This window comes from Manis pentadactyla, chromosome X (genome assembly GCF_030020395.1).
Source record: "Manis pentadactyla isolate mManPen7 chromosome X, mManPen7.hap1, whole genome shotgun sequence".
In the NCBI taxonomy this organism is placed as follows: Eukaryota; Metazoa; Chordata; class Mammalia; order Pholidota; family Manidae; genus Manis; species Manis pentadactyla.
In genome coordinates, this window is record NC_080038.1 from 110,235,762 (window position 1) to 110,524,119 (window position 288,358).

The following is a 288,358-nucleotide window of genomic DNA, read 5'->3' on the forward strand; positions in this document are numbered from 1 at the left end:
TGGAAATACCATTTGACCCAGGAATTCCACTCCTAGGAGTTCACCCAAAGAAAACAAGTTCTCAGATTCAAAAAGACACATACACCCCTATGTTTATTGCAGTACTATTTACAATAGTCAAGATATGGAAGCAACCTAAGCGTCCATCAGTAGGTGAATGGGTAAAGAAGTGGTACATATACACAATGGAATACTATTCAGCCATAAGAAAGAAACAAATTCAACCATTTGCAACAACTTGGATGGAGCCAGAGCGCATTATGCTCAGTGAAATAAGTCAGGCAGAGAAAGACAAGTATCAAATGATTTCCCTCATTTGCAGAGTATAACAACAAAGATAAACTGAAGGAACAAAACAGCAGCAGACTGACAGACTCTGAGAAAGCACTAGCAGTAACCAAAGGGGAGGGTTGGAATGGGTGGGTGGGGAAGGAAGTAGAAGAGGATTGAGAGGTTTTGTGATTAGTACACATGGTGTGGCGGGGTCAAGGGGAAGACAGTGTAGCATAGAGAAGACAAGCAGTGACTCTGTGGCATCTTACTACACTGATGGACAGTGACTTCAATGGGGTATAGGGGGAACTTGATAATATGGGTGAATGTAGTATGCACATTGTTTTTAATGTGAAACATTCATAAGAGTGTATATCAATGATACCTTAATAAAAAAAAAGAAGTGAAGGAGAGAGAGTTGTCTCAACAGGTACTTTGGGTAACACACTGGGATTCTGAATGTATGGGGAGTAAGGGCCAGACAACCCCTACAAGAAAAGAAGAAAAGAAAAGAATGGACAAACTTATTCTAAAAGTCATATGGAAATGCAAGGGGCACAGATAGCCAAAAGAATCTTGAAAAAGAAGAACAAAGTTGGAGGAACCATACCTCCCAATTTCAAAACTTACTGTAAAGCTACAGCAATCCTGAAAAGCGTGGTACTGGCATAATTATAGACACATAGGTCAATGCTTTAGAATTAGGACCAGAAATAAGCTCATATATCTATCAGCAGTTGATTTTCAATAAGGGTTCCAAGGCCATTCAATGGAGGAGCAAACAACCTCTTCAACAGATGGTGCTGGGACAACTGGATATCCATACAAAATAACAAATTTGGTTCCCAATCTCACACCACGTACAAAAATCAACTCTAAAATGGATCACAGACCTAAATGTAAGGGCTGAAAGTATAAAACTTTTGGAATAAAACATAAGTGTAACTCCCCATGACCTCAGATTACAGCAAGGTTACTTGACTATGACAGCAAAAGCACAGCCACCAAAGGCAAACAAACAAAAAAGATGAATTGTACACCTTCCAAATCAAAAACTTTTGTGCAACAAAGGACTCTACCTACAAAATGAAAGGACAGCCCACAGGATGGGAGAACATTTACAAATCATGTATCTGATAAGGGTCTATGTACCAGAATGCATAAAGAACTCTTACAACAGCAAATAAATAAATAAATAAAAGACCAGCAACCCAGTGAAACAATGGGCAAAGGCCTTGCATAGGTGTTCCTGGAAAGCAGTTATAAGTGGCCAAAAGGCACATGAAGATGCTCAGTATCATTAACGGATAGGCCAATGCAAACCAAAACCACCATGAGATAGCGCTTCACACCCCATGGGAGGGCTATTATCCACAAGGCAAGGCAAGTGGAAATTAACAAGTTTGGCTGAGGATGTGGAGAAACCAGGACCCACATCACTGCTGCTTGGAATGCAAAATGGTACTGGCGCTGTGGGAAATCAGTTGGGCGGCTCCTCAGTAAGGTAAACATGGAATTACCATATGATCCCACAATGCCAGCCCTGGCTATATACCCACAAGAATTGAAAACACGTGCTGGAACAGAACCTTGTACAGGAATCATCACTGTGGTGCTATTCATGATGTCTACAAGGTGGAAATCATCCAAACGTCACCAGGCGATGAACGGATACACAACACAAGGTCAACCTTTGGTGCAGAGAATATTATTCAGCCATGAAAAGGAACAGAAAGCAGATTCATGGTACAGCATGCACGAGCCACAAGGCAAACATTATGCTGAGTGAAAGTGGCCAGAGACAGAAGACCACCTATTTACCGGTGTGAGGCCATTTGTAGGAAGTCTCCAGAATAGGCAAACCTCCACAGACAGGGAGCAGGTTCGGGGCTGCCTTGGGGAAGAGACGGCAGGAGGCAGAGTGCCTGAGGAGTACAAGGGTTTCTTTTTGGGGTGTTGCCGATGTCTCGGGACTAGATAGCTATGATGGATGCCCAACACTGCAGGTGGATACTTGGTGCCACTGGACCATACCTGTTTGAGTTTCTCCTGTCCAGCGGGAAGTGAGAGTTCCTTCAGAGAGAGGTGCCAGGGAGCAGGATGCACAGGTTCACGTCTGCACCTTAATCTTGCAGGCCCAGGCCCACCAGGGGCCAATGAGAGAACAGTGACCTCAAGGGATGTACGTCAGAAAGCATGTTCCTCGACCAATGAGGGAATGAGGGGCCAGTCTGTGGCTACTAGGATACAGAGTCGCCTCCTGAGTACCTCCTGTCTTGAGAGGTTTGGGCCAACTGGTGCACTGTACTGCATTGCACCTCATCGCAGTGCATCACACCACACCAGACTGCACCTTATTGTACCACACTGCAGAGCTAGGCTGGTTGGAGAAAGCACACCCAATGCCCAACATGCCACGGCATAGGCATAGGAGATGTCGAGCATCGTCTGGTGGCCAGAGGATGACCCGCTCTCACACCAACCAAGCAGAGCTGCTGTTCTCCGTGAGCCATGTGGAATGCATCCTGCGGGAGGGCCACTATGTCCAGCACGTGAGCCCTTCCACGCCAGTCTTCCTAGCAGCTGTCATCCAGTACCTGATGGCCAAGGTCTTGGAGCTGGTGGGCAAAAAGGCCCAGACAGAGGGCAGTAGGTGCATCACACCAGAGATCATGGACATGGTGCTCCACAGCAACCGGCTACTCAGCAGCCTGTTCAGAGAGACTACCTTCTCACATGTGGCCCCAGCTGGGCAGTAGCTTGCCAAACACGACCTGGGTCCCTGGGCCTGGGCCGACAGGCACCAGGTCCACTCACAGCCAGCACAGTCTCAGACTGGCTGGTGCCTTGAGCAAAGTTGTTGACATTCAATAAAGTGTTTTAAGAAAAATAAAAAATAAATTTAAAAATGTAATATATGTTCCATATTCATTTTGATGTTGTTAAGTTGCATGCTATTTAGTATTGTTAAGATGGCAATATTTTCCAAATTGATCTACAAATTCAATGCAATCACTACCAAACTTCTAGCTGGCTTCTTTGCAGAAATTGCTAGCTTATCCTAAAATTTATACAGAAGCACAAGAGACCCAGAATAGCTAAAATGATGCTGAAAGAGAATAACAAAAGTTGAAGTCTCACACATCCTGATTTCAAAACTCATTACAAAGCTACAGTAGTTCAGGCAGTGTGATATTGGCATAAGGATGGACTTATATAGATCAATGGAATAGAATTGAGAGCCTGGAAATAAACCCACACATTTGCAGTCCATTGGTTTTCAAAAAGAGTGTCAAGACCATATAGTGGGGAGAAGATAGTCTTTCCAACAAAGAATGCTCGGATAACTGGATATCTACATGCAAACAAAAGAATCTGGACCCTTGCCTTATGCACATAATAATAATAACATATTGACATAGTTAATGAAAAATTAACTCAAAATGGATCAAAGATCTACACATAAGAGCTAAAACTACAAAAATCTTAGGAGAACACATAGGTATAAATTTTGTGACTTTGGACTAGGCAATGGTTTCTTATCTATCACACCAAAACCATAAAAAAACAAACACAAAGATAAATTGGAGATCATCAAAATGAAAAACTTCTGTGTTCAGAGGACACCATCAGGAAATAGAAAAGACACCCCACAGATTGGGAGAAATTATTTCAAAATCACTTATTTGTTAAATGACTTAGATACAGAGTATATAAAGAACACCTACAACTCAATAATAAAATGACAAATAGCCCAATTAAAAATGGCAAAGTATCTGAATAGACATTTTTCCAAATAATGTATACAAATAGCCAATAAGCACATAGAGAGATGTTCAACATAATTATCCACCAAAGAAAAGCAAATCAAAACCAAAACGAGGTATCACTTCACACCCAACAGGATGGAAGTCATCAAGAAAGCAGATCTCATGGACAAAGAAATCAGAATTGTGGTTACCAGAGACCAGGGGTGGGGTGGGGCTGAGGTTAGGAAAAATTGGGAGGCAGGACAAAAGATACACACTTCCAGTTTGTTAAATCAGTACTAGCGATGAAATGTACAACATGATGACTATAGTTAACACTGCTGTATGATACATACAAAAGTTGTTAAAAGTACATCCTGAGAGTTCTCATCACAGGGAAAAACGTTTTTTTATTTTTACCATGCCTATATGAGATGATTGATGTTAACTACATCTAATGTTGTAATCATTTCCACAATATGTGTAAATCAAACCATCATGTTGAATATAGTAAACTTATACAGTAATGTATGTCAGTTATTTCTCAATAAAATTGGTAATCAAAGAAGAGAGATAATAAGAAATATTGGCAGGGCAGAGCCAAGATGGCAGCATGAGTAGGACAGTGGGAATCTCCTCCCAAATACATACATATTTTTGAAAATACAACAAATACAACTATCCCTAAAAGAGAGACCAGAAGATACAGGACAACAGCCAGACTACATCCACACCTGCGAGAACTCAGCGCCTGGCGAAGGGGGTCAGATACAAGCCGCAGCCTGGCGGGACTTGAGCACCCCTCACCCCAGCTCCTGGTGGGAGGAGAGGAGTCAGAGGTGGGAGGGAGAGGGAGCCCAGGACTGCTAAATAGGCAGCCCTACCCATCTGCACCAGAGGACAGACACAGTGCATGCGTGGGGTGCTGGAAACTAGGGAAACAGGACAGTAAGACCTGTGAGCAGGACTCCGCAGCCGGTGCCACTGGGACAAAGAAAAACGAGTACTTTTTGAAAGTCTTAAAGGGACAGGGAGTCCTGGACGGAAGCGTCCCAGGACACTTAGCCCAGCAGCTGGGAATTCTGGGGAACTCTGGGCACCCTAACCCCCTGGGCAGCAGCTCTGAGACACCTCACAGCAAAAAAGAGTCCCCCTCTCCGTTCCCCCTCTGGTGCCCCACCATAGCAGCGCGACAGCCCGAGGCTGGCCAAGCCAACAGCAAGGGGGCTTCCTCCAAAGCAGCTGGGCAAGAAACAGAGACCCAGTCTACGCACAACTACCCAAAACAAGCCACTAGGGGTCACCGTTGTCCCAGTAAAGAAAGACCAGGAGCAAGTGGAAAGGGCTTTGGCTCTCCCAGCTGACAGACGTGTCAATAGCATAGCACTGCATCTATCAACATGAAAAGAGAAACAAATTTGATCCAGACCAGACTAACTCAGACATCTTCCACATCTTCCATTGAGAAGGAATCTGGGGAGATAGATTTAACCAATCTTCCTGAAAAAGAATTCAAAACAAAAGCCATAACCATGCTGATGGACTTGCAGAGAAATATGCAAGAAGTAAGGAGGGAGAATACAGACATAAAACAATCTCTGGAAGGACTTCAAAGCAGAATGGACGAGATGCAAGAGACCATTAATGGACTAGAAATCAGAGAACAGGAATGCAGAGAAGCTGATGCAGAGAGAGATAAAAGGATCTCCAGGAATGAAAGAATATTAAGAGAACTGTGTGACCAATAGAAATGGAACAATATTCGCATCATAGGAGTACCAGAAGAAGAAGAGAGAGAAAAAGGGATAGAAAGTGTCTTTGAAGAAATAATTGCTGAAAACTTCTCCAAACTAGGAGAGGAAATGGCCTCTCAGACCACAAAGGCACACAGAACTTCCATGATCAGGGACCCAAGGAGGGCAATACCAAGACACATAATAATTAAAATGGCAAAGATCAAAGAGAAGGACAGAGTATTAAAGGCAGCCAGAGAGACAAAAAAGGTCACCTACAAAGGAAAACCCATCAGGCTATCATCAGACTTCTCAACAGGAACCTTACAGGCCAGAAGAGAATGGCATTATATATTTAATGCAATGAAACAGAAGGGCCTTGAACCAAGAATACTGTATCCAGCATGATTATCATTTAAATATGAAGGAGGGATTAAACAATTCCCAGACAAGCAAAAGTTGAGGGAATTTGCCTCCCACAAACCAAGTCTACAGGGTATTTTAGAGGGACTGCTCTAGATGGGACCACACCTAAGACTAAAAAGATGTCACCAGAGAAAATAAAATCACAGCAAAGAAAGCAGACCAACCAAATACTAACTAAAGTCAAAAAATAAAATCAACTATCCACAAAAAGCAGTTAAAGGAAACATGAAACATCACAGAATAAAACACCCAACATATAAAGAATGGAAGAGGAGGAATAAGAAGGGAGAGAAGAAAAGAATCTCCAGACAGTGTATATAACAGCTCAATAAGCGAGCTAAGTTAGGCAGTAAGATACCAAAGAAGAAAACCTTGAACCTTTGGTAACCACGAATCTAAAGCCTGCAATGGCAGTAAGTACATATCTTTCAATAGTCACCCTAAATGTAAATGGACTGAATGCACCAATCAAAAGACACAGAGTAATAGAATGGATAAAAAAGCAAGACCCATCTATATGCTGTTTACAAGAAACTCACCTCAAACCCAAAGACATGCACAGACTAAAAGTCAAGGGATGGAAAAAGATATTTCATGCAAACAACAGAGAGAAGAAAGCAGGTGTTGCAGTACTAGTATCAGACAAAATAGACTTCAAAACAAAGAAAGTAACAAGAGATAAAGAAGGACATTACATAATGATAAAGGGCTCAGGCCAACAAGAGGATATAACCATTATAAATATATATGCACCCAATACAGGAGTACCAACATATGTGAAACAAATACTAACAGAATTAAAGGAGGAAATCGAATGCAATGCATTCATTTTGAGAGACTTCAACATGCCATTCACTCCAAAGGACAGATCCACCGGACAGAAAATAAGTAAGGACACAGAGGCACTGAACAACACACTTGAAAAGTTGGACCTAATAGACATCTATAGAACTCTACATCCAAAAGCAACAGGATACACATTCTTCTCAAGTGCACATGGAACATTCTCCAGAATAGACCACATACAAGACCACAAAAAGAGCCTCAGTAAATACAGAAAGACTGAAATACTACCAACCAACTTTTCAGACCACAAAAGTTTAAAACTTGAAACAAATTGTACAAAGAAAGCAAAAAGGCTCACAAACACATGGACGCTTAACAACATGCTCCTAAATAATCAATGGATCAACGACTAGATTAAAATGGAGATCCAGTAAAATATGGAAACAAATGACAACAACAACACAAAGCCCCAACTTCTGTGGGATGCAGCAAAAGCAGTCTTAAGAGGAAAGTATATAGCAATACAGGCATATTTATAGAAAAAGAACAATTCCAAATGAATAGTCTAACATCACAATTATCGAAACTGGAAAAAGAAGAACAAATGAGGCCTAAAGTCAGCAGAAGGAGGGACATAATAAAGATAAGAGAAGAAATAAACAAAATTGAGAAGAATAAAACAATAACAAAAATCAATGAAACCAAGAGCTGGTTCTTCAAGAAAATAAACAAAATAGATAAACCTAGCCAGACTTATTAAGAGAAAAAGAGAATCAACACACATCAACAGAATCAGAAACGAGAAAGGAAAAATCATGATAGACCCCACAGAAATACAAAGAATTATTAGAGAATACTATGAAAACCTGTATGCTAACAAGCTGGAAAACGTAGGAGAAATGGACAACTTCCTAGAAAAATACAATCTTCCAAGACTGAAAAAGGAAGAAACACAAAAGTTAAACCAATTACGAGGAAAGAAATTGAAGCGGTAATCAAAAAACTAGTCAAGAAAAAACCCCCGGGCCAGAAGGAATTACCTCAGAATTTTATCAGACATATAGAGAAGACATAATACCCATTCTCCTTAAAGTTTTCCAAAAAATAGAAGAGGAGCGAATACTCCCAAACTCATTCTATGAAGGCAATATCACCCTAATACCAAAACCACGCAAAGACCCCACCAAAAAAGAAAACTACAGACCAATATCCCTGATGAACGTAGATGCAAAAATACTCAACAAAATATTAGCAAACCGAATTCAAAAATACATCAAAAGAATCATACACCATGACCAGGTAGGATTCATCCCAGGGATGCAGGGATAGTACAACACTCGAAAATCCATCAACATCATCCACCACATCAACAAAAAGAAAGACAAAAACTGCATGATCATCTCCATACATGCTGAAAAAGCATTCGACAAAATTCAACATCCATTCATGATAAAAACTCTCAAAAAATGGGTATAGAGGGCAAGTACCTCAACATAATAACGGCCATATATGATAAACCCACAGCCAACATCATACTGAACAGCGAAAAGCTGAAAGCTTTTCCTCTGAGATCGGGAACAAGACAGGGATGCCCACTCTCCCCACTGTTATTCAACATAGTACTGGAGGTCCTAGCCATGGCAATTAGACAAAACAAAAAAATACAAGGAATCCAGATTGGTAAAGAAGAAGTCAAACTGTCACTATTTGTAGATGACAATATATTGTACATAAAAAACTCTAAAGAATCCACTCCAAAACTACTAGAACTAATATCGGAATTCAGCAAAGTTGCAGGATACAAAATTAACACACAGAAATCTGTTTTCCTATACACTAACGATGAACTAGCAGAAAGAGATATCAGGAAAACAGTTCTATTCACAATAGCATCAAAAAGAATAAAATACCTAGGAATAAACCTAACCAAGGAAGTGAAAGACCTATACCCTGAAAACTACAAGATACTCTTAAGAGAAATTAAAGAGGACACTAACAAATGGAAACTCATCCCATGCTCCTGGCTAGGAGGAATTAATATCGTCAAAATGGCCATCCTGTCCAAAACAATATACAGATTCGATGCAATCCCTATAAAATTACCGACAGCATTCTTCAATGAACTGGAAGAAATAGTTCAAAAATTCATATGGAAACACCAAAGACCCCGAATAGCTAAAGCAATCCTGAGTAGGAAGAATAAAGTGGGGGGGATCTCACTCCCCAACTTCAAGCTCTACTACAAAGCCACAGTAATCAAGACAATTTGGTACTGGCACAAGAACAGAGCCACAGACCAATGGAACAGAATAGAGAGACTCCAAACATTAACCCAAACATATATGGTCAACTAATATTCGATAAAGGAGCCATGGACATACAATGGGGAAATGACAGTCTCTTCAACAGATGGTGCTGGCAAAACTGGACAGCTACATGTAAGAGAATGAAACTGGATCACTGTCTAACCCCATACACAAAAGTAAATTCGAAATGGATCAAAGACCTGAATGTAAATCATGAAACCATAAAACTCTTGGAAAAAAACATTGGCAAAAATCTCTAGACATAAACGTGAGTGACCTCTTCTTGATCATATCTCCCTGGGCAAGGGCAACAAAAGCAAAAATGAACAAGTGGGACTATATCAAGCTAAAAAGCTTCTGTATAGCAAAGGACACCATCAAAGAACAAAAAGGTATCCTACAGTATGGGAGAATATATTCATAAATGACAGATCCGATAGAGGGTTGACATCCAAAATATATAAAGATCTCACACAGCTCAACAAACAAAAAGCAAATAATCCAATTAAAAAATGGGCAGAGGACATGAACAGACAGTTCTCCAAAGAAGAAATTCAGATGGCCAACAGACACATGAAAAGATGCTCCACATCGCTTGTCATCAGAAAAATGCAAATTAAAACCACAATGAGATACACCTCACACCAGTAAGGATGGCTAGCATCCAAAAGACAAACAACAACAAATGTTGGCGAGGTTGTGGAGAAAGGGGAACCCTCCTACACTGCTGGTGGGAGTGTAAATTAGTTCAACTATTGTGGAAAGCAGTATGGAGGTTCCTCAAAATGCTCGAAATATAAATACCATTTGACCCAGGAATTCCACTCCTAGGAATTTACCCTAAGAATGCAGCACTTCAGTTTGAAAAAGACAGATGCACCCCTATGTTTATCGCAGCACTATTTACAATAGCCAAGATATGGAGGCATCCTAAATGTCCATCAGTAGATGAATGTATAAAGCAGATGTGGTACATATACACAATGGAATATTATTCAGCTACAAGAAAAAAACAGATTCTACCATTAGCAACAACATGGATGGAGCTAGATGGTATTATGCTCACTGAAATAAGCCAGGCAGAGAAACACAAGTACCAAATGATTTCACTCATCTGTGGAGTATAAGAACAAAGAGAAACTGAAGGAACAAAACAGCAGCAGAATCACAAAACCCAAGAATGGACTAACAGTTACCAAAGGGAAAGGGACTGGGGAGGATGGGTGGGAAGGGAGGGATAAGGGCAGGAAAAAGAAAGGGGGCATTACGATTAGCATGTATAGTGTTGCGGGGGGCCTGAGGAGGTCTGTGCAACACAGAGAAGACAAGTAGTGATTTTACAGCATCTTACTACGCAGATGGACAGTGACTGTGAAAGGGTATGTGGGGGGTACTTGGTGAAGGGGAGAGCCTAGTAAACATAATGTCCTTCATGTAATTGTAGATTAATGATACAAAATGAAAAAAAAAATATTGGCAAGGATGTGGAGAATTCAGAACCCTATACATTGCTGGTAAGAATGCAAGTGGGGCAACTGCTTTGGAAAATAATCTGTCAGTTACTCAGTTAAGCATAGAGTTACCATGTGATCCCACAATTCCACTCATAGGTATACACCCAAGAAAACTGAAAATTATGTTCACACAGAAGATTGTACACACATGTTCACAGCAGCATTATTCATAACAGCCAAAATGCCGAAACAACACAAGATTGCATCAACTGGAGAGTGAATAAATAAAATGTAGTATAGTTACACAATGCAGTATCATCTGGCAATAAACAGGAATGAAGTACTGATTCATGCTACAATATGAATGAATCTTGGAAATGTTTTGCTAAATGAAAGAAGCCAGACACAAAAGGCCATGTATTTTATAATTTCATTCATATGAAATGTACAGAATAGGCAAATCCATACAGACAGAAAGCAGATTAGTGGTTTCCTAGGGTGAAAGGGAAGAGGGCTGGGAGGAAGTGGGGAGTAATTGCTAAAGGGCACAGGGTTTTTTTTGTATTTTGTTTGGAAGTGATGAAACTGTTGTAAAATAGATTGTGGTGATAGTTGTTCAACTCTGTAAATACACTAGAAAACCACTGGATTGAACACTTGAAAATGATGAACTGTATGGCATGTGAATCATATTTCGCTAAAGCTTTTCTGAGAAAAAAGTGATATGTGTCCATTATAAAAACATGAGAAAACTTAGAAGAGTCAAAACGACAAAAAGCTCACATTTTCAAAAAACGTTGCTTCCCAATCCTCCTCAGGATTAAGTCAAAAATCTTCATTGTGACATGTAAAATCTCATGGTTTGTTCCATTTACTTAACCATCTCTCATCATTCTCCCATTGGCACCACATGTCTCAGCTGTAACAAACCAGTGATTTTCCTCCAAACATTCCCTGCTCTCTTACAAGTCTGTGCACTTGCCCTCATCATTCTCAGGTCTGCAGTTGTTGGTCCCTCCATTCTTGCTTAATTGTATTCATCCATCACAATTCTCTTAGATATCACCTCCACCACTTTCCCTGACCCCTGGGGTTTGGTGTTTATCCTTCGTGTCTAATAGCTCTGTGCGTTTATTTCTATCAGATCATTCACTGCATGTAAATTTTTTAAATTAAAAATTTAAAAAGTGAGTGCCAACTATAAAATGAAAAAAGGAATTGAGCAGAGCCTCTAAGATCTCTGGAACAATATCAAAAGGTGGAAAATTCATGTCATTTTTAAAGGCCCAAAGGGGGTAGAAAAATGGATTGCTGAAGAAAGCCATTTAGGAATAAATAATTGTTGAAAACTTTCCAAAATTTTACCAAAAATGTCAATTCACAGATTCAAGTACTCTGAACCCCAAAAACTTAAAGACAATTACTCCTAGACAGAGAATAAAACCGCTTAACACCAAAGATAAAGACAAATGTTGAAAGAAGCTAGAGGAAAATGAAACAGCATACATGATAAAAAAATGAAATACTGTGGATTTCTCATCAGAAACCATGGAGGGCAGAAGACAGAGAACAATGTCTTTAAATTGCTGTCAGGAGAGAACTGCCAGACCAGAATTCTATATCCAGTAAAAAATGTACTTCAGGAAAGAAGGCAAAATAAAGACATTCTTAAATAAAGAAAAACTTAAGAGAATTCATTGACATCTCTCCAAGCAATACTACAGAAAATTCATGTTGAACATGAATGATACCAGAGAATCTTGGAACTTGAGGAATAAAGAAAAACAGAAATAGTAAATATAAAAGACTATTTACTTTCTCTTAAGTTCTTTAAAATATGTATGACTGCTAACAGCAAAAAGTATAACATGGTCTTGAGGCAGTTTTAATGTATTCAGATATGATACCTATGAAAATTTTAGAAGATTAGAGGAGGAGGGTGAAGGGGTTATAAGGCCTCAGTCTTTAAAAACTTATTTACAGGAAACTAGACTGAGTTTGGAAAAATGCACACAGTTGTGTAACCAAGTTGACAATCAAGATACGAGAGAGATTCCAAAATAATGAATATAATCATTCCTCCCAAGAGTTTCTTTGTATTCCTTTCTTCTCTCCCCTCCCCCACCATGGTTAATAGTTTATTCCCTTTCCCTGAATTTTTTTTTAAGCTCATCTTGACACAGGTGAGTCTACCCAGATCTTTAAAGTTGTTGTGCCCTGAGATAATGGGAGCACATCATCGAATGTTAAATCTAAAACGTCCTGAGATAGGGAGAGGCCCATGGGAAAGGCAGGGAAGGGTGGGAAGCACAGTAGAGATTATTTATTTAAGAAAGAAAAGAACATTAATGTTGTAGTAAGGATCCGGTGCGTTGTCATAATCCCATGAGGATTTTTGGGTGACATAATCCCCTCAAATCAGTCACCATGATGGGTAATGACTTTGTTCTTGCTGATCTTGTCTATGTGTCATTGTAAATATTTGTGTGTCCATGTTCCATTTTGGCTACTGGATGGCCAAGTCATGTAAGAATACTTAACTCAAGTATTTATTTTTTAATTGTGTTATTCAGATTCCTTTCAGGCTTGTGAATTGCACCCCAGTGTTTGAGTTTAACTACTTGATCCCCACATCTATCCCTCCCCTGTAAAGCATATTCCATTGCTAAGGGAAAAAGAAATATGAAATTGCTTCCTGTCATCTGTATAGCTGTTTTGATAGTTTTGAGATGTTTGTCTATAAAGGATATTTCTCAGCTCAAAAATCATGTAAATAATTATATTCCTTTGCTGAATGGGTTGTTCATTTCTAATGAGGCTGACAATTCTGAGAGCACCTATAAAATCACTTTTAAATAACATAAACAGGGATTACAACCATGTAAAATAAGTTTGCATATGGACAAAGACTGGGAACACAGATAACTGAAATCAGTTGTGTTAGGGTGGTGGGATTATTGTGAAATTTTTTTTTGCTTTCAAAATGTTCTTTGATATCGTTACAATATTGCATTGTAATGAATAAACATCAGAAAGGGGACTACAGGAACCTAGAAAAGATGCCAGAAGCAGACACCCTCTGGCCAGAGCCCAGAGCATGCAGGGCACAGATACTTGCTAGTTACAGTTATTCCATAGGCTCTATATTTGCCTGGGTGATGAGGTTGGCACAGGCTTGGGTACAGCACATGCTTTCTTAGGGGACTATTATCTATAAGTTAAAGCTAGGGAGACGTCACTATTACAATCCAAACACATCCTTCTGCTTTAAAACTGGCTGCCCTCCACTTGGCTTTGGCATCAAGGTTTCTTCTTGGGTTAATCTAGATTGGACGGGTGACATTTGATTAGCCTCTTTGATAACATCTGTTTCAGGTATCACTTTTCTGGGGCATTTTAGCAGATTTTCAAGTTGAATTTTGGAAGAATACACGGATAAAATTCCCAATTCCCACCATTTCCTTGTCCAACAGGATATGATATTCAGGTAGGATTCTTCTTTCAGTGACTGGTAAGGCAAGTCCCATCAATTTCAGTAGAAGTTATGCCCTGCAATTAGAAGCTCACTATGAAAATATTAAGACAAATATTGAGATTTGCTTTTGCCTGTTGGCATTTAGTCACAGTCCTGGTAGCTGTGGGTTGAGATGTCTTCCATATGCTTCCTATATTGCCTGATTATAGGTTGTATGCAGTAACTACTACTGTAATTTTTAAAGAGAACAAGAGAGACATATACCAAAAGACAGGCAGTTCCTTCTAACTCACAAAAGTAAACTCAAAATGGATTAAAGACCTGAATTAAGGCATGAAACCATGAAACTTGTAGAACAAAACATAGGCAAAAATCTCTTGAATATAAACATGAGCAATTTTTTCTGGAACACATCTCCTTAGGCAAGGGAAAAAAAGCAAAAGTGAATGAATGGGACTACATTAAACTAAAAGGCTTCTGTACAGCAAAGGATACCTTCAGCAAAACAAAAAGGCATCCTACAGTATGGGAGAATATATTCATAAAGGACAGATCTGATAAAGGGTTAACATCCAAAATGTATAAAGAGCTCACGTGCAAAACAAAAAGCAAATAATCCAATTAAAAAATGAGCAGAGGATCTGAACAGACACTTCTCCAAAGAAGAAACAGATGGCTAACAGGCACATGAAAAGATGCTCCACATCACTAATTCTCAGGCAAATGCAAATTAAAACCACAATGAGATATCATCTCACACCAGTTAGGATGGCCAACATCCAAAAGACAAACAATAACAAATGCTGGCGAGGATGTGGAGAAAGGGGAACCCACCTACACTGCTGGTGGGAATGTAAATTAGTTCAACCATTGTGGAAAGCAGTATGGAGGTTCCTCAAAAAGCTCAAAATAGAAATACCATTTGACCCAGGAATTCCACTTCTAGGAATTTACCCTAAGAATGCAGCACTCCAGTTTGAAAAAGACATATGCAACCCTATGTTTATTGCAGCACTATTTACCGTAGCCAAGATATAGAAGCAACCAAAGTGTCCATCCATAGATGAATGGATAAAGAAGATATGGTACACATACGCAACGGAATATTATTCAGCCATAAGAAGAAAACAAATCTTACTATTTGCAACAACGTGGATGGACCTAGAGGGTATTATGTTCAGTGAAATAAGCCAGGTAGAGAAAGACAAGTACCCAGTGATTTCACTCATTTGTGGAGTATAACAACAAAGCAAAACTGAAGGAAGAAAAACAGCAGCAGACTTACAGACTCCAAGAAGGGAATGACCCCAAAGGGAAGGCTGGGGATGGTGGGTGGAGAGGGAGGGAGAAGGATATTAAGGGGCATTATAATTAGCCTTCACATTACAGGTAGGTCATGGGGAAGGAAGTATAGCATGGAGAAGACAAGTAATGACTCAATAGCATTATTACTACATCGATGGACAGTAATTGCAATGGGGTGTGTGTGGGGGACTTGATAATATGGTGAATGTTGAAACCACAATGTTGCTCACATGAAACCTCCTTAAGAATGTATATCAATGATACCTTAATTATAGAGAAAGTGCATTTAATCAGGTATATTAATTGTGCTGTTAAAATCTTCTTCAACCTTACTCACTTTTGGGAGTCGTTCTTGATGAATCAAACACTGAGAAGGATATGTTAAAATATCTATGGTGGTAGATTTAACTTTTTATTTTCTATCTACAGATTTTGCTTTATGGATATTAAAGCTAAGATACTGGGTACACACGTTTGGATCTATTCTATCTTCATGATGAGTTGAAACTTTTATTATGTAACTTTCTAGAAATGTGTCATTGTCTATTTTGCTTCAGTATAATACGAAAACTCTTTTTTGTCAAAATTTGCCTAACTTTACCATGATTTACATTCAACCTTTTGGTGTATCTTATAAACATATACTTACGTATTTTTGCATTTTATATACTGATTTAGTCTGGCAATCTGAGTTTTTAACTAGAAATTTAGCCCTGCCTACATTTATTGTCTAAAATTATTTTATACCTTTTGTCTCACTTTTCTCTATATTTACGTTCTTAAATAAGCTATATTGAGATAATTCACGCATCATAAAATTCACTTTTGAAGTGTACAATAAGTTTGGATATAGAATTGTGCAAACATCAATACTATCTTACAACTTACACAACACAAACTTAAGATTTCACCACCACAAAATGAAACTCCATACACATTAGCATGTAAACATACACCTCTTTCCCCACCTTGTCAACCCTAGGAAACCACTAATCTAGGGGTCTATGTCTATAGATTTACCCATTCTAGATATTTCATATAATTGGATTCATGTAATATTTGGTCTTTTGTGACTGCCTTCTTGGCATGTTTTCAAGGTTTATCTGTATTACCATGTACCTGTTCATTCCCTTTCAGTGCCTAATAATATTCCATTGTATGGATTTACAACTTTTTGTTTATTCATTCATCATTTAATAGACCTCTGGGTTGTATCTTCTTTTTGGTTATTAAGTATAATACTGTTCTAAACAACCATGTACAATGTTTTGTAGAGACATGTTTTCATTTCTCTTGGGTATATACTTAGGAGTCAAATTGTTGGGTTATACAATAATTCTATGTTTAGCCACTTGAGGAACTGTCAGAATTAAAGTTTTCCAAGGCATCTGCACTATTTTATATTCCCACCTGCAGTATATGAAGGTTTCAGTTTCTCTATATCTGCACCAACACTTGTTATTGTCAATTATAGGCATCCTAGTGGGAGCAAAGTGTTACCTTACTGTCGTTTTGTATTTATTAATGTAAATATAATCTTTTTTATGTCTTATGTCTTTTTGGAATTATTGCCTTCTTTTAGATTTTTGTGTGTGTACCATTTTAATTCCCTTGTAGTTTTTAATCCATTTCTAAAAATTATTTTCTTACTGGCTATCATGGGAGTTAAAATTAACATCTAACCTTAAAGCAATCCAGTTCAGATTAATACCAACTTATTACTCAAATATTCAAATTGAATTACTATTCAAAAACTTTGCTCCAATATTACTTTCACCATCCTTTATTCTGTCATTGTTATTCAAATTATATATTATACCTTATAAGCCCATCAGTGTAGTTTTCTAATTATTGCTATGTGCAAGTCTTTAAAATCTAATAGAAGAAAAATTACAAACAAAATCGCATTTCCAAAGAGTTTTATACTTATCTATACAGTTACGTTTAAGGGTCTCTTTATTTCCTCATGTGAATTCAAGCTCCTGGCCAGTGCCCCCTTATTTCAGGCTTTAGTACAGCAGCTTAGCTAGTATTTCTGTTTTTCTCTCAGAATATCTTAATTTCTTCTTCTTTTTGGAAGAATAATTTTGCTATAGAATTTTTTATTGAATTTTTCTTTCAGCACTTTGTCATCCCTGCTTTCTGGCTTCCATTACTTTGATGAGAAATAAGCTACTAATCATATTAAGGACCTTTTACACATAATCATTTTCCTTTTGCTTCTTTCAGGTTTCTCTCATTGTCTTTTGACAGCCTGACTGATTTATCTTGGGGTAGATCTCTTTGAGTTTAATCCTTTTTGGAATTTGTTGAGCTTTCTGGACGTGTAGGTTGATGTTTTCATCTAATTTGGGACATTTTCAGTCACTATTTCTTCAAGATTATGTAATGACCTTTTTTCTCTTTCCTTTCCCTCTACTCTTCCATTACGTGTAAGTCAGTATGCTTAATGGTGTCCAACATGCTTTATTCATCTTTCATCTTTTTATTTTTGTTCCTCAGATTGGATCATCTCAATTGTCCTCCCTTCAACTTCCCTGGTTTTTTCCCTACCAGCTTAGATCTGCCTTTGAGCCTCCCCCTAATGAACTGTACTTTCCAACTGCAAACTTTCTATTTGGTTTTCTCTTATAAGTTCTCTTTATTGATATTATTTGATGAACACCATTCCCATACTTCTATTTCTGAGACATGGTTTCCTTTAGTTCTTTGAACATATAACTGCTTATTTATAGTCATTGTATAGTACATCAAACATCAGGAGTTCTTCAGGGATAGTTTCTATTGACTACATTTTTTCTTTTCTGTGTACGAACCAAACTTTCTTGTTTCTTTGTGTGTCTTACATTTTTTTTACTGTAGGAAACTGGACATTGTAAATAATATAATGGGACAACACTAGAAATCAGATCTCCCCTCCCCAGGGTTTGTTACTGTCACTGTTTATTGCTGCTGCTGTTTGTTTAGTGACTTCCCTGATCTAATTCTTTACAGCCTATATTCATTGGCCTTTGTAGCAACTAAAGTCTATCTCTGCTCAGATAGCTTAGTGGTCAGCTAATCATTGAACAGAGATTATCTCAAATGTCTCAAACTAGTCAGCCTCCTACTCTTTACTGAGGTGCTCTGTTTGGTGCCTTCAACGCTCTGGCAATTTGCAACTCTGCCTCAGCCTTCATTTCCTGCTTCTGCAGAGCTTCAAGGTCAGCCAAAGGAAGACATTAGGTTTTTTTCTCAAATCGTCCTTGGGTAGGTGTTCAGCTATGCACATGTTTGTGACCATCTAGATTCCCAGGAATATGTCAGAACTTCTCAAAGATCCCTATGGACATTTCATTCCCCAGATTTTTAAGTTTTTTGGCCTGCTGCTTGTTTTACCCAACTGTTACTGCCACTTCAATACAACACCTCAAAGAATTACAAATATTAAACAATTGGTTCTATTTTTTTTTTAATGAAAAATGTTCTGAGGAGAGGGTTTTCCTCATGGAGCAAACCATTAGTCAAGTCAAATAAAGACCAGTCTTCATAATGAGGATTTTCTAGGGAATGGGCACAGAGGTTAAACAGTGACGTATGTCTGGGGATGAGGCTCTTTTGGGAGCTCCAAACCCATTGCGTCCCCTTCTATGTCTGCTAGGCTGCAGTTATTCACAGGTACACATGACCTGGAAGCTGTTGGTTTTCAAGGCTGGCTACCAGAGCTGTCAGGAGAGGAGAGTGGGAAAAGGGCAAGTTAAAACTTCATAATGCTCTTTTACTGAGATTCAACAAATTTCCTTAAAGCTCCTCGGATTGTTGCAGGCCTTTAGTAAATTTTCAGAGTTGTGAAAAAGTTAATTTTGACAATTTTTGCTAGTATTCTCATTTTCTTTATAAAGGAATAGACTTCCAAAAAATTCTTACTCCACCAATGTGGGAGTGCTTCTCACATCATCCTTCCATTTTGACTAACTTTTTTCTCATGCCATATACCCCTCTAATTTTAGAATACTTTTTCGTTGATCTTTCAGTTGTTAGCCTAGGTATGTTCTCATGCATGCTTAAAGTCTAAAGTTAAACATCTTACCTCCTCCTGAAAGACAAAAACCATAGTACATTAAAACTAAGATCACACCTTCCTCATAAGGTATGTTAATATGGTCTGGCATTTTAGTACTACCCTGCATTTTATTAAATTAGCCATTGTTGTTATCACTTAATATAGTGAATGTTGTAATTTACCCATACATTTATCTCTACCCTTGTCATTTGTTTAAATGATCTCAGGTGATTTTTCTTCTGCCAAAAGTGCTTCCTTTACAATTTTCACTAATATGGACTCTATGGGTGGTAAACAATTTTAGTTGTTATGTGTCTACAAATGTTTTCTTCTAGGTCTTAACAAATGATCTCATTGGCTATGTAATTCTAAGGATATTATCCTACTATCTTCTAGCTTTCATTTGTTTTAGAGAAATAATCAGCCTAATCACTGATGCTTTGTAGCTCTCTTCACACTAGGTGTTTCGTCTTTTGCTTTTCCTCTCATGTTCTGTATTTTGCCACGAATTTAGATGTTGATTTCTTTGTATTTATTTTGCTGGAAATTTACTGGACTCATTTAATCTAGGAAATTGTACTCTTTCTTCCATTTTTTAAAATTCCAGGTTCCACCTATTCAATTCAAATGTTTCATGTCTCCTTTTGGAAATCGCATTATGTAAAGATTAGATCTTTGCCTTTTTATCTTCCATGTCTTAATTTATCTTTGTCTCACTATGATGAATTCCCAGGAATTTCTTCATTAACTCCTCTCCTCAGCTGCCTCCACTATGTTCCCAGGTCTGTTCAACTGAGTCTTAAATTTAGTGATTATAACTTTAATTTCTAGGTCATTTAAATGATTTTTAACAATCTGCTTTATCCTCTTTATAGTCACTTGTCCTTTATTCATAATGTCAATTTACATTTTTAATTTCTTTAAACATTTTTAAAAATCTTTTATTTTGTACCCAGTAAATCCAATATCTAAGTCTTCATGTCTTACAATGTTTCTGTATCTCCGATGAACTTTTGTTTTCTTGTGGCTTGTTCTGAAATTTGTGAGCTCATATTCTATAGAACCCCATCTGTGGGAATTTGAGGTTGAAGATGCTCTCCTCCAAAGGGCATATGCGTTTGTTCAATCACCTGGAAATACTAACAACCTAGGTATACCTACTATATTCTATCTTGAGATTTATAGAATAAACACAAAAAATGTGTAATAAGGCACTAACCCATGCTGAAAATGGTTAATTTAAGGTTATAAATACTTATGGGAGATATTTTTTCTTTCCATTCAATGTCAAAGTCAAGAAAGACAAGTTTCCTTATCTTCTTTTGTACATCACACAACCTTTGAAGTCCAAGCTTCATGCACATTCTCCCTTTAGAATGTCAATTCTGAAGAACTTCAGGTTTTATCTCCTATCCCCAAGTCCTATGAACTGGCCAATTTTGTCAGAAACCCTCAGGCTGGTTTGCACCTATGGGTTCCTTAGTATCAGCTCAGCAAGGTCTTCAGCAATATACAGATACATTATATTTTAATCCAGCACTCCTAATTACTTTCAGGAGGATGATGATTCTCATGTTATTCATTTATAACATAGGAAAAAGATATCTTATACTGTTCTTAATATTTAAATCTTATCAAGATATTTGGTTGTACTGATACCAATATTCCAGACAAAAGTTTGATTGTTCTGTCTTTGTTTAACAAATATTTTCTTATAAATAACTGAAATGAATTAGGCTAACTAAAAGTAGCCCTTCATGAAATGTTTAAAATATGTGGAAACTGTTTATAAGTACCCTAAAACACTTTAGAAGCACCTACTTACCATTATCTAGATGATTTTTAATCAATCTTATCTGAATATCATGCATTTCTCCACATTTCCATCACAACCAGGAGCCTAGAAACATGCAGGTAAATAGATGGAAAGAAGTGAATGAGAATTTTGAAGTATTTTGGTCTAATTTGTAGCTTGAGTTTATTGAAGACTTAGCAGAAACCTAACTGGTCCAAAATAGGACTCATTACTAATATCACTGTTACCAAAAATTGCATCTTCAAAGCAGTGTTTTCAGGAGCCTGGGCAACATACAAGCAGATCAGCAGGCAGCTTGCATGACAGTTTATAGAGAGAACTTATTTCTTTTTATTGGTCTTACCAGTAAGGCAAATAAGTGAAAAACTTTACTGTTAATGTATCTTATTTCTGAAAAACTTACTTATAAAGCTGTACATGATTACTTTAGTTGAGAATGAGAATATACCCAGGTCCTCATGACTGAAAGTGTATTCCAAGGACCATCAGCATCAATTACACATAAAAGTTTGTTAGTAATGCAAATTCTCAGCCACCTTCCCAGACCTACTGAATCAGAGCCTGCATTTTAACAAGATTCCCAGGTAATCTATATGCACATCAAAGTTTGAGAAGCACTGGACTAGATGATTTAAGTACATTCATAGCTGCTTGACAAACTACATTTGTAGTGTTGAGAACTATCAATAGCAAATTAGTTCTCAGCCAGAACACTACACTGACTAAATGATGAAAACCACAATGTATAAAGACTCAAACATTAGATGAAGATATGAACTATCCACTTATGAAATTTGGAAGTGACAATTGCTAATAAGCTAGGCTGTAGAGTCAAGACTCAAAAGTATTTTGGAAAGCTCTGACAAGATAAAATATATTGAGAAAAACTGTACAGGTTCAAAAACTAAATTATGCAAATACAGAAGAGGATAAATCTGGCTCAATAGCAGTTCATACGTAAAATACTTAATCAAGACTTCTGAAGATCCTGTCAATGATGGAAAACTAGCACAATAACTAGTTTCTTCCCTGAAATTAATTCTAGAGACACTATAGGAGGAAACATAGACCCCAAAAACTAATTTTGAAAATCCCTGAAAACCCCCTGTGAAGACACAAAATTATGTACATGGAATAGAACAGATACAAAAGTTAGCTGGAGGGAACACAGGAAGATGGCAGCATGAGTAGTTCAGAGGAAATCTCCTCCCCAAAACATATATATTTAGGAAAATACAATAAATACAACTATTCCTAAAAGAGACACCAGTGGATGCAGTACAACAGCAAGGATACATCTACATCTGTGAGAACTCAACATCACATGAAGTGGGTAAGATACAAGCCACAGCCAGGCGGGACTGGAACGCTCCCCCACCCCTGAACCCGGCAGGGAGAAAGGAGTCGGGAAGGGAGTGAAAGCCCAGGACTGCTAAACAACCAGCTCTAGAAATACGCACCCGGAGCACAGATACAAGGTGCATGGGGTGCTTGATATTAGAGAAATGAAAAAGCAAAACCTGTGGGCAGGTCTCTGCAACTGATGCCCCTGAGACAAAAGAAAAGTGAGTGCTTTCTGCAAGTCTTAATGACACAGGGACCTTTTAGCTGGACGAAGTCATCCCGGCACACTTAGCCAGCAGCTGGGAATCCCGGGGAACCTTAGGCGCCCTAAACCCCGGGGAGGCAGTGCAGCTCTGAAGCCCCTCATGGCACTAAGCAGCCTGCCAGTCATTCCTCCAACTGGTGCGGACCCTGACACACTGGCCCAGTAGCGGGAGAGTGGCAGTGGTTGCCGGGAGAGTGGCAGTGGTTGCCGGGGGTGGTGGCGCCGGAAGGGACTGGGAGCAGATCATGTGCGCCAATGGCAGCAGAGGGGACCACAACAGGCTTGTGCGAGCCCACAGCAGCGGCAACCGAACAGCCCGGGTGCGGCTCGCGTGCACCACCGGCAGCAGTGGAGCCAGAGGAGCCCGGTAGAGGCCTGCACGGGAGAGCCTCGCGCACACCTGAAGTAGAGCCAGAGGGAGCAGGTGTGCTCCCAGCAGCCAACCGGAATCCCAGCCCAACGCACAGCCACCCGGGCCAGACCCAAAGGCCGCTGCTGGCATACAGCTGCCCTGCAGGGGCGCTGCTATCACAGAGGAGCGCACCTGGCGTGCCTGCCACTCCCTGCAGGGCTCTGTGCTGCTCTGACGGAGACCCCGCCCACAACAGCTTAGGGGACTAACCCGGTGGCTGCTCCAGGAGTGCGGGTAACCAACACAGGCAGCGGAGAAGGGCAAGGCATCCAGCAAGTAGGAAAGGACTTTCTTCTCCCAGCTGACACACCCACAACCTGCCTACAGCCACCACTATCACCATGAAAAGGCAAAAAATTTAGTCCAGTCCAAGATAGTTCAGACAACACCTGAGACAGGATCTGCAGAGACAGACCTAACCACTCTCCCTGAAAAAGAATTCAAAATAAAAATCATAAACATGCTGACAGAGCTGCAGAGAAACATGCAAGAGCTAAGGGATGACGTCTGGAGGGAGATTACAGACGTCCGGAGGGAGATTACAGAAATGAAACAAACTCTGGAAGGATTTATAAGCAGAATGGATAAGATGCAAGAGGCCATTGATGGAATAGAAACCAGAGAACAGGAACGCATAGAAGCTGATGCAGAGAGAGAGAAAAGGATCTCCAGGAATGAAACAATATTAAGAGAACTGTGTGACCAATCCAAAAGGAACAATATCCGCATTATAGGGGTACCAGAGGAAGATGAGAGAGAAAAAGGGATAGAAAGTGTCTGAAGAAATAATTGCTGAAAACTTTCCCACACTGGGGGAGGAAATACTTGCTCAGACTACGGAGCCACACAGAACTCCCGAGAGACGGGACCCAAAGAGGACAACACCACGACACATAATAATTAAAATGGCAAAGATCAAGGACAAGGACAGAGTACTAAAGGCAGCTAGAGAGAGAAAAAAGGTCACCTACAAAGGAAAACCCATCAGGCTATCATCAGACTTCTCAACAGAAACCTTATAGGCCAGAAGAGAATGGCATTATATATTTAATGCAATGAAACAGAAGGGTCTTGAACCAAGGATACTGTATCCAGCAGGATCATCATTTAAATATGAAGGAGGGATTAAACAATTCCAAGAAAAGCAAAAGTTGAGGGAATTTGCCTCCCACAAACCACCTCTACAGGGTATCTTAGAGGGACTGCTCTAGATGGGAGCACTCCTAAAAAGAGCGCAGAACAAAACACCCCACATGTGAAGAATGGAGGAGGAGGAGGAATAAGAAGGGAGAGAAATAATCATAAGACTGTGATTATAATAGCTCAATAAGTGAGTTAAGTTAGACAGTAAGGTAGTAAACAAGCTAACCTTGAACCTTTGGTAACCATGAATCTAAAACCTGCAATGGCAATAAGTACATATTTTTCAATATTCACCGTAAATGTAAATGGACTGAATGCACAAAAGACACAGAGTAACAGAATGGATAAAAAAAGCAATACCCATCTATATGCTGCTTACAAGAGACTCACCTCAAACCCAAAGACATGCACAGATTAAAAGGGATGGATAAAGATATTTCATGCAAACAACAGAGAGAAAAAAGCAGGTGCTGCAATACTAGTATCAGACAAAATAGACTTCAAAATAAAGAAAGTAACAAGAGATAAAGAAGGACATTACATAATGATAAAGGGCTCAGTCCAACAAGAGGATATAACCATTATAAACATATATGCACCTAATACAGGAGCACCAATATAAGTGAAACAAATACTAACAGAATTAAAAGAGGAAATAGAATGCAATGCATTCATTTTGAGAGACTTTAACACACCACTCACTCCAAAGGACAGATCCACCAGACAGACAATAAGTAAGGACACAGAGGCACTGAACAACACACTAGAACAGATGGACTTAATAGACATCTATAGAACTCTACATCCAAAAGCAACAGGATACATATTCTTCTCAAGTACACATGGAACATTCTCCAGAATAGACCATATACTAGGCCACAAAATGAGCCTCAGTAAATTCCAAAAGATTGAAATCCTACCAACCAACTTTTCAGACCACAAAGGTATAAAACTAGAAATAAATTGTACAAAGAAAGCAAAAAGGCTCACAAACACATGGAGGCTTAACAACATGCTCCTAAATAATCAATGGATCAACGACCAAATTAAAATGGAGAGATCCAGCCATATATGGAAACAAATGAAAACAACACAAAGCCCCAACTTCTGTGGGACGCAGCAAAAGCAGTCTTAAGAGGAAAGTATATAGCAATCCAGGCATATTTAAAGAAGGAACAACAATCACATATGAATATACTAAAGTCACAATTATCGAAATTGGAAAAAGAAGAACAAATGAGGCCTAAGGTCTGCAGACGGAAGGACATAATAAAGATCAGAGAAGAAATAAAATTGAGAAGAATAAAACAATAGAAAAAATCAATGAAACCAAGAGCTGGTTCTTCGAAAAAGTAAACAAAATAGATAAGCCTCTAGCCAGACTTATTAAGAGAAAAAGAGAGTCAACACACATCAACAGAATCAGAAATGAGAAAGGAAAAATCACGACGGACCGCACAGAAATACAAAGAATTATTATAGAATACTATGAAAACCGATATGTTAACAAACTGGAAAACCTAGGGGAAATGGACAACTTCCTAGAAAAATACAACCTTCCAAGACTGACCCAGAAATAAACAGAAAATCTAAACAGACCAATTACCAGCAATGAAATTGAAGCGGTAATCAATAAACTACCCAAGAACAAAATCCCCAGGCCAGATGGATTTACCTCAGAATTTTATCAGACATACAGGGAAGACATAATACCCATTCTCCTTAAAGTTTTCCAAAAAATAGAAGAGGAGGGAATACTCCCAAACTCATTCTATGAAGCCAACATCACGCTAATACCAAAACCAGGCACAGACCCCACCAAAAAAGAAAACTACAGACCAATATCCCTGATGAACGTAGATGCAAAAATACTCAACAAAATACTAGCAAATCGAATTCAAAAATACATCAAAAGGATCATACACCATGACCAAGTGGGATTCATCCCAGGGATGCAAGGATGGTACAACATTCGAAAAATCCATCAACATCATCCACCACATCAACAAAAAGAAAGACAAAAACCACATGATCATTTCCATAGAAGCTGAAAAAGCATTCGACAAAATTCAACATCCATTCATCATAAAAACTCTCAACAAAATGGGCATAGAGGGCAAGTACCTCAACATAATAGAGGCCATATATGATAAACCCACAGCCAACATCATACTGAACAGCAAGAGGCTGAAAGCTTTTCCTCTGAGATCAGGAACAAGACAGGGATGCCCACTCTCCCCACTGTTATTCAACATAGTACTGGAGGTCCTAGCCACAGCAATCAGACAAAACAAAGAAATACAAGGAATCCAGATCGGTAAAGAAGAAATCAAACTGTCACTATTTGCAGATGTCATGATATTGTACATAGAAAGCCCTAAAGACACCACTGCAGAACTACTAGAACTAATATCTGAATTCAGCAAAGTTGCAGGATAGAAAATTAACACACAGAAATCTGTGGCTTTCCTATACACTAACAATGAACCAATAGAAAGAGAAACCAGGAAAACAATTCCATTCACAATAGCATCAAAAAGAATAAAATACCTAGGAATAAACCTAACCAAGGAACTGAAAGACCTATACCCTGAAAACTGTAAGACACTCTTAAGAGAAATTAAAGAGGACACTAACAAATGGAAACTCATCCCATGCTCCTGGCTATCTTGCCCAAAGCAATATACAGATTTGATGCAATCCTTATCAAATTACTAACAGCATTCTTCAATGAACTGGAAGAAATAGTTCAAAAATTCATATGGAACCGCCAAAGACCCCGAATAGCCAAAGCAATCCCTAGAAGGAAGAATAAAGTGGGGGGGGGGGATCTCGCTCCCCAACTTCAAGCTCTACTACAAAGCCACAGTAATCAAGACAATTTGGTACTGGCACAAGAACAGAGCCAAAGACCAGTGGAACAGAACAGAGACTCCAGACATTAACCCAAACATATATGGCCAATTAATATATGATAAAGGGGCCATGGACATACAATGGGGGAATGACAGTCTCTTCAACAGATGGTGCTGGCAAAACTGGACAGTGTAAGAGAATGAAACTGGTCACTGTCTAACCCCATACACAAAAGAAAATTCGAAATGGATCAAAGACCTGAATGTAAGTCATGAAACCATAAAACTCTTGGAAAAAAACATAGGCAAAAATCTCATGGACATAAACATGAGTGACTTCTTCATGAACATATCTCCCCTCGCAAGGGAAACAAAGGCAAAAATGAACAAGTGGGACTATATCAAGCTAAAAAGCTTCTGTACAGTAAAGGACACCATCAATAGAACAAAAAGGTATCCTACAGTATGGGAGAATATATTCATAAATGACAGATAAGGATTGACATCCAAAATATAAAAAGAGCTCACACAGCTCAACAAACAAAAAGCAAATAATCCAATTAAAAAATGGGCAGAGGAGCTGAATAGACAGTTGTCTAAAGAAGAAATCCAGATGGCCAACAGGCACATGAAAAGATGCTCCACATTGCTAATCAAGAAAGAAATGCAAATTAAAACCACAATGAGATATCACCTCACACCAGTAAGGATCGCCACCATCCAATAAACAAACAACAACAAATGTTGACGAGGTTGTGGAGAAAGGGGAACCCTCCTACACTGCTGGTGGGAATGTAAATTAGTTCAACCATTGTGGAAAGCAGTATGGAGGTTCCTCAGAATGCTCAAAATAGAAATACCATTTGACCCAGGAATTCCACTTCTAGGAATTTACCCTAAGAATGCAGCACTCCAGTTTGAAAAAGACAGATGCACCCCTATGTTTATCGCAGCACTATTTATAATAGACAAGATATGGAAGCAACCTAAATGTCCATCAGTAGAAGAATGGATAAAGAAGATGTGGTACATATACACAATGGAATATTACTCAGCCATAAGAAAAAAACAGATCCTACCATTTGCAACAACATGGATGGAGCTAGAGGGTATTATGCTCAGTGAAATAAGCCAGGCAGAGAAACACAAGTACCAAATGATTTCACTCATCTGTGGAGTATAAGAACAAAGGAAAACTGAAGCAGCAAAACAGTAGCAGAATCTCAGAACCCAAGAATGGACTAACAGTTACCAAAGGGAAAGGGACTGGGGAGGATGGGTGGGAAGGGAGGGATAAGGTGGGGGAAAAAGAAAGGGGGCATTATAATTAGCATGTAGAGTGGGGGGGCACGGGGAGGGCTTTGCAACACAGAGAAGACAAGTAGTGATTTTACAGCATCTTTCTACGCAGATGGACAGTGACTGTGAAGGGGTATGTGGGGGGAACTTGGTGAAGGGGGGAGCCTAGTAAACATAATGCTTTTCATGTAATTGTAGATTAATGATACCAAAATAAAAAAAATAAAAAAATTAAGAAAGTTAGCTGGAAAGAGCAGCAAAAGGAATCGTTAGGAAAAAAGAGGTTTATGTTTTGTTTTTTTCCCTCTGCTCTGCTTGTCTTTGAGTTAATCATTAAACTACAGTAATGAGAGCAGCTACATGACAATAGGGCTAATATCAGGGCAGCCAAATGAAGTATGAGCTATTGAAAAAGTCATTATCAAGTGGGATTTATCCCAGCAATATGAGGTTGAGTCAACATCAGAAGACCTATTAATACAAATCACCATATAATAGGCTACTGGATTAAATTACAATTGATGAAAATATTTGAAAAGGTTTAACATGTTTAATTATTTTAAAATTCTAGAAAACTAGGATACTTCATAAATGTTCAAAAACATTCAGAAAATATTATACTTAATGGAATATTAATTTTATTTTTGTTAAGACTGAAATGAGGACAAAGCAGTCAGCTATCACTGCAGTTTAACATGGTACTTCAGGTCCTGGTCAATGTTATAAAGAAATAAAAGGTTTAACAAATAGAAGGGAAATCTTAAAACCATCATTATTTGAAAATGATATGATCATTTATGTAAAACAATTAGCAAACAATTAAAGCTTAGAGGAGTTAATAAGATTTTCAGATACAAAATACCATTTTCCCATGTCAGCAGTAAACACAAATATAATTTAAAAATACAATTGCATTAAAATAATAAAATATCTAAGTATTAACTTAATCAAGAAAGCCCAAGACCTCTATGGAGAAAATGGTAAATTCTGATAGCTGACACAGATGAGCTAAAAAGAGACTGTCCATGTTCTTGAATGGGTTACTCATTACTGGCATACCTTGGAGATACTGTGAGTTTAGTTCCAGACTACCATAATACAGTAAATAGTGTGATAAAGTGAGTCCAATGAATTTTTTAGTTTTCTAGTACACAAAGAAAGTTATGTCTACACTATACTGTAGTTTATTAAATGTGCAATAGCAGTATGTCTTCTAAAAATATATATAATTTTAAAATACTTTTTTGCCAAAAAATGCTATCATCTGAGCTTTTATGAGGCAAAATTACTGATCACAGATCACCATAACAAATACAATGACCAAGTCTGAAATACTGTGAGAATAACCAAAATGTGACACAGACATAAACTGAGCAAATGTGGTTGGATAATATGGCGCTGATAGACTTGCTCAATGCAAGGTTACTACAAATTTTCAATTTGCAAAAAAAACACAGTATCTGTGAATAGTAGAAAGTACAAGGTGTACCTGTATAAATATATCAATTATCCCCAAATTAGTATTTAAATTCAACAAAAATTCCAGTAAATAAAAGTGCTAAAATTGGATACAGTAAAAGGTCCACAAATTGCTGTATCAACTGTAAGATGAAGAAAAGGACCATAATAATTTTACTTTTTAAAAAGCTGTGATATTTTTGCACAACTGTAGACCTATAGAACAAAAGAGAAAGCTCAGGGATACAAATATGTATAATGAGAATTTGAAATATAAGGAAGGTGGCACCACAAATCAAAGGAAAAATGGGTTATTTAGTAGTGGGTGTTGAGAAAACATGTTCTCTATATGAAGAAAAATAAATCATTGTCATTGTGTTGCAATGATAAAGTCTCTGCCTCCCAAGTTTGTCCCTGTAATCAAAAGCAGGTCTGAGAACTCCATTCTGACCAATCCTTTCCAATTTTAAAGAATTTGTCTTTATAAAAACACAATAGTATTTCCCTAATCACAACCCATTTAAAATGCATGTTAAACATAAAGCATTTTAAACTACAATATAACCATAAGCACAGTACAAGGTCTACTCTTGTACCACTGTTCTCCAACAAGCAAATAACCTTCTTTGCAATGTCACACCTTCTGTTACAGCATCTGCAAACTCTACCACCACTGGTTAATATTTTTAAACAGAGTAGTGTTAATTGCTTACAGAAAGTACTATTTTAATAAAGTGAATGTGAACAAAGCACAACTTCTTTGATGGCTCAGAGAGCATCCAAGTTAAAAAAAAAACAGATGTAGATGCTTGATACAGTATTTTAGCTAATCACAACTTAATCTTGTTAAGTGATAATTTGTGGACTAGGTTGAGAGCTCACTCACATTTTTAATCAAATGACAAAAATTATTAGTAATTAGTCTTCTACTGATCATTATTATAATTACATGTCCCTTGATCTGATTCAGTGACAGAATCCAGTGCCTGTTGGAGGCTGGAAGCTATTTCTTCTGGTTTTATAGCCCCATGTTTCACAAATTCCAGAATTCCCCCTGCCAGAAAATTAAATCAATACACCAATTACAGTTCACTTTAAGTCTAAAGTTGGAACTATTTTAAAAACTTTATGCTTAAGTTTAAAAACCGTGAAGAGGATCTGCTGTCATAGAATTATTTAAATCATTGAAAAGTCCAATTTTTGGAAAACATTTTACTCTAAATTGTCAGTAATAACTTAAGCAGGATGGAATCAAAGTACAGTTCAGGCCATTTCTTAATGCTGTCTCCAAAACTAAACTTCATAAATTTTTTATGTATCTACTCAGAAATGTCTTCTCCCTCCTCTTCCTCCCAACTTTGCTTCCCTCCCTCCTCTAAAATGCTTTTAAAAATACAAATTGTCTCCTATTATCTATTTTTGTACAACTGAGAAGTTAACAACTAAGAATTTTACAGAATTTAAGGAAAAACTTTTGACCTGTGAATATAGAATGGAGCCTTCTATGAACTATGCTAAATAATCTAGATACAGCTCCCAGAATTTAGTATTTCTTCAGTCTTTATTGTAATACTATCTATTGGAATAGGTAGGAATAATACCATCTCTAACATTTCTAAGTAACTTGGTATAGTATTAAGAGTATTTTAACATATCATTCCTTGATTGAAGAAATACTAAGGAAATAATTTTTTAAATACTGCAGAAGAATGTGTAAAAGGGAGCTTAATCTAATGGGGGGAAGGGCAGTTGGCAAAGGGAGCCTGAGAAATCCTGCACCTGAATGACGAATTGAGTAGGGAGACAAGGTTCAAGGACTCATTTCGTTTACTTAGCTGGGGATATCAAACTGATTTATTCATAGCTCAAAATTTATACTGAGCTCCTACTAGGTGCCAGGCATTGTTAACTGAATATACAATAATGAACAAGACATTTTAAGATCCCTGCCCTAATAATACAATCCAGTATGAAAATATTCTAAGCACAAACTGTCACATTAATAAGTATTATGAAAGAAATAAACAGCATGTTATGTCATAGAATAATAGAGAACTCTCTGAAGTGGCAGCTTCCAAGCTAAAAGATAAGCCAGCCAGCCATGCGGGAATTACATTTTAGGACGTATACAAAAGGTCCTGGTAAGTTGTGAGGATCAGCGAACAGAAAGGAGATTCATGTGGCTGGAGTACGGTGAACTGCATGAGGAGATCAGTAGAGTTGAAGTTGGAGAGTAAAAAGCCAGGGATTATTGAGAGATGTTAAGTAAGGAGATGACATGATAATTCATGTCTTTAATAGGTCACCTGAGTTTGCCACATAGAGTATGGACTGGAGAAGCAACGACGGAAGCAAAGCTAGCTAGGAATCTATTGCAGCAGTCCAAACAGATGGTGGTGACTTGGGCTAGTCCTCAGTGGAGAAGAAGAGAATGAGACAGAGTTCATATATATTCTAAAACTGACAAGTCTTACTAATGACTTGACTATGAAAAAAATCAAAGATGACTCCTGCTTCCAGTCATAAGAAACTGAATGAATAAGATTAACATTTACATCTTTGGGTTTGAGCATGTCTGAGGTCAGGGTACAGAATCAATATTTCTTTACTGGCCTATTCAGATTGAGATGTCCAAGAAACAGCAATGTGATGTTAAATTGGTAATTGGATATACACTTTTGAAACTGAGGAAAGAGTTGAAGATAAAAGTTGTTAAGTCTATAGAAGAGTGGTTCTCAACCTGACTGCCAATGTAAGAAACCCGGGAATCATTTAAAAATACTAAAGCCCAGGTTCCATTTCCAGAGTTTCTGATTTAATTGGTCTGGAATAGGCATTGACATTTTTCAAAAGCTCCCTAGATGATTCTATATGCAGCTAGGACTAAGAAGCATTGACATAGACAGAAATGGACAAGCTCTCCAAAGGAGAAAGGGTAGACGGAGGGGAGGTACAGAAATGAGACCTCAGAAGCAAAGGTTTTCAAACGAGACTCATGAGCCATCTACATCATGATCTTTTGGAATACTAGTCATAGGTACAGATTCTTAAACTTAATTCAGAGCTATTAAATCATAATTTGAGAACAAGGGCCATAAATTTATATTTTTAACAAGTTTTCAAGGTAATTTTAATGTAAAGTTTGACAACCACTCATTTAGTTGGCAAGGAGATAAGAAGGCAAACTGGGAAAATATAGTGCCATAAAAAGATGAGAAAGGACAGTATTTCAAGGAGGGAGGGGTCAACTATGATGAAAGCAGGTGAAAAGAGTTAACAAAGAACTGATTTCCACTGGCAATGTAGTCATTGTGATTTTGATAGGAGTAATAAATGTCAGTAGGTAGTCAATGAGGAAGGAAGCTAGAATAGGCTGGTTTGAGGATGACCAGGAGTTAAGGAAGCGAAGACAGAATAGAGTACTGTTCTTAAAGAGATATGGTTTGTAGGCAAGCAGTAAAACCGGTCAATTACTGAGGATTATGTGAGTTTTGTGGTTGTTCAAGTGGAAAACACTAGCGCGTGCTTTTATGTTGATGGTAACAATGGAGGTGGGAGGCAGAAATCAACAATACAAGAAGAAAAAACAACCAAAAACTGAAGTACACAGGAGGGTTTTTGTTTGTTTTTAAGAGAATATGTGGCCTTTGATAAGAGGAAAGACACATCTTCCATTTTAACTCAGTAATCCAACAGGTGTAGGATAATTAAGTTCACAAGTGGTAAGATTAGGGAGTTCCCAATTGATGGTTTTCATTTTCTCAATGTAGTATAAAGCAATTTTGTCAACCAAAGAGAATGTGGGGATGAATCTGAGAAAGGGTATAAATTCCTTCTAGTTGGCCCATTAAGATAGCATTCCAGCTCAAAAATTAAGTATGCTGTAGGAACCATATTAAAGTTATTTTGTTGCTAAGAAAGATAATATCTTCTGGCTTAAAGCCATCTCTTCTGCATTATGGGAGATATCTGGAATTTCAACTGAGCAACTGTTAGACTTTCAAATAGAAGATATTTATAAAGAAGTTTGGCTCCTACCTACATAATCCTGTGACCAACAAACATAAGGCTTCCATTTTCACAACAAAGTATCTCTGGCCCTATACATTTAATGTCCCAATAGAGGAGACCTACTTCATATGAGGTGCTAGGCAATCTACACAATTCCTATTTCATCTACTCAATGCTATGTAGTAGCCATACAGACAGGTAAAGTGAGCACATACAAAAAGTTCCACAGCTAGTAAAGGAAATGGGAATTAAAGGGTCTGTCCTACAAAGCCTATGATCTGTGAACAATACCTAACAGATTATTGTGAACTTCAGGCTCAGTGAATGTAGTATTAAATGATCTTCAAAACCTAGGGAAACAACTCTCTTGATGTTTAATATAATCCTTATCTGGCAGAAGGCTCACAGTAAAGTTTTGGACAAAACTGCAGTAACTGATTTGCATCTAGAATAAAACTGCAGTAACTGATTTGCATCTAGATTTTCTGCAATAATTGTTCCCCCAACCCATTCATTACTTGGCTCTTGTTCTTTACCAATTGGATGTATGACAGTTTTCACTATTTTCATTGCAAGCCAGTTTTAAGAGAAGGTGCAGTATAAATCAAATAGTAAGTGATTAATTCTGTGAAGTATATTTACATTTTTAATAGTCAAAGAAGGCTTAGAAAGCAGAATAATTTAAAAAGGCACTCTATATGGAATAGGGCAATGATTGTGAGCCTATTGAGGTCTTATTCACCAGTGCATATCCAGCACCCAGTACACAATGCTTGGCATATAATAGATACTCAGTATTTCCTGAATGATTTACAATTCAAGTGTTGAGATATTTGATGGTGTCTAATTTCTCAATACAAGAAAAATAATTAAAATACAAATATATACATGGGTTAGTATCCTGTGTAGTTATACACAGAAAATAGATATATACATATGCCACAGAGCAAATACAGTTTACAAAATAAACAAGTGAAGGATACAAAACAGTTCCTTAGGAAGAACACAGAACTTTATTTCCAACAGGTGATGTGGTAGAAAAAACCTTCTCTGATGTTGGAAAGACTTAAAGTCCTACATTTCTACCTACAGCATGGGTAAACTTGGGCAGATTACTTAATCTCCAGCCTAATTTTCCTCATCTGTAAAAGTAGGATAATTACAGGTCATTTCATAGGGTTATTCTGAGAATTACATTAGATAATGCTTGGAAAGACACAATACAATGTATGCACATAGTAAGAATTCAATAAATAATAGGTCTTATTATTTAGCAGCACCACTTCATACCTTTATCAACAAAATTTTATTTGATCAAGTCCAGCTAAAAATACTTGGGTCTAGGCCACAAGGCAAAACATCATCATCTGTGGTATTCCCTTCTTCATTCCTGTAAGATTAACTAGGCTGCAATTACAGAAGCGACTTTAAAGAGACACCTTTAATTATGAAAAGATGTAGGAGAAAGAAAATGAAAACAATTTGGAAATAACTGACAGGTCAAATGAATAACAAGTCAAAGAATCAGATCCCTACTGACATAATCTTCTCAATAAACTTTTCAAATAATATGAGAAGCACCTAGAAACAAGTACAGAAAGTGAAATTCTTCTGGTAGTTTAATTACAGCTATAATTTATTTTTTTTAATGACTTTTTAAAAAATTATTTTTGATTAACATTTCCAACGGCTAAAACTACCAGAGCTTCAGAGTTGTATTAATGTTATATCTACAATAGAACAAGACATGAACATAAAAGCATTTCATTTAAAATACCATGAAATATTCTAAAACTTCACACTGAGGAAGATTTCAAAAGTAATTGTTTTAGAAATAAGTTGTTTCAGGAAAATATAAAATTTTATGAAATACATTGTTTCATATAGAGGGATTATTTTATAAATCTGTGGAACAGATATACTCATTTTTTCCATGCAAATATAATATACAATCATTCAAAATAAATAAGATTATTTTTCAAAAATAAATATTTCTGGGACCAACCCATCAAATGAATACTCAATGACAAATATGGTACTGAGAGGTAAGTTAAAAATTACATACAAAATATGACTATGAAGAATGATAAATTTCAATAGCAAAATTTAATATAATAAATGTAGATTAAGTATCTATTTTAACGCAAAAGCCAGAAACCAGCAACAGATTTACTTTGCACAACTCTGAACAAAAATACCATGTCTTAATCATCCTTATGCCACTAACCGGCAAAACTAATCCCTGGTATATAGTAAGTGCTTAAACAAGTGTTTTAAATTAACCAATTTATAATGATTTTCCAAAGGACTTGGAATCAAACAAAAATCTTATATGCATAATAAGTCTTAGCACAGTAGGTCAATAATCCAGAGGTGGTTACAAAGAATTTCATTTTGTTCAAACTATAATTCTGGGCCTCAGCTTCCTAGTCTGAACAATGAGAGTGGCAATACGCAAATTTTAAATCCATAATATTTTTACAATTACCTAGGAGCATATTATGAACTCTTTCTTCCCTTATCTTACATATAGAAAAACTGAAAATATTGATGGTACAATGTAACAAATTATACCAATATTTTTAAATGTGTATTATATATATATATATTTTCATTAATAAGCACAATTACATACAATTAAATGCCATTTTAAAATCTGGGTTAAGCACAATAGTAATTTCTACTATTATCAAGTTAATCTCAGATTTTGAAGATTATGAATGAGAAACAAGGGAAAATATATAAATTTCATTGTTTATAATTCAATTATATAAAAGCAACTAGTTTCAATGTTTCACGTGATTCTGCCTTCCCTTTTATATACTTAATTATTCTTCCCATACTTTCACCAAGTAAATGAGTTATGTTGCCATGGAAGACATTTGGCTGACTCTCTAGTATTTCAGGCCAACCTGGATTTTAATTTGTTTTTTAACTAACAATTTAGCCACATGCTTAGGAAGGCATTAAAATAAGTAACATGATTCCAAATGTTTTAAATCTATACAATTAACTTTATAAATAGGAATGAAATAAAGAAATACTTTTATTCATTTATTGGGAGGTGAGATAAGCTCTAGTTGAAAGTTTGAGCTCTGATCAAAAATCATGAATACTTACAATTAAATATATATTTGTATATGGCCTCAATTTTACATTTATTGGGGTAGCCTGAAAGAATAAGTGTGCTCTGAACTGAAAACTAAGGAAAGAGTTGCTGCCTGGCAAGAAGAAAATAAACTGACATTGACACCATAAAAAATTAATGTAGTTTTCTAAGCACTACAAAAAAGGGAGGTGTTATGCATTAATATTTGCTACTTTAACATTATACTAACTTCTCTGGATATAAATGACCGTTTTATAATCACATATCTTATCCTTAAAATTATATGGCCATTTGAGTTTAAAATAATTTTTAAAAGAAAATAAAAATATTAAATATTAAATCAGAGCATAAAGAATCATTTCAAATCATAAAAGAAAATCCAAAAGTTCTTAATAACGTAGAACACAGTCCAGAATTAGAAACCTTTAAAAAATGTTAAGTAACTATTTTAAAGACCCAGAAGCATCACTTAACATATCAAACTATAGTACAGCAAACTGTTATTAATATGAAGCATGAACAACCGTAAAGCCTTATTACTAAGTTGGTCACTGGACAAGCAGGATCAGCATCACTTGGGAGCACAACCTCAAATTTCATCCCTGAATTACTGAACCAACTGGTATTTGGTAAGACCTTCAGGTGATCCACATGCACATCAAGTTTAAGAATCACTGCTCTAAGGTATAATTTTAATCACTACTTTATAAATTATAAAATAGTTTTGTATTTCTTTGCATTAGAAGTGGCTGAGATATCTGAACAAAGTTTCAGAAAATTTGATCTGATATCTGAAAAATCTATTTCAATTTATGTATTTACATATGTATAGGCCTAATAAATTTCTCACCTGTTCAGGTGGCTACTTGATGCACATCAATGGATTACAGTAAAAATAATTTTTAAAAAAATCTAAAATTGCTTAATCCTAAATCTTAAATCTTAAAGGGTAATAAAAATTAGGTATTTGAGGCCAAGAATATAGTATGCAATAATTCAAATTTTTTAAAAATCACATTTTAAAGAATCTTCTGTTTTTACAAATTTTGGTAACTCTCAAATGATTCAAATCATAAACTTCCCAACCTAAACTACTGATGTCAAAATTCTCAAACTTCTAAACTCTGGTTTGCCAATGCAGTAAGACTTCCTTTGCTAAAACTGCTGGAACCTTGCATTATGTACATACGTACATACGTACACGTACACACACACACACACACACACACCTCTGCAGAAAATGTAAGCTATTTAAACACCATAAGGATAGGTTGTTTTTTTTTTTCTTCATGTGTTAAAATACAGGAATAGAAAACATTAATATACCTTAAAGAACAAAAGTTATCTGGACATTTCCAAGTTAATCTAATATACAGTAATGTTATCAAAGGGAACCCAGTCATTGGAGCATTCTGGATGCTGGAATAGGTTCTTGAGAATCTTAGGACCATTGCATGTAGAATATCAAAATTTATTAAAACAAATAAGTTTAATACCATTATCTAAAGACAGTTCAAAATTCTGTGAAAAACACAGAATAGTTTTCAAACGACTTATGCCAAATATTTACTTAAGTACTTCTTTAAATCTGAGACTTAAAGGTGAGTAACTTAAAGGTGAGACTTAAAGGTGAGACTTAAAGGTAAGTAAAACAGGTACATTTTTAATAGCATTTACTGAACAACTTTCTACTTTTAGGATAAATAAGAATAACAAATAAATAACACCATTTTAATGTAATATGTAGACTTTTTAAAAAATTAGAATTACTTGAAAATGAAAGATTAAATTTTTAATCTAACAGTTTAAGGTAATTCAATCATATACTGCACACTAAAATCTACAATAATCACAATTTGACCTATCCTAAATGTTATTTTATGTAAAGGTTCACCTGACATTTATGTTATACAGAGTTTACCTTATGTGAAGGTGGCATTATTTTGTTAAGATATCCTAGGAAATTACTGTTTTTTAAAGAAAACATTACCTTTGAGTATCTTCTTGAAGTCTACTTTTCCACAGTAAAAAACATAAACACAAGCAATCAAAATACCTACAAAAAATGGATACTGGGATGTTGACAGAAGAGGTAGAGAGAGAGAAAATAAATCACACACTTTAATTTTTTCGTTCAACTTTATCCACAGTTTGCATCGGTAATATACATTTAGTGTTCCATTTATTTTTAAATGCATCAGAAAATCAATCATAATAGATCTGTGACCAATACAAAGATTTCTGAATTCAAAAAATTCAGTTAGAAAAGTCAACAAACTAGCATTCTGTAAAGATAATTATTAAACAAATGGTAATGCATTTTCACTTGTTTCAATTCTAACATATCCAACATCACTTCTCTCTTGTGCCATACAACAATAAAATTTAGCAGAAATAACTTCCTACTGCATTTTTAAGGGCCTAATGAAATGTTTTAGTTTAATTATTTAACCCTCTTCAAAGCACAAACCCAATTCAAGCAGCTGTAATCATTCCTAACTCAATAACTGATGAAGCAAATATATAAAAACCATTTAGAATCAAATTTACACTTTTAAAACTACTAAAAGAAATACATCAGACTCTCGATATAATGTGTCCTTGGGGACTATGCTATGAAACTGCCTTAGAAGTGGTACTGTCTTTTGGCACTATAGTAAACTGCTATTGTATGGACCTCAGATGGACCCAACTTAAATGGTTAATTTTGCTTTGCAGTAAACAATGTTAGAGTGAGATTCTGGTGTATGTTCTCTTCAAAGTAATAATTAAGTGTCAAGAAAGTGAAAAATGCAGTAAGTAAATGACCTATATTTTCACTAATATTTCAATGACATGAAACAGGAACATACTTGTAAAATAATTAACATCTAGATTCATTAATAAGAAGAATCCTATAGCATGATAACTATGAAAGCAGTATGAATGATGGCTTTAGTTTTTAATGGTCACTTATTTTTAACATTGTGAAACTTCTACATTAAAAACTAGTAACTTAAGATATTTATTTGCTATTCCTTACCTTTATTACCCAAGTTTTCACTAGAGAGATTATGTCAATGAGAGTTTTTTTAGATCCAACTGAAAAACAGTAACTAATTAGCTCAAATATTTAAAGTAATAAATTACTAATAATTTAATTTGTAAACCATGTAATCATAAGAGGCTTTAATTGTTTAAGCTCCAATTTGACCTTTGAGGACTATGAAGAACACATCTCTATTCTAAAGCCAAAATTTAATTATATGGCTTCATGCCAACTGATGAAAAAAAGTAGAGTTGTTACTAAACCAACCCTTATTATACCATTTGGCACACTAGTTTTTACCTTTTATATATACCCTTTGAAATACCCAGGCTAACATTTTTAATAAGTTGCATCCATATTAAGAGGTAACAAGTGCAAATAATCACATATTTAAGATATAACACTTGCTTAGCTACTACAAAAGTAATTATACTAAGATTCTTCAATAGGAAACAAAGTTATTCATTACAGTTATGTTTTTGAAAAAGTCCCACTACTACCAATGTAAATTTATTCATCTCTAAATTAAACAAGGACTTTATGTAACACAGTATACTTATGAAAATATTTATAGAATGGTCTGTGTTTGATTCAACATCATGTTAACTGAGGACCATAATCTTTACAGGATCCACAAACAGCCAGATTTCGAATAAAAATCTATTCCTCCATTGCTGCTCCCTGAATATGAATGCAACTGAAAGCAGCAACTCTAATGTAATGTCCTTGAAAGTCAAGAATGACATAAAGCCAAATTTACTAGTTCTCAAAAACCTTACTGCTTTGTGTATCATTTTTCAATACAGAAATAAAATACTCTTCAAATAATACACCTTAAAAGATGATTAAGTTTTGCAAAATTAAATAGCATAAGTTAAGCATATTAATTTCTTTTTGATAACATGAAATAACCAATTTAAGGAAAACTGCAATGGACTAAATAAAAAGCCACAAATGTCACAATGTGAGGCACATTTAAATCCTCACATATTACTGACCTTACAAAATCTACCAAAATATTTTAAAGTTCCATTTATTTCATTACTACATAAAAAGAAATTGCAAAAATGCTTAAGACTATAAAGAGTGATCAATTACACAGGCACTTCACATGTAAACAATCTACAGTACAACCGAAAATATTTTGGCACCAACCTATACTACTAAAGGAATTTAATATAAAGTCAGAGTTCTTTATTTTCTACTCATATTTTTCTAGAAAACTAAGACCAAAGATTGAAGAAGTTGTATATAAACTAGAATTAAAAGTGTATTAAATAACTCAAGCATAGAATTGTCTTAAACTGGTAAAAAATGATTACCTTATCCAGGTGTTTACTAGTATGCTACGATATAAAAAAAAATAAACCTAATGTGATTATTAAATTGAAACCCCACTTTAAATTTAGTATCAATCTGATTTCTGAAAAATAATCAAGGCTATCAACTGATTGGTAAAATAAGAATTTGAATTTATCAGAAACTCTTGTTAGGTTAATCGAGTTTTCCCCAAGAGAAGTTTGGGTAATTCAAAATTTAATTTTGATAGTTTAACCTAATTTTTTTTAAACTGAAGGCTTGAATTAATAAAAATATTTTTTGATTAGACATTCTTATTCATTAATTTGAGATATCTGAAATCACTTCAAATAAATGAAACTACACACTTAGGATTTTCATATGTTCTATCAAGCTGTGGAAAGCTGAGATGCCTTGGATGTAGGTAATTCAAGAAGAGCCTGAACTGTGACACCAACTTTCACAAGACCTCTCTCTTCCAAAATATGATGAGGCAAACAGAGCTTTTCCTGAAAAGCAAAATAAGTAACATCTGAATATGTTTTCTACTAGGTCAATAAAGCCTAAATAAGTCAGAATAAGATTTTTACAACATGTTTTCTGTAAAACTTCAAGTAAAAAGTATACAATTCTTATTAAATTAAATTCCATTTAAAAAAATACATTTTACTGAGGTGTAACTGACATATAACATTGGTTTCAGGTGCACAACATAATAATTTGACATTTGCATACATTGCAAAATTCTAGTTACCATCTGTCACCATACAAAGTTAACTTTTAAGGTTTATTCTTGACAACTTTCAAGTATGCTCTGCAGTATTAATGACTACAGTCACTATGCTGTACATTACATCTCCATGACTCATTTATAACTATAAGTCTGTACCTCTTAATCCTCCTTCACTCATCTTTACCCACTCCCCAACATCCCTGCCCTCTGGCATCCATCCCTGTGCTCCCTGTGTCTATAATTTTGGATTGGTTTCATTTTGTTCATTTCTTTTGTTTTTTAAATTCCACATGTAAAATCATACTGGATTTGTCTTTCTCCACCTGGCTTATTTCACTTAGCATAATAACCTCAAGGTCCATCCATGTTGTCACAAATGGCAAGATGAAACAGCTGAATAGTATTCCATTGTAATTTCACCATATCTTCTTTATCCATTCATCCATCAATGGACACATAGGTTGTTTCCATATCTAGGCTATTGTAAGTGATGTTGCAATGAACACAGGGGTGTATACATCCTTTCAAATTAGTGTTTTTGTTTTCTTTCATAAATATCCAGAAGTGGAATTGCTACATCATATGGTAAGTCTACTTTTAATTTTTTGAGGAACTCCCATACATTTTTCATAGTTGCTGCACCAATTTACATTCCGACCAGCAGTACATGAAGGTCCCCTTTTCTCCACATCCTCACCAACCCTTGTTATTTCTTGTCTTTTTGATTATAGCCATTCTAACAGGTGTGAGATGCTATTTTAGTGTGCAAATTCTAATTTTAAAATGAATGATTCAATAGACTTTTATGATGTGGTATTATATTTTGCAGGCTCTCTTTTGATCTGAGGATGGTAAGATCCAAATAATAAGCAAATATTTTAAAGTGAGACAGTTGTGTTGGATGTTCTCTAAACTCCTATGCTGGAGTAGAGACCACACTATTTTTCAAGCCAGATCTAAAGGCCATGGTACTTTTCTTGTCTTAAGGTGACTTCCATCCAGCTGCTAGTGGTGTTGTGTTGCTCCTTAGTTCCAATTAGTCTAAAATTCAATAAGTAACAACTACCTCCTCTTCTAAGCACATCACAAGTGTCATTTGATTTTCACAATTCTATGAGGAAGAGATTTAGAGACAACTTTGCATTAGGTTTCATTAGCCTTAGCAGATCCTCTTCTTACATCTTTAATGTTTCTAAGGATTTTGCCTTCACCTCCTTCTCTCTTATACACATCCTCCTCCTTGGTATTCTCAAAGCCTTATCAAAACTGCAAGAGTTAACTGAAGGTTTTCTTCCATGTACACAACATCAAATAAATTCAGCACATATTTTTGAATAAACATTGCAGTCCCTGCTTCAGCTGGGATGCCCATTCACCTCAGAAAAATAAGCTAGTAATGGATAGAGTCAGTGACAAACAGAACATCTATAGGCCCCATCTACTTCACAACTGTGTTTTAGCACAGTGGTTTACAAATCTAGGAACACTGCATTTTTTAAATCCAGTGTTTGAAGCCTTAGCAAGATTGAGCCCCTATTCCCAAATAGCAACAACTAATATTCCTCTATCTTGATGATGTTTAAATGCTTCCTTCTATCAAGATCTCTTTATTGAACTCCAGATGCAGCCAAATGGATGCAGCCAACAGACATATCAAAATCAGTATGTCCACAACATAATGACTTCCTCACTAAATAGACTTGTTCTTCCGTATTCTACACCTCAGTCAGTAATACAATAGTCAGTGTCTCTCAACATAAACCTGGGAATTACAATAGTCTTTCTTCCTTATTCCCATAACTCATTCACCAAATACTACTGATAATTTCCCATTTATCAAGAGTTCTCAGAATCTATCTCTTTATCTCCATTTTCACTGTTAAGACTTGTTGGCCTCCTAATATTTTAATTATGGAAATAACATCTGAAGTATATGTTAGAAAAGAATAAAAGGTTTCAAATAAATGACCATAGCACCTACTTTAGAAACTAGAAAAACAAGAGCAAATTAAACCAATAGCAAGTAGAAAGAAGAAAATAATAAAGATGAGAGGAAAACAATAAAGAATCAATGAAATCAAACTAGTGATAAGCACAATGAAATCAAACTTATGATAAGCAGAATTTAAGAATTTATAAACCTCTAGCTAGGATAATCAGGAAAAAGAGAAAATCACAAATTACCAATATCAAGAAGAAAAGTGACTTCACAAATTCTACAATTTGTGAAGAGATTCTACAAATACTAAAATGATAATAAGAGGACACAAACACAAATTTATAACAGTAAGTTTGAACAATTAGATGAAATGGAAAAATTTTGTGAAAGCTGTATTATACCAAAGCTCAAGCAAGAAATAAAAAAAACCAGAATAGTCCTATATAAAGAAACTGAAATTGCAGTTAAAAATCTTTCCACAGAGTAAACTACTGGCCCAGATGGGTTCACTAATGGATTTGACTAAATTTTATAAACTAAATATAAATTCAACACAAAATCGTCAATAAATAAAGAGCAGGGAATTCTTCCTAACATGTTCCATGAGGTCTTCATTAACTTGACACCAAAGCCAGGCAAAGATATTAAAAATGAAAAAAGCAAAAAATAAATAAAGACCAATATTCCCATGAACACAACTGCAAAAAGTCTGAACAAAATTTTAACAAATTGAATCCAACAACATAACAACAATAAAAACAAAATCTATCATGATCAAGTAGGATTTATACCAGGAATCCAGTTTTGAGTTAACATCTAAAAACCAACCAATGTAATTCAATACATGCAAAAAAAAATGCTATCATCACACTCGATGTAGAAAAAGCATTTGACAAGATTAAACATCCATTCCTGATAAGAGCTCTCAGCAAACTAGGAATAGAAAGGAATTTCAACAATCTGATACACATCATCTATGAAAAAACAACAGCAAACATTTGCAAATCATACTCAAAAGGGACTTGTATCTGGAATATATAAAGAACACATACAACTCAATAAAGGTGAATAATCCAATTAATGAATGGGCATAGGATTTGAAAAGACATTTATGAAACAATATATACTAATAGAGAAGAGGTACACAAAAAGATGCCCAACATCATCACCCATATGGGAAATGCTAATCAAAACAAAGAGTTACCACTTCACACTACAATGATGTGTAAAGGTACACAATAATCATTGTCGGTGAGGATGTGGAGAAAATAAAACCCTCATATATTGCTGGTAGCAACTTAAACTGGAAAATAATTTGGCAGTTTATCAAAAAGATAAGCAGAGTTATCATATACCCTAGCAACCGAACTCCTAAGAATTTAACCAAGAGAACTTAAACAAGCATTCCAACAAAAAGTTGTTCATGAATGTTCACAGCAGTGTAGTAAATAAAAATGAGGAAACAACCCAAATGTCTATCAAATGATGACTTATAAACAAATTATGGTATATACATACAACAGATTGTTATGATAAAAAGAAGTGTAGTAGGGGAGATTACAGATGGCAGCGTGAGAGGTGAGACAGAGGCCTCCTCCCAAAACCACATATACTACGAAAATATAATTAATACAACTAATCCTCGAAGTGGAACAGGAAAGAAGGCAGCACCAGACTGCATACACCTGGAGAAAAGAACAGACCTGATGGTACACGGTAACATACCAAAGCTGTGATCCGGCAGGACCCAAGCCCTTCCCCCACCCCAACTCATGGCAGAAGAGAAAATGAGTGGGAAGGGAGAAGAGGCCTGGGACTGCTGAACAACTAGCCCTAGAGATGTGCTCTGGGAGCACGAACCTACATTGCATGCTGCTCTGGAGATTAGTGGGGGTGGAAAGCTAAAATAGGTGGAATACCTGGAGAGACTGACATTCCAGGCGTTTGTGGAAAACAGGGATCCATATTCAGATGCTCTGGGACAAAAGAAAGGTAGGCAGTCTGAGAGACTTCCTAACAGTGAGAGGGCTGCTAAAGGGGCAAGGATTGCACAGAGCTCACAGCTCAGGAGAAAGGACAGGTAGGTCAAATTGTGCGGGTTCACTCTGCCCAGCAGGCTGGGAACTTTCAGGAGCTTCAGGCGTTCCATCCCACTGGCTGGCTATGCAGCACCAAGGCTTCCCACCAGGATATGCAGCCTGCAGCACATTCCTACTGGACATTCTGCACCTGGCTCCCAAACCTGCAGCCCCTGCCCTGGCATCAGGCCAGTCAGAGGGAAGCCCTGACTATGGCAACTACACATGCAAAGCATAGAGGTTTACACTTGTGTGGTCAGCCCACTGGCTCTTGCAGTGGAGACAGATTTAGCAGCTGAGCAGCATGAAACAGCTCTTTCCTCCCCCCAGGCAACAGTACTGCTCCCCTAAGACTCCCAATATCACTCCAGGGGCTAAGCAGCAATAGAGAGTAGAGCTTCTGGGCACTATAGGGCAAGATATAAAAATACGAAATGTCAAAAGGACCTGGTTCAAACCAAAATCCCACAAACAACAGAAAAGGGGCAAGTGACACTGAACACACCAATCTTCCCAAAAGAGATTTCAAAATAAAAATCATAAACATGCTCATGGAGGTATAAAAAAATATTCAAGAACTCAGGGATGAAATCAGGATACAGAGAGATCCAATCACTATGGAATATAATGGAGGGTTTTAAAAGCAGATTAGATATGGTGGAGGAGACGATAAATGGAACAAGAATACAAAGAAGCTTGAGGCACAAAGAGAAAAAAAGGATCTCTAGGAATGAAAGAATATTGAGAGAACTGTGTGACCAATCTAAATGAAACAATATTTGCATTATAGCAGTACCAGAAGAAGAAGAGAGAGACAAAGGGATAGAATGTGTCTTTGAGGAGGTAATTGCTGAAATAGTCCCCAATCTGGGGAAGGAGATAGTCTCTCAGACCATGCAAGCCCACACATCTCCCAACACAAGGGACCCAAAGAGGACAACATCAAGACATATAATAATTAAAATGGCAAAGATCAAGGATAAGGACAGACTATTAAGAGCAGCTAGAGGGTGAAAAAAGCTTACATACAAAAGAAAAGCCATTAGGCTATCATCAGACTTCTCAGCAGAAACCTTACAGACCAGAAGGGAGTGGCAGGATATATTTAATGCAATGAAGCAGAATGGCCTTGAACCAAGAATACTCTACTCAGTAAGGTTATCATATAAATTTGAAGGAGGGATTAAACAATTTCCAGATAAGCAAAATCTAAGAGAATTTACCTCCTACAAAGCATCTCTACAGTGTATTTTGAAGGGACTGCAATAGATGGAAGTGTTCTTAAGGCTACATAGCTGTCACCACAGGTAATAAAACCATAGTAAAGAAGGAAAACAATTAATTACTAAGCAAATGCAAAATTAAATCAACTCCCCCAAAGTCAGTCAAAGGATACACAAAGAGTACAGAATATGATACCTAATAAAGAATGGAGGAGGAAGAAAAAATAGGAGAAAAAAAGAACCTTTAGAATGTGTTTGTAATAGCATACTAAGTGAGTTAAATTAGACTCTTAGATAGTAAAGAAGTTAACCTTGAAGCTTCAGTAACTATGAATCTAAAGCCTGCAATGGCAGTAAGTACATACCTATCGATGATCACCCTAAATGTAAATGGTCTAAATGCACCAATCAAAAGACATAAATACAGTCACTGAATGGATAAAAAAACAAGACCCATCTATATGCTGCATACAAGAGACTTACTTTAAACCCAAAGACATACATGGACTAAAAGTGAAGGGATGGAAAAAGATATTTCATGTAAATAATAGGGAGAAAAAACCAGGAGTTGCAGTACTTGTATCAGACAAAATAGACCTTGAAACAAAGAAAGTCACAAGAGACAAAGAAGGATATTACATAATGACAAAGGGGTCAATCCAACAAGATATAACCATTATAAATATCTATGCGCCCAACACAGGAGCACCTACATATGTGAAACGAATTCTAACAGAATTAAAAGGGGAAATAGAATGCCATGCATTCATCCTAGGAGACATCAACACTCCACTCACTCCAAAGGACAGATCAAGCAGACAGAAAATAAGTAAGGAGACAGAGGCACTGAAAAACACTTCAGAACAGATGGACCTAACAGACATTTACAGAACTCTATACGCAAAAGCAGGAGAATACACATCCTTCTCAACTGCACATGGAATATTTTCAAGAATAGATCATATACTAGGCCACAAAAAGAGCCTCAGTAAATTCAAAAATATTGAAATTGTACCGACCAGTTTCTCAGACCACAAAGGTATGAAACTAGAAATAAATTATGCAAAGAAAATGAAAAGTCCCACAAACACATGGAGACTTCACAACATGCTCCTAAATAACCAATGGCTCAATGACCAAATAAAAACAAAGACCAAGCAATATATGGACATAAATGACAACAATAATTCAACACTGCAAAATCTGTGGGACACAGTAAAGGCCGTGCTAAGAGGAATGTATATTACAAAACATGCGTACCGGAAAGAATAACAATCCTATATGAACAGTCTAAACTCCCAATGAACAAAACTAGAAAAAGAAGAAATGGGGCCCAAAGTCAGTAGAAGGAGGGACATAATAAAGATAAGAGCAGAAATAAATAAAATCAAGAGGTATAAAACAATAGAAAGAATCAATGAAACCAGGAGCTGGTTCTTTGAGAAAATAAACAAAACAGATAAACCCATAGTCAGACTTACTAAGAAAACAAGAGAGTGTACACACATAAACAGAATCAGAAATGAGAAAAGAAAAATCACTACAGACACCATAGAAATACAAAAACTTATTAGAGAATACTATGAAAAATTATATGCTAACAAACTGGATAACCCAGAAGAAATGGACAACTTTTTAGAAAAATACAACCTTCCAACACTGACCCAGAAAGAAACAGAAAATCTGAATAGACCAGTTACCAACAATGAAATTGAATCAGTAATCAAAAAACTACCTAAGAACAAAACCCTTCGATCAGATGGCTTCATGGCTGAATTTTATCAAACATTTAGTGAAGACCTAATACCCATCCTCCTTAAAGTTTTCAAAAAAGTAGAAGAGGAGGGAATACTTCCAAATTCATTCTATGAAGCCAGCATCACTCTAATACCAAACCAAGCAAAGACACCACAAAAAAAGAAAATTACAGGTCAATATCCCTGATGAACACAGAAGCAAAAATACTCAATAAAATATTAGCAAACTAAGTTCAAAAATACATCAAAAAGATCATCCATCAGGATCAAGTAGGATTTATTCCAGGGATGCAAGGATATTACAATATTAGAAAAATCCATCAACATCATCCACCACTTCAACAAAAAGAGGTATGAAAACCACAAGAAGGATGAAGATGCCAAAAAGGCATTTGACAAAATTCAACATCCACTCGTGATAAAAACTCTCAACAAAATGGGTACAGAGGGCTAGTATCTCAACATAATAAAGTACATATATGACAAACCCCCAGCTGACAACATACTTAACAGTGAGAAGCTGAAAGCCTTTCCTTTAAGATTGGGAACAAATCAAGGATGCCCACTCTCTCCGCTTTTATTCAACATAGTACTGGTGGTCCTCGCCACAGCAATCAGACAACACAAAGAAATAAAAGGCATCCAGATTGGTAAAGAAGAAGTTAAACTGTAACTTGTTAAACTGTCTGCAGATGACATTATATTGTACATAAAAAACCCTAAAGAATCCACTCCAAAACTACTGCATCTAATACCTGAATTCAACAAAGTTGCAGGATACAAAATTAATACACAGAAATCTGTTGCATTCCTACATACTACCTATGAACTAGCAGAAAGTGAAATCAGGAAAACAATTCCATTCACAATTGCATTAAAAAGAATAAAATACCTAGGAATAAACCTAACCAAGGAAGTGAAAGACCTATACTCTGAAACTACAAGACACTCATGAGAGAATTTAAAGAAGATACAAATAAATGGAAATACATCCTATGCTCATGTATAGGAAGAATTAATATTGCCAAAATGGCCATCCTGCCTAAAGCAGTCTACAGATTCAATGCAAGCAATCCTAAGAATGAAGAATAAAGCTGGGGGGATTACGCTCCCCAACTTCAAGCTATCCTACAAAGCCACAGTAATCAAGACAATTTGGTAGTGGCCAAGAACAGAACTATAGACCAATGGAATAGACTAACTAGAAATCCCAGTTAGAAACCCAAGCATATACGGTCAGTTCATATATGATACAGGAGCCATGGACATACAGTGGGGAAATGACAGCCTCTTCAACAACCTCCTTAAAGGGAGGTATTGCCAAAACTGGACAGCTACATACAAGAGAATCAAACTGGATTACTGTCTAACCCCATAAACAAAAGTAAACTCTAAATGGATCAAAGACCTGACTGTAAGTCATGAAACCATAAAACTCTTAGAAGACAACATAGGCCAAAATCCCTTGCATATAAACATGTGCAACTTTTTCCTAAATGCATCTCCTTGGGGAAGGGAAACAAAAGCAAAAATGAACACATGGAGTATATCAAACTAAAAAGCTTCTATATAGCAAAGGATACCATCAACACAACAAAAAGACATCCTACAGTCTGGGAGAATATACTTGTAAATGACATATCTGACAAGGGGTTAACATCCAAAATAAATAAAAAACTCACACACCTCAACAACCAAAAAGCAAATAACCTGATTAAAAAATGGGTGGAGGATATGAACAGACAATTCTCCAAAGAAGAAATTTAGATGGCCAACAGGCACATGAAATGATGCTCGACATCACTAATTATCAGGGAAATGCAAATTAAAACCACAATGAGATGAGATATCACTTCACACCAGTTAGGATGGCCAGCATCAAAAAGACTAAGAATAAGAAATGGTGGCGAGGATGCAGAGAAAGGGGAACCATCCTAAACTGCTGGTCGGAATGTAAGCTACTTCAACCACTGTGGAAAACAATATGGAGGTTCCTCATAAAACTAAAAATGGAAATACCATTTGACCCAGTAATTCCACTCCTAGGAATTTACCCAAATAATGTAAGTTCTCATATTCAAAAAGACATATGAACCCCTCTGTTTATTGGAGCACTATTTACAATAGCCAAGATATGGAAGCAACCTAAGTGTCCATCAGTAGATGAATGGATAAAGAAAAAGTGGTACATATACACAATGGAATACTATTCAGCCATAAGAAAGAAACAAATCCTACCACTTGCAACAAATGGATGGAGCTGGAGGATATTATGCTCAGTGAAATAAGCCAGGCAGAGGACAAGTACCAAATGATTTCCCTCATTTGTGGAGTATAACAATGAAGCAAAACTGAAGGAACAAAACAGCAGCAGACTCACAGATTCCAAGAAGGGACTAGCAGTTACCAAAGTGTAGGGATAGGGGAGGGTAGGTGGGGAGGGAGGGAGAAGGGGACTGAGGGGTATTATGATTGGCACACATGGTGTGGGGGAGGATCATGGGGAAGACAGTGTAGCACAGAGAAGGCAAGTAGTGACTCTATGGCATCTTACTACACTGATGGACAGTGACTGCAATGGGGTATGGGGGTGGGACTGGATAATATAAGTGAATGTAGTAACCACATTGTTTTTCATGTGAAACCCTCATAAGAGTGTATATCAATAATACCTTAATAAAAAAAAAGAAATGTAGTAATGCTTTATGCTACAACATGGATAAACCGTGAATACATTATGTTAAATGAAAGAAGCCAGACACACAGGACCCATATATTACAGGATTTCATTTATATGTAATGTTCACAATAGGCAAATCCCTAGACACAGAACAAGGACTGCTATTGGGTAAGAGATTTCACCTAGGATGATAAAAATATTCCAGACTTAGATTTTTGTGATTATTGTTCAACTCTGTGAGTATACTAAAAACCACTTAGGTATGTATTTTATTTTTTTATTGAAGTATAGTTGATAGACAATTGTTATATTGGTTTTACATACACAACATAGTGATTCAAATATGTTATCTACATTATTAAATGCTCACCCAAACCAGTGTAGTTACTATCACTCAACATAGAAAAATGTTAAAGAACTATCAATTATATTCTCTATGGTGTACTTTCATACTATTGACTAATTTGTATTGTGGCTGAGATTTTGGGCCTCTTTACCTTCATCACCTATTTAACCAACCCATCCGAATCCCTGTCCTATGATAACCACCAGTCACTTCTCAGTGTCTATGAGAATCCACTGCTGTTTCATTCGTTTTTTGATTATACATGTAAGTGAAATAATGTGGTATGTGTCTTCCTCAACCTGGCTTATTTCACTTAGCATAATACCCTCTAGTTCCATCCATGTTGTCCCCAGCAACAAGATTTCTTTCATTTTTGTGGTTGAATAATATTCCATTGTATACATGTAACACTTCTTTATCCGTTCATGTGTTGATAGGTACTTTTGGTTGCTTCTGTATCTTCGTTGTTGTAAATAATGTGGCAGTCAATGTAGAAGGGCATATTTCTTTTCGAGTCAGAGATTTTGCTTTCTTTGTGTAATTCCCAGAAGTGCAATTACTGGGTCATATGGTGTTTCTATTTTTAGTTTTTTGAGGCACCTCCATACTTCTTTCCACAGTAGCTGCACCAATTTACACTATAGGAGGGGTTCCCTTTTCTCCACTTCCTCACCAACACTTGTTATATATCTTTCAGATTGTGGCCATTCTGACTGGTATGAGCTGGTATTTCATCGTGGTTTTGATTTTCATTCCCCTAATGATTAGCAATGTGGTACAGTTGGCCATCTGTAGTGTTTTTGAATTTTATGTTTTCATGTCTTATATTTAGGTCTTTATTCCATTTTGAGTTTTGTATATGGTGTTAGACAGTGATCAAGATTCTCTTGTGTATAGTTGTGCAGTTTTCCCAAGATCACCTTTTTAGTTTTGTCTTCTTCAGCTTCTTTCATCAGTTTCTTACAGTTTTTAGTGTACAGTTCTTTCACCTGCTTCTTTAGGCTTATTCCTAGGTATTTTATTCTTTGATGCAATTTTAAACGGAACTGTTTTCTTGGTTTCTCTTCTGATAGTTCACTGTTAGTATATAGGAATGTAAGAGATTTTAGGGATTGTTTTTTTATCTTGCAAATTTGCTGAATCCACTTGTTAGTTCTAGTAGTTTTTTGGTGGAGTCTTTAGGGTTTTCCATACATCGTATCAAATCATCTGAAAATAATGACAGTTTTACTTCTTCGTTACCAATTTGGATGCCTTTTATCTCTTTTCCTTGTGTTACTACCATGGCCAGGACCTCCAGGACTATGTTGAATAAAAGTGGTGAGACTGGTCATTCTTGTCCTCTTTCTGAGATTAGAAGAAAAGCATTCAGTTTTTCACCACTAAGTATCATGTTATCTGTGAGTTTGTTGTATATGGCCTTTATTATGTTGAGGTATGTTCCCTCTATACCCATTTTGTTGAGAGTTTAAGATGAATGGATGTTGAATTGTGTCGAATGCTTTTTCAAGAGCTGGTTCTTCTTGATCATATGGTTTTTATTCTTCCTTTTTTTAATGTAGTGTATCACATTGACTGATTTATAAATTATGTTTCATCCTTGCATCCCTGGAATAAATCCCACTTAGTCATGATGGATGATCCTTTTGATATGTTTTTGAATTTGGTCTGCTAATATTTTGTTGAGGATTTTTGCATCTATGTTCATCAGAGATACTGGTCTATAATTCTCCTTTTTGTAGTGTCTTTGTCTGGTTTTGGTATTAGAGTGATGCTGGCCTCATACAATGAGTTTGGACATATTCCTTTATCTTCTACATATTGTAATACTTTAAGAAGTATGGGAATTAGCTCTTTAAATCTGGTAGAAGTCAGCTGTGAAGTCATCTGGTCCTGGATTTTTGTTTGCTGAGAGTTTTTTGATTACCAGTTCAATTTTGTTACTGGTAATTCGTCTGTTCAGATTTTCTGTTTCTTCCTGGGTCTTGGAAGGTAGTACTTCTCTAGTAATTTGTCAATTTCTTCTAGGTTGTTCAATTTATTGTATATAATTTAATACAGAATTATCTAATAATTGTTTTTATTTCTGTAATGTAAGTTCTAACTTCTTTTCTGTTTCTGATTTTGTGTCCTCTTTTTTCTTGGTCAGGCTGGCTAGGGGTTTGTCTTTTATCAGTCTTCAAGAAGAACCAGCTCTTGGTTTCAATGATTTTTTTCTGTTGTTTTATTCTTCTTTTTATTTCTGCTCTGACCTTTTTTTATGTCCCTTCTACTAACTTTAGGCTTAGGCTTTGTTCTTTTTTTTTCTAGCTCCTTTAGTATGTGGTCAGATTATTTGGGATTGTTTTTGTTCTTTGAGGTAGGCCTGTATTGCAATGTACTTCCCTTTTAGAACCACGTTTGCTGCATCCCATGTATTTTGAACTATGTTTCTGTTTTCACGTGTCTCCATGTGTTGTATGATTTCCTATTTGATTTGGTCATTGACCGATTGATTATTTTTATGTGTTTAGCTTCCATGTGCTTGTGGGGGTTTTTTTTGTTTTCTTCTTGTAATTAATTTTCAGTTTCATACTATTGTGGTCTGAAATGATGCTTTGATACAATTTTCATCTTTTTTAATTGATGGGCTTTTTTTTGGTATCCTAATATGTGATCTATTCTGGAGAACATTCCATGTACACTTGAGAAAAATGTGTATTCTGCTGCTTTGAGGTGGAATGTTCTGTATATACCTGTAAAGTCCATATGGTCTAATATATCATTCAATGTCAGTGCTTCCTTATTTATTTTCTGTCTGTATGAGCTATCCTTTAATGTAAGTGGGGTGTTAAAATATCCTAATGTGATTGTGCTGCTATTTCCCCCTTTAGGTTTATTAGCATCTGCTTTATGCTTTAGGTGCTCTTATGTTGGGTGCATGGATATTTACAATTATGATATCCTGTTGCTGGACTGATCCCTTTATCATTATGTTTTGTCCCTCTTGGTCACTTATTACTTTGTTTTGAAATCTATTCTGTCGATTACTGCTACTCCAGCTTTTCTCTCCCTTTTATTTGCATGAAATATCTTTTTCCATCCCTTCACTTTCAGTCCATGTATGTCTTTAGGTTTCAAATGACTCTCTTGTAGGCAGCATGTAGATGGGTCTTGTTTATCCATTCTGCCATCCTATGTCCTTTGGTGCATGTAGTCCATTTGCATTTAAGGTAATTATTGATAGGTATGTACACATTTGTCTTTTTTTTTCTATTAAGGTATCATTGATAAACAATCTCATGACAGTTTTACCTGAGCAGCACTATGATTACAACATTCACCCACATTATCAAATTTTACTGCCTTTTTACTAATTTTTTTCTGGTTGTTTTTCTATTTCCTCTCTCTTCCTTTCTTCCTCTATCACACTCTTCCCTTGTTATGGTTTTCTTTAGTGTTATGCTTAGAGTCCTTGTGTGTGTGTGTGTTTATGTATTATAGGCTTTAGTTTTGGGATTACCATAACATTCATAGATCATTTCCTAGATATTTAACAGTCTACTATATTAAGTTGATTGTTGCTTGACTTTGAACACATTCTAAATGTGTTACACTTTTATTCTTCTTCCTCCTCCACACTTTGCATGTCATAATCTACATCTTTTGTCTATACCTTGACTAATTTTATGTATAGCTTTTACTACTTTTGTTTTTTGAACTTCATGCTTGATTTGTAAGTAATTGGTCCACTACCTTTGTCTTTATAAGGAATTGGTCTACTAAGTTTATAGTTTCTTAAATATATATCAGTCTATACGAAGTTGATGGTCACTCAATTTAAAGTTTATGCTGAGAAATCTGCTGATAGCCTTATGGAACCTGCCTCTCTTGCTGATTTTAAGATTCTATATCTTTAATCTTTGCAATTTTATTTACTATGTGTACCGGTGTTATCTTCCTGGGGTTCATTTTATTAGATGCTCTCTGGGCTTCCAGGACCTGGATGTCTATTACCTTCTCCAGACTGGGAAAGTTTTCAGCCATTATTTCTTCAAAGAGACTTGGTAACCCTTTATCTCTCTCTTCTTCTAGGACCCCTATTATGCAAATAGTGTTTTATTTGGGGCTGTCACACAGCTCTCTTAGGATCCTCTCATTTTAGAAATTCTTTTTCTCTCTGTTCCTCTGCTTGGTTACTCTGCTGTTCTCTATCTTCCATCACAGTGATTCTTTTCTCTACTTCCAGCAGCCTGCAATTCATTCCCTCTATTATATTTTTAATTTCAGTTACGTATTCTTCAGCTCTGAGTGGCTCTTTTTCATATTTTCTGTATGTTGAAGTTCTCGCTGAGATCATCAATTCTTTTCCCCAGTTCAGTGAGCATCTTTATGACTGTTACTTCGAATTCTTTATCACAAAAATTGCTAAACTCTATTTCATTTAGCCATCATTCTGGTGTTTTATCTTGTTCTATTTGGAACATATTCCTCTGTCTCATTATTTTATTGGGTTTTCTGTGTTTCTTTGTATCAGACAGATCAGCTATGCCTCCTGGTCTCTAAAGTAATGGCTTTATGAAGTGGGCGTCCTGTGGTGCCCAAAAGCTCAAGACACTCTGCTTTCCAAAGTCTGATTCTCTTTTGCAGCTAAGCCACAGTTGGAGTTGGTGGGCTGTGGGCAATGCCCACCTTTCTGGCTGGCTGCCAACAATGGCTGATCCCCACAGCTAGCCTCTGCATACCCTTTGTTTGACGTGAGGCACTTCTGCTGGGATTCACTGCATGTGGGGCCATCCTCTGCCTACTGGTCAGCAATGGTCAAGCATGCCAGCTTGAGTGGGTACAGAGTGGGGCAATGGAGTAGAGCCAGTGAGGTAGGTGGAAAGGTCGAGATTTAAGAGTTGTCTCCTGGAAGGTTTTGGCCAGTTAAGCTGTGGGAGTGCTGGGATAGCCAGGAAAGTATAGTCTGCCCTCAGCCTACACTCAGAAATATTGGACCACTGCCAGGCTGAGGGTGCTGGGAAGGGTGGGTACATGGGAATGCTGCTGCAGGGCTGACATGCCAGCAAGGGAGATGGAGTATTTTTGAGCTGGCTCCCACAGGTGCCCAAACAGTTGGGTTGAGGGTGGCTGGTAAAGTGCCATCTGTCTGCTCTTTCTCCTCCAGAGTTCCAACCCCAGCCCCTCTGGTACACTTTCTGATGCTGGTAAATCTTTCAAACTGCCACCTCTGTGTTGGGTCTCACTGGGACCAACAGAGTGTACTCCTCCTCCACAGCGCTCCAACTCTCCCTGGCATCCAGCCCCATTAATCACCAAAGCCCAAGACAATGTGGACTTGTATTCCTGGAGCACATCTCCAGGACCAGGTGTGCAAGATTCCGGAGCACTTATCCCCTCCCAACTTTGTTCCTCTCCCTCCCACTTGTGGGCTGGTGTAGGGGTAGGACCTGGGTCCTGATCAATCCAGCTCTTCCCCTTTACCCTTCTCAATGTGGTCTTCTCTTCTTCACCAGGTGTAGATGGTCTCTTCTGCAATCTTCAGGTCATTTTCAGGTTTAGTTGCAGTTGCTTCCCCAGTGCATACCTGCAAGGAGGTTTTCACCTTGCCATCCTACTCTGCCTCTTTTTACCACTCCTCTAGAACTCCTAAATTATATACTTTAAAAGCATTCCATGGCACATTAATTATATCTCAGTAATAGTTTTTTAAAGAAAATCAAAGTGTGCCCAATCCCAGGCCTAGAAAAAAGAACTTGAATCCATACCTTTCAACATATAAGAATTAACTAAAATTTGATCATAGACATAAATGTAAAATAAATTATAAAACTTCCAGAAATAAACAGAGAAAATCTTTGTGACCTTGAGTTATTCAATTCTCTTTGACACTAAAACCACAATTAATTTTAAAAAGTGATAAATTTTACTTCAAAATATTTAACTCTTCTGGCCTTTTAAAGATACCATAATGAGAATGAAAAGACAAGCTAAAGACTGGGATATAATATTTGTAAACCACACATATGATAAAGGAATTTATCCATAATTTATAAAGAAATTTCAAACTCAATGATAAGCAACTAAATTTTTAAAAAGACAAAAAATTAGAATAGATACTTCATAAACAAGTCATACAAATGGCAAATGAGACCATGAAAGCTGATCAAAATCATTAGTCTTCAGGGAAATGCAAATTAACACTAAAGTGGCAAACCAGTACATACCTACTAGAATGGCTAAAATTTTTTAAAATGCTGACCATATTAAATGTTGTTGAGGATATGGAAGAATTAGAACTTTCATACACTGCTAAGAATGTAAAATGGTACAACCAGTTTGGAAAATAATTTTGTACTTTCTTATAATGTTAAGCATATACCTACCATATGTTCCAGTCATCCCACTCCTAAGTATCTACCTAAACTTAAAGAATGTATATATCTAAAGATTTGTACATAAATGTTCACAGCAGCCTTATTTGTAGTAGTCCCTAAGATTAGAAACAATCCAAATTGTTATCAACAGGTCAGTGGACCAAAAAATTCTGGTATATTAATAATGAAATACTACTCAGCAATAAAAAGGAATGACCTATCTATTTACACAAAATTTATGTGTTAATTATATTGAGTGAAAGAAGCCAGAAACAATCATACACATTTTATCACTCCATGTACATACAACTTAGATAAAAGCAAACTAAACTATAACAGAAAATAAATTAGTGGTTGCCTAGGGAATGAAAAATTGCAAAGGGACATAAGGAAATTTTGGGAGTAATAGACATATTCATTCTCTTCACAATGGTGATGATTTCATGATGCATGAAACAGATCAAATTTTACACTTTACATGCACTTTACTGTATGTCAATTATACCTCAATAAAGCTATTAAAATATGAAAGTATCATAAAATGAAAAAAATTAAATAAAAAGTTGACTATATATTACCATTTACATTTCAGGGAAAACCAAATTGAAGCTAAAAATGAAGCTTCCCTTCCTTGCTATCAGTAGCAGAGAGTTTTGAAAATGGGAATTGATGATGGGTCCCTCCCTGCTATCCCTATGGTGAGCATGTGTGGGGCACTAACCCTGCCCTAGAACAAGCTGGAGAGAGAAGACTCTTAAGAGCATGTAAAGTAGAATAGCTTTCATAAGACCCTCCTAATTTTCCTCTTTCCCTACTGTATCAAGCAGATGCTTGATGTCTATTGGACTGTCTTTACTTCCATGTGAAAGAATAGAAATAGAGTATTCAAGTTAGAGGGTGGGTTCTAGAGTTAGAGCATGTGGGTTCATAGCTTGGCTCTACTGTTTACTAAAGGTGTGTCCTTGGCTGAGTCCATAACCTCTCTCTGCCTGACATCACATCTTGAAAACTTAATTCTTTAACATTTTTATGCTAGTTTTCTTTTTTGTACTCTTAATCACTTAGTGAAGAAACAGAAAACTTAGGAAGCTTTTCTCTAGTGATTATTACATTATATACATCTTTGTATGGTGACAAATGGTAACTCATTGTGGTGAGCATTTCATAATGTCCTAACTGTTAAATCACTATGTTGTACACCTGAAACCAACATAATACTGTATATCAACTATACTCCAATAAAATAAAGAAGAAATATACTGAAAGCCCCCCAAAGTTTTAAAACATCATGTCAAGCAAAGAGAACAGGTTATTAGAAGACAACACTTAGTTTCCAAATTCCAAATCAGTAATTCAATGATTCTCAATATATAAATTACATTTATTCACTTGAGGAAATAAGTTAAAGTGGAATCTGTAGATTATTATGACAATGTTGAAAAGAGAGTCTAACAAACACAATCCAATATATAAGTGTATCAAATCAAAACACTGCATACCTTAAACTTACACAAAATTATATGTCAGGTATATCTCAAAAATAGATTTTTAAAAATAAAAAGGAAAAGAAACACAACTAGATTGTAATTTAGCAATTACAATGTTATACACAATGTCCTCTCAAGTCAATCATGCTGATGTTAGGCTTATGTTTTCAAAAAAGGCAATACTGATTATTCATTTTCATTATACATTTACAATACTGCTTTGTTAATTTTATAGTATTGCAATTAATAAATGAAATATAGGCCAATTCCTAAACATATCAAAGTTCATCCAGTGAGATATTATTGTAATTTGTTATTAAGATTTCTAATTTGACATTTTAATAAAGTTTAAAATGCTATGCACAAGGAACACAAATCTTCCAATCAGAGTCTGTCCATGGATTTACAAAGGAGTCCAAGTGTCACCCAGCAGAAAAAATGAGAGTAGCAATGATATCACAACCAAGTTGTAATCCGGCCACTAAGTTATGTTTATTCAATGATGTGTATGATTAGCAAATTTTTCTGCATATGTAGTTGTTTTATAAATGATTTTGCAAGCAGCCTAAAAATATTCATTAGACAGTTGCTACAGCTAAAGCTGGAACTTGGTAGAAAGTACCAAGGGAAAGTATTAATTTTCATGGTCAGAAAGCATTATTCATTCTTATTGTGAAGAAATCCAGTAAGCATGTAATAAATTAATATTTAAGTGATCATTTTGTTAGAAAAATAACAATTACCTGTGAGACACCCAACTTTTTACAAGCATCAAGAAAATTTTCTACATTTCTTCGACATTTTGCCATGCTCAATTTAGGCTGTAAGTAAGGGGAAAAAAGGTATTATTTCCAGGCTCATTTATATAAAAATTAATCAAAACTGAAAACTGAATTCATTGAGGTATACTATTTTAAAGACAGTTTCAAGAAGTTCTATCTTCCTTTAGAGAACCAAAAAATTGTAGATATAACTTACCATTGCTGGTGATGGCACATGAATACTAGCTACAGAACGTGGCCTTATATGATTGGCTAAATGGCAAAGAACAACCCCATCCATCAGCGCAGCTCCAATGTCATCAGGCAAAATTACTTTCAACCTGGATTCGAGATTCTAGAAGGAAATGGGTATAAATCACAGATATTCTATCTAAATATACATGACACATATTTACACTGCTAATTATACAATCCAAAATTTTGAAGAGCACTGAAAATAAAATCCATATACTTTGTTGATTTTCCAAGTTAAACCCATTTCTACAAATCAGATCTGAAAGGTTAATCTCACTTACATTGCGCAGTTGCCGTATTTGCTCTCGTTCTTCCCGTAGATGTTCCATCTTTCTTCTCATTGTAAATCCTGGATCTGCTGCCCCATATTCCTGGCGAGACGAGCGGCTAAAAGCTATAAAAATAGAGATTTCCTAGCTTATTACAAAGCTAACAGGAAGGATCAACCATCAGAGGGGAAAGAGGCACAATGAAAAGAATCAGTACAAAACTACATAAAACATCATTATTAATTCATACATTCTAAATACTTTTTACAGAATATAATTGAAATCTACTTATCTGGATAAATGAAAGCAACAGGTAAGACAAGTCTAACTATTTCTACCACCTACACATGTTCTTATTTAAATATTTGTTATTAGAAACTTATGATCCAGGTTAAAAATTATTATTGAACATAAATCAGTCTATTATCTTTAAAGAAAAAGGAAATTATTCTTGAAGGTCAATATAGTTATTCAGGAATAAAAACTATAATTCAATACCTTGCCAAGTAACATGGATCCATTTTCTTTTGGGCTTGCCAAATGCGAAAAGATCCCTTTTTAAAACCACAATATAATGAAGTGCTATAATTTCAAACAGTGTTTGGTCTGCTGGCAGAGTGGTCATTCTAATAGCAGTCACAGTAGAGTAGAAATAAGACTGCAGTATATCTAAGGCAAAAAGCTGAGGTTTCAGGAGCTTGAAGGTAAAGAGGAAGAAAGAAATGGGGAGTGGGAATTGGAAAGACAAATAAGGTTAAGAGAAAATTGCTTTTAGGAGAGAGGAAAGAATGTATGGGTACTTAAAACTATGGAAATCAATCCCATTTAAGCTGGGAAACTTTAGTTTCATATGTAATCAATGTGTTATTAGCAAAATATATATTTACCTGATCTAGGTTTCAAGCCAAAGGGACCATGTGAAAAACCATCAGTTCTATCACATTCCTAAGAACAGAAAACAAACAAAATCTCTTTTCTTTCAAAATAGGTAGTTATTCATATATACGCCAATTTTAGAAGTATTTATTTTTTCCATGATTAGTGGAGTAGAGAAAGGTAAATTACATTTCAATTTAAATTAATGACATTTCACTTTTAAAAGGTTTATAAATATTTGCTAATTAACCTGTTACATAAGCCTTTAAATCCTTCTTTCATAGTATAAGGAAAATGAAAAAGAAAGTTAGTGACGTGTATAAAAGCATTTTTGAATAAAGAACCAGCTTATCTCCCTAAAAACAAAGTAAACATCAATGAAAAGATAAGTAAAATTGGCCATATTTACTCAGTATCTACTGTGGACTTGACACTAACTGGATAATCTGAGGCAAATCTACACATTCATAGTAATAGAGGCTGATATCTAATACTAACAGATGATAAATTATCATCTCTTCTATTCAAATTACATTGTTTCAAAGTGCTTTCACATAATGCTGTGATGTGGAAAGAATTATGGTATATTTTAAAAGACAAATTGGGGAGTCAGAAAATTTAGGCTTATTCTTGACCAAAACATTTCATTTCTCTGTGTTTCATCATTAAAATGGGGTACTGTCAAGAATAACTCGGATAACTAAAAGAAAGCACTTTGCAATCTGTAAAGTAAGGTAACACAATTTTAACAGTATCTTATTTAATCTCTGCAAGAATGTGAATGAAGTAGCTAGAGTCTGGGCTTCAGTCACTTCTCTACCATTTACTGACTAGAGTCTTTCGGAAAAGTTAGCAGTCCCTTCAGATGTAAAATGATGAGGATAATACCGAGCTCACAGGACTGCTCTTTGGTTTAAATGTACAGGCAAGCACTTTGTTAATGATATAATATTATACTGATTTTTTTTACCATTTTTCTTTCACAAATGGAATTAAAGCAATCAGACTTCTGTAGATTCTCAAAACCTTCTACTGATTAACATGTTAATGCAGCTGAAGTTGAATGTTAGTTGAGCTACCAAAACATATGCTCACCACCGTACCTGTCCACAAGTCTCAATTTATCATTATTTCAGTTAAAGTGTTATGAATTTCCAGACAAAACTTTCGCTAATTGAAATGCAAGCAAAAATGTATTATAAAAGCAATATAATTTATTTGAGAAGCTGGCACTAATACTCTCCCCATGAACATAGCTCATAAAATCATAAAGCAACTAGGCAGACAAGTAGTCACTTATATGCTTACATTTGTTATAACTGAAAGTAAAAGAAAGGATTTACAAAAGCATGTGACTAGACTAATTTTAGGATATCCTGACTTAAGTCAATTTGTAGAAGAACACAAACCATTTTATCATTAATTTAGAAGCATGTCACAAAACTACTGTCCAAGTCCACTTAAAAGGGTTATAATGCAACTCACCCAAAATAATAGACAAACCTGGCTTCTTTAATGAAATTAATGTCACTGATATAAAATGAAATATTACCTTATTAATCAAATTCATACAGTGAATTTGGATCATCCAAACATTCAAAGTCCTGAATTCACCAAATGAATGAATGATTCATTTACTAATGCAAATATGCTTTTACAATACTAAATAAGGTAATCTGCAGAAGAGATACTGTTTAGAATTTTTTTAATGTATTTCTTGTTGCAAAGTAATAGGTTTAAGTAAATTAGAAAAATCAGTCATTCAAACCACCACGGTATTTGGTTGAGATCTTAGAAACTTACTTTCATCTACTCCTTCTCCCTATGTTCTCTCCTCCCCCAACTCCAGGTCTAAGTTGCTGGGAAATCTGTACCCTCCTGTCGATAGGAACAACCCACTACAGGGATGTTTCTCGTGGAAAAAGGAACTTTCTCTTGCATTGCTTTAAGACCTAATTGGTTACAAGGAAAACCAAAGGTCACTGCACAATGCTGAAGTACTTTTTCCCAATTTAAAATTTAAATTTGCTAAAATTTAAAACTGCTCTTACCATTTATTTCTAAGTATGTATGAATTGCAAAATAAAAATTTCATAAAGTGAATTCTGTAATGTATAGGCATTTACCAATAAGTAATTTAAATAATATTTATTTACAAATATTTATATAAAAAGATGGTGTTCTTAGAATATTTTATAGGGTAGGTGTGTACAAATTATTCTACTGGGGATTTCAAAATATGGATGAATAAATTACATTGAGGAAAAAGATGAGGTTAGAGAGAAAAGACAAGGAAGAAACTTATGTAAACACATATAAAAACAGAACTTGTACCTCAGATGATACTGGAGATTGTGTTGACATATTAGCATTATCACTGTCTTGCTAAAATATAAAAATAACAAGATGAAAGATGAAATTAAAATACAAATGATGATTTAGACATATAAAAGGAAAACTGAAAATTGTTTTGCTCAACTGCTAAATGAAGAATCTGGAAAATACCACCTACCACCTTGCCATTCAAAGTGTGGTCTGTGAACCAGCAATATCAGCAACTTCTGGAAGCTTGTTAGAAATGCAGAATCTCAGGCCCCACCCAAGACCTACTGAATAAGAATCTGTATTTCAATAGGATCCCCAGATGATTCGTAAGCACTTTAAAGTTTTAGAAGTACTATATACTCATATCAAATATTCTCCTATAAGTTTATTTCCTTTAAATATCACAAATGAAAAAAACCTTTTCATGATCCATGTGTTAAGAATAATTCCTGATGGAAATTGGCAACAATATGTTACAATCTGAGACAAGTAAATGGAAGCATGAAAAAATTCCATCACCCCAAGTAAGAACTGTTACCTGGAAAATCATGTATATCTAATATAAGCTTAGAAATAATTACACAGAATTTATTTGCATAAAACAATAGTAAATGGCCCATGTCTTTGAATGACTACTACCAAGCAAATATGAAAATCTTAACATATAATCTTGAATATGCATACCACACAGGACATTTATTCATCACTCAACAAATGATTATTAATGACCTACTATATGCCAGACACTGTGCTAGACACTGGGTATATTGAAATTTAGTAAAATGTCCACTCAAGGATCTCTCAGTCTACGGCGAAAATAGACTCATTTATACAGGTGCTACAACCTTCTCAGTACAATACAGTAACAGAGCTATGCACAGCATATTATGAAGCATAGATAAGGGGCACTTGGGGAAAGGTGGGGGTGTGAAAAAGACAACTTCTCTAAGAAAGTAAAAACTGAGCAGGTGTTTACTAGAAAGAAAGGAAACAGCACTCCAAGATGAGAGGACAGCAAGGACAAACACAGAGAAGAAATAAATGAAAGGATGTGTGTAGAAAACCTATGAGCAGTTCAGTACTGCTGGATAGTATGGTCAAGCCATGGCAAACTGCTGAGTTGAGGCTAATGTGGTGAGCAGAGGCTTGATCAGGACCTAGAATTTACCTTCTAAGTGATGGGGAGACATTGAAGGTTTGTAAGCAAGGAAATGGCTTGATTATATCTATGTAGTTTCAAACAATCATTGTATCTGCAGGGAGGAGAATGGATGAGAAAGAGTTTAAAGAGCAAGGATGCTATTGTAACAGTACAAGCAAGAAATGGTAAGGGCCTCTACCAGGGCAGAAATAGCAGAAATGTAGGTGGGGAATGTATTACAAATATTTTAGTACCGTAAGAAAAAGTAGGTCTTAGTAACTGATTAGATATTGAGGCAAGTAGAGCCAAAGCAGGTACAGAACATAAAGGGACAGGGAGTGCAGCCAAGCTGAATCTATAGCTCAGAGTTCAGCAAACATTTCTTGTGTGATTCTATTTCGTATTATTAAAGGAGTTTTTAGAAGCCCTACCAAGTACCCAATCTCAAATTAACTCCCACTCTCTCCAAACAAAAATACACAAAGCTTAAGTATTTATGACGATGAGACTGTGTCATTTCAAAAATGGCAGGCTGCTGCACAGCTTATAACAGTGAGGTAGAAAACTTTATGGCAATGCACAAACTATAGAAACTTAATCTTAAATGTTGAAATAGAACACAGAATTTAGAAAGAGATTGTTTCCAAAAAAAAATCTCAACTGACTACCAGGTTGATTAGGAAGATAAAAGATGAGAAAATTTTAATTCATGAAGTATAGTTTCAAAATTAGTGCTGATAAAATTCTAAAACAAATTCTAAATAAAGGACATATGGAAATTACGTGATTAAATTAGTAACTGCAAGATGATACTCAGTTTTTATTACTGGAGAAAACTAATGCATTATATCAATAAAAAAGACACTAAAAGATTGCATTTTTCTGAGTCAACTACATATGAAATTTAAATATTTTAAATAATTGTTAATATTACTTTTGTCTCACCTCATCGTTTTCATTGCCACTTGAACTCTTCCTTGATGATTTATACTGAAAAATATTTAAAACACACTTAATTTTTTCTTGAACATATGAATTCTTTACTAGTAAATTATATGTGAAGTTCATTCATATTTTGGTATTTTTATTAAATTATCTAATACTAAGTTTAATCACATAACCAGTTTAAATAGTATACTACTTACTAATAGTTAACACATACAGTGCTTTCTACATGTAAGGTACTGTTCTACATACATATATCAACATTTCCTTCCCAAACCACTCTATTTCCATTTATTCAGGTTTGCTGAGAGTTAAGTCTCCTCTTTCTTAACTCACTACAGCCAAATCTCTCTCAGACTTACTTCTGAATTCTCACATTACCACCCTATCCTAGGCCCCCATTATTTCACAACTAATCTGCAATCTCAGCATTCGAGAATGCTGTTTATTGTCAGCAAACCTACCAATTTCAGGTAAAAAACAAAACAAAACAAAAACAAGACCACTATATTGAATGTACACACTGACTGTACAATAACAGCAATAGTGATAAAGAGCTAACACACTACTGCTTACTATATGCCAGGCACTGATTGAAGTGTTGCATGTATTAACTCATTTAATCTTTATTAACAACCCTGAAGTAAATACTATCATCTCCACTTTATACTGATGTACAGAGGAAATATGCTTAAAATAAAAAATGCTAGTATGTGAAAAAATGCTTGTTTTTAGAATCAAAAATCAAGGAAGAACAGTATGACAACCACTACAGTTCTTACTTCAGATTCCTCCTCACCATAAACAATCCTGCAATCACTGGCAGGTTAATCTTACAACACTACTTACAATTCATGACTCTCCTGTTGGAAAACCTACTTTCAGAATATGTCCAAATTTGTTTGCCTGGCATTCAAGGTTCTATTCAATGGTCCCCTTTATTTATGCCGCTTTATCTCCTATAACTCTTGGAAGAATAGATAACCAACCTGATAGCTCAACCACAATGGGGGATAAGCAGTATTAGTGAATACAAATAGAAGGATTAACTTCCTCTACTGTACCTCCTGTGACTTATGACAATTACCACTTACCTACCAAAGTGACCTTACCAAATGACCCTAAATACAGCCTCAGTATGCTTTCAACTCAATGTTCCAGATAGCCACTGAACAGAGTTGGCAATGTGTGAATAAACCTATTTGCCATCCAAAACCTGATGGTCGCTGAAAGCACTATTCTTGGTTTTATTCTACTTCAACAAAAGAATGACATTTGGACAGTGGACACCAGGAACCCAAGATGGTATCAGTCATACCAGGAGAGGAGAAGGAACTCATGGGCGTCAAAAACAGGAGAGCTGCCAAGTTGGAAACTGCTGTAAGATTTCACCCCTCAAGGCACTGTTGGAGTGATTCAAAGAGGATCCTACCAGTATTACAAGAATGTCAGTGTGAAGAAAGGGAGCACCACTGGTGTTTCTATGCTTCTGGCAGTTTAAATGCTTTTCAACTACTTCCTTTCTTACAAGGAATTCAAACATGAGCAGCTACACAAGTACTACTAAAGAGGGCTCAGTGTGGAGTGTGGAGGCCCAGCCTGCATTCCTGACCATGACCTTCTTTGCCAGGCACCCCTGATCTTTGATGAATCATTTTATATCTTAACTGAGAATTAACACCTGATAAAATACGACTGGTACAAAACAAAACAAAACAAAACAATGACATATGGATGAATAATAAACTGATATTTATTAAGTATATATTCTGTAGTAACTGCTGTTCTAAGCACTTTATGTTACTAAGTAACACAACAACAGTAATAACAACCCTGTGAAGGAAGATACTATTAGAGTCATTTGAAGATTAAAAACAAAAACTTAAAGCCCAGCAAGATTAGGTAATTTGCCAAAGTCACATAGATAGTAGATACCCAAACAAGGAACAAAAGTGGTTTAATTCTAGAAGCCAAGGCTCTTAACCACTATGCTATACCCCATCTCTACATCTTGAATGATTAGTGGAAATTTGCCAGGCATAAAAAGGACTAGTGGACATTTCTCAGAAGGAAAACATGAAGGAGAAAAAAAGTCAGTTTATGCATAAAATGAATGGTAGTAGTATGGCTAGTGAGGAGAGTGAATTGTAGCAGGTAATAAAATTTAGAGAAGTAGGTAAGAACGGCCCATGAACTTTTTTAAAAATCCAAACTTTATGTTACTGATAATGGGGAGACAATGAAAAAATTAAGCCAGGAATTTGTCTAAGCATTGTGAAACTAGAGAAAGGGGGAACATTAAAAGTAACTACCATTAGCCAAGACAATGAGGACTCTTTAACAAAAGCAAGGGCAGTAGAGATGAAGAAAGGGATCAACTGGAGAAAGGGTATATAATGGACATCCCGGTGACCAATTCGGTGAGAGGGAAAGATCAAACATTACTGAGTTACGGAGCTTAAATAACTGGGTAGATACTGGTACTGTTAACTAAAATAAAGAATGGAGAGAGGAACTTTCATGGGAGCCAGGAAGAGACATATGAATTTGAAATATGTAGGGCATCCAGACAACTAGAAACACAGGACTGCAGACCAGAAAAAAAGTTATGGGATGAACTTTAGATGCAGTCAAATATAAGAGACATCTGGAGTCATAAAAGCTTCAGAGAGAGTTTTTAGAGTAATAAAAAGGGTATGAGACCCTAAAAGCGAGCAGACAAGTCAGAAAAAAGTTAGACAAAAACATCAAAAAAAAAACAAACAGATGAATCAGGGAAGAAAAACTGAGGTAGAAGCCAAGAAAGCAGTTTCAAGAAGAGAGATGCAGTCATCACTGTGAAATACTACATGGGATTTTGCCATTAGCAGGTACAGTTTAAGATCTACTGAGGGGATATTTCAATGGAGAAATGAAGTGAAAGCCAGACTACAGTGGATTAAAGAGTGATCAAAAACTGCAGATCTCAAAACGGCTAGTTTCACCCTAAAAGAAAGCAAAGAGATAAGGCAAGAATTGAAAAAATAACCAGAGATAATGACTGAGTTGTGACATATTTATAAGACAGAAGTAAAGAGACAATAAATACATAGAAGAATGAGTGGATAATTGAAAAAGGAAACAAAAAGGATATGAAGTCAACAACAAAGATAATGACTTGTTTTAACTACAATACTTCCATATAAACAAGAATTGAAAATATTCATCCTACATGAAAATTAAGAAAGGTATTTAGTTTGCATTACTCACAAATTTATTTATTTGTTTATTTTGGTATCATTAATACACAGTTACATGAGCAACATTGTGGTTACTAGATATCCCCCACCATCAAGTCCCCACCACATATCCCATTATAGTCATAGTCCCTCAGAGTAGGAAGACACTATAGAGTCACTACTTGTTTTCTCTGTGCTATACTGCCTTCCCAGTGCCCCATCACTACATTATGTGTGCTACTGGTAATACCCCTTGTTCCCCTTGTCCCTCCCTTCCCATCCTTCCTCCCCAGTCACTTTCCCTTTCTTAACTGTTAGTCCATTCTTGGGTTCTGTGAGTCAGCTGCTGTTTGGTTTGTTCAGTTTTTGCTTTATTCTTCTGATGACAGATGAGTGAAATCATTTGGTACTTGTCTTTCTCTGCCTGGATTATTTCACTGAGCATAGTATAGTCTAGCTCCATCCATGTTGTTGCAAATGGTAGGATTTATTTTTTTCTTATGGCTGAATAACATTCCATTGTGTAGATGTACCACCTCTTCTTTCTCCGTTCATCTACTGATGGACACTTAGGTTGCTTCCATTTCTCGGCTATTGTAATTAGTGCTGCGATAAACATAAGGGTGTGTATGTCTTTTCAAAACGGAGCTCCTACATTCTTATGGTAAATTCTGAGGAGTGGAATTCCTGGGTCAAATGGTATTTCTATTTTGAGTTTTTTGAGGAACCTCCTTACTGCTTTCCTACTTGAAATAGTTTACATTCCCACCAGCACTGTAGGAGGGTTCCCCTTTCTGGCTATCCTAACTGGTGTGAGGTGAAATCTCATTGTGGTTTTAATTTGCATTTCTCTGATGATTAGCAAAGCGGGGCATCTTTTCATGTGCCTGTTGGCCATCTGAATTTCTTCTTTGGAGAAGTGTCTGTTCAGATCCTCTGCCCATTTTTTAATTGGATCATTGGCTTTGTATTTGTTGAGGTTCATGATCTCTTTGTATGTTTTGGATGTCAACCCCTTATCGGATCTGTCATTTATGAATATATTCTCCCATAGTGTAGGATGCCCTTTTGTTCTACTGATGGTGTCCTTTGCTGTACAGAAGTTTTTAGTTTCATATAGTCTCACTTTTTCATTTTTGCTTTTCTTTCCCATGCCCAGGGAGATATGATCATGAAGAAGTTGCTCATGTTTATATTCAAGAGAGTTTTGCCTATGTTTTCTTCTGAGAGTTTTATGGTTTCATGACTTACACTCAGGTCTTTGATCCATTTTGAGTTTACTTTTGTGTATGGGGTTAGACAGTGATCCAGTTTCATTCTCTTACATGTAGCCGTCCAGTTTTGCCAACACCAGCTGTTGAAGAGGCAGTGATTTCCCCATTGTACATCCATGGCTCCTTTATCTTATATTAATTGACCATATACTGTGGTTAATATCTGGACTCTCTATTGAATTCCACTGGTATATGGGTCTGTTCTTGTGCCAGTACCAAATTGTCTTGATTACTGTGGCTTTGTAGTAGAGCTTGAAGTTGGGGAGCGAGATCCCCCCTGCTTTATTCTTCCTTCTCAGGATTGCTTTGGCTATTCAGGGTCTTTTGTGGTTCCATATGAATTTTAGAACTATTTGTTCCAGTTCTTTGAAGAATGCTGTCAGTATTTTGATAGGGATTACATTGAAATTGTAGATTGCTTTAGGCAGGATGGCCATTTTGACAATATTAATTCTTCCTACCCAAGAGCATGGGATGAATTTCCATTTGTTAGTGTCCTCTTTAATTTCTCTTAAGAGTGTCTTGTAGTTTTCAGGGTATAGGTCTTTCACTTCCTTGGTTAGGTTTATTCCTAGGAATTTTACTTTTTTTGCTGCAATTGTGAATGTAATTGTTTTCCTGATTTCTCTTTCTGCTAGTTCATTGTTAGTGTATAGGAATGTAACAGATTTCTGTGTATTAATTTTGTATCCTGAAACTTTGCTGAATTCAGACATTAGTTCTAATAGTTTTAGAGTGGATTCTTTAGGGTTTCTTATGTACAATATCATGTCATTTGCAAACAGTGACAGTTTTACTTCTTCCTTACAAATCTGGATGCCTTTTATTTCTTTGTGTTGTCTGATTGCTGTGGCGAGGACCACCAGTACTCTGCTGAATAAAAGTGGGGAGTGCGGGTATCCTTGTCTTGTTCCTGATCTTAGAGTTAAAGCTTTCAGCTTCTCGCTGTTAAGTATAATGTTGGCTGTGGGTTTGTCATATATGGCCCTTATTACATTGAGGTAATTGGCCTCTATACCCATTTTGTTGAGAATTTTTATCATGAATGGATGTTGAATTTTTTTTAATGCTTTGCCAACTTCTATGGAGATGATCATGTGGTTTTTGTCCTTTTTGTTGATGTGGTGGATGATGCTGATGGATTTCCCAATGTTGTACCATTCCTGCATCCCTGGCATGAATCCCACATGATCATGTTGTATGATCCTCTTGATGCATTTTTGAATTCGGTTTGCTAATATTTTTTGAGTATTTTTGCATCTATGTTCATCAGAAATATTGGTCTGTAGTTTTCTTTTTTTGTGGTATCTTTGCCTGGTTTTGGTATTAGAGTGATCCTGGCTTCACAGAATGAGTGTGGGAGTATTCCCTCGTCTTCTATTTTTTGGAAAACATAGAGAATGGGTATTATGATTTCTTCAAATGTCTGATAACATTCAGCGTTGAATCCATCTGTTGTGGGGCTTTTGTTCTTGGGTACTTTTTCATTACCTATTCAATTTCAATGCTGGTAATTGGTCTGTTTAGATTTTCTGTTTTTTCCTTGGTCAGTCTTGGAAGGTTATATTTTTCTAGAAAGTTGTCCATTTCTTCTAGGTTATCCAGTTTGTTAGCATATAATTTTTCATAGTATTCTCTAATAATTTTTTGTATTTCTGTGGTGTGTCTGTCATGATTTTTCCTCTCTCATTTCTGATTCTTTTTGTGTAGATTCTCTTTTTTTCTTCATAAGTCTGGCTAGGGGTTTTATCTATTTTGTTTATTTTCTCAAAGAACCAGCTCTTGGTTTCATTAACTATTTTTATTTATTTCAATTTTATTTATTTCTTCTCTAAGCTTTGTTAAGCCTCACCTTCTACTGAGTTTGGGCCTCATTTGTTCTTCTTTTTCCAGTTTCAATAATTGTAAATGTAGACTATTCATTTGGGACTGTTTTTCCTTCTTTAATAGGCCTGGATTGCTGTATACTTTCCTCTTAGAACTGCCTTCATTGCGTCCCACAGAAGCTGGGGCGTTGTGCTGCTGTTTTCATTTGTCTCCATATATTGCTTGATCTCTGTTTTAATTTCGTCATTGACCCACTGGTTATTCAGGAGCATGTTGTTAAGCCTCCATGTGCTTGTGAGCCTTTTTGTTTTCTCTGTACAATTTATTTGTAGTTTTATACCTTTGTGATCTAAGAAGTTGGTTTATAGTATTTCAGTCTTTTTGAGTTTACTGAGACTCTTTTTGTGGCCTAGTATGTGGTCTATCCCAGAAAGTGTTCCATGTGTACTTGAGAATGTCTATCCTGATGCTTTTGGATGTAGAGTTCTATAGATGTCTTTTAGGTCCATCTGTTCTAGTGTGTTGTTCAGTGCCTCTGTGTCCTTACTTATTTTCTGTCTGGTTGATCTGCCCTTAGCTGTGACTGGTTTGTTGAATTCACATAGAATGAGTGCATTGCTTTCTATTTCCCTCTTTAATTCTGTTAGTATTTGTTTCACGTATGTACATGCTCCTGTGTTGGGTGCATAGACATTTATACTGGTTATATCCTCTTGTTGGACTGACCCCTTTATCATTATGTAATATCCTTCTTATCTCTTGTTACTTTCTTTGTTTTGAAGTCTACTTTGTCTGATACAAGTACTGCAACACCTGCTTTTTTCTCCATATTGTTTGCATGAAATATATTTTTCCATCCCTTCACTTTTAGTCTGTGTATGTCTGTAGGTTTGAAGTGAGTCTCTTGTAGGCAGCATATAGATGGGTCTTGCTTTTTTACCCATTCTGTAGCTCTGTGTCTTTTGATTGGTGCATTCAGTCCATTTACATTTAGGGTGATTATCAATAGATATGTACTTATTGCCGTTGCACGCTTTGGATTCATGGTTACCAAAGGTTCAAGGGCAGCTTCTTTACTATCTAACCATCTAACTTAACTCACTTTTTACGCTATTATAACAGTCTGATGATTCTTTATTTCTCCCCTTTCTTTTTCTTCCTCCCCCACTCTTTATATGTTAGGTGTTTTATTCTGTACTCTTTGTGTTTTCTTTGATTGACTGTAGATAGCAGATTTCACATTGCAATTAGTATTTAGTTGGTCTGCTTCCTTTGCTGTGGTTTTATTTTCTCTGGTGACAGCTATTTAGCCTTAGGCATACTTCCACCTGCAGGTGTCCCTTTAAAGTACGCTGCAAAGAAGGTTTGTGTAAGGTAAATTCCCTCAACTTTTGCTTATCTTGGAATTGTTTAATTCTTACTTCAAATTTACATAATAATCTTGCTGGACACAGTATTCTTGGTTTTCTTATGCCATTCCCTTCTGGCCTGTAACGTCTCTGCCGAGAAGTCTAATAGCTTGATAGGTTTTCTTTTGAAAGTGATCTTTTTCTCTCTGGCTGCTTGTAATACTCTGTCCTTGTCTTTGACCTTTACCATTTTAATTATTACATTTCTTTGTGTTGTCCTCCTTGGGTCCCTTGTGTTGAGACACCTGTGGACTTGCATGGCCTGAGAGACTTTCCTTCGCCAGACTGGGGAAGTTTTCAGCAATTATTTCTTCAAAGACACTTTCTATCCCTTTTTCTCTCTCTTCTTCTTCTGGTACCCCTATAATGTTAATATTGTTCCATTTGGATTTGTCACACAGTTCTCTTAATATTCTTTCATTTCTAGAGTAACTTTTTTCTCTCTCTGCCTCAGATTCTCTGTATTCCTGTTCTGATCTCTAGTCTATTAAGAGTCTCTTCCACCTCATTCAGTCTACTCTTAAATCCTTCCATTGTTTGTTTCATTTCTGTTATCTTCCTCCTGAATTCATCCCTTAGCTCTCGAGTATTTCTCTGTAGCTCCATCAATGTGCTTATGACTTTTATTTTGAATTCTTTTTCAGGAAGATTGGTGATTTCAGTCTCACCAAGCTCTCTTTCTGGTGTTTGAGGTATTTTGTATTGAAGAAGGTTCTTCAGCCTTTTCATGGTGATGGGAGTGGTTGCCAGCGAGTGGCACATGTGTCAGCTGGGATAACAAAGTTCCTTCCTGCTTGCCGGTCACCTTGCCTGTCTCCAATGTCTGTGCCAGTTAATCGCACACAGAGAGCAGCCTTTGGGTTAATACCCTAGGCAGCCATGGGCAGGGTCGCCTTCGGGATGGTGGAGGGCACTGGCAGGAGTCAAAGGCCAGCAGCAAGGACAAGGCACCTTCGTGCCTCCTGGTCTCTGCACCCGTCTCCTCTATCTGTGCCAGTCAACTGCATGCAGGGAACAGCCTCCGGGTTAATCTCCTAAGCTGCCATGAGTGAGGTGGCTCTCAGGATGGCCTAGGGCATGGGTGGGGATATCAGGCAACGGCGTATGTTCTGCCATAAGAACAAAGCCCTTTCGTGCCTCCCAGATTCTGTGCCCATCTCCTCTGTGCTGTACAAAGGTGCGCAGGGAGCAGCCTCTGGGTGAATCCCAAGCTCCCATAGGTGGGGCGGCCCTTGGGATGGCCTAGGGCACTGGCAGCGGTCACTGGTGAATGGTGTGTGTTCTGCTACGAGAAGACCCTTCGTGCCTCCCGCAGTCTGCACCCGTGTCCACCGTCTGTACCAGTCAACCATGCACAGGGATCATCCTCTGGGTCTGGGCCAGTTAGCCTCGTGCAGGGAGAAGCCTCTGTATTAATCTGTGTAGCTGCCGTAGGTGGGGCTGCTCTCTGGCTGGTCTGCACCAATGGCAGGGACAGCCGGTTTGCTCACAGGTGTTTAAGGGGAAGAAGGAACGGCAGGCTGCTTATCACCGTGAGGGCCCGCAGAGCTACACTGCCAACCAGGGGGATAGGGTACCTGAAGTTCCTTAAAGTTTCCAACCTGCTGGGCTGAATGTGCCAGGACGATTTTGTTCACCTGTTAAACCCTAGTCCCTTTAAGACTTTTAAAGTGCCTGCTTTTCTTTTGTCCCAGGGCAGCCAGCTGTGTGAACCTGTTCACAGTCTTAGTCTCAGATTTTACTTTTCTCCTCCTCTAATATCCAGAGCACCATGCAACGTGTGTCTGTGCTCCTGATGCAGATTACTAGGGCTGGTTATTCAGCAGTCCTGTGCTTTCACTGCCTCCCCACTTGGATTCTTTTCCTTCCACCAGTGGGGTGGGTGGAGTGCTTGGGTCCCACCGGTTCATGGCTTCGTATCTTACCCTTTTCTGTGAGATGTTGGGTTCATGCAGATGTAGCCTAGCCGGTGTACTGTATCTTGTGGTCCTTCTTTTAAGAATAGTTGTATTTGCTGTATTTTCAAAATATATATGGTTTTGGGAGATTTCCACCACCCTACTCACACTGCCATCCTTTCCTCTCTTCTACTGCACATATTTAAAGGTCCTAAAACCCAAAACCTAATACATACATAGATTTGAAAATATTCTGTGTAAGTCCAACTTTAACTAATTCAGCTTAGCTGTCCTCAATTATGAGCATCAGTCTGAATAACTGAAGTTTTATTATATCTAAATACATTAGTCTGAATAACTTTCATCATATCTAATACTGTATCTAATGTCAAATACTGTAATAAAGGCCTGTTTATAACCCAGGGATATAGAAAGTTCAGTTCATCTCCAAAGCTTAGATTAATCTCAGAGAAGAGATAGTAGCAACTTGTGCACAAACTCTAACTCAGAACAAATCAGGTTATTTCACAAGCCGCTGGCTTCCCTATTCCAGTATAAAATTAACCATTTATCATAGAAAATATATAGAAATGTTTTCCTTACAGTCAGCCTTTTAGTTAAAATACTGTAGTGTATATGTGAGATGAGATATGTATTTTAAGAGTCGTCATAATGTTTCATCACAATAGTAATGATTTATATTTGAGGACATGTATGGCATTTCAAAAACAAACAGCATAGTTACTCTAATGCTTTTTAATTTTATTTCTTTAGAAATCAGTCATCAAATTCATTTAGAAATTCATTTGTTATCATCTTGCAAGAAATTAAAGCTAATTTACGTTAAGTAAAATCAGCAAAAAGTATATTTTAATAGTTTATGTATCTTATTAAAGTAATATGAATACATTTTTATAAAAGATTTTTAATGAAGTTGTCTTTCCTAGAATGTCTTTACTTTGAGAAATACAGTAACTTTATTTTGGCAAAAAGGAGATTAAAGTTTACTTACTAGAATAGTAATCCACACAGTAGTGGCCTGGGATTCTAAAAGAGTTAGTGTAACTTCTCTACGGTCGTTTACTTACTTATATAATCTGACACAATTTATGTTCTTGCTCACATAATTTACCTAATATGTTGAAACTTTGTTTTTTTTTACTTAGTTTCAGGGACTTACCTGAAAAACAAACTACCCAAAATTAGTCTTGGTAACTAAAAAGCAACAATGGAGAGACATTCATATCCAAACACACACATAAACACTTTCAATAAATACACTGAATTACAGCATCATGAATAATGTACCATGAAATACAAAGAAATCATTTGGCTCACTCATTTATGTGTTATAAGTTACACAATAGCTGTGTATGTTTCTTAACACAGCAAAGCTAAAGGAACCATCACTGAGCAAACTGAGTGATAATTTAATATAAATCTCTAGAGTAGTATATTTTAATGTTTAACGAACTAAATCTAGAGTAGTATATTTTAATGTTTAATGAACTAAAAATCTAGATTAAGTTCAGCAATATATCATGAATAACCCTTTTGATTCTCTGGAGATAGGTGACTAAGTAAGATAAAATTTCCTTTTGAAAGAAAGACACTTTATAGAAATTGATGATGCCATAATCATAAAAATACTGGCAATTTTGAGTAATGGTTTTTATTAGAGACTAGTATCTCAATTTTACATTTTTACATCTTTGGAAAAATTGGTGTTCAACTTTTTTGCACTGTACTAACACTGCCATCTCCTGACTATTGAGGAGAACTACAGATCTCCTTAAAACATTCCCCAGTGACTAAAGCTTAGCATTGTAACTACTATAATAAGTATGGAAGAAATTAATATTTGTTGAATGATGATTATGTAAAGGACACTTCAAAAATCTCATTTTATCTCGTAGCAACTTATAAAATAGCAATATTACAGAAGGTATGTTTAAGCCATAAAAAATTAAATACTTGCCAACAAATGATGCTATTAAATCAAAGAGCTATTTTTAAAATACTCACTGAGGCCTCTATTAAGACTTTATTGAGTTCACCTGAGTTACTGCAAAATAGTTTCAAAAAACAATAAAACTGTATTAGCTTGAAAGTGTTTGTTTGATATTAGGCTATCCACAGTAAATAAACAGGCAGCATAGCACAGGTTCTGGGTTCAAATGTTGATTCGGTTGCTTATTCGCTAATTGACCTGACACATATTACTTAGCCTTTCTGTGCCTTAATTTCACCATCTGTAAAACAGGAATGATAATAATTATACTTACTTCTTAGGGCTGTTATGAAGATTAAATGAGTTGATATTTATGAAGTACTCAGAATAGTACCTGGCACTTAATAAGTGCCATGGAAGTGTTTTGATAGTCAGAATTTATATCCTTTTACTATACTAGTAGATCAAAAAAATATCAAAAACTCCTTTATTGATTAGAAAAACTAGTTTCCCCAACATCATCAGTAATTCCTCAAGTTTTATCTACTAACAATTTTAAAGAGTGCCTTTGTTCAAGGTCCAATGAGCTAAAAGAGGAGACTTTAGACTAAATGCCAGAATATACATAACTGCAGATATGTAAAGGGTTGGGGTAAACAGAATTCCACCATTACCAACCAGGGTTCTGCTTAGAATGCCCTTCCCTTTTTCCCTATGTCTTTTATTTCCTCATTACCCCTTTCATATTGACCAGTAACCTGAGGCTTATTAAATGGATTCAGTAATTATTTGTTGAAGGATTAAACTTAACACAGACTTGCTAAGACATGTAACGCTTTTGCTTTGGTCATATAGTATAACTTCCAAAGATATGTCACACTCCCATATAAGGAAACATACCAATGTGCATAGAGACCCACTCTTATCAAACAAAAAAAAATTTGAAATATAATTCTATTTACTATTGATATTACATATAACTTAGCTTAGAACTATGAATTTAGATAAAATTATTATTATTAGGTAAAAATTAGGCTTTGAGAAACAGAACAGGTGTACAAAGACAACAGAATTTGCTATTCAAGGAGCAGGAGCTTGTTTACATTGTTCATTTGAGTCAGAAAACCCAATAATGGATTCTGATTTGTACTGAAGACTATTCCAATGTTGATGACTGTTGTTTGCAAATACAGCAGATCTTAACCACAAAGAGAAACTATTACAATATTTACAAAGATACACATAGTAAAATTTTATTAAAACCCTGCTAACTAGAAATTTGGGGAATTTCCAATTTTTTTGAGCTTTTAGTTTAGCTAAGATGAAAGATCATCTTAAGAAATTTATTAAGATAACAAAGAGAAAAGAAAATGGAAGGAAAATGCATTCAAACATTTTTAGAACCGTGTAAACAGCATTTATTTACACAGAAACAGTTAAATGCTAATTGCAAATATGTATCAACTATTGAAAAATATCTAACAAGAGACCTTGTGTGGGCAATTCTTTTAAAGCACTACTACATATTGCTATGTCCAACAGTATAGCAAACATTCACCCTTCTGGTAAAACATTTGGTAAATCACTCAGATTGATCTACTGCTCATTCTTAATTATTCTGCATTTAATGGATATACCTGGATCATATTATCTGTACCACATGCATGTGGGAAATCAAGATAAAATCACACATTTACTATAATTAACTACAGAGTTATAGTCTACCTTATTAACACAAAACAAAAATGATAAAATCAAAATTAATAATTACAAAGTAAATTTTATAATTTAATAAAGTACCTTGAAATACTCTTTTCTAATCTGTTTGCTCCGCTTCCTTTCTTCACTCTGCCAGATTATAGGGTGAGATTCTGGCCAGTGTTGTTCACCTATTTGATCCTTTGGATTTTCTAAGGCCTGTAATGATAGAATTTCTTTTAGCTCAATAATTAACAGTATATTAGATATAACAGTAATTTAATTTCCTCTTACCTGCCATGTAAGGGGTGATAATGGTGAATTAGCTTCATCTGCTGAAACACTAAAAAATTAAACATACCTTAATATGTTAAGTACTTAGATTTACCTTAGGTATACATTATGAATATTATAAAACTGTATTTTTTAAATCAGAAATCTGAAGAATTTACCCATGCCCATGCTTTGAACTAGAAAAGTAAAACTTAAAGTTGACAGGAACATATTTAAATGCCTGATCACTTATATCCGTTAAAAAAAAAACACCAAAAAGGTTTATTTAATATCACTTTTTGCATAGGACTACTTTAAGAACTTTTTAGGGGCCAAAAGAAATATATGGAGACATATAATCAAAGAGCAGACAGGATATTTATTACATTAAAATCATTCCCAAAAACTTAAAAAAAAAAGGCAAACAGAATCTCTTTAGACAAATTTATTTTGCCTAAATGCCAAAGAGCTTAGGGGAGTAATTCTTTTTTGCCCATTGAATGACTGATTATAAGCCTCTAAACCTTTGTTGTGACACACAGGGACTATGGTAGAAATTCTTCGCATCTAGTTTTTTTTGCAGGGTAAAGTAGACCATGCATGCTGTTATTAGGTAGTAGATTTGAACAAGGAGTTCCTTTGGAATAAATAAACAAAATGCACACTTGAGCTGCTATTATTCAATACTGTTATAGAACTTCCCTGTAGTAGAGTAAGAAATTTCAAAATTTATACAAAACATGATTTACCCATGATAAAAAAAACACAAAAATCTATTACTACTAAGAAAAGGTTAGCAGTTATAGAACTATATACAAAGTGAATACCGTTCCTGTATATCCTTTATAACCAGTTATAAAATATATTAGGAAAAATCTCATTCATCAAAGAAAGGAAAATCGAAAAATGCCTAGGAAGAAACTTAACTAGACATGCACAAGACTTAAAGAATTACGTATTAGTCTAGTAAGAGACTGGAATAACTGTAATATTCTTGGACAGAGAGACTAAATATTATAGGTATGATTCAAATTAACTGACAGGTGAAATGAACTATAAAAAAAGGAAGCAGCATTCTTGGGCTTGTTTTAGAAATTTGTTAAAAGAATTTAAGTTAATTTGAAAGAATGGATGCTCAAGAAGAGATAAGTGACATAATAAAGGGGACTTCCCTACTAAGAAATTACATATATTCCATTAAATTAGAGTAATAAAAGAGTACTAGCTCCAGAATCTATATATTTCTCAGTAGAAGACGAGTATAGACCCACAAGTATAAAAACTTATGAAAGAAGTGGAATTTAAAATCATTGTGGAAATGGTAAATTATGCAACAAACAGTGTTGAAACAATGGTTAGTCAATTGGAAAACACACACAGAAAAAGGGAAGAAAAAGACGGAAGAGGAGAAGGAGAAAAAGAAGGGAGGGGAGGAAGGAAAAAAATAGATTCCTACCTCTTATCAAATAAAAAAATTAATGAACTGAAAGACTTAAATATAAAGATAAAATCACATAAGTATCTGAACTACATGGGCAGTAATTTTTTAAATGTTGATGCACAAAGAACACATGGAAGAACTAAATATTGATTAAGTATATAAAATGTAAAAATCAGACTTTGCATCTAGCCAAGAACAGTGACAAGATTTATAACCTGACTGAAAATACTAGAAGAACAGATAAAATACGTAAAATTATGCTTTCTGAGACACTATCACACCAAAACGAAAAAGCATTTATCCCTTAGAGAGGTAACAAACAAGACAAACTCCACAACTGAGTCAGGTTGCTGCAGGAAGAGTTTCCAGGTCGCAACCCAGAGAGAGGGAACTAAAGCGGGGCCTAGGGAGATGCCTGAACTGAAGAGACAGAGCTGGGAGCCAGGGAGAAAAAGGTGGATGGCATCAACAGGACAAAGTAACAAAGAGAAGAGCAATTCATAGAGAAAGAACTTAAGAACTCTAGAGAGACATCCTTCAAATTTTCAGCTGAGTAATTTTGATTTAATAATATTATAATATTGTTATAAGGTTCTTATGCAGTGTCTGAAATGGAGTATCACTTGAAAGTAGACTATGACAAGTATTATACTTTAAACCCTTAAACAATCACTAACATAATGTAACAAAAGTTTATAGCTAATAAGAACACAAAGAAGACAAACAGGAATTTAAAAATATAATTCAAAAGACAGCTTCAGAGAATAGATAAGACAAAAATTAAACATAACAAGATGGCAGATTTAAATCCATCAATAACAACAACTCCATTATATATAAATGATTTTAACACTGCAGTTAAGTGACATTGTCAGATTTGATTAAAAAAAGAAGACACTACCATATGCTAACTACAAGAAATCCACTTTCTCCATAGATACAAACAGGTTAAAAATAAAAGAATGGAGAAAGCTATATCATGCTACCACTAATCAAAGAAAGCTGAGGTAACTATATATCAGAAAAGTATATTTCAGAGAAAAGACTATAACCAAGAATATTAAAAAATTATTTCATAATGACAAAGGTATAAATTCACCAAAAGGACATTTATGTATCTAATAACAGCTTCAAAATATATGAAGGTAAAATTGTAGAACTGCAAGGAGAAAGACCAATCCATTAGTAGTGTTTAAGATTTCAACAGTCTCTTAATAACTGACACATTAATACTGTAGTGTACCCAGGGAGTGGTGGGATGGTGAAGACAAGCAACAAACAAAGAAGTATATACTCAAAATTCCAGATGGTAAAAAAAGTGTAATTTTAGAATGTCAGACAGTATTAAGTTCTATGGAGAAATATAAAACACTATTGGAAAAGGTACAAAAGAGTGAGGGAGGCATGCTCTTTTATACAAGCTGTTTAAGGAATCTGAAGGCAAAGAAATAAGCCATATGGTTATATGAGGGGAAAATCATGCCAAGCAGAGGCAAATGCCTTGAGAGGGTAGGAATGCCTCATGTACTGATATTCAACAAAGGGGCCAGTATAGCTAGAGAAGAACTAGCCAAGAAGAACAAGGCAAGAGAGGACAGTAGAGAGCCAAATAATACAGAGGTTTGCAAGTCCTTCAAAGACTCTACTTTTTATTCTCACTGAGATGGGAAATCAATAGGGAATTATGGAGAATGACATGATCTGACTGACATCTTAAAAAATACCAATCTGATGCTTTCTAGAAAACAGACAAAAAGATAGCAAGGGCATTTCAGGAGGCTGTTACAATAAGTAAGAGATGGCTAGGGATAGGATAGTAGGTGTGGAGGTGGTAAGATGTGATCATATTCTGGTTATATTTTGAAGGCAGAGTTAACAAGATTTGTTAATGCATTAGATATGGAGTATGAAAGAAAGTAAAAGGTTAAAGATAACAGGTTTTTGAGTTGAGCAACTAGAAGGATTGAGTTGACTTCTTTCTGAAATGGGGACAAATTCGGGAAGAACAACTTTAGAAATTCAAGGAGGGAGTGTGGTTAAGTGTGGTTTTGAAAAGCTTCATATGCCTATTATATGTCCAAGTGGAGGTGTTGAGTACAACAGGCTATATAATTCTGCAGTGTAATATGTACACACAAGCAAATATTCATGCACACATAGAAAAGGGTCCAAAGGGGAAAACAGCAAAATATTTTGACTTGGAATTACTGGGGAGTGGGATAATAGGTGATATTTACTTGTTTTTTCTTTGTGTTCGCTAAATTTTCCCATTTTTTAACAATAAACCTATATTAATCTCTTAATCAGTAAAAAATTAAATTATTTTTTGTTTTGTTTTTAAAGAAGGAATTGGGTGATTGTTTTGGAAGTGAGAAAAGTAGCAGTAATAATTCTGTGAAGGAAAGGCCAGAATTGGGTATAACAGTTTTGAGTTTTGGTGAGTTGGAACTTTCTCAAGAGAACGTTAGGAACCTGGGGAAGAAGCTTAAAAGGGAAATGAAAGGAAGCTAGGGGGAACGAAGTAATAGAAACTTCATAAGAGTGAATATGTAAGTTAACGGAATCAGTATTCAAAAAGGGAAAGAGTGGTTTAAATCCGATTAAGTGAAATTTGAAATAGATGAATATTTCTAGACTTAGGTATAAGAAGTCATCTTACACCTGAACTAAATTCTGAAAGCCTAAGTGAAAAAAGGAAGAAGAAAGGACAATCCCAGTAGAGAGACCAGGATATAAATCATGGACATGTGAAACCATGCTAGAATAAAGAAAAGAGGTCTGTTCCTAACAGAAAAAGGTGCCTCTGGAAGAGTGCATGAGATAAAGTTCTCAAGGTAGGCAGAAACTCATTCAACCTCATAAGTTAAGCCAAACTCTTAAGCTTTACCCTAAAAGTTATAAAAAAAAAACATAATATATATAATAAGATAATAAATGGGGGTCATACAGTCACATTTATGCTTTAGAACCATTGCTCCTATATCAGTAAAGAAGACAGATTTAAGATACACAAAATGTTACAAAGGAAGTCTGTATTAGGACTGCTACAGCAATCCAAGTTGAAAAAAATGAGGCCTGAACCAACACAGCTGCACAAAAATGGAGAAGCTAGGATAGAAGCAGGTACTGCTAAGAAGTCATAATTTTCTGCGACTCATTGGGTTGGGAGAAGTGCATATGAAAGAAGAGTATACAATAATTCCAAAGTTGCTGACTTGGGTAACTAAGCAGTGGCACATTCACTGAGGCAAACTAAATAGGAAAAGAAATTGAGGGGTAAAATAAATTCAAATTAGACTTTGAAGTACTTAGGAAAAGAAAAGACATCAGTCTTATGAGTGAATCTGGAGGAAGCAAAGTGCTCATTTTACTCTAAGTTAAGACTTGAGGTTCTAGAACCAGACAACCTGGGTTTGAACACTGACTGTACCAATAAATAGCTGTGTGACCTTGAGCAAGTTATGGTAATTTCTGAGCCTCAGTTTCCACCCCTATAAAATGGGGATAACAACAGTAACAACTACATAGAATTATTGTGGGGCTGAAGTGAGATAATACATTTAAAGCACACAGAACAGTATGCATACAACAAGCATTCTACAAATGTTAATTCTGTGTGTACTTCTGTACCTATCCCACAGCCTTGGACCTTTATACTCCCATAGGAATGACTCAGAAGTTGAGTCTCATGCAAATTTTCAAACCACCAAAGATAAATAGAAACTTTCAAGGTCTTCTAGTTCTTTGGAATTCATGTATGTACACTTAGACAATGGAATGATATAGAAGAATTTAGTAAAACTCGACTGAAATGAAATCAAAAGGTGAATAACAGAATAAATACAATGAATGATAAAGAAATACATTATTCTTAACAGTAATAGTAATAAAAAATGCTTCCAAAAGTGCTTAATTAATAAATGATTGAATAATTCTATCACCAAGATGAAATGAAATATCAGTAATGAAATATTGGTCTTAAATGACATTTAGATCAGAGGTACTTAAATAGATGTAAACCGAACACTTTACCCAAAACATACAAAATACACAAGCTATTCAAGCTCACAAATGAAACACTCTCCAGGATAGAGCAATGTTAGGTCACAAAACAAGTCTCACTAAATTCAAGAACACTGAAATCCTATCAAACCTCTTTTCCAACCACAACAATATGAAACCAGAAATCAACCAGAAAAAGAAAACTAGCAAAAACACAAATACATGGAAAGTAAACATGTTACTAAACCAAAAACAGTTCAATGAGGAAATCAAAACATACAAGGATAAATAAAACTGGAAACATGACTTTCCAAAATCTATGGCACACATCAAACACAGTTCTAAGAGGAAAGATCATAGCTATACAGGACTACCTCAAAAGAAAAATTCTCAAATAAACAATCTAATCGTACACTTAAAGGAACTAAGAGAGGAAGAAAAAACAAATACCAAACATAGTAGAAGGAACGATGGAATAAAGACCAGAATGGAAATAAATGACAGATTTAAAAACAATAGAAAAGATCAATGAAACAAAAGCTGGTTCTTGATTAATAAACCTCTAGCCAGACTCATCAAGAAATAAAGAGGACCAAATAAAATCAGAAGCAAAAGAGAAGATATAATTGACATCACAAAAATACAAAGGATCATAAGATATTATTATAAAAATTATAAACCAACAAACCAGAACCTAGAAGAAATAGATAAATTCCTAGAAACAAACTTCCCAAACAGAAAATCTGAATAGACCAACTACAAGTAACAAAATTGGAGGAGTAATTTAAAACTTCCAAAAAACAAAAGTCAAGGTCCAGGTGGCTTCTATCAAACATTTAAAGAAGAGTCAGGATCTACCTTTCTCAAATTATTCCAAAAAAACCAAAGAGGAAGCCTTCCAAACACATTTTATGAACCCAGCATTACTGTGATATCAAAACCAGGTAAAGACATAAAAAAAATAGTATTTCAGTCTAATATCCCTGATGAACACAGATGCAAAAGTCCTCAATAAAGTATTAGCAAACAAAATTCAACAAAGCAATAAAAAGGACCACACATGACAATCAAGTAGGATTTATTCCATGGATGCAAGGATAGTGCAGTATCAGCAAATCCATCAACAAGATACACCACATTAACAATATGAAGGATAAAAATCCTCTGATTATCTCAATAATATAGAAAAAGCATTTAACAAAATTTAACATCTATTTATAATAAATACTCTCAAAAAAGTGGGAAGTACCTCAATGTAATAAATGCCATATACATCCCCATAGCTAATATCATAGTCAATGGTGACTCACTGATGAAATGCTGAAAGCTTTTCCTTTAATATAATGAAGAAGACAAGGATGCCCACTCTCATCACTTCTATTCAACATAGTATCTGAAGTCTAAGCCACAGCAATTAGGCAATAAAAAGAAAGGCATCCAAATTGCAAAAAAGGAAGGAAAACAGTTACTATCTGCAGATGACATGACACAATATATAAAAATCCCAAAGACACCATCAAAAAACTATTAGAATAAATGAACTCAATAAAGTTGCAACAGATAAAATTAACATACAGAAATTGGTTTGATTTCTATACACTTGCTAACAAGCTATTAGACAGAAAACCTTTTTTTAAAAAATCCTATTTACAATTGCATTAGAAATAATAAAATACAGAAGAATAAACCAAGAAGGTCAAAGACCTGTAATCTGAAAACTGTATGACATTTATGAAAGAAATTGAAGACACAAATATTCTGTGCTCACAGATTGGAAGAATATTAAATATTAAAATTTATATTAAATATTAAAATGGCCATACTACCCAAAGCTACATATTCAACACAATCCCAATCAAAATACCAATGGCAATTTTTACAAAACTAGAACAAAGAACCCTAAAGTTTGTACAGAACCACTAAAGACCACAAATAGCTGAGGCAATCTTTAGAAAGAACAAAACTGGAAGTATCATGTTTACTGGTTTCAAGCCATATTACAAAGCTACAGTAATCAAAAAAGTATGGTACTAAACCCCCCACATACCCATACCACCAAAAAAAAACAACAAACCCAGAATGGTACTGGCAAGAAAACAGACACACAGAGCAGTAGAACAGAACAGAGAGCCCAGAAAAAAGGAATATGGATATATGGCCAATTAATCTATGGCAAAGTTGGCAAGAATATACACAGGGAAGAACAATCTCTTCAATAAATGGTGCTGGGAAAATTGAACAGCTACAGGTAGAAGAATCAAACTAGACTACTATATTACACCATATGAAAACAAATTCAAAATGGACTAAAGACTTGAATGTAACATCCAAAGCCATAAAACACCAAGAAGAAAACAGGCAGTAAGCTCTATGACATCACTCTTCACAGTATTTTTTTAGACCAGTCTCCTTGGGCAAGGGCAACAAAAGCTAAAATAAACAAATGGAATTAATTCAAACTAGAAAGCTTTTACACATCAAAGGAAATTGTCAACAAAATGAAAAGGCCACCTACTGAATGGGAGAATATATTTGCATATCATATTCAATAATGGGTTGTTGTTGAACATGTATAAAGAACTTATACAACTTAATATAAAAAAATCAACATGCCAATTAAAAAATGGGCAGAGGACTTGAATAGACATTTTTCCAAAAAAGACATACAGATGACCAACAGCCACATGAAGAGATGCTCCACATCACTAATCATCAGGCAAATACAAATCAAAACCACAATGAGATATCAACTCACAGCAGTCAGAATGGCCACTATGCGAAAGACAAGAAATAACAAGTGTTGCTGAAGATGTAGAGAAAAGAGAACTCTCCTACACTGTTGTTGGGAATGTAAATTTGTATAGCTCTGTGGAAAACAATAAGGAATTTCCTCAAAAAATGAAAATTAGAACTACCATATGATGTAGCAATTCCACTTCAGGTTATTTAACCAAAGAAACCAAAAACACCAATCTAAGGAGATATATGTTCCCCTCTATGTTCACTGCAGTTTTACTTACAATAGCCAGGATATGGAACAACCTAAGTGTCCATCAATAAATGAATGGATAAAGAAGATGTGGTTTATATTCACAGCAGAATTATTAGTCATAGAAAAAAAGAAGGAAATCTTACCATCTGCAACAACATGGATGGACCTAGAGAGTACTATGCTAAATGAAGTCAGACAGAGAAAGACAAATACCATGTGCTCTCAATTACATATGGGAATCTAAAAAACAGAAACATACTCAATAGATACAGGAAGCAAACTGGCAGTCACCAGAAAGGTGAGAGGTTGGAGGGCAGGGACAGTGTGGAACAGGTGAAAGGGATTAAAAGGTACAAACTTCCAGTTACAGAATAAGTAAGTCATGGAATATAATGTTCAGCATAAGGAATATAGTCAATATTATTTATAATAACTTAGCACAGTGACAGACAATAGCTAGACTTATAGGGATCATTTCATACTGTATAAAAATATTAAATCATTATGATGCGCAACAGAAAACAATAGGATATTGTAAATCGATTATACATCAATTTTTAAAAATGTTTAGTTTAAAATCTCATCATAAAATACTAAATACAGAGAGTCTGGAAAAAGATGGCAGAATGAAGGCAAGGCAGCAACTTCATCCCAAAAGCACATAAAAAAAGACAACACAGCAAATACAACTAAAACTGAGAATGACCTGAAGACTGGAGAACAGACCACCTACATCCGAGGAAAAGAGAAGACCACACAGAAAAGGGTAAAGTGGGAGAGCCAAGGTCAAGAGCTGGATCTATGCCCTCCCCCAACCCAAGTCTATAGGAGGGAGAAAGAGGAATGGAACAGGGAGGGAGTAGGAACCCAGGAGCGCTGCATACCAGGCCCTGGAGATATGTCCTGGGATAATGGGCCCACACTACACTGGGTCCTGGTGATTAATGGGACTAGACACCAGAGACTGGCGGAACACACTGGGAGGCTTGAACTCTGGCCATTCTGGAGGATGGGCCTGCTCCACCCATCCTAAGACCCAGAGAAGAGGCAGCAGTTTGAGTCACTTGCCAGCAGACAGAGGGGGAGCCAGAGGAGTAAAGGTAGAACAGAACTCTCTCCTCAGGAGAAAGGGTAAGTAGAGGATACCCCTCCAGAACCCTCCTCAGCCCAATAGATAAGGAACTCTCAGGGGCCGCAAATGTTCCATCATCCTTGCTAGCAGCATAGCCCCAAGGCTACTCCCTGCACAAGCTTCCAGGCCAACTGGCAGCCTTGGACTCAGCTGCCTAGCAGGCAGCAGGAGACTCTCCCGGCTTCCTTAGCTCCATTTCAGCCCAACCAGAGAAGTGCCTGCAGGAGCCAGCCCCAGGGGCTCCTTCTTCCCTGTGGCTGCCCAGGCACACTTCTGCAGTCTGGTCCAGGCAGACCCACACATTGGATTGCCCACCCCATTATCCCTGCAGCCCTGCCATTGCTGCAGGCCAGGCAGAAAGCATCCCCACCCACAACAAACACAACAAAGTTGCTAGAGCTGATCAAAAAGGTGACAGCTGAAGCAAATTGATAGCACACATGGGAAAACAACCCACCCATTGCACCTCAACAGCTGGGGCCCACAAAAATAGAACCAGGCACTAGAGAATAAAGAATCTTGAGCTTCTAGGCACCATAGGACATCTTGTTCATGAAGCTACTCCGTAGGACAGGAAGCATAGTAGAATTATCTAACACAAAAGAAGAAACACAGAAACTCTGAGAAAATGAGTAGGCATAGGAAAATGAACCAAACAAAACTACAAGACAGAATCCCAAAAGGAGGGCTAAATGAAAGGGAGATCACCAATCTTCTAAATAAACATTTCAAAATAAAAGTAATAAAAATGCTCATGGATTTATAGAAAAGTATTGAAGAGCTCAGGGAGGAGTTCAACAAAGAGAAATAAGACCTGAAAAAGAGCTACCAAGAGCTGAAGAATATAATATCTGAAATGAAAAATACAGTGATGAGATTTAACAGTAGATTAGAACATGTACAGGAAACGGTAAATGAAATGGAAATTACAGAACAGGAAAACAAAGAAGCTGAGAAACAGAGAGAAAAAAGGATCTCTAGGAATCAAAGAGAGCTATGGGACCAATCCATAAAAAACAGTATTTGCTTAATAGTGGTACAAGAAGGAGAACAAAAAGACAAAGAGACAGAAAGTCTCTTTTAGGAAATAATTGCTGAAAACTTCCCCAGTCTAGAGGAGAAAATAGACATTCAGGTCATAGAAGGTCAGAGATCCCCAAACAAAAGGAACCACAGGAAGACAAGACCAAGACACATAATAACTATGGAGAATGTACTGAAAGCACCCAGAGAGAGAAAAATGATTACTAATAAAGGAAATCCCATCAGGATATCAGTAGATTTATTAAGAGAAATTCTACAGGCCAGAAGGGAGAGACATCATTTTTTTAATTTACTGAAACAGAAGGATATCCAACCAAGAATCCTCTACACGAAAATATTATCATTGAAATTTGAAGCTGGGTTTAAACAACTTCCAGATAAACAAAAGTTGAAGGAATTCACTACCACTAAGCCAGCCTTATATGATACGTTAAAGGGACTGCTGTAGATGTAAATGACCCTAAGGCCAAATAGCTTTCACCAGTAAAAATAGACCCACTGTTAAGGTAGTAGACAAACTAATTGCCAAGCAAGTATAAAATTAAAACAAAAGAAGCAAAAAAAACTGTACACAAAATCAGTCAAAGGATACACAAAAAGTGCAGATTATGACATCTAATATGAAAAATGTGGAGGAGGAAGAAGAAAAAAGTACCATTAGTTTGTGTCTGAAATAGAGTAATCACCAATATAAGATAGACTTATATAGTAAGGAAGCTATCCTTGAACTTTTGGTAATCACAAAACTAAAGCCTACAATATATACACACACAAAAAAAATTAATTAAAGAAAAAGAGAAACCCAATTACAACACTAAAGAAAACTATCAATAACAAGAGAAGAGTATAAAAGAAGAAGAAAGGAACAGAGAGGAGCTATGAAAAAAACAGCCAGAAAACAATTAATAAAAATGCAGTAAGTACACATCTATCAATAATCACATTAAACATAAATGGACTAAATGCACCTATCAAAAGACATAGGATAGCAGAATGAATGAAAAAAGAAACAAGACCATCTCTGCTTACAAGAGACTCTTTTCAGACTCAAAGACAAACACAGACGAAAGTGAATGGATGGAAAAAAATATTACATGCAAATAATGGAGGAAAGAAAGGATTAGCAGTCAAAATGGATTTCAAAACAAATAAAGTAACAAGAGACAAAAAAAGACATTACATAATAAAAGGATCAGTCCAACACAAGGACATAATCATTATAAATTATCTATGCACCCAACAAAGGAGCATCTAAATAGGTAAAACAAATACTAACAGAATTAAAGGGGGAAATAGATTGCAACACATTCATTTTAGGGGACTTTAACACACACTCACATCAACACATCAAACAGGAAGAAAATAAAGAAAAAGAGGCACTAAACACATTAGAACAGATGGACTCAAGACATACACAAAACATTCCAGCCAAAAGCAGCAAGACATACGTTTTTCTCAAGTGTACATGGAATGTTTCCCAGAATAGATTACATACTAGGCCACAAAAAGAGCCTAAGTAAATTAAAAAACATGGAAATTGGTACAAAACTTAAAATACACTACAAAAGAAAATTAAAAAGCCAACGAACACATGGAGACTAAAAAATATGCTTCTAAATATCAACGGCTCAATGAACAACTTTTTTAAAACAAAAAAATCAAGAAATACATGAAGACAAACAAAAACAAAACCACAACAGCCCAAAATCTGTGGGAGGCAGCAAGGGCAGATCTAAGAGAAAAGTACACAGCAATACAGGCTTACCACAAGAAACAAGAACAACCCCAAATAAACTCTAAACGCACAATTTAAAAAACTATAAAAAAGAAGAACAAGTGAAGCTCAAAGATAGTAGAAGGAGGGACATAATAAAGATCAGAGAAGAAATAAATAAAAAAAATACAGAATAAAACAAGAGAAAAAAAATCAATGAAAACAGGAGCTGGTTCTTTGAGAAAATAGATAAATCCCTAGCCAGATGTATCAAGGAAAAAGAATGTACAAACATAAACAAAACCAGAAAAGAATGAATAATCACAATAGATACTACAGAAATACAAGGAATTATTAGAGAACACTATGAAAAACTCTATGCCAATAAAATGGACAATCTACAAGAAATGGACAACTTCCTAGAAAAATACAACCTTCCAAGATTGACCCAAGAGGAAACAAAATCTAACAGACTATTTACGGGCAATTAAATCAAACTGATAGTCAAAAAACTCCCAAAAAACAAAACTCCAAGTCCAGATGGCTTCACAGCTGAATTTTAACACTTAAGGAACACCTAATACCCATCCTTCCTAAAGTATTCCAAAAAGTAGAAGAGGAAATACTTTCAAACTCATTCTAAGAGGCCAGCATCACTCTAAAACCAAAACCAGACCAAGACACCACAAAAAAGAAAATTATAGACCAATATCCCTGATGAACATACATGCAAAAGTCCTCAACAAAATATTAGCAAACAGAATTCAAAAATACATCAAAAGATCATGCATCATGACCAAGCGGGATTTATTCCAGGGATGCAAGGATAGTATAATATTCATAAATCAACCAATATCATGCACCACATTAACAAAAAGGATAAAAACCACATGATCATCTTACCAAATACTGAAAAGGCATTTGACAAAATTCAACATCCATTCATGATAAAAACTCTTTAACAAAATGGATATACAGGGCATGTATCTCAACATAATAAATGCTATATACAACAAACCCATAGCCAACATAGAACTTAACAATGAAAAGCTATAAACTTTTCCTCTAAGATCGGGAAGAAGACAAGGGTGCCCACTCTCCCCACTTTTATTCAACATAGTACTGGAAGTCCTAGCCACACCAATCAGACAACACAAAGAAAGAAAAGGCATCCAAATTTGTAAAGAAAAGAAGTTAAATTGTCACTATTTGCAAATGACATATTATACATAAAAAACCCTAAAGAATATACAAGAAAACTACTAGGACTAATAACTGAATTAAGCAAAGTTACAGAATACAAAATTAATACACAGAAATCCATCACATTCCTGTATACTAAAAACAAACTAGCAGAAATAGAAATCAGGAAAACAACTCCATTTACAACTGCATCAAAAAAGAGTAAAATACTTAGGAATAAACGTAACCAAGGAGGTGAAAGAGCTACACTCTGAGAACTAAAAGACATTCAAGAGAGAAATAAAAGACACCAATAAATGGAAATCTATCCCATGTTCATGATAATAAGAGTTAATATTGTCAAAATGGCCATCCTGCCTAAAGCAATTTACTGATTCAATTCAGTCCCTATCAAATACCAACAGCATTTTTCAATGAACTAGAATAAATAGTTCTAAAATTTATATGGAACCACAAAAGACCCCAAAGAGCCAAAGCAATCCTAACAAGAACAAAGCTGAAGGACTTAGGCTCCCTGACATCATGCTTACTACAAAGCCACAGTAATCAAGACAATTTGGTACTCACACAAGAACAGACCCACAGATCAATGGAACAGAATAGAGAGCCCAGATATAAACCCACACATATATGGTCAATTAACATATGATAAATGAGCCATGAAAATACAGTGGGGAAATGGCAGCCTCTTTAACAACTGGTGTTGGCAAAACTGGACAGCTACAAGACAATGAAACTGGATTATTGTCTAACTCAATGCACAAAAGTCAACTCAAACTGGATCAAAGACCTGAATGTAAGTCATGAAACCATAAAACTCTTAGAAGAAAACATACAAAAATCTCTTGAATATAATCATGGGCAACTTTTTCCTGGATACATCTTCTTTGACAAGAGAAACAAAATAAAAAATGAAGAAGTGGGACTACATCAAACTAAAAAGCTTGTATACAGCAAAGGATACCACCAGCAGAAGAGAAAAAGCACCCTACAGTACTGGAGAATTTATTTGTAAATGTTAATCTGATAAGAGGTTAACATCCAAAATATATAAAGAGCTCATATGCCTCAACACCACAAAAAATAAATAACCCGATTAAGCAATGGGCAGGGGATCTGAACAGACACTTCTCCAAAGAAGAAATACAAATGGCCAACAGGCACATGAAAAGATGCTCCACATCACTAATCATCAGGGAAATGCAAATTAAAACCACAATGAGATATGCCAGTTAGAATGGCCACTATCCACAAGATAAGAAACAACAAATGCTGGCAAGGATGTAGAGAAATAGGAACCCTCCTACACTGCTGGTGGGAATGTAAATTGATGCAACCATTCTGTAAAGCAGTATAGAAGTTCCTCAAAAAGCTAAAAATAGAAATACCATTTGACCCAGTAATTCCACTCTTAGGAATTTACCCAAAGAAAACAAAATACCTCATTCAAAAAGATATATACACCCCTATGTTTATTGCTGTACTCTTTGCAGTAGCCAAGATATGCAAGCAACCTAAGTGTCCATCAACAGATGAATGGATAAAGATGCGGTACATATGCACAATGGAATATTATTCAGCCATAAAAAGAAAAGAAATCCTGTCATTTCCAACAAGATGAGTGGAGCTAGAGGGTATTATGCTCAGTGAAATAAGCCAGGCGCAGAGAGACAAATATGATTTCATTTAGTTGTGGAATATAAAAACAAAGCAAAACAGAAGGAACAAAACAGCAGCAGACTCACAGACACTAAGAAGTGACTGGTGGTTACCAAGGTGCGGGATTAGGACAGGCTTGGTGGGGTGGAAGTTGGAGAGGGATAAAGGGGCACAACACTTTGCAATTACAATGTAAGTTGATCACGGGGACTGATGAACCACTGTGATATACATTGAAGCCAAAATAAGATTGTACATTAACAATATTTTAATTAAAAAAAATACTAAATACAAGGACTAAGATATTTTTATACCTCTTTTCACATTCCACAGTTTGTTTTGGCTTGTTTCTTGGGACAGAAGTTGAATGATTAAGAATTCTAGGAGCAAATCAACATATTAAATTCAAAATTTATTAAAAAGTGTTATCCACATGATATAAAAGATCTCCATAGTATACTGCATGTGGTCCATGAAGATCTTTGCTAGAAAATAATATTTAAATATTATTTAGATCAAATGTCCATAATTGCACTGGCTATTATGAAGGAATGATGCTCTCCAACTCTTCCATGAATCTTCTTTAATAAACCCTTTCTCAAGGCTTGGAAATTTTCTAGCCAAGATATTGCCCTGTGCATACCTAACTTTTGGCTGAGACAGAAGATAAATACAGATTGTTTAGGTACCATGACTGACTTTGTTTTCCCAGTACAGCGATGATATGCATTATGTTGATGTAACAGGTATTATTTTGCAAAAAGCCAAACAATAAATTTTAATTCTAACTGAAAACCCAGTGCTAAAGTTCAACTCTTTAAAAAAAGCACACACATTTATCAAACTTTTAATAACTAAATGAAATGTTATTTGGAGAAGCAAAAGAAGTAAAACTAAGAACAATAAACCATCATATTGAAGAAGTATTTGTGTATGACTTCATATAATTCTAAGTATTCATCTCAAGGTCAAAAGTAATGAATTATTAACTCTTTAACCTTTGTAACTATCATATATGAGTTTTTAACATTTATTCACTAAAAATATAAATGTAACTTAGTTTTCAATTTTGAAGTTTACTTTTATAATGGAGTAAAATATCTGCCTTTTATTAAAAAAATATCCAGATAGCAACTATCAAAAGAATATAGAAAAGAATTTCAAATTAAAGCTACATATTAATAACTGGTATATAAAATGAACTACATATGTTGGTGATTACAGAAAGATGGTTAACATAAAGAAACCAATTCCATTACCCTGGTTTCCTAACTTTTATGTATTAGAGCCTCCTAGGAGGAAGTCACAGTGAGGAATAAAGAACAAGTATCACAGGCAAAGCAGAGTAACTTTGCACCCATCAATTTCAAGATTAACACCACCTTTATTCTTCTTTGTGTTGGGTGTACACTGAAGTGCACCGAATTCCCAAATGCAGAAGAATTAAGGTAATAAACTAAGATGATTAGGAAAAACAGTGTATCTTTAAAGAGTGATTTTGAAAAAAAAGACATAGTGGCAAAAACTATACCAGGGAGGAATGTCAAAATTATTGCAGGGGAGGCGGCAAGTCAAACTGAAAGCCCTGCACTAAAGTAAATTCTGAATTATCCCCACACCACACTCACTGGCATTGTGATTACTGATGTGTATAAGTCACACAGAGCAGAAATTAAAAAAAACTTGAAATTCACTTTCCTATTAGGTATTTTTATATACTCGAGAATTCTTTTTTTTTTTTTGCTGTGTACTTTGATATTTAATGTTTTAGTCTGTGATACTCAACATTAAAATAAATGTTTTATCTAAATATCCATCCTAGATTATTAACTTACTTTCCTAATCCAGTTACCAGTACAGTATTTTAAGTAAAAGACTCTAAATTTCAGCTGCGTCAACCTGGCCCCTTAATACTTAAGGCTTCCACAAACTCTAGATACCTTGATGCACGTCCTCCTGCTCTGGTCCTCTGGAAGAGTTTTTCACTGAATGATGCTCTATAACATAAAAGCTTCCATCTGTATTCACATTTCATGTACATCAACCAAACCAAAAGATGGGAGAAGAAAGATGTTTTGGGAGAGGACAGGGAAGTCATTAGTAAAGCAAGCAGAAAATAAAGAATGGATAGATTTGAAGGGTTCAGAGAACTACTTAATTAGTTATATAATGAGCTAGAGGTTAACATGATGCTCCTCAAATTTGAATGTTCATATGATCAGGAAAAAAAATCACGTGAAAACAATTAATGTACATAATATCTGTAATTCTAAACCAAAAATAAACTCAAAATCTGATTTCGCTTTCCATGATCCTTACTGTATTTCAATGTAACTTTTCATAATTATTTTTTTATTTATCCATATTACAAAGCTCTCACAAATACATCTTCCCACAATAAATACTCTTGGGACACACCTAAAAGTGAATAAAATAATTATTAAAAGGAAAGACATAATGGAAAATACTACAGAATAAGTTAGCTGGAATGAACATGAAATCAAAACCAATCAGCTGAAGCTATTCACTGCGAGGACCACATATATTATTATCCTTACTTTAGGATGACAACCTAACATATCTTAATAAGCTAGCTTAAAAATCAGTATAAGAAAAAGAGCAGTAATCACTTCTCTTAATACTAACATATGTAAGTAGGGTTGCTGGAAATTTTAAGAACTGGCTAAATAATTTACAAAGCGACTTTATTAATGATATTTAAAATGATATATTTTTAAAATTTCCCAAATAATAGTGATAAAATTATGACTTAAGGAATAACTATTTTAACACAGACAAGGTCACTGATTGAGGGAGACTTCAATGAACTCAAATCCAAGTAGAAACAACATGATATTTTGACAAGGGGATAATGATTACCTTTTAACATTTCAACAATAAAAAAAAACTGAATAATAAACTGCTAATGCAAACTAGTTTAATGTGTACATCTCACTTATGCAAAGAGGAGGCAGTGTTCTAAATAACTAGGCTTCAGACTTTCAACACTAAAGAGTTATCTACTTTATTTGTTGATCTCTTTTCCCACCTTTTTGATTATTAATTCTACACAATATTGTCTTATTACTTTTCTAAGATAGTTTCATCCACCAGGTGCTACTACCAATTTAATGATTATTTTTAGTAATATGACCTAAACAAGTGGCAAGCTATCTTCAAGAAAGTCAACACTAAGCTCAACATAAACAGTTTTTTAATTGCCTCTAATTTTAGAGTACATAGCAAGGCTACTTTTAGCTGAGAGCTAACTCTGCATTTACCTCAACTAATAGCTAGCTAAATAACAGTTAAGTAACATAAAGTCAAAGTAGGAGTCATAGGTGGTACTTTCTGATATGCAAGCATAATCTTACTCCAGGTAAATTATTTTAAATCAAGACTAATAACAACCAAACAAAAACATTACAATGACTGAAAAAACCTAAAAAGAAACGTTACAACTCCTCATTGAACTGCAATTTTAAATACCATTTCAGATATTTCATTAATAAAGTTGGAATCTAAAACGCAATACAATATGAAAGGGAAAATCTACAACCCAGAGAAAGTACAAATTACATCAATTCCTTTAAGGATATATCCATATACAAGATTATTTCTGATGTTTTTGGATCCACACAAATTCAAGTATTGTAACATTACACAAAAATTTTTAATTATCTCCTTCTAAGAGATGTGAACAACTGCAACATATTTTACAAGGGAAGAGATCATTTTAATGGATAAAATACTTAGGCTCAGGAAAATACAATTCTGAGACCAGTTTAAGTTCAGCCAATACCAGAACTGGCCAGGGATCTAATTTAAATTATCTTATATAGATTCTAAATTTTAAGGTAAAATGTACTCCTTACTTTATGATCAGACACCATAAATATTTTAATGCCTTAAAAAAGTAGGCATAATTATTACAGCATTAATGTCACTTCATATTAATATTTAACCCAAATAGAACTATTTTCATGTGTACTAACATCTGAAAAGACAAAGAGAAGCACCAGAGAAAAAACACTTACTTTTGCATAACTGTCAAAAAATAATAGAAGTTATTTTAAAGATGGCATACTAAGTTAATGGCTTCTATAAGCTTTCAATCTGCTCATCTCATTTTCAAGCAATCAATTAAACAATTTAACAGTATTACTGAGTAACACAAAGGGTTAAGGGCTGTTTTGTACTTATTACAAACTATCACAAAAACCAGACCTATGATATATTATTTGATGTTGTACCTAAGCTAGAAAGAATAACTCAACTCAGGGATAAATTTAAAATAATACAATAGTAGAAAATTGAAGATATAGAAACATTATCTATGGCAATGTTAAAATCTGAAATTAGGCACTCAAATGTTATTCTTAACACAATCAGAGAAAGGTATATTGTGGGTTTTACAAAATCAGTATTCTCTGCTCATAATGATAAATTCAATTCTTTCGCCTGCTAGGTAGAAGAGATAAAAACTCAACAATTTTTTTAAGCTACACAGGTGGTGGCTTACTTCATTAAATCTCTTAAATCGTAGATGTGGAGCAATGCTTTGATTATACCAGAGGGAAAAAAACACACACAAATAGACAATTTAAGAAAAGGTCAATAAGTAACCAATTAGAAAAAGGCCTATTAGAAATGAATCACAGGAAAAAATTAGAAGATAAATATTACAGAAAAAGGTGACAGAAAGTTATGGTAGAAGAAAAATGTGAACTGGGAATGAGGATACACTAAATACAGAAGGTATAAAAATGAGTGATTATTTCCTAGCATGTTTTTTAATTCTATAAATAGAGTGTCTATATAAAAGAAGATATTTAGTGACTATTTTTTTAAAGTACCCCTTAAAACCATACACTTGTCATTGAAAAGTTTTAATAGTAATTATTTTTCAAAGTATACTTAAGCAAATGTGAGTTAAACATCACAAAACATGGTCATGTGAGCCACAAACATTTATTGTTTTAAAAAGAGAAATAAAATACTTAATAGTTATCAATGTTGACTATACAAAAATTACTCTTTTAATTTTTTCAAAAACAAAAACTGTCTCAGATCTTAATTATTTCAAAGCTATAAATGCTGTACTCTCAGTACACGAAGATGGCAGTAATAGCAGACCTTCAGCAGCACACAGAACGTTTCCTGCATGAAAAATGGACTTACATTAATTGTTAACGCTCATTCACACAACATCCTCCTCATTGCCAATGACAATGTATTTGGAAAAAGCCTACTCAGAGGGAGCAATGCTCCTTGAACAGACAGACAAAAGTGAATCTGTGACCCTCAAATTATCACACTGATTTAATCAACCATCATATAACTCAATTTGATCCTAAGGAGTTTACACATAGCCCAAGTAATTCAGAACCTCATAAGAAAAAAAAAACAACACTATATACATGATATATATTTGGGGAAAAAATGCTTATAATGTTATCTAACACTACTGTGACCTAAAATGAATATCAACAAATAAATCAGTTATTTAGCACATATGAATAAGAAAGATACCTAAACAATAAGTAAATACAATGACTGTGAGTATAAAGTATCTGTCAATTGTATATTTAACTTTATATTTGTTTCTTAAGTATTGCCTATTGTGTTTTAAAACTTAGTCCCTTGAAAGAGATCTTAAGACGATCCTATTTACTGGAAATTTCATATACTTTATTTTTATATCTAAATAATCAGATTTAATGCTTATAAAATCTGCCTACTTAAATCTCATTACTAAAAAATATACCTGTTCTTCTGCTCTTGCTGCAATAGTTGAGCGGCAATTTTCCTCAAATCAGTTACTTCCTTCACATCATCATCCTCTTCCTCGGCAAGTAGCTGTTCTTCCACAAGTCTGAAAGGTAACATAAACATAGTCAAAAACTAAGACAGATTATATTTTATGCAAGTTTTCAAAAGTGGAAACAATTTTTTGTGAAAGCTAAAATCCTAATGTTCTTATATTTAAATGCTAAAATAACAAATAGGGAATAAAAAAACACATCTACCCTTTCTCCTCAATACAAAGTGTGGAACACTGGTTATATTAACAAAATTAATGGAAAACAAAGTAAACTGTACTATCATTTTGCAAGTGCTGAAATGTGTAATGGCCATAGTAATTTAATGATGTACACTTTCCAGTCAAAAGTGTAATAAGGACCACAGAGCTCTCTATAGCCTGAGTATAAAAGAAATGATAATTTCTCTTTTTATTCAACCATCCTGCTTTTATCACTTTATTCATTTTTATTTTAAAAACCCATGCAAAATGTTTGAGAAGAAATGCAAAATAGATTCAGATAAGACTGGCAAATTTACTGAATAATATCTACTAAATATAGAGTTGTTACCATTCAAAGACAACAAAGGAACATTAAAATAAATTGTTGTCCAAACTCTAGTAATTTTATCCCAAAGTATTTCATTTTAAAAAAAGAATCAAACCCTTATGCTTTCTATCTTTATCATTTCTTGCATGCCAATGGTGACTCTCAAGTTTAGGCAACTGTCCTCATGCGATAAGGTGATAAAGCAAGAGAAATTAAATCTAAAAAGTATAATACAAAGCAATGTAACTCCTTAAAATATCAGAAATGACTAACTAACAACTGCTGAAAAAGTTACCAATAAGAGATTTTCACATTTCCAAGGGGGAAAAAGATGGCGGCATGAGAATTGATGTAGAAACCTCCTACTGAAATCACATAAAACACAAATACACAGCAAATACAACAAATCCTGAAAGAATGACCTGAAGGCTGCAAAACAGACTACCTACATATGGGGAAGAGAAGACCTCACAGAAAAGGGTACAGTAGCATAGCCAACACCCTGCAGGAACCAAGCCCTCCCCTAACACCAGCTCAGCAGGAAAAAGAGAAGTGGAGTGGGGAGGAGGTAGAAGCCCAGGACTGCTAAACAACCAGCCCTGGTGATCTAATCCAAAAGCACAAACCCACATTACACGGTGCTCTGGAGATTAGTGGGGTTGGAAAGCAAAGATAGACACAATACTTAGAGAGACTGAGATTCCAGTTGCTTGAGGAGAACAGGTTCCCTCAACCAGCTGCTCTGGCACAAAAGAAAGGCAGTTACATTGAAAGACTTCCCAATAGCGAGAGGGGTGCCAAAGGGTCAGATTACACAGAGCTTGCTACTCATGAGAAAAGGGATGTGGACAAATTGGTATAGGCACACTAAGCCCAGCAGGTTGGGAAATTATAGGAGATTCAGATGCTCCATCCCACTGGCTAGCAACATAGCACCGAGGACCCCCACTGTGATAAGAAGCCTGCCACTCCTTCCTGCTGGCCAGCACTGATAAAGAAATCTGCCTCCCACATTGCAAATCATCAGGGAAATGCAAATCAAAACCACAATAAGGTATCACCTCAAATGTGTCAGAATTGCCACTATACAGAAGACAAGAAATAAGAAGTGTTGGCAAGGATGTGGAGAAAAGAGAACCCTCCTCCACTTTCGGTGGGAAAGTAAATTGGTACAGTCGCTATAGAAGGCAGTATCAAGATTCCTCAAAAAACTAAAAATGGAAACACCATATGACCCAGTAAACTCACTTCTAGGAACATACCTCCAAAAAACAAAATCTGATTTGAAAAGATGTATGTACGCCAAGAGGCATAAAGATGGCAGTGTGAAAACTGAGGTAGTAACATCCTCCCAAAACCACATATAATATGAAAATACAAGCAAACACAACTAATCTAAGAAAGGCAGGTACATTGAAAGACTTCCCAATGGCGAGAGGGGTGCCAAAAGGGCAAATATTACACAGAGGTTCCTGCTCAGTAGAAAGGGCAGGTGGACAAAATCATCCCAGCGCACACAGTCAAGCATACTGGGAACTTTCAGGAGCTTCAGGCACTGCAAACCCCTGGCTGGCAAAGGGCACCAAGGTCCCCCACTGTGATACACAGCCTGCTGCTTCTTCCTCCCAGCCAACACTGGTTCACAAACCTGCTAGTACCACTATGGCACCAGGCAGTCAGAGGGTGGCCCCCCTACAGCAGCTACAGGGAAGTAACGCAGAGGATACTCCCTGGATGCTCGGCCCACTGACCCTGGCAGTGGAGGCAGACACTATGGCCGGAAAGCACTCAAGAGCTATTTCATCCAGGCAGACACCAGCACTGCTCACCTTCAAACCCCACCATTACTACAGAATCTAGGCAGCTACAGAGAGTAGAGCTTCTGTTCACTAGAGGGTGCTGGCTACACAAAGTTATTATTCCATAGTAATCATTACAAACACGAAACAGCAAAAGAACCTGGTACAAACCAAAATCCCACAAACACCACAAAGACGGCACAGTGAAACGAAAATCACCAATCTTCTCGATAAGGATTTCAAAATAAAAATGATAAACATGCTCACGGAACTCCAGGAAAACATTCAAAACCTGATACACTTAATGTAATAAACACAGAAGGGCCTTGAACAAAGAATACTCTACCTAGAAACATGATGATTTAAATTTGAAGCAGGGACTAAACAAATGTTGAGGAAATATCCCTCCCACAAACCGTCTCTACAGTGTGTTTTGGAAGGACCGCTACAGATGAAAGTACTCCTAAGGCTAAATAGCTGTGACAAGAGAAAATAAAACCAAAGAAAGGAGACCAATTAATTACTAAGCAAATGCAAAATTAAATTGGCAGGGAGCCAAGATGGCGGAGTGAGTACAGCAGCAGAAATCTCCTCCCAAAACCACATATATCTATGAAAATATAACAAAGACAACTCTTCCTAGAATAAAGGCCAGAGGACCCAGGACAATATCCAGACCACATCCACACCTGCAAGAACCCAGCGCCTCGCAAAGGGGGTAAGATACAAACCTCGGCCCGGTGGGTCCCGAGTGACACTCCCCCCAGCTCCCCGCAGGAGGAGAGGAGGCAGAGCGGGAGGGAGAAGGAGTCCAGGACTGCTGAAGTCCCAGCCCCAGCCATCCGGACCACAGCGCAGACACAGTGCATGCGCAGGGCCCTGGTTACTAGGGAAACAGGGCAGCAAGAACGGTGAGCAGGTTCTGGAGGCCGGCGCAGGAGGAAAAAAGAAAAGTGAGCGGCCATCTTTTTTTGTTGTTGTTGTCATTGTTTTGTTTTGGTGAGTGCTTTTTTGAAGTCTTAAAAGGACAGGGACCCCAATACTAGGGAAACAAGGAGGCAAGACCGGCAAGCGGGTATCGGAGGCCGGCACCAGGGAACAAAAAGAAAGTGAGTGGCCATTTTTTTTTTTTGTTGTTGTTGTTGTTTTGCTTTGGCGAGCGCTTTTTGGAAGTCTTAAAGGGATAGGGACCCCAATACTAGGGAAACAGGGCAACAAGACCGGTGAGCGAGTGCCCGAGGCTGGCGCCGAAGAATAAAGAAAAACGAGCAGACTTTTTTTGTGTGTGTGGTCGTTTTGTTTTGGCGGGTAATTTTTTGGTAGTCTTAAAGGGGCAGGGCGGGACACTTAGTCCAGAGGTAGGGAATCCGGGGATCTCTGGGCACTCTAATCCCCTGGGCTACAGGGAGCACAGAGGCCCCTTACAGAGATAAATAGCCTCCTGGCCGCTCCCCCTCCAACACAACTTCACCACTTTGGAGCAGCAGCCCGAGCCAGGCCACGCCCACAGCAACAGCGGAGATAAACTCCATAGCAGCCGGGCAGGAAGCAGAAGCCCTGTCTGCGCACAGCTACCCAGCACAAGCTACTAGATGTCGCTATTCTCCCAGGAGAGGAAGGACACAAACCAACAAGAAGGGAAGTTCTTCCAGCCGTCACTAGTCCCAGCTCTGCAAACTATTCTTATCACAATGAAAAGACAAAATTATAGGCAAACCAAGATCACAGAGACACCAGAGGAGACAGACCTAACCAGTCTTCCTGACAAAGAATTCAAAATAAAAATCATAAACATGCTGACAGAGATGCAGAGAATATGCAAGAGAAATGGGATGAAGTCTGGAGGGAGATCACAGATGCCAGAAAGGAGATTACAGAAATGAAACAAACTCTGGAAGGATTTATAAGCAGAATAGATAAGATGCAAGAGGACATTGATGCAATTGAAACCAGAGAACAGGAATGCATAGAAGCTGACATAGAGAGAGATAAAAGGATCTCCAGGAATGAAACAATGTTAAGAGAACTGTGTGACCAATCCAAAAGGAACAATATCCGTATTATAGGGGTACCAGAAGAAGAAGAGAGAGGAAAAGGGATGGAAAGTATCTTGGAAGAAGTAATTGCTGAAAACTTCCTGAAACTGGGAGAGGAAATAATCAAACAGACCACGGAAATACACAGAACCCACAACAGAAAGGATCCAAGGAGGACAACACCAAGAAACATAATAATTAAAATGGCAAAGATCAAGGACAAGGAAAGAGTTTTAAAGGCAGCTAGAGAGAAAAAGGTCACCTATAAAGGAAAACCCATCAGGCTAACATCAGACTTCCCGACAGAAACCCTACAGGCCAGAAGAGAATGGCATGATATATTTAATGCAATGAAACAGAAGGGTGTTGAACCAAGGATACTGTACCCAGCACGACGATCATTTAAATATGATGGCGGGATTAAACAATTCCCAGACAAGCAAAAGCTGATGGAATTTGCATCCCACAAACCACCTATACAGGGCATCTTACAGGGACTGCTCTAGATGGGAGCTCTCCTAGAAAGAGCAAAGAACAAAACACCCAACATATGAAGAATCGAGGAGGAGGAATAAGAAGGGAGAGAAGAAAAGAATCTCCAGACAGTGTATATCACAGCCCAATAAACGAGCTAAGTTAGGCAGTAAGATACTAAAGAGGCTAACCTTGAAACTTTGGTAACCACGAATTTAAAGCCTGCAATGGCAATGAGTACATATCTTTCAATAGTCACCCTAAATGTAAATGGAATGAATGCACCAATCAAAAGACACAGAGTAATAGAATGGATAAAAAAGCAAGACCCATCTATATGCTGCTTATAAGAAAGGCTCCACAAACCCAAAGATATGTACTGACTAAAAGTCAAGGGATGGAAAAACATATTTCAGGCAAACAACAGCGAGAAGAAAGCAGGGGTTGCAGTACTAATATCAGACAAAATAGACTTCAAAACAAAGAAAGTAACAAGAGATAAAGAAGGACACTACATAATGATAAAGGGCTCAGTCCAACAAGAGGATATAACCATTCTAAATATATATGCACCCAACACAGGAGTACCAGCATATGTGAAACAAATACTAACAGAACTAAAGGGGGAAATAGACTGCAATGCATTCATTCTAGGACACTTCAACACACCACTCACCCCAAAGGATAGATCCACCGGGCAGAAAATAAGTAAGGACACGGAAGCACTGAACAACACAGTAGAGCAGATGGACCTAATAGACATCTATGGAACTCTACATCCAAAAGCAACAGGATATACATTCTTCTCAAGTGCACATGGAACATTCTCCAGAATAGACCACATACTAGCCCACAAAAAGAGCCTCAGCAAAATACAAAATATTGAAATTCTACCAACCAATTTTTCAGACCACAAAGGTACAAAACTAGAAATAAATTCTACAAAGAAAACAAAAAGGCTCACAAACATATGGAGGCTTAAAAACATGCTCCTAAATAATCAATGGATCAATGAATAAATTAAAATAGAGATCAAGGAATATATGGAAACAAATGACAACAACAACACAAAGCCCCAACTTCTGTGGGACGCAGCGAAAGCAGTCTTAAGAGGAAAGTATATAGCGATCCAGGCACACTTAAAGAAGGAAGAACAATCCCAAATGAATAGTCTAACATCACAATTATCGAAACTGGAAAAAGAAGAACAAATGAGGCCTAAAGTCAGCAGAAGGAGGGACATAATAAAGATAAGAGAAGAAATAAACAAAATTGAGAAGAATAAAACAATAACAAAAATCAATGAAACCAAGAGCTGGTTCTTTGAGAAAATAAACAAAATAGATAAGCCTCTAGCCAAACTTATTAAGAGAAAAAGAGAATCAACACAAATCAACAGAATTAGAAATGAGACCAGAAAAATCACGACAGACTCCACAGAAATACAAAGAATTAATAAAGACTACTATTAATACCTATACGCCAACAAGCTGGAAAACCTAGAAGAAATGGACAACTTCCTAGAAAAATACAACCATCCAAGACTGACCAAGGAAGAAACACAAAAGTTAAACAATCCAATTACGAGCAAAGAAATTGAAACGGTAATCAAAAAACTACCCAAGAACAAAGCACCAGGGCCGGACACATTTACTTCGGAATTTTATCAGACACACAGAGAAGACATAATACACATTCTCCTTAAAGTTTTCCAAAAAACAGAAGAGGAGGGAATACTCCCAAACTCATTCTATGAAGCCAACATCACCTTAATACCAAAACCAGGCAAAGACCCCACCGAAAAAGAAAATTACAGACCAATATCCCTGATGAATGTAGATGCAAAAATACTTAATAAAATATTAGCAAACTGAATTCAAAAGTATATCAAAAGGATCATACACCATGACCAAGTGGGATTCATCCCAGGGATGCAAGGATGGTACAACATTCGAAAATCCATCAACATCATCCACCACATCAACAAAAAGAAAGACAAAAACCACATGATCTTCTCCATAGATGCTGAAAAAGCATTTGACAAAATTCAACATCCATTCATGATAAAAACTTTCAGCAAAATGGGAATAGAGGGCAAGTACCTCGACATAATAAAGGCCATATATCATAAACCCACAGCCATCATTATAATGAACAGTGAGAAGCTGAAAGCTTTTCCTCTGAGATCAGGAACTAGACAGGGATGCCCACTCTCCCCACTGTTATTCAACATAGTACTGGAGGTCCTAGCCATGGCAATTAGACAAAACAAAGAAATACAAGGAATCCAGATTGGTAAAGAAGAAGTTAAACTGTAACTATTTGCAGATGACATGATATTGTACATAAAAAACCCTAAAGACTCCACCCCAAAACTACTAGAACTGATATCGAATACAGCAAAGTTACAGGATACAAAATTAACACACAGAAATCTGTAGCTTTCCTATACACTAACAAAGAACCAATAGAAAGAGAAATCAGGAAAACAATTCCATTCACAATTGCATCAAAAAGAATAAAATACCTAGGAATAAACCTAACCAAAGAAGTGAAAGACTTATACTCTGAAAACTACAAGTCACTCTTAAGAGAAATTAAAGGGGACACTAAAAAATGGAAACTCATCTCATACTCGTGGCTAGGAAGAATCAATATCGTCAAAATGGCCATCCTGCCCAAAGCAATATACAGATTTGATGCAATCCCTATGAAACTATACCAGCAACATTCTTCAATGAACTGGAACAAATAAATCAAAAATTCATATGGAAACTCCAAAGACCCCGAATAGCCAAAGCAATCCTGAGAAAGAAGAATAAAGTAGGGGGGATCTCACTCCCCAACTTCAAGCTCTACTATAAAGCCATAGTAATCAAGACAATTTGGTACTGGCACAAGAACAGAGCCACAGACCAGTGGAACAGACTAGAGACTCCAGACATTAACCCAAACATATATGGTCAATTAATATTTGATAAAGGAGCCATGGACATACAATGGTGAAATGACAGTCTCTTCAACAGATGGTGCTGGCAAAACTGGACAGCTACATGTAGAATGAAACTGGGTGATTGTCTAACCCCATATACAAAAGTAAATACAAAATGGATCAAAGATCTGAATGTAAGTCATGAAACCATTAAACTCGTGGAAAAAAACATAGGCAAAAACCTCTTAGACATAAACATGAGTGACCTCTTCTTGAACATATCTCCCCGGGCAAGGAAAACAACAGCAAAAATGAACAAGTGGGACTATATTAAGCTGAAAAGCTCCGTACAGCAAAAGACACCATCAATAGAACAAAAAGGAACCCTACAGTATGGGAGAATATATTTGTAAATGACAGATCTGACAAAGGCTTGACGTCCAAAATATATAAAGAGCTCACACGCCTCAACAAACAAAAAACAAATAATCCAATTAAAAAATGGGCAGAGGAACTGAACAGACAGTTCTCCAAAAAAGAAATACAGATGGCCAACAGACACATGAAAAGATGCTCCACATCACTAATCATCAGAGAAATGCAAATTAAAACTACAATGAGGTATCATCTCACACCAGTAAGGATGGCTGCCATTCAAAAGACAAACAACAACAAATGTTGGCGCGGCTGTAGAGAAAGGGGAACCCTCCTATACTGCTGGTGGGAATGTAAATTAGTTCAACCATTGTGGAAAGCAGTATGGAGGTTCATCAAAATGCTCAAAACAGACTTACCATTTGACCCAGGAATTCCACACCTAGGAATTCACCCTAAGAACGCAGCAATCAAGTTTGAGGAAGACAGATGCACCCCTATGTTTATCGCAGCACTATTTACAATAGCCAAGAATTGGAAGCAACCTAAATGTCCATCGGTAGATGAATGGATAAAGAAGAGGTGGTACATATACACAATGGAATACTACTCAGCCATAAGAAAAGGGCAAATCCTACCATTTGCAGCAACATGGATGGACCTGGAGGGTATTATGCTCAGTGAAATAAGCCAAGCGGAGAAAGAGAAATACCAAATGATTTCACTCATCTGTGGAGTATAAGAACAAAGGAAAAACTGAAGGAACAAAACAGCAGCGGAATCACAGAACTCAAGAATGGACTAACAGGTACCAAAGGGAAAGGGACTGGGGCGGATGGGTGGGTAGGGAGGGATAAGGGGGGGAAGAAGAAGAGGGGTATTAAGATTAGCATGCATGGGAGGTGGGAGAAAGGGGAGGGCTGTACAACACAGAGAAGACAAATAGTGATTCTACAACATTTTGCTATGCTGATGGACAGTGACTGTAAAGGGGTTTATAGGGGAGACCTGGTATAGGGGAGAGCCTAGTAAACATAATATTTTTCTTGTAAGTGTAGATTAAAGATAACAACAGCAAAAAAAAAAAGAAAGAAAGTGAAGGGGGATTACTCCCTGATAGGATAAAACTAACTGTAAATCAACGATTTATGCATGCTTTAAATATCCTTAATTTTGATCACTTAAAGGGTATCAGATGATCGGCTATGGAGGTACACTTTTCTGATAACATTCCTTTCTCTTAAAAAGAAAAAAAAAAAAGCAGTTCCTTGTGTGGTGACCTCCAATTAGATCTACACAATGGTATAAAGTGCATATCAAAGTGCGGGCAAAGGGTTTGCTTGTGTTTATACAGAGGATCAAAGCCTAATTTGGCTACCCAGAAAATGAACTAAGATACGATATGAAGAAGAACTTCCAACATCAGCACTCTCTGGAAGAGTCACACCAGAAGATGATCATCAAAAACCTCAACAAAGATCCAGGTGATGCTGCAGTTGTAGCTGCATTCATCCCACTGGTTCCTGGACTTGCCATTGGAATGAAGAAGGAGATATCTAAGCTGGCCTGTGCATACAGTAAAACAACAAATTTGACTGGATCTATACTGTTGGAACTCAACTAAGAATTAGGAGAAGTGCAAGTTGTAGCGCTCCAAAATCTTACAACTACAGACTATCTACTGTTAAAAGAACATATGGGATGTGAACAGTTCCCAGGAATGGGTTGTTTTAATTTGTCTGATTTCTCTCAGACTGTTCAAGTTCAGTTGGACAATATCCACCATATCATAGATAAGTTTTCACAAATGCCTAGGATGCCTAACTGGTTTTCTTGGTTTCACAGGAGATGGCTGGTAATTATAGGTCTGCTTTGGTTATGTAACTGTATTCCTATTACATTAATATGTGTACGCAATTTAATTAGTAGTTTAAAACCTATATATGCTTAAGTTACTCTACAAGAAGATATGTCAAAGAAATAATCAATCTTCCCATGTTTTCTTCCGTCTGCTACTCCTATAGCTTTTCTTCTTCCTTCCTAATTACAACCCTTAAATAGAATTCGTGCCTCAAATCGAGTTTACCAAGAATCATAATTCTTCCAAGTCGTAAAGATACCTCAAGACAAATACTGGGCATAAAAGCCACAGGGCATAAATCTGCAAAGAAGTAAAAAGCTAACCTTTTCAAACAATATTGCCTCTCTCTCACTTACCAACTTTACATTTCCCTGTATGGCCCCGGAAGATGACTGGTTAGCCAGAGACGGGTAAGATTCCTCAAGGGAGGAACAACCTAAGATAGGCACAGTCGCAGGGGGACCATCAGGTGAGAAATTGGGGATCAACAGAGGCGAGGCTTAGAACCTCACTCCCCCTGTTTTGAGAGAAATCTTCTGCATACGTGGATGTTTTATTGCCCTTGTCTAGCTTGGATTAACACTTAGTCTACAGGCACACACCTGATCATCTACATTTGCTCTCTTACAGCACTAAACTATGTTTTCTACCTTTATCTTGCATCTACCTACCACTTCAGCATTTTATTTAAAAAATAATAATAATAATAAAGGGAGAAATGTGGGATTCACATATAAATCAAGTACAAAAATCAAATGAATATTCATATTTGAACTGATTGTTTATAGTTAATGACTGATCAAAACCGAAAGTTTCTGTGATGACTGCCCTTGTACTGTTCACCATGTAAGAACTTATTCACTATGTAAGAATTTGTCCACCATGTAAGAACTTGTTCGTTATGCTTCAGAAGATGGGAGACTGATGAGAATTAGGCTGGGGGTGGATTAATGATTGTGCATTGAGCATTGACTCCCCTATACAGAATTTTATTGTTGTTAACAACCATTTGATCAATAAATATGAGAGATGCCCTCTCAAAAAAAAATTTAGCTTAAAGAAATAGAAAATAAATACTACATTTAGTAGCTGGTAAATTATAAGTATTAGATTATTTTTTAGCGCTTTGATGTAATTTAATAATGTTATATGTGGTTTAGAAAGCATAGTTAGGATTGGGGGTTTTTTTTGGCTATTGTTTTTGTTTTGTCTTCTAAATAAAATGGTATTAATAAGTCAAAATAAAAAAAAATTAAATTGGCTACCCACAATGTTAATCAAAGGACACACAAAGAGCACAGAATATGACACCTAATAAAGAGTGGAGGAGGAAGAAAAAGAAGAGAGAGGAAAAAAAGAACCTTTACATTGTGTTTGAAATAGCATACTGAGTTAAGTTAGACTGTTAGATAGTAAAGAAGCTATCCTTCAACCTTGGGTAACCATGTATCAAAAGGCTGCAATAGCAAAACATATAGATCTATCAGTAGTCACTCAAAATGTAAATGGACTGAATGCACCTATCAAAAGACATAGAGTTACTGAATGGATAAAAAAGCAAGACCCATCTATATGCGGCCTACGAAGACTCACTTCAAACCCAAAGACATACACAGACTGAAAGTGAAGGGATGTGAAAAGATACTTCAAGCAAATAAAAGGGAGAAAAAAAGCAGTAGTTACAGTACTTGTATCAGACAAAATAGACTTCAAAACAAAGAAAGTAACAAGAGACAAATAAGGACATTACACAATGATAAAGGGGTCAGTCCAAAAGGATATAACCATTACAAATATCTATGCACCTAACAGAGGAGCACCCAAATACATGTAACAGATACTAACAGAATTAAACTGGGAAGAAGAATGCAATGCATTCATTTTAGAAAACTTCAACATATGACTCACACCAAAGGACACATCAACCAGTCAGAAAATAAATAAGGAGACAGGGGCACTTAACAACACATTAGAACAGATGGACCTAACAGATACCCACAAAACACTCCACCCAAAAGCAGCAGGATACACATTCTTCTCAAGTGCACGTGGAATATTTTCAAGAATAGATCATATACTAGGCCAAAAAAAGAGCATCAGCAGATTCAGAAGGATTGAAATTATACCAACCAGCTTAAAAGACCAGAAAGGTATGAAACCAGAAATAAATTACACAAAGAAAACAAAAAAGCCAACAAACAAATGGAGGCTTAACAACATGCTCCTAAATACTTAATGGATCAATGACCAAATAAAAACAGACACCAAGCAACATATGGAGACAAATGAAAACAATAACAGCACCACAAAGTCTGTGGGATGCAGCAAAGAGCATGCTAAGAGGGAAGTATATTGCAATACAGGCCTACCTCAGGTGAGAAGAACAATCCCAAATGAACAGTCTAAACTGACAATTAATGAAACTAGGAAAAGAATAATAAAGGAAGCCTAAAGGTAACAGAAGGATGAACATAATAAAGATCACAGCAGAAATAATTAAAATTGAGAAGAATAAAGCAATAGAATCAATGAACCAAGGAGCTGGTTCTTTGAGAAAATAAACAAAATAGATAAAGCCCTAGCCAGACGTATCAAGAAAAAAAAAGAGTCTACACACATAAAGTGTCAGAAATGAGAATGGAAAAATCACTACAGACACCACAGAAATACAAAGAATTATCAGAGAATATATGAAAATTTATATGCTAACATAGTAGATAACCTAGAAGAAAAGGACAACTTTCTAGAAAAATACAGCCTTCCAAGACTGACCCAGGAAAACGGGAAATCTGAATAGACCAATTACCAGCAATGAAACTGAATTGGTAATCAAAAACTACCTAAGAACAAAACGCCTGGTCCAGATAGTTTCACTGCTGAATTTTTTCAAACATTTAGTGAAGACCTAATACCCATCCTCCTTAAAGTGTTCCAAAAAGTAGAAGAGGAGGGAATACTTCCAAACTCATTCTACAAGGCCAGCATCACTCTAATACCAAAACCAGGCAAAGACACCACAAAAAAAGGAAATTACAGACTAATATCCATGATGACCACAGACGCAAAAATATTCAACAAAATATTAGCAAACCAAATTCAAAAATACATCGAAAAGATCATCCATCCTGATCAAGTAGGTCCAGGGATGCAAGGACGGTACAACATTAGAAAATCCATCAACATCATCCACCACATGACCAAAAAGGACAAAAACCACATGATCATCTCCATAGATGCTGAAAAAGCATTTGACAAAATTCAACATCCATTTGTGATAAAAACTCTCAACAAAATGGTATAGAGGACAAGTACCTCAACATAATAAAGGCCACCTATGACAAACCCACAGCCAACATCATACTTAACAGGGAGAAGCTGAAAGCTTTTCCTTTAAGATTGGGAACAAGACAAGATGCCCACTCTCTCCACTTTTATTCAACATAGTACTGGAGGCAAGCAGACAACAAAAAGAAATACAAGGCATCCAGATTGCTAAGGAAGAAGTTAAACTGTCACTGTTTGCAGATGACATGACACTGTACATAGAAAACCCTAAAGAACCCACCAAAACACTACTAGAATAACTGAATTGAACAGTTTCAGGATACAAAATTAATGCACAGAAATGTGTGACATTCCTGTATACTAACAACAAACTAGCAGAAAGAGAAATCAGGAAAACAATTCTATTTAAAGCTGAATCAAAAGGAATAAAACACATAAGAATAAACCTAACCAAGGAGGTGGAAGACCTATGCTTCGAAAATTACAAGACACTCATGAAAGAAATTAAGGAAGACACCAATAAATGGAAATTATCCCATGTTCATGTATAGGTATAATTAATATTATCAAAATGGCCATCCGGCCAAAAGCAATTTACAAATTCAATGCAATCCCTATCAAAATACCAACAGCATTCTTCAATGAACTAGAACAAATAGTTCTAAAATTCCTATTGAACTGCAAAAGACCCCGAATAGCCAAAGCAATCCTGAGAAGGAAGAATAACACTGGGGAGATTACACTCCCCAACTTCAAGCTCTACTACAAAGCCACAGTAATCAAGACAATTTGGTACTGGCACAAGAACAGACCCAAAATCAATGAAATAGAATAGAGAGCCCAGATATAAATCCATACATACATGGCCAATTAATACATGATAAAGGAGCCATGGATATACAATGGGGAAACAACAGCCTCTTCAATAACTGGTGTTGGCAAAACCGGACAGCTACATGGAAGAGAATGAAATTGTTTTACTCTCTAACTCCATACACAAAAGTAAACTCGAAATGGATCAAAGACCTGAATGTAAGTCATGAAACCATAAAACTTAGAAGAAAATAGGCAAAAATCTCTTAAATAGAAACATTAGCAACTTTTTTCTGAACATATCTCCTCAGGCAAGGTAATCAAAAGCAAAAGTGAACAAATGGAACTACATTAAATTAAAAAGCTTCTGTACAGCAAAGGACACCTTCAGCAGAACAAAAAGGCACCCTACAGTATGGGAGAATATATTCATAAATGACATATCCAGCAATTGGTTAACATCCAAAATATATAAAGAACTCACAAGCCTTAACACCCAAAAAGCAAATAACCCAATTAAAATAATGGGTGACTCATCTGAACAGATACTTCTCCAGTGAAGAAATTCAGATAGCCAACAGGCACACAAAAAGATGCTCCACATTGCTAATTATGAGGAAAATGCAAATTAAAACCACAATGAGATATCACCTCACACCAGTTAGTATGGTCAACATCCAAAACACAAGGAACAACAAGTGCTGGCAAGAATGTGGACAAAGAGGAACCCTTCTACACTACTGGTGGGAATGTAAATTAGTTCAACCATTGTGGAAAGCCATATGCAGGTTCCTCAAAAAATTTAAAATACTATTACCATTTGACCCAGGAATTCCACTCCTAGGAATTCACCTGAAGAAAACAAGATCTCAGATTCAAAAAGACATATGCACCCCTATGTTTATCACAGCACTATTTACAATAGCCAAGATATGGTAGCAACCATAGATGAATGGATAAAGAAGAGGTGGTACGTATACAGAATGGGATATTATTCAGCCATAAGAAAACAAATTCTACCATTTGCAACAACATGGATGGAGCTAGGGGGTATTATGTGCAGTGAAATAAGCCAGGTGGAGAAAGACAAGTATCAAATGATTTCACTCATTTGTGGAGTATAACAAAAAATCAAAACTGAAGGAACAAAACAGCAGACTTGCAGGCTCTAAGAAGGGACTCGTGGTTACCAAAGGGAAGAGGGTAGGGTGGGTTTGTGGGTGGGGAGGGAGGAAGAAGGGGATTAAGGGGCATTATGATTAGCATACATAATGTAGCGGGTAACGGGGAAGGCAGTATAGCACAGAGAAGACAAGTAGTGATTCTATAGCATCTTAATATGCTTATGGACAGTGATTGCAATAGGGTGTGTGCGGGACTTGATAATATGGGTCAATGTAGTAACCACAATTTTGCTCATGCGAAACCTTCGTAAGATTGCATATCAATGATAACTTAATGAAAAAAATGATTGTATATTAATGATACCTTAATAAAAAAATTTTTTTTTAAGTTACCAATGAAGTTGTCTGGAGGAAGCACAATGAGAAAAACAGAAAAGCTCAGGGATCAGAGAAAGCTAGGTTAACACCCTAGGTTTTTGTTGGACATTGGTCTCAGTGGTTACAGTTAATAAACTTTAGTCTCTGAGCTTCACCTTCCTCATCTGTAAAAATGGGGACAGTATCTATCCTGTAGGATTTAGTGAAGATTAAATGAGAAATATGGGAAGCATGTAGCACAAATCCTGGTACACGGCACATATTCAAAAATGCTTCATTTTCCCACAGCAATAAAGCATCTTGAAGGAGTGACTGAAAAATGTGGTAGGTCATATTCCATCATTTTGTAAGATAAATGAAGTAAATACTCTGAATTCCCATAATCACTTTGAAAAAATGGATTGTGTATTAGACCAAGAGTCAGAACACCTGAGTTAAGACATTTGAAACTCTTGCTGGTCTCAGTTTTCTTATTGGTCAAATGATGCTAATACCACCATTTTACATAGCTGTTAAACAGCTCAAACGAAGCTGTATGTGAAGGTACAGTCAAATGTACATGAAAGACCATTCTATTTTTCTCACTGGTTAACAAAGTTCATCATCGAATATTGAAATATTTTTAACCTTAATTCATACAATTTTTTCTTCCTCAGTAATAATAATGGAGACATTGTTATTATACTTCTGGAGGAAAAATAGTGTACATACTACACTCGGCTGAAATGCTGACTATTATTTTCAGTTTAACTGAGGAATGCAGAGAGATAAAGTATTTACAAATAAACTATGTGAATATAACAAGTAAATGAACAAATACATTATATTTTTTCAAATAGGAATATCTAATGAATATTTCAAGTACTTAAAAGTAATATTTCAATTTGAGAATTGGTGTGCACTCACCTTTTTTCATCTCCCAATTCTTCATTTTTCTGAGATTTTTCAAGACCTTTTTCTTTTCCCTTATGTGAAAGAAAGTTATTTTAAATTGTATGGTGCACTTCTGTGAGATCAAGGGAGAATATGTTATTATTTGCTCAAAATTTTCTTTACCTTAAGTAAAGGGACAATCGATCCAATATGTGCATCTCCTTGCTCAGGAACTGCTACATCTTCTGTATTGGGGTCAATAAAATCATACACCTCCTGGTCTAAGTATAGATTAGTATTTATTAGAAAATATGAACAGTAAAAAGTATGCTCTGACAGAATAGTAAGTACTTAGAATAGAAGTGTATTTTCTCAATAAGAGTTGTCCAAAGATACTATTATTTTTCAAAGCCATTTTTAATAAGGTTATTGTACATGAAATGAAAACACTAGACATCATATGAATTACCTTTCTGAGAATCAGGTTTACTTCCTATTGAGTGATTATCATTTCTTAATGTCTGCTCTCTGTTTGATTCTGAGACTTGAGAGTGAAAGCTGATTGTGTCGTCATCTGATGGCTGAAAGGAATAAGCACAAAGTACAAATCAGGCATTTTAAACACATAAGGATTAAGCTGCTTTAATTTCATATATGATGTGTAGAATATCTACTTTACATCTCCAGTTTTCAAGTAAAATATAAGTAAGTATGTTAAGGTTTACTATTCTTTTTAAAATGTGCATGTTCTTTTTTCATTGGAAATCATAAAATGCAATGATCTCATTTTTAAGCAAAATACACCAAGTACTTACAAGTACCTATTTCAAAAAATTTAACAAAATTTTAACATAAAATAGATAATTAATAGAAAAGACTCACTTCTGTTGTAGATAATCGTTTCTCCCCATTATCACTTCCAATTCCAGAGTCAGGGCCATGATTTTTATTTGGATAAAAGTCTTCCATACTGTAGAAACAGAAATTCTAAGGGCAGTTACAGTTTTCTTCTTAAATAGATAATACAGACTTGACCTAAAATTTCCTGAGATAATACAGAGTATATACTTTCGAAGTCTAAGATCCTTAAGGACATAAAGGGGAAAATATCAGAAGTCTTCCTACAAAACACATTATTCATGCCCTTCATGTAATATTTTTCCTTCATGTGCTTTGTTGTAAAGTGTCAACTGTTCACAATAACCTATTATTTCTCCTGAGAAATTCAGAAAAGCAGATTTCCCTGCTAGAAAATCACCTTGATAAAAGACCTTTCCATTTTTCTCATTGGTTTAACAAATTTCACAATAGAATGTTGAAATATTTTTAACTTTAATTCATAGTTCTTTCTTCATTAGCTCTAAAATTATGCATTAGCTTTATAAGTAACATCCATCTAATATTTAAGAAAAAATGCAAAAGTTTAGCCTGCAAAGCATTGAATGAAACTATTTTATTGTGAAAATAGAGCTATTTTTTACAAATTTCTGAATTAATAGTATGCCATTAAGGTTGTAAAGCATTTTTCACTTTAATTTGCACGCTTACCATATACTCTACATTTACCACTTATTATTATGTGCCAGGAATTGGGCTAAGTGCTTTAAAGATGATAATACCTCATATATTCCTTATTAAAACTCTAGCATGTTGGTAGTGTTTTCTCATTTTACAGATGAGGAAACTGATGGCAGGAGGGGTTGAACAATTCACCCAGTTACACACAACTTGCAAATGGAAGTCTACAAGTGATCCCAAGATGATTTAATACTAAACTCCCTGATCTTCATCATTATGTTGTATTTCCTCCCCCAAATAATGATTTATATGCTTACCAGGAGTATATCAATGAACTCAGGGAAGCAAGTACGAAGTGTCAGGCACTATGCTGAATGCCTGACTTGAAATGAATTAAAAAATGTTTGGTCTCAAAGGGCCTTTAGCCCATAGGGGAAGTATGTGTTTCTGTTTAGAATGCTATGACAAAGGTAAATGTACAGTGCTATTAGAAAAAAGAACTCAACTAATTCTCCTTTGTAAGGTAGGAAGAGCCTCACCAAAGAAAGTGGCATTTGAGCTTAGTGTTGGAACATGAAGAGAGGCAATAACTGCTAGCATTTGTCAAATGTCTACACTGTTAGGTACTTTGTCAGGTGCACCTCATATTTTATTTATAATAACCCTTACCTTCTGTAATGTATGCATTATTTCTTTTTACAAATGATAATAAAGTTAACTTCCCATGGGAAAAAACTAACATTTACTGAATATCACTTATTGAACTAGTTGATAAAAACACACATTTTATTTTCACAATAAGCTTATGAAGCAGGTACTATTAATGTTTTAAATAAAGACACAGGCTCAGAGCAATTAAGTAATTTACAAAGGCCACAGAAGAATTAAGAGGTTTAAACCATGATTAGAGGCAAAATCCATCTGATTCCACTGCACAGTAATACATCCACATACATACTAAAATACACCCATCCACATTTTAATAAGTGACAATGATAGTAATCAGCTATTTGTTGAGAAATTATTATGGGTAAGGCATTGTATTAAGTACTCTATATAGTATTATTTCATTTAACCCTGATGACATACATATGATTATTTTCCTTTTTACATATAAGAAAACTGAGGACGAGAGATGCTGATACAAGAACATAAAAGTTATTCAGAGTTGGAGAAGGGCTTCATGGGCATATTATATCTGACTCCAGAAGCTGATACACTTAACTACTACAATGCCTATCTATGTAGAATAAATAGTTTACAAAATAAGGCTTGGAAGGCTATTTTAGGTGGTTAAGAACTGTGTAGCCAATAAAATGAGTGTGAAAGTGGAAAATACATATGAGAAATTTCCAAGTAGTTCCCTATAGGCTGTGAGTGAGAAATTAGCAAACCTAAGAAGCAACACCCAAGTAAACTCTATTGATCTGCAACATCCAATACAGTAACCACTGGCTATACATCATTATAGAGCACTTGAAATGTGGCTATTCCAAACTGAGATATGGTGTAAATGTAAAATACATAACAGTTTTCAAAGATTTAATAGGAAGAAAAACAATGTGAAACACCTCACTGACTTTTTGTCTTAATTATGTCAAAATGATATTTTGGATATACTGAATTAAAAACACTATTATTATAATTAATTTCACTTGTTTCATTTTCACTTCTTTCTTAAATGGGTTACAAGAAAATTTAAAATCACATACTGGCTCATGTTACATGTCTCTCGGATGGCACTGCTAGAGACCATTTCCAAAATATCTCTCAATTCTGTCCACTCCTTCCTTAGTGTACCCTGTTCAAGACTCTCTGATCTCTTAGCAGTACTGCAACAATCTAGTCCCTGTGCTTCTACTTTTGTTTACTTCCCATCTATTCTCCTTGTAAGAGTCAAAACAGTTTTCTTTAACATAAATCAGATCATGTTTTTCCCCTGCTTCTAACTGTCCAATGACTTCCCACTGTACTTTAACTAAAATTCAAACTCCTTACCACAGCCTCCAAAGCCCCCACATGATCTGAACCCTGACTACCTCTCCAAAGTCAATTTGTACCATTTAGCAACTCTGCTCCAACTGTGTTGGATTTCTGTTTTTTTTAACACACCAAGCTTCTTACTTTTAAGGCCTTTGCACTTGGCATCCTTTCTGTCTGAAATGCTCTTCCACACACTCTTTACACAGCTTAGCTTTTCACATTTCAGGTCTTAACTTAAAACCTCATCTTCCCAAAGAGACAGTCCCTTACCATGCTCTTAAAACATGCTCCTTTCCCTCATAGCACCCACCACAATTTGAAAGTGTGTGTTTGTATATTATATTTCCTTACTTTGTTTATTGACTGACTTCTCCTCCACTAGACTGTGAGCTCCATAAAGGCTAAGATCAATGTGTCTGACATTCATCAGAACATACCCTGCACCTACTACTATGCATTTGACTAATATTTGTAAAATACATAAATGACAAAATATAATGAATATTGTTACTAAAGTTCACTTTACAATAAATATAAAGAAGACTAATAAAGATTAAAATACGATTAAAGTCTAATTTTTGTAGAATTCTTTGGTCTACTATCATTCATAATACTAAAAAAGTAATCTTTAGAAACTAAATTTAATATTTAGATACTTAATTCTACTTAGTCAACAGAAATACTCAGGAAAAAGTCCTATTTAGGAATTCAAGAACTTGCACAACTAACAATAGTATTTAATGTACTGTCATTTCAAGTAGTCTACACTTTCTCATAAATATAAATGACAAACTTTTAAACATTTTAGGCAGATGTGTTGTCTCTCCCCATTCCAAATGATTTTCTATACTACTGGATGGAATTATGTTTCCATAAACTCATTCAGAACAATCTACATCCCAAAAGGATGAATTAAAAACAGAATATAACATCAACCATTTCAAAATCTCATGAGGAGAAAAATATCAATATTATACAGAACATCAATGATAAATCATATTTGAGCCAAACATAAAGAACATCAAGAATGTGAAGGAAGAAAGTACTTCAAAATGTCTTGTTCTTCCACCAACCTCAGTTCAAAGTCAAATCCTACTTATTACAAATGTACAAGAGTGATCACAGGAGTAAAAATAACAGTACTCAAGTGCTGAGAAATTAGTGCTTCTGCACTACAATGTCAAATACTTTATAACATCAATACATTTTACCACTAAACCTTTAAAAATAATGAGTTTTTTGGAGAAAATCCCAAATGTATTCTAGTTTCACAGAAGTTCATTCTAAAATGATGGTATTTCACCTCAGTCAATTACTGATTTTAACAATGAGCTAATCAGCCTAAATATATTCAGGACATTCAAGATTAATAAATATCTTTAATATAAAGAGAAGACACCAATTATCAAGCAAAGAAACTGTAAGAATATTGTTATTACCTGTCTGTGAGAGGCTGGGAGGGCATTCTTTTACTCAATGGTGGAAGATCCAGAGAATCTGGTTTCTTATCCATTCTGCAACATGCTTGGATATTTAAGTATTTAAAGATGTGTACTTTACCCTTTAAACATATCTGTAAAACAATAATGGAAAAATATATAGCTATATAGGTCCAAATATAAATGCCATCTACCAACTTATTTATATATTTTAATAATTTCAAATTATGCTGAGACATCACAACCATGACACTTTGTACACTAAAATAACTTGTACTTGTGAAACTATATGACAAAAATCTAACAACACGGATAACAACTACAATTCTACTGCCATCTCTGTTCTTATTAGAAAAAATAAGTTGATGGCTTCTGGAAGATGGCAGCATAGAGAGAGCTTAAACCCACCTCCTCCCACCTTCACACCAAATCTACACCTACACAGAGAACAATTCATCTTCAGGAAGATCCGAGGACTGAGTGAACACCTTCTGCACAAGGAGGGATAGAAAGATCACATTCAAAAATGGCAGAAAAGACAGAGATATGATAATGGAGGAAACCACACATCCAGCAAAATGACCCATGGTGGGGAGAACTATCACCGAAAGACCTGATGCAGATTCTGGGCCCTAGGGTACAGAAAATAAGCCATCCTTTAAAATTCATCTAGACACTAAGTAAAAAAACATAACTTCTACAAGTAAAGTACCCACCATTTGGCAGGGGAATAGCTGGAACTCTCTCTGGATCAGAGGGAGGTCTGGCAAGCACCACTGTTTGTACTCCTTTCCCAACATTGATAAACATGCATGGGTGGGACACAAACATCAATCAGAGACTTGGTCTAGGTGGCTTGCTAACCCTTACCTACACCGAGATGCATCAGTTAGAAAGTGCTCTGAGGCCACAGCTGTCCAGACAACATGCAGCCAGTCACCAATGAGGAGCATACTGTGGCCACTGTTGCACCATTGGCGCTGACCCAATAGCTGTGGAGACAAGGTTTCCCTCAAGCCAGTCCTTACTGTATGCCTGAACTGTTGATCCATGGACTCAGAGCCAGAAGCTGTGGGGAAAGGGCTTCCCTGCAAGTGGCTGCACCACAGGCATGGAAGCAGTAGCCCCAGAGACAGAGCATTCCTGGGAGCCACACCAGGACAGGGGCTGCACTGGAGTGTGAAACCAGTCACCTCCCACCTCTGGACACTGTGCCTGAGTTGCTGCTACACCACAGGCACAAAGCCAGTATCTAGCTGCAGAGACAAGGCTTTCCTGGATGTCAAGCTTGGGATGTAGCTAAACTGTGGTCACGGAGCTGATAACAGACCATTCCTGGAGAGCACACCTGAGCAGGTGCTGCACCACAGATGCACAGCTGGTAGCTGAGGAGGTGTGGCTTTCCTCGAGAATGAACCTGGACACACAGCCTCCCTACCAGCAAATGACCCCATGGTTATCTACTCAAGAGATGTTCCAATTGAGACCCTACAATGGTGCCCCTCTCCAACCATGCCTTGAGAGCCCTGACACAAGGGCACCACTGGCTAATGCTCACTAGGCCTCTAGCCAGACAGCCAAAACCACCAAACACACAATCTAGCTACGGTACCTTCCCTACACAAGGCCAATCCTTCAAGATGGGAAAGATAGCCCTTTCTACTAATTCATAATTTCAGACACAGAAACTCAAACAAAATGAGGAGATGGGGGAATATGCTTGAAACAAAAGATCATGACAGGCTGAATTCCAAAAAGATGGCGGTGTGAGAGGAGAGACAGAGGCTTCCTCCTAAAATGGGATACAATTAGAAAATTTAATTGGTGCAACTAATCCTGAGAGAGCAACAGGAAAGGATGGCGTCAGACTGCATACACCTGGAGAAAAGAGCAGACCTCACTGAACCGGGTAACATACCAGAGCTGTGGCACCACAGGACTTGAGTCCCTCCCCTACACCAGCTCACTGGCAGGAGGAAAAGAAATGGAGCAGGGAGGGAGTGGAAGGCATGGGACTGCTGAATACCTAGCTCCAGAGATCTGCTCTGGGAGCACAAACCTACATTTCATGGTGCTTTCATGAGACTCATGTGACTACCGGGTTGGAAAGTTAATACAGGCAGAGTTCCTGGGTGGACTGGGTTTCTGGCTGCTTGTGGAAAGCAGGGATCCATATCCGGCTGCTCTGGGACAAAAACTTATACCTGTGTGCCTGGCCCACTGGCTCAGGCAGTGGAGACAGGCACAGAAGCCAGGAGGCGGGGAACAGCTCTTTCCTCCCCCCAGGTACCAGTACCGCTCCCCTGCGACCCCTGACATTGCTTCAGGGGTTGAGCAGCTCCAGAATAGAGCTTCTGGACACTGGAGGGTGCCATATACAAACATGAAATGCCAAAGGAACCTTATCCAGAGAAAAATTATTAATACAACTTCTGAGAAATATTTAAATGATATGGACCTCGTGACTCTTCCTGAAAGGGAGTTCAAAATAAAAATCATCAACATTCTAATGGAGGTATGGTATGGAAAGACATCCAAGAACTCAGGAATGAATTCAGGTCAGAGATCCAATCATTAAAGAACACGATGGAGGGTATTAAAAGCAGGTTGGATACAGTGGAGGAGACAATAAATGAAATAGAAACTAGAGAAGGGGAATACAAAGAAGGTGAGGCACAGAAAGAAAAAAGGATCTCTAAAAAAGAAAGAATATTGAGAGAACTGTGTGACCAATACAAGCGGAACAATATTCGCATTATAGGGATACCAGAAGAAGAAGAGAGAGAGAAAGGGATAGAAAGTGTCTTTGAGGAGGTAGTTGCTGAAAACTTCCCCAATCTGTGGAAGGACATAGTCTCTCAGGCCATGGATATCCACAGATCTCCCAACACAAGGTACCCAAGGAAGACAACACCAAGACACATAGTAATTAAAATGGGAAAGATCAAGGATAAGGACAGACTGTTAAAAGCAGCCAGAGGCAGAAATAAGATCACATACAAAGGAAAACCCATTAGGCTAACATCAGACTTCTCAGCAGAAACCTTACAGGCCAGAGGGAGTGGCATGATATATTTAATACCATGAAACAGAAGGGCCTGGAACCAAGATTGCTTTATCTGGGAAGATTTTCACTTAAATTTGAAGGAGAGATTAAATAATTTCCAGATAAGCAAAAGCTGAGAGAGTTTACCTCCCACAAACCATCTCTGCAGTCTATTTTGGAGGGATAGCTATAGATGGAAGTGTTCCTACGGTTGGATAGCTGTTCCAGAGGTAGTACAATCACGGTAGGGAGGGTGGAGCAGCTGATTGTGAGGCAAATGCAAAATTAAATTGACTATCCCCAAAGTCAATCAAGAGATAGACAAAAAGTACAGAATTTAATACCTAATATATAAAGAATGAAGGAGGAAGAAAAAGGAGGAGAAATAGAAAAGAACCTTTAGATTGTGTTTGTAACAGCATACTAAGTGAGTTAAGTTAGACTCTTAGATAGTAAGGAAAGTAACCTGGAACCTTTGGTAATCATGAATCTAAAGCCTGAAATGGCAATAAGTACATACCTATCGATAATCACCCTAAATGTAAATGGACTGAATGCACCAATCAAAAGACATAGAGTCACTGAATGGACAAAAAACAAGACCCATCTATATTCTGCTTACAAGAGACACACCTCAAACCCAAAGACATGCACAGACTAAAAGTCAACGGATGGAAAAAGATATTTCATGCAAACAATAGGGAGACAAAAGCAGGTGTTGCAGTACTAGTATCAGACAAAATAGACTTCAAAACAAAGAAAGTAACAAGAGATAAAGAAGGACACTACATAATGATAAAGGGCTCAGTCCAACAAGATATAACCATTTTAAATATATATGCACCCAACACAGGAGCACCAGCATATGTGAAACAAATACTAACAGAATTAAAGGAGGAAATAGAAAAAAGGATCTCTAAGAATGAAAGAATATTGAGAGAACTGTGTGACCAATCCAAGCAGAACAATATTCACGTTATAGGGATACCAGAAGAAGAGGAGAGAGAGAGAAAGGAATAGAAAGTGTCTTTGAGGAGGTAGTTGCTGAAAACTTCCCCAATCTGTGGAAGGACATAGTCTCTCAGGCCATGGAGATTCACAGATCTCCCAACACAAGGTACCCAAGGAAGACAACACCAAGACACATAGTAATTAAAATGGGAAAGATCAAGGATAAGGACAGACTGTTAAAAGCACCCAGAGACAGAAATAAGATCACATACAAAGGAAAGCCCATCAGGCTAACATCAGACTTCTCAGCAGAAACCTTACAGGCCAGAAGGGAGTGGCATGATGGTAACCATGAATCTAAAGCATGCAATGGCAATAAGTACATACCTATCGATAATCACCCTAAATGTAAAAGGACTGAATGCACCAATCAAAAGACATAGAGTCACTGAATAGATAAAAAAACAAGACCCATCTATATTCTGCTTACAAGAGACGCACCTCAAACCCAAAGACATGCACAGACTAAAAGTCAAGGGATGGACAAAGATACTTCATTCAAACAATAGGGAGAAAAAAGCAGGTGTTGCAGTACTAGTATCAGACAAAATAGAATCAAAACAAAGAAAGTAACAAGAGATAAAGAAGGGCTTTACATAACGATAAAGGGCTCAGTCCAACAAGAGGATATAACCGTTATAAATATATATGCACCCAACACAGGAGCAACAGCATATATGAAACAAATAGTAACAGAATTAAAGGAGGAAATAGAATCCAATGCATTCATTTTGGGAGACTTCAACACACCATTCACTCCAAAGGACAGATCCACCAGACAGAAAATAAGTAAGGACACAGAGGCACTGAACAGCACACTAGAACAGATGGACCTAATAGACATCTATAGAACTCAACACCCAAAAGCAACAGGATACACATTCTTCTCAAGTGCACATGGAACATTCTCCAGAATAGACCACATACTAGGCCACAAAAAGAGCCTCACTAAATTCAAAAAGATTAAAATCCTACCAACCAACTTTTCAGACCACAAAGGTATACAACTAGAAATAAATTGTACAAAGAAAGCAAAAAGGCTCACAAACACATGGAGGCTTAACAACACGCTCCTAAATAGTCAATGGATCAACAACCAAATTAAAATGGAGATCCAGCAATAAATGGAAATAAATGACAACAATAACACAAAGCCCCACCTTCTGCGGGATGCAGTGAAAGCAGTCTTAAGAGGAAAGTACATAGCAATCCAGGTATATTTAAAGAAGGAAGAACAAACCCAAATGAATAGTCTAACGTCACAAATATCAGAATTGGAAAAAAAGAACAAATGAGGCCTAAAGTCAGCAGAAGCAGGGACATAATAAAGATAAGAGAAGAAATAAACAAAATTGAGAAGAATAAAAAAATAGAAAAAAATCAATGAAACCAAGAGCTGGTCCTTCGAGAAAATAAACAAAATAGATAAGCTTCTAGCAAGACTTATTAAGAGAAAAACAGAATCAACACACACCAACAGAATCAGAAATGAGAAAGGAAACATCACGATGGACCCAACAGAAATACAAAGAATTATTAAAGACTACTATGAAAACCTATATGCTAAGAAGCTCAAAAACCTAGAAGAAATGGACAACTTCCTAGAAAAATACAACCTTCCGAGACTGACCAAGGAAGAAACACAAAATCTAAACAAACCAATTACCAGCAAAGAAATTGAAGCAGTAATCAAAAAACTACCCAAGAAAAAATACCCCGGGCCAGATGGATTTACCTCGGAATTTTATCAGACATACAGAGAAAATATAATACCCATTCTCCTTAAAGTTTTCCAAAAAATAGACTAGGAGGGAATACTCCCAAACTCATTCTATGAAGCCAACATCACCCTAATACCAAAACCAGACAAAGACCCCACCAAAAAAGAAAATTACAGACCAATATCCCTGATGAACGTAGATGCAAAAATACTCAATAAAATATTAGCAAACCGAATTCAAAAATATATCAAAAGGATCATACACCATAACCAAGTGGGATTCATCCCAGGGATGCAAGGATGGTACAACATTCAAAAATCCATCAACATCATCCACCACATCAACAAAAAGAAAGACAAAACCACATGATCATCTCTATAGATGCTGAAAGAGCATTCAAAAAAATTCAACATCCATTCATGATAAAAACTCTCAGCAAAATGGGTATAGAGGGCAAGTACCTCAACATAATAAAGGCCATATATGATAAACCCACAGCCAACATCATACTGAACAGTGAGAGGCTGAAAGCTTTTCCTCTGAGATCGGGAACAAGACAGGGATGCCCACTCTCCCCACTGTTATTTAACATAGTACTGGAGGTCCTAGCCATGGCAATTAGACAAAACAAAGAAATACAAGGAATCCAGATTGGTAAAGAAGAAGTTAAACTGTCACTATTTGCAGATGACATGATATTGTACATAAAAGACCCTAAAGACTCCACTCCAAAACTACTAGAACTGACATGGGAATACAGCAAAGTTGCAGGATACAAAATTACCACACAGAAATCTGTGTCTTTCCTATACACTAACAATGAACCAATAGAAAGAGAAATCAGGAAAACAATTCCATTCACAATTGCATCAAAAAGAATAAAATACCTAGGAATGAACCTAACCAAAGAAGTGAAGGACCTATACCCTGAAAACTACAAGACACTCTTAAGAAAAATTAAAGAGGACACTAAAAAATGGAAACTCTTCCCATGCTCTTGGCTAGGAAGAATTAATATCGTCAAAATGGCCATCCTGCCCAAAGCAATATACAGATTCGATGCAATCCCTATCAAATTACCAACAACATTCTTCAAGGAACTGGAACAAATAGTTCAAAATTTCATATGGAAACACCAGAGAGCCTGAATAGCCATAGAAAACCTGAGAAAGAAGAATAAAGTGAGGGGGATCTCTCTCCCCAACTTCAAGCTCTACTACAAAGCCACAGTAATCAAAACAATTTGGTACTGGCACAAGAACAGAGCCACAGACCAGTGGAACAGAATAGAGACTCCAGACATTAACCCAAACATATATGGTCAATTAATATTCGATAAAGGAGCCATGGACATACAATGGCGAAATGACAGTCTCTTCAACAGAAGGTGCTGGCAAATCTGGACAGGTACATGTAAGAGAATGAAACTGGATCACTGTCTAACCCCATACACAAAATTAAATTTTAAATGGATCAAAGACCTGAATGTAAGTCATGAAACCACAAAACTCTTAGGAAAAAACATAGGCAAAAATCTCTTGGACATAAACATTACCGACTTCTTGAACATATCTCCACGGGCAAGGAAAACAAAAGCAAAAATGAGTAAGTGGGACTATATCAAGCTGAAAAGCTTCTGTACAGCAAAGGACACCATCAATAGAACAAAAAGGCATCATACAGTATGGGAGAATATATTCATAAATGACATATCCAATAAGGTGTTGACATCCAAAATATAGAAAGAGCTCACACACCTCAACAAACAAAAAGAAAATAATCCAATTAAAAAATGGGCAGAGGAACTGCACAGACAGTTCTCCAAAGAAGAAATTCAGATGGCCAACAGATACATGAAAAGATGCTCCACATCACTAGTTATCAGAGAAATGCAAATTAAAACCACAATGAGATATCACCTCACACCAGTAAGGATGGCTACCATCCAAAAGACAAACAACAACAAATGTTGGCGAGTTTTTGGAGAAAGGGGAACCCTCCTACACTGCTGGTGGGAATGTAAATTAGTTCAACCATTGTGGAAAGCAGTATGGAGGTTACTCAAAATGCTCAAAATAGACTTACCATTTGACCCAGGAATTCTACTTCTAGGAATTTACCCTAAGGATGCAGCACTCCAGTTTGAAAAAGACAGATGCACCCCTATGTTTATCGCAGCACTATTTACAATAGCCAAGAAATGGAAGCAACCTAAGTGTATATCAGTAGATGAATGGATAAAGAAGATGTGGTACATATACACAATGGAATATTATTCAGACATAAGAAGAAAACAAATCCTACAATTTGCAACAACATGGATGGAGCTAGAGGGTATTATGCTCAGTGAAATAAGCCAAGCAGAGAAAGACAAATACAGAATGATTTCACTCATCTGTGGAATATAAGAACAAAGGAAAAACTGAAGGAACAAAACAGCAGCAGAATCACAGAACCCAAGAATGGACTAACAGTTATCAAAGTGAAAGAGGCTGGGGAGAATGGGAGGGTAGGGAGGGATAAGGGCAGGGAAGAAGAAAGGGGGTATTATGATTAGCATGTATAATGTGGGGGGTGGGGGAAAGGGGAGGGCTGTGCAACACAGAGAATACAAGTAGTGATTCTACAACATCTTACTATGCTGATGGACAGTGACTGTAATGGGGTTTGTGGGAGGGACTTGGGGTAGGGGAGAGCCTAGTAAACATAATGTTCTTTATGTAATTGTAGATTAATGATAACAAAATAAAAAAGTAAAAAAAAAAAGATCATGACAGAACATCAGAAAAAGAGCTAAATGAAACAGTCAAGGAGTTCACAATAATGATTATAAAGATACTCACTGAACTGAGAGTGGGTGGATGAACTTAGTGAGAACCTCTATTTAGAGACAGAAAATATAAAACAACCAATCAGAGATGAAGAATACAATAAATGAAATGAAAAACACACTAGAGGAAATTAACAACAGATTAGAGGATGCAGAACAGATCAGCAATTTGGGAAGCAGAGTAATGGGAAAGCACTGAAGCTGAACAGAAGAAAAAAAGAAATGAGGATTGATTAAGGGAACTCTGGGACAATAAGAAACATCTGAACATTCACTGTATAGGAATCACAGAAAAAAAGAAAAAGAAGTAGAAAACTTATTTGAAGAAATAATACCTAGAAATACCCCTAATCTAGGGAAGGAAATAGACATCCAGATCTAGGCAGCAGACAGAGCTCCAAATAAGATAAACCGAAGGAGGTTCACACCAAGACACATAGTAATTAAAATGTTAAAGATCAAAGAAAGACAAAGACAGAATCTAAAAAGCAACAAAAGAAAAGCAAAAATTAAGCCACAAGAGAAACCCATAAGGGACCTGGAAAAAGATGGCAGAGCAGGAAGGCAAGGTGGAAATGTTCCCACACATGACACCAAGGAAGCAACTACGGCAAATACAACTGACCCTGAAGACTACAGAACAGACTATCTACTCTTGGTGAAGAAGACCACACAGAGAAGGGTAAAGTGGCACAGCCACGACTGATCAGGACCCAAGCCCTTCCCCCACCGCAGCCAACAAGCAGGAGGGAGAGGAACAAAGCAGGACTGAGAGAAGTACTCAGGCCTTCTGCACACCTGGCCCTGGATATCTGCTCTGGGAACACGAGTCCACAACTACATTAGGCTTTGGAGATTAATGGGGCTGGACACCAGGGAGAGCTGGAGCACTCTGGGAGGCTGAGACTCCTGCCAGTTGTGGAGAACAGGCACACTCCAACAGTCTTGCCAAGACCCAACACAGTAGTGGTACTTTGAAAGAGTTACCAGCAGTGGTAAAGGTGCCAGAGGGGCAGAGATTGGATGGAGCTCTCTCCACAAGAGAAAAGGAAGTAGACGATACTTCCCCAGCCATCCCTCAGCCCAAAAGTTCAGGTGCTCAAGGGAGCCAGCTCCAAATGCTCCATCCCCCTTGTTGGTGGCTCAGCCCTGAGCACATCCCTACACATCAGTTTGCCCACCAGGCCTTCACTGGTCAGACTTTGCTGCCTAGCAGGAAGAAGGAGACATTGCTATCTGGCAAACAGAGGAGGGCTTTCCAAGCTTTCTCAGCCTTCTCTTGGCCCAACTGGGGAGATGCCTGTGGGAGCCAATAAAAAGCACTACTTACTCCTCACTGGTAGCCCAGCCCTAGGCTGTGCTCCCCTGTGTATCACCCAGCCCACTCCTTCAGGCCACCAGCGCATCCATCACTGCAGGGAAGGTAGACAGCAACACAGCCCACAACAATCCCAGCAAGAATGCTGCTGCATGGCTCACAAAGTGCTGGCTGGAGCAAACTGTCATCCACAGAACTGAGGACAGCCACGGCCACCAGACAGGCAGAAAGGCAGCCCCACCCACATTCCCAGCAAAACACCAGCTGCAAGACTCACAAAGTGCCTCTTCTGACAGAAATCAGCCACTGCTGGAAGACAGGCAGAAAGGTGGTCACACCCACAACTATCCCAGCACAAACACTGCTGCATGGCTCACAAGGGGCCTCTGCTGAGAGACATCAGCCACTGCAAGCAGACACCAAGAAAGGCAGTCCCGCCCATTACATTCTGAGAAGCACCAGCTGCAGGGCTCACAAAGGGCCAGGTGAGGTGAGCTGCCAGCCACAGCAGAACAAGATCAGTCACTGCAAGCAGAGAGTCAAAAGGGCAGACTCACCCATAGCCCACCAACAGCAACTGGGGCTCCACTGCAAAGGAGAACCAGGCACAGATAAGTTAAGAGTCTTCAGCTTCTGGGCACCAAAAGATGCTTCCTTTGTAAAGACATTAGTCCCTAGACCAGGAGGCATAACAGATCTATCTAATACAAAGGAAGAAACAGAAACCCTGACAAAAATGAAGAGGCAGAGGAGTATGTTACAAACAAAAGAACAGGGTAAGACACCAGAAAAAGAGCTAAGTGAAACAGAGATCACCAATCTTCTTGATAATAATTTCAAAGTAACAGTCATAAATATGTTCACTGATATGAAAAAAAGTATTGACAATCTAAGGGAGGACTTCAGCAAAGAGAGGCACTGAAAAACAGCCACTAAGAGCTGAAGACTACAGTAACTGAAATAAAATATACAGTAGAGGGAATGAATAATAAACTGCTGCAAGTAAAGGAGACAATCAATGAGATGGAAATTAGAGAACAGGGAAACCACAAAGCTGAGGAACAAAGAGGAAAAAGAATCTCTAGAAACAAGAGGATGCTGAAAGAGCTTTGTGACAACTCCAAATGAAACAATATTTGCATAACAGGGGTACCAGAAAGAGAAGAGACAAAGGAATAGAAAGTCTCTTTGAGGAAATAATTGTTGAAAACTTCCCCAATCTGGGGAAGGAAATAGACACGCAGGTCATGGAAGTGCAGAGAGCCCCTAACAAAACAAACCCCAAGAAGACAGCACCAAACCATTTAATAATTAAAACAACAAAGATTAAGTATGAGGAGAGAGTACTGAAAGGAGTTAGAGAGAGGCAAAAAAATTCCTATAAGGGAAACTCAATCAGGCTATCAGCAGACTTCTCAGCCAAACCTTTACAGACCAGAAGGGAGTGGCATAAAATATTTAATGTATTGAAACAGAACGATCTTCAACCAAGAATCCTCTACCCAGCAAGGTTATCATTCAAGACTGAAGGAGAGATTAAGTTTCCCAGATAAATGAAGACTGAAGGAATTCACCATGACTAAACTGGCCTTTCAGGATTTGTTAAAGGAACTACGACAGATGGAAATGTTCTTAAGCCTAAATAGATTTCACCAGTGATAAGAAACTCACAGTAAAGGTAGTAACAAATTATTTACCAAGCAAGTACAAAATCAAAACAAAACAAAAGTAGTAAAACCAACTATACACAAAATCAAAAAAGGGATACACAAAAAATGCAGATTATGACATCTCATACATAAAGGGTGGAGGAGGAAGAAGGAAAAAAATAGGTACTTTAGATTGTTTGAAACAGAGCAATCATCAAGATAATATAAACCATTATATAGTTAGGAAGCTATCCAGGAATCTTATGGTAACCACAAACCTAAAGCATATAAGAGATACACAAAAAAATTAGATAAATCTAATCACAACACAAGAAAACCATCATATAACAAGAGTAAGAGAGTAAGAAAAGAACAGAGAGGAACTACAAAAACAATCAGAAAACAATTAATAAAATGGCAATAATTAAATACCTATCAATAATTACCTTAAATGTAAATGGACTTAATGCACTAATCAAAAGACATAGTGTGACAAATGTATAAAGAAACAAGACCCAAGACCCATCTATATGCTGCCTACAAGAGGCTCATTTTACATAATGACATATACAGACTGAAAGTGAAGGGATGGAAAAAGATACTTCATGAAAATAAAAAGCAGGGGTTGCAGTACTGAATATCAGACAAAAAAAATTCTAAACAGAGAAAGTAACAAGAGACAAAGAAGGACATTACATAAAGGGATCAGTCGAACAAGAAGATATAACAATAATATTTATACACCCAACATAGGAGCACCTAAATATGTAAAACAAGTACTAACAAAACTAAAAGGAGAAACACAGTGTAACTGAATGATATCTGGAGACTTTAATATCCCATTTGCATCAATGGACAGATCATCCAGACAGAAAATAAATAAGTAAACAGGGGAAGTGAGCAAATATCTACAGAACATTCCACCCAAAAGCAGCAGGATACATATTTTTCTCAACAGCACAAGGGAAGTTTTCCAGAATAGACCACATATTAGGATACAAAAAGAGCATCAATAAATTCAAAAAGATTGAAACTGTATCAAGCATCTTTTCAGATCACAATGGTATGAAACTAGAAATGAAATACATGAACAAAAAAAATCCCACAAATACATGGAGGCTAAACAACATACTTCTAAATAATCAATGGATCAATAAATAAATCAAAGAGGAAATCAAGCAATACATGGAGACAAATGAAAACAAAAATACAACAGTTCAAAATATGCGGGATGCCACAAAAGTGGTTCTAAGAGGGCAGGTACATAGCAGTACGAGCTTACCTCAAGAAACAAGAACAATCCCAAATAAATAGTCTAAACTAACAATTAAAGAAACTAGAAAAAGAACAAATGAAACCCAAAGTTAGTACAAAGAGGGACATAATAAAGATCCGAGCAAAAATAAATAAAATAAAGAATAAAAAGTTAGAAAAAAATCAACAAAACCAAGAGCTGGTACTTTGAGAAGATAAACAAAACAGACAAACCCCTAGCCAGACTTATCAAGAGAAAAAGAGAGGACACAAATAAATAAAATCAGAAATGAAGAAGGAATAGTTACCACAGATATCACAGAAATATAACTATGAAAAATTACATGCCAATAAATTGGACAACCTAGCAGAAATGAACAACTTCCTAGAAAAATACAACCTTCCAAGACTGATCCAGGAAGAAACAGAAAATCTAAACAGACCAATTCCAGCAATGAAATCGAACTGGTAATCAAAAAACTCCCAAAAAACAAAATTCCAGGACAAGATGGCTTGACAGCTGAATTCTACCCAACATTTAAAGAAGAGCTAATGCCCTTCCTTCTTTAAGTATTCCAAAAACCAGAAAAGGAGGGAATACTTCCAAACTCATTCTAGGAGGCCAGTATCACTCTAATATGAAAATCAAACAAAGACACTACAAAAAAACAAAATTATACACCAATATCCCTGATGAACATAGATGCAAAAATCCTCAAACAAAATATTAGCAAACAATTAAAAAATACATAAAAAGATCATCCATGACAACCAACTGGGATTTATTACAGGCAAGGATGGTATAATGTTCATAAATCAATCAATATCATATACCACATTAACCAAAAGATGGATAAAAACCACATGATCATCTCAATAGATGATGAAAAAGCATTTCACAAAAATCGACATCCATTCGTGATAAACACTCTCAATAAATGGGTATAGGAGAGATATACCTCAACATAAAAAAGGCCATATACAAAAGACCCACATCTAACATCACACTCAATGGCAAAAAGCTGAAAACTTTTCCCCTAAGATCAGCAAAACAAGGATGTCCACTCTTACCACTTTTATTCAACATAGTACTAGATGTCCCAGCCATGGCAATCAGAGAAGCTAGAGAGATAAAAAGTATCCAAACTGGTAAGGAAGTAAAACTGGCAGTATTTGAAGATGACATGGTATTATGCACAGAAAACCCTAAAGACTCCACAAAAAAACTATTCGACCTAATTACTGTATCAGCAAAGTTGCAGGAAACAAAATTAATACACAAAAATCTGTCGCATTCCTATATATTAACAACAAACTAGCAGAAAGAGAAATCAGGAAAACAATTCCATTTACAACTGCCTCAAAAAGAATAAAATACCCAGGAATAAACCTAACCAAGGAAGTGAAAGACCTGTAGTCTGAAAACTCTAAGACACTCATGAGAGAAATTAAAACACAAATTAATGGAAATCTATCCTATGCTCAATAGGAAGAATTAATATTGTCAAAATGGCCTTCCTGCCCAAAGCAATTTACAGATTCAATGTAATCCCTATAAAAATATCAATGAAAGTTTTCAAGATAATCCTAAAATTATTAGAGCAAATAATCCTAAAATTCATATGGAACCACAAAAGACCCTGAATAGCCAAAGCCATCCTGAGGAAGAACAACAAAGCTGGTGATGTTACATGCCCTGACTTCAAGTTATACTACAAAGCTACAGTAATCAAAACATTATGATACCGGCACAATAACAGACCTATAGACCAATGGAATAGAACAGAGAGCCCAGAAATAAACTCACAACTATATGATCAACTGATTCTTGACAAAGGAGGCAAGAATATACAATGGGGAAGAGACAATCATTTCAATAAATGGTGTTGGGAAAACTGGACATCTACATGCAAAGAATGAAACTGGATTATTGTCTTAAATCATACATAAAAATAAACTCAAATGAATTGAAGAGTTAAACATTTAAGTTGTTTCATTTAAATAGTGGAAGAAAGTTAATCAAATAATTTTAAAACAAAACTGAAACCATAAAACTCCTAGAAGTAAACATAAGCAATAAATTCCTGAACATTAGCATTCATAATTTTTTTCTGAATATGCCTCCCTAAGCAAGGGAAACAAGAGCAAAAATAAACAACTGGCACTACATCAAACTAAAAAGCTTCTGCGTAGGAAAGGAAACCCCTCAACAAAACACAAAGACATTCTACCATCTGGGAGAATAATTTTTTGCAAATGATATATCTGATAAGGGGCTAATATTCAAAATATATACCGAACTCATACAACTCAACACCAAAAAAAAAATGATGCTCCATACCCCTAAATCTCAGGTAAATGCAAATTAAAACCATAAATGAGGTATCAATTCACAAAGTCAGAATGACTACTATCCAAAACACAAGAAAAAACAAATGTTGACGAGGATGTAGAGAAAAGGGAACCCTCATACACTGTTGGTAACACTGCAAACTGGTGTAGCCACTATGGAGAACAGCATGAAGGTTTCTCAAAAAACAAAATAGAAATACCATACAACCCAGCAATTCCACTTCTGGTAATCTACCCCAACAAAAGTTTAAATCATTTATGGTAAAATATGTATGCACCCGTTTACTGCAGCTTTATTTACAATAGCCAAGATATGGAAGCAACTAAAGTGTCCATCAAAAGATGAGGGAAAAAGATTTGGTACATGTCTACAGTGAATTATTATTCAGTTATAAAAAGGAAAGAAATTTTGTTATTTGTGACAACATGGATAGAACTGGAGGGTATAAAGCTATGTGAAACAGAAAAAGATGAATACCATATGGTTTTCCTTACATGTGGAATCTAAACAAAACAAGTGAACCAACAAAACAGAAACAGACTTATAAACACAGAGAAGGTTGGTTACCACTGGGGGTGGGGAAATGGGTAAAATATGTGAAGGAGATAAAGAGGTATAAACTTCAAATTATTAAATAATTTAGTCACAGGAACAGAAGTATAGCACAGAGAATATAGTTCATAGCGCTGTAATATCTTTGTGTGGTTACAGATGGTAACTACACTTATGGTGAGCATTTAGTAATGCACACAATTAATGAACCACTAAGTTGTTCATCTGAAACTAGTATAATATTATATAAACTATACTTCACTGAAAAGAGAGAAAAGTTAACTTTTCTTTATTCACTAATGTTTTCTTGTTAAAAACACAACATACAAACCAGTAAACAATATAAAATTTATAGTTCATGAAAACCGCCCTTATTAGAAAAAGTGAAAAGTAATATATTCATTTTAGTGGCAAGAACAATAAAGGAAACTATCCATGTAATTCTTTAAAGTAAATTACAGAAACAGTAAGTTGTTTCATCTAAATACCAGAAGAAAGTTAATCAAAAGAATGTAAATTATAAGAAAAATTGTTGAAAGGTATGATGGTAGGCCAGTTAGAATAAAATAATTTTAAAAACAGTCAGTTCAACTGAGATAATATTCTGAAAAGTTATTTTCATTGGTGATAGAGAAAAGGAATAATGATGAGTAAAATATTATGTGAAAGAATGTATTGTATATAAAAAAAGACCATGAACTGCAAGGAAAACAGTAAGGTAGGTTTACATAGTTTAATTGCAGTCACTACAAGTGGTATCAAATAAATATATCTCAAATTATAATAAAAATGCTGTTTTAGGGGCTCACATAACCTAGCAACACATGCAAAAATAATTGCTGATTAACCAAAGAAAACAGTAAGAAAAGTTCATTAAAAAGTAATTAATTCTCTAAATTCCAGCCTTTTCAATCTCCAAAACTCAGTCCCCACATTTAACTCTTTCAGCTGGTTTTCTGCTCTTTACCTTAATATTTACAAATATCATGCTTCTACTGCTACTTTTAAATTTTTCCATTATAGATTTTATTTGTTGAGATCTTAATAAGGAAAATGAAGACAAGTTTCTTACATTACTGCTACCACCACTATCATGTATCATCAACACCATGGCTACCACTCTCCCACATCCAATCCCCATCAACTCACATAAGCACACTTCCTCGCTCTTCAGATGCACAGCATAGTGGTGAAAGCATGGACTCTCAAGTTGGACTGCCTTAGTTTGAAACTAGGCTCTTCATGCCAGCCATGTGACCTTGGACAAGTCACTTAATATCTATGCCTCTATTTCCTCATATATATAAAATTTCCTTCTATTGCCTTCTACATATAAAATGAGGTACAATGACAATGCCTGTTTTATAGGGCTGTTATGAGAATTAAGTGAGTTAATGCATTTAAAGCATTTTCAACAGTGCCTGGAGCATAGTAAGTGCTATAAAAATCTCTGGTATTATTATAGCTACGTCACAATTTCTCATTTAATCAAAATCTAGTATTTACAAATATTGTGAAAAAGAAAACATTCACAGATAAACCACATAGGTTAGATTTTACTTCCTTTCGCCTATAAATTTTTGTTTTTCCTAAAGTGACTAAAAGACCCATTTTTTCCCTTTGCATAATTTTCTGTATGCCTAAAATTCATTCCTGACCTTGACAGAACTGTAAAACCTCTCTCCATGTTGACAAACCCAAGTCATCTATCAGGTTTTTTTCTTCTTTTTCTTTTTTCCTTTTGAAAACAACCCCCCGCACTCCAAACTTTCTGGATGCTTTCTAGGCTTATGGATACCTGTCAGTTTTGGACATGAAGAATTCCTCTTTCTTAATTTGCTCCCTCATTTTGATATAGGACACCCTTTGCTAGCTTCTTAATAAGGGTACTTGAGAGTTATAATTTCTGAGACCTTGCATGTCTGAAACTTTTTCTACCTTGCATTTGACTAATAGTTTGCATGCAGAAAGCTGGAAATATGGAAATATTCTATCAGTCTTTGAAGGCATCATTCTAGCATCTGCTAGCTCCCTGTGCTGCTGCTGAGAAGTCATTCTGATTACCACTCCTAAGAGTGAAGAAATAAAATGCCAACTGGAAGCTCTGTATATGTGGGAGAAGTTTACCAATGGTGAGCCTCACTGTCTAGTGATTAGTGACTAGCTATTTCAACAGAGTACCCCCCTGAAGATCAGTGTGTATGTACATTCTAGTTGAATCAGTTTACCATAGGAGAAACCCACCAATCCTGCTTGAGATACATAAGACAAGATGCAAACATTCTAGGAGCCAAGCAAGAGAAGTCTACTGGAGAGTCCCAACATTCAGTATGTAAGCATTTACTGTTTTCAGTATGGGGGTCTCACTCTTGCCCATAGCTGTACCTGAAGTCCCTGACTCTGGTTCAGTCTCTCTGTAACTTTACTGTCTGATAACGGTGGCCATTAGCCACATGTGGCTATTTAAATTTAAATTAGTTAAACCTAAATAGAACTAAAATTCAATTACTCAATCACACCATATACTTTCAAGTGTTCAATAACATTTGTGGCTATTGGACATATGGACAATGCAAATACAGAATATTTCAATCATCACAGAAAGTTCTAATGAACAGCACTGCTCTAAAGAGTAAACTCCAGGATTCTGCTAAGGCAAGGAGTGATAGTCATTTGGTTGCTGAGCTGAGGGAGAGAATCTAAGAGAATCTGCCTACTCTTCAGAGTAAACCTCAGGTTTCCACTGAGGCAAGTGAGGGATAGTCACGTGGCTGCAGAACTAAGGGCAAGAATCTGAGGGTTTAAATCTTAGACCTGTGGTGTCCAATATGGTAACCATCAATCACACAAAGCTATTTAAATTAATCTAAATTAAATTAAATTAAATTAAATATCTGGTTACTTAGTCACACTAGCCATATTTCAAGTACTCATTACCTCCATATAGCAAGTGGCTACAGCACAGATTCTAGAACATTCTCATCATTCAGAAAGTTCTACTAGATAGCACTGCCTTAGACATCCTACAGACCACGTTTTCAGCCTCTCCTCTCTATATTTACAGTTAGATGTTTACTCCAATACCCAAGCCATTCCCAAGTTTAACACAGAAAATCAACTTGCCTCTTGTTGACACAAGTCTCCTATAGTAGACACGAGTTTCAGCTTTCCCCATGTGAATAAGGCTTCTACTACCAGGACCTTAGCAGCCTTATGTGAATTAGAAGAGGCACCTCCTTTGGAATGAGTGGTATGTACCAGTGCAGGAAGAAAAAGGCAACCATTCTTCCCGATGTATGCAAACACTGTACAGGGCACACAGCTTGGAAGCAGAACATAGGCTGGCATTTCACTGCCATGTGCCTCCTCAGCCAGATACTCATGCAGTGTAAGTAGAGATCCCAGTTACCATTATTCTATTTTCCATTTCCCAAAATTCTATTGCCATCTCTTCCTTGCTTGACCTCTTCTCTCTCAACCTTTGTCCTCATGGGTGTACATCTTAGTGCAGTCCTTTACCATCATTTCAGTGGATTTCACATTGATTTAATCCTCAAACTAAAAGTCTGAATTAATAACTATTCCACTTATACCTTGTTCTTTCTGTTACGATTCCATCTATCAGTTCTGAGAATGTGCTCCAAACACACAACATATCTTAAGCAGATTATCTGAGTAGGACTAAGGTAGAAAGACATAGTCTATCCGTTTAAAGTAACACTGACACCCAGAATTATCAGTTCACAAGCAGAAAGTTGATAACTGGGTTTTCCAAATCCTATTCCTCAAAAGCTAAGCTAAAACTCCTTCCAAAAGCTAAAACTCCTACCAAAGTGAAAAAGTCACTTATAAAACCCCCCTGACAATAACAACTCAACAACAAACTGACTCGTAATTCTAATGCTTTTTGATTTACCAGTAATAGATATAATTATGAATAAACATAGAATAAACAAGTATCATATTTTTGTTACAAACCTGTGCTGGTGGTACTTGCAATGGATTGTTATCCAAAATTATTACTTGCAAGTGATGCAGCTTCCTGTAACAAACTGGAATTTCGGTCACTTTATTACAAGAGAAATCCAGCTTGACTAAGGGAAGATCTCCTAATTCTGTTCAGAAATGAAAAATAATTAAATTAAATTTTACATAGTTACTCTTTTATTCATGTCAATAAAAATAGTTAGCATCTTACCATCTGGCAACACATGAAGATTATTTCTTCTTATATTTAGCTCTCTAAGTGAATGCAATTTTCCCATTTGTTGGGGAAGGACCTGAATCTCATTGCAGCTAATATCCTAAGGAAAGCAAGAAAGCACAATTATAACAAACTGAGAAATATAGATATATTTCAACTTTTAAACTGAAGGACATGACTAACAGCTAGTAAAAGTTACCTCTAATGTCATTTTTCTAAAGGTAGATTACCTGTCAGGTTTCAATTTACAGTACATCATGAAGTCCACCCAACACAGTTAACATAAACTTTTCTGTGCAGAAATTTGAGGTTATAACTTAGTACTACTACATAAGTCAGTCTTTTGAAAATCTCAACTGAAGACCACTCTCACTAATTAAAACCAGCGGTAAGAATGACCCATTCATTCAGAGGTAAAATAAAAGGCAATTATAATCATTGTGATAATCTGCCAATTATATGAGTTATTTTTAGACACTTGATAGGCAGAAGCTGAGAAAGTCAAGGATTTACCGATGTGAGCTGGAGAACCAAAGACTGTGGTCAGACTCAATTTAACTAAACCTCTTTCTCAAAGGGATACAAAACATGAGGGGTTACAAGCTCAAAGTTTTGTAGCTCACATCATAAGCCAAAGACATTATAGGAGATCTGAACTGGAAATGTCTCAAGGTTAAACTAAAATACAAGCCCTTATTTAAAGATAAATGACACCATATTTCCATAATAAGAGGATAAAGAACAGCTTAAGTTAACTGTGCTCTCCTCTCCCTCCCCTTTCTTAGTACCACATCAAAAAAAGGGAAGAAAAATCTGCAACAAGACCTCAGACAGCACCCATTACAGATACACTGCAAATGAAATTCATATTCTACTGCAACTGCCCCCAATTTCCAACTGTCACTGGAAACTGTATTAGCTTAGAAGGAAAGAAGTGGTACATAAATTCAATTTTATCAACAGTAAAAATGGCAGGAGGGCTAAGTTCAAAAGAATATTAAAGTCATGTAAGGAAGAATCCAATAAACCTACAAATAATAAGAAAAATGTATTCTACATACTTCTTTCAAACTGTATCTAAGACATCTTCATTCAACAACAAATATTTACCAAATACCAACCATTAGCTAGGCATTGTTGCAGGTGTTGGGGAGACAGCATCAAGGAATAATGCAAACAAAACTTCCTGCCCTCATAGCTCCTTGAGGAGCTAGAGTAGATTATATAATATGCTAGAAGGTGATGAGTGCTAAGAAAAAAAAATCAGGGTAAAGGAAAAGGGCAGGACCAGTGGCAGTGGGGAGAGATATTAGCAATGTAGATTATCTCATAGAGAAGCTGATACTTGAGCAGTATTGTCAGAGCTGAGTATGAGCCATGCCAATATATAAGAACAATATTCCAGACAGAAGGGAACATAAATGTAAAGGCTCTTAAGCAAAGTATGGCTGACATATTAGAACAGCAAGGAATCCAGTGTAACAGGAAGAAAGTGTGCAACAGGGAGACTAGGATGGGAGGAGAGGTACAATTTTGGTTTTTAGTCAGAGAGACGCGAGCAAGAATCAGAAACTTCTAAACAGAGGTATGACATGACCTGACTTATGTTTCAACAAGATCACCTTAGTTGCTATGTGGAGAAGAGGCCATTATCCAAATAATGGATAATAAAATTGGGGGAAATGCCCTTTAAATACTTTGCTTCCTCTCAAAGGTGTCTAATATTGAAGATTTCTGTATAGAAAACCCAAAGAAATTTGATAGATAGCTGCCATTTCCCAGGAGAAATAGACCCAAGCACAGAAAACTGACCCAACTCACCAATGTGTATTGGAGGCTTGAGAGTACTTCCTAGGTTTCTAATAATAGAATTTCACTGTAGTTGACTACCACATTCTTGTGGAATGGTGTCATGGGAAAATATTCCAAGGACAGGTTATATCCACAAGTTTATTATGTGACTTACAATTGTCAGTTTGCCATCCTAATGCTATCTGTCCACTGTTACTGATTTCAAGGGTTTATAAAGCATAATAATTTTATAGTGCCTAGTAAAACAATTATATTTAATAGTTTTTAACCATTTCACGTAAATAAAAATACTAGACTAAGTCTAAAAACCCTAAATGGTTTTTTGAAGTTTCATTTATCCAAAACCTATCTCATGTAATATAATTTAGAACATAGGGCCAAAAACTGAATTAAAATAAAGAGAAGAAATTACAGAGCCATAGAATATCAAAGCATAATTTTCATTAAATCTTTCAACATATTAACAGTGCCCAGGTCAAAGAAAGTAATGGTCTTCCCTTTTATTGTGAATGTGTTAGATCACATCTGGAATCTTATTTTCATTTGCGAGCACAACACTAAAAGAAACCTTAATAAAAGGGAACATTTTCAGGATAGAAATAGCTAAAAATAAAAGGAATAAGAAATACAGGAAATATAGAAAGGAATACAAGTAATAAAGATGTTAAGCTACAGAAAAACTAGTCTTAGAGTTTGGTAAAATGGAGAATAAACACACAACAAATTACAAATATCTGAAGGGAAAAGAAGTTGTCATTTTCTATAGTTCTTTACATGGTGGTCCCAGGACCAATGGATAGAAGTGATAGAGGCGTGTATTTTAGTTCAAAATAGGTAACAATATAAAAGGGAAGACCATTACTTTCTTTGACCAGGGCACTGTTAATATGTTGGAAGATTTAATGAAAAAAGATGAACCCTCATATTTTCCTCCCCTTCCTTGTGTTATAATTGCATATGCAGGTACTCCTTAATGAATTAAAGAAAGACACTCCTGAAATTTCTGTTCATTACACTCTGTTTGCACCTTAATTTCTCAATATAAAATCTCTGGTAATTTCCTCAAGAAAACTTTTGGCCCTCCACACATAATAAAGTCATACTTAAGAATACTTTTAAAATATCTTTGTATTGGGAAAGCATTACTCAAGGTAACACAGAAAATAAAAATAAATAGCATGGTATATTTTGTGAGGTGGAAGTAACAGAAGGCTGAAAAAATAGCTCAATGCTTTGAGGGTCTGACTATGTTTCTCTCAGAACTCAATGTCCTTTAATACCCAAAATGTTATGTTCAAAGTAATTACTTTAAACTCCTGTATTTTTACAATCAATTGTATATAATGGCCTCTTTTCATTTATCTTGGTCCCAAGAGTGTTATAAAAATCACATGAGGATATAGAAAGGGTTGTTTTGTTCTTTCTACTGTTTGCAGGCATTGTACTCTTCTTTTATCCCCTTTCTCCAAGGCTCTCATAGTAGCCCTGCAAAACCTTTAAAACAGATGAACCCTCATATTTTCCTGGTCTAAGAACTTTACTGTCCACAAAATGGATAGACAAATGCCAACTCGTTTGAAAAGCATTTCGTAAGACTTGTAAGCAAGCCTTACGACCTCACCAGGACTGAGGAACAACCTGGCTTTTATTGTGGCTGTGAGCTAAAATCAAACATAAGCCATGGTATCTCAAAAGTTTTCTAAAGACAACTTAGGTATATACCAAGTTATTCTTCTTTTTTTAATTACAGTGAAATTCCATAAAGGACTGATTAATAAAGTTACACATATGCATATTATATATAATCAATACAACTATTTTACTCACCAATTCCATCAAATCTTTTAACTTCCCAATTTCTTCTGGAATGGATACCAGTTTATTATTACTGATGACCAAAACTTTAAGAGGAAGATCAAATAGGTATTTTGGCAATGTTGATAAAAGATTTCGACTGAAAAGAATAAGAAAGTCTTATTTTAAGAAATATGTCTGAAACCTGACATGTTATGTTGAAAAAGAATAAATCACCTCAAAAGTAAAAAGAAGCTTTCACTTCTTAATGAGTGCTTACTTTGGATCAGGCTAAAATCCTAACATGCATTATCTCATTTAATCCTCACACTAACCCCAAAGACAGGTAATATTATCATCTCCATTATACAAATCAAAAAACAAAGGTTATAAGTGGTTAAGTAACTTGCCCAGGCACCAGATTGCAAAGCCTATCCTGTTACCTATGATATTGTCCTATATACAACCACCAAAACCCAGAATTATTCTTCTGAGCTAGAAAATGCCAGAACCTTGCTCTCTGGTATAATTTCACTATATTCTGTACTTTCATACCTGTAACTAGGGAAAGGTTCCAAGGATAAATCTGCATGCAATATATTCAAATTTATGAAAAGAAGGGACAGGATTATATCTTCAAAAATAGTAACCTTAACCCACTGCCTTTTGTTACAGGTTTGTGGCAGAACAGCCTATTAGTGCCTTTACCTCAGTTCAAAGTTAATACAGCATTCCTATTTCTGTGGATACATTAAATATAACAAACAACATTTACTGAGTGCTTACTATGTGCGCCATGTTCAGGGCAACTCAAATGAATTAACCAGACTAATGCTCACAACAATCTACTTTACTAGGAAGACAGATACTATCATTGTACTATTTTACAGATGAAGAAAACAGCAGTAAAGAGATTAACTGCTCAGTCACACAACTAGTACATGGGAGAGCCAGTATTCAAGCCCAGGCAATCTGATTCTGGGGACCTTTTACCCTTAAACTACTGTGGTCAAATTTATATTCCAATGCAGACTAACCCAAATGATCCCTGCTATAGACAATGTCTGTGTCCTCCCCTCCACAACAATTACAATGGTAAAACTCAATACCCAGCATTTAATGATGTAAATAACTGTCAAATCACTATGTTGCAAACTTGAAACCAATATAAATTTGAATATCAACTATATTTCAATTTAAAAACAAAACCTAATCCCAAATGTGATGGTACCTGGAGGCAGGGCCTTTGAGAGGTGATTTGCCCTCATGAATGGAATTAATGCCCTTTTACAAGACCCCAGGGAGCTTCCCTGCCCCTTCTGCCATGTGCAGATACAGCTAAAAATGGTCACCTATGAACCAAGAAGTGGGACCTCACCAGACACCAAATCTGCGAGTGCCTTGACCTTGAACTTCTCCAGCCTCCGGAACTGTGAGAAATGAATTTCTTTTGTTTATAAGCCACCAAGTATATGGTATTCTGTTATAGCAACCCAAAGAGACTGACAATCCCACTACCAAAACATATGAATTATTATCACTACATTTATATACTATCAAGCATTCATAAGCAACAAGCTATTATTCTTCCTGTTTTACAAAATGACATTTATAGACCTGTACCTAGCATTTTGTGTAACATGCACAGCAACAAAAACGTGGTGTTACCACAAATGAGTATTTGAAGAACTTTTGCCCCATTTTATGCCTGCATAGGATGTCCAGAAACACCACACTGGTTTTAATCACATGGAAAGACTTTTAAAAAAAAGAAAAAGACAATGTCCCAAAGCAGCAATCCTGGCCAGGCTACTGGAATATCAGATATGCTAAGAACCTGTCACAATCCTTGATACTTTCAGGATCAAGCAAGATCTTTAGGAAAATTATACTGGAAGAGGAATTATATACGAGAGAGAGAGAGAGATGAAAAATCATCTTCCAAGTTTCTCAAGATATTGTCACCAAAATAAAAAATAAATGGGGAAAATAATGGCACATACAAACTCATTCTCATCTCCCTCAGACCAAAAATAGTTTAAAAATTTGTTTACTTTCTTCACTTAAGAAACTGGTTCATTGAGTCAGCACAATCAGCTTTCTCCAGAATAGGATTTCTTTATACACAGCTAATAAGTCATTAATCTTCACTTTTTTGCGACATGTTTTAGAGGTAGTCAAAAGAAGTCAGTCACTAGAGAAATGTTATTTCAATTTAGATTGTTCAAAAATTTTTGTGACTATAAACAAAAATTAGGAGTCAACTTTTAGAGACCAAAACAAGGAAGAATCACAGAAAAGATTTGGTAAAACTAAGATATAGCATACATGGTAATATGGAAATGTAACTCAATTTTTGACAAATCACTTTTTTCCATAAAGGAACAAAATGAAATAAAAACAAGGACAAATCTTTAAAATACCTCACTTTCCTCAAAACTCACCCAAGCCAGGCCAAGGAAATAAGTACCCAATTAACAAAAAGAGCAACCCAAATGACTGACATCTATGGAAGGGTAAATTCCTCTCACATATTTTAAGGTATAATATGGTTTCAATTAAAATAGTATGTACTGCCAAGTGACAACACAGAAGGTGACATACATAAGGACTGATATATCACAATAAAAAGGAGCAATATTTTATGTATTATATTTTATTTTACTATTCATTATATTTAATACTTCCATATGAAGGAATTTACACAAGTAACTCGAGGGGGCAGAAAGAATCCCATACAAATCAAAAAGAAAAGAAAAAAGAAGAGAAGAAAATGATTCTAAAATTAAGTCATAATACTGTCATGGGGTACGTGGTGGGGACTTGATAATGGGGGGAATCTAGTAACCACAATGTTGCTCATGTAATTGTATATTAATGATACCAAAATAATACATAAAAAAATAAACATAAATAAATAAGTCATAATATACCAGTTTCTATTCAATGTCACTAATTTGAGAGGGCAATTTTTTTACTTATAATAAATACAGGGTAATTAAGAATGAAAATTCTATAGCCATACTGCTTTGATTTGAATCCTGGCTCTACATTCACAATGTAGGGGTGTGTGTGTGTGTGTGTGCGCGTATGTGCGCACACACATGTGCGCACACATACAAACACAACTCTGGGTAGTTAACCTCTCTGTGCTTCAGTTTTCTTTTCTGTAATACAGGGATAATAATAGCATATATCTCAAAAAGCTGTTGTGAGGATGAGATGATGTAATATGAGTAAAGTATTTTTAATATTGTCTAGCACATAGCACTTACTAAGTATTAAAATCAGCTATCATCCATTTCATAACATTCCAACCCTCCCATCCCAATCTATCCAGCCTTGAAATAGCAACAGAAAGTCATAAAAGTATGAAAAATCTGACTCAAGAACTCTTTATGTTTCACTTTAACTAAGGATGCATATAAATAAATCTGTACTGTAGTGCTATAAATCCAGTAAAATATTTCTGATCTAAAGCCTTGCTACTCAAAGGGATCTAAGGACCAGCAGACATAGGCATTACCAGGGGGCCTGGTAGAAATGAAGGCCCCACTGGAGATCTATGGAATCAGAATCTGTATGTTAATCCCCAAGTAATATCCATGCACATATAAGTTTGAGAAACACTAGTCTCAAAAACAAGACCAAAAGCCTATAATGTGGACATATAAAAAATACAAATGGAATACTGTTAAACCAAACCAAGCATATTCCTTTGCGACTAAAAAGGATTAGAACTATGGTAAAAAACAAAATTTACCAAAAAAATTATTTGCTTACCTAATGTTAAGGTATGTTAACATCTGCAGGTTTTTAATGGCTTCAGGAATGGTTTTGATGCAATTATGATATAAATTTAATGTTTCAAGAGGTGCAAATAACCAGACATCAGAAGGAATTTCTGTAAAACGATTTCTTGAAAGATCTGAAAAATAAAAGGTTTATGTGTCAAACATACAACTATATCTATGGTAATTAACAGAACTATTCTCATACTTCCTGAATCACTTAGAATCCAAGCAACTACCTCAAATATTATAAAATATTATCCACCATCACATTGAAGGCAAAAAAAATTGAGAAAAATATTCATGGAAAGCCTCTATATTAATAAATTGTACTTGATAAACTACAATACCTTTAAAGTTTATCTTTCAAAATACTAATAAGGAATTCTGGTATTTAAAAACAAAAAGCTGGGGTATGGAAAAAGATGGTGGCATGAGAAAAGAGGCAAAAACCTCCTCTCAAAACTACATACAACATGAAAGTACAGCAAATACAACCAATTCTGAAAGAGTGATCAGAAAGAAGACTACAACAGATGACTTACATCTGGGGAAGGGAGAGAAGACCTCACGGAAAAGGGTAAAGTAGCAAAGCCACAATCCAGAAGGACCCAAGCCCTTCCCCAACCCCAGCTCACTGGCAAGAGGAATAGAAATGGAGTGGGGAGGGAGTAGAGGCCCAGGACAGCTAAATACCCACCCCTGGAGGTCTACTACGGGAGCACAAACTCACATTACATAGTGCTCTGGATATTAGAGGGGTTGGAAAGCAAAGACAGGCAGAATACTTGGAGAGACTGAGATTCCAACCACTTGTGGAAAACAGGTACCCACAACCAGCTACTCAGGGACAAAAGAAAAGCAAGCACTTTAAAAGACTTCCTTCCCCCTTGCTAAAGGGGCAAGGATTACACATATACACAAGATGGTCCCAGCAAGCTGAGCCCAGCAGGTTGGGAACTTTCAGGAGCTTCTCACACACCATCCCCTTGGGCTTTCAATGAGGCCCTGAGGCCCCCTACTGTTATATGCATCCAGCCGCTCCTTACTCCTGGGCAGCACTAGTTTGCACACCTGCTGCCACTGACACCATGCCAGGCTATCCAGAGGGTGGCCCTGCCTACAGCAGCTACAGGGGCATGTCACAGAGGCTGCTCCCTGTGTACTTGGCTCACTGGCCCTGGCAGTGGAGGCAGGCACTGCAGCCAGGAGAAAGGCACTGCAGCCAGGAAGCAGGAAAGAGCTCCTTCCTCCTGGCAGGCACCAGTGCCACTCACCTGAGAACCCCACCATCGCTACAGAGGCTGGGCAGATCCAGAGAATACAGCTTCTGCTCACTAGAGAGTGCCACCTACACAAACTTATTATTCCATAGTAATCATTACAAATATGAAATGGCAAAAGAACTTGGTACAAACCAAAATCCCACAAACACCGGAAAGAGGGCTCACTGAAAATGAAATCACCAATCTCCTTGATAAACATTTCAAAATAAAAATCATAAACAAGGTCACGAAGCTACAGGAAAATAGTCAAGATCTCAGGGAGGACTTCAAGAAAGAGGTAGAAACTTTGAAAACTTCAGTATCTGAAATGAAAAATAAAATGGAAGGACTTAAAAGCAGATTAGATGAGGTAGAGGAAACATTAATGAAATAGAAATTAAAGAACAAGAATACAAAAAAGCTGAGGCACAGAAAGAAAAAAAAAAGGAGGATCTCTGGAATGAAAAAATATTAAGAGAACGGTGGGACCAATCCAAACAGAACAACATTCACATTATAGGGGTACCAGAAGAAGAGAAAAAAAGGGACAGAAAGTCTCTTTGAGGAAATAATTGCTGAATACCTCTACAATCAGGAGAACAAAAGAGTCTCTCAGTCCATGGAAGTGCACAGATCTCCCAACACAAGTGACCCGAGGAAAACAACACCAAGGCATATAATAATTAAAATGGCAAAGATCAAGGACAAGCAGAGAATATTAAAAGCAGCCAGAGAGAGAAAAAAGATCACATACAAAAAGAAAACCCATCAGTATATCATCAGACTTCTCAGAAGAAACCTTACAGACCAGAAGGAAGTGGCATGATACAGTGAATGCAATGAAGCAGAAGGGCCTAGAACCAAGAATACTCTACCCAGCAAGATGATCATTTAAATTTGAAGCAGGGATTAAGCAATTTCCAGATAATCAAACTTTGACAGAATTTACTTCCCACAAACAGTTTATACAGTGTATTTTAAAGGGGCTACTCTAGATAGAAGTGCTCCTAAGGCTAAATAGCTGTCACCAGAAAAGATAAAACCAAAGTAAAGGAAGCAGACCAATTAATTACTCATCAAAGGCAAAATTAAATCACCTGGACACAAAGTCAGTCACGGAATACACAAAGAGTACCGAATATGATACCTAATATATAAAGAGTGGAAGAGGAGGAAGAGAAAGGGAGAAAAAGAAAAAAAAGAATCTTTAGATTGTGTTTGAAATTGCAAACTAAGTGAGTTAAGTTAGACTGTCAGACAGCAAAGAAGCTACCCCTGAACCTTGGGTAACTACAAACCTAAAGCCTGCAATGGTAAAAAGTACATACCTATCGATAATCACTCTAAATGTAAATGAACTTAATGCACCAATCAAAAGACACAGAGTTACTGAATGGATAAAAAAGCAGGAACCATCTACATGCTGCCTACAAAAGACTCACTTCAAACCCAAAGACATACACAGACTAAAAGTGAAGGGATGGAAAGAGATATTTCATGCAAATACCAGGGAGAAAAAAGCAGGAGTTGTAGTACTTGCATCAGACAAAATAGACTTCAAAACAAAGAAAGTACCAAGAGACAAAGAAGGACATTATATAATAAAAGAAGGATCGGTCCAAACAGAGGATATAACCATTATAAATATCTATGCACCCAACATAGGAGCACACAAATATGTAACAGAATTAAAGGGGGAAATAGAATACAGTGTTTTCATTTTAGGAGACTTCAACACACCACTCACTCCAAAGGACAGATTAAACAGACAAAAAATAAGGAGGCAGAGGTAATGAACAATACATTAGAACGGATGGACCTAACAGACATCTACAGAAGTCTACACCCAAAAGCAGCAGGATACACATTCTTCTTCTCTGGAAATTCTGGAACAATTTCCAGAACAGATCACATACTAGGGCACAAAAAGAGCCTGAGTAAATTCAGGAGATTGAAATTTTACCAGCCAACTTCTCAGACCACAAAGGTCTGAAGCTATAAATAAATTGTGGAAAGAAAACAAGAAAACCCACAAACACATGGAGGATTGACAACATGCTCCTAAATAATCAATGGCTCAAAGACCAAATAAAAACAGAGATTAAGCAATATATGGAGACAAATGAAAACAACAGCTCAATACCCCAACTTCTGTGGAGGCAGCAAAGGCACTTATAAGAGGAAAGTATATAGCAATACAAGCTTATCTCAAGAAAGATGAACAAGCCCAAATGAACAGTCTAAACTCACAATTAATGAAACTAGAAAAAGAAGAGCAAAGGAGGCCCAAAGTCAGTAGAAGTAGGGATATAATAAAGATCAGAGAAGAAATAAATATAAGTGAGAAGAATAAAACAACAGAAAGACTTAATGAAACCAGGAGCTGGTTCTTTGAGAAAATAAACAAAATAGATAAACCGATAGCCAGACTTATCAAGAAAAAAAGAGAGTCTACCCACCTAAACAGAATCAGAAATGAGTAAGGAAAAATCACTATGGGCACTACAGAAATATAAAGAATTATGAGACAATATTATGAAATTTATATGCGAACAAATTGGGTAACCTAGAAGAAATAGACAACTTTCTAGAAAAAAAAACCTTCCAAGACTGACCAAAGAAGAAACAGAAAATCTGAACAGACCAATTACCATCAATGAAATTGAATTGGTAATCAAAAAACTACCTAAGAACAAAACCTCTGAACCAGATGGCTTCACCGCTGAATTTCATCAAACATTTAGAGAAGACCTAATACCCATCCCCCTTAAAGTTTTCCAAAAAGTAGAAGAGGAGGGAATACTTCCAAACTCATTCCATGAGGCCAGCATCACTTTAATACCAAAACCAGGCAAAAACACCACAAAAAAAGAAAATTACAGACCAATATCCCTGATGAACATAGATTCAAAACTACTCAAAGAATATTAGCAAATCGAATTCAAATATACATCAAAAAGATTATCCATCATGATCAAGCGGGATTTATTCCAATGATGCCAGGATGGCACAATATTCAATAATCCATCAACATCATCCACCACATCAACAAAAGGACAAAAATCACATGGTCATTTCAACAGATGATGAAAAAGCATTTGACAAAATTCAACATCCATTCATGATAAAAATTCTCAACAAAATGGGTATAGAGGGCAAGTACGTCAACATAATATAGGCCATATACAACAAATTCACATACAACACCATACAAGATCAGGAACAAGACAAGGATGCCCACTGTCCTCATTTTTATTCAACATAGTACTGGAGGTCCTAGCTGCAACAAACAGACAACACAAAGAGAGAAAAGGTATCCAGATTGGTAAGGAAGAAGTTAAACTGTCACTGTTTGCAGATGACATGATATTGTGCATAAAAAACCCTAAAGAATCCACCCCAAAACTACCAGAAATAATAACTAAATTCAGCAAAGTTGCAGGATACAAAATTAAAACACAGAAATCTGTGGCAATCCCATATACTAACAATGAACTAGCAGAAAGAGAAATCAGGAAAACAATTCCATTCACAATTGCATCAAAAAGAATAAAATACCTAGAAATAAACCTAACCAAGGAGGTGAAAGTTCTATACTGACAATTACAAGATGACTCATAAGAGAAATTTTAAAAGATACCATAAATGGAAATACATGCTGTGCTCAAGGATAAGAAGAATTAATATTGTCAAAATGGCCATCCTGCCTAAAGCAATATACAGATTCAATGCAATCCCTATCAAAATAACAACAGCATTCTGCACTGAACTAGAACAAATAGTTCTAAAATTCATATGGAACCACAGAAGACCCCAAATGGCCAAAGCAGTCCTGAAAAGCAATAAAGTTGGGGGGATTACACTCCCCAACTTTCAAGCTCTACTACAAAGCCACAGTAATCAGGACAATTTGGTACTAGCACAAGAACAGACCCACAGATCAATGGAACAGAATAGAGAGCCCAGATATAAATCCATACATATATGGCCAATTAATATATGATAAAGGTGCCATGGATATACAATGGAGAAATGACATCTTCTTCAACAACTGGTGTTGCTAAAACTGAACAGCTACATGGAAGAGAATGAAACTGGATTACTGTTTAACTCCATATACATAAGTAAACTCAAAATGGATCAAAGATATGAATGTAAGTCATGAAACCATAAAATTCTTAGAAGAAACCATAGGCAAAAATTTCTTGAATATAAACATGTTCTTTCCTGAACACATCTCCTCAGGCAAGGGAAACAGAAGTAAAAATGAACAAATGGGACTATATCAAACTAAAAAGTTTCTGTACAGCAAAGGTCACTAACAGCAGAACAAAAAGGCATCCTTCAGTATGGAAGAATATATTCTTAAATGACATATCCAATAAGGAGTTAACATCCGAAATATATAAAGAACTCACATGCCTCAACACCCAAAAAGCAAGTAACGCAATTAAAAAATGGGTGGAGGATATGAACAGACACTTCTCCAAAGAAGAAATTCAGATGGCCAACAGGCACATGAAAAGATGTTCCACATGGCTAATCATCAGGGAAATGCAAATTAAAACGAGAATGAGATATCACCTCACACCAGTTTGGATGGCCAACATCTAAAAGACAAACAACAACAAACGGTAGGGAGGATGCAGAGAAAGGGGAATTCTCCTACACTGTTGGTGGGAATGTAAATTAGTTCAACCATTGGAGAAAGCAATATGGCGGTTCCTCAAAAAACTAAAAATATAAATACCGTTTGACCCAGGATTCCACTCCTAGGAATTTACCCGAAGAAAACAAGATCCCAGACTGAAAAAGACATATGCACCCCTATGTTTATCCAGCACTATTTATAATAGCCAAGACATGGAAGCAACCTAAGTGCCCATCAAATAGGTGAATGGAAAAAGATGTGCTACATGTACACAATGGAGTATTACTTAGCCATAAGAAGAAAACAAATCCTACCATTTGCAATAACACAGATGGAGCTAGATCGTATTATGCTCAGTGAAATAAGCCAGGGGGAGAAAGACAAGTACCAAATGATTTCACTCATTTGTGGAGTATAACAAGAAAGCAAAACTGAAGAAACAAAACAGTAGCAGATTCACAGACTCCAAGAAGGAACTAGCGGTTACGAAAGGGAAAGGGGATGGGGAGATTGGGTGAGGAGGGAAGGAGAAGGGGATTAAGGGGTATTACGATTAGCACACATAATGTGTGTGGGTGGGGAGCACGGGGAAGGCAGTATAGCACAGAGAAGACATGTAGTGACTCTATAGCATCTTACTATGCTGATGGACAGTAACTGCAATGGGGGTTGTGTAGAGGACTTCGTAATATGGGTGAATGTAGTAACCACAATATTGCCCATGTGAAACCTTCATAAGATTATATATCAATGATACCTTAATAAAAAACAAACCCTCTTTGAGGAAGACAGGGTCACAGCTGCAGTGGGGCTTCTTTCCATCCACTCCTGCTCCTGCCTCACCACTGTTCGCTCTCACTGAGAACAAGTCAGTCACGAAGCTGCACCTGTGCCATGACTTTTCCGGGGATGGAGATTCACCGAATTAGAATTACTCTAACCAGCCATAACATAAAGTCTCTGGAGAAGGTATGTGCTGACTTCTATAAAATCACAGATATGTAAGACATCACGTAACAGCAGAGTATTGAATTAGAAAGTTCAAGAATGGGCCATCAGGAAGGCCAACATTTACCAGTTGAGTAGAGAAATAAAACAGCAAGCAGAAAAGACTGAAAATAATAGTCAAAAGAAAACAAAATAACCATACAATGAGAGCATTCAAAGAAGTGACAGGAGAAAGTACCAGAATATCAGTATTAGTAATAAGAGTGATTTTTTAAAAATATTTTAAATAATATCAAGGCATTATTATGATAACTTACATGATCTTGTATGATGCTTTATGTTCTTTCCCCTCCAGAAAATAAAATTTAGTAAAACAACAAAGTAACATTATGAGTTCCCTTAAGGAATTTAATTAAATTTGCACTAGTAAACTATTTTCTAGATGAACTAATTTATTTATTTAGTAAACACCACTTAAAATCGCAATTACTTATTTCCTAACTGTGTTAAATCAAATAAAGCATAATAAAGTCAAAATTAAGACTCTAGCTATTATAAACCCTGTAATTAAGAAAATCTTGTTCTAGGGTTTTTCAGATTTTAAATTGGTATGAACACCCTTTCAAAGAATTGGGTAAACAGAATAACTGTGCCAAAAGTAAAATACAACCATGGAAGGAAAGATGGGAAATATCAGGAAACAATTTGTTATCTGAATTTCTTTTGTTTTCTGCTGCAAAAAGCTTTACTGTTTCTGTAAGGCCGGAGGGAGCGGAGAAAGGGACGGGTCTCACTGGAGGAACCCGACTCGAGCCAAGTAAAGAAGAGAACAACGAATGTCACTCAAATGATTCAACGGAAGGTCCCTAGCCACAGGTCCCGCCTAGAACACGCGTCTAGAACTTCCTCTCTCCCCAGCAACCCAGCATGACCAATCATAGGTGATTAAGACACCCACACTGGCCAATTAGTTCTGTTTACAATACCCTCAGGGCTCTCCCAGCTCCCTTGATAAGCCTGTTGCCCCTCCTGCTGGGGCGCGACTTCCCTGTCCCGTACGCGGACCGGTGAACCTCGCCTGGGATTGTGCTAATAAAAATTTTTTTTGGCTCCTTTGTTGCCGCTTGCCTGGTCTGGTTTCGTTTACCTTACAATTTCCATTTGGGTATCTTAATTTCTTGAACTACTTCACACTAACAGCATCTCATATTTTCCTTCAAAATAGTGAAAATTAAATTCCAATTTAAATTTTTTATCTTGAGATACACAATTAAACCATAACGGAGTTTTTATAACTTTAAAAATCACTTATTTAACATGCATTAGGGCAACTAGAATAGTAAGGCTAATAATGAACACATTTTACTCAAGAAATACATGCAAAACTGGCATTTTATTTAATTAAATCCATCTAAGGATGAGAAAGCAAACCATTAGTTTATTCCTTAGGGGAAATTCATTTCACAACAGCTTTAGGTGAAGGGGATAAAGAGGCACAGAATCTCAATTCTAATATAAATCAGTCACGTGGATTTAAGTATAGCTAGATAATATAGGCAGTAATACTGTAATATCTTTCCATGTTGACAGTAACTACACTAGTTGAGGTAAGAATTTAATAACACAGATAACTGTCAAATCACTATGACATATAATTGAAACCAATGTAATATTGTATATCAACTAACTTCATTTAAAAAAAAAACCTGCCCTCTTAGGGGGCAAGCAGGACTTGGGAAAAGACAATTACAAAGATGTTTCACCTTGTGCACACACACAAAAAATTTAATTTGTTCCTTATTTTCCTGTATGGTGGCCCTCCAACAGGTCCTAATTCTTGAAACCTGCGAACGTTGGCTTATAAAGTAAAATTTTTACAATTAAAAAATTTTTGTAATCAAGAATCTTGCAATGAGAAAATTATCCTGGATTATCCAGGTAGGCCCAAAATGCTATTGCTTGTATCCTTATAAGAGGAAGGCAGAGGGAAATTAGACACACTCAGAAGGCCATGTGAATATGCAAGCGGACACTAAATGAGTTACGCAGCCAAGGAATCCAGCAGTCCCCAGAAGCTGGAAGAGGCATGCAAAGGAGTCTCCCCTAGACTTCTTGAGTGGGTATCCACAGTCCTGCTAAAACTGATTTCAGCCCCATGAGACTCTTTTTAGACTTATGGTCTCCAGAACTGTAAGAGAATAAATTGCTGTCATTTTAAACTACAAAGTTTGTGGTAATTTGCTACAGCAGCCACAGGAAACTAACACACTTCTTAAAAATGGTTTATCATAATTAATGAAAGAATGTCTGCAAAAATTTTTTTTAATTAAATAGCTGTTTGTTAAGAAGTAAAGTGATAGCTCCGTTAATTAGTATCCTTTGGGATAAGCACCTTTATAACCACTGACCTACTTTTCTTTTGTCTTGGTTTTAATCAAAACTCATATCAAACAGTACATGCTGTAACTCAACAGTAGACAGACTGCTGTGTATTGTTTCCTGCATTCCTTCAAAACACTCCTTGTAAAACTGCTGGGAGCATGTTAAATACATTAATATAAATCATTTTAAATAATTTGATCTAAATTATGTTCTATATCACTCTTGAGAGGCCAAGGAAGCTAGGGAAGGAAGGAGAGGAGTCAGATGGAATGGAACTCTTTGCCGCCTCCCAAGCCACAGCCACAAGAGCCACAGATAGGTCTGTATGCCGCCCAGTGCAATTCCTGCCCCACTAGCTGGCATTTCTGCCAAGGTATAGAAAATGACTCTCAGAAATTATACTGTTATACTATATACTATAGTTTTATCTGTTATACTGTTATATAGTATAGTACTGTTATACTAACTATAGTTTTATCTTTTTCAGTGTACAAAAAGCTGTATGGTTTTTGTCATAAATTGTTAAAAATTTAAACTAAGACACGAGTCTTCTTTAAGTGATATTTAATAATACAGAATACAGACTGCTCTAGTCTCTCTTACTTAAAAAAAAATCCTAGGTAATGCTTGAAAATCTGATCCATTTTTACCTCTGGAAAAGCTTTAATAATGAAGTGTGTTGTTGAAATATATCCTCATCATTAACAGAAATAGCATCATAGAATTTTCTGCTTAAAGAAACATGAAGGTTAAGTGGAGAAATAACTTGAAATCAGAACTCTAAAATCACAGACAATAACCTAGCATGGAACTGGGACAATCTCTCTCTCTCTCTCTCTCTCTCTCTCACACACACACACACACACACACACACATACATACGAAGATCACAATGCTATAGAGGCCTTACATAATTATTTCTAACCCTCTTAACCTTGTGAGGTAGCTATAATATTCCTCATCGATATGAAGCAAAAACTGATTGATATGTATGTCCAATGTTAAAAAACAAGTAATAACTGACAGCACTGGGGTTCCAAACTAAGCCCATGTTCTATGTGTGCTTTTCCACTCTTCCAACACACTAATGTGACCTCCTATCCCAGATTTCAAATATTCTGTTCCACTGGAACCACAGAGCAGGGTGAGAGAAATTCTAAATCTCCTAAACCACATTCACATCAGAGGCTGGTTCTTGCAATTGGAAACAGAACATAAATCTTACTTCAAGTCCCAGTTTTTAGTTTAAAAAATAATGAACATCACTATAAAGCTCTCAGCTTTTCCTAATTTACCAATTCAGAACTGTTTAGTCTAAGCCAACACATAGCTTTCTTGGCTCCTTTAAGAGTGGAGCCTTGTTAATTTTTCAGTATTTTTAACAATTCAATAAGCAAGGATTAAAGAAAATTAAGTAGGTTTCTTCAAAAAGGAGGTAACATAGGCAAAACCACTGTGCTGAGTACCTGTCAAGAACTCTAAAGGATCTGAGACTACCCTATTGGTTAAGCCAAGTTAGCCTAACACAGTTGTATGGATGCCGGCAAGAGGCATGAGACTCTGGTGTGAGAGACAAAGGCCTTTACTCACAGCATAGTAAGTGGCTTGAGCAGCATATCTGCATCAGTTCCCCTTACTCCTCAAATCCCACAGGTGCAGCACAGGTGAGTACAAATGGATGCCTCCACACAAAGTATATCACATCATAGAAGAGGAATTCTGTGCTGAAGGAATCCAAATATTTTATAACAGACAGTAAGCATGCCTGTACTTTATTCAAAGGGAGACATTACCTTTATTATACTGGACAGTAAGCATGATTACCTTTTATCTGGAGAGAGAAACAATCTCATTCTTCCAAAGAACAGCCCTGAACAAAGGGTAGAGTTAGTGCCTCATTTGCAAGATGTGCAGAAACATGAGATCTACAGAAAATTATCTCCCAGGAGTACCATGTACAGTCCTTTTAAGAGGGGATTAGAAGTTGCAGCCTCAGCACAGAGAACATACATGTGAAATAATTAATATGTTAAGTATCAAGTTATCTGTGGTCCTACACTTAGAGTCTGGGATAGAGGTAGACAAATCCTGATCCTCACTTTCCAAGCCTCATTCTCCTTATTTCCTGAGCAGCATCCTGACTTAACTCACAGACTGTGCCATTTATTCAAACAAAATTTTATTAAACGCTATGAATTTAGGAAGTAGGTATTAGGGTAGGTAAAAAGCCCAGTCAGACAGTAACCCTAAGCAATCCCAATTATTGATGCACTCTAGCACCAAATACTATCTGCTTAAATAATAACTCTTCAGCGAAAAGAACTAGGCAAACAAAAGAATCACCCCTACTTAGTTCTACTAAAATTATTACTGTTACAAAGCTGTTGTGGTGGGACCAATAATGCATTATCATTAGACTGAAATGGAGAGATAACTTATTTAGCAGATGAGCACTAGAATGAATCTGAACTGTACTGACTCCACCGATTACTACTATAAAACATTGCCAAAATCACTTATTTACTATTCCTATCTCAGAGCTATTGAAAATGAGTACATATTCTGCCCAAAAAAAATAAATTAAGTGAGAAGTAAACAGAGATGAAGGGGAAATTATCAATTTGGACATAATGATATATAACAAAGATACAAAATAAAATGATGGAAAAATTGACTATTCTATTCATTTCTTATGACATGGAAAATACATTAACAGAAATACATGTCTTTCTACATGTCTTTCTGAGGGTGCATAAAAATCAACCAACTCAAAAACTTATTTTCTAATATGAAAAAAATATATTTGTGCTCTTTAGTAACTATTACTCAAATGGGAGAAGTTACAGTACATAAAATCTAATTAATGTGCTCTCAAATTATTAATGCTTCCTTATCTATTTTTCCATCTAGGAAATGTCAGGGCTAGATACAAAAGCAACAGAAATCAGGAGGCACCACAGCTGTCTGTCAATGCAAGAATAAAGAGTATCTTTGAAGTATTAGCGAATGTGATGTTAGAGCCTGATGGGAAATGACAACCCCACGGCTCTGGCTGGCATCTGCTTTCAACAGATGCCCTCTGCAAAGACAGGTGACTTCTTTCATTATGCCCTAGAAGGGTGTTGTGCTGTCATTCAGGACGAGAGCATGAAAAGTCAGTCTATAACACTGAAACCTTTTTGAATGAGTAAGACGTATGGGTCACAGAATTTCTAAGCTTACTCCATGATGAGTTAAAATATTAACCATAAGTACAGTGAAGAGAAAAAAATTATAGGTACTAGAAAAAATATGAAGAAAGTGTGCTTTAAAGTCAAGAATTATGAGCAACAATAACAAGCAGACCTCACTGACCTGCAGCAACCAATAATGGAAGCTCTTTTGGCACACAGGCACTGTGAGAAGCAAGGGTGCAAACAAAAACAGATGCTGTAAGAAGACACCACAGCTGCTAACCAGAGGACAGATTACACGCATGCTCAGTGAGAAAGGGACTATGAGGCATACAACTACTAAGCCACGTGGAAGGAGAAGGCTTTATTTTAAAAAGAAAGACAAAAGGGAGGCAGGCACCTCTATGCACAGTTGTCTGTAGGAAATTCTACAATATGTTTCAGTTTCACCAAGAAATAATGACTAATGAACAGTGTAATGGCATTCAAATATCAAAGTGATGTTGAAAAATGGTACTATACTTCAAACCTTATAAAATTTATTATACTGTAAGTCTGGCATTTTGAATCCATAAAGTATTCTTATTAAATAATTCTTGAAAAAGTTTTATTTTCAAAATATAAGTGTTACAGTCTCATCATATAACTTCTACTAAAATAAATTCCATATGGAGGAAAAAGATAAACATGAAAATGAACCATAAAAAACTAGAAGAACATTTTAGTGAATAATCACTTAGTATCAGAATGGGGAAGGACTTTCAAAGCATCAAATAAGGGAATAATTCACAAACGAAAAGATTTCTAGATTTAGCTCCACAAAAAACAAAGGAAACTGTTGTCTATCAAAAAACAAAATGATACCAACAACACATAATTAAAACCCAAGCCAAGGACATAAACAGATTCAAAAATGAAAATTATCAATGACCAAGATGCATATGAAAATATGTTCAACTTCACTGTTAATCAAAAGTAATGTAAAGAATAAGATACATAATTCACCCATCAAATTTAAAGATTTTTAAAGATATTACTCGTTCACAAGGCCACTTTGAACTGGGTGCTTCCATACACCACTGATGGGAATTCAAAATGAGGTAACCTGTCTAGAAAGCCATTTGAAAATATGAATCAAGGTCCTCAGAAATTTTCATACTCACTGATCCAAGGATTTAATCTTTAGCAATTTTGGAAATGAAATAAAGGTGCATAAAAAAATATGTATATCTCAGGATTACTTAAAACAGTAGAGAATTACAATTTAAATGTCCAACAGTGGGTGAAGGCTAAATAATACATAGTATATCCTTAAAATGGAATATCTTGCAGACTTTAATAAAGATATTATAGATGTGATTCCTTAATATGGACATAAGAATGCTCACAGGGTAGTAACTAGAACATTTAAAATATAAAACCATATACACGTATGAACCAAATGTTTTCCTTTAAGAACACGCATTTTGTACACTCCTACATACACACAAAACACCTACAGGTATGTACAAGGTAGTGAGTGTGGGGGTATGAAGGAAATATACCAAAATGTTAGAATTTATTCAAAGCGTGGAATGAGTAGGGATTTATATTTCTCTATGCCTTTATTTCAAAATTTTCTACAATAAGCAAGCATTGCTTGTTCTAAGAAAAAAACAATTAATATTATACTATTTTAAAGGTATTACATAATTCCCAAGGTAAACTGAATATATTGCATTCATAAGAATGATATATGCAGACAGTTACAGGATAATTTTATAAGCTGCCATTATATATAATCATTTTATTTTTATGGGGCACACTTTTGTCTGTTTTCAAACTTCTATCACTGTATTCAGTCATGTTATATTGCTATTCTACTAGATGTCATAATTTTTAGAATACAAATTACTATTAAAGTATGCAACTTTTAATGTCAAAATTATGCTTTCATGTAAATTATTTTCTTTAAGCAGAAAACTAAAACTATAAAATCTGAATAGTTATAACTGGTCAGATTAATGAAGTAAACAATGGTAAAACATGTCATCTTGACCATCTTGTGTTCTTTCTACCTAGGCCAGAACAGCAAGTCACTGAAAACCATATACTTTTTATTTGCCTTAATTAAGACACCTTAGTGCCTTTCTATGGATGAAAAAGGATGTTTAATGTAATATAAAAAGAGTCTGCACCAAACTAACTCCCCAGGATAACTCTAGTAGCCTTTGAATTCTAAAACAAAAGTAGTCCTTGAAGAGGGTTAATAAAAAAAAAAAGTATAAGCTCATGCTAAGTAAAACTAACTAATTCACCTTTGATGTATCCAGATTAAGATGAATTTTACAGCCAGGATACAGTGTTCCTTAAAAAGAATTACTGTATTTATAGAGCAAGGGTCATCCTTACTTTGAGATGTTTAACAACAAAGCACTAAATTTTGGATGCTGGAATTAAAAGCAAACTAACAATAAACTGACTAATTACAGAGTAATGACATATTCTACAAACCAGGCCAAAGATAACCTTGTTAGTTAATGTTAAGTGGTCAAGCGGCCCCTACACAGCAGCATCCTGGTAGCTACCAGCAAGACCACATGGATTCAGGCACTTCTTTAATAACAGACAGAAAAAACATGATCAATATGGTATCAGTTCCCCATGTCCCCAGTCCCATAGGACAAAACCAAATTGGAGGGAGGGAACAAATGACAGACAACACACACAATGGGTTGCTCTGTTGTTAAGGAATCAACCCTAGACTGCAGCTTTGCAATTTCATGCTCACAGCTGTACCCAAAAGAATGTCCCATGTCTCACCAGAATGAAGTAGAGAGATAATAAACTGCCGTGGGTCAACCTTCCACAAGATAAGGAAATAGGTAAGAAGTGACCATATGTCATCTATGTTGTTATGTACTAGGGAGGATCACAGAGGCTTCCCCCAAGATTTGAGTTAGACTATGGTTAAGCCTTGCTATGTGGAGATGTGCAAGATCACCAAGGTACTATGGCAGAGCCATTCCACTAGTTTACAGCCAAAAAATAGAACAGAAAGTTGGTACATAAAATTGCCATGCTCCATCAAACAATTTTAAGTTTAGAAATTTGACAAGTATTTCCCATCAACTGTTTCAGAGACACATAGCACTGAACCAAACAATATAGGAATTTTTGTATAGAATGTATTATCTGAGCTCAAGGAGTTTAAATTCCTCTTGGGGGAAGCAATGTAAAGCTAAGAGCACATTTGCACCTGGCTGTGTACTCATATTAAATAGAAACTTAAACATCGAATAACAGAAGAATGGTTACATAAAATATTGTATATCCATAAAACAGATTATTAGGCAGTCCTAAAAAAATTATGTTATAAAATATTTTTCTTCAATGGAAAAGTGTCATAAGAAAAACTCAGGAAGAACAATTTGTAAGAATAGTGCACAATAGACAATAATGGGAAGATTTAAAAAGACAACAACATTACACAGATAATAAATGGTGAGAAAATCATGAGGTGATGAGGCTTTTAGAAGCAGCAGTGAACACACAGAGCAGTTTGTGAGGGCCTTGAAGTTCTGAACCTATTGAGAATAATACATTTTGCAACTTGAAGGTAGTAGATTTTAGCTTTACCTATGGCAAAAGGAGGACAGCAGACCATCGTAAGAGAAAATAGACCAACACACGCAAAAATACAATTTTAAACAAGTTAGAACTACTGTACTAGGAAAACTGCTAAACCTAATCATAAATGTGCATTTACCTCACAATTTTTGACTTCATCTACAAATATGATTTTCAAGACAGAATTTGTTAAAACAAAATATTAATCCTCAGAACATTTTATAATTTAGTTTTTTCAGTGCCAAACATATTATGAAATATCATAAACATTACTTACAAATCAATTTTACTAGGTTATCTATAAAGCAGCCAACTATTCTAAAATAAAAACATTCAATGGTATATGGCAATATACAAAAACTATAACTGATTTACAGCAAAGTTTAAAAATATCTCTGCTTCTGAAGCAAAAGTAAGCTGTTACTTCTTCTTTCTTTATAATAGATTTTTTAAAATAATATAACAAAACAATAAAAACAAAATCAGGGGGGATAATGAGAAGTCCAATCTGACTGGAGAACAGTATATATACATAAGAAGTAGTGGAAAATACAGATGAAAAGGAAAAAGAAATTGTGGAGGTACCTGAAAAGGTACCCATGGTAAGAAGCAGCCTTAATTAACAAATGTGTTAAATACCTACTATGCACCATATACTGTACTAAGTGTTGAAGTGGCAACAAAGTAATTAAATTAAAAGAACTCTAGAATCAATAAAAAGAGAAATGTAAACAAATATCACATTTCACTGACTTCACAATGCACATGCTCTTCTAATGTCAGCACTTTTGAAATCCATGCATGCACTTCTTATGGGAATGTTTATTTTTTCCATAAAAGTTATTAAATTGACGGTGAATGTTACAACAGAAATATATTAATTGCAATAAAGGATCACAAGCTGCTATACTAGAGGTATACAGTAATCACTATACACAGAAAATGAAAGTAAAGGGAAAAAATAAAGAAATGCCTCACGTGGAATACAAAAGATCAACTAGAACTCACAAAGTAGAAAAGAAGAAAGAAGGACATTAATAACAGAGTGGTAAAAACGTGGAGACATGGAACAGCATTATACTTTAAAGGAGTACATGTAGTTTGGTAGGCTGGAATCTAGAGTTGGAGGACACTATGAGACTAAACTTAAGAGAAGGTAGGCCATAAAACTCTTAGAAAAAAACTCAGAAAAGAATCTCAGGAACATCTGCATGAGAAATTTCTTTCTGGATCCATCTCCAGGGGCAAGGGAAACAAAAGCAAAAATAAGTAAGTGGGACCATATCAAACCAAAAAGCTTCTGCACAGCAAAGGAAACTCTCAATATAACACTAAGGCAATCTGGGAGAATAATTTGCAAATAATGTATCTCATAAGGGGCTAATATTCAAAATATATACCGAAATCATACAACTCCACACCAAAAAACAAATGATCCAATTAAAAAATGTGCAGAGAACCTGAAAAAATATTTTTCCAAAGATATACAGATGGCCAACAGGCACACGAAAAGATGCTCCATATCCCTAATCATCAGGTAAATGCAAATTAAAACCATAAATGAAGTATCAACTCACAAAATCAGAATGGCTACTATCCAAAAGACAAGAAATAACAATCACTAGTGAGGATGTGGAGAAAAGGGAACCCTCCTACACTGTTGGTGGGAATGTAAATTGGTCCAGCCAATGTGGAAAACAATACGGAGGTTCCTCAAAAAGCTTAAAATAGAAATACCATATGACGCAGCAATTCCACTTCTGGGAATTTACCCAAAGAAAACAAAATCACTAATTCAAAAAGATATAAGCACACTTATGTTCACTGCAGCATTATTTACAACAGAAAATATATGGAAACAACCCAAATGCCCATCAATAGATGACTATATAAAGAAGATGTGGTATGTAATGCACAATGGGATATTAGCCATAAAAAAGAAAGAAATCTTCCTATTTGGAACAACATGGATGGACCTAGATGGTATCATGCTAAGTGAAATAAGCCAGGCAAAGGCAGACTAATATATCATGTGATTTCACCCATATGTGGACTTTAAAAAACAAAACAAACAAAAAAGAAATAGACTCATAAATATTGATGACACACTATTGGTTACCAGAGGGAGTGGGGTGGGGGAAAGGGTGAAATAGATGAAGGGAATAAATAGAAGAAAATTGTAAAATAAGTTGGTCAATGGAATGGGAGTAGAGCATATAGAATATAGCCAATAATGTTGTACTGTCTTGGGGTAGCATGGATAACTACATTTACCATGGCAAGCATCTAGTAATGCAAATAATTATCAAGTCACTATGTTGTACATCTGAAACAAACATAATAGTTTATTAACTTTATTCCAATTTAAAAAAAAGCAGGTAGGCCAGGAATGCAAGGTAGATATAATATCCAAAAACCAATCAATATAATTATACCATATTAATGCAATAAAGGGCAAAATCTATATGATCATCTCAAGACACAGAAAAAGCATTTGACAAAATACAACACCCTTTTTTATGATTAAAAAAATTTGTCAAAAAATTAGGTATAAGGGGAATTTCCTCAACCTTATAAAGGGTATCTATGAAAAAACAAGAGCTAACATCACATTTAATGGTGAAATACTAGATGCATTCTTTCAAAATTCAGAAACAAGCCAAGAATGTCCACTCTCACCACATCCACTCAACACTGTACTAGAAGTTCTAGACAGGACAATTACTCAAGAAAAAGTAATAAAAAGCATCCAGATTCAAAAGGAAGAAGTAAAACTACCTCTATTTGCATTATCTTGTATATAGAAATTCCTAATGAACCATTAAAAAACTATTAGAATGAAGAAACAAAGTCAGTAAGGCTGCTAGATAAAATAATGCTACATATAAATCAATTGTATTTCTATACTAGCAATGAACATCACAAAAATGAAATTAAGAAAAAAAATTCAATATTAGTAAGCCATGAAAAAGAGCAAATATGGATTGAGACATGTAGGAGATTAAAGATGGCAGCATGAGAGGTGAGACAGAGAACTCCATCCAAAACCACATATAATACATATTAACTAATACGACTAATCCTAAAAGAACAACAGGAAAGAAGGCTTTGCCAGACTATATACACCTGGAGAAGAGAGCAGACCTCACAAAACAGGGTAACATACCAAAGCCTTGATCCTGTGAGACCCAAGCCCTTCCCCAACCCCAAGTCACTGGTTGGAGGAAGAGAAACAGAGCAGGGAGGGAAGAGAGGCCTCGGACGGCTGAACACCCAGCCACGGAGATCCCCTTTGGGAGCACAAACCTACATTGCATGGTGCTCTGCAAATTAGTGGAGTTAGAAAGCTAAGACAGGCAGAATACTTGGGAAAGACTGAGATTCCAGCAGTTTATAGAGGACAGGGATCCACATCCAATGCTCTGGAACAAAGGAAAGGTGGGTGGTCTGAGAGGCTTCCTAGCAGCAAGAGGCCTGGTGAAGGGGCAGGAATGCACGGAACTTGCTGGTCAGGAGAAGAGATAGGGGGACACGGATGTCTGTGCACACTCTGCTCAGCAGGCAGGGAACTTTCAGGATATCAAGAGGTCCACCCCCTGGCTGGCTACTCAGCTCCAAGGACCCCCACTGTGAGAGGCAGCCTGCTGCCCCTTCCTCCTAGCCTGCCAGCACCAGCTACCAAACCAGCAGTCCCTGCCCTGGTATCAGGTCACCCACAGGGAGGCCCCGCCTATGGCAGCTACATACACAAAGCCCAGAGGCTTACACCTGTCTCTTGGCACACTGGTGCTAACAGTGGAGATAGGCACTGAGCTGGGAAGCAGGAAACAGCTCTTTCCTCAATGCAGGCATCAGCGCTGCTCCCTTGCAACCCCCGACGTCACTCCACGGACTGAGCAGCTCCACAGACTAGAGTTTCTGGGAACTAGAGGGTGCCACATACAAATACGAAATGTCAAAGGAACCTGGTTCAAACCAAAATCCCACAAACTCCAGAAAAAGGGCCAAGTGAAACTGAACACACCAATCTTCCTGAAAGAGAGATAAAAATAAAAATCATAAACATGCTCATGGAGGTACAGAAAAATAGTGAAGAACTCAGGGACGAATTTAGGATGGAGACTCAATCATAAAGAAATTCCATATCTGAAATGAAACATACAATGGAAAGATTTAAAAGCAGATTAGACATAGTAGAAGAGGTGGTAAATGGAATAGAAATTAGAGAAAAGGAATACAAAGAAGCTGAGGCACAGAGAGAAAAAAGAAACTCTAGGAATGAAAGAGTATTGAGAACACTGTGTGACCAATCCAAATGAAACAATATTCACATTATAGTGGTACCAGAAGAAGAAAAGAGAGAAAAAGGGACAGAAAATGTCTTTGAGGAGGTAATTGCTGAAAATTTCCCCAGTTTCGGGAAGGAGACAGTCTCTCAGGCCATGGAGGTACACAGATCTCACAACACAAGGGACCAAAGGAAGACAACACCAAGACATATCATAATTACAAGGGCAAAGATCAAGGATAAGGACAGAGTTTTAAAAGCAGCTAGAGAGAGAAAAAGATCATATGCAAAGAAAAACCCATCAGGCTATCATCAGACTTCTCAACAGAAACCTCACAAGCCAGAACGGATTGGCATGATATATTTAACGCAATGAAACAGAAGGGCCTTGAACCAAGAATACTCTATCTGGCAAGACTATCATTTAAATGTGAAGGAAGGATTAAACAATTTTCAGATAAGCAAAAGCTGAGAGAATTTACCTCCCACAAACCACTCTACAGTGTATTTTGGACAGACTGTTATAGATAGAAGTGTTCCTAAGGCTAAACAGCTGTCACCAGGGGAAATAAAACCACAGTAAAGAAAGTAGAAGAACCAGAGCCAAGATGGCGGCATGAGTAGAGCAGCGGAAATCTCCTCCCAAAACCACATATATCTATGAAAATATAACAAAGACAACGCTTCCTAGAATAAAGACCAGAGGACACAGGACAACATCCAGACCACATCCATACCTGCGAAAACCCAGCGTCTCGTAAAGGGGGTAAGATACAAGCCCCGGCCCCGCGGGACCCGAGCGCCCCTCCCCCCAGCTCCCAGCGGGAGAAGAGCAGGCAGAGCAGGAGGGAGATGGAGCCCAGGACTGCTGAATACTCAGCCCCAGCCATCCGGGCCAGAGCGCAGACACAGTGTGTATGCGGGAGGCCCTGGAAACTAGGGAAACAGGGCAGCAAGAACGGTGAGTGGGTACCGGAGGCCTGGCGCCGGAGGACATGAGAAAAGCGAGCGGTCATTTTTTTTTTTTCTGTTTGTTTTGGCGAGGACTTTTTGGAAGTCTTAAAGGGATAGGGACCCCAATACTAGAGAAACACAGCAGCAAGACCGGTGAGCAGATGCCTGAGGCTGGCGCAGGAGAATAAAGAAAAACAAACGACCATTTTTTATTTTTTCTATTTTTATTTTTTTATTTAAAATTTTTTTTTTTTTTTTTTTTTTGTTGGTCGTTGTTTTGTTTTGGCGGGTGCTTTTTGGAAGTCTTAAAGGGGCAGGGTGGGACACTTAATCCAGAGGTAGGGAATCCGGGGATCTCTGGGCACCCTAATCCCCTGAACTACAGGGAGCTCGGAGGCCACTTACAGAGATAAAGAGAATCCAGGCCGCTCCCCCTTCAACGCGACTCCACCATTTTGGAACAGCAGCCCGAGCCAGGCCACGCCCACAGCAACAGCGGAGATAAACTCCATAGCAGCCAGACAGGAAGCAGAAGCCCTGTCTGCGCGCAGCTGCCCAGCACAAGCCACTAGAGGTCGCTGCTCTCCCAAGAGAGAAGGGCCACAAACCAACAAGAAGGGAAGTTCTTCCAGCCATCACTCGTCCCAGCTCTGCAAACTATTCCTATCACCATGAAAAGGCAAAACTACAGGCAGACAAAGATCACAGAGACAACACCAGAGAAGGAGAGAGACCTAACCAGTCTTCCTGACAAAGAATTCAAAATAAGAATCAAAAACATGCTGACAGAGATGCAGAGAAATACGCAAGAGATATGGGATGAAGCCCGGAGGGAGATCACAGATGCCAGAAAGGAGATTACAGAAATGAAACAAACTCTGGAAGGGATAATAAGCAGAATGGATAGGATGCAAGAGGCCATTGATGGAATTGAAACGAGAGAACAGGAAAGCATAGAAGCTGACATAGACAGAGATAGAAGGATCTACAGGAATGAAACAATATTAAGAGAACTGTGTGACCAATCCAAAAGGAACAATATCCGTATTACAGGGGTACCAGAAGAAGAAGAGAGAGGAAAAGGGATGGAAAGTATCTTGGAAGAAATAATTGCTGAAAACTTCCTCAAACTGGGGGAGGAAATAATCGAACAGACCACGGAAATACACAGAACCCCCAACAGAAAGGATCCAAGGAGGACAACACCAAGACACATAATAATTAAAATGGCAAAGATCAAGGACAAGGAAAGAGTGTTAAAGGCAGCTAGAGAGAAAAAGGTCACCTATAAAGGAAAACCCATAAGGCTAACATCAGACTTCTCGACAGAAACCCTACAGGCCAGAAGAGAATAGCATGATATATTAAATGCAATGAAACAGAAGGGCCTTGAACCAAGGATACTGTATCCAGCATGACTATCATTCAAATATGATGGTGGGATTAAACAATTCCCAGACAAAAAAAAGCTGAGGGAATTTCCTTCCCACAAACCACCTCTACAGGACATCTTACAGGGACTGCTCTAGACGGGAGCACTCCTAGAAAGAGCACAGCACAAAACACCCAACATATGAAGAATGGAGGAGGAGGAACAAGAAGGGAGAGAAGAAAAGAATCTCCAGACAGTGTATATAACAGCTCAATAAGCAAGCTAAGTTAGGCAGTAAGATACTAAAGAGGCTAACCTTGAACCTTTGGTAACCACGAATTTAAAGCCTGCAATAGCTATAAGTATATATCTTTCAATAGCCACCCTAAATGTTAATGGACTGAATGCACCAATCAAAAGACACAGAGTAATAGAATGGATAAAAAAGCAAGACCCATCCATATGCTGCATACAAGAAACTCACCTCAAACCCAAAGACATGTACAGACTAAAAATCAAGGGATGGAAAAACATATTTCAGGCAAACAACAGCAAGAAGAAAGCAGGGGTTGCAGTACTAATATCAGACAAAATAGACTTCAAAACAAAGAAAGTAACAAGAGATAAAGAAGGACACTACATAATGATAAAGGGCTCAGTCCAACAAGAGGATATAACCATTCTAAATATATATACACCAAACACAGGAGCACCAGCATATGTGAAACAAATACTAACAGAACTAAAGGGGGAAATTGACTGCAATGCATTCATTCTAGGAGACTTCAACACACCACTTACCCCAAAGGATAGATCCACCGGGCAGAAAATAAGTAAGGACACGGAAGCACTGAACAACACAGTAGAGCAGATGGACCTAATAGACATCTATAGAACTCCACATCCAAAAGCAACAGGATACACATTCTTCTCAAGTGCACATGGAACATTCTCCAGAATAGACCACATACTAGGCCACAAAAAGAGCCTCACTAAATTCAAAAAGATTGAAATCCTACCAACCAACTTTTCAAACCACAAAGGCATAAAACTAGAAATAAACTGTACAAAGAAAGCAAAAAGGCTCACAAAGACATGGAGGCTTAACAACACACTCCTAAATAATCAATGGATCAATGACCAAATCAAAATGGAGATCCAGCAATATATGGAAACAAATGACAACAACAACACTAAGCCCCAACTTCTGTGGGACACAGCAAAAGCCGTTTTAAGAGGAAAGTATATAGCAATTCAAGCATATTTAAAAAAGGAAAACCAATCCCAAATGAATGGTGTAATGTCACAATTATCGAAACTGGAAAAAGAAGAACAAATGAGGCCTAAGCTCAGCAGAAGGAGGGACATATTAAAGATCAGAGAAGAAATAAATAAAATTGAGACAAATAAAACAATAGCAAAAATCAATGAAACCAAGAGCTGGTTCTTCAAGAAAATTAACAAAATAGATAAGCCTCTAGCCAGACTTATTAAGAGAAAAAGAGAGTCAACACAAATCAACAGTATCAGAAACGAGAAAGGAAAAATCATGACGGACCCCGCAGAAATACAAAGAATTATTAGAGAATACTATGAAAACTTATATGCTAAGAAGCTGGGAAACCTAGGAGAAATGGACAACAACTTCCTAGAAAAATACAACCTTCCAAGACTGACCCAGAAATAAACAGAAAATCTAAACAGACCAATTACCAGCAACGAAATTGAAGCAGTAATAAAAAAACTACCAATGAACAAAACTCCCGGGTCAGATGGATTTACCTCGGAATTTTATCAGACATACAGGGAAGACATAATACCCATTCTCCTTAAAGTTTTCCAAAACATAGAGGAGGAGGGGATACTCCCAAACTCATTCTATGACACTAACATCACCCTAATACCAAAACCAGGCAAGGACCCCACCAAAAAAGAACACTACAGACCAATATCCCTGATGAACGTAGATGCAAAAATACTCAACAAAATATGAGCAAACCGAATTCAAAAATACATCAAAAGGATCATACAACATGACCAAGTGGGATTCATCCCAGGGATGCAAGGATGGTACAACATTCGAAAGTCCATCAACATCATCCACCACATCAACAAAAAGAAAGACAAAAACCACATGATCATCTCCATAGATGCTGAAAAAGCATTTGACAAAGTTCAACATCCATTCATGATAAAAACTCTCAGCAAAATGGGAATGGAGGGCAAGTACCTCAACATAATAAAGGCCATCTATGAAAAACCCACAGCCAACATTATATTGAACAGCGAGAAGCTGAAAGCATTTCCTCTGAGATCAGGAACGAGACAGGGATGCCCACTCTCCCCACTGTTATTTAACATAGTACTGGAGGTCCTAGCCACGGCAATCAGACAAAACAAAAAAATACAAGGATTCCAGATTGGTAAAGAAGAAGTTAAACTGTCACTATTTGCAGATGACATGATACTGAACATAAAAAACCCTAAAGACTCCACCCCAAAACTACTAGAACTGATATCGGAATACAGCAAAGTTGCAGGATACAAAATCAACACACAGAAATCTGTGGCTTTCCTATACACTAACAATGAACCAACAGAAAGAGAAATCAGGAAAACAACTCCATTCACAATTGCATCAAAAAAAATAAAATATCTAGGAATAAACCTAACCAAAGAAGTGAAAGACTTTTACTCTGAAAACTACAAGTCACTCCTAAGAGAAATTAAAGGGGACACTAACAGATGGAAACGCATCCCATGCTCGTGGCTAGGAAGAATTAATATCGTCAAAATGGCCATCCTGCCCAAAGCAATATACAGATTTGATGCAATCCCTATGAAACTATACCAGCAACATTCTTCAATAAACTGGAACAAATAATTCAAAAATTCATATGGAAACTCCAAAGACCCCGAATAGCCAAAGCAATCCTGAGAAAGAAGAATAAAGTAGGGGGGAATCTCACTCCCCAACTTCAAGCTCTACTATAAAGCCATAGTAATCAAGACAATTTGGTACTGGCACAAGAACAGAGCCACAGACCAATGGAACAGACTAGACAATCCAGACATTAACCCAGACATATATGGTCAATTAATATTTGATAAAGGAGCCATGGACATACAATGGCGAAATGACAGTCTCTTCAACAGATGGTGCTGGCAAAACTGGACAGCTGCATGTAGGAGAATGAAACTGGACCATTGTCTAACCCCATATACAAAAGTAAACTCAAAATGGATCAAAGACCTGAATGTAAGTCATGAAACCATTAAACTCTTGGAAGAAAACATAGGCAAAAACCTCTTAGACATAAACATGAGTGACCTCTTCTTGAACATATCTCCCCGGGCAAGGAAAACAACAGCAAAAATGAACAAGTGGGACTATATTAAGCTGAAAAGCTTCTGTACAGCAAAAGATACCATCAATAGAACAAAAAGGAACCCTACAGTATGGGAGAATATCTTTGAAAATGACACATCCGATAAAGGCTTGACGTCCAGAATATATAAAGAGCTCACACGCCTCAACAAACAAAAAACAAATAACCCAATTAAAAAATGGGCAAAGGAACTGAACAGACAGTTCTCCAAAACAGAAATACAGATGGCCAACAGACACATGAAAAGAATGCTCCACATCGCTAATTATCAGAGAAATGCAAATTAAAACTACAATGCGGTATCACCTCACACCAGTAAGGATTGCTGCCATCCAAAAGACAAACAACAACAAATGTTGGCGAGGCTGTGGAGAAAGGGGAACCCTCCTACACTGCTGGTGGGAATGTAAATTAGTTCAACCATTGTGGAAAGCAGTATGGAGGTACATCAAAATGCTCAAAACAGACTTACCATTTGACCCAAGAATTGCACTCCTAGGAATTTACCCTAAGAATGCAGCAATCAAGTATGAGAAAGACCAATGCACCCCTATTTTTTTTTTTATCGCAGCACTATTTACAATAGCCAAGAATTGGAAGCAACCTAAATGTCCATCGATAGAATAATGGATAAAGAAGATGTGGTACATATACACAATGGAATACTACTCAGCCATAAGAAAAGGGCAAACCCTACCATTTGCAGCAACATGGATGGAGCTGGAGGGTATTATGCTCAGTGAAACAAGCCAAGCGGAGAAAGAGAAATACCAAATGATTTCACTCATCTGTGGAATATAAGAACAAAGGAAAAACTGAAGGAACAAAACAGCAGCAGAATCACAGAACTCAAGAATGGACTAACAGGTACCAAAGGGAAAGGGACTGGGGAGGATGGGTGGGTAGGGAGGGATAAGGGTGGGGGAGAAGACGGGTGGTATTAAGATTAGCATGCATGGGGGGGTGGGAGAAAGGGGAGGGCTGTACAACACAGAGAAGTCAAGCAGTGATTCTACAACATTTGCTATGCTGATGGACAGTGACTGTAAAGGGGTTTATAGGGGGACGTGGTATAGGGGAGAGCCTAGTAAACATAATATTCGTCATGTAAGTGTAGATTAATGATACCAAAAAAAAGAAAGGCTGTTCCTGTGTGGAGACCTCCAATGAGTCCTACACAAGGGTATAAAGGGCATATAAAAGTGTAGGCAAAGGGTCTGTTTGTGTTTATACAGAGGATCAAAGCCTAATTGGGCTAGCCCCAAAATGAACTAAGATATGATATGAAAAAGAACTTCCAACATCAGCACTCTCTGGAAGACTCATGCCAGAAGATGATCATCAAAAAACCCCAACAAAGATCCACGCACTGCTACAGCTGTAGATGCACTCATCCCACCAGTTCCTGGACTTGCCATGGGAATGAAGAAGGAGATATCTAAACTGGCCTGTGCATACAGTAAAACAACAAATTTGACTGGATCTATACTGTTGGAACTCAACCAAGAATTAGGTGAAGTGCAAATTGTAGCACTCCAAAATCTTACAACTACAGACTATTTACTGTTAAAAGAACATAAGGGATGTGAACAGTCCCCAGGAATGGGTTGTTTTAATTTGTCTGATTTCTCTCAGACTGTTCAAGTTCAGTTGGACAATATCCACCATATCACAGATAAGTTTTCACAAATGCCTAAGGTGCCTAACTGGTTTTCTTGGTTTCACTGGAGATGGCTGGTAATTACAGATATGCTTTTGTTATGTAACTATACTCCTATTATGTTAATGTGTGTGCACAATTTAAGTAGTAGCTTAAAATCTATACATGCTGAAGTTATTCTACAAGAAGATATGTCAAAGAAATAATCAATCTTCCCATGTTTTCTTCCACCTGCTACTTCTATAGCTTTTGCTTCCTTCCTAATTACAACCCTTAAATAGAATTTGTGCCTCATATCAAATTTACCGAGTATCATAATTCTTCCAAGTGGTAAAGATGCCTCAAGACAAATGCTGGGCATAGAAGCTACAGGGCATAAATATGCAAAGAAATAAAAAGCTAACCATTTCAAACAATAAGGCTTCTCTCTCACTTACCAACTTTACATTTCCCTGCATGGCCCCGGAAGATGACTGGTTAGCCAGAGACGGGTAAGATTCCTCAAAGGAGGAACAACCTAAGACAGGCACAGTCGCAGGGGGGTCATCAGGTGAGAAATTGGGGATCAACAGAGGTGAGGCTTAGAACCTCACCCCCTAGTTCTGAGAGAAATCTTCTGCATATGTGGAGGTTTTATTGCCCTTGTCTAGCTTGGATTAACACATAGTCTACAGGCACACACCTGATCATCTACATTTGCTCTCTCACAACACTAAACTATGTTTTCTACCTTTATCTTGTATCTACCTACCACTTCAGCATTTTACTAAAAAGAATAATAATAAAGAGAGAAATGTGGTATCCACATATAAATCAAGTATAAGAATCAAATGAGTATTCATATTTGAACTGACTGTTTATTGTTCATAATGCATGAGCAAAACCGAAAGTTTCTGTGATGACTGCCCTTGTACTGTTCACCATGTAACTTATTCACTATGTAAGAATTTGTTCTCCATGTAAGAACTTGTTTGTTATGCTTCCGAAGATTGGAGACTGACAAAAATTAGGCCTGGGGTGAATTAATGATTGTGCCTTGATTATTGACTCCCCTATACAGAATTTTATTGTTGTTAACAACCATTTGATCAATAAATATGAGAGATGCCTTCACAAAAAAGAAAAAAAAGTACACACTTCCAATTGTAAAATAAATAAGTAACCAGGATGTAATGTATAGCATAAGGAATATAGTCAAAATATTGTAACAACTTGGTATGGTGATAGCTGGTACCTAGAATTATCATGTATATAAATGTTGAATCACTGTGTTGTACACCTGAAACTAATGTAATGTAATACTGTGTGTCAACTACCGTTCAATAAAAAATAATTATCTACAAAAAAAAAAGAAAAGAAAGTAGAAGAATTAATAACTGAACAGATGCAAAATCAAATAAACTACCCCCAAAGTCAATCAAGGAATAGACAAAGAATACAGAATATGATACCTAATATGTAAAGAATGGAGGAGGAAGAAAAAGGAGGAAAAAAAGAACCTTTAGGTTGTGTTTGTAATGGCATACTAAGTGAGTTAAGTTAGACTCTTACGTAGTAAGGGAATTACCCTTGAACGTTTGGTAATCACAGATCTAAAGCCTGCAATGGCAATAAGTACATACCTACCAATAATCACCCCAAATGTAAATGGTCTGAATACACCAATCAAAAGACAAAGAGTCACTGAATGGATAAAAAAAACAAGGCCCATCTATATGCTGCGTACAAGAGACTCACTTTAAACTGAAAGACATACAAAGACTAAAAGTGAAGGGATGGAAAAAGATATTTCATGCAAATAATAGGGAGAAAAAAGTAGGAGTTGCAGTACTTGTATCCGAAAAAATAGACTTCAAAACAAAGAAAGTCACAAGAGATAAAGAAGGACATTACATAATGATAAAGGGGTCAGTCCAACAAGAAGATAAACTATTATAAATATCTCTGCACCCAACACAGGATCACCTACATAGTGAAAAAATACTAACAGAATTAAAGGGTGAAATGGAATGCAACACATTCATTTTAGGAGCCTTCAACATACCAGTCACTTCAAAGGACAAATCAACCAGACAGAAAATAAGTAAGGACACAGAGGCACTGAACATCATATTAGACCACAGGGACCTAATGGACATCTACAGAGCACTCCATCCAAAAGCAACAGAATACACATTCTTGTCAAGTACACATGGAACATTTTCCAGAATAAACCACATACTAGGCCACCCAAAGAGCTTCAGTAAATTCAAAAAGATTGAAATTGTACCAACCAGCTCCTTAGACCACAAAGACATGAAACTAGAAATAAATTGTACAAAGAAAACAAAAAAGCCCACAAACACCTGGAGGCTTAATAACATGCTCCTAAATAATCAATGGATCAATGACCAAATAAAATCAGAGGTCAAGCAATATATGGAGACAAATGACAATAATTCAACACCTCAAAATCTGTGCGACGCAGCAAAGGCCGTGGTAAGAGGGAAGAATATTGCAATACAGGCCTACCTCAGGAAAAAGAGCAATTCCATATGAACAGTCTAACGTCACAATTAACAAAACTAGAAAAAGAAGAGCAAATGAGGCCAAAGTCAGTAGACAGAGGAACATAGTAAATATTAGAGCAGAAATAAATAAAATTGAGAAGAATAAAACAGTAGAAAGAAATCAGTGAAAGCAGGAGATGGTTAGCTGAAAAAATAAACAAAATAGATAAACTCCTAGCTAGACTTATCAAGAAAAAAAGAGAATCTACACACATAAACAGAATCAGAAATGAGGAAGGAAAAATCACTAGACACCACAGAAATACAAAGAATTTTAAGAGAATACTATGAAAAATTATATGCTAACAAACTGGATAACCGAGAAGAAATGGAAGACTTTCTAGAAAAATACAACCTTCCAAGGCTTACCCAGGAAGAAACAGAAAATCTGAATAGACAAATTACCAGCAATGAAACTGAACTGATGATCAAAAATCTACCTAAGAACAAAACCTCTGGACCAGAAGGTTTCACTGCTGAAATTTTTCAAACATTTAGTGAAGACCTAATACCCATTCTCCTTAACATTTTCCAAAAAGTAGAAGAGGAGGCAATACTCCAAAACTCATTCTACTAGGCCAGCATCAAGCAAAGGCACCACAAAAAAAACACAATTACACAGAACAATATCCCTGATGAACACAGATGCAAAAATACTCAACAAAATATTAGCAAACTGAATTCAAAAATACATAAAAAAGATCACCCATCATAATCAAGAAGGATTTATTCCATGGATGCAAGAATGGTACAACATTCAACAAACCATCAACATCATCCACATCAACAAAAAGGACAAAAAGTACAAAGTCATCTCCATAGATGCTGAAAAGCATTTGACAAAATTCAACATCCATTCATGATAAAAACTCAACAAAATGGGCATAGAGGGCAAGTACCTCAACATAATACAGACCACATATGAAAAACCCACAGCCAACATCATACTTAACAGCGATAAGCTGAAAGCTTTTCCTTTAAGATCAGGAAGAAGACAAGGATGCCCACTCTCCCCACTTTTATTCAACATAGTTCTGGAGGTCCTCACCATGGCAACCAGACAACACAAAGAAATAGAAGGCATAAAGATTGGCAAGGAAGAAGTCAAACTCTCACTGTTTGCAGATGACATAATATTGTACATAAAAAACCCTAAAGAGTCCACTCCAAAACTACTAGATCTAATATCTGAATTCAGCAAAATTGCAGGATACAAAATTAATACACAGAAATCTCTTGCATTCCTATACACTAATGATGAACTAGCAGAAAGAGAAATCAGGAAAACAATTCCATTCACAATTGCATCAAAAAGAATAAAATACCTAGGAATAAACCTAAACAAGGAAGTGAAAGACCTATACTCTGAGAACTACAAGACACTCCTGAGAGAAATTAAAGAAGATGCCAATAAATGGAAACACATCTGTGTCATGGATAGGAAGAATTAATATTGTCAAAATGGACATCCTCCCTAAAGCAATCTACAGATTCAATGCAATCCCTATCAAAATACCAATAGCATTTTTCAATGAACTAGAGCAAATAGTTCTAAAATTCATATGGAACCTCAAAAAACCCCAAATAACCAAAGCAATCCTGAGAAGGAAGAATAAAGCTGGGGGCGATTATGCTCCCCAACTTCAAGCTCTACTACAAAGTCACAGTAATCAAGACAATTTGGTACTGGCACAAGAACAGACCCATAGATCAATGGAACAGAATAGAGAGCCCAGAAATAAACCCAACCATATACAGTCAATTAATATATGATAAAGGAGCCATGGACATACAATGGGGAAATGACAGCCTCTTCAAGAACTGGTGTTTACAAAACTGGACAGCTACATGCAAGACAATGAAACTGGATTATTGTCTAACCCCATACACAAAAGTAAACGCAAAATGAATCAAATACCTGAATGGAAGTCTTTATGAAACCATAAATCTCTTAGAAGAAAACATAGGCAAAAATCTCTTGAAGATAAACATGAGCAACTTTTTCCTGAATGCATCTCCTCAGGCAAGGGAAACAAAATCAAAAATGAACAAATGGGACTACATCAAGCTAAAAGTCTTCTGTACAGCAAAGGACACTATTAAAAAAACAAAAAGACCTGCTACAGTATGGGAGAATATATTTGTAAATGACATATCCAAGAAGGGGTTAACATCCAAAATATATAACGAGCTCACATGCCTCAACACCCAAAAAGCAAATAACCCTATTAAAAAATGGGAATTGGATATGAACAGACACTTCTCCAAAGAAGAAATTCAGATGGCCAATAGGCACATGAAATGGTGCTCCACATCACTAATTATCAGGGAAAGGCAAATTAAAACCACAATGAGGTTATCACCTCACACCAGTCATGATGGTCAACATAGAAAAGACTAGGAAAAACAAATGCTGGAGAGGATGCGGAGAACGGGGAACCCTCCTACACTGATTGTGGGAATGTAAACTAGTTCAACGATTATGGAAAGCAATATGGAGGTTCCTCAAAAAACTAAAAATAGAAATACAACCTGACCCGGGAATTCCACTCCTAGGAATTTACCCAAAGAAAACAACTTCACAGATTGAAAAAGACATATGCACTCCTATGTTTGTCGCAGTACTATTTACAAAAGCCAAGATATGGAAGCAACCTAGGTGTCCATCAATAAATGAATGCATAAAGAAGATGTGGTACATATACACTATAGAATACTATTCAGCCATAATCCTACCACTTGCAACAACATGGATGGAGCTAGAGGGTATTATGCTCACTGAAATAAGTCAGGCAGAGAAAGACACATACCAAATGATTTCCCTCATTTGTAAAGTATAACAACAAAGCAAAACAGAAGGAACAAAATCGTGGCAGACTCAGACTCCAAGAAGGAACTAGTGGTTACCAAAGGGGAGGGGTGGGGGAGGGCGGGTGTGGACGGAGGGAGAAGGGGATTGCAGGGTATCATGATTGGTGCACATGGTGTGTGTGGGATCATGGGCAAGACAGTGTAGCTCAGAGAAGGTAAGTAGGGACTGTGTGGCACCTTACTACACTGATGGACAGTGACCACAATGGGGTATGGAGGGGGCCTTGATAATAAGCGGGAATGTAATAACCACATTATTTTTCTTGTGACACCTTCATAAGAGTGTATACCAATGATATCTTAATAAAAAAGAAAAAAACAAATCTCACCATTTGCAACACATGGATGGACCTACAGGATATTATGCAAAGTGAACTAATGGAAAGATAAATGCTTATGGTTTCACTTACATGTGCAATCTAAAAAATCAAAACAAAACAGAAACAGACTCAAATACAGAGACAAACTAGTGGTTCAAATAGTACTTTAAAAAATGAAAATTTAGGAAAACCACAAAATGCTGTTTAATGAAATTAAAGATATAAATAAATCAAGTTATCCCATGTACATGGATTGGGATATTTAATATTGTTAAGGTGGCCCCAAATTGATCTATAGATTCAATGAAATATCAAAATCCCAACGTGCATGTCCCGAAGAAATTGCCAAGCTGACCCTAAAATTTATAGACGAATGCAAGGGTCCCAAAATAACCAAACTAATCTCAAAAAACAACAATGTTGTAAGACTCACACTTCCTGATTACAAACTACACACAGTCTGATATACAGCTACAGAACTCAAGATGGTGTGGTACTGGAATAAGAATAGACATATAGAGAGGAAAAGACAGCCTCTTCAACAACTAGTGTTAGGAAAACCAGACAGCTACATGTGAGAGAATGAAACTGGATTACTGTCAAACTTCACACACAAAAGTAAATTCAAAATGGATCAAAAACCTGAATATAAGTCATGAAACCATAAAACTCCTAGAAGAAAACCTAGACAATCTCTTGAATATAAGCATGAGCAATTATTTTCCTGGACACATCTTCTTGGGCAAGGAAAACAAAATAAAAAATGAACACATGGGACTACATCAAACTAAAAAGCTTCTGTACAGCAAAGGACACCATCAGCAGAACAAAATGCCATCCTACAGTATAGGGGAATATATTCATAAATGACTCATCAATTAGAATGGGCCACTATACAAAAGACAAGAAAAAACAAATGCTGGTGAGGGTGGAGAGAAATGGGCACCCTCCTACATTGCTGATAGAAAATGTCAACTGGTTCAACCACTGTGAAAAGCAGTAGGGAGGTTCCTCAAAAAACTAAAAATAGAAATACCATTTGATCCAGTAATTGCACTCCCAGGAATTTACCCACAGAAAACAAAATCCCTCATTCGAAAAGGTAGGTGCGCTCCTATGCTTATTGCTGCACTATTTGCAACAGCCAAGACATGGAAGCAACCTAAGTGTCCATCGGTAGATGGATAAAGAAGATGTGGTACATAGACACAATGGAGTATTATTCAGCCATTAAAAGGAAAGAAATCCTGCCATTTGTAACAACATGGATGGACCTAGAGGATATTATGCAAAGTGAAATAAGTCAAGCAAAAAGATACCATATGATTTCACTTATTTGTGGAATATCAAAACAAAGGTAAACAGAAGGAACAAAACAGCTGGAGATTCATAAACACTGAGAAATGACTAGTGGTTACCAAGGGGGAGAGTTTAGGAGAGGTAGATGGATGGAGAGGGATAAAGGGGCACAATAATTCTCAATCACAATATTAAGTTGGTTATGGGGACAGTAGTACAGCATGGAGAATATAGTCAATGATTCTGTAATATCTTTCTACATCAATAGACAGTAACCGCACTAAAGGGGGTGAGAATTTTATAATATGGGTAATTTGAATGACTGTGTTGTACATTTGAAACCAACATAAGATTTCATATCAACAATATTTCAAAAAAATTAACTATGAGAATAAAGTAAACATGTAGTTTAGATTGTGGTTATGGAAGCATATCATAACTAACAACCAATAAAATACACATTAAATGGGTGAATTTTTGGTATGTGAATTATAATCTCAATAAAGTATTTAAAAGTAGTGGTCAGGGATAGATCTGGAAAAAGATGACCTGTGTGTTAAAACATGAAATTGGACCTCACGCTATCTATAAAAATCAACTCCATATTGATGAGGAACTTAAATGCTCAACCCTTTGAAATTTAGTAAAAAATGTACATGAATATATTTTGCACATTCTTAAACAAGACACAAAAAGCAGTGACTATGAAAGACTGATAAATTTGTATTAAAACTTAGAATATTTATCAAAAGACTTTTTAAAAAGCAAAAAGGCAAATTACAACTAGAAGATATTCACAGTATACAAAACTGACAAATGATTAGTATAAGGAATACTTTTTTAACTCATAGAATTCTATAAGAAAAGGACAACCAATAGAAATTGGGCAAAATAAATGAAAAGTTATTTCACAGTACAGGAAACACATGGCCAAACAGACATTTGAAGATATGTTAACATCTTTGGTGATCAGGGAAATGTAATCAAGACAAACTGCACTGAAATACAATTTCAAACTCATTTGACCAATATATTTAATTCTGACAATGCTATGTGTTGGAGGGGATATGGATTCACAGGATCTCTTATACATATTGATGGAAATGTAAACCAGTTTGGCATTATCTCCTTAAATTGAACATTAACATATTATATAACCCAGCAATTCCACTCCCAAGTATATACAGAAGAAATTCTTACCCATGTACAACCAGAGATATGTATAATAAAGCTAGGAGCAGCAGTGTTCCCAAAAGCAAAAATGTGGAAACAACCCAAACAGCCATCAATAAGAAAGTGTATAAAGTATGCTATAGTCACACAATGAAAGACAATGGAGCCATCAAAAAGAATGAACAATTCAATTTGGATGAATCTTAGCAACTTAATATTAAGAAACATAAAAATTACCAGTTACAGAAAGCATAGCTCATATTTTAGCTCTTCTTCACATTTTAAAAAAATGTTCAAAACAACGAATAAGCAATGTATGGTTAAGGAGCTGGCTTACTGGCTTCAAGGTGTTTTAGTAGCTACAAGTGACAATCATATCTGCATATTAGAAAAAGTATTTGGGCTACAGTGTGAAAGAGTAACTGGACTTGAAGCAAACATGAGGCAGAGAGATCATTCAGGAAAACTGCTGACAGGTCCAAGTAGAGCTGAGGAGAGGAGGACCTGAACAACAACCAATGGCAGCAAGAAAAGACAGGAAAGAAAGAGATCTAAAGCTGTTCAGAGTTATGACCAACAGGCTTTAGTTCCTAACCAGATATAAAGGGAAAGGGAGGGAAAGAGAGAGGAAAAGCAAAGAATCGTTCCCAAGTTTCTGGTCTGAGTGACAGGGGAGCTAGGATCAGTAACAAGAGTTGGGTTTGATATTTTGTGTTTGAAAAGACTCTAGGTGTCAATATTCATGTAGTTTCCTCCCTTTATGGGTAACTAGTAAAATCTGATCCTTCCCCCTTCAAGACCCATCTTCCGTCTCCTTTATAAAGCCCTCTCTGGTATTCTACCAAAGATACCATCTCTCCCTCTTTGAACCTGCAATGTACTTTGTTTTCACTTGTGACATTTCTCTTACTCTAGCCCACCATTCTCAATCTCGTCACCAGTGACCTTCTGGACCAAATAAGTCTTTGTTGCGCAGAGCACTCCTGTTCACTGTAGGATGCTCAGCAGCATCCCTGGCCTCCACCCACTAGATGTCAACAGCATCCCCCAGCTGTGGCAATCAAGGGGTCTCCAGACATTACCAAATATCACTTTGGGACAAATCTTTCTCCCCCACTGTTAAGGACCACTGATCTATCCTTTATAGTAGCTATGTGGAAATTTATTTTATAACACCACAAAATCATAAATTCCTTAGAGGCAACAACTTTACAACCATATCCATTCACATAAAATGCATATGACAAATAAACTCTTACATACTGATACTCATTAAGGTAGGTTAAGGAGAACTTACATTCAGTTTACTATTTTTAATTTATAACTGTCTTTACAAAAAGTAATTGACTTCCAATTGACACAGACATTCCCCACAAATTAGCTTAAAGTATTAAGGATTTACATATTGTAATTAATTTTTTAAGGTGTGAAAAATTTCAGGCTGCACATTCTAGGCTCTCAGGGCAAAATCATTTAACAATGCCATTTTTGAGTGAAATCCAAATCCACAAGTGTTCTAGAAGTGGTTAGTCTCCACAGAGTTCAAATAAAAGTTTATGTCCCAGTTATTTTGTCTCTTGTCACCCTGAATGCCTAATATTATACATAAAATTCTGAAAGAGATCCAAGTAATTAATTTAAAAGTAAAGTGACAACAATCTCTGTCACAAATTACAAAAAGTATGCAGAACTAACAATGCCCACAAATAGGAAAGGACTTACTTTCCTATTTGGAAAAAATTTTCTTTAAAAAATTTCATATTAAAAAATACAGTGAATCCCACTTGGTCATGGTGTATGATCCTTTTGATAAGACAGGCAGAGAAAGACAGGTACCAAATGATTTCACTCATATGTGGAGTATAAGAACAAAGAAAAGCTGGGGGAACAAAACAGCAGCAGAATCATAGAACCCAAGAATGGACTAACAGTTACCAAAGGGAAAGGGACTGGGGAGAATGGGTGGGAAGGGAGGGATAAGGGAAGAGAAAAAGAAAGGGGGCATTATGATTAGCATGTATAATGTGGGGAGGGGGGGCATGGGGAGGGCTGTACAGCACAGAGAAGACGAGTGGTGATTCTACAGCATCTTACTACGCTGATGGACAGTGACTGTAATGGGGATTGTGGGGGGGACTTAGTGAAGGGGGGAGCCTAGTAAACATGATGTTCTGCATGCAATTGTAGATTAATGATAACAAAATAATATATATACATATAATATACAGTGAAAATAGTCATTGTTTAATTATCTACTACAGTCCATTGACTGGTATTCAGTAAGTGGAATGTTATCAATTTATAATTTAGTTGAAAAAGAACTGTAAAGATTAAAATTTAAAGTTTGACCTTTTGCACTGGTTTTATGTGGAACTAAACACAAACTTAAATTATTGTTATAAAACTGACTTGTACAGTTTTCTTTTATTACAGAATAAGGGTGGACATCACACAGTGTAAGCATCTCCTAGTGGGCTGCTGGGATGGGCTACAAGAATGCACCCATTCACAAAGTTTCACTGTTTGCTTTGGAACTTCAACAGATTCTCAGTGAATCAATGTTCTGTGAGTCCTTATTTGTTAAGTGTCTGTAGCATCATGTCTTATTTTGTCAATAAGGTTCTGGATCTTGTCACCTTTACGCTTTTGGTGACAAATAAATGCTTCTGAGTTTATTTTACACATAATCTAAATAGAAATATTAAATTTTAAATTTTAAGTCAAGTGGCCTATAACCCCAATCCAAAATAAACTAATCAAGTACTTCTGTTCATCTGGCATGCAGTATATGACAATGTTTTTCAGAAAATGTGTATGTTCTTATTTTCCAAAAGCAATTAATTTACCTGTTTACTACACAGTCCTAATTCTAAACCAAAACTTACTCTCCATATTGATACCTTAAGCACTTTGCTTTATTGAATACTATTTCCTGGGCTCATCAGCCTTTTCCCTGATGACACTGTCTCCCTTATTGAGGGTTAAAATTTAAGATATTAATGTCCCCAAATATCTAACTTCACCTTTACCTTAGCAAAAGTCAGGTTACTCCTCCCTCCCATGAGTTAACAACTCCCCACCATATTCTTGCTTCCGTTACCCTTAAATGAAGGTCCTCCTTCCTCCCTGTGGGTAAAATTGAAACATTTCCAGAATATCTCGCCTGGCTTCAGTTCATTTGCATATCCTCAGGGGTGGAGAGAAGTTCATCTCCATATCAGTGGGTAATTACCTGGGCAACCGAGGGCATGTCTGAACCTGAGAGGTTAAGGGGAGAGAGCTGGCTGGCTTGCTTGCTGGCTTCTTCCAGAGCACAGGAGAAAGACGCCGGGACTGCAGTTTGTGAGCAATAAACAGGTTTTAAACTTTATTTCTCCCTTTGACTGATTTCGGTTTTTAGAGGTATTTTGCCCCAGGATTTCCTCTTCCCGGACTAACATTCTGGCGCAGTCAGCAGGGTTCGTCTGAACCCGAAATCTGTTATAATGGGTGCGACCTTTGGGAGGGCTGCCCCAAGAAATGATGGGGAGAAGTGGCGCTCACGCCGAGGGACATGTGTCTACACTCGTGTGGTCGTGGAGGCACCACCACCACTGCTGGCCGTGCCGACTCCGGCCCGTGACCCGAGCCTAAGGCTATGCTTCTGCCACTGCTGCTGCTCCTGCTGCCAGCCGGAGCCTGGTCACAACTATGGAAAGGAGCAGAGGTCCGGGTCACCTTGATAGAGAAGCAACTGGCTGCTGTGTATCAAGCCTTGCTGGCTATGGAGCCCATCGCCGGAACAGCTCTGAACAAGGTAATAACCACCTATCCCATCACAGGGTGGGTACAAGACTGGACCCAAAGGCCATGGAGTAGTGTGGCACAGACACCTACCATATATCATGTGACTGGCCACTTGCCTTTGGCATCCCCAGGGAACGACGAAGCAGACACATTGGTCCAGGTGCGCTGGCTAGAAAGAAAGCCTGCCTCTGATGTGGCCCAATGGCTACATCAGCATTTGTTGCATGCGGGGCAAAAGACAATGTGGGCCCACTAGTGGGGCTTGCCTTTGAACTCTGAAGAAGTCAGCCAAGCCATGAAGGAGTGTCCTCCATGTTGTGCAGATCAGCAAACCACCAAGAGGGGCCTAGAGCATCTCTTTGTAGCCTATGGCTGGTGGCCAGTGATTGAGAGCGATCAAGGTACCCACTATATTGGACATGCGTTAAAAGAATGGGTGCAGCAATTAGGAATAAAGTGGAAATTTCATGTACCATATGATAGGGAAAAATTTACAAGGACAGCAATCGAGTCCAGGTGGCTCCCTTCTGCTGCTTTTTTTAGCAAAGACAACAGAAACTCCCTTAACTTCCCCTCCCCTTCACTCCCCCCTCTGCCAGGCACTTACTCCCTAACCTCACTCCCTAAACTTACTCCCCCTTGCTTGCTCACTTGCTGTCCTCATAGAAATGTTGCAGATACGGAAGCAGGAAGACATATATTGCTCCCCTTGCCTTTGTTCAGGGCTCAGACCTTGGGAGATTACTCCCCTCTGAGCCCGCCTGTGTAAAATAAACCCTCAACACTCCAAGACCTCCGAGTGCTGCTTGGTTCTTCCGTCAGTGATCCAGTCCAGGTTTTTCCAGTATTTTGTGTAACATTTGGTTCCCTGATGGGGAAACCCAATCGCGCTGGCCCTTTGTTGCCACCGGTTTGGGGCAACAATGGGGCAGTGACAGAAGGGGGGATCGCAACAGAGAAGGCACGCCCTGCCTGATCTTACGGCAGTCTCCCAGCCAGTCGCCATGGGCCGGCCCTGCTCCGCTGTTCCCGCCAGACTCAAGGAGGCTTGGCAGGTGAGGACCTGGTTCTGATGCCGAATCTGTTAAGGCCCCGGGGTCCCTGACCCAGCCAGTTCCCACCCGTTAGGGTGGAAGGGGAGCCTGATCACCTCCTGGAGACTTCTTAGAAGTCTCACAGGTAGACATTTCCAGGGGGGAATGTTTAAACTCTGGTCTGAGTGTGTAAGTAAGTGTGCAGGGCGGCTGAAGCCATTCAATCTGCACTGACTCTGTGATTCCATGGCCTGTGCTACGGAATCTGAGTGGGCCCTTCGCCACATTCTCGGTCAGCCGCCACAACATAATGGTGACTCAGCTTCGGCTGACCTGGCCCGGGACTTATATGGGTACACCTTAGTCAAGGCTGATCAAATTCTCCAAGAGGAGCGCAAATGGACGGACATCTGATTGGTCTCCTCTCTAGAGGAGGCACCCATCCCTTGTCTGTCGTCACGGCACTGTTACACGGACATGTCACGGGGTCAGGGCACAGCAAACCCACAGTTCTTGACACCATGATCAAAAATTTGAAGGAATTTTCAGGAGACTACAGAGTAAAATTAACTCCCAGCAGGTTAAAAACCCTGTGTGAACCTGAATAGCCCACCTTTAGTACAGGATGGCCTCCGGAAGGGGCCCTTGATGTTCCAATAGTCCACCAGGTCTGGTGGGTCATCACTGGAGATCCAGGTCATCCTGACCAGTTCTCATATATTAATGGTTAGGAATCGCCCAGACCCTTCCCCCTTGGGTGCGATTTGCTTGCAATAGGCAGGAACAGGGTAGGATCTTAGTCACCTCAACAAAGAAGCCTACAAAGAATGAACAGAAGCCTGAGCCTCTGCAGATTCTTGCTGGTGACTTAGAGGAAGAGCTAATATTGTCCCCATCTTATGCGCCCCCAAGGCTGTCAGCACCCAGCCCCCGGGCCCTGATACCCCACCGCCGTCAGCCTCCCTGCCAACTCCAGAACCAGTGAACTCACTCTCCCCTGGACCAGCAGCCAGACTACACCCTCGGCCGGGAGCAGGCGCCCTTCAGATGCCAGTGCAAGAGATGAGGGAGCCTGAAAGGTGTAATAAATATGGGACCATCCAGCCCAGCCAGTCCATGTTTTACTATCAACCCTTCTCCACAACTGAAACCCCATCAAAAAAGCCACAAGCCCTGGTTGATCTCATGAAATCTCTCTTCCAAATCCATCAGCCAACCTAAAAAAAACTGTCAACAGCTTCTCCACACCCTGTTCACAATGGAAGAGAGGAGGCAGCCAGGGTCCTTGGTCAGGGTGCATGGGCTGAAATTGCTATCCCCGAGGAGTGCCCCGAGTGGGACTTCACCACCCAAGGGATAGCACCAGATCCACTGATATCAGGACGCCCTCCTCCAGGGGATCAAAGCCGGGTCCAAAAAGCCTATCAATATGACCAAAGTTTCTTCAGTCACTCTCAACAACCAGGAGAGTCTCTTGGGGACTACTATAAAAGGCTGTGTGAAGCTTATCGCATCTACACCCACTTCAGTCCTGAGTCACCAGGGAGCCAATAAATGGTCAACACCTCATTCATAGCTCAAGCCACCCCAGACATCAGAGGAAAGCTCCAAAAACTTGAAGGCTTTGCCAGGATGAATATCACTCAGCTGACTAAAATTGCCAACAAAGTATATCTAAACAGAGAAGTTCAGGCTGACAGAGAGGCTGAAAGAAAAATGAAGAAACAGGCCAGCCTCCTGGCAGCCGCCCTAAAAGAAAGAGAGATAATCAAAAGGCAAAGAAAAGCCGACCTCCAAGAGGGAGGAGGCCTAAGAACCCGCTAGCCAGGGACCAGTGTGCTTACAGTAAAGAGAAGGGGCATTAGAAGAATGAACGCCCCAACCTAGGCAAAGCTGTGAAGCCCAGTTGCTACGGAAAGGAGTCCCACAGGGAAAGCTCATTGGCCTGGCAGGAACAGACTCAGATTGACAAGGACTGGGCTCTCTTACTCTTGGCCCCCATGAGCCCATGGTCAGAATGAAAGTGGGGGGCCAAAACATGACTTTTATGGTTGACACAGGTGCAGAACACTCTATGGTCACCCTCTCTGTAGCCCCCTTCAGTGAAAAAGCCTGCAACTATTCTCGGAACCACAAAGACAGTGGCAGTATCCCCTCTCACAAGAGGCGAGAGCAGGCATCCAGGAACAACTGATCAGACTCAGAGAGGCAGGCATTCTAATCGAGTGTCAGTCACCCTGGAACACCCCGCTTCTACCAGTCAAAAGGCCAGGAGGAGAGTACCTGCCTGTTCAAGACCTGCGAGCCATTAACAGATTGACTGTTTCTTTACACCCAGTGGTCCCAAATCCGTACACCCTCCTCAGCCAGATCCCGGAGTCTGCCAAATGGTTCACTTGCCTAGACTTAAAGATGCCTTTTTCTGCTTCTGGCTGGCTCCCTAGAGCCAGTTCTTGTTTACCTTTCAATGGACTGAACTGGACATGGGGCAGCAGATGCAGTTAACATGGACATGGCTTTCACAGGGGTTCAAGAACTCACCCACTCTCTTTGGAGAGGCATTGGCTGCAGACCTTGCCAGGTTTCTGAGGGCTGCCACGTGCTGCACCCTCCTGCAGTATGTAGATGACCTCCTCCTTGCCAGTAACACCCAGAAAAATTGTGCAAAAGGCACAAAGGCTCTCCTGCAACTCCTGTCAGACTCAGGATACTGAGCCTCATAGTAAAAGGCACAAATCTACCAGCATCGAGTCCAGTACTTGGGCTTCCTCCTCACTCAGGGAGAAAGGGCACTAGGGCCAGAGAGAAAAAAGTCATTAACTCCTTACCCCAGCCCCAGACGAAAAAAAACATATGAGAATTCCTGGGGGCCACCAGGTTCTGCAGAATCTGGATTCCCGGATTCTCAGCAATGGCAAGACCCCTCTGCAGCCTCCTCGGGGGTGGGGGGCAGACTGAAAGACTCCTGTCCGGACAAAAGAGGCAAGAGCCACCTTCCTGGAAATAAAAGCTGCTTCAGAACAGGCACCAGCCCTAGGCCTGACAGATATAAAAAGGCCCTTCAATCTCTTCGTCATGAAAAAGTAGCAATTCTGCATTGCAAAGAACATCAAAAGGAAAACAACCCAAAACACAGGGAAACCAGCTAGCAGATAAAGCAGCTAAAACAGCGGCCAATAAAAAAAACAGATAAATCACCTTCCCTCACTATGGCCCTAACACCCCCAGTGGAGGCCCCTCAACCCAAGCACACTAAAAAAGAAAAGGACTGAGCCATAGCTGAAGGAGCCACCCTAACTTAAAAAAAGGCAGTACTACATCAGCTAGTTGCCAGCATTATGCCAAGCAGTAAGTGAGCAGTGCATGACTTGTGCCAGAAATAACGCTCCATCTGCACCACGACCCCCACCAGTGTCCAAAGAGCAGGAGCTGCCCCCTTTGAAGACCTTGAGATAGACTTCACAGATGTCCAGCCAAGCAGAAGGCTAGATACCTCCTAGTAATAGTATATACATACTCTGGGGGGTGGAGGGTGGGGTCAAAGCTTTCCCAACCAGGACATAACAAAGCCGGGAGGTAGCCAAAGTCCTCCTGAGAGAAATTGTGCCCCAGTTTAGCCTACCATCTACAATTCACAGTGACAATGGACCTGCCATTGTAGCAGATGCCGTAAATCTCTCAACATTACCTGAAAACTCCACACAGGCCACAAAGTTCAGGGAAAGTATAGCAAACGAATCACACCCTCAAGGGAACCCTAGCTAAGTTTTGCCAAGAAACTGGCCTCCCGTGGCTGTACCTGCTGTCCCTAGCTCTCCTGTGTGCTCACTGCACACCTGGGACTCAAGGCTTTTCCCCTTTTGAATTAGTATATGGACACCCTCCCCCATGTCTAGGAAACCTCCCAGGGAACCTACACTGAAAAGAGATAAGGGAGCAAGAGAACAGCTCCAAGCCTTAAGAACCACCCTAAATAAGCTGCATCAATATACCATAGAAAGAGCCCTGATCTCCTTAGGGACCCCAGTACATTCCTTCCAGGCTGGAGACTCAGTCTGAGTGAAATATTAAAAAAGGGACCCCCTCAAACCTCAGTGGATGGCCCCCACATTGTTGTTCTGACCAATCCTACCACCCTCAGACTTGCAGGCATCACTCCATGGGTCCATCATTCCAAAGTGAAAAAGGACCATAATCGAGATGGAAAAAATACATCAGTGGAAGGCACAGCCAGATCTCCAGAATCCTCTTCACCTTTGTGTCCAACAATTACCCTCTGACTCATACCCTCTGTGTGCCGTGGATCCTGGCCCTCGCTGGAGTTGTATCTTTTATTTCAGGCATAGAACTCTCTACTGTTATCCCCACCCACCAGACTGGACTATTCACCAAAGGTTGCCCTTCTTATTGTCTACTGGGTAATTGTAGGTTGTTTTGCTGTGCTTACCTGTTTCTTCTAACTATACTCAAGCCTCAGCCTGCATCTCCCCACTACCACTCTGTAATGTTATTTTTATACCTTCTTTCCTATCCCTTCCTCCCCCTCACTCCTGGGGAACCTCAGTGTGGTTGCATAAAGTTAGTAAGGAACCGGGTTCAGTGCCTACACCTACATGCCTGCTAAATGTTATGATAAGAATAGTGAGACTCAGACTGTGCAATTAAGGGAAGAAAGAGACCCACTGTCTGCTGGACCTACCTCACCCATGTTGGAATATCTGATAGGGGGAGTCCAGAACTAAGCACGAAGGGACAGAGATGAGAAGGTCAAGCAGGCCCTAAAAGCACTAATTAAATAGCCAGTTTACCACAAAATATTAACCTCTCAAGTTTTTCCGTAACAGAATAAGCAGTTTGGTATTACTATGGGGTCTGCCTTCAGTCCCTTGAGTGTCCTCAGTTCCCACTGCACAAAGTTGGTAGAGAGCTGTGTTAAAGAAGTGCACCAAGGAGGACTGGCATGGGGGGCGGCATGTGCCCCTCCTGCTCCCTTCTAATTTTAATCGGCCCTTGAAAAAGGTGCCCATCTCCTCCAATTGCGCAACCTCTCCCCACCCAACATTTGTGCCTTCGGAGCTGCAAATGTTAAAATAGAATCCATGGCTAACAACTCTTTTAACTGGCCTTGTTGAGCCAGCAGTTCTGTTGCTCCTTGAACTATTAGTGAGACCCTGCATCTTTAACTAGCTCATGAACTTTATCAGGGAGCGCATATCCTCCATACAGCTCATGTACATGCAGAGCCATTATGACCCTATCATAAACCAAGAAGATGATGCCCCCTAAAACAAAGTGTTTAAAGGGGCATCAGAGGGGGCAGTGATACGGAAAAAATTATAAGGACAACAATCTAATCCAGGTGGCTCCCTTCTCCTGCTCTTCTTAGCAAAGACAACAGAAACTCCCTTAACTTCCCCCTGCCCTTCACTCCCCGCTCTGTGAGGCACTTACTCCCTAATCTCACTCCCTAAACTTACTCCCCCTTGCTTGCTCATTTGCTGTGCACATAGAAATGTTGCAGATACGGAGGCGGAGCCAACATGGCGGCGTGAGTAGGACTGTGGGAATCTCCTCCCAAAAACATATATACTTTTGAAAATACAACAAACACAACTAGCCCTAAAAGAGAGACCAGAAGACGCAGGACAGTGGCCAGACTGCAGCTACACCAGCGAGAACCCAGCGACTGGTGAAAGGGGTAAGATACAAGCCCCGGCCCGGCGGGACCCGAGCGCCCCTCCCCCCAGCTCCCGGCGGGAGAAGAATAGGCAGAGCGGGAGGGAGACGGAGCCCAGGACTGCTGAACACCCAGCCCGAGCCATCCGGACCAGAGCGCAGACACAGTGCGTGCCCAGGGGGCCCTGGATACTGGGGGAACAGGGAGTAAGACCTCTGAGCGGGTGCCGAAGCTGATGCCCCTGTGACAAAGAAAAGCGGGGACTTTTTGAAAGTCTTAAAGGGACAGGGACTTAACAGCTTGACGGAAACAACCCAGGTCACAGTACAGCAGCTGGAAATTACAGGGAAAACCGGGTGCACTAACCCCCTGGGCAACAGCTCTGAGACCCCTCACGGAGGCAAACAGTCAAGCAGCACCCCCATCCATCACCCCACCGGGCGCTGCGAAAGCAGAGAAGCAGCCTGAGACAAATTCCGCCCACAAAAAGGGAAATTTCTCCCTTCCGGCCAGGCAAGACACAAAGACCCACTCTACACGCAATTACCCAATACAAGCCACTAGGGGTCGCAGTTGTCCCAGTAAAAAAAGGCCAGTAGCAAGTGAAAATTTTGGCCCTCCCAGCTGACAGTCAATAGCACCTGTCAACATGAAAAGGCAAAAAAATATGATCCAGACAGCTTCAGCATCTGCTACATCTTCCCCTGAGAAGGAATCTGGGGAGATAGACTTAGCCAGTCTTCCTGAAAAAGAATTCAAAACAAAAGTCATAACCATGCTGATGGACTTGCAGAGAAATATGCAAGAACTAAGGAAGGAGAATTCAGAAATAAAACAAGCTCTGGAAGGACTTCAAAACAGAATGGACGAGATGCAAGAGACCATTAATGGACTAGAAAACAGAGAACAGGAACGCAGAGAAGCTGATGCAGAGAGAGATAAAAGGATCTCCAGGAATGAAAGAATTTTAAGAGAGCTGAGTGACCAATCGAAAAGGAACAATATAAGAATCATAGGTATTCCAGAAGAAGTAGAGAGAGAAAAGGGGATAGAAAATGTCTTTGAAGAAATAATTGCTGAAAATTTCCCCAAACTAGGGGAAGAAATGGCCTCTCAGACCACAGAGGTACACAGAACTCCCATGACAAGGGATCCAAGGAGGGCAACACCAAGACACATAATAATTAAAATGGCAAAGATCAAAGACAAGGACAAAGTATTACAGGCAGCCAGAGAGAAAAAAAAGGTTACCTACAAAGGAAAACCCATCAGGCTATCATCAGACTTCTCAACAGAAACCCTACAGGCCAGAAGAGAATGGCATGATATACTTAATGCAATGAAACAGAAGGGCCTTGAACCAAGACTACTGTATCAAGCACGAATATCATTTAAATATGAAGGAGGGATTAAACAATTCCCAGACAAGCAAAAGTTGAGGGAATTTGCCTCCCACAAACCACCTCTACAGGGCATCCTACAGGGACTGCTCTAGATGGGAGCACTCCTAAAAAGAGCACAGAACAAAACACCCAACATATGAAGAAGGGAGGAGGAGGAATAAGAAGGGAAAGAAATAAAGAATCATCAGACTGTGTTTATAATAGCTCAACAAGCGAGTTAAGTTAGACAGTAAGATAGTAAAGAAGCTAACCCTAAACCTTTGGTAACCACAAACTTAAAGCCTGCAATGGCAATAAATTCATACCTTTCAATAATCACCCTAAATGTAAATGGACTGAATGCACCAATCAAAAGACACAGAGTAATAGAATGGATAAAAAAGCAAGATCCATCCATATGCTGCTTACAAGAGACTCACCTCAAACCCAAAGACGCGCACAGACTTAAAGTCAAGGGATGGAAAAAGATATTTCAAGCAAACAACAGAGAGAAGAAAGCAGGTGTTGCAATTCTGGTATCAGACAAAACAGACTTCAAAATAAAGAAAGTAACAAAAGACAAAGAAGGACATTACATAATGATAAAGGGCTCAGTCCATCAAGAGGATATAACCATTATAAATATATATGCACCCAATACAGGAGCACCAACATACCTGAAACAAATACTAACAGAACTAAAGGAGGAAATAGAATGCAATGCATTCATTCTAGGAGACTTCAACACACCACTCACTCCAAAGGACAGATCCACCAGACAGAAAATAAGTAAGGACACAGAGGCACTAAACGACACACTAGAACAGATGGACCTAATAGACATCTACAGAACTCTACATCCAAAAGCAACAGGATACACATTCTTCTCAAGTGCACATGGAACATTCTCCAGAATAGACCACATACTAGGACACAAAAAGAGCCTCAGTAAATTCCAAAAGATTGAAACCCTACCAACCAACTTTTCAGACCACAAAGGCATTAAACTAGAAATAAACTGTTCAAAGAAAGCAAAAAAGGCTCACAAACACATGGAGGCTAAACAACATGCTCCTAAATAATCAATGGATCAATGACCAAATCAAAATGGAGATCCAGCAATATATGGAAACAAATGACAACAACAACACTAAGCCCCAACTTCTGTGGGACACAGCAAAAGCAGTCTTAAGAGGAAAGTATATAGCAATCCAAGCATATTTAAAAAAGGAAGAGCAATCCCAAATAAACGGTCTAATGTCACAACTATTGAAATTGGAAAAAGAAGAACAAATGAGGCCTAAGGTCAGCAGAAGGAGGGACATAATAAAGATCAGAGAAGAAATAAATAAAATTGAGAAGAATAAAACAATAGCAAAAATCAATGAAACCAAGAGCTGGTTCTTTGAGAAAATAAACAAAATAGATAAGCCTCTAGCCAGACTTATTAAGAGGAAAAGAGAGTCAACACAAATCAACAGTATCAGAAATGAGAAAGGAAAAATCACAACGGACCCCGCAGAAATACAAAGAATTATTAGAGACTACTATGAAAACCTATATGCTAACAAGCTGGGAAACCTAGGAGAAATGGACAACTTCCTAGAAAAATACAACCTTCCAAGACTGACCCAGAAAGAAACAGAAAATCTAAACAGACCAATTACCAGCAACGAAATTGAAGCGGTAATCAAAAAACTACCAAAGAACAAAACCCCCGGGCCAGATGGATTTACCTCGGAATTTTATCAGACATACAGGGAAGACATAATACCCATTCTCCTTAAAGTTTTCCAAGAAATAGAAGAGGAGGGGATACTCCCAAACTCATTCTATGAAGCTAACATCACCCTAATACCAAAACCAGGCAAAGACACCACCAAAAAAGAAAACTACAGACCAATATCCCTGATGAACGTAGACGCAAAAATACTCAACAAAATTTTAGCAAACCGAATTCAAAAATACATCAAAACCATCGTACACCATGACCAAGTGGGATTCATCCCAGGGATGCAAGGATGGCACAACATTCGAAAGTCCATCAATATCATCCACCACATCAACAAAAAGAAAGACAAAAACCACATGATCATCTCCATAGATGCTGAAAAAGCATTTGACAAAGTTCAACATCCATTCATGATAAAAACTCTCAGCAAAATGGGAATAGAGGGCAAGAACCTCAACATAATAAAGGCCATCTATGAAAAACCCACAGCCAACATTATATTGAATAGCGAGAAGCTGAAAGCATTTCCGCTGAGATCGGGAACTAAACAGGGATGCCCACTCTCCCCACTGTTATTTAACATAGTACTGGAGGTCCTAGCCACGGCAATCAGACAAAACAAAAAAATACAAGGAATCCAGATTGGCAAAGAAGAAGTCAAACTGTCACTATTTGCAGATAACATGATACTGTACATAAAAAACCCTAAAGACTCCACCCCAGAACTACTAGAACTGATATCAGAATACAGCAAAGTTGCAGGATACAAAATGAACACACAGAAATCTGTGGCTTTCCTATATACCAACAATGAACCAAAAGAAAGAGAAATCAGGAAAACAACTCCATTCACAATTGCATCAAAAAAAATAAAATACCTAGGAATAAACCTAACCAAAGAAGTGAAAGACTTATATTCTGAAAACTACAAGTCACTCTTAAAAGAAATTAAAGGGGACACTAACAGATGGAAACGCATCCCATGCTCATGGCTAGGAAGAATTAATATCATCAAAATGGCCATCCTGCCCAAAGCAATATACAGATTTGATGCAATCCCTATGAAACTACCAGCAACATTCTTCAATGAACTGGAACAAATAATTCAAAAATTCATATGGAACCACCAAAGACCCCGAATAGCCAAAGCAATCCTGAGAAAGAAGAATAAAGTAGGGGGGATCTCACTCCCCAACTTCAAGCTCTATTATAAAGCCATAGTAATCAAGACAATTTGGTACTGGCACAAGAACAGAGCCACAGACCAATGGAACAGACTAGACAATCCAGACATTAACCCAGACATATATGGTCAATTAATATTTGATAAAGGAGCCATGGACATACAATGGCGAAATGACAGTCTCTTCAACAGATGGTGCTGGCAAAACTGGACAGCTACATGTAGGAGAATGAAACTGGACCATTGTCTAACCCCATATACAAAAGTAAACTCAAAATGGATCAAAGACCTGAATGTAAGTCACGAAACCATTAAACTCTTGGAAGAAAACATAGGCACAAACCTCTTAGACATAAACATGAGTGACCTCTTCTTGAATATATCTCCCCGGGCAAGGAAAACAACAGCAAAAATGAACAAGTGGGACTATATTAAGCTGAAAAGCTTCTGTACAGCAAAAGACACCATCAATAGAACAAAAAGGAACCCTACAGTATGGGAGAATATCTTTGAAAATGACACATCCGATAAAGGCTTGACGTCCAGAATATATAAAGAGCTCACACACCTCAACAAACAAAAAACAAATAACCCAATTAAAAAATGGGCAAAGGAACTGAACAGACGGTTCTCCAAAAAAGAAATACAGATGGCCAACAGACACATGAAAAGATGCTCCACATCGCTAATTATCAGAGAAATGCAAATTAAAACTACAATGCGGTATCACCTCACACCAGTAAGGATGGCTGCCATCCAAAAGACAAACAACAACAAATGTTGGCGAGGCTGTGGAGAAAGGGGAACCCTCCTACACTGCTGGTGGGAATGTAAACTTGTTCAACCATTGTGGAAAGCAGTATGGAGGTACATCAAAATGCTCAAAACAGACATACCATTTGACCCAGGAATTGCACTCCTAGGAATTTACCCTAAGAATGCAGCAATCAAGTATGAGAAAGACCAATGTACCCCTATGTTTATCGCAGCACTATTTACAATAGCCAAGAATTGGAAGCAACCTAAATGTCCATCGATAGATGAATGGATAAAGAAGATGTGGTACATATACACAATGGAATACTACTCAGCCGTAAGAAAAGGGCAAATCCAACCATTTGCAGCAACATGGATGGAGCTGGAGGGTATTATGCTCAGTGAAACAAGCCAAGCAGAGAAAGAGAAATACCAAATGATTTCACTCATCTGTGGAATATAAGAACAAAGGAAAAGCTGAAGGAACAAAACAGCAACAGAATCACAGAACTCAAGAATGGACTAACAGGTACCAAAGGGAAAGGGACTGGAGAGGATGGGTGGGTAGGGAGGGATAAGGGGGGACAGAAAAAAGGGGTATTAAGATTAGCATCCATAGCGGGGTGGTAGAAAGGGGAGGGCTGTACAACACAGAGAAGACAAGTAGTGATTCTACAACAGTTTGCTATGCTGATGGACAGTGACTGTAAAGGAGTATATAGGGGGGACCTGGTATAGGGGAGAGCCTAGTAAACAAAGTATTCATCATGTAAGTGTAGATTAATGATTAAAAAAAAAAAAAGCAGTTCCTATGTGGTGACCTCTAATGAGTTCTACACAATGATATAAAGGGCATATAAAAGTGTAGACAAAGGGTCTGTTTGTGTTTATACAGAGGATCAAAGCCTAATTTGGCTACCCTGAAAATGAACTAAGATACGATATGAAAAAGAACTTCCAACACCAGCACTCTCGGGAAGACTCATGACAGAAGATGATCAGCAAAAAAAAAAAACTCCAACAAAGATCCACGCACTGTCACAGGTGTAGATGCACTCATCCCACCAGTTCCTGGACTTGCCATGGGAATGATGAAGGAGATATCTAAGCTGGCCTGTGCATACAGTAAAACAACAAATTGGACTGGATCTATACTGTTGGAACTCAACCAAGAATTAGGAGAAGTGCAAATTGTAGCACTCCAAAATCTTACAACCACAGACTATTTATCGTTAAAAGAACATATGGGATATGAACAGTCCCCAGGAATGGGTTGTTCTAGTTTATCTGAATTCTCTCAGACTGTTTAAGTTCAGTCGGACAATATCCACCATATCATAGATAAGTTTTCACAAATGCCTAAGGTGCCTAACTGGTTTTCTTGGTTTCACTGGAGATGGCTGGTAATTACAGGTATGCTTTGGTTAGGTAACTATATTCCTACTATGTTAATGTGTGTGCACAATTTAATTAGTAGTTTAAAACCTATCCATGCTGAAGTTACTCTACAAGAAGATATGTCAAAGAAATAATCAATCTTCCCAGGTTTTCTTCTGCCTGCTACTTCTATAGCTTTTCTTCTTCCTACCTAATCACAACCTTTAAATAGAACTCGTGCCACATGTCGAATTTACCGAGTATCATAATTCTTCCAAGTGGTAAAGACACCTCAAGACAAATGCTGGGCATAGAAGCCACAGGACATAAATATGCAAAGAAGTAAAAAGCTAACCTTTTCAAACAATAAGGCTTCTCTCTCACTTACCAACTTAACATTTCCCTGTATGGCCCCGGAAGATGACTGGTTAGCCAGAGACGGGTAAGATTCCTCAAGGGAGGAAAAACCTAAGACAGGCACAGTCGCAGGGGGCCATCTGGTGAGAAAATGGGGATCAGCAGAGGTGAGGCTTAGAACCTCCCCCCTCATGTTCTGAGAGAAATCTTCTGCATACATGGATGTTTATTGCCCTCGTCTAGCTCGGATTAACACATAGTCTACAGGCACACACCTGATCATCTACATTTGCTCTCTTACAACACTAAACTCTGTTTTCTACCTTTATCTCGTATCTACCTACCACTTCAGCATTTTATTAAAAATAATAATAGAGAAATGTGGTATCCACATATAAATCAAGTTTAAAAATCAAAAAAAAAAAGAAATGTTGCAGGTACGGAAGCAGAAGGATATATATTGCTCCCCTTGCCTTTGTTCAGGGCTCAGACCTTGGGAGATTACTCCCCTCTGAGCCCGCCTGTGTAAAATAAACCTCAAAACTCCAAGACCTCCGAGTGCTGCTTGGTTCTTCTGTCAGGGATCCAGTCCAGGTTTTTCCAGTATTTTCCATACCACATATAATCCTACTCGGGCAGGCATGATAGAGAGGTACAATGGTTTGTTGAAATCTGGCCTTAGGTCGGACACCAATAGTCTATGGGTCAGTTCACCTATGGACAGTACTGCGGCATTTGAATGAGAAGCCATGTAAAGGAGCTTTGAGTCCTGTGGATATGCTCACACACCTTGCTGCCTCTCTTATAAAATTTTATGTCCAAACTAAAGAAGAGCTATTGAAACCAGGATATGGCCAGCAGAGTAACATCCTGCTGCCAGCCCCTACTGCATTAAGCCCTGGAGACACTGTTGAATGGACCTGGCCCTAGACATTTCGACACATGGACCAGTGATGGCTGGCCCTTCTGGCACCTTTGGGGAAAGGCCTGGAAGCTGGCCTCGTGTGTATTCCTGGAGTAACAGCTGAATAGACCCCAAAGGTCATGGTAGTGTACCCAAAACATTCAGGAAGTAAGAGCATCTTGCGGGGAAGTTTTGTTTTATCTTTATGGTCAGTGCATGTACCTCCCATAACCCTATATATCGACCCATCTGTAACTCCCACAGGGAGGGGAGTGAAAGTCTGGTATACTAGACCAGGACAAGATCCCATTCCTGCCACTGTTTATCACAAGACCACTCTCTTGCATGTATCCTACCTGATGGACAAGATTTGCCTATGCTGGTGTCATTAAAACATGTATCTTATAGCCCTTAAGGTTATTTTCTCCTACAGTCTTTGTGGCCTGAATACGCCCCCTGGCTGCAGATGCCGCATGATGATTGCTCTGAACCTTCAGCAACTGCCTACCTATGGAATGGACGAGCTATGGACTTAATCTGCATGGGACTTTGAACCTAGCTGAATCCTCTGGCTTGAGGATTGCCATAATTTTATTGCTGTTGCTATTATTGTGTCATTAGTCTGGTCACAATGCTCCAGTTTTCTCACACAGGGACCACTGCGGAAGAAGGGAAAGGAGTAAATTTTAAGGCGAGATTTCTTGGAGGGGTGGCCTGTGGGTAAAATTGTAACATTTCCAGAATTTCGCCTGGCTTTAGTGTATTTGCATATCCTCAGGGGTGGAGAGAAGTTCATCTCCATATAAATGGATAATTAATTACCTGGGCAACCAAGGGCGTGTCTGAACCTGAGAGGTTAAGGGGAGGGGCTGGCTTGCTTGCTTTCTGGCTTCTTCCAGAGCAGAGGAGAAAGATGGATGAGGACTGCAGTTTGTGAGCAATAAACGGGTTTTAAACTTTATTTCTCCCTTTGACTGATTTCGGTTTTTAGAGGTATTTTGCCTTGGGATTTCCTCTCCCCAGACTAACACTCCTCTTGCATTTTAACTCTGAACTCTCCACCAGTTCCCCCTCCTCTCAGCCTGTTAAGTATGCTAGAGAAAAAAACAGAGTAAACCTTGACTTAATATGAGCCCTTAACACACAATGTCATTCTCAACTCTGTATTCATGCAATTTCTCCTTCTGCAACTGTCCCTTCCTGCCTAGTTATAACTTGATCCCATACAGATCATTTACCTCAAGACTCAGCAAATGCCTAAATTCACAGAAATCTTTCTCAAACTAACTTAACCCCCCCAAAAATTAAGCTTTATGCCACAGTTTCACATCATTTATTTGCACATTTTACAAAAGTATACAATTTTGAATATTCTGTATTGTAATTCTTTTCTATTACACATATTACTGTAAGCATTCAACTATTTTATAAACCCTTCAAGAACAAGAACTATGTCTTTCTTTTCTACTGACCATAAACGTATTTCCAAAGTTGGAGTTCAATAAATGCTTAATGAATCTATTCTAAAACCATCAGAAAAAGGAATGAAGGCAAGCTATGCAAATACTGTGCACAAAACACAGTGCACCACAAAAACTATATAGCCTATGAAGCATTTTTCAGAATAACCTATTTATTAGAATAGCATAGTGCTTATTTAAGTATTAGCTTTGTTATAAGTAGAGAATGTGTTACGATAGAAATAACACTGGAATACTGAGTGCTAGAAAACCAAGGCTCTCTGACCTACACTCTGCCTCACACTACCCATTTTAACTTTGGGCAAATCACTTAACTTCTCACAACAAGGAGTAATTACTATGTACTCTGCCAAGCTCACAGGGTTATTATTAGGACACAATAGGATAATACATATGAAAGTGCTTAGAAATGTATAGAAAGCTATATAAATAACATTATCTTAATGATGAACATACCCTCCAATTTAAGATAACATTTTATTTTAAAATGTGAACTTGCAAAAGAAAAATTCAGGGGCAACCATTTATACTACAGAAGAATTCACCACTGGATAAGAAACATCTCTACAACATCCAGCAACTCACATTCACTCTAGAGCAATTAAAATATGAGCCAACTATCAAAAATGTGCTTCACATCGATATTTCAGGAACAAATTTATTATATAAAGTGAGGCAGATTTCTGAATCAGGCCACAAAATCACAATCACAAGCATATTCCACTGAATGCACTGAGAGGGCCTTCACCTAGGTAATAAACTCAGATGCTGCAAAGTTTATCCAGCTCCATTTTAAACCTGATACAATGCACCATGCTCCACAGTGGAAGAGGTGAACCAGCACATGTAGGAAATACTAGAGTTGACTCCAGATTTACAGGAAAACATGTGATTAACCAGGACACAGCACAATCTGATGTATGTAAATTCCTAAATCTGTTTCACAGATCTGTTGTTTATGGACATCAAGTGGTATGAAGCAGAGAGCAGCTGCAAGTAGGCTGAGACGTATTTGCAGCACTGGTGACAAAATCAAGTATCAAAAGTTTCAGGATTTGTTTGGGTAGCTATTAAAATCATTTTCAAGCTCTCTTAAGGTCAACAAATTATCACAGCATCCAGACAGACTAAATAGTTCTAGGCAATTTCCCTTTGTCTTGCCAAGTCTACCTACAGACCATCAAAAAACAAGACATTACAACAAGACTCAGCTACTTTCTTGAAATAGTTCACCAACTTTCTGATAATCGTTTTTATGTCTTTATGTGGATGAGGATTTTACAAGTAGTATCTGGAAGGCAGATCTATTCAAAAAATGTTAGAAGCACAAACCTCCAATTGGGGAGATTCAAGTAAATTAGCAAGCTCTCCCATTCAAATGTTAATGTCCTGGAAAGGCTGCCATAATTAGCTTTGAGCTCCATCCCAGGAGAGGAAGGGAAGTGAAGCTGAAGAGGGGGAAAGAAACAAGGAGAAGTAGCAGGAGTGTAGGGCAGGTGAAGAAGAGACACCAGAAATGCAGAGAGGTAAAAAAAACACTAAGCATAAACTACGCCAGCAGCTCCCTACTATCTATTTTCCCTCATAGCAAGACTATTAATAGAGAAAACAAGATTTTGCTGCTACATATACTGGGACACTATTTTCTTAATACAAATTTATCAAACAGTATTAAATGTAAACAAGAGTTATGTATGGAAAAGGAAGAAACTATATCATCCTAGTAAGTCTCTATTCATTATAAACATAATGTGATGAAAAACAGTGATTCTCACCTTCACACAAGTCTATTAAAAAGAATACTAACCTAGAACTTGAACACTTAGTTTCTACTTTCGGTTTTGACCTTTTTGACAAGTAACTTCCGGTTAGTCACTAAACTTTTATCAACGTTCCCATTCACTCAAGTACTTCTTGAGTGCCTAAAAAATGAACTATTTTAGAGTTTATCAACCCTGACTGCACATTAGAATCACTGGGGAAAACGTAAAAAAAAAATCTTGGCCCTTGAGATTCTGATTTAATTGGTCCAGGGTAGGGCTCAGACACAAGTTTTTCAAAAACAGTCCCTTGTGATTTTATTGTACAGCCAAGGTGTAGAACTACTGGTTTGCTTCATCTTATGTATATCTGAGGAACAGAAAAATAATATAAAAAGCCCTCCCTGCTTCTTTTGAAGTTTATCAATTTCCTGTTCCTACCCAATTCTGTTTTAGCCCAGATTCTCACCACCTCACACCTAGATTAATAGAATACCTTTCTACATAATTTCCCTTCCTCCAATCTCTTCCCATCCAATAAACCAACAGATACTTGTCTAACTAACCAGGTTGGTTCTGAAACATTATCCCACTGAGAATCATCTTAAGTATAAGAATAACAACTGTTTTCATCAGAAGATATACCGTGTGTATATGTGTGATTTTGTGTGTATGTATCTGTATGTACAATATGCATGTATAATCTCAAACATGCTCTATTTTTCTTCAGCTTCAGTGTATCTATCTTCATTTCTACACAATGGATATTAGTAGCATTACATACAAAAATATTCCCCCTACATAGTTCATGGCTGAGTTTTGTAAAAAATGAACCACAAATGCAGCACAGATTTCTCAGTTAAATTCTGAAGTGTTCCCACAAGGAACATACACCCAACTTTTGAAGGAAAAAAAAGTAAAACAAGGTGGAATTATCTCAAAAAGTCCTGTTACTATAGACACTATATAGTTTATGATGAATGAATATTTACCAAGAACAAATACGGTTCTGGTTCACATTAAAGCTTGCCTCAGAAAACCAAGTGAAGGCTTAAAAGCCACAAGTTACAACCACTTAAGATAATATTCATATTTAGGGAAAACATTATCAAGTACAATATAAGCAATATATAATGAGAAGACTGAGTAAGTAAATGACTTATTCCCTGCCTTTGAGAAGCTCTCCATCTTCTCATGGACAGCAAGACACAAACATAAAAATAAAATAAAGCCAGCACTAACAAGTAAGTGGTAAAGACAGTAAGTATTATGGGGAAGTCAAAAGAAACAAGAGACTGCTATGATGTAAGCTGGTCACAGGGATGGTAGTACAGCATGGAGAATACAGCCAACGATTCTGTAACATCTTCTTATGCTGATGGATAGTGACTGCATGTATGGAGGGGGTGAGGACTTGATAATATGGGTAAATGTTGAACCACTGTTGTATATTTGAAACCAATATAAGATTGTGTATCAATGACATTTCAATTTAAAACAAAGGGACTACATGCATGCACTACAGGAGTTAGATATGGCTTCTTGAAAAAGTTGGGGCTTGAACAAAATTAAATACATGCAGAGAAGAAGGAAATACCAAGTATGTGGATAACCTTTTACAAAAAAGGGGTAGAAATTCATGAAATACATTTGAGGGATAGGGAGTTAACCTAGTTGGAACAGACTGTTGTAGGAGTATTTGGGAGGTAAAGTCACAATAATAAATTGGAGCCAGACAGAAAAACCCTGAATGCCAAGCTAGGATGTTTAAACTGTCCTACATCTAGAGAGATCCTTTACAGGTTATAAAGAACAATAAGCAAAACAATATATCCCTCTAATGAAGAAACCTTTATCTTGATGCCTTTGAAGAACATAACAAGCAGTAAAATATCTTGCCAATATATTCATATGTGAACATATTAAGAAATCTATTCAGGGTGAAGGAGTAAGTACTCAAACATGCTTTCCAAAATACAAAATTAATGATCAATTATGCATTCAGAGTTCTTAGGATATTTGTTAGAGAATAACTGGGTGGAAGGCTTCAATTTTAGGTTTTCCTCCTCTCTTCACCCTCCTCCAAACACATACCTTGATTTAATATCCAGAAACTGAATGCACTGAAATAGTGTTAAACTGAAAATAAGAGGTGTTTTATTACTTCTCATGATGGGTGAATTGTTTCAAAATTACTACATCTATAATTTTGTCCATGATTTCTCAGCAAAACTGAAAATAGACATATCAATAACAAATTTAAAGATTATGAAAAGCAAAAAACCCTTTCATCAAACCAAAACACCTAAAATAAGCAGCACTGGTTTGTAAGACAGAGGGTAGAGTGTGCTCATAACAAAAAATGCCATTCACAACAAAGAGTACCAGAGAGTACATGAAGAACATTACAATAAACAATTTCCCATCCAAAATGATAAGCCATTAACCAACAACTCCATAAAGAATGGAGTTAATTTTGTTTCTCAAAAATGGCCTTAAAATTTTTGGCTATTTCTGCTATAAAAATTAAGACACTGACATAACTCAAAACAAGCATTCTTTCCGCTAGTAACCAGACACTTAAGTGATTGATGATTTAATTTGCCAGTACAGCAAATACTCATTTAACCACCACTACCTTCTCAACAACAGGAAAATGAAAAATCTCAGTATTTAAAGACATATGTGACAAGAAGGCAAGAGTATTCTAGGATGATTAACACACACACACAAAATAAGAACATAAGAACAACAGGGGCAATACTATGAAAAGGAGTATGCTGTTCTTGCAGACAAGTACGACGTTAAGAGATATGCACAGACTATGGTTTTATGCATTGTCTTTCTTTTTCCTCCGGGAAAAAGGGCACCACCCAGGAGAGTTGCAGTAAGTGCATTAAGTGAGGTGTCAATATCTCCCTCCCCACTTCCTTACTGGGGAAACTCGCTTTAACAATAATGCTTTCACGCCTCACATCCCACCCAGTTTCTATACATCCTTCAGTCTGCATTCCATCCCCATCCCCTACTGCCTTCGCCGCCGCTCGCACCAGGGGAACAGGCTGCTCCGACTGTCAATCTCGCCGCCCCCGCGCAACCGCCCAGACCAGCAGGGCAGCCACGCAGCCACGCAGCCACCCACTCCCCTACCCCCTCCTCCTGGGCCCAGCTTCCCCATCCCACCCTCCACCACCCCCGCCCCCGCGTTCTGTCACCTGCTTGGGTGGTGTCCGTCAGGTCGTAGCCACTGACCGGGAAGTCTCGGAGTTTCCTACCACTGAGGCCCAGGATGCCGGAGTTGCCCGCCTCCTCCAGGGCCCGGTCCAGGCTCCTCACGGTGTGCTGAGGCTGGAGGCTCCCCGGGTTCCACTGCGGCCCATTGGGGAACGACTGACCGAAAAGAGTCGGTACCGGGATGGGCACCAGCAGTGTCCCGCCGCCGGCTCCCCCTCCGGTTCCGCCACCTCCCCCTCCGGCCGCGCCACCGCCACCGCCACTTCCACCTCCACCACAACCGCCGCCCCCACTGTTAACACCACCTCCCTGACTCGCCGCCATGTTCCTGGGAGAGAGAATAGCCCCCGACAATACTCGACTTGCGCCGCGAGTGTAGGGGGTTGTTAGGACGCATGCGCAGGCTGGGGGCGGAGGGCGAGGGGGTGTGGGGAGCGAGGTAGAGGGTGGGATGGAGCCAGGGGGCGGGCTGGGAGGAGGTGTTGGGTAGAGAAGAGACGATGTTCAAACGTGCAGAACGCTTGTTTTAAGAAACGTGTGATGAGAGGAGGGATGCTAAATCCGGTTCCGCTCCTTTTGGGTACCAAAATGTTGCGAAGCGACGCCACCAAACTATAGATCATTTGGCGATATGTCCCCAAATCTCTTGAGTTGCTTCACCTTTTTCGTTCTGCAAAACAAAGGCAAATACGTTAAATTGGAATGAAAGGGATTCGTTTCAGAATACAGTACATATTGAAAGAACACTTAAAAGGACTATCGGCCACCTTTTTGAAACGCTTACCACAAATGCCTGAGGAATCATTTACCAATGTTTACATACAGAGAAACGTTAGAGAGTCATTTGGAAAGGAAAATTGGTGAAGAACTGAATTTTGAGCATAGAGGAATTTTGTCATTCCGAATTCTAAAAAAGGAAAAGACTTTTTAAATGTTTTCAAGGAAGCCTCTTGTTGCACTGTGTGTTTGTGGGTCTCAGCCAAACTGTTGCCTTTCAAAACTTGGAAAAGTTCTCTGCATTCTGTTCTATCACTCTTTGAAGTTGTGCCAAGACCTCCAAAATACTCGTGTCTTTTCATCATGTCGGTATGGCTGATGGAAAACTCTTTGATCATCAAACAACTTTAAAGTTTCTTTCTGAAATACAGATTTTGGTTGTAGGTGAAATTCTGAGGGTTTAACACTGAGGATATGAAACTAATCAATCTTGGATTTTAGGACTTTATTTTTAGAACATGAACCCAACCATTCAGTCCACTGCAGTGCAAGAGTTATTCAAATCTTTTTCACTAACAGTGAAGTTACTGAAGAAAACTATTAGAATACTTGGGCACATTCAATTATTAATGTGAATATCCTATGCATCTCTTTTACATCCATTTCAATTTCAATTTGAACAATCTGTCAACAATCTCAATTTCTTGGAGAAATCTCCACGAAAGTTTGTTTGCCAGAGGCTCTACTTTAGAAATTTTAAAATGCAGGAAAAAAATTACAACTTGTCTAAATGGTTTTGTGGGCATACATGTTAATTAAAATGATTATGTTGCAAGAAATTACAATGGTCATATGCATGACCCACAAAAGGAACAGGACTGAGAATCAAGTTCTCTATAAAGAAGTAGCAGATGAAATCAAATTTTAAACTCATTGGTGTCAGAAAAGAATGTTGTACCTTATATCTCATCTTCCTTATATCACAAATCAAATCAAGTATTGAGAACTTCCAGAATCAAGTGGTAAGAAGGAAAACTAAATTCATTAGTTAAAAAAAAGATTAGGAAAGGAACTATTTTACTAATTAGCCAATAAGAATTTTTGCAATTATTTAAACAGTGTATTAGACTCCAGAAGAAATATATCCTCAGGATCAGGATTCCTGGTAAATGAAAAAGACCATGCATGTACTACCAAACTTAAGAAGTAAAATAATCTTTCAAAGAGTTAAAAGATAGTCTAAGTAAGCAAAAATGGAAGCCTACAAAGTAGTCTAGTTATACATGAAAATAAGGCAAAATAACACATTCTAGAGCTCTTTGACAAGAACATGGAAGTCATAAGGAGTGTGAAAAGATAAACTGAGACATATTAAAAAGTGTAAGAGTTTATTTGAGTATTTATTGAATCGAATCAGGCAGCATCAAACCAGAAGAGATTAAGAATGCTCTGCCAATAAAAGCCTCAGTTAAGACATATAGAAGAAGTGCAGAAGCAGAGAGGAAATTATTTGATTAGCTGTAACTTAAATTTTAAACGTCTCTTTGTGATTGGTTGTCCTTAACATTTAGATTTCCTCACAACCCTGAGTCATTTACATGCTTAGATTTTGGTTTGCTTATGTAGGCCACCATGGCATTACAGCCACCTCAATCTAATGGCCCCCTAATTTAATTAATTTAACACTAGGTAAAAGATTTAGAAGAAAGTGCATGCAGTTTAGAAATTTGTTCCAACCCCTTAACTTCCTGTGTAATACTTAGAAAAGTGACCTAAAATCTCTGTACTTCAGTTTCCTCATAGGTAACACTGGAAAAATAACAATACTTAATAACAATAATAATATTTAAACAGTGTTTGCTATTTACCAGAAACCATTCTAATTGCTTCATATACATTAAGTCATTCAATCTTCATAACAATCTAAAATAAGTACTATTATTATTCCATTTTATGGATGAGCAAAAATCGTATGTACCTCACAAAGGATTCTTGTAAGAATAAATAAGATCACATATGTAAATTGACACCACAATACCTGGCATTCATTCATTTAATAAATATTTATTGAGCTATTACTCTGCCAGGAACTATTTTCCATGCAAATAAAAGTATAGCATTAGGTACTCAATAAATGTTAATCTCTTTACTATACCTCTGCCCCCCTCAAGACATAAAATAAAATAATAAAGAATGTACAAAGTGGAGGAAACCAAAGGAGAAATTAGTTAATTCCTTGGTAATTGTGGACAAAGAAATATCTGACAATATTGGGTGAATTTTTTGCTTCAGTCTACAAGATATTTTACAATGGTCACCACTTCGAAGTTAGTCCTAAATATTGGTAATTGGTTAAATTATAGTTTAGTCAATACGCAGAATTATCCAAGCCAAACTTAAAAAATCAATGTTGCTAAATCAAGACTAGACGGCATACATCAAAGATGACAGAAGGAAAACAAAGATTTTTGAACAAAACATGCAGCTGGTATTAAATACAGCACTGGCAGACTACAAATGTGATTTGTAATCAAAAGAACTCTAGAGGGGACTTCTGAAATTCCAGGTCAGGTTATAGTCACCACTATTTCAAGCAAATTGGTAGTTATCCAACACTTAAATATAGAGGAGGAATGGCGCAGTCCAAACCTCCAAATTCTTCTGTTAGAGATCAAGATTATTGAGATAGACTACAAGATGTTCTTAACCAGTCTGTAAATAAAACTAAGGTACATTTTATGTCAGGATCTAGAACAAAGTAATAAACTTTGGGATTCAAAAGATCAAACTATTTTAAAATCCTGAGCAGAATCCAAGCAAGAGCCCTGCAAGGCGCTGCAATTTGTTCCCTGAAAACATTAGCTCAATTAACTCCTAAATTCAATGGGGAAATAAAAAATGAAATGTGGGTATCATCAAGATATTTATCAGAAACCCTGAAAAACCTATTAATTTACTGAACTACTCCACAGCTGTATCTGGAATGAGATGTGCAGTTCTGCTCACTTGAATCTCAGGACAACTCCTTAAATTAGAGAAAGCCCTGAGAGTACACCTAAAATGATTAGAGAAATGGGAGAAGGGGAAACTCACTTAGCCCTGTCTCTCAAGTAACTTAATCTTCAGTCCCTTCCAAAATCTCTGAGGACTGTACATTAACATATTTTAGCATAATTTATGGCACATTATATACAACATCTCTTATCCTCCGTTGCCTGTCTGTCCTTGGTTTTACCCTTGCAGCTAATCCTAAGCATTGCTTTAACTAAACCTAACAAACTCTTTAATCCCAAAGTTAATACTTATTAACTCAAAAGGTATTTGGACAAATGTATGAATGATAACTGTTACTGAAAAGAATCCATCGCATACCTAATCTTCAATGTTGATGTCAACAAGCACTCTTACATTCTATCTTGCTTAGAATCCCTGCTATGATACTTGAAAGATATGAGATGGACAAGTCTTCTAACCTCTCAAAGTCTCAGATTCCTCATCAAAAAACCAGAGATCATTATGTTATTAGCTCTCTTAAAGGATTGTAGTATTACATGAGATCATTACATAAAACACCTGGCATATTATGATTATTATTACCAATTTTTTCTAGGTTCATTCTGCCAATAGAACACTTAGCCATGATTATCAGCATGGCAATTCTTAAATTCCTTTGTATTCTGTTCTATCACTCTTTGTGCTACCAGTACTAACGCATTTTCTCTCTGTGCTGCTGTTGAAGTAGCATCCTTGTCATACCCCGAGTTTCTGCCTTTCCTAACGTTTGTGTTTTCACTATGATCCGGTAACCTGATTCCAATTACTTCTTACTATCTCTAAAGCAATCTCAGATTTTGACCTCTGTATTTCTGGTATGTTAATCTGCTATCTTGAAATCCATTTAAATATCTGTTCCATATCCTCTTAAAAATATATCTTAAATGTTTTGCTTTGTGTGACACAGGTCTGTTAAAAATCCTGAAGAGCTCTCTTATTAGAGTAGTGTGTAAAAGATATGGATTGCTGAATTGCGCTAGTTCAGCTTGGCCAAAAGAAAGTAAATAGAACATCACATAAAATTATTAAACCTGTTACATCCAATTAGAAAACATAAGATTGAGGAAGATTTTTTGTCTTCTTTATTTAGTATTACACTGGAGTCTCTTCTTTATATATAAATATGGGAACATGCCATATGCCTTTTGGGCAAGTTAGTCTTGTATAATTATCTTCCTCTTCTTGCAGTATGTGAGAGAGAATGATGAAATAAGTCCTTTTCAAGCAAAATCCAAATTCCTAAAAGGAAAACCTAGGCAACTATCATGCTAGCTCTAAGCAGGCTATAACTTTGAAAGATAAAAACGAATATTAATGGCATTTCAGCAAAGCATATTGAAGGAATTATGATATCAAGCTAGATTAAAACCCCATGAGAAAATATAAGTACCAGAAAGGTTTCGATTCTGTATTTCCTTAAACAAAATGAAAAAAACTTTGGACCAAAATCTGCATATAAAAATAAAGGCTGGATGAAATGATGAAGAATCAAATTGGGCATCGACCAAATGTAATTACATTTGTTTACCTTAAAATTTGCTTCAAATCTTCATCATTACATATAGTATTTATTTCATGTGAAGTGTGTCTGGCTTGCAGGTTTATAGTTCCTGGTTTCTTTCTCTCATAAAAATAAACCTATGACAGAACTCTATGTTATGTGGGACTATGACTGAGGCATTGTCTGGCAGTGTGCCCAAATTACAAGGTTTTTTTTTTATTGATAATGAAATTTCTTTTAAAGACTGAATCTGTAAACCTAAAGCTCTAAAATGGTAAGTGGGTCACCCACTACCTTAAAATCCAGTTTTTCTCTATGTGTGTCAATAAGACTGTTTTTTCTTGACCATGGTCATGATCATGACCCTAGTTAGCCTATTTGTAGGTTGTCAGAGGAAGGGTCAAAGCTCTGTTCCCTAAGCAGACAGTGTGCGATCAAATATTGCAGAGCATCTTAAATGTGTTTTGTTTTGGTAAGGCTGTCAGAAATTTTAACTCTCACATTATAGGCTTAGGTTGCAATGCTACACTCAAGAAGGTATTTATTTCTGCTTTAGTACTTTGTCTACAATTATGGTATGATTCCACAAAGAAGGAGAAAATATATTGGTTGTATTGTACATCAACAATACTTTAATTTAAAAAAATGAAGAAAATATATTGGTTGTGGTGACCTCATGTTTCACACTTCCAGGCTGCAACAGGTCTAATTAATATAGGAAATTGAACTACTTTCCCACTCTTCTGTGGTTTTAAAAGGCTTTATTAAAATAGCTAACCATAGTCATAAAATAATGGAGTAAATAATTCTGAAGTACTAATTAGTAAACAGCTAGGTTATCTTTGATGACTCATCCATCTCTTCCATTTTGTGTATCTTAAACACTCCTTAGTAAAATTTTCTTAAATACCTCTAGTTAGATTAAAATCTTTTTTTTTTCAGGATCCATACATAAAGTTCCAGAGGACTTTAAAATTTTCTTAGCTAGCAATGGCTTCTCCTATTGGTCATAGGCAGTAGTCTTTTGACAGGTTGGTAAAGCTAAAGATATAAATAGACCAGACTGTTTGACTAGTAGCCTCATCTCCACTGCCTAACATTAAATGCAAGTCACGATTTTCTCTGGACTACTTTCTGCCTCTTAACTTAACTAGCTACTTAACTAGCCTTTCTGCCTCTACTTCTCTACCACTGTAATTATGTGCCTTGGGCAAGTATCTTAGCCTCCTTGTGCTTCTGTTGTCTCATCTGAAAAATAGGGATATAATACTACCTGCCTGACAGGGATATTGCGAGGATTAAAATTACTCAATATACATGGAACACCTAGAAGAGTATCTAGCACATATTAGGGACTCAAAAGAACATTTGCTAGTATCACTAACATACTCTGCTTGCTAGTAATAACTAGCACTGAAAGGGTGGTGAGCATTATTATTATCCCCATTTTATAAGTGAGGAAATTATGGTTCAGACAAATTAAGTAATTTCTCATTTGAGAAGTGGCAAAGCTAAAATTTGAACAGAAGCATGGTTGACTCCTAAACCCAGGCTCTTAACCACTGTAACTTCTGTCAGTAATCTATCTTCATTAGTGTCTTTTCTTGGTCCAAAAATTTTTAGTTGCTTAACTCCTTGCAAGCTATCTCCATGTAACATTGACTAGGAGTCACTAAGTGCTTCCTGGTTAACTTACGTAAAATCATTAAGTTTACTTATTAACAACTTGCACTGAATTTTAAATCAATCTACTCTCCTATATGGACTTATAGTGACTGCTTTCTTTTTGAAAATTCCAAAAACCCAAGATTATCACAACAGCCTCCTTAAAGGTTTTTTCTTCACTATTAAAATTGACCCATAGTTCCAGTTCATAAAGACAGACAAAGGTATGTATTTGTTGATAAGATTTTTATATATTTGCTTTCAGGTTTTCCTATTAGCATAAATTTTTATTTCATTTATTTTATCATATTTGTTTATTTCATAAAATCAAATAAGTATTTTTCTTTATTATTACATACTCTTTATAGATATTATAACAATATATCATATATTTCTCTACATTGTATAACCATGCATTACTTCATCTGTTCATCTGTTATCGGATATTTAAGTTCTTACAAATATTCCTTTATTATGTATAACCTTGCTAGTAAGATTATTATTAATAAAGCACTTTTCATATTTATTATTTCTTTACACTAGATTCCAAGAAACTCAGTTACTCAATTATAGGATAGAAATATTTTAAGTCACTTAATAAATATCATCAAGTTGCTTCCCAAAAGGCTTGTACCAATTTACATTGTCAACAGCAATATAAGTAAGAATATTTTTGCCAGTACTGGAAATATTCCGTTTTTAAATATCTTTATTGTATGATATCTGACAGAAAAAGAATGGTCTTGTGCTTTAGGCCAATGGCCTAAAGCGACTAGATTTACCCTCCAACCTGAAGCAAACAAAAACTTAGACAAAGTGTATGAAGCTATGGTTTTCAAGACATGGAATATCAGTCAAAAACAGTAGTACCTGAGGTACAGGATACAAATGAAGTGAGACCTGCAAATGCCCTTTCTCAATCTTACTACTTTGAGTTTCCAGAAACTTCCTCGACTTGAAAAAAAGAGGATCTATGAAACACCTACAGCTAATGATAACTGGATGATGGAAGACTGAATGCTTTTTCCTAAGATCAAGAACAAGACAAGTATGTATTGAAGATTCCAGACAGAGTAAGAAGGCAAAATGAAAAAAAAAAAAGAGGAAAGGAGAGAGACAATGGAGGGAAGGGAGAGGTAGGAGGGTGGGAGGAGAAGGGGGAAAGAAGAGAAGAGGAAGGGAGGGAGGAAGGAAGACAGGCAGGAAAGCATGCAGATTGGAAAGGAGTCTTTATTCACAGATGATATGATCCAATAAAATCCAGAAAATCCAATAAAATCTACAAAAGAGCTATAAGAACAAATTTTAAACAACATTACAGAATAGAAAATTCTGACAAAGATGTGAATGACCTATACACTGAAAACTACAAACAAATGCTAACATAAATTAAATAAGATGTATATATATATATATATATACATACATACATACACATATACATAGATATGTAAAATCTTCATGGGTTGGAAGACAATCTTGTTTTGGTGTCGGTTCTCCCCAAAGCCCAAAGCCTTTGCAGACATTTTTGAAGAAACTGACATGCTAATTCTCAAATTCATATAAAAATGCAAAGAATCTAAAATTGTTGTAAACAATTTGGAAAAAGAACAAAGTTGGAGACTAAGACTACCAAAATTTAAGACTTGCTACAAAGCTATACTAAGCAAAACATTGTGGTACTGGTATAAAAATAAAGAAATAGATCAATGACACAGGATAGAAAGTCCAGACATAACCCATACGTGTGGACAAATGACTTTTGACAAAGGTGTAAGGACAAGTTAGTGTAAAAAAAAGTTTCAATAAATCCTGCTAACACAATTGAATATCCTTATGCAAAGAAGACAAACTTGGATCCATACCTCACATAACCCAAAAAAGTAACCAGCAATGTACCATAGACTTAAAGCTAAGAACTAAAATAACGCATGAGAGGAAAGATTTGTGGCTTTGATTTTAGTAAAAATTTCTTAAATATTACACCAATAGCACAATCCATAAAAGAAAAAAAATGGATAAAGTGGACTTCATTGAAATTATAAACCTCTGCTTGTTGAAAATCACTGTTAAGGGAATGAGAAGACAAACCACAGAATGAAAGAAAATATTTGCAGATCATATGTGGGATAGAACTGTACCTGCACTATGTATATAACTCTCCAGAGTAGTTAAGTCACAGATAATAAGAAAAAAACAAACCATAAAAAATTAGCAAAAGATTTGAACACTTCACCAAAGAAAATATAGGATGGCCAACAAGCACATGAAAAGATGCTCAACATCATTAGTCATTGGGCAGTGAAAAATAAAACTATAATGAGATACTACGACACACCTATTAAAATGGCTAATATTAAAAAGATTAACCACACCAAGTGTTGATGAGGATGTGGAGAAACCAGAACCCTCATACAATGCTGTTGGGAATATAAAATGGTAAAACCAGTTTGGAAAAAGTATGGCAGTTTCTTAAAATGTTCAATATACACCTACCACATGATTCAGTTATTCCACTCCTAGGTATTTACTCAAGAGAAATGAAAGCTCATGTACATACAAAGCCTTGCACATGAATGTTTATATTTATTTGGAACAGCCAAAAACTGAAAACAACCCAAATCTCCAATGGAAATTTCAGAATGGAAAAATCAGATTATGCCCATACCACGGAATGCCTTTCAGTGATAAAATGAATGAAATATTAATACAATGTAACAATGTGGATGAAATCAAACTAAATCTATGAAGTGAAAAAATAACAGGAAAAAAGAGTGCAAAGCGCATGATTCCATTTATACAAAACTCTACAAACTGTAAACTAATCTATACAGACAGAAGCAGATTAGTGGCTTCCTGGGGAACATGTAGAGGTGGAAGCACTGGGAGAGAAATTACAAAGATGCACAAGGAAACTTTTGGGGGTGATTGGTATATTAACTAATTGGGGTGGTGATTGCATGGGTATATACATATGCCAAAACTTATCAAATTATGTACTTTCAATATGTACAGTTTATTGTATGCAAATTATACCTCTATAAAAGTGTTAAAATTGATAAATATTCATTGTAAATGAACATAGAAAAGATTATGATTAAAAGTCAGAAAAATGAAAACACAAAATATATTTAAATGTTTTCATGACATTTAATAGAAAATGGATCAAAGAATTAAATTGAGTTGAGTTCTTAGTATGCTTTCTTGACAAAAATAATCAATGATATTCATTCTGAATCAAATGTTTACATACATAAGCAAGAAATCAACATGTCCTTAGAGTCCAAATATCTACTATATCAAAAAGGGTCAAAATGTTTGAATAAAAATGACCTAGGCCCAATTGGGATACTTGAGGTAATATTGAATTATTTCCCGTCAATGAGTCTACAATGTAGTTGAAGAAACAAGAGTTGTATATAATAAGTAGTTAAATAATAATTAAATTTACCTGTAGGGTATTTGATTCCATTCATAGTTGTACTGGGAAATCAGAGAACTAAGAGAGTTAAGAAAATCTTTATAGAAGGATTGGAACTTGACCTGAACCTTGAAGGATGGTGGGGCAGACAGAACAGAAAGAATATGACACCTCAGATAGGAACAGAGATAGAAATAAGCCCTCAGTGTTTTAGGGATAATATATAGCAGTGGCCTGACCTGAGCACAGGAGGCACGAGGGCTGCGAACAGAAAGTAAACTTGCATGCGTGGGCTAGAACTGCTTTATGGAAGGTCTTGAAGTCAGGAAGAAGTGATTATATTGGATTCATCAGACAAATTTCTTAAAAAGGATCTGGCATCTTTATGCTCCATGAGTTTAAGCAGAAGAAAACGGAAATAGGGGATATTAACTGTTATGGTAAACTGAGGTAGTAATATTAGAAATATGTAGGAGACAAATTAAGAGAGATTTTACAAGAGGACTCAACAGGACTCGGAGATAGATTAGACACTTATTTCCCTCACATCGCTGGTTGAATTTTCTGTTTCCTTGATTTCTGGTTGATGGCTTGTGTTGGTTTAACGTTTAAGTCTCCTTTCACATCCATAATTATATAGTCACATTTATGTAATCTAAGCCTGGGATCTTTTCTGTTTTTATTCACACATAATATATCATCTAATTCTTCCTGATTAATTTATTTAGTATTAAGCATTCTGAGTTCAGTTTCATTAATGTGCTTTCTATGATTGTGTTCTAGCATAACCTCATTTCACAATCTGATGCAATGTTTATGTTTATTCTGGTTTTCTTTTTACACAAGATTCATTTTTAAATGGATATATATATAGAACTGTAATTTAAAAAACTTTCTTTGATATTTTAAACTTAATCAGTGTGCTTCAGTATTATGTCCTAATAATTTAACATTTATTCTACTTTCTTCTTACTGTTCTTGTACATTCTGAACTGAATATCATCATCACGTGCATTCCATATGGTCTTCTGGACCTTTCCTTTTCAAAATGAACAGGTTTCTGGCACAGAAAGCTTCTTTTTTTGTGGGATTCCTTAGAGGGTATTTGTGCTCTTGGAGACCCTACTTTGCTTTATTCCCACTGCACAATTGCCTAGAGCAGGTAAACCATATGAGTTATTAACCCTCATCAGACTAAGCAACTAACTTCCAACAAATGGTTATTCTTGCAAGCTGAGCAAAAAAGAGTATTTTTTTTAAAGAACAGTTTCAGAATGAATTTTCTACAAATATCTTACCTAAAATAAGGTTTTGTGATGCTGCACCACAACCACTCCTTTACCCTCTTTCTACTGCCACCACATTAACAACTTTGACCTCAAAGTTCAAACTAAGGCTTAGATCAAAACAACTACAATAAAACTCTACCTCAACAGTCTCAAATTCAAACATATCCGTTTCCTATCAGACCCTACTCATCTTTCTCCTGTACTATTACAACAGCCCTCTAACTAGTCTTCCTGTTTCTGGTCCTGCCTCTGTTCCTTTCTATACTCCACGCTGCTGCCAGAATGACTTATCAAAAATGGTCACTTACCAGCTTCCCTATTCCTACAGAAGAAAGCCCAGCTGCCTTAGCAAGGCACTTGGCAGGATTTTTCTTGATTTGGCTTTTGACTATTTCTCTAGTCTCATATCTCACCACTTACTTGCTTTGTACTTTATGCACTATTCTAACCATACTGAATTATTTACATTTCATGCCACATACCATGCTGTTCCTCTTGACTGAAATGACCTCCCCAAACTCTTTCCTCTGGGTAACTCCTACTTACCTTTCATGATTTATTTCAGGTGTTTCCAAAAGCCTTTCTTTAACTGCTCTCATCGGCTGGCTTCCCCTCCAGTTGACTGTTCTCAAAACACTCTGTGCTTATCTCTATCATGTTAGTTTTTGCCGTATATTATCACCTTTTTGTCTTATTTCCTCTCACCCAAATGTGAACTTCTAAAAGGCAAGGACTGAGTCAAATTCATGTTTGTGTCCTGGCACATAGTAGATACTCAAAAATATTTTGTTCCATAAATTGAGGAATGCAAGGTGACTACCATATAAGCCTCAGGATCACCAACTTACATGTGGATTGTGGGTACCACTTACAAGAGTCTGGTCCCAACCCCTTTTGAGGTGCACATATACGTGTTTGAGAATTGAAATTATTTAATCCTACCATCTGCAATAGAATGATCCTTTTTTTCTTAGATTCACATTCTACACTCCTCTCTCACCACATCGTAGTTGGGATCATCTCTCTATCCGTGAATTCATCACAAAGCTGCCATGTTTCATGTTTCAGTTTTGTTATTTGCAACCCTGGGTCCCTTCTGAGACTTAGAGTTTCATCTGAAGACAATAACGACTAATTTCACTCAATGTGACTGCCCCCTCTCATTCCTGGAGCCTCAGACTCCAGCCTTGTGAACAACAAAATTCCACTACTTACTGCCCTAAAGCCAAATCCAAGAAAGGTTTTCTGGTTCAAATTTTTTCTGCTGTTTGGAGTAGAGGGCCCATAGCCTGGGTGTCAAAACAGAAAGTGCTAATCTGTACATCAGGTGTTTTGAAGCATGTAAAGCCAATCCATAATATCTTATGACACTTTTATGAGCTTAAAAACAAATTTATGAGCAGAAGACCAGGCCTATTCAAATTGTCTGCATGTGGGAGAATTGTACTCATAGCTATTTTTAGTTTTAGATCATCTTCCACAAATATGCCAAGGTACCCTTAGCAATCTGTTAGTGATCAAAAATGTTTCCAAAGAAACAGGCTGAGAGTTCCACTCCTTCTGATGTGGCAGGGCTGATTACAAAATGCAGTTTCTTATTGTGGGTTAAGAGGATGAACAGCAGCTCTATCAGCTTTCTAATAAAGGGCAGAGTAGATTGTGAATCTGCTGACTTCAAAGAAAAGGTCAGTAGGTGACTATGAAGAGCAGCTCTTGTAAATGGCTAGCACTGGGAAATCTCTTGGGTTGTGGGAGAGAGGAACTGGAGTTATTGAGATGTGTGTGTGCCAACTTTGGGGGAAATAGTATGTATTGTTACCCCTCATCAGGATATGCCTTCATCTACTGTCACTTCATCCCATTCCCTCTTTCTTTCTTTTTTATCTGTGACCTTTAGGTCATTCATTCCCTGTAATTCACCCCTGCCCTAACGGATTTTAATTAACAACAAAAACAGTCAATGGGACACATCTACAAAAAAATCAGTGACACAGCTGTGTACAATTTCAATAAAAGTACATACATCAGGTTAGATGAGTTAATAACTTCACTCTACTTTTTATTAGTCAAAATGCTGAATATCTGGTTCTTGCCTGATGTTGAAGAGAATAGGCACAAATATCCAGTAACATTGAAGATCAAGACTTTAAACACCTTCGATTGAGAACAATTAAAAATGTTTTTTCCTGGGAAGTGTTTTTTGAGAAGTAGCCTGTGGATTATCTGCATCAGAATTATCTGGGATGCAGGGGTTCCTCAAGATGGCAGCATGAGTAGGGTGGCAGAAATCTCCTCCCCAAACCACATATATTTTGAAAATACAGCAAATACAACTATTCCTAAAAGAGTGACCAGAAGATACAGTACACGAGCTAGGCTACATATGCAAGAACCCAACATTTCACGGAAAAGGGTAAGATACAAAGCCATGACCCAGCGGGACCCAAGAACTACCCCCTCCCCAGCTCACTGGTGGGAGGAAAAGAATCAGAGTGGGCGGGGGGAGTGGAAGCACAGGACTGCTAAATAACCAGCCCTAGTAATCTGCCCAGGGAGCACAGATACACATTGCATGGTTCACTGGATACTAGAAAAGCAGAAAAGCAAAATCCGAGATTAAGACTGCAAACAGATACCACAGCCTGCTGCCCTGGGACAAAAAAAAAGCAGGCGCTTTAAAAGTCTTAAAGGGACAAGGGTTTAACAGGTGGAGAAAATCTTCCTGGCACACTTAGCCCAGCAGGCTGGGAACTTTAAGGAAATTCAGGTGCCCTAACTCCATGGGTGGCAGCCCAGCTCTGAAGCTCCTCACTGCAATTAGCACCCTGCTGTTCCTTCCCCACCACCAGCACTGCAAGCAAACTGGCTGACCTGCCATTGCTGCAGAACAGCTGGGGAACAGCTCCACCTACAGCAACTACACAGCTTAGCACAGAGGATTCTCCCTGCATGCTGGCTAAATGGCCCAGACCCAGAGGCTGCTCCCTGTGCACGGTTGATCAGTACAGACAGCGGAGATGGGCACAGAGTCCAGGAGACACAAAGGGGCTTTGTTCTTGTGGCAGAACACATGCCACTAGCCTGCAACCCCCACAAGTGCCCTAGGCCATCCCAAGAGCCACCGGCCCACAGCAGCTCAGGGGATTAACCCAGAGGCTACTCCCTGTGTGCAGTTAACAAACACAGAGAGTGGAGACAGGCAAGGTGATAGGCAAGCAGGAAGGGACTTTGCTCTCTCAGCTGATACGCGCCACTTGCCGGCGACCACTCCCATCACCATGAAAAGGCAGAAGAAACTTGTTCAGTCCAAAATCCCTCAAACACCAGAGAGAGGGCCTGGTGAGACTGAAATAACCAATCTTCCTAAAAAGGAATTCAAAATAAAAGTCATGAGCACGCTGATGGAGCTACAGAAAAATGTTCAAGAGTTAAGGGATGAATTCAGGAGGGACATAAAAGAAATGAAAAAAACAATGGAAGGATTTAAGAACAGACTGGATGAGGTGGAAGAGACTGTTAATGGAATACAAATCAGAGAACAGGAATATAGAGAAGCTGAGGCAGAAAGAGATAAAAGGATCTCAAGGAATGAAAGAATATTAAGAGAATTTTATGACCAACACAAATGGAACAATATTTGCATTATAAAAACACCAAAAGAAGAAAGGAGAGGAAAAGGGATAGAAAGTGTCTTTGAAGAAACAATACTGGAAAACTTCCCCAAGCTGGGGAAGGAAATAGTCTCTCAGACCATGGAAGTCCACAGATCACCCAACACAAGGGACCCAGAGAAGACAACACCAAGACATATAATAATTAAAATGGCAAAAATCAAGGACAAGGACAGAGTATAAAAAGCAACCAGAGAGAAAAAAGATCACCTACAAAGGAAAACCCATCAGGCTATCATCAGACATCTCAACAGAAACCTTATAGGCCAGAAGAGAATGGCATGATATATTCAATGCAATGAAACAGAAGGGCCTCTAACCAAGAATACTATATCCAGCACAATTGTCATTTAAATTTGAAGGAGGGATTAAACAATTCCAAGATAGGCAAATATTGAGGGAATTTACCTCCCACAAACCATTTCTACAGTATATTTTAAAGGGACTTCTCTAGATGGAAGTATGCCTAAGGATAAATAGCTGTCACCAGAGAAAATAAAACCACAGCAAGGAAAGTAGACCAACCAAACATTAACTAAATGCAAAATAAAATCAGCTATCCACAAAATCAGTCAAGGGAAATAAGAGTACAGAATAAAACACCTAACAAATAAAGAGTGGAGGAGGAAGAAAAAGAAGGGAGATAAATAAAGAATCATCAGACTGTATTTATAATATTGTAATAAGTGAGTTAAAGTTAGACGGTTAGATAGTGAAGAAGCTGCCCTTGAACCTTTGGTAACCACAAATCTAAAGCCTGCAATGGCAACAAGTACATATCTATCAATAATCACCCTAAATGTAAATGTACTGAATGCACCAATCACAAGACACAGAGTAACAGAGTGGATAAAAAAGCAAGACACATCAATATGCTGCTTACAAGAGACTCACTTCAAACCCAAAGACATACACAGACTAAAAGTGAAGGGATGGAAAAATATATTTCATGCAAACAATAGGGAGAAAAAGCAGGTGTTGCAGTACTTGTATCAGACAAAATAGACTTCAAAACAAAGAAAGTAACAGGAGACAAAGAAGGATATTACATAATGATAAAGGGGTCAGTCCAATAAGAGTATATAACCATTATAAATATCTATGCACCCCACACAGGAACACCAACATATGTGAAACAAATACTAACACAACTGATGGAGGAAATAGAATGCAATGTATTCATTTTAGGAGACTTCAACACACCACTCACTCCAAAGGACAGATAAACCAGACAGAAAGTAAGTAAGCACACAGAGGCACTGAACACACTAGAACAGATGGACCTAACAAATATCTACAGAACTTTACACTCAAAAGCAGCAGGATATGCATCCTTCTCAAGAGCACAAGGAACATTTTCCAGAATAGACCACATACTAGGCCACAAAAAGAGCCTAAGTAAATTCAAAAAGATTGAATTTCTACCAACCAACTTCTCAGATCACAAAGGTATAAAACTACAAAGAAATTGTACAAAGAAAACAAAAAGGCTCACAAACACATGGAGGCTTAACAACATGCTCCTAAATAATAAATGATCAATGATCAAATTAAAACAGAGATCAAGCAAAATATGGAGGCAAATGACAACACCAGCACAATGCACCAACTTCTGTGGAATGCAGCAAAAGCAGTTCTAAGAGGAAAGCATATAGCAATCCAGGCCTATTTAAAGAAGGAAAAACAATCACAAATGAATAGTCTAAATTCACAGTTACTGAAATTGGAAAAACAAGAACAAATGAGGCCCAAACGAAGCAGAAGGAGGGACATAATAAAGATCAGAGAAGAAATAAATAAAATTGAGAAGAATAAAACAATAGAAAAAAGTAATGAAACCAAGAGCTGGTTCTTGGAGAAAATAAACAAAATAGATAAACACGTAGCCAGACTTATTAAGAGAAAAAGAGGATCTCCACACATAAACAGAATCAGAAATGAGAAAGGAAAAATTACAATGGACACCACAGAAATAAAAAGAATTATTAGAGAATACTATGAAAATCTATACACTAAAAAGCTAGATAACCTAGAAGAAATGGACAACTTTCTAGAAAAATACAACATTCCAAGACTGACCCAAGACGAAACACAAAATCTAACCAGAGCAATTACAAACAATGAAATTGAATTGGTAATCAAAAAACTACCCAAGAACAAAGCCCCATTACCAGATGGATTCACTGCTGAAATTTACCAGTTATTTAGAGAAGACATAATATCCATTCTCCTTAAAGTTTCCCAAAAAATAGAAGAGGAGTGAATACTTCCAAACTCATTCTTTGAAGCCAGCATCATTCTAATACCAAAACAGGGCAAAGACACCTCAAAAAAAGAAAACTGCATACCAATATCCCTGAACATAGATCTTTTGAACATAGATGCAAAAATAGTCAACAAAATATTTGCAAACCAAATTCAAAAATACGTCAAGAGGATCATACACCATGATCAAGTGGGATTAATCCCAGGGATGCAAGGATGGTGCAACATTAAAAAAATCCATCAACATCATCCACCACATCAACAAAAAGAAGGACAATCAACAAAATGGGTATAGAGGGCAAGTACCTCAACATAATAAAGGCCATATATGAAAAACCCATAGCCAATATTATACTTAACAGCGAGAAGCTGAAAGCTTTTCCCCTAAGATCGGGAACAAGACAAGGATCCCCACTCTCCCTGCTTTTATTCAACGTAGTACTGGAGGTCCTAGCCATAGCAATCAGACAACACAAAAGAATACAAGGTATCCAGATTGGGGAGGAAGAAGCCAAACTGTCACTGTTTGCAGATGACATGATATTGTACATAATAAACCCTAAAGAATCCTATCTAAACTACTAGCACTAACATCTGAATTCAGCAAAGTTGCAGGATACAAAATTAATACAAAGAAATCTCTTGCATTCCTATACACTAATGATGAACTAGCAGAAAGAGAAATCAGGAAAACAATTACATTCACAATTACATCAAAAAGAATAAAATACCTAGGAATAAACCTAACCAAGGAAGTGAAAGACCTATACCCTGAAAACTATAAGACACTCAAGAGAAATTAAAGAGGACACTAACAAATGGAAATTCATCCCATGCTCTTGGGTAGGAAGAATGAATATTGCCAAATGGCCATCCTGCCTAAAGCAATCTACAGATTCAAGGCAATCCCTATCAAAATACCAACAGCACTCTTCAATGAACTGGAACAAATAGTTCTTAAATTCATATGGAACCACGAAAGACCCTGAATAGCCAAAGCAATCCTGAGAAGAAGAATAAAGCAGGGGTATGTCACTTCCCAACTTCAAGCTCTACTACAAAGCCACAGTAATCAGGACAATTTGGTACTGGCACAAGAATAGACCCATAGACCAGTGGAACAGACTAGAAAGTCCAAATATTAACCCAGGCATATATGGTCAATTAATATATGATAAAGGAGCCATGGATACACAATGGGGAAATGACAGCCTTTTCAAGAACTGGTGTTGGCAAAACTGGACAGCTACATGCAAGAGAATGAAACTGGATTATTGTCTAACTCCATACACAAAAGTAAACTCGAAGTGGATCAAAAACCTGAATGTAAGTCATGAAACCAAAAAACTCTTAGAAAAAAACATAGGCAAAAATCTCTTGGACATAAACATGAGCAATTTCTTCATGAGCATAATTCCCCAGGCAAGGGAAACAAAAGCAAAAATGAACAAGTGAGACTATATCAAACTAAAAAGCTTCTGTACAGCAAAGGACACCATCAGCAAAACAAAAAGGCATTGTACAGTATGGGAGAATATATTTGTATATGACATATCCGATAAGGGGTTGATATACAAAACATACAAAGAGCTCATGTACCTCAACAAACAAAAAGCAAACAATCCAATTAAAAAACGGGCAGAGGAGCTGAACAGACACTTCTCCAAAGAAGAAATTCAGGTGGCCAACACACATGACAACATGCTGCACATTGCTAATCATCAGAGAAATGCAAATTCAAACCACAATGAGATATCATCTCACACCAGTAAGGATCGCCACCATCCAAGACACAAACAACAACAAATGTTGGCAATGATGTAGAGAAAGGGGAACCCTCCTACACTGCTGGTGGGAATGTAAAGTAGTTCAACCATTGTGGAAAGCAGTATGGAGGTTCCTCAAAAAACTCAAAATAGAAATACCATTTGACCCAGGAATTCCACTCTTAGAAATTTACCCTAAGAATGCAGCAGCCCAGTTTGAAAAAGACATATGCACCCCTATGTTTATCACAGCACTATTTACAATAGTCAAGAAATGGAAGCAACCTAAGTGTCTATCAGTAGATGAATGGATAAAAATGTGGTACATATACACAATGGAATATTATTCAGCCATAAGAAGAAAACAAATTCTACCATTTGCAACAACATGGATGGAACTACAGGTTTTATGCTCAGTGAAATAAGCCAGGTGGAGAAAGACAAGTACCAAATGATTTCACTCATCTGTGTAGTCTAACAACAAAGCAATAACTGAAGGAACAAAACAGCAGCACAATCACAGAACCCAAGAATGGACTAACAGTTACCAAAGGGAAAGGGACTGGGGAGGATGGGTGGGAAGGGGGGAATAAGGGGATTAAGGGGCATTACGATTAGCACGCATAATGTAGGGGGGACATGGGGAAGGAAGTATAGTACAGAGAAGACAAGTAGTGACTCTACAGCATCTTACTATGCTGATGGACAGTGACTGTAATGAGGCATGTGGTGGAGACATGATAATGGGGGAATCTAGTAACCACAATGTTGCTTATATATCAATGATACCTTAATAAAAGAAAAGTGGAAACAAACAAAATATATATTTATATATAATGCTTGTAAGATAGTGGGGTCCACAAATCATGATGCCTTGTTGCTCTTAGCTCTGGAGCATCCTTATCTCCTCATTCTAATGTAATTTACAGTTGTGGCTGGTCACCACTGACTGGCTTTTCTCCTCCTTTGCATGAGATTGCCAGTTGCCTCAACACTTGGTAATGATGTCAACATTATTTGTATTTCTGTAACTATTTATTTATATTTCTGATTTCATTCAAACCAAAAAAATTAAAAAGTCATTTTTAAAATTCTAATATTGTATTAAGAGTAATGCTGAAAATGTATAACCAGTATATTTGGAAATACACTGTTTACAACCTTTATAATAATAATCTTTGAAATTGGATTTTAAGGATGTAATTAAAAATAAAAGTAAGATGAGCCAATCAAAAACAAGGAAGCACGTTACAGAATTTAGTCAAAGAAAACCTTGTCAACTAATATCAAAACCAATGAAGTACAAGCTGAGTTTCAGCCTCTTTTATACATTAGATATGCTCAAATCCTTAGAGGGCACAAGAAGACTTGAAATAGTGATGATGTGAAACAAACTAGGGAAAGATGGATTTGATGAACTGCTTTGTCAGCCCCAAGGCACGGAATGAGTCTGTTTACCAGCTGTCTGTCTATTTTCCTAATGTATCTGTCGGGCATTTGTTGTAGAAATGAAAACAAACAGTAGTCTTGCCAATATAGGTGAAATTCTGAACAAGTGGCCTAAATAAAGGTAATTGATGTGGTAAAACAAAGAAAATGTTAAATAACACTGCTCTGAATTATGTATATTTCATGGCTGAATCTCTAAAAAGAAACTAAACAAATCTCTCCTTTCCATATCTGCCAGTCCAGTCCTGGATACAGGCCTTGTTGTTAGAGCTAACTAACAATTAGGAAATTATTCTGTGTCTCCACTGTAAGGTATTTCACAAAGATAAAATACAGAATGAGGCAGAGTGCAAAAGAAAACAGAAACACAAATGCATAGATGAAATGCTGTCGGAAAATCTCTGATAAATTAAGGCTAAGTACCATTTATTTATAACAGAACCAGCTTTGGAAGTCTGCAGATACCTGAAATACATTAAAAGAACTGTTTTTCTATCCATCTGATTTGGCAGCTGAGTGCCTCTTAGTATCTATGGTAACTCCCATAGAGTGGTTTGGAAATTCATCATTAAAAGGCTTGCATGCTAAAATATAATGGGTCAGCCATAGTATTCAGGTAATGTTTAGCTTCTGAACTTCAAAATAAGTTTAAGCCATCCTACAACCTTAGAAACATATATAAAAACTAGGCACACTTTTAAAAACCACAGTAATATAATTTTTCATGTATTACAAAGTATAGCTATTGGTCATAGCATGTAAGTAGTATATGTAAGTTATACAAATGTTAATTAAGGAATATGGGAAAGGACTTCCATTGATGTCCTCAAGTGACCATTTTTTGTGTGTGTTCTTTATTTTAGAAGAATATAAAGTGTTTATATTTTTAACTTCAAAATTTCTAACATGTTTTGGTTATCCTTTCAGCATTAAAGAAGCTAACTGAATAGAGGTAAGACAAGATTTAATATAGTTAGTAGGTTGAAGCTAAAGAAATCTGTCTTGGCTCCCACTTATATTCCTTCCTTGACACGTTCCATATCACAATTTGAGAAATTGGTTAAATGCATGGAAATACTTCATTGGCCTGCATGAAAGCAACTGATCTTTACTTGGCCCGTTAATCAGTGAGTGAAGTCAGTGAGATGTAACTAATCCCAGAGGAACAGCTTTTGTACCTACCTTAGTGTGGGTAAGGCTTGGCAGAAACTCAGAATGTATTTAACTAAAATTAAGTATATGAAAGTCTTAATCCTCTGGTGGTTTGAAATACATTTTATACATTTAAAAAACATATGTCTCCATATGAACTGTACTTGGTCAACAGAAATAACTGTAGGCTCCAAATACAATATACCTCCAAAATTTTTTAGATGAGGTCAAGAATGGTATGTTCTGAATAGGAAAATTAAAAGATTCAAAATCAAATGGATAAAATTGGTCACATGGGAAAACATTCTTGGGAAAATAGCTCATGTAAGAGATGACTTTGAGCATGTTCACAATTGAACCAGGGGTGCCCTAAGGCAGAAGCATCCACTTTAAAAGGAGGAATCAATTTTAAATATAACAATGACTTGAACCAAGGCCATTTAAACATGTCTTTTATGAAAAAAATTGAAATGGAAAAAAATGTTTTGATGACTAATAAAGAGATATATTAAAGTAAGACTGAGTATAGCAATCTGTCCATTTCTCCAGTGCCATAGGAGGATTCCATTCTTCTTGACAACTCCATCCCCATACAAGCTAGGGGTGCAGGTTATTAAAATCAGATTACACTAGCCCATTAAGATAATTCAGTCCTTCATGCTTCCTTTGTACCAAAGGAGACTTTTATCTAGCATATTTTTCATTGTGAACATTGCAAGTCCCTGATAAGTAGAATCTATATGCATTATGACTCTCCCCCTCCCCTCACCTGACATTTATAGACATCCTGTAAGATACAGACTAAGCAGCCAGTTAGACTCTTTTGTGCCATCTTATATAAAACATGGATATACTTAAATTGATGCTCTGCTGTTGAGAATAGACTCCTATCAGTCCATTCAAGAAAAAGATTCCTTGTTTTTTCCTTCAAAAGGTATTGAAGAAATTTAAAGTATCTTGCATTAGTATAGCTATTATGAAAAAAACAAGTAAGTTCTTAAAAAAAGTAAAGACAGAGCTACCATATGATCCAGCAATCCCCCTTCTGGATATATACCCAAGGAGACTGAAATCACTGCCTCAAAGAGATATCTGCACACCCATGCATTATTCACAATAGTCAAGATATGGAAACAACCTAAATGTCTGTCAACAGATGAATGGAAAAAGAAAATGTAGCATATATGCAATGGAATATTATTCAGCCATAAAAAGAAGAAAATTCTGCTATTTATGACAACATGGATGAACCTGGAGGACATTCTACTAAATGAACTAAGCCACATGCAGAAAGACTAATATTGTATGCTATCACTTATATGTGGATTCTAAAAAAGTTGAACTCATAAAACCAGAGTAGAATTTGGTTGCCAGGGGTTGGAGTGTAGGGCATCTGGGGAGATGTTGGTCAAAGAGTACAAAGACTCAGTTTTAAAATGAATATTTTCCTGAGATTTAATATACAGTATTAGTGACTGTAGTTACCAATACTATATTATATACCAGAAATTTGCTAAAACTAGATTTTAATTGTTCTTGCCACGAAAAAAATTGTAACTATGTGAGGTTATGGATGTGTTAATTAACTTCATTGTGGCAATCATTTCACAATGTATATTAAATCTCATGTTGCACATCTTTTAAAAAAGATGTTATACATCCTAAATACATGTTTTCTCAATCATATCGCAGAAAAGCTAGAAAAACAGAAAATAAATAAATGGATCTCACATTTTACATAAAATCAGGTATACCTTCCTTTTAGAAAGCTCAATAACATATATAAAAACAATGGCACCAAAAATAGAAATTAGAGGATGAATAAATTATTTTAAAAGTCTTTTTCTTATAGATTCACTATGCGTTTCTTACAAATAATAAATTACTCATAGATTTCAAGTGTGAACCAGTTATATATACAACTTTTTAGAAATGTTTCCAGTACTTAAAGTGAGGAATAAGTTAAAAATACATAGAATATTTGACGATCTTGATTATCTCCATTTGTCTCATATGCTACATCAAATTTTGTACCTTCAAAATACACTTCAAATCCAACCACTTTGCACTTCCCTATTCTAAACTATTATCATCTCTCACCTGGATTATTGCAATAGCACATAACTACTCTCCCTATTTTCTGCATGCACTCTTGCCCCCTATAGTCTTTTCTAAACACAGCAGCCAGACTGATTCATATATGAAACATAAGTCAAATCATCACTTCACTTCTCTGTTCAAAACCCTGCAAATGGCTTCCCATCTTAGTCACATAAAAAGCCAAAACGTTTATGATGGTTCCTTCACAGCCATACACATTCACCTGCCCCTTACTACTCTGACCCTCTTTCTCACTCTACTTCATCTACTTTAACTTATTCCACTGATGTACCAGCTATTTCAACCTCAGGGCCTTTGCATTTGGTTATTTCCTCTCCCTCTGACACTCTTCCACCAGATTTCTCCACAGCTGATGGTTTCTTCTCTTTCAGGCCCTTGTTCAAATATCCCTTCAGATCGATGTGTTTCCTAACCATCCTACTTAATATTACAACCTTGCCATGCACACAACTTTCTGTCCTCTTTCATTTTTTTTTCTCCACAGCACTTATCACTTATACTATCTTTTTTACTTGCTTATTTATGGTCCATCTGCCCTTGGTTGGGAAGGAACTTGGTTTGGAGTTGCAGGGAAGTCAGAGTGAGACATGAAATGAAGTCAATAAAGCAAAGTTTTATTACACTCTGTATCAGAGTAACAGAGCAGGCCTGCTTAAGGTCATACAGGCAGGCTGCTTACTGTGAGGCTTCTTTATATGGGGTTTTTGGCAGGACAGAGAAGTCCTTAACTGACAATCTGGAGGTCAGATCTAATTGGTACAATGAACACATGGGCTGTGCTCTGATGTTTTTCTTTATCAGAGGAGTGTTTGTGCTCTGATACTTTTCTTTATCTGAGGAGTTGTTTTTCATCTGAGGAATGTCTGGACATTCCAAGTCACCCCTGGCCTTTGAAACTTCAAGTAACTAATAACTCTGTGAGTCCTTTCTGGCTCTCTGATTTTATCTGCTTAACTCTTTGAGTCACTTTTGGTGGGCTTTACTGGATTCATTCTCTCTCCACCCTGCTCATGTAAGGGCAGGGATTTTTGTGTTCTTTATTCACATAAACTAGAACACTATCTGGCTCCATATGTATTTGTTGAATGAATGAATGACATGTAATGATACTTGCAGGTGACAGCATTCCTTTTATATATATTAATATGGAAGTAACATTTTCTGGGCTCTTCTTTTTCTCTACCACTAACGATTATTCTCAAGCATATTTCTGAAAATTTTCAGATGTCTGAAAATGCCAGAAACAGCAGCTGGGTTGCTTTTAGACATTGACCATGTGGCAAATCTAACAACTGTGCATTATAATATTGTGGGTAAAATTGCAAAATTTCCAGAAACTCTCACCTGGCCTTGTGCATCTCCATAACAGTAAGTGTGTCAAAAGGTGGAGAGAAGTAGTCCATCTCCACATCAATAGGTGATTACAAGGGTTGGGGGAGTGAAGGTATAACTGGACAAGAGAAGTTTGGTGGGGTCCCTTTTTTGCAGCCAGGTGGTGAGAGACACGGGTGAGCAGAAGTGGATGACTGCTTATAGACAATAAATGGGTTTCTCCCACTTTATTTCTTCCTTTAAATTTGGTTTCAAAGGTAATTTGCCTCAGGCTGGGAGAAAGATTCCCCCCACCCTAAGCTACAAATATACACAGTTTGTATATTTGCTTCTGATGGCAAGGTGCTAACTTCTGTCTCTATAAAACTTAGTGGTCCTGTATTTTTTCCTTTCTATATTAATAATAACGAATTAAATAAAATGTGTAATTATACTCCACATTCTCCCACACAGACTGAACTAAGGTAGTGAAGTGTAAGAGAATATGCAACCCAATATGCCTCTTTGGCATAAGTACTACAGTTAATCCTTGAACAACATGGGGATTAGGAGTTCTGACACTCCCTTCCCCCACACAGCAGAAAATGTGTAGATTTTTGACTGCCCCATGTTCCAATCAGCCTCTTGTCTGTCCCAAGGGAAAACGATGCAGCAGAGACAGGTCCAGTAAAATGGTGGGTCTGTGATGGAGCACAGGCAGATGAGCAGGAGCAAGGCTCAGAGCACACGTCTGTGGTCCGGTGTCAGGGACCTCTAGGATGAGCTTGCCACAGGGGCTCTGTGTCCAGTCCCTCATATAGTCCAGTCCATCCATTCGGGGGTGGAAGATAAGAGGCACAGTCCACATGTGGCGTTATCCAGCTCAGGCGTTCACCTGTATGCCTGACATACGGAGTTATGTGGTTTGGGCGTTCACTGGCATGCCTTTTAGGGTGGGGTATTTTTTCAGAGGCAGTCGGAGCGAAAGCAGGCAAGCCTGACATAAGCAACTCCATATTGGAGACCTGACATAAGCAACTCCATGAAGGATGCTCACATCACTTCCTCTCCCACAGTTACCTTGAAAGGCAATATAATGTGACTCAGTGGAAAAAGAAAAAAATTATAGAACTGTACCCCATGGTAGGTTTGAATTGACCAAAGGCACATAGAGATACAATTTTGTGAACTTTACTTTCTAGTATATAATTATATTATTTGGTATTACAATTAATAATACTCAAAATGCCTCCATTTTGAGGAAGATTAATTGAAAAAGTTTTACTAAAAGATCACTTCTTTTATGAGTACAAAACACTGTAAAAAATTCTTAAATGGCAAATGTGATGTTTATCAGCAGCACCATTTGAGGCAGAATTGTTTTTCTACATTCCTAACAAAAAGACATTTCCAAACTCACACATGCTAAGAAAGTTCCATGCTCTTCAATTGTGATATTTAATTATTATCATAGGTACATTTTTTCAGTGTCTTGGTATAAAAGCCATTATAACATTTAAAGACAAGTTGATGCTTTATGTGCTTTGAATTCTAGAGTTTAAAAATAAATGTTCGATTGCTATCATGAAAATGGGTAGTACCAAGAAGAATGGATTGAATAAGTTAGTTTTTCTGACATCAGATTGAATAATAGCACACATATGATTGAAATAATAGTAACCTAATTAAGTTTTCTGCAATATTTTAATGTTTTTTTCTTTTTAAGAATAGAGAAAAATAATTTTTAAGTATCTCCTAGAGTGTTTTTTTTTTCTGAAAATTAAACTTTAAAATCTATGGTTTTCAATACAAATCAAATTAAGCAAAATGAAATATACCATAACCTCTGAAATCCTATTTTGGCTATTCTGAACATAGCATGTTCCATTATGTCAATTTTTAAAAGTAATTTTACCAAGGCAAAAAATAGCATTACATGTTAACCAAGAATATTATATTTCAGAAATAGTACAGGTCTTAAATGTGTTATATCTCAAAGTACTTTTAGACTGTGTTTGAAATAGAGCAACCAAATATAGAGTGCTATATATGTAGGAAACTATCTGAACCTTATGGTAACCACAAGCATAAGGCCTACACAAAAAATCTTTAAAAGAAACCCAATCACAATACTAAAGAAAACCATCAAATAACAAGAAAAGAGTATAAGAGAAGAAGAAAGGATCAGAGAGGAACTACAAAAACAGCCAGAAAACAATTAATAATATGCCAATAAGTGCATACCTATATGGGTTGGTAAGGAGGATTGTTAGGCAGGCGAATAGATATGAGTCATGTGGAAAGAGAGAATAAGGCCAGTAAAGGCCAATAAAAAGGACTCAAAGTATTAACCACTTGAAACTAGAGAGCTGGAAAAGACTCACAGAGTTAATGAGCTAATCAGCTGAAGCTCCAAAGGCCAGGAGTAACTTGGAATATCTGGATATTCCCCAGATAAAGAAAAGTATCCAAGCACAGCCCATGTCTTCATCATATTAATTAGATCATGCCATTGTAAGATTTACTTTAGCCTGCTACAAGGCCCAGCTTATTCTTTAACTTAACCTATATGATCTTTTTTTCTCCTCTAGTCCTTAATCACATAATTTGCAACCAGGGCAGGAGACTAGCATCATGATTAATTTAGCAAACAAGCCCAGATGTAAACATCATAGTAACAACAAGAAAGATTCCATCTTAAAGCTTAGATTGCATTTTAAAATCCAGGAAGTTAAGAAGTGAGGTTCTTAACATCTTCAGCAAACAGACAATAACTCAGCCCACCTTGGGGGCAGGGCAGGCTGTCTTGATTGATATTTTCCCAGAAGGAAGCTGCTATCCTGGGGAGGAACCAGATGAGTAAATTTCTTAAGTTAGTTTTGCAGAATTACCTGAAGGACTGATAATAGCAGAGAAGAGATATAATGTCTCTCATCAAAGATAAATATCTTAAGACCACTTGACAGCTCCACACCCCTAGCGCTTTGTCACATTTCTAAAAAAAATCCTTTAAAGGGTGAAGCCCCGATCTTTTAGCATTCCTCCTCTCTGAGGATGCACACACTTTCTAACTGTGTGACCTTAAATAAAACCTTTTCTCAACCTTTCAGGGTGTGCCTCTTCTCTGAGGTCACCTGTACTTGCTCTCTCTTTAAACAAAACAAACTTTTCAGCGTGCCTCCTCTTTGAGGTTGCCCACACTTTCTCTCTCTTTAAGTGTGTAACTTTAAATAAAACTTTTGCTCTGCTTCACTACTGTGTCCCTGCCCTTCAATTCTTTGTTGCAGCAGGGACAAGAACCAAGGATAATAAACAATCATCCCCTAACAGGATGAAAGGATAAAAGGGCATGAAAATTCTCAGTCATAATATAAGTTGGTCACAGGAATGGTAGTATAACATGGAGAATATAGCCAATGATTCTGTAACATCTTCCTATGTTGACAGATTAGGGTGCACTGGTTAGGGTGAGGATTTAATAATATGGGTAACTGCTGACCACTGTGTTATATACTTGAAGCCAATATGAGTGTATAGCAACTATATTCTGGCACGGGCCATGCTGCTCATGCTGTTTGACAAGGTCCAGGCACAAGGAGGAATCCTAAAAACAGGAAACCTCATAGCTGGCCCCTACTAATTCCAGCACTTATTTTTGCAGTTATGATGTTGGTGATTGGGCTCATATATGGGAAATCTTATGTATCTAAGATTGATTCATCTTTTGTAAATAACATAACCCAAAATTTTGATCAAAGCAGCAATTCTCGAAATGAAAGCAATGTTATGGGACCAAATGTTCCAGGCATACTGCCACAAATAAGTGAGACAGAACAACACAGGCCTCTCTTAAAACTAGATGCAGTTTGTCCTCCCTTTTGTAACAATTCAAGCATGACTAACCAGGATTTCTTTAGAATATTGGCAGAGAAGGAGTTATGGGAACCTGGGCCATGGAAAAACCCATTCTCCCAAGAAACTTATATGAAACAGCAAAGTAATAAAAAGAGATTAATAGTCCCCACTGCCCAGGGCCCCCTTATGTTGCTTATAATATTAGAGGACACCTCTGGTATCCTCCTCGAGGAAATAATTTTATGAGCAAAATAGGAAGATTTACATTTACAAATATCCCATACATAGAAGTTTATGATGAATCTATGACAAAATATTACTATATTAATGGTAAGGTAGTAAGAGCAGATTTAGTGTTATTATATGAAAGATTAAAGAGGACTGCAAGGTCCTGGTGCCTGTGGATGCAGGAGGAAAGGTGTAAACATCTGAAATTGTGGAATGAATGTTATGAAAGAATAAGGTGTTGCTATTGTATTTGTAGGAATGATGAAGAATGTCAAAACTTACAGATGATAGGAGTACCATCCCTAGACTTTAGATGTAAGCCTAAACCCGCATTTGTAGGATAAGATTTAATTAAAAATATAACATTACACTCAATAACCAAAAGACATATAGCTTAAATTTTATATAATCTGTTTAAACTTTATATAGCCTTAGACACTTATCTTAAACTCTATATAACCTTACATGCTTAAAAGTAAAAATCATAGCCCACACGCTGTCTCATGCCATTTTCTGTCTAGCACCTAGCACATAACTCACATGAATCACTAATCAAAATAGACTAGGGGAAAGTTAAAAATTAAATGTTAAAAGGCTACTATTATAGGAAATGATATTTACTTAATGGTAATAAGCCAGAATTATGCAGAAACTGACAGGAAAAGGATTATATTATTCATGATTAAAGAAAAATGTTTAACATTATGTAAACCTTAAAAAGATATAAAAATAAAGACCCTGCCGCTTGATGTCAGGAGATGTTTCAACCTTGATCAGGTGTTTTGTCTCCTCATTCATCTCCTCACTTGCTGACGCTGTCCTTTCCTTCGTGACCCACACCTCGGCTGTCACTCGACTCCGGCAATATTCAATTTTAAAAAGTGAAAAAAAGCACATACCAATCAATAACTACCTTAGGTATAAATGGACTGAATGCACCAATCTAAAGATATGGGGTGGCACAATGGATAAAAAACAAGACTCATCTATATGTGGCCTACAAGAGACTCATTTCAAACCTAAAGACATACACAGACTGAAAGTAAAAGGATGGAAAAAGATATTTCCTGCAAATAATAGGGTCAGGAGTGGCAGTACTTGTAACAGACAAAATAGATTTCAAAACAAAAAAAGTAACAAGAGACAAAGAAGGACATTACATAATGATAAAGGGATCAGTCCAATAAGAGGATATAACAATTATAAATAACTATGCACCCAATATAAGAGCACCTAAATATGTAAACCAAACATATAGAAAACCCTAGAGACACCACCAAAAACTATTATAACTAAGAACTGAATTCAGCAAAGTGGCAGGATACAAAATTAATACACAGAAATCTGTTTTGTTCCTATAAACTAACAACAAAGTAGCAGAAAGAGAAATCAGAAAATAATTCCATTTACAATTTACTCAAAAAGAATAAAATACCCAGGAATAAACCTAACCAAGAAATTGAAAGACCTGTAGTTTGAAAACTATAAGACCCTGATAAGAGAAATTAAAGATGAAAAAAGATTAATGGAAATCAATCCCATGTTCATGGATAAGAAGAATTAATATTGTCAAAATGGCCTTCCTGTTCAAAGCAATTTACAGATTCAATGCAATCCCTATTAAAATACCAACATTTTTCAATGAACTAGAGCAAATAATACTAAAATTCATATGGAACCACAAAAGATCCTGAATAGCCAAAGCAATCCTAAGAAAGATGAACAAAGCCAGGGGTATTACTCTCCCTGACTCCAAACTATAGCACAAAGCCATAGTAATCAAAACAGTATGGCACTGGCACAAGAACAGACCCATAGATCAATGGAACAGAATAGAAAACCCAAATATAAACCGAGGAATACATGGTCAATTAATATATGATAAAGGAGCAATGAATATGCAATGGGGAAATGACAGTCTCTTCAATAACTGGTGTTCAGAAAACTGGACAGCTAGATGCAAGAGAAAGAAATTGGATTATTGTGTAACTCCACACACAAAAGTGAAATCTAAATGAATTAAAGACCTAAATATAAGTTAGGAAACCATAAAACTCTTAGCAGAAAACATAGGCAAAAATATCTTGAACATAATCATAAGCTATTTTTTTCTAGACACACCTCCTCAGGAAGGGAAACAAAATCACAAATGAACAAATTGGACCACATCAAATTAAAAAGCTTCTGTACAGCAAAGTTCATCATCAAAAAAAACTAAAAGGCAGCCTACAGTATGGTAGAATATATTTATGAATGATTTATCCAATAAGGGGTTAACATCCAAAATATATAAATAACTCACACACCTCCACACCAATAAAAACAAATAACCCAAATAAAAAATGGGTGGAAGACCTGAACTGGTACTTCTCCAAAGAAGAAATTCAGATGGCCAAAAGACACATGAAAAGATGCTCCACATCACTAATCATCAGAGAAATGCAAACTAAAGCCACAATGAGATATCACCTCACACCAGTAAGGATAGCTACCATCCAAAAGACAAACAACAACAAATGTTGGCTAGGATGTGGAGAAAGGGGAACCCTCCTACACTGCTGGTGGGAATGTAAATTAGTTCAACCATTGTGGAAAGCAGTATGGAGGTTCCTCAAAAAACTCAAAATAGAAATACCATTTGACCCAGGAATTCTACTCCTAGGAATTTACCCTAAGAATGCAGCAGCTCAGTTTGAAAAGGACATATGCACCCCTATGTTTATCACAGCACTATTTACAATAGCCAAGAAATGGAAGCAACCTAAGAGTCCATCAGTAGATGAATGAATAAAGAAGAGGTGGTACATACACACAATGGAATATTATTCAGCCATAAGAAGAAAACAAATCCTACCATTTGCAACAACATGGATGGAGCTAGAGGGTATTATGCTCAATGAAATAAGCCAGGCAGAGAAAGACAAGTACCAAATTATTTCACTCATCTGTGGAGTATAACAACAAAGCAAAACCTGAAGGAACAAAACAGCAGCAGACTCACAGAACCCAAGAATGGACTAACAGTGATCAAAGGGAAAGGTACTGGGGAGGATGAGTGGGAAGGGAGGGATAAGAGGGAAAAGGGGGCATTATGATTAGCACACATAATGTAGGGGGGTGGCATGGGGAAGGCAATATAACACAGAGAAGACAACTAGTCATTCTGTAGCATCTTACTATGCTGATGGACAGTGATGGTAATGGGGTATGTGGTGGGGACTTGATAATGGGGGGAGTCTAGTAACCATAATGTTGCTCATGTAATTGTACATTATGATACCAAAGTAATAAGTAAATAGCCACAATAGCAATTTAAAAATATATAATTTTCATGCAAATATGATTTCAGTTTTGTCATGTTGACAAGAATTTGTTGTAAAATTCATACTTTAAAATATATTTTGGTGGAAGTATGCTGAAGGACCTTAATATTGGATATTCTTTGACCCAGTTGTCCAAATTTCTTGTTTTTGGAATTGATTGTAATGAAATAATCAGAGAAATGCACATAACTTTTTGCATGCCTGTGTTCTTCACAGCATTATATCTTGTGTAGCATAGAATTGGAATGTATCTAAAAGACCAACTAAAGAGGGAATGGTTAAGCAAATTATGATGCACTCATATAATGTAACACTATACAGCTTTGAAAGAATATTTAATCACTCAAAAATTATCAAGATGTTGGGATTTAGAAAGGATGTGAACTGTATATTTAATTGTACTTTAAAATATCTATTTCAAAACAAAAACTTAATGTATGTACTATTAATTGTTAACAAATATTTTGAAAAAGATATCATTGGATGGTGGGGAGGGTGGTTTTTCAAAAATTATGTCTAGTATACTTTTCTCATATAAATATATGTTACTATTATTAATTCAAAAATGAGTGTGATGTTCCTTTGCAAAATCAGAAAAGCTGAGTTATTTTTAGAGGTACATTTGCACTATGTATTCTTCCTACCAAAGCCCTTCTATACCTTTGAGTAAAACCAGATATCTTGAGATATAATTCACATACCATACAATTCACCCATTTAAAGTGTACATTATATCAATTATTGCAAGTGTGGTATTAAAATCTCCAACTTCTTATTGAATTGTCTACTTCTCACTTCAGTTCCATCAGTTTTTGTTTCCTGCATTTGGGATCTCTGTTTTTAGTTGCATATGTGTTTGTAATTGTTTCTTTACACCTTTATGCCATAAGAGAGAATTGTTATTCCATCCTCTGTGATTCCACAGCACATTGCTCATTAGTCTACTGTATCACTTTTCACAATTTACTGTCATTTTCATGATTTTGAACTTGTCTCTCTTCCAACTGTTTCTCAATGATCTCTGCATTATAAAATCTAGTAAAGTACAATACATAGTCAATAAATGTTAAATTAATGAATCCCCTTGTTTTGTATTTAGCTTCAAAGATATTCTTGCCATGCATAGCATTTTAAGTTCAGGGTAGTAATACACAACATTGTCAAAGGCAACCCCCAAAAGTGCAACTGACATGTGAAAATGTCAAGTGGAATTTGGTTAAAATTCCTCCCAAGTTTTCCTTTGCACATTTCAGTATATGTTATATGCAATTCGATTGTGTGAAAAGCTTAGCATAACTGCAAAGGTCAAGTTCTGTTCCTTTGTAACTTTTACTTGTATATGTTTACAACATCTTTACATATAATATTTCATTTCTCCAGTCTTTTAGAGTTTAAACACCCCTACCACTAATACCTTCAGTGCAATGTCAGAGGAAGTAAGAAACTGGAACAGAAAAAAAGCTATAGAATATTAAATGTTTGTACCATTTATTGCTATTCTATTGCTATGTACCATTAGCGAGGATTGTAACACAGAATTGCAACATAGCAGAAAATAACAGATAATTTATTTTCCAGGAAAATGCTCACTGTACAATTTTGATAAATGTGAACTTGAGCTTTGATGAAAGTTCAAAGAGTTTACTATAAAAATTGTATTATTCTCTTTATAAATTAATCCTTATATGACTGTATATTCATACTGCAAAATATTTGGAAATATGTTGGCTACCTAATACACAGAAAAAAAGGAGTAAAGAGAAAATGTTTAAAAGCATCTAACAGTATAGTTAGTAATTGTGTTAGAAATATTAGCCTTTAATGAAAGTCTCCTCAGAAACCTTATGTTTAAGACATATGATATGTACAAACGTAATTTCTACAAGATCATAATCCATATTTTTTGTTAGATGAGATGCTGCCTGATTCATAAATTGTTGAATAAAGCTAATTTGATCTTTAAATTTACTCAATTTGAATTTTGTTGTTTAACAGATTTGGTGGCAGTGATGGGGCCAAAGGAGACTTCTGATGACTTTGGGGACAATGAGAAACACAGGCATGATACCCAAGAACCCTTTTGAGTTCTCTGTATTTCTTGCCATTTCCAAGGGCCATGGGTAAGATTCTCTCAGTCCTGAGCTGTTCTCTAAACCAAGCTCTGGATCGAATTGGCTTTCCACAGTTCCCCATTTGATTGTAATCCTTCCCCAAATTATCTCCCCTACTTTCCCCAGATTCCATGTTGGGAACTGCCAGTGGTTATTGATCTGGATCTGGGGTTGGACTCGGTCCAACTTAAAAACTGGATTGGGTCTAGGATTGGACTAGGACCAATTTAGGTTAGACTGGGTCCAACTTAAAAACTGGACTGGGTCTGGGCCTGAGCTGGGTCTGATTTAAGCTAGACTGGACCCAGTATGAGAACTCAAGGGAATAAAATTTTGTTTAAAGTAAAGGCTATTGCTAATGGGAATCTCAGAAGTCTAAAAAAAGCTTCAAAATTTGTGGACATGGGTTGAGCACTTAGAAACTGTTAAAGCACTTGTCACCTAACTCAAAAATTCATGTGTGAGGATAAACTGGTCATGGAATAGGTTAGATTGACACTAGGTCACCTGACAACTTCAAGAAAATTTCTGTGCAATCAGATACACTGTAAAATACCACATAATCCCCAACCCAGCAGTATATCCCTCTTTTATATCCCTTAGTTTGTCTCTGAAAATCCCAAAGGCTTAGCCAAAAAGTTGAGATACTTAAAATACAGAGTTAAGTGAGCCACCTTCTACCACACCTGCTTATTTTACATCTAAGAAATATGGTCCCAGAAGCTATAGATATTTACAAATTTGGCAAAATTTTACTGAGTTTCTTTTGTATCCTGGAAATGTGGCATGGTAACCATCAGTTTGGGGGCTTCAAAATATGGTGGGCTACAAATGTGGGTTGTACCCATTTGCAGCTAGATATGACTTGACAGAAATGTGGGTGAAACTCTATTTGTGGCTAAGGTCCTACCAAATTGCTACCAGCCCTTATGGGAATTGCAATGACCATCATAACGAACATTCCAATTAGGTAAGATCATTTAAAAAGTACACTTAAAAGCAAGGGCTCCCAAATCAACAAACGGAATGTGATACTTATTTTATTTGGCATGCAGAAGTCTCCAGCTTCAAAATTCCAGAATAGCTAGATTGAGAAATTCATTGCAAAAGGCTAAGGAAAATTAAAAATATAAGTGGTACCTAAAACAAAAGACTATATAAGACTGATATAACTCCTACTGTTCCCCTGGATGCTCCTCTGGGTAGTCATTCTAGTAATCCTCTGTCTAAATTGCCCTTTCACTCTGAAAAAACTATTAAAGTTACTTTTTAAAATAACACCACCCAGGTGCCTCATTAGTGCAGTAGGTAGCGCTTAAGTCTCATAAAATAACACCACCCAAGGTTACAGGCAATTCTCTTCAGGTATCATTCACTCCTTGGTGGAAGCCCAAACTAAAGGCCATAGATTTAAAACTTCTTAAACCCACAAAGGATCCTCCAAAGTTTTTGTACATGGGTTATCTCCTAAATTTAATGAATTGATAAAAAGAAAATAGGATGAAGGCCACTAGTCTGATTAAACTCATGACCATAATTGAGCACTTTAAAAGGACTTTAGAACAAGACTACTGTGGGTAAAATTGCAATATTTCCAGAATCTCTTGCCTGGCTTTAGTGCATCTCCATATCAACAGGTGTTTCCAAGGGGTGGAGAGAAGTAGTCCTTCTCCGTATCAGTGGGTATCATTGCCATAACATGGGCAAGCGAGGGTTTATGTGGACCTGAGAGGTTAGGGGGAGAATTCACTCCCTTCCACCACAGCAGGAGAGAGAGAGAGAGAGAGAGAGAGAGAGAGAGAGAGAGAGAGAGAGAGAGAGAGAGAGAGATTTCTCTCTCTTTGGACAATTTCTTGTAAGCAATAAATGGGTTTTAAACTTTTTTCTCCCTTCGACTGACTTCGGTTTCAGCTAGGTATCTTGCCCTGGGATTTCCCCTCCCCAGAGTTACAACTACAAACAAAATCCACCAAATTAATGGCCTTACAGATACCCTTATAACTACCCTTGAAGAAGGGTCCCCATAAAGGCTTCTCCAGAATTAACAAGACTCGAGGGTTTTCTGGCACACTGCTACATTATCCTTTAAACAGCCCAGGGAAAATTACTTTAAACCCTACTAGGAACCTACAGATGTGATCCTGAGAAAACTAACAAAAGCTGATGACGAAGGGAGTGAATTTTTACCAGAGTTGGCTCTACTGGATCTCTGTCTGCAGTGTGCGAAACACACTCACTGGTCCAAACTCAGTAAGTGGACACAAAGACAAAGAGAACAGCAGGGTGAGGCTTTAAGGATGGTCTTGCAAGAGTGGGTGTTTGGTAAGCAGGCACACCTGGGGCAGTTGGCACAAGTTAATTTATTCCCTAGAATGTGAGTCCTTCCCCTGGTTCCTCATTGGCTGAGTACCACAGGGTTCACATTCTTTCCCGGACATTGCCTAAGACAGTTATAGCGATATTAAGCTTTCTCTTACATTTGTCTTAATTTTATTGGTAGGTTTAAAACAAACTTCTTTCTCTTTTCAAACAGGTATACTCAGGTCTTTATCAATTCCTCCCTCACCCCCACTCTCAGCCTGAGCAACTTCCTGGCATATTTTCTACCACATGGCCCTTTGTTAATACCTTACTGTGGATAAAATGAAAGTTCCTGTGGCCAGGATTATCACGTGGCCCTGGTTGGCTAGCTCACTACACAGGTGTGGGCAATACTTTGTTATTGACTCTATAAAGAGCTCTGCCCAGTGCTCTGCACGACACAGTGGCATGGCTGCAAGGCTGCAGGAGAACAGAGCAGAGGCTGGAGTGGTGGCAGCACTGAAAACAGAGGCCCAGAGGACAGCTGTGTGGGCAGAGAAGCCCAGAGGCAGAGACCAGCTTGCTGCATGCAGACTCGCTCTGAGTGGATAAGATTTTAGTGATTGACCTGTCACCGTAGAAATAAAGTTGGTTATAACCCTTTCACCCCAAGAACGTTCTACTATTTCTTTGGTCACATTGAATCCATAGTGAATTTGCCTGGGGCTGAAACCCACTGGCAAAACACTTACTGTTAAAACGTTTAACAGTGGGAATAAATCACATTTAGGTTTTATGTTTTCAGCAGTACTCAATAATTAAGAGAGGAAAATTAAATATGCTTTTTACCCTCTTTGGAGAAGCCTCTTTAATTCAAGGTGTTGTTCAATACTGCCAGAAATATTTTTTGTTTGCCTGGCTGTAAACTGATAAGATATTAGGAAGGATTTTTTTTTTTAGTGTTGGACAAACTGGAAGCTGATATTCAGAACCTGATAGGAATTTTTTCGGCCTTCTCCCCTAAATTGAAATAAAACCATGTATCCAGAGAAAAAAAAAGGCTTCTAATGCCTTTGTAAAAGGATTCCTCAAACTCTTAAAAATATAAAAACTAACTGAAATGTTTCTTTTCAAGCTCACATGATCAAGGATGATCACTGATGAGTAAAAGCTAGTTTGAGATTGTTACCTTCATCTTACGACACTGATAGACAGTGACTGATTGTATATTAATGATACTTTAATAAAAAGTTTGTTAGCTTAAGTAAAATAGACATGTCTTTAGAGTTATCAACATTGAATGATATAATGCAGACATACAACCTTTATTCAACCTGTGTTTACTAACCAAATGCATTTATTATCTCCATTACAAATTTGTCAGCCAGAAAAATGACTTGGAATGATGGCTGACTTTATCTAATGTCTAATGAAATTTTTGTAAGTAATTTAAATGTAGTTAATAATAACAAATTATTTAAATAGATGGAAATGGGATAAGAGTTTCTAAGTGAACCTTTCAGCAAATAGTTGAACCGAAAACCTTTTGGTTACTCAAAGCCTTAAAGTTTCACTAAGTTAAGTCAAATTCACTGAGTATACAGATATGTTAGGGGGTGTTGTGTATTTTCCTCAGTTCTTGACCCCGCTGCAACAAAGAATTGAAGGGCAGAGACACAGTAGTGAAGCAAAATAAAAGTTTTATTTAAAGTTACCTAAAGAGAAAAAAAGTACAGGCAACCTCAGGGAGGAGAGGCACCCTGAAAAGTTGAGAAAGGGTTTAAGGCTATGCACTTAGAAAATACAGGCGACCTCAGAGAGAGGTGCGCACTGAAAGGTTGGGGGTTCTCCCTTTTAAGGATTTTTCAGAAATGTGACAAAGGGCTGGGGGTGCAGACTTGTTAAGTGGTCCCGGAATATTTAAAATTAACTTAACACAAGAAATTCGCTGCTCTGATTTCTCCCTGAGATACCACTTCTTGGTCTGGGAGGATACCTGCCCAGCCCTGAAGGTGGGCTGACTTATTGTCTGTTTGGTAAGGAGTAAGTTAATAATCTTACTTCTTAACATCCTGAGTTTTAAAACTCAATCTTATCTTTAAGATGGAATCCTTCCTGCCTTTTACTATTATGTTTATGGCTGGGCCTGCTTGCTAAATTAGTTGCCCAGGTTGAAAATTACTTGATTAGGGAAGAAAGAGGAAAAACAGCATGTAGGTAAAGTTTAAAAAATAAGCTGGGCCTGCATGATTAACACAATAAAGACATGGGCTATGCTGAGATACACTCCATTATCTGGGGAATATTCAAACATTTCCAGGCCAAGTTGCTCCTGGCCTTTTGAGCTTTAACTGATTAATTCATTAACTGAGTCTCTTTTGGGTTTCTAGTATTAACTGGTTAGCATTTTGAGTCCCTTTTAGTGGGATTTACTGGCCTTAATTCTCTCTCCACCCCCCCTAATATCTATTTTCCTGCCTAACAGATCATTTCCAATAAAATAAAATACTGAAACATTTCTAAAAATAGGTTAATCCACTTTTGGCTTCCTTATCAGAGGAACTAAAGATATTTGGGTATATTAGTAAATGTGTTTTGTGCCACATGAAAAATTTTACTATGAGAAAGAATGTTTCTAGAAATTATAAAAAATATTTATAAATTTTGCAAGCCACAGAATGCTACTACAGGAGACAGTCCACAATTGTTTACTCCTTAATTTTCACTAGAACTTAAGGTTTTAAGGGTTAAAATTTACAATACAGGTACTTAAATCTACCAGAAATAATAAGAGAAATAAAGGGCGCTTTGTGTGCAAGGGAAATAGGGTTTTCAGTAAGAAAAGATATGAGGAATGGAGATGCATTTTATTGAGGGAAAAGAAAGTGATTTTGTCCTAAAGTGAGGCTGGTTATTTCAGTAAGGGAAAAAGGAAACACAAAGGATAAAACCTGAGTGTAAGAAACAAAATTATAGAAAGTTTGTGGGTAAAAAAAAAAACTTGGCAAAAGAATTTTTTGCTGGTCAAACTGGATTAACCATATTTATATATTTATTATAAGGGTTTTAAAATCTTTAATATCAATAATGTACTTATGTAGAACTAAACCTTAATTTTTTTTCATCTGCTGAAAGGTCAAGTTTTCCTAGGTTGTTGTTCTTCTCTTAATAAGAAATTGTACAACTTTTAACTTTCTGTATTTCCTTGCAGCCTTTGTCACCATGATTAAATAGATAACTAGGTGTTGTTTCACAGTGACCTATGATCCTGTTTGACCAAGTGTTTTAAAGCCTTTGATATTTTTGACAAATGTCCCCAGATCAAATCCAAAATTAAGTTTTCAATATAGAACTGATTCTGAGATTATCCAGAGTGTCCTTGGTATATCTCAAAAGATTTGTTTTCTTTCCTAATAAAAGGAGAGATATTAAGCTAATTAGGCTTATTTGGTGTTTCATTAAATGGAAAGAATTGTCAAATGAAAAGCAATACTGTAGGGATTAAAGATGGCGGCATGAGAGGAGAGACAGAGGCTTCCTCCTAAAACTGGATACAATTAGAAAATTTAATTGGGCAACTAATCCTGAGAGAGCAACAGGAAAGAGGATGGCGTCAGACTGCACACACCTGGAGAAAAGAGCAGACCTCACCAAACAGGGTAACGTACCAGAGCTGTGGCTCTGCAGGACCTGAGCCTCTCCCCCACCCCAGCTTACCAGCAGGAGGAAGAAAAATGGAGCAGGGAGGGAGTGGAATGCTTGGGACTGCTGAATACCTAGCTCAGGAGATCTGCTCTGGGAGCACAAACCTACATTTCATGGTGCTTTCATGAGACTTGCATGACTGTCGGGTTGGAAAGTTAATACAGGCAGAGTCCCTGGGGAGACTGGGATTCCAGCTGCTTGGGAAAGCAGGGATCCATATCTGGCTGCTCTGGGACAAAAACTTGTACCTGTGTGACCGTCCCACTAGCTCAGGCAGTGGAGACAGGCAGAGCAGCTGGGAGGCAGGGAACAGCTCTTTCCTCCCCACAGGCACCAGTACCACTCCCCTGTGACCCCTGACATTGCTTCAGCGGCTGAAAAGCTCCAGAATAGAGCTTCTGGACACTAGAGGGTACCATATACAAACATGAAATGCCAAAGGAACCTTGTCCAGAGTAAAATTATTAATACAACTTCCTTCCGAGAAAGATTTAAATGATATGGAACTCATGACTCTTCCTGAAAGGGAGTTCAAAATAAAAATCAACAACATTCTAATGGAGGTAAGGAAAGACATCCAAGAACTCAGGAATGAATTCAGGTCAGAGATCCAATCGTTGAAGAGCATGATGGAGGGCATTAAAAGTGGGTTGGATATGGTGGAGGAGACAATAAATGAAATAGAAACTAGAGAAGAGGAATACAAAGAAGCTGAGGCACAGAACGAAAAAAGGATCTCTAAGAATGAAAGAATATTGAGAGAACTGTGTGACCAATCCAAGCAGAACAATATTCACGTTATAGGGATACCAGAAGAAGAAGAGAGAGAGAAAGGAATAGAAAGTGTCTTTGAGGAGGTAGTTGCTGAAAACTTCCCCAATCTGTGGAAGGACATAGTCTCTCAGGCCATGGAGATTCACAGATCTCCCAACACAAGGTACCCAAGGGAGACAACACCAAGACACATAGTAATTAAAATGGGAAAGATCAAGGATAAGGAAAGACAGTTAAAAGCAGCCAGAGACAGAAATAAGATCACATACAAAGGAAAGCCCATCAGGCTAACATCAGACTTCTCAGCAGAAACCTTACAGGCCAGAAGGGAGTGGCATGATCTATTTAATGCCATGAAACAGAAGGGCCTGGAACCAAGATTACTTTATCCAGCAAGATTATCATTTAAATTTGAAGGAGGGATTAAACAATTTCCAGATAAGCAAAAGCTGAGAGAATTTACCTCCCACAAACTATCTCTACAGTCTATTTTGGAGGGACTGCTGTAGACATAAGTGTTCCTAAGGTTGAAAAGCTGTCACCAGAGGTAATAAAACCACAGTAAAGAAAGTAGAAGAGCTAATTATGAAGCAAATGCAAAATTAAATTAACTATCCTCAAAGTCAATCAAGGGATAGACAAAAAGTACAGAATTTGATACCTAATATATAAAGAATGAAGGAGGAAGAAAAAGGAGGAGAAATAGAAAAGAACCTTTAGATTGTGTTTGTAACAGCATACTAAGTGAGTTAAGTTGGACTCTTAGATAGTAAGGAAAGTAACCTGGAACCTTTGGTAACCATGAATCTAAAGCCTGAAATGGCAATAAGTACATACCTATCGATAATCACCCTAAATGTAAAAGGACTGAATGCACCAATCAAGACATAAAGTCACTGAAATGGATAAAAAAACAAGACCCATCTATATGCTGCTTAGAAAAGACTCACCTCAAACCCAAAGATGTGCACAGACTAAAAGTCAAGGGATGGAAAAAAAATATTTCATGCAAACAATAGGGAGAAAAAAGCAGGTGTTGCAGTACTAGTATCAGACAAAATAGACTTCAAAACAAAGAAAGAAACAAGAGATAAAGAAGGGCATTACATAATGATAAAGGACTCAGTCCAACAAGAGGGTATAACCATTATAAATATATATGCACCCAACACAGGAGCACCAGCATATGTGAAACAAATACTAACAGAATTAAAGTAGGAAATAGAATACAATGCATTCATTTTGGGAGACTTCAACACACCATTCACTCCAAAGGACAGATCCACCAGACAGAAAATAAGTAAGGACACAGAGGCACTGAACAACACACTAGAACAGATGGACCTAATAGACATCTATAGAACCCTATACCCAAAAGCAACAGGATACATATTTTTCTCAAGTGCACATGGAAAATTTTCGAGAATAAACCACATACTAGGCCACAAAAAGAGCCTCAGTAAATTCAAAAACATTGAAATTCTACCAACCAACTTCTCAGATCACAAAGGTATAAAACTAGAAATAAATTGTACAAAGAAAGCAAAAAGGCTTACAAACACATGGAGGCTTAACAACACTCTCCTAAATAGTCAATGGATCAACGACCAAATTAAAATGGAGATCCAGCAATATATGGAAATAAATGACAACAACCACACAAACCCAACTTCTGTGGGATGCACCGAAAGCAGTCTTAAGAGGAAAGTGTATAGCAATCCAGGCATATTTAAAGAAGGGAGAACAAACCCAAATGAATAGTCCAACATCACAATTATCAAAATTGGAAAAAGAAGAACAAATGAGATCTAAAGTCAGCAGAAGGAGGGACATAATAAAGATCAGAGAAGAAATAAACAAAATTGAGAAGAATGAAACAATAGAAAAAAAATCAATGAAACCAAGAGCTGGTTTTTTGAGAAAATCAACAAAATAGATAAGCCTCTAGCCAGACTTATTAAGAGAAAAATAGAAGCAACACAAATCAACAGAATCGGAAATGAGAAAGGAAACATCACGACGGACCCAACAGAAACACAAAGAATTATTAGGGACTATTATGAAAACCTATATGCTAAGAAGCTTGAAAACCTAGAAGAAATGGACAACTTCCTAGAAAAATACAACCTTCCAAGACTGACCAAGGAAGAAACACAAAATCTAAACAAACCAATTACCAGCGAAGAAATTGAAGCAGTAATCAAAAAACTACCCAAGAACAAAATCCCCGGGTGAGAAGGATTTACCTCAGAATTTTATCAGACATACAGAGAAGATATAATACCCATTCTCCTTAAAGTTTTCCAAAAAATAGAAGAGGAGGGAATACTCCCAAACTCATTCTATGAAGTCAACATCACCCTAATGCCAAAACCAGGCAAAGACCCCACCAAAAAAGAAAATTATAGACCAATATCCCTGATGAACATAGATGCAAAAATACTCAACAAAATATTAGCAAACCGAATTCAAAAATACATCAAAAGGATCATACACCATGATCCCAGGGATACATCCCAGGGATGCAAGGATGTTACAACATTGGAAAATCCATCAACATCATCCACCACATCAACAGAAAGAAGGGCAAAAACCACATGATCATCTCCATAGATGCTGAAAAAACATTCAACAAAATTCAACATCCATTTATGATAAAAACTCTCAGCAAAATGGGTATAGAGGGCAGGTACCTCAACATAATAAAGGCCATATATGATCAAACCACAGCCAACATCATACTGAACAGTGAAAAGCTGAAAGCTTTTCCTCTGAGATCGGGAACAAGACAGAGATGCCCACTCTCCCCACTGTTATTTAACATAGTACTGGAGGTCCTAGCCATAGCAATTAGACAAAACAAAGAAATACAAGGAATCCAGATTGGTAAAGAAGAAGTTAAACTGTCACTATTTGCAGATGACATGATATTGTACATAAAAAACCCTAAGGACTCCACTCCAAAACTACTAGAACTGATATCGGAATACAGCAAAGTTGCAGGATACAAAATTAACACACAGAAATCTGTGACTTTCCTATACACTAACAATGAAATAATAGAAAGAGAAATCAGGAAAACAATTCCATTCACAATTGCATCAATAAGAATAAAATATTTAGGAATAAACCTTACCAAGGAAGTGAAAGACCTATACCCTGAAAACTATAAGACACTCTTAAGAGAAATTAAAGGAGACACTAACAAATGGAAACTCATCCCATGCTCTTGGCTAGGAAGAATTAATAAAATCAAAATGGCCATCCTGCCCAAAGCAATATACAGATTTGATGCAATCCCTATCAAATTACCAACAACATTCTTCAAGGAACTGGAAGAAATAGTTCTTAAATTCATAAGGAAACACCAAAGACCATGAATAGCCAAAGCAATCCTGAGAAGAAGAATAAAGTCGGGGGGATCTCACTCCCCAACTTCAAGCACTACTACAAAGCCACAGTAATCAAGACAATTTGGTACTGGCACAAGAACAGACCCACAGACCAGTGGAACAGAATAGGGACCCCAGATATTAAGCCAAACATACATGGTCAATTAATATATGATAAAGGAACCATGGACATACAATGGGGAAATGACAGTCTCTTCAATAGATGGTGCTGGCAAAACTGGACAGCTACATGTAAGAGAATGAAACTGGATCACTGTCTAACCCCATACACAAAAGTAAATTCAAAATGGATCAAAGACTTGAATGTAAGTCATGAAACCATAAAACTCTTAGAAAAAAACAGGCAAAAATCTCTTGGACATAAACATGAGTGACTTCTTCATGAACATATTTCCCCAGGAGGGGAACCAAAAGCAAAAATGAACAAGTGGGACTATATCAAGCTGAAAAGCTTCTGTACAGCAAAGGACACCATCAATAGAACAAAAAGGCTTCCTACAGTATGGGAGAATATATTCATAAAGGACAGATCCAATAAAGGGTTGGCATCCAAAATATATAAAGAGCTCATGCACCTCAACAAACAAAAAGCAAATAATCCAATTAAAAAACGGGTAGAGGTGCTGCACAGACAGTTCTCCAAAGAAGAAATTCAGATGGCCAACAGACACATGAAAAGATGCTCCACATCGCTTGTCATCAGAGAAATGCAAATTAAAACCACAATGAGATATCACCTCACACCAGTAAGGATGGCTACCATCCAAAAGACAAACAACAACAAATGTTGGTGAGTTTTTGGAGAAAGGAGAACCCTCCTACACTGCTGGTGGGAATGCAAATTAGTTCAACCTTTGTGGAAAGTAGTATGGAGGTTCCTCAAAAAGCTCAAAATAGAAATACCATTTGACCCAGGAATTCCACTTCTAGGAATTTACCCTAAGAATGCAGCAGCCCAGTTTGAAAAAGACAGATGCACCCCTATGTTTATCGCAGCACTATTTACAATAGCCAAGATATGGAAGCAACCTAAGTGTCCATCAGTAGATGAATGGATTAAGAAGATGTGGTACATATACACAATGGAATATTATTCAGCCATAAGAAGAAAACAAATCCTGCCATTTGCAACAACATGGATGGAGGTAGAGGGTATTATGGTCAGTGAAGTAAGCCAGGTGGAGATAGACAAGTACCAAATGATTTCACTCATATGTGAAGTATAAGAACAAAGAAAAACTGAAGGAACAAAACAGCAGCAGACTCACAGAACCCAAGAATGGACTAACAGTTACCAAAGGGAAAGGGACTGGGCAGGAGGGGTGGGAAGGGAGGGATAAGGGCAGGGAAAAGGAAAGGGGGCCTTATGATCAGCATGTATAATGGGGGGGGGCATAGGGAGGGATGTGCAACACAGAGAAGACAAGTAGTGAGTCTACAGCATCTTACTATGCTGATGGACAGTGACTGTAATGGGGTTTGTGGGGGGAGACTTGGTAAAGGTGGGAGTCTAGTATCCATAATGTTCTTCATGTAATTGTAGATTAATGATAATAAAATGAATTTTAAAAAATGAAACAAAAAATAAACTACATTTTTAAATTAAAAAAAAGCAAATACTGTAGCTTTCTTTATGTTGTATTTATTTGGGTATATGTTATAAATATTCCAGAAATTATATAAAATTCCTAAGGCCTGATATATCTTGGTATAATATTATCATCATAATTCCAGTTATCATTTAAAAATGTTGTATCTTACAGAACTAACCAAAATTCCTTGTCAATTCTATTATAATGAACTCTCATCAGATATTCACCAATGGGTATTTTTAGTCTTTTGTCATTTACAGACAGTTATTGTTTTACTCAGATGCTTTTATAGTGTTCCTGCAAAACACATAATCTTCAAGGAGAGTCATAGAAGGGACTGGTGAAGACAGGTTTCTAAAAACTTTAAGAGCATAAAAATGAATTGAGTAAGAATTTCCAGAGCTCCTGAAAAAAACTGGGTTCAAGCAGAACAAAAATTACTAACATGGGACTAAATGAACTGAGGAGGACGATTATAATTTTTATGATTGAAGGATTGCTGGTTCTTTAATGTTTTATCTTTCCAAATTTGGGGAAACCCTTTCTCTTAAGCTATTTATGACTCACAACAATTTGGTAAATTATACCTTTGTAAAGATTAAACATTTTACTTTTTCTCTTTATCTTATCACTCTAGAATTTGGAAACTCTTAAGTATTCTTTTTTATAGCAAAATAGCTGTTTATGTAAGTTCAGTGAGAATCTATTTTCCTTTTAAGAGGACATAATTAGAAATATTGGTTATATTACCAAGGCTTTGACTAGAATATCATGTTTGAGAGAGATATGCATAGACACAAATATAACCAGGCAGTTTTTAAAAACTAAGGTTGACTTTATGGAGCTAATATAACGTTTGGAAAAATTGGCCTGGTACTTTGCTTACAAGGTTCCAGCAAAGCAGTCTTAAAGAGCTTATACGGTTAATCATTATTCTTGGTACACTTAGGTAAAAAACCAGGCCAAGTTTAATGGAAACAAATTTGTTTCACGGTATCTTTGGTAAAAAAAAAAATGGGGGTAATTGTTGAAAGAGAAATTATGTTTGCACCTTTGTGTATATTAGCTTCTAATCCTTCAGTGGGGTTTTTCTTTGACCTATTTGACTTTGATTGGGTTGCGTCTTCGAGACCATGATTTTGAAGTACAACTCAGACACTGGGAATTATCCTGCTTATAATAATCATTGTAATGTGGTGTACTGTATTCTCTCAAAAGCTTTAAACACATGTTTGCCACCACTAACCACCAAGCAAATGATCTCCCTAAGACTGGAACACCAGAAAAGGAATGAAGAAAATGATCATCTAAAAAACTGTGAGCCTTAAGTTGTAACCTGCGAATGCCACAAAAAGAATCAACAAAATCTGTGACAACTTCAGAGCAGTAGCTGTAAATGATGCTAATACCTTAAATTTTGGTTACATCTCTCAGTTTGTCTGAGAGTTCAATCAAAAGGGGACAACTGTCAAAAAAAAGACAATAGGTCCAAAATGGAGTCATGTATATGAAGCCCTACATCTGTAAACCAAGACATAATAACTAATCTAATTGCAAGCTTCAGTCTCCCCCAGGAATGTAGCCTCTAACTAGCCAACCTTAGAACTACCTGGTCAGCACTAGTGATGAAATCTTCCCAATAAATCCCTCCTATACCCCTTACGAAGGCAACATTTCCTGAAATAATGCACTCTTTGCTTCCTTTTCCCACCCCCTTTCTGCCTTTAAAAACCTTTCCTTTTCTACAGCTCTTCAGAGCTCCTTTCCATTTGCTAGATGGGATGCTGCCTAACACATGAATCAATGAAGAGAGCTAATTTGATCTTTGTTGTTTAACACAAGCAGTAGTGATTATTGTATTCCTAAAAGTATCTGCTAAGAACAATAACAGAGCTCTTGTCCTAAAAAACTTAGTCTTTAAGTCAAGGTAATTTGTTATTGTACTTTGCCAGGGAAATCTGCCTAAGAAAGGATAGTTAAGTCTATATAGATTAATACCTAACTTTTTATTGAAATATAGTGGTTAGTTTCCATTCTAGGTACATAAAATCTATGCTGTGATTACGTCTCTAGGTGAGAATGATTAACTATTTCTCCCTTTATCATCATGCCTACTCACTATTTTAAAAACCTGATAGACTGATAATGGTCTATAAATTGTGTGACTGATAACTGGCCAGAGAAGTCACCGTGTGTTTGTTTTTCCTATAGTCTGAGATTTAGAAAGAATCCCAGAAGCCACTGAATTTAACCCAATGAAATAGTCAATACTGTGGCTTCTGCTGAAGTATTTCCAGTGTCAATTCAAGGCAGCTTATCTCATACTTGTACTTTTGTCCCATTATTGTACTTTTCATTATTGGAATGTCCCTGTATAGTGCAGAAATCGGTTTTCCTGTAACTTGAGCTAGTGCTGTCCTCTAGTGCTAGACAGAATAATAAATTCACTCCTTCATAGGATTATTTGAAAACAATTACAGTCCCCTGAGATTTCTGTACTACAGGCTAAATATTGACAGTTTCTTCAGTCATGCTTCTCACATGACATGATTTAAATCTCATAAATCTAGCTCATTATCCATGGTTTCAATCTAGTTCATCAATTAATGTGTGATGGCCAATACTAAAGCAAAACACTATTATTTACCTTACATTGGATATTTCATTTGATGCCAGTAGGAGCAGGGTTCTTAGTTGAATGTAACAAACTTTAGTTGCCTTAAGCACAGACTGAATTTATTGAATGAAAGTCAATTGGGTGACTCAAGAAATAGCCAGGGACTCCAGAGAACAAGGCTCAAGAAAAAGGGTGGGAACCAAGAGAAGCTAAAAATCCAGAACTGCTGCTAAAATCACACCTCAAAGTTTATCTGATGAGGCCACAGCTGCCATATATTGATAAGGGAATGGCACCACTGCCATTGCTGTCTCTAGAGATTGGCTGTTATGGCAGAATGAATTCTACACTGCCCTTGCTTCTTTGTTGTACTAATGCCAGATTCCATGTAGGCCAAGTCTAGGTCATATGTTTTCACTCTAGTATCTTGGGATTTTCTTGGTCTGTAATGAGACACAGTCTCTGACTTCCAATAAGACTCTAAAGGTGGGATTTTCACAAAAATTGGCGAGGGTTCATTTGCTAGGTGGCTGACTAATGTTTTAAATTGACCTTGAAAAATTAACTTTGTGATGACCGTTGTGTACCTGAGTAAAGATGTCATATAGTTATACAAACTTTCAGTGTAGAGGTCTGAGCCTCTACATTGTTTTGAATTCTACAATTTTAGAATTTTATAATTGAAATTTACAATTTACAATCACAATACAGGTAGGTCATGGGAGTGGTAGCACAGCTCGGAGAATACAATTAATGACTCTATAACATCTTACTACACTGATAGACGGTGACTGCAGTGGAGTGGGTGAGGACTTGATGGTATGGGAGAGTGTTGAACCACTGTGTTGTGTATGAGAAACCATCATAAGATTGTATATCAAGGATACTTGAATAAAAAAAACAAAGCAAACATGAATCCTCAAGCTGGACTGCTTGGGTTTGAATGTCTCTCCACTATTTACTAGCTATGAGTCCTTGGACAAAAATTTTAATGCTTCTGTCTCTTTTTTTCTTTACCTGTAAAAACAAAGTAATACTAGTTCTTACTTTATAGGGTTATTGTGAGGATTAAATGAGCAAATATTTGTAAAGCTTTTAGCACAGATGCAGCAGACGGTAAATGTTACATGTGTTTGTTAAATAAAAATTAATTAATTGAACAATCTTTAATTTATGCCCCTTTAGAAGTCTGCTGAAGGTTAAAAAAAACCCAATCAATTCTTAATTACTAAATGTAATAAATTCTTCAGTTCTTAGCTAATGTGATCTTCCAGCAACACTTGATATGGTAGACCATGAGGTTCCCCTTTGAATTCTCCCTTTATTTCCTGGATACCTCTTTCCTGGTTCTTGCTGTAACTCTTGATATTTTCTACTCAATTCCTTTTATACTTTCCTTGGGGTTCTGTTTTGGTCCTTTTCCTGTCTCACTCTATAACTCAATAAATCTGATGGAAAAAAATTCTCCAAACCCTTCACATAATATAAAAGTTCCTCTACAATCTAATTTCTGCTTCTCTTCAGACTCATCTTTCAGTAACCCACCACATGGAATCACTTGAACTTTCCAAAGTGTGCTGGTAGTGCTGTTTCTTCTGCCAGGAAATATCCTTCCTACCCGTACAATTAGTCCCTAATTTTTCAAGTCTTAAATGAATTACCTTAGGTGGATATTCTCCTTTAAATCTCATGTATATTTTCTAGATTACCAGCATTCCTGGAGCCTAACAAAGTAAGAAGCTCAGTATTTGTTGATGGATTGAATTATAGCACCTGAATTAATATTTGCATGCCTTACCTGTCTTCAGGTAATTGTATATGCCTTGAGACAAAGATTTATTATTTATTAATCTTTAGGTCCCTGGTGTTAAGCAATAACTTAAATACAACAAATAGCTAAATAATTTACATTTTAAAATCTCTTCATTTATGTTCTGATTTCTATAACAACTGAACTAGTTATCAGCCCTCAGAATTTATTAATTTGACTTTTATTTCCTCTGAAGAACAAGTGATACAAAGGATTCCTCCATCATTTAAAAATAAGGTATATGGAGCAGTATTTAGGTAATTAGAGGAACAACTACATTTTCCTTAAGAAATGTTGTGGACACGCCTTTAGGGAAGTCATCAAAAAGTATGTGGTACTGCAAGCGTGTGGACAGACCCTAACTGCTAGATTGTGGTAGCTGTTCAAATATGAAAGCAGCAGAGAGAACCAGTCCATCCATCAAGAACATTAAGTTTTATTTGCTCTGAATGGCAACAGCAAAGAGGAGAAATGGATTCCTCTAAGAGCTACCAAAGGCAAGGATTAAAAGGTCATAGAAAAAAAAATTGTGGCTGACTGGGTGGTAGAATGTACAAAACAAACAGCTTTCAAAAAAAAGCAGGGAAAAAAGTGGGCGGGTCTTCCTTTTTGCTGCTGTTTTCACGTTCAGCCACGTTCCCGCTTTAAATCCGGGTATATGAGAAGCTCCACCCCTTGGGCCTTAGCAATCACGAAGGGAAGGACTGTGATTGGATGACAAGTTTTGTCCCGCCCTTAGAGCATGGGAAGATGCGCTACGCACGTTTACGTCAGCGTCAGCGTGCGGGGCGGTTGGACCGGGATGGCTTCACTTCTCAGCCCAACACGTTCTGGGAAGATGCTGACAGACCCTAAAAATGAACGAAAAATGACCTTTCTAAATACACCTCTAGGTATGTAGATCACAGATTTCAACCCCTGGTAGTCTGCGCTACCAGGCTTGAGCAAGATGGCTTAGGCCAGGCTGGAAGTGACCATATTAGGCACACACCCCTGGGTGGGAAGGGGTGTGTGCCTAAACTTCTAGCCGAACCAGTTGGTTAAAGTCTCGGCCAGCTCTGCCCCTCCCCCCTCCTTTCTTACACTTCCGGCCCTCTTAGGTGGGAAACTGGTCGAAGTTGACAGAAATTGTGTGGTACATAAGGATTGCTGGGAGGGGTCAGGTGGGGGAAATAAAAAGCGGCTATCTTCATAAACTTTATTCTTCTCAGAAACGGTAGCAAGCTACTTGCTCCCCTTCACACGTAGGTCCACAAGTGGACTCTGCCCAGTCTGCCTCACAATCTGTCACACTAGCTCTTTGAAGTTTGAGTCCGTGTCACAAGTGACTTTCCAGAGGTAGGAGGAGCAAGCCTTAGGCTAGTTTTGAAGTGTGGTAGTAGTTGGTAGCAAGACTGGGCAAAGGAGTGATTTATTTGCTCGTTTGCTTGTTGGTGCTTATTCACCACATTTCCCCTCTGCTGGTGCCCTCTAGTCTCTTACCTTAGACCTCCACATGCTACCATCCACTTTAGAAATGCAGAGGGGGATAGGAGGAGAGGGTGGAATTCATAAACGAGGAGAGAGGTAGCCGAGAGGGGAGGCTGACTTTAGAAATGTGTGAGTCAGGGCAGCAGAGCAGGGAAGGGGAAAACGTCAGCAATGGAGAAAGAAGCAAAACATCGAGGGCAACTTAGAAATCAGAGACGGAGGAGCGGGAAGGGCAAAACTTGGAAATGGGAAGAGCAGTGTAGAGATTTCATCTTAGAGATGAGGATGGGAGAGCAGGGAGGACTAAGCTTAGAAATGGCAGGGTGAGAGAGGGGGGATGGTGGGAGAGGTGGTGGAGAAGGGTGGGAGTGGGCGTGTGGGGGAGTGGTGGGGGTGCTGTGGGAGGAGGAGGGTAGCCCGAGTGTCAGGACAGGGGAGGAATGAAGGAGGCAGGAGGGGTGAGGGGGCAGGCTGCTGGAAGGGAGAGAGCTAACCTGTGGTGTGAGGTGGGGAGTTGGGCAGGAGGTGGTAGGGGGTTGTGGGGAGGAGGGAGAGGGCAAGTAGGGAAAGGAAAGTGCACCATAGAAATGAGGTGGGGAGGGATATAGAGGGCATATCTTAGAAATAGAGGGGAAAGATGTGAGGGTGGAGGAGAAAAACAGGAAAAGCAGACAGAAATGGAAGGAGTAGAGCAGGTAGCTGTGATTTAAAGATGAAGGGGTAAAGTAGAGCAGGGAAGCCAACTTAAAAAAAGAGAAGGGAAAGCAGAGAAGGAAGGTGGACCTTAATAGTGGGGAGGGAAGGGAAGGAAAGCTGACTTTAGAAATGGAAGGAGTAGAGTTGGGATGGAAGACCTTAGAAATGAGGGGGAAGCAGTGAGGTTAAACTTAAAAATGGAAGGGCACAGAGCGGGGAAGGATAGGTAGGATGGACTTTAGAAACGAAGAGTGAGGAGCAGAAGGGGTTCAGACCTAAAATATGAGAAAGGGCGCAGCAGTAAGGGCAATTGCTGTAAGTGGGGAGAGGGAGGAGCAGGGAGAGTGGACCTAAGGAATGAAGATGGAAGCGTAAATAGAAGGGCAGGCCTCAGAATGAGCAGAGCATTGCAGCCAGGGAGGACCTTAGAAGTGGCAGGGAGCAGGCAGAGTGGACCTTAGAAATGAGGCTGAGGGAACTAGGCAGGGACGGTAGACTTTTGAAATGAAAGGGGATTATTTGTCTTTTTATTGTTGAGTTGTAAGGGTTCTTCATGTATTGTGGATACTAGCCCCTTCTCAGATATACAATTTACAAATATTTTCTCCTGTTTTGTGGGTTGTCTTTTGACTTTCTTAATAGTATCCTTTGAAGCACAAAACTGTAATTTTGATGAAGTACAATTTATTTATTTTTCTTTTGCTTTTATGCTTTGTTATCTTTTCTAAAAAATTATGAAAATTTACCCTTAAGTTTCCTTCTAAGAGTTTTCTAGTTTTAACTTTGACATTTACATCTCTGATCAGTTTGGGGTTTTTTGCATATAGTGTGAGGTGGGATCCATCTTTTACATGTGGATATCCTGCGGTTCCAACATCACTTGTTAAAAAGACTATTCTTTCCCCTATTGAATGGTCATCTTGGTGGATTTCCTTTCTTCATTTTTTTTGGATAATTCATTGCTAGTGTACAGAAATAAAATTTATTTTGTTTATGGATCTTGAATCCTGTAACCTTGCTAAATTTGTTTATTAGCTCTAATTTGTGTGTGTGTCCTTAGGGTTTCCTGTATACAAGATCATGGCATCTGAGAATAGAGATAGTTTTACTTTTTTAAAAAAAGTAATGTGGTTGCTTTTCACTTCTTTTTCTTAACTAATTGCCCTGACTAGAATTTCCAATGGAATGTTAAATAAATGTGGTGACAGTGGACATCCCTGACTTGTTTCTGGTCTTAGGGAGAAAGCTTTCAGTCTGTCACTGTTAATCATCATTTCAGCTATGGGTTTTTAGTAGATGCCTTTTATGAGGCTAAAGAAGCTATCAGCCTTCCTCTCTTACCTCTGAGGGGGAATGGCTATGAATAGTACCTAAGAGATGTTCTTGTTTTATTTTTTATTTTAAGACATTTTAAACAATCTATTTCATGATCAGTATCAACAAGTTTTACCCTTTTAAGACAGTTTGTGGATTCTAGGCTGCTACTTGCCTCCCCCACTTCCCCGCCAGCTCCAACGTGAGTTCCAAAATATTTTGTGGCATTAAAATGACTTCTCAAAAATAATGTTTCGTCACTGGGCAGTACTGGAACTCTGATGAGGCAAGTGACACAACTTGCCAAAGGTACAACATCCAAGGAGGCACCAAAAATTCAGTAATCAAGGTAAATAATGTTTTACTGAAATATTTTTGAAAATCATATGGACAAATTACAGCCCTCTGGCTGGTTACCTGTTTTGTAAATAAATTATTTTTGTAAATAAAGGAATTAGGGTGAGGCAAAGTTGTGCAAGTATAGGGTCTGAGCTGATCTTTTTGCCGTTGATATTTTTGATTTTTGAAAATTTTGTGTTAAATATTATTTTTATCTTGAAGACTGAATTTTTTACCTTAAATTTTATGCCTGAGGCTAGTGCCTCACTTGCCTTACTCCAGGAGCTGTCCTGTCACTGGAACCCTAATTGCAGGAAAGTTCCAGGACTGAGGGGAATTTACAGCATGGAGGTAAAAACTAATGCTTCCTGTACTTTTCTTTCTGCGGATTTCACTGATTGGTGTTTTAGCAGCTGCTTATAGAGGTAAAAATATAAATTGATAAGTGGTCAAAGCAATTGGTTTCTCTCAAAAATCAGAGAAATACAGGCCACAGTTGCAGAGTGGCCTGGTCCCAAAGAGTTGATGGTTATGTGACCTTGTACAAGTTGCTTTAACTCTTGGAGCCTGAGTTTCTTCAATTGAGCAGTATCCGCATCACAGAGTTGTTGAAGATTAGATAAGATAATACAGGTAATGTGCACAAAGTATGGTGCCTGGCATGTGGAAAAAGTTGAGTAAATGTTTGCTGTATGTCTTTCAGAAAGCAGGCCTAAAGGCTCATGTTTAGGTAGCTAGCAATTGGACAAGCTGGCGTAGCTACCTCTTCTCTCTCTGGATTTGGATGTCAAATATAGAGGTGTAGTAGACTTGAGAGACATGAAGAAGTATAGGTTGAAAGGTGGGTGTAAACAGTAGATAATGTTGAGCTCTGGGAGACTGAGAGGAGTGGTGGTTTGGTGTAATTTGGACAATAGCAGATTCGAGGGATATAGGAGGCACTGTCATGTAAGTAGATGTTTATAGTTAGGAGACTATTAGAGTCGGGTTTGGAAATGATTGGCTCAAATCATAGTTGAAAGACTGAAGAAAGATGTTGAGTTGAATATATGGTGCTCATGTTTAGGTAGCAGCTCATGAATTGGAGGTTGCATATGAGGGTAAAATCTTGTAATCATAGGGTTGTAAAAAATATTAAGAGGTAATTGTTTCATGTTCTTAAACATTTGTTCTCCACATCCTTATTAATGCCATTTCAGAGTCCGGGTTTTGATCTTTTCAAGGGGAACAGGCAAATCTTTTGGTTAGTCACTAAATGCCCTTCCAGTTTGAAACCAAGAAAATACATCATAAAGAGCAAGTACATGCTGTCTTTAGTTCGTGAGAAAGCCATACTTTTCCAATAAATTTCCCCATGATTTTATTAAAGTGAAAGTATTACTTTTAACAATGCATATCTTTGTCCTTGGGTACTTACACATATGCAATAGAAAAGCAATTTTATATTATTTATATATTATATATAATTTTTGCCATTTATGTACTTATATATTATGTAAATATGTTATTTATATTGAATGCAAGGATATTACTTCCATTGTAATAACATGTAGTAAAATAGGAAAGGGTTTCACTAACTTATTTTCATTCTTGTCCCTAGTAAACATTCCCAATAGTATTATAGTCTTCTTTTAAACATAAAAGTAAAAAATCAGACCAAAATTGGAACTGGCAACAACAAGAAGTAGGAACTGTACTTCCCTCTTCACCACTTCTACCTAAAGGAAGCTAAGGAAAAATTACTGTAGTTAGAAAGAGAGGAACTCTTTTTGCTTGCTAGATGTATTGAATCAGAGATCCATAATGTTTATAAAGCATTCATCCTGTATTAAGCATTGTGCTCGGCACTTAGTACACTGATTAATAAACAATGACCTCTTCTCAAGTAGTTCACAATCTAGTTGGAGAGGCAGCTGAGTAAATATTTGCAATTATTGTTCTAAGTATTCTGGAAGCATGTATAATTGGAGTTTCTCAGAAATTCAGAGGAACCTAAGGCACTGACATTTTTTGAGGTTTCTAGTATTTTAAGTACTTTAAAAATGGCAAAACAGTGTTTACAAAAATCGGGGTGTATTTTAGATGTTTATAAATAATAAAATAGTACATTCAACACATTCTAAAATGCAAGGCAATATAATTATGCTTTCCACAAGAAAATTAAATATATAACATATAAAAATTTATTTACAGTTGACCCTTGAACAATCTGGGTTTGAACTATGCAAGCGCACTTTTACACAGTTTTTTCAATAATATATTGGAAAAAACTTTGGAGACTTGCTGCAACTTCAAAAAACATTTTCTTTTCTCTGGCTTACATTATTGTAGAATGCAAGATATAATATCTATAACAAACAAAATATGTGTTGTTTATGTTATCGGTGAGGCTTCTGGTCAACAGTAGGCCATTAGTAATTAAGCTTTGGGGGCGTCTAAAGTTATACGTAGGTTTTTGACTACACAGGGGTAAGCACCCCTCACCCCCTGCATTGTGAAAAGGTCAGCTGTATTCACATGGCACTTCAAGCAGTGTGACATTTTATTTTTATATATTTATTTATTTATTGAGGTAAGAACAATAAAATGCACAAATCTTAGTATATAGCTTGATGAATAGTATGATCTATTTTAAACTGTATGAGGAATGTTGTTCTTCAATCCTGACAGTATATTTCTGAAACTAAGTATATCTTACTTGGGTCAAGAATTCAAATTTGAGGCTCTCTGGTGAGGCCTGGACCAAACGGCTCTCCTTGAGAAACTGGCTCAGTGTTCTCCGGGTGGGTTCAGTGGAGAATATTGTTACAGAGAGTAGCATGAATAAAACACCACGTCTATAATGATATATCCTGGAAACTGAGGGAAAAGACATGAGAATCTGGAAAGAGGTTGATTGTTATATTAAAGACACTTTCTTCATAACCTCATACACTGTGTTGAAAAGGTCCTTTCACATCTTACTCAGGTTCAAAAGCATTTGTATTTTCTTCCCCATGGAGAGGCTGAGCAGCAATTGGATTTCATTTCTAAATCATAGCTGATAAGATCTTTGATTTCTAGCTGTGTATATTGCTATACAATTCTGTTACAATGTGACAAATCAAATGGTGGTCTCTGGAATTTCAAAGTCCAGGGCTTAAAAGTATGTATACCTTCACTTATTAAAAAAAAAAGGAAGCACATGCCACACATTCCAAGGGTGTAAATAGTTGATACTTTTAAAAAATTAAGTTTTCAAATAAGTTTGGAAATGGCCATTATGTTTAAAAAAATCAAGACCTCTGGTGTTTCTCTTTTTTTTCTGCTGTGTACCCATCTATTAAATTTGACCCACTTAACTATACCTGTCTATTCAGAGTGGAGAAAAACCCAAAATAGAAACATTAAGAACTTTTTACAGGCCAAGTGTATATAAATGAGAAAACCATTTAGTGTCAATAAATTTTAAATGCCAATTCAATTCAGTTCAAGTACTTGTTAAATGTTTGTTATGTGTCTAAGAATTTCTATGAAATAGAAGTACTTCTTACACTACAGGGATTTTTTTCTTCAATTTTCTAATCTTATTTATAGAATTTTTGAGCTAGAAGGGAGAATAGAGACTCTCTTGTTACCTACCAGTCAAATAAGGAACCTTTTGGAAAAAGAATTAAAGGAATGTCATTGCTAAATTCATTGATACTTTCACTGAGGCTATACCTGAGATTTTCTTTTTCAGTTTCATTGTACATTTTTATGTTGGGGGCAAAATCTCTTTTCCTTATACAGTTTTTTGAATTACATTTCGGTTTAGACTTTTGTGATTTTAATATGAAATATTTATGAAACCCCAAATACTAGGTTTGTTTCCAGAAAATCTAGTACAGAATGGATGTGTAAGATTGTAAAGCTGAAATGTATCTCTTTCCTCCCTTTTGAATCTGAAGCACTTTCAAGATGAAAATTTCCTACTTACTTGACTTTGATTGCAGTTGGTATTTTAAATACTAATGTCTGGACCCTGCAGTAGTTTAGACAAGTACTGTGTCATACAGGCTTCTCCTGAGGTGACACCATATCAGTGTCCTAAGGGCAAAGAGAAATGGAATAGTCAGCATTTGGCAAGAGGTGAGGTAAATACCTGCTTATATAAAGCATTTCTACTTTATTGGTAGCCATGCAGAACCTGACTTGGAAAATAAAAATATTTGCTTTTAAAGATTGAATGTTATATTAAATATGCCCATCGTTCATTTTTTCTTTGTCCTCCTTTTGTAGTCTAGGCAGCTTTACAGTTTTTACTAAAACAAGTTTCCTTTAAAAGTTGGACTTAGTTTCTAAAGACAAGTGAAAAAAAACATTAGATAACAGAAAAGATGGCAGTTTTCTTTCAAATAGCTACACACTGATGATATAAATTCTCCCTCTATTATTTGAAAAGCATTAATCAATTTCCTGGTTTCATGTGATACCAAATATATTGCCAAGTACATAGAATGCTGTCAGTAAGTGCTTGTTGTTTCATAGATTGCCATGGTCTGTACTAGAAAGTGTATGGGATTGCCCTTAACCCATCCTTAACCCTCACCACACATGCCTTAGCTCCTACCCTTTATTGTATATGGAGGTACTGATGTTAGGAAGGAAAGGACTTGGTTCGATGTCGCAGGGAAGTCAGATAAAGTGAGACTACAGACCAAAGTCAAGAAAGCAAACTAAGTTTTAATGCACTCTGCATAGAGTAACAGAGCAGGCCTGCCTAAGATAAGACAGGCAGGCATGGATGCTCATTCTGAGGCTTCTTTTATGTGGTTTTTCACAGGGCAGAGAGGTCCTTGATTGACAGCTGTCAGCTCTCTAGGCTTGTTCTGATTGGTAAAATAGGGACAGGGGCTGTGCTGTGCCTGTGCCTCTGATGTTTCTTATCTGGGGGACCCTGGACATTTCCTGAGTCACTCTTGGACCCTGTGGCTTCATCTGAACTCTCTGAGTCATTTCTGGCTTTCTAGCTCTATTTGATCAACTTCCTGAGTCATCTTTAGGGGGCCCTTTCTCTTTTTCCTCCCGCTCATTTCTGTCTTTCTGCCTAACACTGCCACTAAAGGCTTCTCACTATCTGCCTTATCTGTCCAACCTTTCCCCCATAACTCTCCAGCGTTAATTTTCCATGCTAGCCAAGTGGTCTTCTCCCTGAACATAGGATGTTAATTCCTGCCTCCAAGCCTTTTCTTATGTTGTTTCTCTTTCTTGGAGTACCCTGGTCTTTCCCTTCATTCAAATCCTATCCCTCTTACCCAACTCTGCCATCTCTGAGGATTTTCCTACTGTTCCAGTACACAGTAGTCTCTTTTTTCTGCAGTCCTGGAGCATTTAGTCTCTGTGCATATATTCATTTGGTACTTAATCATATACAGGCAATTCCCAACAGGCAAATGTGTTATGTTCTAGTACCTCATCTGTATGCCAGCTGTTGGATGCATAAAGAATTTCCCATAGAGGCAATATTATAAAGGGTGAATAGGTTTCTAAGGCAATGCACAAAAGTTGATTTGGTGCACTGATGCTTGGATTGCAACAACCATTTATAATAATGTTTTATGTAAGAATGTATTTCAGGGTAAAATTAAGAATTCTAGGATGGCATCTCCCCTACCATAGTTCTAAGTACATCTCTCTACAGGTTCTTCCTCCTTCCTAATTCAGCCTCATTTCCTTGGTGACCTGGGGAGGTCTTTGATAATTGGTGGTTGGGGAAGAATACTGTGAGCTCTGGGGGAAGAGCTTCGTGCTTGCAAAGGGATGGGTAGAACAAGGTGAGGCATTCTTGGCCGCTGCAGTCAATGTCCCTGTTGGTGGGAGAGGACTTTTTGTTTTTCTTTTACTTTTTCCTGATACCACCTTCCTTTATACTTTTATGTTTTCATCCTTGGACTATTGCAATCCCTTTGCCTGCCCCAAAATAACTAGTCTTCTTTTTTGTAATCTCACTCTATTCTGCAGCATACTGCCAATCACGATGTGATATTTCCCCAAACCATCAATTTCATAATCTCACTCATGTGTTCTTTGAAGGTTCTCCATCACTCAAAGCAGTTGTTTGCCATCTGGGCTAAACATCAGAGTTATTTGGAGGACTTTAAAAAAAATTACAAATACTTGAGACCCACTCCAGTCCTGCTAAGTCATAATCTTGAACAGAGGGTCTGAATTTTAAAATAAATTTCTTCAGGTGGTTCTGAGGCACACCAGGGTAGAGAATCACTGACTTCAAAGACAGTGCTTAAAAGTCTTAGTCTGACTTTCAAAACCCTCCATGTTCAGGACATTTATATTCTAATCTCTGTTCTGCCATTAGCTTATTTTAGGAGTATCGCTTCCCCTCTCTGGGCCTCAGTTTTCTCATTTTCTCATTTGTAAAGTGAGTGATTGGTGCTTTCCCAATTAATGTTTCCATTCCAGATTCAGTGTGATTCTAGGCCTCTTTCTACCCTTTATTTTAGTTAATGCTATATTTTAGTCTTATCTCGGGAAAGCTGATTTAGGAGGCAGCTTAAATGAAACCAATGTGTGGGTGATTATTCAAGTCTAATGTACCCATGACATCCTTTTCAACTTTTAAAAAGAGTTTCATTTGCCTGTGTCACAGGACAAATTCCTGCTGTCTATTGTGTAGTTTGTTTTTCTGTATCCACTTTGGTGTACATATCTTCCCTTGCACAAGTGACCCCTTTGATGTGAAGTTCAATTGTGGGAGAAGTATAACAAAAATGGAAAAATACCAGTGAGAAAATTGAATTTCCTATTAGTTGAATGAATTTTGTATAAAAGCTGTGGGGGTAGTCATTAAACCTGGGCCCATAGTACAGGCTGCTGATATTTTAAAGAGAAGCCAATGCTAGCACTTTTGTGTTAAATTGGATGAAAGCAATAACCATTCATATGAAAATTTAAATGTCTACACCACCACAAAATCCTTTGCAGTCTAGGGTAATGAGCAGCCACAGAGTAAAGCTAAATAAATGGGAAAATAATCTATTATTGGCCCAGAGAGTCTCCTTATTACAGATTTGGATGGATGCTAGAGAGTATTTCTACCTTGTCTCTTCTAGACCAATGACTGTGAGTCAAAATATCTTGATGCTGATGTGAAACTTCTATCCATTTGTTGAATGTGAACTATGATAGTCAGTCTCTAAAGCTTTTCTAGGAATGACATTTTTATAAAAAACCTATCTTATATGAAATGTATATTTTACTTTCTGTAATACTATTGCTCTTCCCTACTCTTTCTCTGGTGTTTGTTCATTCATAGTAATAAGGAGTTAGGTGGTACTTGCATTGGGTCAGACTGAGATAGGAAATGCCTCCATACAGTAATATATTAAAAAGAAAACAATTTTAAAAATCCTGTGGATTAATGTGGCACTGTCAGGATGGCACTAAAGCTGAAATCTTTTTAATGTTATATGTAAGCTAAAGAGTAAATTGGGAAGGATTTGATTATGCAGAAAGAGGACTCTAGATATTTCTGGAGCCATTTTATATATTTCACTCATGAGTTAAAAAGGATTATGTGAGTTGCAGGGTGGTTTGAAAGTTCAAATGACTTAGGTCCTTTTGGGCCAATGAGGCCACTGACAGGGTTTAAAACCTTGCCGTAGCTTTCCTGTATAGCACTATATGGCTCAGAACAAGCCAGAAAATGGTTGCATACCAAATCTTAGGCTGAGGAAACCAAAAGGACAGGGCAAAGTAAATGCTTGAATACTGGGTTGGAGGTTGCTGTTACACTACTTAATGTTAAACTTGACTTTCTGCAATTAATTTCAAACGTAATTGAAGGGACAATGCTGTTTTAACAGGAATACCACATTCAAATGAGTGGACACTAGACGGTGCTACTGTCCTAAGGCTTGGGATAGCTGAGCTTTTGAAGGAGAAAGTGTTATGTAGTACCAAGAATCTTGGACTTTGACCCAGCTTGTTAACATTAATTTTGTATTCTCCAGTAATTCATGTAATCTGGGTGTGTTTCCCTCTTTATAATGTGACGATGATCACTGCTGACCTTTAAGTTTGGGGGCACAGTACCTGGCATATATGAGATACTCTATAAGTGTTTGTTCATTATTATCTCATTTATTGAGTGTCTCATATATGCCAGGTGCTGTGACAAGAGCTTTTATGTGGAAGTGCTTTGAAAACTTTAAAGTACTCTTCAATTCAAAGGTCTTATTGTTAATCCATATAGTTTATCCATGTAGCTATCCTGTCTTAAAGCATTAGATAAATGTTTCTCAACTGTAGCTACCAGTCTGCATGAGCCCCAATAAATTTTCTGTTTATTTCATATTTAAGTGATTCTAAGACACAGCTTGCCATTACTTTTGGTGACCTTCAGGACAGGAAAAATTAAAAGTCACTGCAGACTGTGTCTGAGTGCCACAAGACAGACTGGTCCCATGTCACTGTGAAAGCTATTGACTCAGGAAGGAGCTTACTCTTCACTTTCTCCTCTACAAAATTTTGCACTCCTATTTAGGAAGTCACCATCTCATTGGGTCCCTATAAACTGGGTAGTGATTTTTCAGGGCTGATGAGGGGGTGGGGATGGAGATTAAAAATCTTCCTATGGTGTCCTGTAAGATGTTCTGTTGGTGCACTCCTTTATACTGCAATGAGAAAAAAACCTGTATGTAGATCTGTGCCAATTTTAAATATAGAATACAAGGGGAAAATCAGGAGAAATGGAGAACAAAAGGAATTGCATAAGGAATACAAGGAACTGAAAATTTAACACTCTGTCTGCAGGAAATATTACAACCAATGGCTGCTGAGAAGCAGACAGGACAAAGGCTTAAAATGGGATTGTTAAGAAATGATACTTGACAAATGAACTGATTGTTGAGTTGACCCTCCCTGGCTTTTACCTTTGGAGATGTCAGTTGTTTCAAAGAAAATCAGAATCAGATTTTTGGAGACCTGAGGCAGGACTAGTACCAAGCAAAAGAATAAAGGAGTGGTTAATCTTTGGTATCCTGTAAGTCTAGGGAAAGGAAATCCCAGGGCAAAATACCTCTAAAAACCAAAATCAGTCAAAGGTAGAAATAAAGTTTAAAATCTGTTTCTTGCTTACAAACTGCATTCTGGGACCTTCTCTCTTTCCTGCTCCAGCAGAAGCAAAACCAGCCCTCCCCCTCACCTCTCAGGTACAGATAAACCCTCCATTGCCCAGGTAAATTACCCATTGATATGGAGATGAACTTCTCTCCACCCCTGAGGAATGATGCAAATGAACTAAAGCCATACTTCTCACCACCCTTGAGTGCCTGTTGATATGCAGATATACTAAAGCCAGATGAAATATTCTGGAAATACTACAATTTTACCCACATATCCTGTCTCCTCTTTTGCATCCTTCTCAGCTCTCCTTCTTTCTGCTAATATCTTTAGCTCTTTCCAAATGCCTCCCTAGTGCTTGTTTCTAAAGATACCTTGACTTAAGTTAAGCTGTCATCCACTGATAGAATGTCTAGCCTTTAGACCTTTCCATCCCAGATGTTAGGAGAGATATTTTAGAGCAAACTGTACTTGTTTCTCATCTTTCAAATCATGCCATGTAAGTTCTCTGTACATGAGTGCACAAGAACATGCCTGACTATAAAGTAAAGTCTGATCACTCCATGCCACTGCACTAATCTTGGTTCCTTGCCCCTTTCGTGTCTCCTGTGAACATCCATCACCATTGTTTCCTTTCTTTCTTCAAGAAAATAAATGCAACTAATTGTCTAGCATTTACATGAAATCTATCTAATTTTACACTGTTCTACACAATTGCTTTATTGCTTTGTTTCTCTGAAACTAAAATAACACTTAGCAAAATCATTTATTTAAATGATTTCTCGCTAGAGCTACTTTACTCGGTACTTTATTTTCATGTAAATGAAGTTTACTACAAATCTGTTTTAACAGGAGTTTTTCTCTTTATTGTTCCAGGAAACTAACACTGAAATGTTTGTGCTGTTTGATCTTTGTTATGGTTTTACGAGTTCATTATTATTATACAATTATCATTTTTAGAGCTACCAATTTTTAAAATGTTCTGAAATATGAAGAGGCAGAATATAGATTATTCACTGAGGCACATTGTGGTAATTTGTCTTTTTCCATTGTTTTCACTTTTTATGTGTTTTCTAATACAGGTGACATTATAGCCCTGAGAAATATAGAAAATTTATACCCTGGAAAAAAAGAGAATGGGACACAGAGCTCTAACAAAGAGAACTCATTTTCAAAACTGCAATCAAGTGGTTTTAAGCATAGCTGGAGTCAAAGGAATTACAGGCAGAGAGGTAAAGTATACTAAAAATCACATGTGGTTAAAAGAGTCTGAAATATTTGTAAGTAGCTAGGTAAGCAAATTCACAAACTTGGAATGTGTTCTAAAATTGCATTATGGTGCTAGTTTTATTTTTCTTGGAAATGTAGACATATAGGGTTGGTAAGAATTTATGCTATGACAAATGAAAAAGAAATCTTAAAAACTGTATAAGTTACTTCCTTAAGGGTGGGCAGAATGAGAATGAGAAGTGTTTTGTACTTGTTCACAAGCCTGGCTAGTTGGTCCAATTCCACTTTTAGGAGGTGGTCCAGGAGGGTTTAGAGCATAGTTAATTATATGGACACCATGGCATTGGCATCCACATTTTGAAAAAAAGAATGCTGTAAGGCAAAGAGTGTGCAGAAGAACATGAAGAAATTCCTTTGTATCCCTAATCACATTGATCAGTGCAGTTTGTATATTTTAATATGAATGCACTGCAGACTGCCACAGTAGAGAAGATTTTTCAACAATTCAGAATCTCCATGGTCTAGTCAACAGATCGGGGTCATCTTGACATTGTGCAGTTGCCTATCCAGCTTCATTATAGTCCTTATTTGAATCCTTCAGGCACTTAGCAGGTTCTGAGAAAAGGAGGGGTAGTGGTTATTATAGAGGCAAAGCTGCTAAGAATGATAAGGTGGCCCATTCTGATATTTCTAACTAAACATAAAATTGATCTTTGTGACAGAACACAAGAATGGACTAACAGTTACCAAAGGAAAAGAGACTGGTGGGGGGGGGTGGAGGGAGGGAGGGATAAGGGGATTAAGGGGCATTATGATTAGCACACATAATGTAGGGGGGACACGGGGAAGGAAGTATAGCACAGAGAAGACAAGTAGTGACTCTAGAGTAGTGACTGTAATGGGGTATGTGGTGGGGACTTGATAATAGGGGGAATGTAGTAAACACAGTGTTGCTCATGTGACTGTATATCAATGATACCTTAATAAAAAAATGGATCTTTGTGAACCTTTTTGAGATTCATATTCTCTGATCATATCTTGGGCTGCCTTACCCCCAAAGCAAAGTAGACAATTGAAGCAAATAGTCACATGATTAATACAAAGCAAAAAGGTTTTCTCCATCTCTCCTTTTTCTATTAGAGTATTCCTTCAATTAATTTCAGATAACATGCTCCCAACTTTGGTGGCATATGAAACCAAATTTGAGGTATTGTACATAGAGGACTACCATATTAAGGTATGCAAATAGAAATAGTATGGCAAAGATTGTTCTAGAATTCACTGAGACTCTGACGATATCATACTAATGAAATATTAAAAGTCTTGCAAAACTCAGTGCATAGCTTTAAAACAATGAGATCACAGATAATACTTCTGAAAGATGTTGAATTTACTGATTGAAAATATAGCAAATAATTATTTTTCAAAGGGAACTCAAGATTCAGAAACAACATTGAGAAAAAAATTCATGATAAAAAACCATGCCAAGAACCTTCTGGATTCAAGTCTGGACAAAGCCCTTTAAACAAGCAGACTTTAATTAAGCAGGTAAATAAATACCAATAATTAACCAATTATATTGGTCAATTTAAAATAATTAAGGATTATTTTAATTTCTTTTGAGAGCAGAATTGTTTCTTAGTATTCCTCCATGGTCTCTTGAATATAATTTAAATTCAGTATTTGTTAATTGATTTTTCCTCTGTAAGTGTTTTAATAAACATTTAATCTGTGTTATTTTCAATCATTGCTAGAAATTTTGAATTTATAAAACGTCAAAATAGATGATTGGTTTTGTGATTTGTCATGCATAATCATTCTCATATTTGTCCTCATATAGAGTCTTTGATCTTAAGTTATAGTATAAAAAAAGTTTTAGTAGCCTTATGAATGAGTTATAAAACCTAAAAGTCAGATGGTGTAGGATGTGAAATGAACTCTGGAACCAACAAATGGGACATACTTATAGTTGTACAAATCCATCACCTCTAAACTTGCATAGGTGAGCCAATCACTGGACAGGAATTTGAGAGGTAGGTACTCATATCCAGAATCATAAGTTAACATTGATGCTACTATTTCAGCTTGTACTATAAACTGATTCTTCTTAAGATGTTATGTGGTCATTTAGTAAAAAATGGTGGCTCTGGGAGCTAAACCATTTTTGTCAAATTACGTAAATGCAAATCTTTTTTTTTGAAGGGGAAATGTTGCATTTTCAAATATTTAGAGGATTAATTTAAATTGATTTAGCAAATATTGATTAAATGTCTACTCTTTGAAGGCACTGTGCAGGATACAAGAACAAACCTGCTTCAAATATTATATGTGGTGATGAGAGAGAAAGGTATGAAAGTTAATGCTAGGCAGGTTGCAGTACATGTTCTAATAGGGGATAAGTCATATATATTGTGGGGATGCAGTAATTTATTCTGATTGGACAGACAGTTTGGTAGAGGAGATGACATTTAAACTGTAAGGCAAGGAGGTTTTTGATAGAGTTTGGAAAAAAAGAGAAGAGCTGTTATGACTGTCTGCTACTGTTTGAGATGCATAAATAAACTGAGAAATATTGTAAAACAGTATTTTCAAATTGAAAGCATCTTTCTATCTCTTACACTTTTGAGACTTTTGAGACTGTTATTATAAGAGAACTCACTAGAGAAAAGTCCTCTGCAGTAATGAAATACATAGTTGACACCTTAGAGGTGCCAACCCCCCACCATAGTCAAAAATCCACATATAATTTTTGATTCCCTAAACACTTAACTACTAATAGCCTACTGTTAACCAGAGCCTTACTGATAACAAACAGCCAATTAACACATATTTTGCATGTCAATATGTATTATATACTGTATTCTTAAAATAAAGTAAGCTAGAGAAAATGTGTTTTTTCAAGTCTAAAATCTCCAAAAATTTTTCCAATATATTTATTGAAAAAATCCAGATATAAGTGGACCTGCGCAATTCAAACCCATGTTGTTCAAGGATCAACTGCATATTAAAATTTAAGCATAATTATTTCACTAACAATGGAATAACAATTACAGTTTTCAATCATGCTTTGAAATTCTCATAAGCTAGTTTTGTACTTCACAAGATTTATTGTAATATCAGTAGAATATAATAGCATTTATTCAACACAATTCTTTTTTTTTCTTTTTATTTTGGCATCATTAATCTACAATTACATGAGGAACATTATGTTTACTAGGCTCCCCCTTCACCAAGTCCCCCCCCACAAACCCCATTACAGTCACTGTCCATCAGCATAGTAAGATGCTGTAGAGTCTCTACTTGTCTTCTCTGTGTTGCACATCCCTCCCTGTGCCCCCCATATTATACATGCTAATCGTAATGCCCCCTTTCTTTCACTCCCACCCCCCCTTATCCCTCCCTTCCCACCCATCTTTCCCAGTCCCTTCTCCTTTGGTAACTGTTAGTCCATTCTTGGGTTCTGTGATTCTGCTGCTGTTTTGTTCCTTCAGTTTTTTCTTTGTTCTTATACTCCACATATGAGTGAAATCATTTGGTACTTGTCTTTCTCTGCCTGGCTTATTTCACTGAGCATAATACCCTCTAGCTCCATCCATGTTGTTGCAAATGGTAGGTTTTGTTTTCTTCTTATGGCTGAATAATATTCCATTGCCAACACAATTCTTTTTGAAAGAGAGTGTCTTTTGTTTATAAGGAAAGAAAAGGTAGAAATCTGTAGTATCCAAGTTGATGAACATATTTCTTATATAAACATTTGTAAAAAGACTACAAGCTCCTTTGAGAAGATATCTGGGTACATGTGGGTCTTAGGAGATGATTCTCAGTTCTTCCTACTGACCCACTGTGTTTCCAATCCTAGTCACCTAGAAAAGAGAAGAGGTACATGTGCATTCCACCTGATCTCCTTATTTATATTTTACAGTAGAAAAGCTGGAGAATGACTACAGTTTATGCTTTGGCAAAGCAACAAATTTGTCATGTTTATTTTAATAAAGTTTTGTGTGAATAATATTCTTTATTCCAGTACCTCTCTTGCCTTTTAACAGTTGCTTTTCAGCTTCTGCTAGTGTTATATTAGAAAGTGACAATGCCAGATCTAGGGCATGTTTTGCCTGCCAGACAATATTTACTAGTGGGAAGCTTGATTTCTCAGCATGGTCCATTTGACAATTATCTTGCGTTTATGTAGCATCATATAGATTGTTGTCAAAGTTTTCATTATTTCCATTTGGCTGATTTACTCCACGGCCCTTTTGGTTTAAAATTGAAAAGGTAGAAAGATTGAGTTCTTGCTAGGCCAATTTACTTTAACAGTATTAAGCCAACCTTCTGCTTTGTTTCAGCTACCTTTCCCCTCACTTGTCTGTCCTTCTTTCTAGAATTAAGTATTAATTTATATTGAAGTGATAGTTTCTTCTTAATGATCCTGATCAGGTAAAGAATAAATAATGTGATTTTGAACACTTTACTTTGGTTCTAGGGATTTTGTACTACAGAATGTTACAAATATTCTGTCTCTCCTCAGTTATAAAGTCACAGAATCTGTTGTTCCTTTAGATAAAACGTAGATCCAGAAATGGTAAATAGTATAAGACATTAGAATGTATTCAGATTCAGAAAGCAACTAATTTTCCATACCTAAAACATTTGATAAGGTTTTATATGCATAATATTCTTTGTGCCAATGACACAAAACAGCAGATCTTTCTGCAAATTAGTTCTGAAAAACTAATTAAAATTAAAATTAGTCTATAAAAGTAAGGGTGTGTAGGGAGAGAGGGAGTGCACTGTTAAACTACTGTGATGTACATTTGATAGTAAAAAATAAAAATTTTTTAAAATTTAAAAAGTAGGGGCAGTGGAGTTCTTAAAAAGTTGCCTATAGAGAAATGTTCTTGACAAAATATCATTATCACGTAATGTAATCATGGAGTATGTGTTTCATTTGTTTTGCAAAATTTCATTTTTTTGCAGGAGTATGATAATTCCAAGTCCCAAGAAGAGGGAAATCAAGGCCATTCAGAGGGGAGCCAGCATCAATTTGAAGGATCACAAGGCCAATCAGAAGAGAGCCAGCACCATTTAGAAAGATTTCAAAGCCAGTCAGAGAGATCTCGTGGCCAAGCAAAGAGATCTCGTGGCCAGTCAAAGAGACCTCGAAGCCATTCAGAGAGATCTCGTGGCCAGTCAAAGAGATCTCGTGGCCGGTCAGGGAGATCTCGAAGCCGGTCAGAGAGATCTCGACACCAGTCAGGGAGATCTCATGGCCAGTCAGGGAGATCTCGATGCCAGTCAAAGAGATCTCGTAGCCGGTCAAGGAGATCTCATGGCCAGTCAGGGAGATATCGAGGCCAGTCGGGGAGATCTCGATGCCAGTCAAAGAGATCTCATAGCCGGTCAAAGAGATCTCATGGCCAGTCAGGGAGATATCGAGGCCAGTCGGGGAGATCTCGATGCCAGTCAAAGAGATCTCGTAGCCGGTCAAGGAGATCTCATGGCCAGTCAGGGAGATATCGAGGCCAGTCGGGGAGATCTCGATGCCAGTCAAAGAGATCTCATAGCCGGTCAAGGAGATCTCATGGCCAGTCAGGGAGATATCGAGGCCAGTCAGGGAGATCTCGATGCCAGTCAAAGAGATCTCGTAGCCGGTCAAGGAGATCTCATGGCCAGTCAGGGAGATATCGAGGCCAGTCGGGGAGATCTCGATGCCAGTCAAAGAGATCTCGTAGCCGGTCAAGGAGCTCTCATGGCCAGTCAGGGAGATATCGAGGCCAGTCAGGGAGATCTCCATGCCAGTCAAAGAGATCTCGTGGCCAGTCAGGGAGATCTCCATGCCAGTCAAAGAGATCTCGTGGCCAGTCAGGGAGATCTCATGGCCTATCAGGAATACATCAAAAACATTCATCAGTAGGAAGATTCAAAACATCAATGAAAATTGAGTCTGTATCTGACAGGTAAAAACATAATGAATACTTAGTCATTAGTACAATATGTTGAGTGATATGGAAATGTAAAGGCATGTTTTATATATCTATATTTTAATGGCTAAATATATATTTGTTGTAACAGACATTCTATTGGGACAGAGATATTAACAGAAAATGAGGTAACATATACATGGCATCAATAAACTTTCAACTTGCCAAAGTCCTTTAATATTGTATAGTTACCCAGTGTGCCCTAGTTAAGCAGTTCAATCTAGATCAGCTTTCCCTGGCAGAATGCCCTGTACTCAGCTTTTCCTACTGAGCCTTCCCCACAATAAAATATATTGACTCAGTGCCCCATTCCCTTTGAACCTTCCAACCTGCTAGCTAGCTAATCTCACAACGAACTATCCTAGACTGATAACATATAATCTCTTATAATGAATTTCTGTTTCTCTCATTTATCTCCTTCCTAAAGAGTCTTCAGAGTCCTCAGAAAACAAACAATAGGTGTACCTTTGGGCAGCTGAACTTTTCTGCTTTCCTCAGATAAAACAATAGGAGAGGTTCTATTCTATGTATAGATGTAATCTTAATCTTCTGAATGTATTTCGAATATATTGTACATACTCACTGTTACCTTATAAAACTACTAGGCTAGGTCTGTTTACCCTAGCAAAAGAACCAGAGAAACTTAATAGTACTGCAGATTGTTTGAGTTTTAAAAACCACAAGACATTTTTGTTATGATTGGTTAGGTAATTGAATAAAAGTTTATTTTTAGTTTGAATTTCTCAGTGATTACCTTCAGTTTGCATTGTCTATAAATGTGTAGTCAAACATTTTAGCTCATATTAACAACTGCACAAAATTGCTGATTTCAACCAAAAAAAAGTATTTCCAAAATGTATGTGTGGGTTATTATGTATATAGACAATGTCTGATGTAGGCACAATTTTAATGCTAAAGGCCCCACTCTACTTATATTAGCAGTATACAAATAATTTGCTATACAAAATGAAAATATGTTTAATACTGATGACAAACAATATCTCTGCATTTATCAGGGATTTTTCACTTACTTCATTATATCCATCAATGTTTGTCAATGGTATAACACTCCCATTAAGGCACTGAAATTCCATTTATATTATTTTCCATATTTCTATCATTACAAGTACATTTTAAAATATAATTGTTGTGGGTCAGCTTTGTTCTCCTTGGTTCTTATCCCTGTGGAAACAAAGACTTGAAAGGCAGAGACGCAGTAGTGAAGCAGAACAAACGTTTCAATTGATACACTCCAAAGGAGGAGTGGACCAGAGTCAAGGACGACAAAGGCCCCAATCCCTTAGGAGGGAGGCCTTATTACATTCTGGCTAGAAGGCACCTCTTTGATTGACAAGGTGGGGTTATTTGATTGACAGGTCCACTATATAGCCATCCCTCTCAATGCGCATGTCCTTTCCTCAGTTGAGGTGTGGTTTGGGAGATTCTTAGTTTGTTCAATTGCCCCTCCTTTGTGATCTGGTTGGGACCAGTTGGTCCTGGTCCTGATAGGCAAGGAAGTTTTCTCCCTGCAAAGCCTTTGTTGTCTTCACATGAGACCCCCTAACTAGGCAGGATTTGGGCAGTTTTTTTCCCTTGAATCTTATCTTCCCTTTCCCCGGCTGCTCATGTCTATCCTTCTACCTAACATAGTGAACAATTCTGTTCAGTTTTTTTTCTCCTTTATCTTCCATGATTATAATTTTTTGGTATTTTCAGCACAAATAAGTAGTACTTGCTTGATTAGAGTTAAAGTTATCAAAAGTAGAACTGCTACTAAAGAACACACAAAGTACAGAAAATTAATATATTTTTATAATGATCCTTTGGAGATTAATTCTTCTACTCTGAATTTCCATTCTAATACTGTATATAATTTGACCAGTTAGGTTTATTATATCCTTCAGACCTGGAGTTGGCTTCTGTACCAAGTATAAAATGAAGAGTTCAGTAAAATCATGCCCCCATACAAAATTTTCTCTTCAGACCACCTTCACCAGAAGATAAGACAATCCAAAAGTGCTATGTCTTACATTTCTGCCTTAAATAAACAAATCACCAAATGTAGAAGCCCAAAGTGGTCTGAATAAATGACAGGTAGCTGGGCAAATATCTGGAATAAAATATGATAGCATATTCAGAATATTGTTTATTTATGGGGATTTACAATAACTTTTTTCAATTTTGAAAAACCAGTTTGATTCTCAAAAACTCTAAACAGGATTTATTATAAATGAGGTATGAATTTGGATTTTTAATAGCCTCAAAATACATGACAACAATTTCAGCTTTTGATGCTTTTTCCTGATATAGTAATTACAGCCACAGTAAGATACCTTTCTTGGCTGGAGTGATATGTGAATAGAGATGCATAGCATACCAAAAACTTCCTTTTGTATGGCCACCATGCAATTTACAGGAAATGAATGGCATAATCTGCATATCTTTACATATGCTGGACCATCCACCTGATAAAAGCTTTTCTAAACATCAGAGGAAATGAGGTACCTAATTTTGGAATGCATGTCATTTAAACTCCAGTTAATAGAGAGCCAACTGTCTCATTACCACTCTAGCATTCCTTCTTGAAATATATTCAAACCTGATTTTAATTGACAAATCATGTTGTTGGGTCTAAAATCCCTAATATACTATATATTACTCTGAAAACAGAGGTCTTTTCAGACTGATTATTTGATTTGCCAATTTTTATTCCCAAATCTTCACTTTTCCCTAGCCCCATTTGTTACCCAGTCAGTATTTTTCTTATTTCTTGGAAGAAGATGCCAGTGAAAATCTGGTCTGTGTTTTTCTAAGGAATTGGCCCCTAATGGAGTATAAGTAGCATGAATGAGTGGAAGCAACATAAGAATACGAAGACATGGTTTCATGTCCCAACTCTATCACCAAGTGTATTGGGCAAATTACTTAATATTTTTGAGTCCCAGTTCCTCACTATATGAAAGGAGAAATTTGGACTACATGACTAAAGATCTAAACTGAAAACATGAGCTCATGAGTGATAAAAAACACATAACAAAATTTACCATCTTAACCATTCTTAAGTGTGCACTTAAGAAGGCTAAAGTGTATTCAGAAAGTTGTGAAACAGATCTCCAGAACTTTTTCATCTTGTAAAACTGAAACTCTATACCCACTAAATAAAGGCTCTACATTTTCTTTTCACCCTGACCCCTGGTAACCACAATTCTACTTTCTGTTTCTATGAATTTGGCTACTTTAGACAGCTCCTGTAAATGTAATTAAAAATTATTTGTCTTTTTGTGACTGGCTTATTTCACCTAGCGTAATGTCCTCAAGGTTCATCCATAATGTAGCATGTGATAGATAGAATCTCCTTCCTTTTTAAGGCTAAATTATATCCTATTGTGTGTATACACCACATTTTATTTACCCTTTTATCCACTGATGGACATTTAGGTTGTTTCCAACTCTTCATATAAGCTCTCTGCTCTCTTCTCTCTTCTCCCCTCATGTATTCCCCTATATGTAGGGGGAATACATTCCCCTATATGTATTCTCAAAATACATATATTGGTTAAGTTGAATAAGTCCCTTAGGCTCTCATCATTTTTCTTCATTCATTTTCTTTTTGCTCCTCCAACTTGGTCAAATAACCTGTCTTCAAGTTTGCTGATTCTTTATTCTGCCAAATCCAGTCTTCTGTTGAACCCCTCTAATGAATTTTTTGTATTTTTTGTATTTTTCAGCTCTAGAATTTTTTTGTGTGTAGTTTTTACCTCTTTGTTGATATTCTCATTTTGTTCATGCATCATTTTCCTGATGTCATTTAGTTGTGTATCTGCATTCTCTTTTAGCTCATTGAGCATCTTTATGACCATTATTTTAAATTCTGTCTGCCAGCTAGCTCATAGATCTGCATTTCTTTAAGGCTGTTTTCTGTAGTTTTATTTTGGTCCTTTGATAGGACTAAGTTTCTGTTTCTTCAAATGCCTTATAATTTTACTGCTGGGATTTGGCCATTTGAAAAAAAACACACCTCTCCCAGTCTTTGCATACTGGTTTCATGCAGGAGAACACCACCAATCTGTCCATCTGGAAGTTCTAGGACCTCTCAAACTGTTAGGCAGAAAAATAGATATGAGAGGGGTAGAAAGAGAATAAGGCCAGTAAAGGCTACTAAAAAAGACATAATGTCTCTCATCAAAGATAAGCATCTTGAGACCACTTAACAAGTCTATACCCCCTAGCCCTTTGTCGCATTCCTGAAAAATCGATAAAAGGGGGATCCCCCAATCTTTCAGCTTGCCTCTTCTCTGAGGTAGCCCACACTCCCCTTTCTCCAAGTGTGCACCTTTTTGCCTTAAATAAAACTTTTTCCCAATCTTTCAGGGCATGCCTCTCTCTGAGGTTGTCCGTGCTTTCTCTCTAAATGCATAACTTTAAATAAAACTTTTGCTCTGCTTCACTACTGTGTCTCTGCCCTTCAATTCTTTGTTGCAGCAGGGACAAGAACCGAGGAAAATAAACAATGCCCCCCCCGAACAAAACCTCTTATAATCCCTTACTCCCCTTGGCATCTGCCTGCAGAACTGTAGCTCTGATGTGCTGCTTGTCTCCGTTTTCAATTGCTTCTAAACTCTGGCACTGCTTCCCTCAATACTGAGACTGGATAGACAGAAACCAACCTCTCAGTAGCCTCCAGAGAAACCAGAACATTGAATACATGATCTACTCTTTAGTTTCCATCCCAAGAGAGGAACGCCAGTATGGGGATGCCCTCCCAGTTGCTCTGAGCTATGTTGCATAGGGGGAGGGACAAATGGGTGCACTAAATGCCATGAATAGTTCTACCCCATTCACTGAGATCCTTTCTTGGCCTTTATAATGACCTGGGTGCTGTAGCTTCTCAGCTGGTCTTTAGAGTTCTCATAGAGGTTTTCTAGTCTATATATTACTTTAATTCAGTATCTCGGTCAGGGAAGGAGGGTTTATAGTTTTCTAATCTGCTCTTGTCTTAGTCTGCCTGGGCTGCCATAACAAAATACCACAGACTGGGTGGCTCAAACAACAGGAATTTATTTCTCAAGTTCTGAAGTCTGAAAGTCTGAGATCAGGGTGCCAGAATGGTTGGGTTCTGGTGAGAGCCTTCTTCCTGTTTTGCAGATGGCCACTTTCTCTCTGTGTTCTCACAGAGAGGGAGTGAACTCTGATCATGTCCTATTCTTATAAGGACACTAATCCCTTCATGGGGCCCCAACCTCATGATCTCATCTAAGTCTAATTACCTCTGAAAGACCCCATCTTCAGACACCATCAGATTGAGGGGTTAGGACTTCAATATATGAATTTGGGGGTGGGGGGAGAAACAAAAATATTCAGTCCAGTAACAGCCATCCTGCTGACATTACTACTGAAAAAAAAATTAAAAGTATTCTACCATATGCTTGGTTAATTTCTGATCTTTGTTATGCATGTAGTAAGTAACAAGTCATACCTAAGCTGAAAATGAAAACACTATTATGGATTTTAATTGCATCTAGTGTTCAGTCTTAAATCAGATGTTTAAATATGTAAAATAAAGTAAAGATACACATTCTAAATATTTTTGTTCAAAATAAAAGACTGCTTTTTAAAGTTTCACCATTTATGATTCATATCAGGTCTTCTGAAATGAAGAAAAGATTACTTTCAGAAAGAGATGCAGCAAGGAAATGATCATGTGAACATGAATTGGAGCGTAAGTATCAACACTTTCAACTTCATAGCACACAATCTGTATGGTTTAATATATCATTTTCATTTGAATAGGTGCTTTCTATTTGCAGCCTCTGTTTCTTCTGGTGGTTAGTTTTGGCACCTACTTCTACTGATGATTACTTTAATATATTTTAAAACCTACATTTACCAACATCAGTGTAGGAAGAAGCCACGTATGTCAGACATGTCTACACAAGTCAAGTGTTTCCAGCCTTATAGTACAATTGCTGCAGAAGGTTCCCACTTCTCTTCCATTACCCCCATCTTATTTTATGTCATTTAGCTTCCAAGTTAGGCATTAGACAAAACTGAGAAGGAATGATACAAATAAAATTTATTAGTAGCATGTATTACTTTAAGCAATCTTTAACAACCACTGAATCCTCAGGACATTATTCTGTTATTTATTTACCAAAGATCTATGAGTAGCAATTATAAAAAATGAAACAAATAGTATATTGATTAATCCATTAAGTCTATTTTGCTGGAAAATTGCATCTTTCATACACAATAGGTGTGTTTGATATCAGCATTTAGATGAAATGTTTTATTTAGTAGATGTAGTTCCTACATGAAACACCTAATACTTATTCCTACACATGACACTCTGATATTTTTTCCATTGTCTCTTTACCTACAGAAAAGACAGGCTAGCTTAACTGGCACTGTGATAGAGTGTAAAGAAGTCTAGTCTGGGTCTCAGACATTTGGCTTTCCTTCCCGGCTAATCCACCTACC

General features: G+C 37.0%; 3 protein-coding genes and 1 non-coding gene across 10 annotated transcripts; 2 read left to right on the top strand and 2 right to left on the bottom strand.

The window, feature by feature from the left end:
- Positions 1 to 2,684: 2,684 nt before the first annotated feature.
- Positions 2,685 to 3,032, top strand: LOC118928216 (histone H2A-Bbd type 2/3-like). Its single transcript, XM_036917240.2, has one exon. It carries the CDS (start codon positions 2,685 to 2,687, stop codon positions 3,030 to 3,032), a length of 348 nt encoding a protein of 115 aa, XP_036773135.2.
- Positions 3,033 to 39,381: 36,349 nt separating this feature from the next.
- On the bottom strand, positions 39,382 to 210,987 carry LRCH2 (leucine rich repeats and calponin homology domain containing 2). 7 transcript variants are annotated; one of them, XM_036917260.2, is made up of 21 exons: positions 210,623 to 210,987; positions 150,068 to 150,212; positions 146,318 to 146,444; positions 142,673 to 142,778; positions 142,453 to 142,526; positions 122,741 to 122,874; positions 118,683 to 118,770; positions 118,270 to 118,381; positions 117,984 to 118,081; positions 117,834 to 117,892; positions 101,265 to 101,372; positions 95,812 to 95,877; positions 80,332 to 80,380; positions 80,140 to 80,256; positions 66,763 to 66,807; positions 64,686 to 64,736; positions 62,363 to 62,420; positions 61,488 to 61,600; positions 61,169 to 61,306; positions 60,934 to 61,011; positions 39,382 to 42,097 (listed from the first exon to the last, which is right to left on the bottom strand). In XM_036917260.2, the coding sequence occupies exons 1-21, from the start codon at positions 210,963 to 210,965 to the stop codon at positions 41,978 to 41,980; spliced, it is 2,229 nt and encodes a 742-aa protein (XP_036773155.2). In that variant the 5' UTR covers positions 210,966 to 210,987; the 3' UTR covers positions 39,382 to 41,977. The 7 variants fall into 7 exon arrangements, with proteins under 7 accessions (XP_036773155.2, XP_036773153.2, XP_057351783.1 ...); XM_036917258.2 differs by having other exon boundaries at positions 142,453 to 142,589; XM_057495800.1 differs by lacking the exon at positions 95,812 to 95,877 and having other exon boundaries at positions 142,453 to 142,589.
- Positions 64,218 to 64,346, bottom strand: LOC118928250 (small nucleolar RNA SNORA35). The gene has a single exon (XR_005031158.1). It is a non-coding gene; the product is annotated as a small nucleolar RNA SNORA35 (small nucleolar RNA).
- A 51,507-nt stretch (positions 210,988 to 262,494) lies between the features above and the next one.
- On the top strand, positions 262,495 to 281,814 carry LUZP4 (leucine zipper protein 4). Its single transcript, XM_057495383.1, has 4 exons — positions 262,495 to 262,645; positions 277,333 to 277,451; positions 280,878 to 281,215; positions 281,406 to 281,814. The coding sequence occupies exons 1-4, from the start codon at positions 262,495 to 262,497 to the stop codon at positions 281,812 to 281,814; spliced, it is 1,017 nt and encodes a 338-aa protein (XP_057351366.1).
- The last annotated feature ends 6,544 nt before the right edge of the window (positions 281,815 to 288,358 follow it).

Coding starts and splice junctions, on each gene's coding strand:
- LOC118928216 (XM_036917240.2), top strand. CDS start 2,685: ATGCCACGGCATAGGCATAGGAGATGTCGAGCATCGTCTGGTGGCCAG.
- LRCH2 (XM_036917258.2), bottom strand. CDS start 210,965: ATGGCGGCGAGTCAGGGAGGTGGTGTTAACAGTGGGGGCGGCGGTTGT. Junction 150,213..210,622: donor GACGGACACCACCCAAGCAG/GTGACAGAACGC, acceptor TTTATTTTTCAG/ATCTTTCAAGAAATCGTTTT. Junction 117,893..117,983: donor CGATTGTCCCTTTACTTAAG/GTAAAGAAAATT, acceptor CTTTCACATAAG/GGAAAAGAAAAAGGTCTTGA.
- LUZP4 (XM_057495383.1), top strand. CDS start 262,495: ATGGGAAGATGCGCTACGCACGTTTACGTCAGCGTCAGCGTGCGGGGC. Junction 277,452..280,877: donor AGCAGACTTTAATTAAGCAG/GTAAATAAATAC, acceptor ATTTTTTTGCAG/GAGTATGATAATTCCAAGTC. Junction 281,216..281,405: donor TCAAAGAGATCTCGTAGCCG/GTCAAGGAGATC, acceptor TCTCATGGCCAG/TCAGGGAGATATCGAGGCCA.